At 47.9% G+C, this 288358-nt stretch overlaps 1 protein-coding gene and 1 pseudogene across 2 annotated transcripts; both read right to left on the reverse strand.

The window, feature by feature from the left end:
* Positions 1 to 13836: 13836 nt before the first annotated feature.
* SLC24A4 (solute carrier family 24 member 4) lies at positions 13837 to 185512 on the reverse strand. Of its 2 annotated transcripts, none has more exons than XM_060003346.1 (17): positions 185383 to 185512; positions 183235 to 183345; positions 70094 to 70170; positions 66014 to 66088; positions 64673 to 64757; positions 64031 to 64134; positions 63138 to 63212; positions 60330 to 60355; positions 58680 to 58733; positions 56976 to 57061; positions 52122 to 52291; positions 49929 to 50121; positions 25886 to 26052; positions 21351 to 21465; positions 17010 to 17122; positions 16519 to 16584; positions 13837 to 15342 (listed from the first exon to the last, which is right to left on the reverse strand). In XM_060003346.1, the coding sequence occupies exons 1-17, from the start codon at positions 185510 to 185512 to the stop codon at positions 15190 to 15192; spliced, it is 1800 nt and encodes a 599-aa protein (XP_059859329.1). In that variant the 3' UTR covers positions 13837 to 15189. The 2 variants fall into 2 exon arrangements, with proteins under 2 accessions (XP_059859329.1, XP_059859328.1); XM_060003345.1 differs by having other exon boundaries at positions 56919 to 57061.
* A 5509-nt stretch (positions 185513 to 191021) lies between these two features.
* On the reverse strand, positions 191022 to 191411 carry LOC132419443 (NADH dehydrogenase [ubiquinone] 1 beta subcomplex subunit 4 pseudogene; annotated as a pseudogene).
* Between the last annotated feature and the right edge of the window lie 96947 nt (positions 191412 to 288358).

Below are 288358 nucleotides of genomic sequence, written 5' to 3' on the forward strand. Positions count from 1 at the left end.
AAACAAGGCCATGAGTTACATGTATAATTCAAGTTGCTCTGACAATATGGTTCATAAAGATTCAGCGTGAGGGAATAATTTTTCAAGAAGATCATTTTCTTTCCTTGCTCCCTCCCCCACAGTGAAGGATAACCAGGGAGGCCTAAAGGAGGAGGCCACCCTTGGAGGGCCTTGAAGGATGCACACCAGCTGCAGGCAGGGGGAAGGCAGCTGGCTCAGGAAAGGCTCTCGCTTGCTTGGGCTGCACGTTCTTCCTCTTGGCAGCGCGGGGAGTGAGGGAATGGAAAGAGACTTTGAAACTGTCCTCTGAGAAACAAATCCACATTTTTGACAAGAGGCCAGATGATTGAACATTAACAGCTCATCATCTCTAAGTTGGCTCATCTACCAGAAGGCAAGCCAGGAGTTAGAAGCTCTTCTCTGGGAAGCAGAGCTCCTACTGTGTGCCAGGTCCTGCGACCCTACTGTGTACCAAGGTGGGGAAAGTGTTCCAAGGGCAAGGACACAAATGACATGATTTCTGCCCCACCTCCAGGAAATCCTCATGTTCTGATAGGTAGTCTTTAACTACGTCTGATTCATCCATGTGTGTCCAGGTTGGGGGCTCAGGACAGTTGAATAAACGAACTAAATGGATAACTAACTAGTACGGTGTGTTAGTTATCCATTGATGCTTAACAAACTACCCCCAGATTCAACAGCTTTGAACAATAATACTTTTTTTTTTTTTTTAATTATACAGTTTCCATGAGTCAGGAATTCAGGAGCAGCTTAAATGCTTGGATTTGACTCAGGATCTCTCATGAGGTTGCAGGCAAGATGAAGTTAGGCAGCCACTTTGGGCTATAAGGCAGAAGCTATATGCTGAGGAACGAAGAGCCACAGTGGAGAAAGAGGCTGGCTCTCCAGCGCCATGGAGTGTCCCAACAGCCTGGACTGAGCACCCTCGTCTTCTACATGAGAGAAGAATAAAATCCTACCCTGTTTAAGCCACTGGTCTTTGGCGGTTTTCTGGAGAAGGGTTCCAACAGGTAGAAATAAGGGAAGGGCATCCTAGGGGGAGGTGACAGCGCCATGGGTAGACGTCTGGAGGTAGGACCCTACATAGCTCTCAAGATAGTGATGAGGGAAGAATGAGTTACTGCCTAAGAAAGCTTAAGTGCCCACTACTGAGAGGTGCTGTCATGGCTCAGGGTAGCTAGCCCTCCTCGTTTGTCTTTTGCCTTGCGGACAAGGACTGTACCTTACACTTCTCTGTATAGCGTGCTTGGCAAAAAAGATGTTCTATCACAACGTGGGAGTGAGGCCGTGATTTCTATTTCACTTCTCCCTTTGGGGCTGTATCCTTCCTCTGAAAATCAAGTGTGGTGTCTTCAAGGCGTCTTCCTTGTGAGAAAACCCAGGGTGGTTCCTTTAGAATCATGGGCGGCAACAAGCGGCCAGTGTGAGAGGAAATCCGACCCAGCCCTGGTCTTCTTGGCCACAGTCCCAGGCTGGGCTTCTGCTGCCATCCCAGGTGAGAGTCCACAGAGGGGTGTGCACCCCGCAGGAGGCTCCTGGGACCTCAGGTTAAGAACATTCCCCACCGTGGACCCCCTGCCTTCAGGAGCTGCTGGGCGGCAGGCTGGGGGCTGGGGGGACACGCACTCTGGCTGCTTTGGAAACACACAGCACAGTTCCCTTTCAGCTCCACTCTTGCCCTCTGTGTGACCTTGGGGAAGTTTCTTAGCCTCTCTGAGCCCAAGTTTCTTCTTCTGCAATATGGGTGGAGGCATACCTCACAGCTGCTTGTGAAGATTATATGGAAGGTGGCTAGCTGCGTGTTGAGTAGCAGGCTTGTGACAAATGTCAGTTTCCCTTTAGTGACTTAGTTTTTTAATTTTTCCTTTATTGCTTTTTATAAGTGCAGAACAGATGCCCAGCTCCGTGGGCTCTGCAGTGCCTTCCACCCTGTGCTCTGCCTCTGACAGGGGTGCCAAGAGGTGTGTTTAAGGAAGTTTGGATTCAATTCAGTTGCTATGAATTAACGCTGTCTCCTTGGAGAAGATCATGCTGAGGACTAGGAAGGAAGGTGTCACCCACAGAAGCCTCAGGTGCTGGCACCGCAGTGTGTGGCCCTCACAGGAGTGTTGGCCTAGGGCAGGGCTAGCTACGTGACTTGTAGGACTTAGTGCAAAATGAAAATATGTGACCCCCTTGCTCAAAAAGTGTTACAGATTTCAAGACAGAGACAGCAGAACATCAAGCCAAGCACGAGACCCGCCTAAGCGTGGGCTCTGTAAATGCAAAGGTCACACGTCCCTGAATCTGGTCCCGGCCCGGGGTGACCAACCATCTTAGTTTGCCCTGGCCTGAGGGGTTTCCCAGGACATGGGACTTTCAGTGCTGCACCTGGAAGGTTCCAGCTTGGTCACAGCACCTCTACCCCGCTCAGCCTCTCGGTGAGCCTTGCTGGTCCTGCTGGCCCCTCAGCACCCCCCACCCCAGCTCTGTGGCCCGGAGGCCCACGTCCGTGGTGGTTTGTGGGTCAGGAGCCCCACAGGAGGTGCTCTGCCCACCCTGGACTCTGCTGCTCAGCCGGCTGGCTGTAAGCGCCACGCACCACGCCTCCTGCCAGAGGCCACAAGACAGAATGCGGCAAGTAGTAAAGAGAAAAGAGTCGTGACCCTTGTTAAGGGACAGGCAGGCTTTATTCAAGGAGGGCCATCGCTGTGGGTGTGGGGACCACGGCAGCGGAGGCTTGCAGCTGGGGAGAGAGATCGGGCTCCAATCTGAATACAACAAGGAAAAGTGGGCGTTTATGCCCAAGGAGCAGGGTGGGGATCAGTGGATGGAAAATTACTAAGCAGACGTCACGGGTGAGAGGGATTCTGACTAAACTGACCTAATGGGATTCCTGCTGAAGGCAGGCAGTGGGATCAGACATCACCTGGCATCAGTGGAGGACGAGAAACCTGATCAGATACCGAGACGGATCAGTACGGAGGATGGGGTAATAGCGCTGTGATGAACATAGGGGTGTATGTATCTTTTTGAATTAGTGTTTTTGTATTCTTTGGATAAATACCCAGAAGTAGGATAGTTGGATGATACGGTAGTTCTAGTCTTAATTTTTCGAGGAGCCTCCGTAGCGACTGCGCCAGTTTATAATCACACCAGCAGTGTATGAGTATTGCTATTTCTTGCCTTTGTGATAATAGCCATTCTAACAGGCGTGAGGTGATATCTCATTGTGGGTTTGATTGCATTTCTCTAATAGTGATGTTGAACAATTTTTTTCACGTGCCTGTTGGCTACCTGTATGTCTTCTTGGAAAAATGTCTATTCAGGTCCTCTGCCCTTTTAAAATTTGGGTTGTTTTTTGTTGTCGAGTTGCATGAGTTCTTTATATAGTTTGGATTTTAATCCCTTGTTGAATACGTGATTTGCAAATATCTTCTCCCATTTGGAAGGCTGTCTTTGCATTTTATTGATGGTTTCCTTTGCTGTGCAGAAGTTTTTCAGCTTGGCGTAGTCCTCTTTGCTTCTTTTTACTTTTGTTTCTCTTGCCTGAGGAGACATATGCAGAATGCTACTGCTAAGATGGATGTCAAAGAGCATACTGCCCATTTCCTTCTAGGAGTTTTATGATTTCAGGTCTTACAGTCAAGTCTTTCATTCATTTTATGTTGATTTTTGTGTATGGTAGAGATGGTGTTGACTGAAAGAAACACACCACCTAAAAGTTGAGAATTACGTTTTATTCAGGGACCTTACTGAGGACTCTAGCCTGAGAATCAGCCTCTCAGCTAGCTCTGAGGAACTCTTCCAAGGAGGTAAGAGAGGAGTCAGGATGTATAGGAGTTTTTGCTGAAAACAAAAACAAAAACCCATATAGTTGAACATCAGAAGATTACTGCTAATCACACAAAAAAATCTCAAGTTAATGATTTTAGTGCTTTTCTACATATGGGAAGATGCAAGAGTCTGGGTTCATTGAAATTATTCCTTTGACAGGCATCTTAAGTATCTAGGGCCAGTATTCCTGTTTTTCTCCATCTTGAATTCCCCTGAGGGTGCACCATCGGGCTGGCTGTATTGATGCGGGCAACATTCGTTGTTTACTGAAATGGCAGGCAACATTTTTTTTTGTCCACAAAGTATTTGAACATCTCTGTCATATTTTCTCCACGTTAATTGCCTCTTTTATTTATTTTTTTTTAATTTTTAAAAATTTGTTTATTTTTGGCTGTGTTGGGTCTTTGTTACTGCTCGCGGCCTTTCTCTAGTTGCGGCGAGCAGGGGCTACTCTTCATTGCGGTGCGCGGGCTTCTCATTGCGGTGGCTTCTCTTGTTGCGGAGCACGGGCTGTAGGTGCGCAGGCTTCAGTAGTTGTGGCTCACGGGCTCTAGAGCGCAGGCTCAGTAGTTGTGGCGCATGGGCTTCGTTGCTCCGCGGCACGTGGGATCTTCCCAGACCAGGGCTCAAACCCGTGTCCCCTGCACTGGCAGGCGGATTCTTAACCGCTGCGCCACCAGGGAAGCCCCATTGCCTCTTTTTAAATCATGAAATATTTGATGTGATTTGAAGGTGTCCCCTTCTGCCTGGCTCACGTGTGGATATGTTATTCCCCATCCCTACTCCTGACTCTCCTCATCCATTAAGCCTCAGCTTGAGTCAACATCTCCCCTGACTGCCAGGATGATTGGGTGTCCCTTCTCTGTGCTCTTGCCGCCTGAGCTCACTCCCTCCCAGAACTTGGGGGCTCCCTGAAGTGACTGGCAGTAGGCCTTCCACCTCTGCAACCAGCAGTTGGTGCAGAGCAGGCCTTCAATACATGTTTACTGAATGACAGAATGCTTTGTGCTCTTTCTAGCTGTAAGGGCTGGTCTAAAAGATGTAATCTAGACACCCCCAAATGGGTGCCTTTCAATGGTTGAGGAGGCCATGGGTTCGTATATTTCAAATTGAGATTGTTCTAGAAAATTCCAAACGTATAATTGCCAAATAGCAATAGAAGTAAGCTTACAGACCAAAAAAAAAAAAAAAAGATTTAAAAACAAAACAGAAGCAGGTGGTTCATTCTGGCCTAGAGGCCTAGGAAGGCCTTGAAGGAAGAAGGGTGGGCCCTCCTCTGCAGGATAAACCATTTCAAGCAGAGGTAACAGCAACATCTCTGAGGATAGGCAGAGTCATGCAAGATAAAGAGGAAGATATCGTCATCATGGTTGTGGAGGGTCTGAGATGGTTCACTGAGGCAACTGGGAGTCGTTAACTGCTTCTGAGCACGAAAGGGACAAATCAGATTTCTGCATTAAAAGATCCCTCTGGCTGCTGAGTGGAGGCGGGACTGGGAAGGGAGCGAGAGTGGAGGCAGGGAGGCTGGCTTGGAGCCTCTGGCCTGGACCAGGCAAACACTGACAGTGGGGCCCTGATGGCTGGAGCAGAAAGGGAGTGAGAGGTTGCAAAAAACGACTGCAAGGAAGAAAACGAGAAGACAGATCGTTGTCTGGCACTAGGGGTAGGGGTGGTGGGAGGAGTTGACATTTTGCTGCTGACGACTGGTGAGATACTGGTACTGCAGAGCAGGAAGGCGATTGGGGGTGGGAGGAGAGTTTGCTGTTTTTTTCCCCCAACATTTTATTATGAAAATTTTCAAACATACAGAAAAAAAAAAAAAACCTGTACAGTGAATATCCATATACCCACCATCGACATTTTGCCACTAACACTACTAAACTTGCTTTATCACACATCTCCCCATTTCCCACCCAGCCATCTTATGTTTTCAATGCATTTCAGAGTAAGTTGCAAACATCACCCGTAAGCTCTTGAGCCTGCATATCATTGCCTGGAGTTGAATATTTAAGATTCTCTTCCCCCATATTGATAATCTCAGCATTTTTATAAGTTATTCTCCTTTCCTCCATCTACCTGTTGATGGAGGAAAGGAGAATAACTGCTCTGAACATTTGCCCACTTTAAAAAATTGGAATATAGCTATAGCAAGGGTGGGCGACAGACGCCCAGGAGAAGGCCTGCTTCTCGTACCACTGTACCATCAGACTGCCTGCACCAGGACCATGTTGAACTTGGAATTGCCTGGAGCAAGTTTTAGAAAACATCAAAAACAAGCTGATAGAGCCTGAGTTGTGAAGTCAACTAGGAGGTGAGCTCCCAGGGGAGGACAGATTCAGCCAACCACCCCTTCCCTTGTCTGGTCTGGGCAGCCCCAGGCAATAGGAGGAGGCATGGCTGTTAAGGCTGGCTCTCACGGTGAGTGGATGAAAGACCCTGCGCACAGCAGGTATGCTTTCGGAACCTCAACTTCCCCATCTGTGAAATGGGGACAGTTTCTGTTTCTGTCCTGTGTCCCACGGGTTCATCAAGCCATGCAGCACCACATGGATTGAGGGACAATGAGATAGTGAGAACAAAGAACATGAGGCTGCAGGACCCACAAGGCTAATTGAGCTGGAAATCAAAGTCCTTCATACATGGTAGATTGACTTTTAAACAGGAAAGAGCTAAAACCACCTAAACTTTCATGTAAAGTACAACTTCTCATCTAAAGTAGAACCTGTGGGAAAGATTTTTTTTTAATATTTTCTTTGTGGACAGGTGTTTTTATAAGTACAACAAAAAGTTACTAGAAAAATGCAATAAAAAAACATGTTCAGACATAAAATTAGTCATCACATTGCCATAAATGTTTATTCTCTCTCTCAGTCTCTATACTTGTCTTGTGGCAGATGGAGAACAGTCTGTGAGGCTGCACAGGTGCCCACATCACACTCTGAGTGGGACTGATCCACCTTCTCAGTATTCAAAGTGGACCAGCTGCATTGGCAAACCTGGGAACTTGCTAGAAACGTAGCATCTTTGGCCCTATCCCATTCTGCTAAACCAGAATCTGCTTTTTTTTTTTTCTCAGTACGCGGGCCTCTCACTGTTGTGGTCTCTCCCGTTGCGGAGCACAGGCTCCGGCCGCGCAGGCTCAGCGGCCATGGCTCACGGGCCCAGCCGCTCCGCGGCATGTGGGGTCTTCCCGGACCGGGGCACGAACCCATGTCCCCTGCATCGGCAGGCGGACCCTCAACCACTGTGCCACCAGGGAAGCCCCAGAATCTGCTTTTTAACAAGATGCCCAGGTGATTTACGTGTATGTTACAGTTTATGGTGGCCCTGAGGCAGCTGGGACGCAGGAAACGTTTAGAATGAAGGAATTAACCAGTACCTCTCCCCCTCATCTCAATTTCTCACGACACAAGAGCCGATGGCATAACCTTATTATTATTATTTTTTTTAGCAAGTAAAGCTGTGTGAAGTTATATATTTTATTAATTCCAACTGGAAATAAGAAACATTTCAGTCAACCACGCTAGGATAAATACTGAATTATATTTCTATCCTCTGAATAGGAAATGGTAACACAAAATCACTGTCAAATGAAAGAATGATGAAAAAACATACAGTCGGAAAATGTAGAAAAAATATTATAAAGGAGTGTTACACAGTTAACAAATATGCTATGGTATTTTTACTGGCTTTAGCGACATTTGTGAGACTTTCAGCTTTAAAAACTTTGTAATTTATTGTGGTTCCTTTTCTCATTCTAAAAAACATTCACATTCACACTCACTTTTGCATTCATAGTTTTGGGGACCCAGCTCCCAAATTCTTTGTTCCAGGCTTTATAAACCTGCATATTTTACTGTATTTAATATGTATTCCCTGCTGTGGGCAGTGAGATGGAATTTCCTCTGTTAATTAGCCATTTATACTTCTTCTTTTGGGAATTACCTTTTTTTTTCCTTTATAATTTTTCTTTTGAAGGGTTTTTGCCATTTTCTTATTAGTTTGCAAGAGTTCTTTGCCTTAGGATACCAACTTCTTGTCTGTTAGGTACAGCGTAACCTTATTCTTGACGAGCAGGACGAGATTCATAATTTGCAGGGCCCAGGGCAAAAATGAAAATGTGGGCTACAGGGATATACTGGACAACGCAGGGAATATAGCCAATATTTTATAATAACTGTACATGGAGTAGAACCTTTAACAATTGTGAATGACTATATTGTACACCTGTAACATATAATATTGTACAGGAACTAGACTTCACTTTAAAAACAAGAAACTGTGGGGCCCCTTTTTAAAAAAAATGAAAGATTTCAAGATGGTGACAACTGAGCCTGGGGCCTTTCTGAGTGTGAGGCCCTCTGTGACTGACCTCATGTGTCCCCAGCCCATAAAGTTGGCCTTGCTGGTGAGGCAAGAGAAGGCTGGGTCATTCTGGATTCATTCGTGCTTAGCCAAGGTAAGTTACGAGTTTTCTGCTTTGTTTGATTCGTTACCAATCATTATAATTAAAAGGCGCCAACCCTCATCCTTTTTGAAGTTTATTTTTTTCTCAATACGCAAATAGAAATGGTTTCAATAAATGGCTGTTATTCCAGTGTAAAGAATTCTTTCCAAAACTACAAATATGTATGTGTCTATTAAAACATGAATGGAAGCTCTCTATAGGGAAAGACAACTTGTATTCGTTTGTTTTATTGACAGTGTACAGATTTTCATATATTGCATTACAATACTGACTTTTAGGTTTCTTATAAAGATTTAGTTCAATATTTAGTCTAGATTTTTCTTCACAATAAGAATAAACTCATGCCAGTGTTTAGTAACCAATAGTATCAATCCATTCAAATTTAATGACAGTTTTATTAAACTAAGGATCTCATATCACAGAGCATTCACAGTGCAGGAGGTCACAGTTATTGAAAAAATAAATAGCAGGATAAATATATTTATTATGTACAACTTTTCAACTCACTGCTCCTGCTTCACCTGTTGGAGAAGATGAACAAAGACGGCAGCGTTCAGCCTAGCATCCCGGCATTGTCTCATGGGGACTCAAGTGATGTGTCACAGCCTCAGAAGTTTTTGGGTTTGGTTGTTCCTAAGGGGGTTCTTTCTGGGCACGAAAGCCCTCTGGTTCTATTGACCTGCTATTTGCTGGGTCCCAGGAAGATCCCATGGCCCTGTGGAAACAGTGCCCAGTCTGCCTCTTGGGCACCTGGGCTGTGCCAGGCCTCCCCTGCGCTTCCCTCGGCAGCTCCTGCGTCTGCATGCGCGCCTGGCCCCATCTGGCTGGCAGCGCTCTTTCCTCTCTAGGTAATCAAGGCTCGCTTTGTATTTAGACACCTAGCAACTGGCAGCCGCTGGACAGGAGACGTATACAGAGGGCGCTCTACCAGGGAGTGTGTGCTCTGAATTAGACACCCAGTCTCCCAGGCCAGCAGACCCCCTACGAGGCTCCCCTAGAGCTGGCCACAGAGGCTCAGCCACAGCTCTGGCCACTGGGCCCCCAAACAGCCTAGGTCCAGTCACATGGAGAAAGTGCTCAGAAGGGCACCTCTGGAGGTGAGGCCAGAAAAAACCCTCCAGAACATTTGATTTGGAAAAACAGAGCTGCCTGGCTCACCTCCCAGCCATTTTCAGTGGGAGCAAAGGCCTCGCTCCTTGCGTTGAATGGGGACTTCGTGTCCATCCGGATACTCCCAAGTATCTGGGAACTTCTGGAGGTGGGAGCAGGGACAGTTCCATTGTCTGGGATCCTCCTTTATGCACAAAGGCCGATCAGACCAAACCATGCGACTAGAAACCAAAAGCTGTACAGACTTTTTCTTGATAGTTTAAAAAGCATGTTTTCCAGTGGTGGGGTGGCGAGGGGACATACTTTCTCCAGGATTAAGGGCTTTATTGGCTTCTACTGTGGATAAGTCCCAACCAACGTGTTGCATAAAAAGCAACTGTCTGAATTCCGGCAACTGTGGGAATAGGTGTGGATATGCCCGTGTGTGTCATAGGGCTTTTAACCAAGAAGCAGCCCATCCCAGGCCCATAAATCTAACGATGGAAAAACCACACAAGCAAGGACGTGACTTTCACATGGGTACAGTGGGCATTTCTAACTGTCAGAGCCACCTCCCATGGCCCTGGTTCTGTATCAGGGTGTTCAGGAAGCAGATGTTTTCCCAGACTAGAAGAGGATATGTTCTCAACCCCTGCTACGAAGTGTGCGGAGGACACGCCACCTTGATGACCAGACACTGGCACCATAAGAGGTGCTGGAAAGCCTTAGAAGCACGCAGGTAAAAGACGACACCAAGCACGCCCCTGGCCCCCAGCAGTGTGTGAGGATTTAGCAGAGACCAAGGGAACTGGGGAGCCATTTGTCATTGAAAAGTGAGAACTTTTAAAAATCCCCATAAAATAATCAAAGCTCTAATACAACCCAGCTGGCTTCCCCGTTGTGATGGAAAACATAGCTCCTTCTGGGTGGCAGGATGGGAGAAAAGCACTCCTTCTCCCCATTTCATGCAGGTACGATTTCCTTGAGATTGGGTAGCGTGTGACTTCGAATACTGACCCCATTGGCTAAGAGGTTTGAAGTTAAGCACATACTAAGCTAGTGTCCCAATTTAGTATTCCCTATTAAGAAGCAAATGCAACAGCCTTTTAAAAATCTGTACCGTTACGGGACTTCCCTGGTGGCGCAGTGGTTAAGAATCCACCTGCCAGTGCAGGGGGTATGGGTTCGATCCCTGGTCCAGGAAGATCCCACATGCCGCGGAGCGACTAAGCCCGCGAGCCACAACTACTGAGCCCATGAGCCACGACTACTGAAGCCCACGCGCCTGAGCCTGTGCTCTGCAACAAGAGAAGCCACCACAATGAGAAGCCTGCACACCGCAACGAAGACCCAACACGGCCAAAAATACTGTTGTGGACTGCCCTTGGGGGAACAGGTCTCTGCAGCAAGGCAAAGGGGCCCTACACGAGCCAGGTAACGAAATCTGCGTCCCACCTGTGTCTTGCCTTGTAGGATGGGCCCGTACAAAGACCCTCCTGTTCTACCACCCCCATGACAGACACAGTGGGGGAGACTGACCCAGTGCTGGAGGGGCCCCTTCCGTATGCTTCCAGAAGGCCCTGTGAGCATCTTCGCACTTGAGGGGCTCATGTGACCAGCTGCAGAGAGTAAGGGCTCACAGCTGGCGGGGTGCCCGGATGCTCTGGGTGAATCCACATAGAAAGGGCAGGGGCCAGGGGCACCACATTGGGTCCAGGGATGGATGGGGGATGATGGACTTCCTGCCACCCAAGAGCTGCCCAGAGAGCGTTTTCCAAAATTTCTGGAAGTTTCTCTGAGCACCACGTGGTGACGAAGTTGCTGAGCTGTGGCCCATCTCAGGGGCCCTGGGCGCATCTACTAACCGCCCCGAGACTCACACAGAAATGATGTCCAGAGGGCATTAGAGGGACCTGGGAATATTTAAATCACAGGACTCGGGAACCACCTCCTGAAGATTTTCACCCTAACAGGCAAGTTCTTTGTTTATTCAAGCAACAAGCATCTGCTGAGAGCCTGTCACATACCTGTACAACCATCTTTTCCCTGCCAGGGGAGGAACAGGGCTTACCAGAGAAGGAAAGGGTGGCGTGTGAGAGGCCAACCCCAGGCCTAAGGGCCCACTCAGCATCAGGGCGGACGGGAGGGCCACGAGCTCACAGGGGCCAGCCCGAGCTGGAGGCTCTCTGCTTCTCTCCTGCCCTGCTCCAGACCTTGACCCCGCTAGCCCATTTCACACCTGGGGAAGGAGGCAAGGAAGTGACCCTCTCCCAGTCCCTCTCGATTCTGTCCACACCCACCTTAAGGAGAGGGAGGGGCCCTAGGGCTCAGGGAGGGGAAATGCCGGGAGGAAAGAAGGGTGTCAGCCAAAGAGGCTGCCCACACCCTTCCTGGATTCCCAGCCTGTTTGTGGAGTCTGGTGTTCCCTGAGGGCTGGTCTCCTGCTGATGCTACGAGCCTTGCAAATCCTCGTCAAAAGGGAAGAGGGGGCAGTTTCTTCCCTTGGGACCTAGACCCTGGGCAGCCCAGAAGGGGTCTTTGGTCGGGGTCTGCAGGGCTGCCCTGGAGTGGTGGGCACGCCCATCTGGTTTCAGCTGGCTCCCCGGGGGTTATGCCTTTTCAGCTGCTTGGGTCTGTAAAGGCAGAAGATTGACGGGGAGAAGCAAGAAACAGCCTTAATAGGCGGCGTGAGGGGTGGGGGAGCAGGTAATGAACAGGTGAAAACTCACAAGATCCGTGCACGCGGAAGACAAACACAGAGGCCAGCAGCTGTGGGTTACAGGAAGGATGGGGGTGGGATGCCCCTGACCTGCCCTTAACAGTAGTCTCTCACTGCAGCTGACCCAGAACCTTCCTCCAGGGCTGCGTTCTCAAGACACTGCACCCCTTCCCCCTGACTATGCTTGGGCTGGCGAAGGTAAATTCCAAACCAGAAATGGACAGGAACCACCAGCTCCTGCTTTTATAGACGTTTTCTATCTGAGGGCAGTGGTTCATTTTCTGCCCCCAATTCGAAGAGCTAAGTTTATTTTTCAGATTGCCTATTTTTGTAGCAGAGTAACTTTACCTTCTGCTAACTAGCTTCGGATAAAATAAAGGAAGTAATCCTGTGCAGTGATGAAAGCAGTATTTTAAAATGAAGGCCTAATTAATCAAGCAATTCTTTAAACTTGAGATGGAAAAATATCTAGTTAAAAAAGAGAATTCTGCACCTACAGTGTATATATAGTTTCCTAGATACAATAAATACATAGATCCTTTAAGGAAGTTACATTGGCACATTAACGTTGTAAGAGAATTAGCCAGGAGGACTGCTCTACACGCTCGAAACATTATTTTTTGTCTCAAACTGCAACTGTAGCATATTTATAATCTCAAATGGGTTCTGCTGAGGAAGAGGTGGGTGATTAGGATGTGTTCTCTGAAAGCTACACGAGGATTCAAAGAATTGAACACCAGCAGGGATGTCATCAGGGACCGTGGAGCCTGTGCCTTGTTGTGGCTAAAAATATTTTTTTGTCTTTATTGGAAAATAATAGGGACACAGGTTGGAGATAAATATTAGGATGTGAGCTGGAGCTCCCAGATGTCAATTAGAAACTTGATGAAGTTTTGACTCAAGCAATAAGGAGCAACCAACCCCAAGGACAAGGACATAGGCACACTCGCCCCACCAAGGATGGCCACACACTGGACTGGCTCAGCCAGGTGGCGGTCTGGAGCTTGGTCCCTGTTCTGCTACTTACTAGCCATTGACCTAGAGTCACCTGACCTCTCCAAGACTAAATTTCCTGTTAAATGGGGACAGTAATCCCTACTTACGTCACAGGGCAGTTTTGAGACGCCAAACAGAGACAGACACAGTTTGAAACCTGGATGAGTCTGTTAGATGGAGAAGATGGAGATGACCAGGCTGCTATTTTATGAGGGCACAGAGCGGTCCTGAGGGCTCTGAAACCCTCTGCATCTGGACATTTATACTGATGAACCAACGGGCTCCCTGGCCTCCCACTTAGCTAATTTCTTAGGAAAATCGCCCTTCTCCTCAACCAGAAGACCACTGAGTATCTAAGTAGAGAAACGAAAAGAGACGTCTTAACACTGATGAGGATGCAGAAGAGAAGCCTGGTGATGGAGTTGTCATGTCTTAGGCCCGCGCTAAGGGAATTTTAGGGACGTAAGCTTGAACACGTCCTCCTTCTGAAATTCAGGAGGCCCCAAAGAGCACAGCCACAAATTCCACTGCAGGTCACAACCTCTGTGTCTGAGGAAAGAATAAGCTGTTGGATTTACACTCATCACCCATGACCGATTACTGGTGAATCACGAAAAGCCTCTTTTCCTCACAGCATCATGGGGCATTCCCATACAGTCCTCTGTGCAAAACAGCCCAATATTAAAAGTGCATCAAATCTGGTAGCCTTTTGCAATAGAAACGTTAAAAAAATAAAAAAAGAACACCTCTATATAAAATGAATTGTGCTTTCTTTGTAGAAACCAGGAATGGTTTGTGTTCGTAAATCTTTTTAATATATATTTGAGAGCTATGAAGCAGTCGAAATTGTTTAATATGTTTCTATCTATTTTTGAATCAACCTCCCATCTTTGGCCTTTCCTGTGGAGCAAACTATAAGGTTCAACAACCTTAGCTCTAAAAAATTCCAAGTTACGGTTTTCATACTCGCCTCCAGCTCAGCAGAGAGCAACTGGTGGTTTTTCAGGAAATCTCTCTTCTTGTCAGTAACCATTACTTCCGGCACACGCATTCCAGTTCAGCAGGCTATGAAATTTGTTGGGCATATAAACAATTGGGCCTTTGAACAGGGTGGTTTTGAGAGCAGAGCATTAACAAGGAATGACAAACCCAAACTGACAGTGCGTCCCATGCCACAGGAAGTCTGGAATGAATGGCTGTAAACTACCGTCTCCACTGTGTCTCTGAGTTAGCACCCGTTTAGATGTTAGTCTTCCGCTCTTTTCTATGTTCCAAACCCAACATCTTAGTGTCAGTGCAACACGATATACATAGGATTTGTTTTCCATAAGCATTACCTTTTTGGTCTCCATCAAGGTTCTTTGTATGGAATGATATTTTTCAAGTATGAAGATGTATAGCTAACATTTTATTTTTAATGTTTCATTGCTCGTTCTCTGAATGCATCAATGAAAGTGATAAGAATATTCACTCGTTTTCTCTCTTCTGCTGTGAACAACTGTTTCCATTCTTGCAATTTTTTCAGAAAAAGGGTTGGAGTGCTTGCCGTCACAGCCCCAAACTCCCAACAAACCGTAAGTGCCTCCGGCAGGATTCACAGGCCCTTAGTAGCACACGCTGCCCAAGGAGCCCACACTCTCTGGCCCAGAGGGGACCCTTGAGAACAACACTCCTATTCTGCATTGCCACAGGAGACCCTGTGTTCACCGCCCGCCTCATTTCCAAGGCCGCAGTGCGACAGAAGGACAACCAGCACACAGAAGTCCTCGTGATCCAAGTGTCCAAAAGAGGAGACACATGCCACGTCCCTACGGCTGGTGGCTCAGAGGGCTGAGAAGCTGCTCAAACAGCGCCCCCTGAATCTTGCCTTTTGGGGGGCAGAACTCCCAGGCGGAGGAGGCCCAGCAGCCTGGCCCGTGACCACACAAAGACCACGATGGCTCTTCCTTCCGGTGCATGAAAGAGCAGGCGGTGGCTGCCGATGTAGGAGAGACTCGTGGTGGGGGAGGGGAGGAGAAGGAGGACGCCAGCGCCGGAGCGTCCAGAAGAGCTCCCGGGCGTGGGGGGCAGTGGCTACGTTTTAATCGTCTTCTCGGCACATCGGCAAGTTGACAAAGGTAAAGACGTTAAACTCTATCATTATGGAGAAGCACAAGAAGATGGCGTAGAGAACCAGCACGTAGATCCCCAGCTTCCGGTCCAGCCTCCATTTGTTCAGATGGATGCCGAGGACCTGCAAGGAGAGGGTGTGAGTGTTGGGCTTGGGGGCAGAGAAATACTACAAAAGGTACTTTTATTGGAAAACTACACACGAACGATGAACCCCAGAACTTTCTGCAAAAGGTGGGCAAGAGCGGAGGGGTGCTGCCGGTAGATCCTTGGTTTGATCAGAATGAGCCCTGCAGGCTTTATGCTTGTCTAATGAAAGGTGCAGACTCCAGGCACACGCAGCAGCTGGCCTCAGGGCACCAGCTCTGCCGGGGCACGTACACCACTTCCTGGGGATGCCCTCCCGGGCCTTCTTTAGTGACAACCAGGGACTTTCACTGGGTCTTCCCTTTGCTTCAGAACTTGGCATCCTCAGCCTTCTTCAGCAAAACTTCCAAGGCTCCCGCTGGCCCACGTCTGGCAAACTTCTGCCTGGACCGTGTGTGGGGTGTGTGTGTGTGTGTGTGTGTCTCTGTGTGTGTGTGTGTGTGTGTCTCTGTGTGTGTGTGTGTGTGTGTGTGTGTGTGAGACGGGGTTGGAGCACATCCTCTTTCTATGTTCTTATCCTTTTACAACCTTCGTTCTTATCCCTGAATTGAGGCCTCCTAAGCGTTGGATCAGAGTTACCTCATCAGAGCAATGCCATGGGTCCTTAGAGACAGACCGGTGTGGGTTCAAATCCCAGCTTTGTCATTTCCTATCCCTGTGACCTTGGGCAAGTTACTTAACCCCTGAGCCTTGCTTACTTCTGCAGAGTAGAATATCACCAGGTGCTTGTAAGGATGGAATAAAGTAAGCAGAGGTAGAGTTAGCACAGTTTGGGGCATGTGGAGTGAGGAGACCTCAGTATCACGGTGTGCCAGCCCTGAGACCTGACCATCAGGTCCCCCTGTCAGCTCAGATGGGCTGGGGGAGGACTTGTCTCCCGTTGGCACTAGTGAGAGGAGACAGACCGGGCAGCAAGAAGAGAGGAAACGTAACTCACTTCCTCTAGGGACTTCTTAGTGGCTCAGGGAAAAGTGCAGTGTTTGGTGCCAACATTCTTGGCAGAAAGTGTTTCTGGGGGTTTCTGTGAATTTCTGTGTTTTTACTGCTTTACCCCTCACTGCCAAGGGGAAGGGGGAGGGGATTCAGAGACTGCGCACAATCAGAGGAAACGATGTACGTGTGAGGCTTCTATTCTGGAATTGCAAAAACTCACGGTGAGAGCGACGGAGCCCAGCAGCAACACCACGGAGTAGACCAGACCCCGGCTGTTGATCTTCACCTGGAAAAACAAACACACATGCCCTGAACCTCTGGGCTGTTCAGGCCCCCATCCGTTCTGGAAGCCCAGTGTGCTCGGGCTCATCCCCTCCCTTATCTGGAAGCCACAGGTGGGTGTTCACGGTGAGCACGTGGCCATGGATCCAGGTCTCTGCTCATCTGAGGAAATGAACTAGGAGGGGAGAGGCGTGCCGGTGCGCAGAGACACGGGGCCGAAGCACCCGTGAGTGCAGGGCACACACAGGCTGCCTCCTGCAGGCACTGCCCAGGCTGCTCGGGACACCTTTGCACAAAGTGGCTGCCAGCGTGCCAAGGAGAAGGGGGCAGTGCATCCCCTGCAGCCCTTGGCTGGCACAGGGCCGACACCACTATCACTCCCTGTAAAGCGCGTGGCGTCACCTCACTAAGGAAGCGAGACCAACTTACCGTGGATCCATAATTAATAACCATGGTCTGCAGCCCCCACGGTACGCCGAGTCCCACGAGGATGTCAAACACGTTGCTTCCTATGGTGTTAGAGACCGCCATGTCACCAAGGCCTGCAGGGGACAATCGACATGTCATGCATTAAGCGCAGGTCGCTGGAAACCCCTGTTCCTTCCCATTTCCATCAGTGCTATTCCTTAGAAAGGAATTCCTTCCTCATGGACCCCACATTTCTAAAACCTTTTAATGAGGACTGAGATCCACTCCCTTCATGAAGTCTTACATGTGAGCCCTGTAGTGGGTTGAATTGTGACCCCCCAAGATTCATATGTTGGGGTCCTAACCCCCAATACCTCAGAATGTGACCTTATCTGGAGACAGGGTCTTTCCGGGGTAATCAAGTTAAAATGAGGTCCTTAGGGTGGATCCTCATCCAATATGACTGGTGTTTTCATTGAGAGGGGATGTTAGGGCACAGGCATGCACACAGGCAGCGCTCCATCTGAACATGAAGACAGCCATCCGCAAGCCAAGGAGAGAGGCCTGAACAGACAGAAAGAACCAACTCTTCTGACACCCTGATCTCGGACTTCTAACCTCCAAGACTGTGGGACAGTCAGTTTCTGTTTTCCTGTCTCCCAGTTTGTGGTAGTTACGGCTGACCTAGGAAACTAATCCAGAGCCCTTCATTATTCCTCCTGCAGGGGTGTCAGCCGGTGTTTTGGGAGGACCCACTATGTGCTTCTTATTTGAGCCTCCCAGGTGCTCTGGGAGGGAAGGGGCCTCATCCTCAATGCATACTTGTGACCCAGGTGGTGGCACCACGACCTTGACCCAGACGACAGGGCATCAGGTTTTATGCCTGGGTGGTCTCCCAAGAGTGAACTCTTTCCCCCCAACCAGACTAGAAGCATCTTAGAGGTGAGGGACTGTGTCCCCACCTTCCCTCTCCTGCCCCACTGTCCAGTCTCATGAAAGCCACACAGACTTAGGAACTTAATAATTTGAGAGGTATCAAAAGTTAGTAAACAAACTTTTACAAATAAGACTCACACGGGCTGAACCTGTTTTCACCTGGCCCCTTAGCCCTAAATGGACACGACTGTCATAATCTGGCCACAAACAAACGTCCGTGCAATGAACAAGCCTGAAACACACAGGCCTGTGCCCATAAAGTTGCTTTGGTCCCTGAGAAGCTCGCAGAGACTCAGAAGAGCATCCGGACGACTGCCTCACCTCCATCTGACCTCCTGCCCCCTAGTATAGCCAGGCCACTTCCTCCCGCCCTGTTGCTGTCATCCGCTGACCTCCAGGACACAATGCCTCCCTCAACGGCCTCACAGCTCCCTCCCTGCCTGTCTGGGCACTGATCTGAGTGCCTTCAAAACCTCAGCAGCTGGGTCCTATCAGGGGGCAGTACCTCTGGGAAACCTGCCTTCCAGTCTCCCAGGATTTTGTGAAACAGGAATGAGCAGCAACTGTTTTGGACCAGCTAGTTGCCCCTGGTGAGGAGGCAGGCACTAGCCCGATGGGTCAGGAGGCACAAGGATGCCCAGGTTTGGGAGAAGAGAGAGGAGAGCTTCTCAGGTTTGACTGACTGCTCTGCACAGGCACTGCCCTCTGAGGAATCTTACAGCAGCACTTCTCAAACTTTAAGAGCACACGACTCACTGGGGGTCTTGCTAAAAAGCAGACTCTGGGGGCTTCCCTGGCGGCACAGTGGTAAAGAATCTGCCTGCCAATGCAGGGGACACGGGTTCGAGCCCTGGGCCAGGAAGATCCCACATGCCGCAGAGCAACTAAGCCCGTGTGCCACAACTACTGAGCCTGCACTCTAGAGCCCACGAGCCACAACTACTGAAGCCCGTGCGCCTAGAGCCCGTGCTCCACAAAAAGAGAAGCCATCGCAATGAGAAGCCCGTGCACCGCAACGAAGAGTAGCCCCCCTCGCTGCAACTAAAAGAAAGCCCGTGCGCAGCAATGAAGACCCAATGCAGCCAAAATTAAAATAAATAAATTTAAATAAAAAAATAAAGTTATAAAAATTATTTTAAAAAAAGCAGACTCTGATTCAGTGGGGCTGGGACGGGGCCTGAGAGTCTGCATTTCTCTCAAGCCGATGCTGCCGGCCTGGACCACGCTCTGGGCTGCGAGCCTTCAGGGAGCCCAGGATGCAGAGCCTCTGTGTTAGAGCTCACCGCACGGCTCCTGCCTTGTGTGATGGACTCCGAACAGAGGTTTCTGTATCCCCTGCCATAAAGAACCTGTCCAGGCTTTAACCTGGTCTGCTGGACCCTCTGCCAATCACGTCAGCATCACCCTCACGACAACTATACACTCCCGCCCCCGCCTCACCCCTCCTGTTTCTGCGTTCTACATCTCACAGGAGCCACTCTGAGATGATGTCCCCACCTGTCCTTGTTCCTACAGAGCCCGTTGACCTCATTGGGACCCTCCCCTCCAAGCCCTGAATCTTCTAGTATCATGACCCCCACCCCCAACCCACTAGCTTGGACTCCAAGGCCAGCTGTTTACATGGGACATTCTTTTGCCTCCTTGACCTTCCATTGTGTCCACCCAGCCAACCCCAGCTCTGGATGAACTTGTGATCTCTCATCCGTGTGCTGTTGGAGCCGGTATGACTTCAAATTCATGCCGGAATCCCTCCCAAATTCACGTCACTGAACATCGGCCAGGCCCTAGGCGCTCATCGGCTTTCCTTTTACTCATTTTACTGGGTTGAATAGTGCCCAGCCCTAGTGTCCACCCGAAACCTGTGAATGTGACCTTATTTGCAAATAAAGTCTTTGCAGATGTGATCCAGTTAAAATGAGGTCATGATAAACTAGGGTGGGACCTAATCCAATGACTGGTGTCCTTATAAGAAGCAGGAAGTTTGGACAAACACACACAGAGGGAATTATACCACAGGAAGACACAGGCAGAGACTGGACGGATGCAGCCACAAGCCAAGGATTCCTGGCAACCACCCAAAGCTGGGAGAGAACAAGGAAGGATCCTCCCTAGAACCTTCAGAGAGAGTATGGTCCTGCCGCCATCTTGATTTTGGACTTCTGTGCTCCAGAACTGTGAGAGAATCCATTTCTGTTGTTTTAAGCCACCCAGTTGGGGTACTTTTGTTATGACAGCCCTGGGAAATGAATACACTCACCTCAAAGGTCACTCAATTCAATTCCAAACCCTTCAGCTGCTGTCCCCAACTGTCCCCATTCTCCACAAGGGCTCCAGCCTACTGCCACACATACCCCCACCCTTCCCTTCCCCTCAATTCGTGTTTTCTCAGGACTGACTGACCAACTAATCAACCCTTTCTTTTATCTTGAAGAAATAAAACGTTTTCCTTCTTTCCAAACCAAGTTTCTCTCTGGACACTGCTCTCCTCTCCTGTCTCCTCTGAGATTCCACTCCATTATTCGCCCATCCTGCCCCCCATACTTTCAAATTTCCATCTACAGAGGACGATCTGTGGCGGTCCGGGCTTGGACGCTATCTCACGGGTAGAAAGGGAGCGGTAAAGGAAGGCTGGCTCTTCACAGCTCTTTTGTTCTGCCATCGAGCATACCGGTATTCCTCACCTTGCTTACCCCATGGCACTTAGCTCCAAAGAAAAACCGCCAAGCAAACCATAATGTTACATCAGGTCTAGAATTCTGAAGGAGAATTGGAAAATAGTTGGAGATACAGGATATCCCCGCTTGGCTTTCCCAGGACCAGAACATTTCTCATTACTATTGTATTTGCTATAAAAAGTCTGGGCTCGGGCTTCCCTGGTGGCGCAGTGGTTGAGAGTCCGGCCCATGAGCCATGGCCGCTGAGCCTGCGCGTCCGGAGCCTGTGCTCCGCAACGGGAGAGACCATAACAGTGAGAGGCCAGCGTACTGACAAAAAAAAAAAAAAAGAAAAAAGAAAAAAAAAAAAAAAAGTCTGGGCTCCAGCTCTGCTCAATCTCACATTGGTGATGCCGGAACAAGTTCATCCTTTTTTTTTTCTTTCTTTGGCCACGTGGCGCAGCTCGTGGGGTCTCAGTTCCAGCAGTGAAAGCCTGGAACCCTAACCACTAGGCCACCAGGGAACTCCCAGAACAAGTCCATTTTTATACAACTCCACACAAATGCTTCTAGAGGTCTGGAGGAGTTGATCTTGGTAGTACTCTCTCCATGGATGGAATCTAATACATGATGCTTCCCTGTTGTCACAGTTTCCTTCATAGCAGGATGTAACGACTGCCAAGTCATGAGAGCCACGAACTGTAACTCGGGCTGGGGGTAGGGGCCCGCATGGTGATGCTGACTGCCGTCAGGGCTGAGGCGTGATCCATACCTTGTCTCGTCACAATCAAGCTGGCCATGCAGTCTGGAACGCTTGTGCCTGCTGCAAGGAAAGTAATGCCCATGATGACATCAGGGATTCCAAGGGTGTATCCAATAATAGTCACCTGCAGAAGAGTCGGGGGAAATATCAACTCACAGAGGAGCAGCCCTGGAAAATGTGCTTATATCTGAGTGTTTTTAACTTACACATAGTACTGCTATATCCAATAGAAAAACCTGGAATACGGTTTTATTTTAAAACCATCTTTTGCGTGTTCTTTTTTCCAGATTACGTAATACGTGTTTACTGTTTTAAAAAGTTTAGAAAATAAAGTAAAAATCACCTACCATTTCTCAATACCCTCAGACAATCACTATTAACACTTTGCATCAGCCCATGATTCTCAAATTTGAACATGTAGGAAATTCTCTGGTGAGCTGGTTAAAGTAAGATTTCCAGGTCCCACCCCCAGAGTTTCTGATTCAGGAGGTCTGGGGTGAAGCCCAGGAATCTGCATTCCTAGCAAGTTCCCAGGTGGTTGGGACCCTGAGGCTGCTGGTCTGGGAATCACATTTGAAAACCCCGGCTTTAGAATATACCTTGACCTTCTTTTTGGTGTGTATATTAGAAAAAAATAAAATCAGATTATAGCACCGACCTATATTTTGCAGCTATTTATTACACGTAATAATACGTTGTGAATATCTTTCCAACTCAAATACTCATCTATAACATTATTTTAAATTGATGCATGGATTCCATTGCATGGCTTTAAAGTTTTCACCAACCCGTCACTGGTGAATATGGAAGTGGTTTCTGTTTTTGCTCTTACAATATCACTGTATGGTAACGAGTAACATTTAATGAGCACCTACTGTGTACCAGATCCTCTCCAGGTGTTTCACTTTCACAATCTCAGGTACTCTTTATTATTCACCACACACTGGTGAGAGAGGCACTGTTATTATGCCCAGGGAAATGAGGATCAGAGAGGTTAAGTTACAATGCTGGTGGGCATGAAGCCGGCGAGTAGTAGAGCAGCGATCCCAGGCCAAGTCTTTCCAACTCTGAAGCCTGCGCTCCAACCTCGCCGTCATGCTATCTTGTGTGAACTTCTCTGGGATCTCATCTTACTATATCCTTAGCATAAGTTCCAAGAAATAGACCTGCTGGATCAAAGGATTCGCAGGCTTTTAAGGACCTTGAGGCATGGTCACACAGTCCTCTAATAAATGCCTGACACTTGGGAGGTGGTTGGGCCCTGAGCAGCAGCCAGATGGAAAGCCCTAGAAAGTACTTGGACCCCATTCAAAACGCCCACTAGTCCTGGCTCACCTCCCCATCTAGAAAACGGGAACAGTGGCATCTCTTAGGGTTGTTCGCCTCTTGGCTGATGGCTCCAATCCCAGCAAATGGTTGGATGACTTAGGATAAGCTGGTTTGCTTCTCTGAGCCTCAGCTCCCTCATCTGTAAAATGGACTTTTAAATGAGGATTAAGTGAGAAAATATGAGGTGACAGTGCCTGGTCTGTGCAAGACATTCATAGGTGTATGTTTCCTTTCTCTTTCAATCACTCGTCTTGCAATCTATGGGGGCAGAGCAAATTAGGGTGATCAGACCCAGATGAAGTGTGCTTTCTAAGGGCAAAGCTCAGCCCTGGCATGTAGTCAGAGCTCATGGACTAAAATGATATCCCTCCTAGGACAAAGCTTTGCAGATGGGTTTGAAGACGCTCTACCCTCAAAACAGTGCTCAGCTCAGCATCACCAGGTGCGGTGACTGGGCTGCCCTGGGCTGTGAAAGAAGAGAGACACTGAAGACACCAAAACCACACAGCTGTTCGATCCATCAATGCTTAACCCATGCTGGCCATGAAGGAGGTCTCCACAAGACTGCCCGGGCTGTGGCAATACTGGGGATGCTTCCTTTTTTTTTTCTTAAATTACTGAACTACATGGCTAAGAAGCCGGGGGCTGGAAGGACAGAAGGAAGGTTTCGTGTGTGTGCGTACACTCTCCAAGTGTTCAGGACCAGAGATGCTACGTGAGGGTGGCTTTGCCTTGGACTCCAGCCCTGGGCTCTCAGAGCCCTCCTGATGCTTGGGCTTCAGAAAGGGAAGCAGAGGCGAGTCCAGAGCTGCGCTGGCCATCTGCTTGACCTTGTGGAAGTCACGCCTCCTCCTTGGTTTTCACCTCCCCAGTAGGGCAAAGGTGCTGGACAGGATGACCCATTTTGGAGGTCTCTCCCTTTTGACACTGACACTCAAGAGTCGTTTTCCGCAAAGCGTTGGGGGTGAGAGATGTGAAGGGTGGCTGGGGTAGGGTGTGGGCAGGTGAGACGTCACTGCTCCCTGGTGCCCCCATCAGGACATGAGGAAAGTAAGAGCATGGCCCCCAGGCAGGCACATCTTTCTTCAGTGGAAATCAGGCTAATGTGGCACTGTCGTCTTTACCATTTTCTACTGTGGAGGCCATTCAATCACCTCAAACTGAGGCTAGCTGAAGTTCAAAACCGCAGGTAAGAGCACCCCAGCAAGGTGGTTCCTGTATCTTCCGCCAAGCCACTGCCAAGAGTCTGCTTTAAGAGGTGAGAGCAGGGTTTGTAAGTCAAGGTCGGGGGGATGGGAGTGTTATTAGATGTCCTACCTCACTGCTAATGAGTAGAACTGATTTCATAATACTGTTGTTTTCATTAATTAGAGAAGAAACAAATTTCAAACAGTCATTAATTTGATCTTCCCTAATTTTCACACCCACTCAAATGTCACGAAATACTTTTTTCACTAGCAGTGTCGTTTGGGGAATGCACTTTAGTAAGAGAAATCGCTGGACTCTTTTATCAAATGTGAAGAGGGGCTGACCTTTAACCCTATTCAGAAAAATTGAAGTTTGCAAATTCAGTTCATTTTGAGGCCAGTTTTCATTATGTCTGATTGCCATCCTTTTCTGGGGGGTTTAGATAGTAGCTACTTCCAACTCTTCTTCCTAAACACACACGCGCACACACACGCACAGACATGTGCACACACACGCAGTGCGCACACACACACGTGCACGCCCGCACACATGTGCACACATACACACATGCGCACACGCACGCACACACACCAGCATCTAAGGGGATTTAAACCTCTATCTGAACAAGCGTGGAAACAGTGTTGGCTGCATCTCATGGTGAACATGGCTGAAATTTAGTTATGATCAATTTGCTATGCTGCAAGCTCAGACCTGATGCCTGAACGGAGACCTTCCATTCTCCCAATAACCAGTCCATTTCGTAGAGGGGGCGACCATGGCTAATGGAAGCTGAGTCACCTACCCAGGTTTCACGGCTCACAGGGGGAGAAGCAGGATTCACATCCATTCCCATGTGACCCCACAGCTCTTCTTTCCCCACCAAACTGCTTCCCTGGGGTTAAGGGAAAGGGGGCCCCTGTGTCTCTGAAACCAAGACAACCTTGCCCTGTGTGTTAGGCGTGTGGGGACATCAGGTGTTAGGACGAGAGTGAAGTGGCTACATGCATGCCACTGAGGCGTGAGTGGCTGACAGGTGCGCTTCCCAATAGAAAGGCAGAGGTCCTGTACCTATTTCTCTCCTTGTTCCCGGGCTCCCCACCCGCCCCCCCGTGAGGGGAGGGGAGGGGAAGAGGAGGGGCCCCACAGGGTGATGCAGAGCGAGGCGGAAGGGGCTCCTGCTTGGCCCTGCCCAGCCAGCGAAAGGTTTTTCCAGGGAGCTGTCAGGTGTGGCCAGACCAGCTACGCCAAAGCCTCTCTGTCTGAAAATCTTTAGTCCAAATGGCACCTGAAGATTCCAGTAACAACCTGAGAGGCCGTTCAGGAGACTGGTTGAGATCCTGGACTCTGGAGACCAATACCCAGGTTCTAACCCCAACTCTAGAACTTACTAGCTGTGTGACTAATTGTGCAATAGTTGCTAATTGTGTAACTAACTGGGCAAATGACTGAGTCTCTAGGCCTGAGTTTGCTCATCTGTAAAGCTGGCATAATAAAACTGCTTACCCCATCGGGTTGTTATGAGGACTAGAAGAGTCTACCTAAAGTTTATATCTGTGCCTGGACATAGAAAGGGGACAGGAGCATGTCCTGGCAGGCGGCATGGAAAGGGCTGCCTTGTGTTTGTCTCCCATTGACTCCAGTCTCCATCACATTCCCCTATGGATACTGAAAAGGAAGGGAGCCTAGGGATTAGCCCTCCAGGGCTTCATACAGAGACTCCCCACCACCCCTCTTCCCATCACGCCAGAGCGGCGTGTCCCAGGCTGTTCGTGTGCAGGTTCATCTGCCTCCTACGGCCACCACGGACCATGCCGCGTCCATCTGGGTATCCCTGATGCACAGCACAGCACCGCGCACTTCTGCTGAAACCCCTTCCTACTGAGAAATAAGCCAAGGTCTGTTAAGGTAGGCGACTTGCCGAAGGTGGCACAGCAGCGTCGAGCGTGCTCTTGACACCAGCTCTCCCACCGCCGGCAGGCGCCAGGCAGGAGCTGTCCGTACGGCCCACCCCCACTTCTGTCACTCACCAGCCACACCATCAGGTAGGAGAAGACAGCGATCCACAGCGTGGCAAGGGCGAAGGTGAGCATGAAGAACTTCTCCCAGCGGGGCTTGCTACAGTTGGGGATGGTGACGCACAGAAGGAAGATGAGTGGCCAGGTCAACACCCACTTGGCTTTGTCCCCTCTTGCCTCTGCAGAGGGATGGGGCGGAGCCAGAAGGGAGGAGGAGAGAAACACACACTGGGTTACACACCTGCCAGTCTACCCGTCGGTTTATCTTTTCAAGCCAAACAAGAGAATGCTACGAATGTGACTCCTAGCAACGGACTTCACAGTATCACACACCTTCATACTGTCAACCTGGAAGCGATCTTAGCAAGACAGTTAAGTGTTTGTTGACTGAATAACCTCTGTCAGTCCAAATCCTTTACTTGACAGGATGAGGAAAGTGAGACCCAGAGCTGAAACAGATTTGCACAGGGCAGCTGGAATGGGGATGCAGAATACACGGCTAGGCTTTGGAGTCAGACCTGGGCTGGAATTCAAATGACCCTGAGCAATCCTCTCAACTCCACTTCCTCCTCTGACAAGAACAGCTGTAAGTAACAACAGCACAATAGTTGATGCAGGGAATATTTGCTATGTGTAGCAGGCATAGTGCTAAGCATTTTGCATCTTAGTAGTTTCTTCACCTGTTAAATGGGAACATTATCTCTTTCTTGGTTCTTGCAAAAATGACATGATACAATGCACGTAAAACAGCCAGCGCAAAGAGCCTGGCACAGCAGGTGCTCTGGAACTCTCAGCTCCTTTGCTCCAAGGTCACATAGCCAGTGGCAGATGCAAGACTAAAATGTGGTGTCCTGCTGGCAGGCATGACCTCGCTGGCCCCTACCAAGGGAATCTGCAAACAATTAACAGAGGAGAAGTGGCCTCAAAAGCCACTGAGTGCAAGCATAGTGTCCTTAATAAGCCACTGGGTATTTGGAGCACATGCAAGCTCAAAATAGGCTTGTGGGTGATGCCAATGAAATGGTGGAGGAGGGACCTCTGAAAATTCTCTCCTCCATAAAAGCAATGAGAACACTAGCAAAAATGGTCAGAGTCAACTTGTTTTATTTTATTTATTTTAAAATGTATTTATTTATTCTTGGCTGTGTTGGGTCTTTGTTGCTACGCATGGGCTTCCTCTAGTTGCGGTGAGCGGGGGCTACTCTTCGTTGCGGTGCACGGGCTTCTCATTGCGGTGGCTTCTCTTGTTGCAGAGCACGGGCTCTAGGCGCGCGGGCTTCAGTAGTTGTGGCACGTGGGCTCAGTAGTTGTGGCTCGCGGGCTCTAGAGCGCGGGCTCAGTAGTTGCGGCGCACGGGCTTAGTTGCTCCACGGCATGTGGGATCTTCCCGGACCAGGGCTCGAACCCGTGTCCCCTGCATTGGCAGGCGGATTCTTAACCACTGAGCCACCAGGAAAGCCCCTCAACTTGTTTTGGAACTCTGGACATTAACCAAAGCCTTGTAGCAATCCAGGGAGTGTTTATTTAAGAAAATTGGCTGGGTATTAGTAAGAACAGTGAACTTTATATAGAATTTTAACTTGCCCTGTTTTCATTCCCTTTCATCAGCTTTGGAGTAGCCTTGAAAAACCAGTAGCCTGGCATCCACCAGAAAGGGTAGGACAGGATTAGAGCGCCTTCCAAGTCCACTCCCAGAGGACTGGCATTATCTGCCCTGTCTGCTGGTTTCCCGGAAGACCCCACTTTCAAGGCTGTCTTTGTTTTACCTGAATCCGAGCTCACCCAGTATGAAAAGCCTTTTCCTTGAGGGCACTGTTGAAAACAGTCAGGGGCACTTGTGGAAAACTGTGCAGCCTGAGGTGCTGGATAACAGTTGGACAAACAATAGGTTAATGAAAAAGCTTAAGAGGAAAAGCTGGTAGTGAGATATCCATAGAGGGCCTGGAAAAGCTCCCACATAGTTCTGGGAAGCTGAAAGTCCATGAGCACGCGTAGGGCTGTTCCCAGGGTTATTTTCAGGCTCAGGAAAGACTTGAGAACGTCCTAAGCTTTCACTTCTGCCTAAAACTGAGACTTGGAGAAAACAAGAAGTAAAGGCCAAGGTGGAGTTGTAAACTGCCTGCCTGGGTGTTAACGGCGTGCCCCCAAACGCACACAGAGCCCATCAGCGAAGACTGGGACACTCGCTTCACCCAGGCATCTGAAGAAATCTCTGTGCAATCATTAGATGACCTTAGGCTAACCTCACGGATATTTCAGTGGTCAGGCAACAAAGAATATAGATTTTACAGAATTAGAAAAGTCACCAAACAAACAACAACAACAATAAAGCAACAACAAATAGTCCTGGGAAAGGGGAAGGATGTGATTCCTTCTTCTTCTTCTTCTTCCACATTATATTATTTTATTTATTTATTTTTAAGTTTTTCATTGGTATTTTTATTTAACAATTCATAAAGAGAGGAAAAGATTAATAAACATATTATTTTAAATGTCCAGTTTCAACCACAAAAATTACAAGACATGCACGGAAACAAGAAAGTAAGGCTTATACATGGAAAAAAAGCAGTTAATAGAAACCATCTCTGAGGAATTCCAGATATTGGATTTACTGGACAAAGGCTTTAAATCAGCTTTTTTTTTTTTTGTGGTACGCGGGCCTCTCACTCTTGTGGCCTCTCCCGCTGTGGAGCACAGGCTCCGGACGCGCAGGCTCAGCGGCCATGGCTCATGGGCCCAGCCGCTCCGCGGCATGTGGGATCTTCCCGGATGGGGCACGAACCCGTGTCCCCTGCATTGGCAGGTGGACTCTCAACCACTGCGCCACCAGGGAAGCCCCTAAATCATCTATTTTTAAATATGCACAAAGAAGTTTTAAAAAGGTCTCAAAAACAAAAGGGAAGCATGAGAATGATTTCTCATCAGAGTATCAATAAAGAAGTAAAACTTATAAAAAAAGAGCTGACAGAAATTCTGGAATTGAGAAGTGCAATAACTAAAATGAAAATTTTACTAGAGGGGCTCAATAGCAAATCTGAAAAGGAAGAAGTGACCTTGGAGATAAGTGAACTGAGATTATCTAGTGTCAGGAACAGAAAAAGAGTAAATAAAAATGAACCGTGCCTCAAAGACCTGTGGCACACCACCCAACATGCCAACATATGCATAACGGGAGTATCAGAAAGAGAGGAGAGAGAAAAAGGGGCAGGAAGAATACTTGAAGAACTCACGCTCAAAAACTTTCCGAATCTGATGAAAAACATTAATATATACATTCAAGAAGAATATACCTTCTTTTCAAGTTCACATGGAACATTCTACAGGATAGGCAATATGTTAGGTCATAAAACAAGCACCAATAAATTTAAACGGATTTCAATCATGCAAAGTATATTCTACAACCATTCCACATTGGAAAGAAATTAGAGAGCAGTAACAGAAGGAAAACTGGAAGATTTACAAATATGTAGATATTAAATAGCACATTCCTAAACAACCAATGGGTCAGAGAAGAAATCACAAGGGAAATGAGAAAATACTTTCAGATGAAAGAAAATGAAAACATAACATACCAAAACTTATGGAATGCAGTGAAAGCAGTGCATAGAGAGAAATTTACAGCTGTAAATTCCTATATTAAAAAGGAGGAAAGAACTTAAATCAGTGACCTAACTTTCTACCCTAAGAGACGAAAAGAGCCAATTAAGTTCAAAAAAAGTAGAAAGAAAATAATCAAGATTGAAGTAGAAGTAAGTGACATAGAAAAACAAAACAAAACCCAGAATCAAGTAAACTAAAAGTTGGTTCTTAAAAAGATCAACAAAATTGACAAAACTTTAGCTAGACTGACCAAGAAAAAAAGTGAGAAGACTCAGATTACTAACATCAGGAACGAAAGAGGGACTCCACTAAGGACCTTACAGAAATGAAAAGAATTATTAAGGAATACTATGAACAACAGTGTGCCAACAAATTAGATAACCTACGTGAAACAGAAAAATCCCACAAAGACAGAAACTACAAAAAGTGATTCAAAAAGAAATAGAAAATCTGAATAGACATATAACAAGAGACTGAAACAGTAATCGGAAAAGCTTCCTTTAAAGTAAAGCCAGGACCCGATGGTTTCATGGGTATTTCCACCGAATGTTTAAAGAAGAATTAGCATGAGTCCTTCATAAAACTCTTCCAAAAGATGAAGAAGGAGGGAACATTTCCCGATTTGCTCTATGAAGCCAGTAATACCCTGATACCAAACCCAGACATCAAGAGAAAACAACACTACAGGCCAATATCCCTTATGAATACGAATGCAAAAATCGTTAACACAAAAATCCTTAACACAATTCTGGCAAAACTGAATCCAGCAACACCTAAAAAGGATTATATACCACGACCAAGGGGAATTTATCCCAGGAAGGTGAGGTTGGTTTGACATATGAACTTCAATCAATGCAATACACCACATTAATAGAATAAAGGACAAAATGGCACGATCATCTCAATTGAGGCAAAACAGTCATTTGACAAAATCCAACACGCTTAACAAACTAGGAATAGAAAATTTCCTTAGCCTGATAAAGGGCATCTATAAAAACCCCACAGCTAACATCATACTTAATGGTGAAAGGCTGAAAGCCTTCAACAAGATGAGGATATCTGCTCTTATCATTTCTATTCAACATTGTTTTGGAGGTTTGAGCCAGGAACAGTAGACAAGGAAAATAAGTAAACGTCATTCAGATTGTAAAGGAAGACATAAAACTATCCCTATTTGTAGATGGTATGATCTTGTATAGAGAACATTCTAAGGAATACACACACACACACACACACACACACACACACAAACTGTTAGAACTAAGAAACAAATTCAGCCAAGCTGCAAGATACAAGATCAATATGCAAAATTCAGTTGTATTTCTACACACTAACAATGAACATCAAAAACATGAAATTAAGAAAACGATTTCCATTTACAATAGCATCAAAAAGAAAAAAATACATAGGTTACATAGGAATAAATACAACAGAAGATTAGTATACTGAAAACTAACAAACATTGCTGAAGGAAATTAAAGAAGACTTAAATAAATGGAAAGACATCTTGTACATGGATTGAAAGACTTAATATTGTTAAGATGGGGCTTCCCTGGTGGCGCAGTGGTTGAGAGTCCGCCTGCCAATGCAGGGGACACGGGTTCGTGCCCCGGTCCGGGAGGATCCCACATGCCGTGGAGCGGCTGGGCCCGTGAGCCATGGCTGCTGAGCCTGTGCGTCTGGAGCCTGTGCTCCCCAACGGGAGAGGCCACAACAGTGAGAGGCCCGTGTACCACCGCCCCCCCCCCAAAAATATATATATATATAGTTAAGATGGAAATAATACTCTCCAAACTGATCTACAGATTCAATGCAATCCCTACTAAAATCCCAGCTGACGTTTTTGCAGAAACTGACAAGCTAATTCTAATATTCATATGGCAATACAAGAGACCCAGAACAGCCAAACCAATCTTGAAAAAATAATGAAGTTGGAAAACTTACAGGCTCTGAATTTAAAACTTACTTACAGAGCTACAGTAATCAAGAGTGTGTCCCAATGAAGATGTTAAAAAATAAAATAAAATAAAATAAAATAAAATAAAAAATAAAAAAAATTAAAAAAAATTCCAAAAAAAAAAAAAAAAAAGAGTGTGTGCTACTGGCCTAAGGATATATAGAACAATGAAACAGAATTTACAGTCCAGAAATAAACCCATACATTTAAGGTGAATTGATATTTAACAACAGTGTCAAAACAATTCAATAGGGAAATAGTAATTTTTTTAGCAAATTGTGTTGGGACAACTGTATACAGATATGCAAAAGAATGAAATTTGACCCCTACCTCATACCATATACAAAAATTAACTCAAAATATCTAGTGTTCAGAATATATAAAGAGGACTTCCCTGGTGGCACAGTGGTTAAGAATCCGCCTGCCAATTCAGGGGACACGGGTTCCAGTCCCGGTCCAGGAAGATCCCACATGCCACGGAGCAACTAAGACCGTGTGCCACAGCTACTGAGCCTGTGTTCTAGAACCCACGAGCCACACCTACTGAGCCCACGTGCCACAACTACTGAAGCCCATACGCCTAGACCCCGTGCTCCGCAACAAGAGAAGCCACTGCAGTGAAAAGCCCGTGCACCACAACGTAGAGTAGCCCCCATTCGCCGCAACTAGAGAAAGCCCCCGCGCAGCAACGAAGACCCAACACAGCCCAAAATAAATAAATTAAATAAATTTTAAAAAAAGAATATATAAAGAACTCATAACTCAACAAATAAAAAAAAAATCCCAATTTTAAAACTGGGCAAAGGGGGAACTCCCTGATGGTCAGGACTTGGCACTTTCACTGCCAGGGACCCAGTTTCGATCCCTGGTTGGGGAACTAAGATCCCACAAGCCTCATGGTGCAGCCAAAAAAAATAAAAGTTAAAAATTAAAAAGAAAAATAAAAATGGGCAAAGGATTTGAATAGACGGTTCTCCAAAGAAAATACACAAATGGCCAACGAGCGTGTGAAAAGCTGCTCATCATCTTTAGTCATTAGGATAATGCAAATCAAAACTACTTCAGACCCACAATTATAACGATAATCAAAAAGATAAATAATAACAAGTATTGGTGAAGATGTGGGAGTATAGGCACCCTTATACCCTGCTGGTGGAAATGTAAAATGGTCCGGGCTCTCGGAAATTAGTTTGGCAATTCCTCAATATGTCCCACAAAAACCTGTACTCAAGTGTTCATAGCAGCGTTATTCATAATAGCCCCAAAGTGGAAACGACCTAAATATCCATCAAGTTATAAATGGATAAACAAAATGTAGTTATAGAAACACAATGGAATTTTCACTCATAAAAAGGAATGAAGTATTGATACATGCTACATGGATGAACCTAGAAAACACTGTGCAAAATGAAAGAAGCCAGACACAAAAGGTCACATATTATATGACTCCATTTATATGAAATGTCCTGACGAGGCAAATCCATAGAGACAGAAAGTAGACTGGTGGTTGCCAGGGGCTGGCGGAGGTGGAGAACGGGGGGGAGCGATTGCTCAGGGGTATGAAGTTTCTTTTCCGGGTAATGAAAGTTTTCTGAAATTATATGGTGATGTTGCACAACTTTGTGAACAGACTGAAAAACATTGAACTGTATACTTTATTAGTATGAATTTTATGGTTTATAAATTACAGCTCAATAAAAAAATTGCAAAGTAGGCTGGCAGTAGCAGTTTTAGCTCTGTAAATCTGTGCTTGAATCTTTCTGTCACTAAGAACATATTTGCTAAGAAAAAAAAACAACCCAGCCTGTTTATAATAACGAATCAGGAGAATATGGTTAGCTAGAAATCAGCAAATCCATTCACGTGTTCATCCTAGATGCTACATCTAGAAAAACAGCTGTCTTCCCAGGTCTTCCTCTACATATACCTTTCTGCACCTTGTAATCCTTGCACAAACAGCAGAAAGTTTTCCTACCTGATTAGTCTGTCCAAAATTTCAGCCCACATCCCAATTCATCCAGGCCGCCAGGGAAGGCCTAGGGCATCTCCAGAATTGACCTAAAACACTGTGTGTAAGGGAAAAATCCACTTTGAGGAATTGTAACCCTGGACACTTACATGCTCAGGAGCGCCTTTGTAGATATATACAAATGCCACAGCAGAAGGATAATTTATTTTCACAGACGCCAAATTGAAGCTGATGCTTGTCTGTTTGTCTAGCATGGGTTTTGAATCCGGTTGGGACATCTGCCCTGATCTGGTCCCACCCGGCTGGCAAGCCTCATGGCCCACCACTGTTTCCTAAGAAACAGTGCTCCATCAGACCTGCTCTATGGCTGTGTCTTCCAACTGTTAGATGAGACCCATTAGCGGACTGTGAAATCAATTAAGTGGGTGGCAACTAGCATTTCCTTAAAAAGGAAAAAAAAAAAGTATTAGAGTTACGGTAAACGAGTTAAATACTATTCTGAAGACTTCTGTTTCCTTTTTATAGATATCTGTGTGCGTGTGTAAGATATTTATTACTGTGTGTCATGCTCCAAGTGTGGAAAACTTTCACAGTGGTCATGCTGTGCCCCACCCCACCCACACCTTCCACCTGTCTTCAGCGTCTCCATTGTTTAATGAGGCACCGTAAGACACCAGACACCGAAATACTTATTGTGGTTTCCACGAGCAAATGCAAGGCAGGGTGAGCAGGCCTAGGACTGGCTGGTTTGAACAGTTTCAGCGGGCTCTGGGGGACAGGGGCTGTCTCCAGTCGTCTGGTACTGACCCTGCAGTGATCAGGGCAAAGAACTAGTACCTCCTGGAGTGCGAGAGCCAGACAGAGGCCAGCGATTCAGAGTGCTGAGCTCCGGAAGGGGTAGTCTGCATATGAAAAGTGTACTTCTGGATGGGTAGCTGGCTATCTCTAAGAATTGGCTAGCCCGAGCAATGCTGGGTTGGGCAGGGCATTCGTTGCTCTTATCTGCCTAGCATCCACGCCCCACTCCTGGTAACAGCATGCTAATGTTCCCTTAGGGAACGAACCCTCCATTCCACATCAGCCATGTGGTTTGGAGGGCTGACTCTACTTCCTAGCTCTATGGGTGGGTGTGTTGAGTCCAGCTTGGCTACTCAGTGTGTTCATTCTCAGTGCCAGGCACTATTCTAGGTACTGAGAATCCACCAGTGGACAAATCAACAACCCTTGCCATTGAGTGGTTTACATGGGTTTGGGGTTGGATGGATAACCCATTTAGAGACCCACGTGTGGATTCTGCCGGGAATCACTGTCTGTAATATCTATTATCCCTTCCACCTTACAACAGAACCTATTTTGCTTTGGACAGTAGGTTCCTAGCTAAAAACCTTAATTTCCTAGGCTTCCTGGCAGGTAGGAGTGGCCATGGACAGTTCTGGACAATGAGATATAAGGAGATGTCTACGTGGTAGGTGACTATCTTCCTGATAAGAAGAGACAGGCTTAGTGACATGTGTCTCCTGCCCTGTGTCCTTCCTCCTTGTTCCTGCCTGGAACATGAACATACAAGCCACAGGAGCCACTTGGCAACCTTGAAGACAGAAGTCACCTGCTAAGGATGGAAGAACAGAAATGGGACACCAATGGTATGACAGAGCTACGAGACTCCCTCATCTCAGGACTTCTTATGTGATAAAAATAAATCCTTTGAGGTGAAGGCTTTGTCACATGAATTTTCTGTTACATGCAGCCGAATGCAATCCTTAACCCAGCCAGAGGCGCCACTGGTTAATCCGATGGGAGGTAAGCCTAGACGGCTGGTGGTCACCTTGGCAAGCTGCCAGAGGGTGAAGCCAATACAGGGAAAACCTTGCTGAGAGATGTCCCAGGGTCCTGTAACCATTTGAGCCCCATGTTGAGCTTTGCCTGAAAGTAGATTCTCTCAGTGAATCTGCCACTACGGGCCCTTTGGCTTAAACCAGCCTCAGTTGGATTTCTCTAACATTAAGAGTCTGGACTAATTAATAGGTGAAGCGATAGAGTTTGGGGGGCTACAGGACAATGTCTATCCTGAGGGACACTCTCCTCTGACACCACCAGGAGCCCCTCCAGCCCCCCTTCCAACTGCCATCCCTTCAAGTGCAATGTCAGGGACAGCTGAGAGATGCTCCCTGTGGATGCCAACTGATGTGCAAATGTAAGCATGAAAGAAGGGCTGCTGGTGTTTCTTCCACTCTCAGATTTCTTTTTTGAAGTAGGAAATTACAATTTAATTATGTGAAAAAAAATCTTTAAAATGAACTCTAACAAAACAGATGGCTAATCATACTGGAGGGAAAAACATAAGAACAGATGCAGCTGCTAATGAAAAACTTCAAACAAAATAATTTGGATAGTTAACTACCTAGAGTGGTTAACCTGTGGTACGTGGGGATGTGTGTGTCACCAGATGATGTAGATATTCATGGACCCTGGAACTAGGAGTGTTTACATGATCTAAAGAGCATAGGTCCAAGACTAGTGTTCTCGAGCTTGAGTATAACTCAGAATCCCCTGGAGCTAATGATTTGGCAGCTCTGGAACTGGGCTGGGGGTGGGGGGGGGCGGAGGGGGGTGGTCAAGAATTTGCATTTGTTAACAAGTTCCCAGACGCTGCTCACGCTGCTTGTCTTGCCCCTTTGAGAACCACTATTCTAGATTAACTCCATTTAAAAACAGAGACAGGGCTTCCCTGGTGGCGCAGTGGTTAAGAATCCATCTGCCAATGCAGGGGACACAGGTTCAAGCCCTGGTCCGGGAAGATCCCGCATGCCGCGGAGCAACTAAGTCCGTGTGCCACAACGACTGAAGCCCGTGAACCACAACTACTGAAGCCCGCGTGCCTAGAGCCCGTGCTCTGCAACAAGAGAAGCCACTGCAGTGAGGAGGCCGCGCACCTCAATGAAGAGTAGCCCCCGCTCGCCGCAACTAGAGAAACCCCGCGCACAGCAACGAAGATCCAACGCAGCCAAAAATAAATTTAAAAAAATAAAAAAAAACTGAGATAATTAAGATGCTGATGCTGCTTGTCTCGCCCCTTTGAGAACCACCATTCTAGATTAACTCCATGTAAAAACTGAGATAATTAAAATATCATAAAATTCACCCCTTTTAAAGTGTACGATTAGGTGGGTTTTGGTATATTAGAAAACCGTGTAACCATCACTACATAATTCCAGATGATTTTCAGGACCCTGAAAAGAAACCCCCCTCCCTTTTAGCAGTACTCCCCATTCCCCCTCCCCTCAAGCTCTGCCAATCACTGTAGTTTGCCTATTCGGGACATTCTATATACGTGGAATCAACACGCGGCCTTTTGTGGCTGGCTTCTTTCCCTTAGCATAATGTTTTCAAAGTTCATTAATGATGTAGCATGAAGGAGTATCTCATTCCCTTTTATGGCCAAATAATATTCCATTATACGAATAGACTGTATTTTGTTTAATCTGTTCGTCACTTGGATATTTGGATTATTTCTATTTTTTAGCCACTATGAATAACGCTGCTATGAACATGCGTGGACAAGTTTTTGTGTGGACATATGTTTTCATTTCTCTTGAGTATCTAACCAGGAGTAGAATTGATGCACCATATAGTAACTCTATGTTTAACTCTCTGAGGACCTGCTAGCCTGGTTTCCAAGAGGCTTTACCATTTTACATTCCCACCAGCAGTATACGAGGCTTCCAATATATCCACATCTTTGCCAACCCTTTAGGGATGTCTTTTACTATAGCCATTCTAGTGAGTGGTTAGTGGTATCTCACTGTGGTTTTGATTTGCATTCCCCTGATGACTGATAGTAATGTTGAGCATCCTTCATGGACTTACTGGCTGCTTGTAAACCTTCTTTGGGGAGTTGTTGACTCAGACGCCTTGCCCATTTATATCGCTGAGTTCTAAGAGTTCTGTATATATTCTAGATACTAGATCTTTATCAGAAATATAATTTATAAATGTCTCCTCCCATTCCAGGAGTTGTTTTTTCACTTTCTTCATAGTGTCCTAGAAGTCACAGAAGTTTTTAATTTTGATGAAGTGTTTTTTTTTAATTTTATTTTTTGTCTACTTACGCTTTCGATATATTTAAGAAAGCATGGTCTAATCCAAGGTCACAAATACGTACCTATGTTTTCTTCTAAGAGTTTCATATATTGAGCTACTACATTTAAGTCTGTTTCATGTTAACTTTTGTATATGGTGTGAATTAGGGATCCAACTTCTTTTTAAAAATGTGGCTATCTAATTTTCCTAGCGCCATTTTTTTTTTTTTTTTTTTTTGCGGTACGCGGGCCTCTCACTGCTGTGGCCCCTCCCATTGCGGAGCACAGGCTCCGGACGTGCAGGCTCAGCGGCCATGGCTCACGAGCCCAGCCGCTCCGCGGCATGTGGGATCTTCCCGGACCGGGCCACGAACCCGTGTCCCCTGCATCGGCAGGCGGACTCTCAACCACTGCGCCACCAGGGAAGCCCACCATTTGTTGAAAAGACTGTTTTTCCCCCACTGACTTGTCTTGGCACCCTTATGCAGAATTACTGACCTTAAACGTATGGGTGTATTTCTGGACTCTCAATTCTAGTCCATTGATATATATTTCTATCTCATGCCAGTACCAGGCAGTCTTGATTATTATATCTTCATAATAAGTTTTGAAATCAGGAAGTCCTTCAACTTTGTTCAAGATTGTTTTGGCTATTCTGGGTCCCCTGCATTTCCATATGAATTTTAGAATCAGCTTGTCAATTTCTGCAAAAAAAAGCTAGCTTGGATTTTGATAAAGATTGCATGGAATCTGTAGATGAACTTGAGGACTACTGGCATCTTAAAAATTTTAAGTCTTCCAACCCATGAACTCAGGATGCCTTTCCATTTATTTAATCTTCCTTAATTTCTTTCAATAATATTTTATAGTTTTCAGTGTACAAATCTTGTTCTACCTTTGTTAAATTTATCCCTAAGTATTTTGTTGTTTCTGATGGCATTGTAAATGAAATTTTAATTTCATCTTCAGATTGTTAATGTATAGAAATACAATTGGATTTTGTATACTGACCTTGTATTCTGCAAGTTTATTAACTCTTATAGGGTTGTGGGGGTTTTGGGGTGGATTTCTTAGGATTTTCTATATATAAGATCATGTCATCTGTGAGTACAGCTTTACTTCTTCCTTTCCAAATTGAATGCGTTTTATTTTTCCTTGCCTATTTACCCTGGACAGAACCTCTAGCGCAATGTTTAATAGAAGAGGAAAGAGTGACATCTTTGTCTTGTTCCTGATCTTAGGGGGAAAAGTCTTCAGTCTTTCACCATTAAGTATGACGTTAGCTTTGGGTTTTTTTGGAGATGCCCTTTAGCAGATTGAGGAAACCTGCTTCTATTCCTAGTTTGTTGAGTGTTTTTTTTTTTTTTTTAAATCAAGAAAGGGTGTTGGATTTTGACAGATGCTTTTTTGTGTCTGTTGAGATGATCATGTGGTTTTCACCCTTTAGTCTAAAAATACAGTGTGTTACATTAATTGTTCTTCAAGTGTTGAATCAGCTTTGCATTCCTGAGATAAATCTCACTTGCTTAACTGTTTATAAAGAAGAAAACCAAGATGCATGAAGATTAATGAACTGCCCAAATCTCACAGAAAATTAGTGGCAGAGTCACAAATAGACCCTGCTTTCCCAGCCAATGGCCTCTAGTCTGGCCCTTGTGGGGAGGCAAGGGGATGCAGGTGAAGGTGGAGCATTGTCAAGGCTGGATTAATGAACAGACCCCTCATCATTATTCAACATTTGTGCTGTGCCTCACACATCTCGGAGGTGGTTTTCACAAATACTCTATTTTCCATATCAACACTCTATTTTTCATATCTCCCCATTTCACAGGTAAGTAAGCTAAGGTTTGGTGAAATTCAGTGACGTAAACATCACAAAGTGAGAGGTAGTACCTGGACTTGAACGCAGGTCTTTAGAGTTTAAATCCTGGGTCCTCTGTACTATACTGCTCGCCTGCCCTCTGAGTCCTGTGATTTCAAAGCCTGTGGAAGTCCTTTTACTACCCACTGGCTGACAGAGGTGTCGACCATCAGCACAGAGCTTTATACTTTTAGCTCATGGCTGTGATCGAAACAGAAAAATCCTCTTAAGAAGGGGAATCATTAAAGTTTTCTTATTCCTTAGGGGTTAATGAACTTTAGGATCAATAATTTTTAGTTACTTTTAATAGACTTCTGTTTTATCCTTAAATTTAGACTTACCATTAAATTGATTGGTCTTTGAGGGGCACAGAAGCCCCAGGGTTAATGGTAGCTAGATTGCCAGCTTCAAATACCAGCTCTGGCATATTCTACCTGGGTGACCTTGGAAAAATATTTAGCCTCTGTGTATCTCAGTTTTCTAACCTGCAAAATGGGGATAACAACAGTTTCATTGTGCTCACTGTCTACCTCTCAGTGCTCTTGTGAGACTGAAGTGAGCCAACATGGGAGATACATTTAGCACAACGCCTGGTGCAGAGCAAGCACCAAAGTGTAGCTTTTGTCGATATTAATGGCTAATTAACTTCCAGTTACTGAGTATCTGCTACTCAAGCACTGGGTTGGGTGGTTTTATGAAGACTAAAACAGGTTCAGAGAAGTAAGCCATCTAGCCCAAGGTCACACAGCTAGGAAGTGGCAGACCCAGAAGTCCAAAACCAAAGCCTCCTAATTACACTGTCCTGAGTCCTGGAGGATGCCTTTTGACCCTGAAGGCATTAGAGGGGCAAGGAGGGGCCCCATGGGAAGCAGACAAGTCAGGGCTGTAACCAAACCGAGCTGCCAGGCTGAGGCTGGGGAGGAAGGAGAAGACCGAAAGGGAGGATGTGAGAGGAAACAGGCTTCAGCAAGGCAGGCCCCGCTGAGGGCTGACACGGAGATGTGGGCAGTCAGGGCTGAGTGCACAGGGACCAAAGGCCCGGTAATAGACGCCCTGGCAGCTCAGTGCAGGGACCTGGAGAGCTTGCGGGGGCTGAGAGAGCCCTTCCCCAGGGACGCGCCCTTGGCCCAGTCTCCCCCTCACACCGCACACTCGGATAACACGGTTCAGCCTCCGGAACCCTGTTCGTGCTTCCCCAAGAAGCATCCTCCCACACAGGAGAGGGGGACAGGTCAGACAAACAGACCAGGACCTCCCAGTCAACAGAGAAGCCGGGCCCAGAGTTCCCTCGGTTGGTGCAGCTCCCAGGGACCCTTACCCCAGCTCCGCATACATGTCCACAGCCCCTATCATGTCCAGCTCCGGGACTGGATGTAAGTGCGTCCCAGAGCTGGGGTCGGTTCGTCGACTCCCTGATTCTAACGATGATCCCAAGCTATGGCCAGCTTTGCACTCCACCTCAGGAATCCCAAGGCTTGGGGCCAAAGAGAGCTGTTCCACCCTCTGTCACTCTCAACTGTGTGGCAGCAGGTGGACCCTCAACCTCTCTGAGCCTCCTTTTGTCCCTGTCTGTGAGGTGGTAACTGCCCCGCCTCACCCACTCCAAGGATCTGTGGGGAGACTAAAAAAAGGCAAAAAGCACAGAGCTCATTGTCCCGCCTCTGAAGGCCGCACCTTGAATCTGGAGGCCCCGGGGAGGGTGAAACAGAGACCGCTGGTCCCACGAACACCAACAAAGTGAAGAACGCTTGCTGGTCCTCGCGCTGGCAGGCACACTCGCTTTAAACATCCAGCAAACATTCAGGGCCGGGCTGTGGGCTCCCGGTGCTTACAAACCACGCAGACCCAACAGCTGGCTGCCCCCTGCACTCCAGCGCAGGTGCTCCAGCTTGCGGGCCCTCTTGGCCAAAGGCGACACTGGGACCAGGCCGAGGACGGCACTTCGGGGGTCAGGCAGGCCTGCGGTACCAGCCCTGCCCGTGGCCCCTACTCACCTGTGTGCAGCTTCCTGAGCCCCCATTTCCTCCCCCGGGAAACGGGGACCACACGAGCCACCCAGCAGGGCTGTGTGCAGAAGCTAAGCACCAAATATAAGGTGTGAAGCACAGTGCGGGGCTGGGGCTCCATGAAGCTACAGGTCGGGGCCCTGTCCCCTCCTCTGTTTCACTAGGAGGTTGGAAGCCACACGAGTCCCTCGCTAGAGCTGCTCTGGCGTAAGTCCTCAGCTAAGATTGGCTGTACTGCTTCTCTCCACGCTTCGCTGCAGCTCCCACGGGGGTGGACACGCTGAGTGGGTCCTCAGCATTCCCCAGGCCAACTTCCTCCTACTGCGTCTGCAGAGGCGTTTCCCAGACTCCCTTGCAGCTGAAGTTCTGGACTCAGATTGGGTCCCTTTGAAAAGCAGAGTTGAGGTGGGGCCGGGCTGCCTTTCTGCTGCTTTAGATGCACCACTGTTAAGCAGGGCTCTGGGGATGTTAGTCCTGCTGCAGTAGCATGTCCGTGCCCAGGTGCTAGCTGAGTGGGAATCAGAGATGGTCCCTCAGGCTGTACCGGCAGCCCCGTGTCCACTGCGTGGTGCTGGGGCGCTAGAGATCAGCTGCGGCAGCGGCCTCATGGTCCCCGGGTCACAGTTCTGACGGTGAGTTCTTGAACATTTGGGTGCATCCCAGCTCCCCACCTCCCCAATCCTGGCGTGGTGGCAGCGGTTCAGTGGGAGTCACCGCTGGTGCCCAGCCAGAAGCGTCCTTCCCACCACTGCATAAGGGACCTACGTCTATCAATTTCTCCTGCATCTGAGATGAGTTCCATTCATCATGTCCTGATGAAGCTGGAGTTACTTGTCATAGACACCTACAAGGGGTGCAGGCACGTGGGCTCAGCCCTCCTTCCCTCTAGCCCACCCTCCTGGGGGCCACCAAAGCCGTGTTGGCGAGCACGGCTTCTGACCAGGGGTGAACCCCTGACCTCTGGGACTGTAGCATTTTCTCTCCCTCTCGGGACTCTGGAATTCAGATGCAACACCAGTGAACCAAGTTAGGGAAGAAGGACCTGTCAGGAGTCAGTCTGGGGCCAGTGGGAGGCCACGATCTGCCGTGTGCACTGACAGTGAATTTGAGAAAAGCCGGTCTGCAGCCAAAGAGCAGAACGAGACAGGCAGGTGTGGAGAAATGAAGACAAGAGCCGCAACACTCACGGAGGTCCCGAGTCCGGCCCCTGGGGGAGTCCAGCTGTTTCCCTGCTCGTGGGATCCATAACACACCCCTATATCCTTATGGGGGGGGGGGAAAGGTCTCCTTCTATCTCAAAGGGAGCTTGTGTGACCTCAGGACCCCAGCACATACCTGGTGCATGGTGGGTCCTGGGCCCCTTCACTTCCCAGCTTGCACTGACAGGCCTGGCTGCAGGGTCATCACAGAGCAGATTCTAGGGCAGGTGGTCCAGATGCCCAGCTCTGTCTGGTCAAGACCGCCCCTTGGGCAAGCCCCTTCCCCTCAGTTTCCTGCTTTGGAATATAAGAAGGTCTAAAATTCCCAAAATCCCTTTTAACTCTAGTATTCAGAGACCATTTGTTGTTAACCACAGAGAGAATTCAGAGGAAAACCGCTTTCATTTAGATTAAAAGATAGAAACAGACCCCCCCCTTTCCCTACTATGCTTTAGTAGCTGTTTGTATAAACCACTCATCACCAGAAAGGGAAAATAATACAAATGTCCATCCACTGATGAATGGAGAAATGTGGTACATCCATACAATGGAATATTACTCAGCCATAAAAAGGAATGAAGGACTGACACATGCCACAACGTGGATGAACCTTGAAAACATCACGCTAAGAAGGCAGACACAAAAGGCCACTTATTGGATGATTCCATTTATATAAAATGTCCAGAATAGATAAATACAGAGAGACAAAGTAGAGTAGTAGCATTTGCCAGGAGATGGGGGAAGGATGGAGAATAACTGCTAATAGGTAGGGGGCTCCTTTTGGGTGCTAAAGAAAACCGACGGGGGTGATGATGGGTACACAACTTTGTGAGTAGACTAAAAACCACTCAACTCTATACTTCAAAGGTATGAACATTAGGGTAAGTAAATTACACTCCAATAAAGCTGTTATATTAAAAAATAACAGTGCTCAGCCAGTGTCTGTTCTAACTAGGTGTGAACTGACACCTCAGCGCTCCACAGTGGCTGACAAGGGCACTTCTCTGAAATCCTGACCTTGACTTATGGGACAATCTACCGAACGTGTGATTTCTCTGGTGGCCCCCGCAGCCGAGGCAAAAACAAGATCATTTCCACCATAAAGTGCCGTGTGTCTCTGGCGGCCTGGAGCAGACGGGAACCGCGTGCGGAATTTCACATGTACATGAGCCCACGGCACCAGCAGCTTCTCCACTGTGTTCCCAGATGTGCCGAGCAGCTAAGAGGAAAGGATAGGGCCCAGAGTTTTCTAGAGCTCCATTTCTGCAGTATCCCTTACTGGGTTCAGAGAGACTAAGCAGACCTCTCTCTTCCCCGTCAGCACGGCTCTGTCAGTGCTATGTAGAAGATGGGGCTGGGGTGGGGAGAAGAAGCCCTGGAAGCTTCCCGAAACCTTCAGATGGCTTGCACCGAGTTTTATGCTGCTAAAGGAAGAAAAGGTTTAGCTGTGCCATCCGAGGCCTGAAGAACGCATGCCAGGTCCCAAAGGCCCATAATTCAACTCAGTTCAACATGGTTTGCTCAACACAGACTCAAGTTCTTTGGCACCTGTGCAGAAGCTAGAAGACACCCCAGGTGGAGGCAAGCATTTTCTCACGGGCTCCAAAGGAAGGAGTTGAAAGAATCCCCTGGTTGGGCTACAGTGCTGTCCCTTCAGCACATCTGGGGTCAGAATGTCAGTGTGCAAATCCTGGCTCTGCCCCTTCCTCCTGTGTGATCTTGGGCAACTAAACCTCTCTGAGCCTCAGTTTCTTCACTTGGGAAATGGGGATAATAACAGTACCCACCTTCCAGGGTTGTCCTGAGGACTCAGTGAGTTCATCTGCGTGAAGCACCCTGCCTGGCTCACTGCAAGTGCTCAATAATAAGCTTTACTGCCTGTTACCGTTCAAGAACCTCCCAGGGCCTGGGCTTCCGCTCCCAAGTAGACTGGCTCGGGATGGCGTTCCTAGCTCAAGGGGCACAGGGCGGAAGGGTGGTTCCCCACATGATGGTTGTGTGACTTGGGAAGTCCCACAGCCTCTCCGAGCCTCAGTTTTCCTCTCTGTAAAATGGGGATAATGATAATGCCTCCCTCACAAGGCAGCTGCGAGGACTGAATGTAAGTGCACAGTACAAAGAGACAGTAGTTAGTCAGGGCTGCCCAGTTCGGAAACCTGCTCTCCACTTAGTAGCTGGGTGACTGTGGGAAAGTCACTTAACCTCTCTGTGCTTCCCTTTCCTTCTCCATAAGATGGAGATGACCATCGTCCCCACCTCACGTGTTGTCGTGAGGATTAAATGAGGGAATACATGTAAAGCTCTTAGAGCAGGGCATGGCACACAGAAGCCCCATAAGAGCCCTGTAAGAATTCCCTATTTTTCACTCAACGCCGGACATACAGCAAGTCCCCAATTAGATGTGGTCACTATAATAATGGTGGACGCCAGCACCAGCATCCCAAAACACAAGATGTGATTTCTTTACCCTTATGGGGGCAGGAGGAGTCCAGTTGGAGGGCAAGGGTGTGGCCCACAGGGCAGGAGGACGTCTCAGACTGTACGTCAGCCACAAACAGCCTGTACTAAGGGCTTTCCCCAGCCGGGCTGGGGCTCAGGGTCACCGGCCGGCCACTGCAGGGTAGTGCCTGGGCCGCAGCCCACAGTTTCCACGGGAGGAAGAGCTCCTTCTCCTTTTCCTCTCCCATTACAAACAGCTGGCCCAGGAGGCCCGATTACCAGTCTCTGTGGCTCAGAGTGGGAACAGCATGGCTGCACCCGGTGTCGATATAAATGCAGCATCAGACCTGGTGGGCACCAGATGCAGGCTGGGGCTGGGTGCCCCTGGCTCTGGTTCACAAGCCCAGTGACGCCTCATGTGGGTGGGCAGAGCCCGGGGGGCCGCGGCTGGCGTTTCCACCTCACCTACCCTTCAGCTGTGTGGTAAGGGCAGGAGATGGTACATAAAGTGGACCACGAAATTATCTGTTCAGATTTACCCAGCAAGGTCCCAGAGGGCAGGCTCCATGGCTGTCCTGTTCCCACCTGGACCCCAAGGCCCACAACAGTCTGGTACCCAAATATTTACCGACTAAAACAATCCCCTTGGGGCTTCCCTGGTGGCACAGTGGTTAAGAATCCACCTACCAGTACAGGGGACACGGGTTTGAGCCCTGGTCCGGGAAGATCCCACGTGACGTGGAGCAACTAAGTCCGTGCGCCACAACTACTGAGCCTGCGCTCTAGAGCCCGCGAGCCACAACTACTGAGCCCACATGCCACAACTACTGAAGCCCACGCGCCTAGAGCCCGTGCTCCGCAACAAGAGAAGCCACTGCAATGAGAAGCCTGCGCACCGCAATGAAGAGTAGCTCCTGCTCTCAGCGACTAGAGAAAACCCGCGTGCAGCAGCTAAGACCTAATGCAGCCAAAAATTAAATAAATGAATAAATAAATAAATAATTTTTAAAAAATCCTCTTGTCTGCAAAGTGCCTGAAACCCAGGGCCCAGCACATAGGAGGCACCTAGCAGAGACTAATTCCCTCTCCCTGACCCTGGGGATGAGCACAGCACCAGGCCTCCAGGGATTCTGGCACCTGTGACCTTTCTAGAACATCGCTTATGGTCCAAGCAGGGGAGGGCATGCGAAGCTGGGTATAAGAGAAACCATGAGACTAAAGCACTGTGACCAAGATGAACATTTACTGAGCACCCATGTGTCACACAGTGCACAGAGGCAGTGTCTGAAGCTCTATCTTACTTACTTATCTTATTTACAGAGACCATCGGCCCATTTTGTGGATGAGGAACTGAGGTTTAGGAGATGAAGCAGCTTGCCCGGGGCCAGGGCGCTGGTGAGTGGTAGAACGGGGATTCGAACCCGGGACTTCTGGACTCCAGAGCCTGCCTCCCAGCCTGTCCCCGACCATGCAGAAGAGCTGCACACCAGACGGCCTGGCGTCACTCCTTGACACCTGCAGCCACGCTGGTTCCAAGCTGACCAGAGGGACGGATTCTGCCCTCTTCCCAGTGCCCCACCCCCTTACCCCTTCCCTGGCCCCATGCTTCCTTCCTGGGGTCCAGTTTAGGAGAACATGAGCTCCATCCACCCCGAAAGCCCCTCAGGGCCTCCCTACAGCCCCAGATGATTGTGATGCCACAACCGGAGATGAGCTGAAAAGATGAGGAGGGCGAGCGGGTGGACGGAGGGCTGGATACTCGGAATTTCTCACAGGGCTGTGTCCCATCCACGGGCTCTAAATTCCTGTAAGCCTCTGTCCACACCAGCCTCGATTTCCCTCGGCTGCCGTACACACCTAAACGGGTGGCAGCCACACGACTCTGTTCCCACCCCTGCTCCTCACGCTGAGGGGGGAGGAGGAGGTGGAGAGGAAGTCACTTGTGGTTTCCCAGGGCAACACCTGGAAACACTTCCGCAGGGACACAAAGGGAGCTTTCCGCAGGGACACAGGAAGCCCCGGCCCGTTCCTGAGGGCGAGGAGAGGCAAGCGCTGGGCGGAAGCTCACAGCACTTGGTTCTGCTGCGGGCCGGCCCAGGGGAACATCCTGGAGCCCTTGGCTTGAAGAGGAATGTGGAACCAACTTCAACAGGAAGCCCCTGCCCACCAGGAAGGGCAGAGCTCCCTGGGGAAGGGCTCATGGGGGCAGGGACCTGGTCCTGGCCTTTGCAAGAGAGCAGCACTATAAGCACCACCGCCCGCCCCGGGAGGTGACCTGCCCAGAGTCCCTGCAGGGAGCTAGACCCGATTTCCCATAAGCCACTTCTCTAAGGAGCATCAGATCCTGGCAGCAGGACAAGGGGAGGAGGTAGTTGGCTCTGGGGCCACCCCACAAAGTCCTGCCAAACTCAAGCTTTCAAGGAAATGGAAAGATGAGTTGCCCTGACATGGGGCTGCCTCACTTTATAGAATAGCAGCTACCAAAAAGGGCGTGTCCCTTCCCTGCTTTCCTGCAGAGCCCTGGTCTATGAGCAGCATCAGGACCAGGATCCAGACGAACCGGCAGTACAGGGTGGTGGGGACGGTGACCCCGTCGGGCCGCATGTCTGTAAAATGGGGATTGCATCCGCCTCCTGGGGCTGGAGAACAGAACACCCCGAATAGTAGCCCCTTCTCAGTCCGACTCCCCAGCAAGGTAGGCTGTTTCCTGGACAATGGATGCATCTCCCTCTCTGTGGCCATACTCCAGGCCTCCCTGGCATCTGGCGTCCAGGTCCTGAGGAACTGAAACCCCACTGGTGATTACAGCCCCTGTTCTCAGCCCCACGTGGACTTGGTTGGTGATGTGACGGCTCGAGGCTACGTGCAGTACCCAGGGGACTGTGTCCTGACCTCTCAGGACCACAGAAGTAAGAAATTCTAGGTGGGGCAGGCCCGTCCTGGTCCATCAGCCCTGGAGCAGGCTCTCCTCTGGGTGGACACACCTCCCTCCCAGGATTCCGCCCCACAGAAAGCTTCTTTTTCCTGCATATCTAAACGGATGATCTGATACAGGTTTCCAGGACCTGGAGAAGACCACCCCTCCCTCCCTCAGTGTCCCAGCCCCAGTCCCAGGGGCCAAGCTCCCACCCAAAGACAGTTCGACCTTTAGCCCACCAGACTAGCTGGCTGAACATGACCTTTGCTCCCACAGAGTGTTCCGGAAGGTGGGCCCACGTGGGCCGACGTGCCAGGGATGTCTTAGAGGTAGGCCTGAGATACAGATCCCTCAGCCCTCTGGTCAGCAGAGGGGGCCCTGGGGAGGACCCAACCCCTGGGCTGGGCCCCGCTGTGACCTCAGTGGGGGAAATACATTCCACTTTCTGGGTCTTCCCTTAATGTGAAAGAAGGCTGGGAGGTGCTGACCAGGAGCAGCAATTCCTAACCTGGCCTAGGCCCCAGGAATCCCCGTGAGAAGGTGTGAAAATGCAGATTCCCAGGCCACGTTCCAGTCCTTGGACTATCTGGGTTTGGGAACCAGGCCCTGAATTTGGAGAAGAGCCCCCGGGGAGCTGTGCTCAGCACGCTCTGGAGACTCTAATCCAGAAACTCCGAGGAAGCCCTGTGACTGCAAATAGAACCTATATTTTCCAGATGAAGCATGGGGCAGAGTAGCCCAGTCCAGGAGGGCCCACACCATCTATTGGGGAAGCAGGAGTGTCCCCACAAAGATGGGGACGAGGGGCTGGGGCAGCCTCTCCCCTCTACCCCCCCAAGCCATGTCCCAAATCAGGTGCGGTCTGTAAGCCTGATGTTAAAAACAGAATTCTTTTCAGAAAAATATCAAGTTCTGGACTTGAAAATTTGGAATTCTGCTGCCTCTCAGGATGGCAGGACACCAAGAAAAAACCTCTGAGATGAGGCCAAAGAGTTCAGGCCTTCATTTCCCATCGTGGACTGCAGAGGAGTTTGGTTAAAGATGAAGACAGACTGGGTGTGTCTGGGGATCCTCTCGCGCACGAACTCCTGAATTCATTCATTTGATGAATATCTACTAAGCACCTACTACGTGTCGGGCTTGGGCACTGGGGATACAGTGAATGAAACAGACAAAGATCTCGGCCAGCACGGAGCTGATATCTTAGCCGGGGAGACACAAGATAACCAAATAGATAAAATACTTAAATTAGGGTGGTCAGGGAAGGCCACACTGAGAAGGTGACGTTTCTGCAGAGACCCGAAGAAGGTGAGGAAAGGAGCCATATAGATAACTGGGGAAAGCGCATTCCAGCAAAGGCAAGTGCAAAGGTCCTGGGGCAGGAGCACACCTGCTACTGTTCTGGGAAGGACAGTGAGGAGGCCAGTGTGGATGCAGCAGAGGTGAGGTCAGCACGGAGCTGGCAGTCAGATGACACTGGGCCCGTCCAATGAGATGGGAGGATGCTCAGGGCTGGGGGCAGAGTCACGCCTGTTCTGACTTACTTATAGGTAGGAGATGTCATCAAATAGATAAGGTGTAACTGTCTAAAGGTCATTTATGGCCTCAGAATATCCTGTCCCAGCAAATATACAACGCATGGGCAAAACAGCCTGCCCGTGCTGGAAGGGCTGGAGAGTCTGAGCATGCCCATAAAAGTAACACACATGGCTGTTTCTCTTACTGCATGGGAAAGCCTCGATGCCCTGGGCATTTGAGTGCAGTCACTAGGGGCTACTGGCACTTCCCAAGTCTCCATCTGGCCGGCCGTCTGGCACACAGGCTCCCCAGCCCTGGGCTGTGCCTGCATCCCAGTGCAGCTCTAACCCACAGTTCAGCACTTAGGAGGTGTTCGCCGAGTGACTTAATGCCCACCCTTCCCACCAGCCTCCCCCGCCCTCATGGGTCCAACTCTCCATCCTGAAGACCCGGGGTTGGACCCTTGGAGCCCCCAGCAGTGTAGCCCGGGAGCCCCCGCCCCGAACTCACCGGGCATGGAGAAGGGGGACAGGAAAGCGGCCTCGACCAGCTCTGGCTCTGGGGGTGGCGGCGGCTGCTCCCGCTCCTGTTGCAGCTCTGCAGGGTTTTCCACAGGAACGTTCCCGTTCTCGATGCTCTCGTGCCTCCCGTTCTGAAGTGGCTTGCTGCTCACACCGTTTGCCGAGCTGATCAGCCTCTGCCTCTGTGCGGAGAGGACGCAAGACAGACACCCAGGCGTGTGACAAAGTGTCGCCCATGTGGCGGCCCTTAAGGGTTTCGAGAACGACGCCCCTGGAGATGGGTTTGCCTGAAAAATGGCCCAGGGACTTTGGAATCCAGCTAAGTTTGCTCATTTCCACTTGGACCAATACCAGCGAGGGTATCAGTCAGAGCCCTGGGCCTCCTCTTCTTAGCGCCAACCTGACAACCCATCCCATGTCACTGGATGACAGCGATCATTCTGCATCCGCCCAGTAGATGGTCATAAACCACCTGAAGACAGTCACACAGGAGAGACTTTGCATCGTTTAAAAAAATTTTTTTTCCACACAAAAAGTGCATTTATATTATGTGTCCAACAGCCCAATGATGGTTCACATCAAGATATAGAACATTTCCAGCCCCTCCAAAGACTCCTTTAGGGTCCCCTCTCTCCAGGGGTAACCAAGGTAACGTCATTCTGACTTTTATAAACGTCAATTAGTTCTTCCTGAACTTGAGCTTCCTACAAATGGATTCAAAGAGTACATATTATTTTATGTCTGGCTTCTCTCACTCAACTGAGTATCTGTGAGGTTCACCCATGTTGCTGCACACAGCAGTCACCTGATACTTTTCAGGGCTGTATAGTAGTCCATCCTGTGAATAACACACAACATATCCTTTGCTTGTTGATGGGCATTTAGGTTATTTCTCCTTTTTGGTTATCATGAAGAATGCCATGAACATTTGTGTACACATCTTTTTGTGGACATATGCGCTCATTTCTCCTGGGTATTTATCTAGGAGTGGGGTTGCTAGGTCATAAGGTAGGTGCAAGTTGAACCATTTTACACTCACACCAGCAACAGATTACAATTTTCAGTTGCTTCCCATCCTGGTCAACGTTTGACACTGTCAATCCTTTTCATTTTAGCCATTCTGGTGGATGGGCGGTGGTATCTAATGGTGGTTTTAATCTGCATTTCCCTAACAACGAATGATGTTGAGCATCCTGATTGGGTTAGTGGCCATTCGGAAGGCCTCTGCTGTCTAAGTCTTTTGCCACGTGAAATGGGTGTGCTCTGAACCGAACTGTCCCCTTCCCTCCCCCATCTCCTTGTAGCTACTGACCAAGTCTGCCTCCTTTCTACCCAAGCAGAAGCTGACTTTGCTCGCCAAGTCTGTGGGTTTCTACGAAACCAGGGAAACGTAGAGGCCACATTTCAAGAAATCAACAGGTTTCCATGCTCCCAAGAATCTGTTTGCCTTTGCACAGCTCATCTTTGTCTGGCTCCCATTAAAAATATTTATGGGGCTTCCCTGGTGGCGCAGTGGTTGAGAGTCCGCCTGCCGATGCAGGGGACACGGGTTTGTGACCCGGTCCGGGAAGACCCCACATGCCGCGGAGCGGCTGGGCCCGTGAGCCATGGCCGCTGAGCCTGCGCGTCTGGAGCCTGTGCTCCGCAACGGGAGAGGCCACAACAGTGAGAGGCCCGCGAACCGCAAAAAAAAAAAAAAAAAAAAGAGGCATAGGTTACAACACGAAGGAGGTGACGGATCCACATGCTGAGAGAGACAAACCAGAAGGTTTCTATAGGTTTCTCAGTTTCCTTCTAGAGTTGCTCTACTCATAGAGAACAGGTGTGTATTCATTCTTTTTTTGCCCTGAATGACAGTTAAAATAAACAATCCGTACTTCAGACTAGCCTTTCTCCAATTAGTTTTACTCTAGTACTTGACAAGATACTTAGCAGAACATGGCAGGCATGGTATTTGATTGCTACCTGCCTTAAAATCCTTCCCGATAAGACCATTTGCTGCCTGTGCGTGAGGTTTGGGCTTCCTTCCTTCAACAGGTGCGGTGATAAATGCCAGCCTGGCACAGGACACCCCAGGCCCAACACCAGAAAGTGTGCTGACAAGCCAGGGCCTCCTCATACTGCCAGAACCCATCCGAGGCCACTCGCTCTCACGGTCTCATGGTCCTTGAAGCAAACTCACCTCGTTAATTATGATCCTGCTGGCCATGCGCAGACGAGTCCTGGGCCCAAACTTATTGGTGATCATTACGCGTAAGCCTGCTTCTGGGAAGGTGAACTTGGGAGGGCTGGAGCTCATGACCTCATCCACCATCACCACTGGGTTTTTGCTGTACTGCGGCTCCTCCTTCACTATATTGAGCACAAAGCCATGATTAGCGCTGAGATCCCCCGGGGCCAAACCCAAGGGCTGGGGCGACTGACTTCCCCTCTCGGTGCAGACTTCTCGGGCTGTGGTCTCGGCAGCTGGTAGCCGCCTGGAAGCCTAGCTGCAGCTCGTCCCCTTAGTCAAGTGGGCCACTGGGTCTGAACCGCCTGCAAGCACTGGACAGAGCCCCAAAGTCCCCCTGTTACAGGACCACTCCCCCATCTCCACCGCCAGCCCCTCCGCCAATCGATGCCCCTCTCTTCTGGGGCCCAGTCTTGGCGAATTGCAAGGGTCTTTCAGTTCCTCATCTAAGCCTCACAGGGCAGCCCGCCTACAAAGTGGACAGGATTCCTGCCACCTCTCACCCCTGACTCTGAGAGGATCTTTCTTTCCTGCTGTTTACAGAGGCTCAGACAAAACTTTACAAATTGACAAGGGCCCCCTGGGATGGAAAATGCTGGGAGGCACCAGACAGCACCGGCCTTAAACTTCCCATGAGGCCACCTGCTCTGTCTTAGAGGAACCATCTCCACCTGGCACAGAAGGATGCTTGCAAATTTGTTCTCCATGAGGTAGGCAGTGAGGTCAAAGACCTGGCTCACACGCCCTGGGCGAGGCAGCTGAGACCCAGGAGAAGCCTGCTTGCGGAGGGTGCACGGAGAGCTGCTGGCCGAGCCCAGTGTCTCCAGTAAAACCAGCACCCTCCAGCAGGGAGGCCACTCTCTCTGACCCTTTGCTTCCCCTCGTGAGGCCGAAGAACAAATCTCCCCAGTGCCCAGACCTGCCCTGCCGCCTTCCCAAACATGCTCCAAGCTCGAGTCCTGGGGGGTCTGACATTTAATTCCAGAGCCCCAGAGGGTCCAGAAACAGAAGCACTCCGGAACACAGCACACAGAAGCAGGGGGCTTTCCCCTCCAAGGGGCTATCAAGGCGGATATGCCCATCCCTCTCCACTGGTCACCGGCTCCCGGTGAGTGTCCTTCCTGGATAACAGGGTAACCAGGAGTAGTCGAGAGCAAACCTAAGCAGGAGGTAATGGCACAAACACGAACAAATGCACACCAGCCACACACACCCTCACCAAAGAGGCAGCAAGGCTCAGCAGACAGGAGGCGTGTGGTTAGAACCAAAGCCAGGAGGACCATGCATTTTTTCGGAGACAGACACTAACCTCCAACAAGGCGTGTGCTGGACTCGGATTTTGTTTTGTAAATGCATGTGTTACGGCTTGGATGAAAGCAGATTACTTACAATTTAGAAGAGGAGAAGAGTTAAGGAGACAAAGGCCAACAGAGATTGCCAGAGGTGATTAGCGTGCGGTGGACACCGGGGAGTCTGGGACAGCATTCTCGATAGTGGCCCAGACGCCAGGGGGTTGGTTATGTGAAGGAGGGTGTTAGTAGAGGGGCTTCGATGCTCGGGGCCTCTGGCCTTCTGGAGGGCCCCCTCTCCTGGCTCGGTCCCACTCTGAGGATCGGGGAGCCCCCGTGCCCGCTGCCCCGCCCTGCTTCAGGAAAGCTGGACTCCTTCCCTCCTCTGCAGCCTGCACCTCAGAGGGAGGGGGGAACCAGCAGAACAGCCGCAGGCTCCGTGGGTAGAACCAGCCCTACCGTGGGCACCACCTGGGGGAACAGACGAGCTCAGGAGGAGGGAAGAGCCATGATACCTGACTCCTCAGGCACCTCGTCCTGGCACTGCCCACCAAGTGGCAGCACAGGGTGATATGTCCAAGCCAAGGGCGCCGGCCCAGCAGGGAACCCAACCAGGTACAGCATGTTTCTCCGGCAGTTCAGCCTAAGGCCAGGTATCCTTCCCTCTCTCCCTGCTCCAAGCCAAAGTTGTGTCTAGGGCCAGGGCAGCTTGGAAAGGACCCAGAGTGAGCCCAGCCAGTGATCAAGATGGCCTTGGTTGTCAGGTCGTGGTCAAGGCCACCTGACAGCCAACAAGGAGAGGCCAGACCCCCAGCCGTGACAGGACACGAAGGCGTGCCTTCCCGCCTTTGCGCTCGTCACCTTTTCTTGGTGTACCGTGTTCTGCTTTCTTGAGCTGAACTGAAGTGTGATGTAAAAAACGTGTAAAACTTGTAGGGAGAAAAAACCCCAAACAACTGTACGCAGAACAAAGTTGGAGGATGCTGTTCCCCTCGAGAGAAAACTGGCTCCAGCTGACTTGGTGAGCTGAACTGTAGGACCTTTAAGAACATTTAAGTACATAAAGGTATTTAACAGAAGTGGGGGTAAAAAGGCAGTGTGTCCTCTCCTGTCAAGAGGCTGCGTTAAAAATGTTTGATTTTACATATATGGGGAAATACCAAAGCTGATACCAGCAAAGCCAGGGGTGTGCGTGTACGTGTCTTCCTGAAATAATTTAGTAGCCAGCAACCTTTGACAACCCTGGATGGGGTAGTTTACACGACCTGCCTGAAGGCTGAGGACCAGGGGAGAGAAGCTCCTAGTTGGAAACATTCTGTGACAGCACCGTGAGAAAAGGCAAAGTCCCGAAGCCCCGGTCTCCTCAGGCCCCTCCCCATCCCCCGGGATGGTACAGGCGCTCCTTCTTCCTGCCCCTGTCAGTCTGTCTGCTTCTAGGGGACAGCGCCCTGCACACGGCCCTCTGGGAGGGAAGGGGCATCCACCAACTGGGGCTGTATCTCTGGGTTTCCCACCTCTCCAGTTCCAGGCCTGCATCCCCCAACCCCCCAAATCTTTTCCTCCTTGGCCTTTATCTAAGCGCATTCGCCCTGATAAGAGCTGGAGGGAGACCTATCTTCGCACCTTTCCCTGTGCCTGGGGGCAATCCTGTGGCTAATCTTCCAATTTTTTAGAAACTGCCCTGGGCTTCGAAATTTGGGGAAAAGCAATAAACTTGTGGGAAATCCTACTGTCGTGGGTACAAAAGTGAGGGAGACAGGCCACCAGGGAGCGCCTGGAAAGGCCCTGCGCGGGCTGTGGCCTTGGGGCAGCTGGGATCAACGTGGAAGAGGAAGTGGCTCACGTCCCTGCCCCGTGGCACTGGGGACGGGCCTCTTCCGTCAGCCACAGGGGTGGCAGGTAGCTCCCGGGGCTGGCACCTGAGGGTGCGGCTACTTCCCACTGGCCTGAACGACTCCGCACGTGGAATCTCTCTTCTTGCCACGGAGGTCCAGAGGACCCCAGGAGCACTGATCTCCCTGGACGAGGGCGGCCAGGAGCAGCCTCTGTCTTAGGAAACTGTGGGTGGGGATGCGCCGCGGTGTCCGTGGAGCTAAAATCCAGACCAGCAGCCACGCTGTTCCCTCCCCTTCTGAGACCGGGCCGCCCGCTCTGCTGGAGAAACAGGACACACGGCACAGCCCCGCCCTCTGCAGGCCTCCTTCCTCACCCCGCCCGCCTGTAGGCCTCGGCAGCCAGGCTGTAGCCTTGGCCGCACTCACACCCTCTCCCCACCAGCCTCCCTCCTTCCACGTGGAGAAATCCACCCCTCACTCAGCACCCACGACAGGTGCCTTCCTACTGGGGGTTACCTGGGACGGGACAGGGCATGCTTGCCCAGAGCGCACATGGGGGGAGCTCCTACCCTGACCCACCCCAGGGTGGAGGCTGGGGAGAGGGCCTCGGAATATAGATTTCGGCCTCCACGTGTCCCAGACACTGGCCAACAGTCCGCTCTGAGACATCAGTGACACCACAAAGGAATTAAAGTTACCTGAAAGAGGGGGTGACTTGCCCAAGGCCATGAGGAACAAAGGGGAAATACTCCTCGGGTAGCTGGTCCAAGGGGCTCTCTCCTGGTTAAAGGAGCCTCTAGCAACACTGTGGGTGGAACTCAACAATGTCAGCTTAAGCTGTTTTTTTCCAGATCTTAACTCCAAGAATCTATTCAGGACTTAACACAGGTCTTGGATGGGAAAGAGTGTGAACTCTCTCGCCTTCCTGGCAGCTGTCCCCACAGATGGAGTCACCTGGTACCTGGCTGGATTAAGAGCTGAGGACAAGGTTTCCAAGGCAGGAGCCGGTCGGGCCCAGACATTGGGGGAACCTGACAGACACGGGCTGGCTCCGGAGGCCCAGAACCCCCGGACAAGGGGCCAAAGAGAAGCTGAGGAGACCAGAACACCGTCCCCAGGGGAAGGGGCTCCCACCAGGGCTCTCGGGGGTGGGTCTGGAAGTCCTCGAAGCTCCGCGGCACCCTTCCCAGCCTTGCTGTTCATCTCGGCAAGGAGCCAGTGGTCTCTCTAGAACAGAGCTCTCCAGAACTGGGCCTGGCATTTGAGAAACCACAGGGAGACGGAGCCTGCTCTGCCTTCCCAAGTCCTCAGCTTCCTGTCACTGGCCTTTGACATGGGTCAGAGATGTAATTCACTGCATTTCAGGAAAGCCAAGCAGGGCTTGAGACTGCCTCGGGAGGCTTGGGGCGATCCCCAAGGATGTGACTGAGGACTCTTGATTCATCCTTCTCCCAGCTAAGTAAACGCCCACCTGAGCCACACCTCCTAAATGACGCGCCCTCCTCATTCAGGGTCCCATGGCCACGGGGAAGAGGGACAATTCAGAGGGAGCGTGTGTGCATGGAAGAGAAGGGGAGAGTACTTTCAACGACATGGCTTGCCCGCTCCTGTCTGCTCAGCCTTACCTTGCCCCAGCAATGGCATGGAAGGGTCATCAGAGCTACTACCACAGTAATCATTACCATCCTCCAGCTCACTGCTGACCGTGTTGCCATTTGCAATGGTCTTTTGTTTGACTGTGAAAAAGGCCTGCATCTTCACATTGTACCTGCAAGTCAGTTAAGGCGGGAGGTCAGAGCTGCGGGATCGGCTGGGCAGGGCCCTCCCCCACCTCCTTCCCCTGTGCACCTGCAGTGAGCATGGCCCTGGGGGAGCTGGTGGGGGGCTGAGGCTTCTCAACCCAGCTGACAGAGGCTCCTGACCACAACCTGGGGATGATGTGCGCTCGCAGGGGGCCTGCTCCCCCTGAGCGGGCCTCCTGGGGCCATAGGAGACCTTCAGCCCGAGAAAATGACTGACGCCTACCTCTGCGCGCTATAAACCTGTCCTGACAAAAGAAGTTCAGCCCAGCCTCGGAACAGGCTCGAAGCAGGTGTTCCCAGGCCCGGCCTTGCTCCCGTGCGCTGCCTGGGGGCCTTTCCCTGTACCATCCCAGCCAGCACTGCTGCCCACACCGAGAACAGACTCCATCCCAAACGCCAGGCTGGTGGCCCCACTGCAAGGCACTCAGAGAGGAGATGGCTTAAGGACCATTCTCTTGCAGTTTGACAGCTTATCACCCATTTTTAGAAAACATTATAAACGTTTTAGGTCAACGGGGGATTCAGAGCGCCGTAAACCTCAGTGGTGTTTTCCTTTTTAATTACCTGCGGAGGTGTGAGGAGAAACTTACGAACTTGAATGTGGCTTAGCTCGTGGGTTGCCTTTTTTTTTCTTTTAATTGTAGAAAAATACATACCACATAAAATTTGCCACTTTAACTATTTTCCATTTTTAAGTGCACAATTCAGCGGTAGTAATTACATCCGTAAGGTTGTGCGACCATCACCACTATCTAGTTCCCGAATTTTTAGTGTCCCGAACAGAACTCTGTTCCCATTCACCACGAGTCACTAATTACTCCCTCGCCCAAGCACCTGGTAATCAAGCTCTAATTTGCCGCCTGCCTCTAGGAATCTGCGTCTCCTCAGTACCTCACGTAAGTGGAACCGCACAGTATCTGTCCTTTTGTGACTGGATCCCTTTCACTCAGTATCATGTTCTCAAGGTTCATCCACATTTGTGGCATGAGTCAGAATTTCCTTCCCTTCTTATGGCTGAATGTTCATTCATCATGGGTAGCTTTGAGATGATTCTGACCTGGGCAGCTTCTGGAGGGCCTCAGGGTACACAAGCCTGGCGCCAAGGTCTGCATCTTTACAACTACAAGCGGTGCCCGGTGCAGTTGCGCAAGGTGGCAGCCCCGAGAGGTGGCATTTTATGAAGTCTGACAAAATGGAGGTGCCCGGCTCTTTCAAAAGAGTGGCATTAAATTATCAGGCGACTTATAGAGTCAGCACAAACGAGCGGTCACCCTGCGGCACGGGCCGGGGGTGTGGACCGGGCTGGGAGAGAGGTCCCCTCTTGCTATTTGTTTTGGGAGGGGCCTCAACCTCCCCCCGACCAGCCAGCCACCTACCCCGGCCCAAGTGCGACAGCACCCTAACACAGAGGCTGACTATCTCTCTCCCACTCTGGCTGCCCCAGCAGGGTGTCCCCCAGAGAACTGGGGTGGCCAGAAGTGACCGCAAGGGCTGAAGGAGGTTTGCTTCCTGCTCGGACAAAAGGCTACAGCAGGATGTGAGACCAGGGGTGAGACAGCCCAGAAGAGGAGAAAGGGCACTTACTTCATGATCAGAATGTAAAACACGTACAAGACGATGAGCACCAGGCCTTCCCACCTCAAAGACAGAAAGGAGACTGGTTAGAGCCGGGAGGCCCGCGGCCTGAAGGCTGGGAGTGACCCCGGCGCGGCGGGCGGAGCAGGGGGCGTGGTCCTCTCACCTTCCTCGACCCAGCGCCCGGCCCAGGACCCAGGCATGCGGGTGAGCCACCCAGCCCCCAGCCGTCCCGCGGTCTGAAGCTCGCTTGGTAACAGAGAAGGCTGAGGGTGGGGCCTTCTCAACTACAGGGGGTCTCATCTACACGGCTCGGGAGGAGTGCCCCCAGCTACCTAGAAAAAGGAGGGCCCAGGGCCACCTCATCCCAGACTCAGGGAGGGGAGGAGCCTGGATTCATGATGCTAAGAGCCCCTATGGTCACCCGAGATTCTGGCCAGCGACAGGAGAAGCTGTGGGTGCAGGTGGGAAGGGACCCTAAGAACTGCCTGAAGAGATGGGCCAGTCACAGGAGCCTCCTGGGCCAGACACAGGGGCTGGGCTTGGTGGGGGTCTTTCTGGGGTGCACTCTTATCGCCATCCTGCAGAACCAGCATTCAACCCCACACATGGTGGGGATTTTTGTAGCTCAGAACACAAGCCTCTGAGGAGTCACACAGCTTAATTTGTTGGGTCATCTGACAAGTGTGTCCTGAAGACCTACTATGTGCCTGACATGAGCCACAGTCATCTTGGGGAGCTCTTCCTCTGCTAGCCCACAGCCCAGCAGAGCCACAAAGGGGTCTGTAGATGACCCGACCACCCCCTCAAAACTCCATCTGCAGATGAGGAAAAGGAGACCCAGAAAGGGAGAGACTTCTTGGCTCACACGGTGGGTTAGGACCCAGAACCAGGATGCTCTGGGCCCATAGCACGCAGCCGCTCGCATCAGTTCTCCTGAATCTATGCCCAACAAATAACCTCATACAGGATGCAGACCTGAATCATGGTCAATGAACAGAACCGTTTTTATGGCTTGTGGATGTAAGATACATTCATGCCCTAAAAATTAGAGTGGCAATATCAACCTCTTTAGAAGTTTGTGCTTTATGTGTCTTGATTACGAAATCACTTCCTACCTCCATATCATAAAGATGAGTCCCTATATTCTACCCTAAATTGTTTTAATTTTGCTTTTCACAGCGAGATCTTTAATCCATCTGGGATTTATTCTTGTATAAGGTGTGAGGGAACGAGCTGATGTTATTTTATTCTATATGAATTTCTCATTTTTGTAGTATGAGGACCGCTCCCGCCTCTCCCAACTCACTACCTTGTCATGATTCCTGTCGTATCCCCCAGCCCAGAACTGGGCCCATTACTGGGTTCTCAGTTCCGTATTGGCCTATGCTTATCCCTGTGCAAAACACCATACTGTTTTCATTATTTTAGCTTTATAATATATCTTGATATCTGGCAGGGTGGGAATACTAAGGGAAACAATCTTTGTCACTTTGAAAGGATAAATAAAGGCATGACTGCTTAGAATGATACCCTTTTTACTTTCACAAGTTCATAAACTTATGTTTGTAAAAATAATTTTAAAAAAGCTTCAATGAACCCGACAAGCAAGGATACTAACAAAAAAGGAACAACGAGAAACAAACTTTGAAAACTTACCACACAATTTCTTCGTCATATATGAACTGGAAGGCAAAAGAAACAAAGGGCGGGGCGACAGATTTATTCCAAAAGAAGAACAAACGCAGACCTCTAAGCGCCCAGAGCCAACACATAGGCTAGTTATGTGTTTCACAGAAAGCTGGCTCTTCTCTCCATGTCTGGGTTTCTCAGACAGAGAAGGTGACCTTTCCTTAGTGGAAACCTTGGTCAGTAGATGCTGCAGTATGAGGTCTAGGGTGGGTCTCCAAAGAGAACTGGCCTGTGCTACCAACAGTCCAAGTAGCCACTGGGGCCAACCTGGCAGGGGTCTGCCCTCATTAATGGAACAGAGTTGCTGAAATCAAGACTCTTAAAAACTGAAAAGGCATCTCTGTATGTATGTATGTTTGTGTCTATCTACCTACTTACCTATCTATCTATCTATCATCTATCTACCTATCTATCTATCTATCTATCTATCTATCTATTGATCAATCTGTGGTACCTCTGTGTGTGTGGGTGGGGAGGAAGGGGTGTCATTTTTTAAAAAATAAAGAGTAACCCCTTTGGAAACTCTGAGGGCAAAGGACCCATTTGTACCATTTGAAAGGAGGCCAGGGGTGATGGTGGGGATGCCGTGGCTTCCTAAGAGGGCACTGACATTGCCCAGCAATTCCACCCAGCATTGCCTACGTGGGACACGGATGAATGATGCTTCCATGGTCCAGGGGAGGAATCCTGTGACCGCCTCAGCCAGGCCCAGTGCGCACAGGAAGGTGGAGGGGCAGTGCCCACCAATCTGATCTTGGAGACACGGGATGCCAGGAGAGACCAGGGGGATGTTGTCTGGACTTGGGCCCATTGTACCCCTCTCCTGGCTGTCACGGCAGGCAGCACACACAGAATCTGCTTTGGGAAGTCACTTCGGAGAGGGTCCTCCTGGCTGGGCATTGCTGTGAGGCTCCCCAGACTCAAGCCTCTGAGGAAGAGGCACTCAATAGAGGGGAGCTCAGTGCCACCACCTGGGAAACCTGGGGGACATTTACGGGGATAGTTTCAGCTTTTATAACCCAATGGAGGGCTACTGGCATTTAGAGGCAGTGAAGGCCCGGGGTACTAGTCAGCCTAGAGCATGTGAAATGGTTCTACCGGAGGAGTTCTTCCGTACTTGGCACACGTCTTAAATGTCCTGCTAGACATTTAGGCAAGTAGAAAAAAAAATGACCTGAGCCTCAACCTTAATTCCATTTTGCAAATCAAAGTATTCTTACACGGTTTTAATAAATACTTAATTTTCTAGTGAGTTAACTGTCATGCAAACGGAGGGATGATGGTACTTGGCTCTGTTTAGGATTTTATCAGGAGTCATTCATAATTTTGGAAAATCACATCATCAAGGTCGGCTCCACTCACGGGGTTGCCAGCCCAGCATACCAGCCTCAGTCTGCACTGGTAGCTGTAGGGCCAGAAGATTTCCCATATGGGGGCAACGGATCACATCATTCAGCATTCTAGCACCTTCATGCCCAAACATTTACACATTGAAAGATGTATTCTTTTATTATGAATTACTTTTATTTGTCCTTTATGGTATAGTTTGGGCATTATATTGATTTTGTAAAATTGTGTATAGGTATATAGTTTTATCTATAACTTTCATTTTTGGGGGGTGTGGTGGGCAGCCTCTCAGGTGCCCCGATGATCCCACTGCCTGATCTTCATGCTCGCCTGTGTGCGTGGCCTGAACTTAGGGATTTGCTCGTAACAGAATATGGCAACAGTGATGGGCTGTCACTTCCGAGATTCGGTTACAAGCAGACTGTGGCTTTCAGCTTGGTGCCTCCTCGCCCCTGCTGGGAGGGAAACCAGTCCCCATGCCGAGAGCTGCACTGTGGAACAGCTCGAGGCCGGCCTGCAGCCTAGCGAGTGATCCTGAAAGCAGATCGTTGCCCACGGGAGCCTTGACATAACTATACCCTGGCCGACACCCGTGAGCCAGAGGGCTCGGCTAAGCCACTCCCAGATTTGATGCATGGAAAATGGAAGCAAGAAAGGTTTGCTGTTTTAAACTGCTGAGTGTTGAGGGAAATTTGTTACACAGCAACAGATAACTAATACAAGGGTCATGATTATCAAATCCAGTTGGCTCTAGATGTTCTTAGGTTGAGAACTGTCACTCTAGGGCACGCTCCATACTCTGAAATCTGGGCATGCCATGTGCATCTGCCCTCTTGAAAATGACCTGCCCTCATGCCCTCACTTTAAAGCTCCTTTTGGATGGAAGCTGTTCCCCTCTGGATGGCAGTAACCTGTGTCATGGGCTGTGTCACTGTCATGTGCCATGATGTACCCGAGCCCTCAGGGATCTCTGTTTCAGTCCCTCTGCCTTTTCTGCCCATATCCTTGCTCCCAGCTGCCAGCCCTGATTGCTCCCAGCTGGCCTCTCTTCCCTGCTCCGCGGTAAGGTGGGACACCAGAAACTCTGCTCTTCAGTAAATGGGCTCTAAGTGAGGATCTGAAGGCCTCTGAGGGCATGTGCTTGAGCTTAACTGCATCAACTGTATGACGCCTTCTTTAGCTTTTTCAAGGCCTTTGTGCCCTCAAGGTGGTACCTGGATGTGATGGGTAAGCAAAGCATCAGGCATGAGATTTTCGGGACAGGGAGGCACGGTGGAGGGAGACTGGTCCACATGACTGCAATGAGTGGCCAGCACACCCCAGGGTAGGGGCGCCGTGGGTTCTCTGTTTCTAGTGCCAGCGACAGAGGTGGGCAGGGCCCCGGGGCCTTCGCAGGGGCGGGGGGCGGGGGGGGGGAAGGTAACTCACGGCAATGAGCACAACGACAGAGAGGGTGTAGTACACAGAGTCTCGGCACACGGCCCACCACGTCAGGCGGATGACCTGCTGAGCAAAGGGACATCAGCTGTTACTGGCTGGGGAGATGGGGTACGGGGGCCAGGGGACACTGCTGGGGGGCTCCCACCACCCCCAGACCCCTGCAGGTGCAGACACATGTCCACGGAGCTCATCTTAACTGTGCCACCAGAACCACATCTTGTCTGGCCGTTCAAGGCCACCCTGTGCTCTTTGTCACATTTGGGGACGGAATGATACCACATCATGTTCCTAAGTGATGGCAAAGCTGCCCCCTGTTCCTCCAAGGTGACCACGTGGCATGTTTCCTAGCAGAAGCCACGTGTCGGGGGAGAGGCCAGAGGCACTCACTCTTCCCTCCGATGTTCGAACCTTCCGGGGGTGACCGGCTGCCTACCTCTAACTCCCTTGGCCAGGCGGGGCCTACCCTTGAGCCTGACCCTCTGAGATTGAGTCTAATGTCCCCCTGGGGCTCTGAGGACCAGGAAGATGCGATGGGGTTTCAACAACAAGCCAGCTTCGTGCGTCCTGTGGGGAGGCCGAAGGCGGGCCCCAAATACGTGCCAAGTCTAGCTCAGGGTCAGAGTTACAGGAGACGCCTCTTAAATATTTACTGCTGTTGAATGAACGCTCCCCCCTTGGACCAGCCACGGAGCTGACGCTCTTTCTGCTCTCAGACCCACCGGTGGAAGGAAGGAAGGACAGCCCTGCTACACGTGAGGAAGCAGGCTCGGAGAGGAAACCGTTTCTGACAGCCACAGCACTTACGGGCTCGGCTAGGGCTGGGCCTTGGGTCTCCCCGCGCTGTCCCTATGTCATTTCGTACGGAGAGAGAGACCACTGACCTGCCCTGCGGACAGTCCACAGACTCCGATTATACACAGGATGTTGAACACAGCAGACCCCACGATGGTCCCAACCCCGACATCTCCGTGAGTGATGAACACACCTGGAAAGAGAAAGGCACAGACACTCCTCTGCAAAGCCCAGGCCTTCCGCTTCCTTAGACCCGGGCCGGCTCTGTGTCCCCCACCCCGTGAACGGAGGGAAGCTGTTCTTACTATCAGAGAACACCAGCGACTGCGGTTGAGGACAGCAAAACCAGAGGTGGAGGTGCCCTCAGGGACCGGCTACTCTAATGCTCCCACTTTCTGAACAGCTTTATTGAGACGTAACTCACATGCCATAAAATTCACCCATTTAAAATGTCAATTCAGTGTTTTCTGGTCCAGTCACAGAATTATACAGTCATCACCACAGTCTAATTTTAGAACATTCACTTCACCCCCAAAAGAAACCCCATACCTGTTAGTACCCCACTCCACCTCACACCCCTGGGAACCACTAATTCACTTTCTATCTCTCTACTTCTCCCATTTTACGGATGAGAAAACTGAGACTCAGAGCTGACAAATGCCCACACTGGTCTGGACACCAAACCTGGGCTCTCTCTGCATCCTGCGTCTTGGGGCGATGGGACTTCTTACCAATTACAGAGGCAAACAGCTCTGGCGTCGAGCTTCCTGCAGCCATGAAGGTGGCTCCAGCCACATCTTCGCTCAGATGGAGTTTCTGAAACAGAAGCGACCGCAGACCCTCAGGGCTGTGAGGTGGGGGCAGTAAACATGCTAACTGGACACTTGGCAGCCAGGGAGAGCGCAGGGGAGCAGCACGGCAGCTGGCGTCGCGGCCTCTCCTCCCTGCACCTCCTCCACACTGCCAGGCACTCAACCCAGAATCGCCTGTCCCCTTCCCCCATCTGTCCATTGCTGTTCGCGCTCTGAGCCCTTAAACGTCTCCTTGATGAAGTCTTTCTAAGTGGCTCCCACGAGCCAGCCACTCCCCTGGGACAGAGGAGCTGAAACACGCATCACGCAGTGAGGGTCTGAGGTCCATGTGCCTGCCTCCCCACTGGATGACGAGGACGAGGTTGGTCTTTTCCATCTTTGGATGCCTAGCACAGGGTCTGGTGCTCAGCGGGGAGTCCACCAGTTTAGCGCCCATCTCCTCTGGTGCTCACACAGACCTTGGGTACCAAGCGGACCTCCACACGTCAGGTTGTGGGACGTGGAGGCCTCGGACGCACAGCTTGGCTCCTGCATCCCAGAAGGCCTTCTCAGTGGCAGGCCCGACACCTGGCTGCTCACTGAAACAGACCCTCGCATCCTGTCCCCAGGACTGAGCCAGCACGGGACAGGGCTGGAACCGTCAAGGCCCACTCCGCTTGGCAACGCTGTGTTCTGGCCACAAAGGCCCATCCTCTCATCTGCAATGTGGGGCTGGAGGCTTCGGGTGCTCGGGAAAACCACGGAGATTCTGGGCCCACCTGAATGCCAACTCGAAGGTGCCCACCTGTGGTTCTCAGAAGGCCCCTGGGCAGGCTGGCTCAGGGCAGGGTTCGGCCTCCTCCTGCCCTCACCTCCCAAGGCACTCCTGGGCAGCCTGGGCTCTGAAGCCACTGCAGCATCCAATCCCTGGGCCAGCACAACCTCCCCACTGAGATTGCTACAGAAGGGGTCCTCGCAAGGGCTGGAGCTCTGGGCTTGATGCAAAATGGGGTGGGGGCTCATCGCTGACCCCAGGAAGAAGCCCGGCCACCTCAGCCCTGCCGCAGAGGAGGTGCCGCAGCGTTTCAGCCACTGAAGCACCTGTGATAGCTTTTAGCCGAACCCAAACCATGCTACATCCTGTCCTGCCCCTCCCTGCCTCTGCCTGGGCCTGCTCCCCGCCCCGGTCCTTCTTGGCCTGGTACCGACACGCCACGTGTCAATCACCCCCAGCCCCTCACCCAGGCTTTTGCCAAAGGGTCCTAAGTCCTTCCCACGTACCTCGCAGATCTTCTCTAGAGACGGAACGAAGAAGTCATCGCACACTATGGCCAAGGCGTAGAACATGTACAGAGCCTGCGAAGGAAATGGGGAGACAGAGAGCGTCAGCCAGAACTCCTGCCACTGATGGGCACGGCCAGGCGTCCATCACCCTCCAAACCAGCCTGCTCGGGCAGAGGCCAGGAGACCAGAGGGAGGCACCGAGGAAAATTCCAGCACCACAGAGATGTGATTCCTCAATTCCCTCACTGACAGATGGGGAAACTGAAGCCCAGACAGGAGACATCACTTGCTGAGCAGTGGCGGGGACTAGAACTCATGCCACAGGGTCCTGTGCTTCTTAAAGAAGCAGCTCTCTCTTCAGCACCACGGTAGGCCCTCAAAAGGCAAGATCCTAATCTTAAGCGCCAAGGGGGAAAGCATTTAAAATTGCCATTTTAAGAGTTTAAAATAATCATCATCCTGATTTCCCCTCGTTAGTTTTAGAGAAGGCATCATTTCCTTGTTACTGACTGCCCACCTCCTGCCAAAACAGACGGCGACGTGAGACCCAGCCTTTTCTCGGACACTGCTTGGTGTCGGTCCAGGTTAAAATCCACAAGCCATTTACACTGGGAGCCTCATGGATCAGAGTCCAAATTCCAGTGCTAATCCTGGGAATTATCTGCCTTGGGATTTTGGATAAGTCACATCTCTAGGTCTCAGTTTCTTCTGTTTGATGACAGAGGAAGAACAGATGGGTAGTTTTTAGACGGTTTTATCTACAGAACTCTTCCCTGACCTGTCCACCCAACACGGCTCTACTGAGCTCATCTTACGTGCCAGGGACTATTCTAGCCATTAGGGATAGGTGGCGAGGATGCCAGGAAAAGCCTCTGCCTCTTTGTGGGGGACGAGCAGATAGGCAAATGAAGTATCTGTAACTGCCAGGAAACAGCAAGTGCAAAGGTCCTGAGGCAGGAGCATGTTTGATGCATTTGAGGAACAGCAAGGTCACTGGTGCAGGTAGAACAGAGTGAGAATAAGGTGGAAAATAAAGAATGTGACGCTGGAGGGAGAGGCAAGGAGCAGGACCTATGGAAAGGAGATGGGATTTGACTCTAGGCTCTGGTGGAAACCATTTCTTCCTCAAAGAAAAAGTGACATGAATGGCCTATTCACAAAAGAGGGAAAGGCTGGGCTGCTTCAGCTAAAACAGCGTGATATTATGACAACTTTACAATTAATTAACTGTGACTGAAGTGGAAGATGTATCAACTGTGACCAGAGCATCTGAGGCAGATGTCTCCTGGAGTAGACACCTACTCTACCAGAGTCCAGGTGTGGCTTTCGCTGAATTTGACACATTATCTTATCTTTTGGTGGGGGGGGAAGGAAAAAGGAAACAAATACTGGGGGTGTGGGTAAAGCGGACAGAGAGAGGTGGGAGAGACGCTGCTACAAAGCTTAGGATACCGACTGAATTCACACCCTCGGAAGTTCCCCCCAACAGCATCTCCCAGGCAAAGGGTGTCCCGTGAGGCTGAAGGGCCTCTGGCTCCCCTGACGCCTCAGAAACACTGGAGAGAAAAGGGGCCAAGATGTCACCACTGTTTCCTTCACTTGGGACAGAAGTTCTGAGAAGCTTCTTAGTGCTACAGACAAAAACTGGCTCTAAAGCTCCAGCCTTTTCTTGCTCTAAAGAAGGGCTCAGCAAACTTTTCCTTAAAGGTTCAGATAGTAAATATTTGAGTCCTCGCAGGACACACAGTCTGTCTTGACTCTGGTGCTGTAGAAGAGTAGCCATGGAATGGGTGTGGTTGCATTCCAATAAAACTTTATTTATAAAAACAGGAGGTAGGCTAGATTTGGTTCTTCAGACATAGTTGGGTAATGCCTGGACTAAAAGGTTCCTGCCTGGTGGAGCAGTGGTTAAGAATCCACCTGCCAGGGCTTCCCTGGTGGTGCAGTGGTAGAGAGTCCGCCTGCCGATGCAGGGGATACGGGTTCGTGCCCCGGTCCGGGAAGATCCCACATGCTGTGGAGCGGCTGGGCCCGTGAGCCATGGCCTCTGAGCCTGCACGTCCGGAGCCTGTGCTCCGCAACGGGAAAGGCCACAACAGTGAGAGGCCCGTGTACCGCAAAATAAAATAAAATAAAATAAAAAAGAATCCACCTGCCAATTCGGGGGACATGGGTTCAAGCCCTGGTCTGGAAGGATCCCACATGCCGCGGAGCAATGAAGCCTGTGCACCACAACTACTGAGCCTGCGCTCTAGAGCCCATGAGCCACAGCTACTGAGCCCGCATGCCACAACTACTGAAGCCCATGCGCCTAGAGCCCATGCTCCGCGACAAAAGAAGCCACCGCTGGGCTTCCCTGGTGGTGCAGTGGTTGAGAATCCTCCTGCCAATGCAGGGGACATGGGTTCAAGCCCTGGTCCGGAAGGACCCCACATGCCGCGGAGCAACGGAGCCCGTGCGCCACAACTACTGAGCCTGCACTCTAGAGCCCTCGAGCCACAACTACTGAGCCCACGTGCCACAACTACTGAAGCCCACGCACCTAGAGCCTGTGCTCCACAACAAAGAGAAGCCACCACAATGAGAAGCCCGCGCACCGCAACTCAGAGTAGCCCCCACTCACTGCAAGTAGACAAAGCCCGAGAGCAGCAACAAAGACCCAACGCAGCCAAAAATAAATAAATAAAATAAATTTATTTAAAAAAAAAAAAGAGAGAAGTCACTGCAATGAGAAGCCTAGACACAGCAAGGAAGAGTAGCCCCTGTTCGCCTCAACTAGAGAAAGCCCGCGCACAGCAACAAAGACCCCACACAGCCAAATAAATAGATAATTTAAAAAAAAAATTTTTTTTTAAAAGATTCCTGCAAAATTCCTGAGGTCCTCTCAGGTTCAGGAAAAAAAGCTTTGTCAAGACTTTGATGAGGCAGAGGGACAGAACTATGGGACTAATTCGCCAAACCCACACCCCCTCAGTGAAAGGAGAGGGCATGGGAGAGCCAGAGATACTAGGAAGATAATAACTCTATTAGAGAAATAACACACAGGTCTGTCACTCAAAATTTGCCCACAACCTTCATTTTCACTAGTGGTTTATCCTGTTAATTAAAACTTCACTCATACATTATTCTCAGCTGGCAACTCTCTATGTGAGAATCCCAGCTTTCACTTGCTTAATTATCTCTTGCAAAGACGAATACTGTGTTGGGTTTAAATATGTAAGCAGATGGTGCTGGGTGGTCAGAGAACCACATCAGGAGGAACATTTGCTGTGACTGATGCGAAGTAGAAAATTAAACCCTGAGCACTCTCATTTCCCTGCAGTAAACAATGGAACTGGTAAACTTTTCCTACAAAGGGACAGACAGTAAATTTTTTTGGCTTTGTGGATCACGGAGTCTCCAACACAGCTACTCAGCTCTGCTAGTGAAGCCTAAAAGCAGCCACAGATGATACAGAAAAGCGTGAGAATGGCTGTGTTCCAATAAAACTTTATTTACAGACATGGGTAGTGGCTGCGGGCTGTAGTTTGCCTGCAGAGAAGAGCGACTTTTACCTATAATTTAGTTTTGAGCTCACTGTGCCTTTTTGAACGGCTACTTGAACTCCACCACTGGTCATCAGGCTCATCTAACACTGAGGGAAGTTTGAGAAGAAGGGCACCAAAGTCTTAAACTAGTTATGTCAAGGCAGTAAAATGTGGGGGGATCCCGGGGATCATGATAGCAAGTGGGGACAGAGCCCTTATCACGGGCCCTGCGACGTCTGATGGACTTGACCCATGTTCACTTGTATTTATACATCTGGGAAAGATGCTGTCACTCCCATTTTATAAAAGCAGAAAATGAGGCACAAGAAGACGCGAATCCTTGTCTCGGCCCTGGGGCCACTCGCTGTGTGACACTGAACAAATCATTTCCTATCCTTAAGATTTCATTTCTTTGTGGTTAAAACACATCCAGCATCTGTTCTCACAGGGCTCTACAAAGACTGGATGAGATCTTTGACACACTGTGCTCTGAAGACAGGTTTCACATGCCTGAAGTTTAGGGACATTCCACCCCGAGAGGGCCACTTACACCAAGGATATGTAGCAGGACGGCTCCGTGCTGTCGCTCTTTATTGGAGAACAGGTCTGCGGGGAACTCATGAATCGCTGGAAGACAAGAGGACATGGTAAGGTATTCAATATTAGTTACCAAGGGGTGTCATTTGAGGTCTGGGGGGGTCGGCCATGGAACTGAAGAGCCCCCCTGGTGTTAGACTACCAGGGGAGAGGCCAGCTACTTCTCTGTCCAGGGCAGACCTGCGCTCTTAGGAAAACATTGCTGGATACGGAATTATCCAGATATTCTAGTACCTTAAAGTTGATCATGTTTTGCATATCCCTTGCAATTAAAAAAAAAAGAATGAAACACTTCACACCCACTAGGATGGCTATAAACAAAAAGACAGATAATAACAGGGGTTGGCAACGATGTGGAGATACTGGAACCCTCACACATTACTAGTGGGAATGCAAAATGGTGCAGTCCCTTTGGAAAACAGTCTGGCAGTTCCTCAAAAGGTTAAACAGAGTTACCATATGACCCAGCAATTCCACTCCCAAGTATCTTCCCGGGAGAAATGAAAACATATGTCCACACAAAACCCACACACGAAATGTTCATAGTAGTATTATTCATAATAACCCAAATGCAGAAAACAACCCAAACATCTACCAACTGATGAGTGGGTAAATAAAGCGTGATATATACATACAAATGGAATATTATTTGGCAAAATAAGAAGAAATGAAGTACCGATACATGTTACAACATGGAGGAAGCTTGAGGACATTTTGCTAAGTGAGAGAAGCCACTCACAGAAGACTGCCTATTGCAGGATCTCATTAATATAGAATGTGCAGAACAGGCAAATCCACAGAGATAGAGGCAGGTTAATGGCTGCCTAAGGCTGCAGGGTATGGAGTTTGGGGGGTGACAGCTGAAAGGTACAGGGTTTCTTTTCGGGGTCATGAAAATGTTCTAAAATTGTTTGTGGAGACGCTTGCACAATTCTGAATACTAAGAGCCCCTGAATCGTACACTTTAAACAGATGAATTGTATGGTGTATGAATTACATCTCAATAAAGTTACCAAGAAAAGTATAAAGAAGCCAAAAGTCACCAAAGAAGAAAATCGGGATGGTTCCTTGCTTTGTCAATGGATTCCAACCACATTCCTAGCAGACAGCTTTCCAAGTGGCTTCAACACACACTCGGATCTGTTACCAACACGATCCCTGCCAACGGGCAGGCTGAGGCCAGGGATGGCTGGCCTGCCTGGCAGGGCAGGCTCCAAGGTCACACGGCCAAGTGCAGTTCTCTGCTCTATACTTACAGGCTGGGTCGACAGGGACACGTTCCTGAACCTCTTTGTGCCTCAGTTTCCTCATCGGTAAAACGGTGAGACTAATTTTAATAACGTGCCTTACTGTTACAGCGTGTCAAGCTTGTGGTGGGCTTCAAACCTGCATCCCCCCACCCCCCCGCCCAGGACTGTGGAATACTCTTCCCTCGCCGTCAAGTCAGAACTGAGAAGCAGCTCCGTGAAGGGGAAAGGGGAGGCCTATCCCTTCCGCTAGAGTCGTTTCAGAGCTCAGGGACAGGCGGCCTCTTGCACAGCCCTTCCAGCCTGTCCCAGACCCATCAGCCCCTCCTCCCAATCTCTCCTCCTGCCCACAATGGACCTGTCACTCCAGAGGGGGAAGCCAAGATCCCAGAGAGGTCAAGGGACGTTGGCAGGGTCGAGGACGGCAGTGCTGGCACTAGGAAACTCTCCTGTCCCCAGGGAGGGCACTCTTTTAGCAGTGCCACACAGAGCAGGAGAAATGATCCATGGGGGGCGGGGCTCTCGGTAAGCCTTGGAGGGGCACCTGACGCCGAGCGGGAACAAGGGAGGAGGTGAGGACTGACAGCATCCTTGTCCCCTAACCTCTCAGGCCCACTCAGGTGCCAGGTGTGCTTCCACTGGCATAGGTGGCATCTCAGGTCACTGAGTACCGTGTCATAGGCCCTTCTTTGGCCCAAGAATGCTTCTGTTATGGGCTCTTGGACCTTAATGTCACCTATAATGGCGGGGTAATTCCTTCTCACCGCCCCGCCCCCCATTGGAGATGACCAAGAGGTAAGCATTTTATCTTGTGAATGTCATTTTTGCAGGTTCCCCATCAGACACCAAAACACCCCCACGTCCTCGGCACTTCAGCGAGACCGGAAGCTTCTGGAAGGCAGGGATCCACATTGCCCCGCATTGCATTCACAGTGCCTCGGCCAGGCCTGGCACACAGTAGGTTCTCAAGAGACCTTAACATTCAGTTGAATGAACAATGCTAAAATATTAACAAAAATGACAATCGACCATCTACATCATCTCATCCTGTTAGAACGCTTTCGTTACCCTTGCAAACCTCTTAAATGCCTAGAATGATGCCTGGTTCAGAGTGGGCACGTGATAAACGCTTAGAAACTTCCAGGACAAAAATCCCTTCTCTGTAAATATAATTTGGCTCTAAGCTCTGAAAGGATGGTTTCTCCCTTAAAACAGAAAACTCTTCTGTTTAAGATGAGATTCTCCCAACAAGACCCAGAAAACATTAGCTCCCCAGACTCCCAGACCATGTTCCCACTTTAAAACAAGCAGCATTTAATGAAACATAGATTCTTTCACTTTTTTTCCCCCTGTAATCAAACTTCTTTAACAGAATTGCTGCTGCCAGTTCAAGGGCATGGGTCTACTTCAAGGCTTGTCGGCTCAGAGATGGAGAATTATAAAGGCAGTAACTCGACATTCCTGCGTCCTGGACCTTGTTTCCAGGAGAAATGTAACTGTCTGGGATATTTCAGGGCAGATCAAGCAGACATTTCTGCCATGAAAATTCGAGCCAGTTTTTGATTCTCCAAAGCAGTGATTTATCCAACACTGGGCACTCTTGGAAAATTAGAATCCAGTAATGCTGCCTTTCTGCCATAAGGACATTATCGTCTGGGCTCCAGCAGAGAGGGGACGCGGGTTGTAAATGGCTTTGTCCTTGGTAGGAACAGGCTTCTAATGGTTCAGCCAAAGCGCCTTGCTCCGTGACCCCATGCGTACACTGGAGGGCTGTAGAGGGGAGTGAATGCCATCACGGTCTGAATTTTGCCAGTAGAGACAGAGTGACTGGCAGAGCTACCAGCTGCTAATCACCCTCTGTACCCACCCAAGTCTTCTGGACACACCCTGAGCCCATGAGGCAGGCACTGCAGCCACACATGTCCCTGTTTTCCAGATGAGACTCAGCGGGGGAGTGACTAGTTCAGGGACCATATAGGCCAGGACCCAGGAGGGGGATCCTGAGTTCCTCGTCCAGGGTTAAGGGCTGCCTCTAACATGGATAGAAATCATGCTGCACTGACTTGAAATGGAAGATTTGAATTGGGTCCTGATTCAACTACCCATCAGCTTGTGGGACCCTGGCCGAGTCGTTTCACCTCTCTGTCCTTCTATTTCTTCAGTGGCAACGTGCTGCCACGCAAGGTGGTGAAATAGTCATCGTCACTGCGTGTGCATATGCCCTGCCGTGGATAGCAACGGCTGCAAGCGGGGCGATGGCCACCCTGCCCTCCCTCGTTGGCAGCTGGCAGCTGGGACCAGCCCACTCCCCAGCTTAAGAGTCAAATCCTCTAGAAATTGGCATACAGGGGATGGGGTGTAGAGACCATGGAGCACATGCAGCAGGAACTCTACCCCTCCCAACTTCGTCATCAACAGCAACAATTTTTTAATTTTTATTATTTTTAATTAATTTTTATTAGGGTATAGTTGCTTTACAATGTTGTGTTAGTTTCTGCTGTACAGTGAAGTGAATCAGCCATACGTGTACATATATCCCCTCTTTTTGGATTTCCTTCCCATTTAGGTCACCACAGAGCATTGAGTAGAGTTCCCTGTGCTATACAGTAGGTTCTCATTAGTTATCTAGTAGTGTGTATATGTCAATTCCAATCTCCCAGTTCATCCCTTCCCCCTTTCCTCCCATCCTGGTATCCACATGTCCATTCTTTACGTCTGTGTCTCTATTTCAACAGCAGCAATTTTAAACTGCAGGCAGCCTATACAGCGGCTTAAGGCTTTGTTTTTAGAAGCAGGTAGCTTAGGTTTCAGGAAGTGCCTCTGTCCTTTACTTGTTACCTGCATGACCTTGGCGAGTTGTTTAACACCGCAGGACTGTTACGTCACCTATAAATGGGGACGCTACAGAAGCCGCCCGCCAGGCTGCTGTGAGGATTAAGTGATACAGATAGTGTATGCACAGCACTTATCCCAGCTAGGCTGCCATCACTCTGAGGATTGTTGACTTACGGACTCCTCCCTCCACACCAGGTCTGTGCCCACTGTTCCAGAGGATGAGCCTTGCTTTGTGAAAGCAAAAGAGAAGATGAGATCAGCTTAGTGGGGGAAAGAGCAAGCGTGATTATACCGGCCATGTTAGGATGTGAATGCTGGTGCAGTTTAATCCCAGCTTCCTGAGAAAACCTTCTTCTCCTCTCTTGGGCTTGCTGGGATTGGGGGCCCGCGGCCACGTTCAACGGTGGGATGCTTGCGGGTCTGAGAGGGGCCGAGTCTGCCCTATCTGCTCAAATCCCCACCAGGGAGAAGAGAGGAATCAACAGGGCGCACACAAGCGGCTTTCGAGGTCACGCGTAAGCCTTTAAGCCGCAGAAATCTGGTGGGTGTAGGGAAGAGATGTGTCTGCAGGTGGAGCTGAGCTCAGGGAACCAGAGATGATTCCAGCAACGTCCACACCCGGGGGCGGGCAGGGGAGGAGAAGGAGGGGAGATAAAGCTGCCAGCGACCCAGCAGCCACTCCCCACCCCTCTTTTAGCATTCTTTCCTGTGGACCTCGGAGCCCAGAGTTGGTTTCTCCGTCACTCTTGGTTCTGGAACTTCCCCCCACCACTGTGTGCAGGGCAGGGGGGAACTGGGGCGGGAGGTCTTTCCTGCCAGTTGCCTTCCTGGACATTGAGGGGGGAAATGTAAGGTCCCAGGGGACATCTGCCATCCCTTCCCCACCACTAGCTACTAAGTTCTCTAACACCCTATAAGCCAGACCCCTAGCGCACCCTTGACCTTTCCTGTTGACACACACAGTTACATGGGTGACGCCATTATATTTCAGAAACCCCGAATTTATGTTGCCCTTTCAAGGCTCTATACTTTGGCCAACAATGCTGCTAGTTCCAAAATGTATGAATTTGTTCAACAAGTATTTACTAAGCCCCACGCGGCAGGTGATGGGCTCTCTGGGAGCAGGTGGATGAGAACCTGTTGCATCTGTGAGCATCCTTAGGTCTGGCAGCTCTTCACCTGGGAGAGTGATGGGAACTTCTGGAGAAAGCCAAAGTCATTCAGAAAGCAGGAGGTTATCAGGATGGCAGACACCCTGATCCTGAACGAGTTCAAGTCAATACATGCTTCTTGAGCATTTACTATGTGCCAGGTGCTAGGCTAGGGGCTTAGCCTTGAGGATGTGCCCTTAACGGGCTGGTGAGGGTCCAATAAGGCAACAAATGATTGAGAGACAGGAAGAAGCCTGCTGTGATGTGGGGCATGAAGGAAGCCAGGGGTTACTGACCTGGGGGAGGTGGGACGGGCAGCAAGCCCATGGAGAGAGTGGCACCCTCGTCAAGTTTTGGAGGCTGCGTTACTGACTTTTCAAAGTCCTTTAATCTGCCAGGTCAGGCCTGAGAAGATCATTATTCCCATTTTGTTGATGAGGAAATGGAGGCTCTGCGAGGCTTAAGCATTCATCTGCACTCATACAACCACTGTTTGGCACAGGTGAGAGAAGAACCCAGGCTGGGAGCCCAACCAACACCAGGCTCTTTCCATCCAAGCATTTTACCCACAAGAGGGGCACATCTCGGGACTAAGGTCTCCTTTATCCAAGGAGCAGGTTCTGTATTCCTGGAAGCTCCAAGGGCCGTGTCAAGAACTCATGCTCTCAAAAGGAGGAATACACACTGCATGTCTTAGGTCAATTCCACTTATAGCCCAGGACCCACTCATACAGAGGCCTAGCCCACTGTCCTGTGGATCCTGGGGAAACCTGTCACTCATTTTCCTTGACCTCCTTGAAACATTTAATAAAACTGACCACTTCTTTTATGTACGAATGAACATATGTATGAATGAATGTATGTGTTATCTATCTATCTACCCACCCATCCATCCATCCATCCACCCATCCATCTTACATACAGTAAGATTTGTTCGTTGTGATGTGCATTTCTATGGGTTCTCAAGCCTCTGAGACAGAAGAGTTCCCCCACCCCCAAATTCCCTTCTGCAGCCTTTTTGTAGTTGAACTCTCCCCCGAATCCCAACCCCTGATGTGTTGCCTTTTCCAGAATGTCGGATCAATGGAATCACGGGATATAGAGCCTTTTTGGTCTGGCTCCTTTCATTTAGCGAAATACATTCAGGTTCACCCACACTGTTGTGTGACTCCACCTTCTTGCAATGTTCTCTCTTAGTTTCTCTGACCCCACGCTGTCCTCACTTGCCTAGTCTCCTTCAGAGGGCCCCCTCCTCTGTGGGACCCCGAACCTTGGGGTTCCAGGGGATCTGCCCTGAGCCCTCTTCTCTCCAGGTGACCTGGCTTTGACCTTCTAATCTCTGCAGACTTCTCCCAGATCTCAGTCTTTCCTGAGCTCAAGACCTAACATACCCAGCTGGCAACGGCACATCACTCTCTGGCTACCTTATAAATACCTTAAACCCGTCCCCAGCGAACGGCCCACCCTCCATGTTGGTCTGGTGGCATCCTTGACGACCTCCTCCTCCCTCATACCCTGTGATAAGTGGACAGGCCAGTGGGCACTCGGCATCCATTTCGACTTCCTTCCATGAGCCTTCCTGTCGAGAACACTAGGTACGGGTGTGCAGGCTGTGCCCTGTTTCCTGTTCTGTGGAACCTGACCTACCATGCAGCTAGGGTTCTGAATGAGAAGGAGGTTCGGCCAACCTAGCAGATTCAGAGGACAGAAAAGAGGGAGAGGTGTTATTCCTCTGGCAACCAAGGCTTCGGAGATCTAAGTGTGGACAGGCTCTCCTGACAATAGCATCTACTTCCTTATTTGCGCATAAGATGTTTTTGAATTTGAATATTCCACTTCCAATTCCTGCTCCTTTGGCCCTTCCTGCAATTTTGTAAGGACCTAATTCCCTGAATTCAATTCCTTTCTGTTGAAAATATTGAGAATGGTTTCTATTTCCTGCACTGAAAGCTAACTGGTACACTCTGCCCTCTTTTAGCCAATCCTCCACAATCTTACTTCCAAAACAGCTCTCGAGTCCATCAGCTTCCTCATCTCCCCCACCTGCATCCACTCTGGCTGGACCACTGCACCCGCCTTCTGCCTGACCTCCCCACGACCATTCTCAATCTGCTCCTTTCTGTTTTCCACAGGCATTTCTGGCTTAGAACTCCTCAATGGCTTTCAACTACTCTTCGGAGAAACGCCCAGAACCCTATCAAGGTCTTCGAGACCCTGCGTGGTCCAGCCCTGGCAACTTCTCCAGTCTGCTCTGGTCTGGCTGCACTGGTCACGTCTGTGGGCTGCCAGGTCCTGGCACAAGACAGGTGTTCAGGAAATGCCCGTTGAGTGATGAGTACCTGGCCTTCCACCTCCCTTCTGACACAAACCCAGGAGCTGCTAGGATGAGCTCTGCCCGGAAGGATGCCCAGGAGATGGTGTGGCTAGCCCTCCTTTCTCAGCTCCTGGCTTTTCAAACTGCTGCTTGGACGCTGAACCGTGACCCTTCCCAGACGGAGAGTGTTTGACAGACAAGTCCTTCCATTAGATGCTGATCTTTCTTAAACCTTTTAATTAGTTGATTCTCTTTAGGGAATAGAAACTGTGAATTGAATTTTTCAAAAAGGAAAAAAAAAAATGCCTCAAAACATGCCATTCTCCCTTTGCTTTCTACCCCGGTTAAAAATAACCCCATATTCTGAGCCCTGACGTTTATTCTGAAACTATGAAAGCTAGATGGGAAGGCTGGGGAGTAATTTAAATAGCTTCAAATTTCTATCATTTCGACTTCTGTGTTTTAGAAACCACCCAGTGCCAGAAACCAAAGCAAAAAAATAAAAAATAAAAAAATTGTGATTTTCCCCCAATTCTATGGTTTGAAATAAAGTTGCTAAGAATTGTGTACCTTTCATGGACAACAGCTGAAATGTCTAGGTGTTACAGCATCACTCTCATGTCCCAAACAGGAGTAAAAATAATTAGATTAAATCACTGGCTTAACCAGCATGAAAATGAGTTTAAAATCTTCTCTCTCATTTCAGTACATTCCAAAAGAGATTAAGCGCCACGAAAAATAAAAATATGATTGGAAGATCCAGCAGGAGGATTGTTCTCTCCAGGAGAAACCACTGTGGAATTTTATGGCTGGAAGAGGCTCCAGATGCCAAGTGGCCCAGCTGTTCTCCACCCAGGAGGGGCCATGGGCTCATCAAAATCACCAGGGAAATACTTTCTAAGCCATCCTCGCCATCTCCACCTCTCTCCCTGCCCTGATGCTAAGCATCTTTCTCCCGCCCACGGAGAACAGCTTAATGTCCCATTTTCAAGGGGAGAGAGAACACTGGAGTCCAGACAGGTCAAGTGCTTTCCTCAGCACCACAGCTGGTGAGCAGCAGCAGGACAAGAGCCTGAACATGCAAACGGACACTGGCCAGGCCATACAGGACAACTCTGACCCATGTCCTCTGCAGCAGCTGGTCCAGGAAGCCCAACCACAATTGGCCCACAGCCGTAGTAATGGTCCAGATAGATGGTCAGGACGTGGTCAGTGAGGGCCAGCCTCCCTACTGTTTTGTCCCAATTTCCAACTCAACACCAGCCAGAGAAAGCTAAATATGACCCCTACAATGGGGTGGATGGTGTCCCCTGCCAAAATTCATGTCCACCAGGAACCTTGAACACAACCTTATTTGGAAAGAAGGTACATCAGACTGCTAGGGCTGCCATAACAGAATTCCACAGACTGGAGGACTTAAACAAGAGAAATTAATTTTCTCACAGTTCTGGAGGCTGGAAGTTCAAGATCAAGGTGTTGGCACGGCTGATTTCTGGCGAGAGCCCTCCTCCTGGCTTGTGGTTGGCTGCCTTGTCACCGTGTCCTCACATGGCCTTTTCTTCGCGTGCGTGCACTTCTGTTCTGGTGTCTCTTTCACTTCCTTTTTTTTTTTTTTTTGCTGTCTATGGGAAACTCACTTTTTAAAAAAAATTTTTATTGCAGTATAGTTGATTTAAAATGTTGTGTTAGTTTCTGCTATGCAGCAAAATGAATCGGTTATACATATACATACGTACACTCTTTTAGATTCTTTTCCCATGTAGGTCATTATACAGTACTGAGAAGAGTTCCCTGTTCTATACAGTAGGTCCTTTTTAGTTATCGATTTTATATATAGTAGTGTGTATATGTCAGTCCCAATCTCCCAATTTATCCCTCCCCCCTACTTTCCCCCCCTGGTAACCATAAGTTTGTTTTCTACATCTGTGACTCTTTCTGTTTTGTAAATAAGTTCATTTGTACCATTTTTTTAGATTCCACATATAAGTGATATCTTTCACTTCTTATGAGGACACAAGCTCTATTACATTAGGGCCCTACCCTTACGACCTCATTTAACCTCAGTTATCTCCCTAATGGCGCTATTTCCAAATATCATCATTTTGGGGCTTAAGCTTCAACGTATGGATTTTGAGAGAATGCAGTTCCCTTGTCTATAACATAAGGTCTTTGCAGAGGTGGCTGAGTTAAAATGAGGTCATACTGGATTAGGGTGGGCCATAAATCCAAGGACTGGTATCCTTCTAAGAAGAAGAAAGGACACAGAGAAACAGAGAAGGTGGCCACGTGACCACAAACACAAAGATAGGAGTGATGTGTCCATAAGCCAAGGGATGCCATGGATTGCCAGCAGCTACCGGAAGCAAGGACAGAGACAAGGAGAAGATTCTCCTCAGAATTTCCAGGAGAAACCAACTCTGCTGATACTTTGATCTCTGACTTCCGGCCTCCAGAAGTGAGAGAATAAATTTCTACTGTTTAAGTCACCCAGTCTGTGGTAATTTGTAACAGCAGCCCTGGGAAATGAATACACTCCCCAAACCAATGGCATAAAATACCCTGCCTCTATTTAGCCACCTTCAGCTTCCCCAGGCCGGCAACCTCCTTCAGGGCGAAATGCAAGTCTTTTCTTTTTTTCGGCTATAAAGCTGCCTCACTCCCCGACCTGCCTTTGAGTCTCTGGCAAACACAGGTGATGGCGGCCGACTCCCCTGCAGTAAACTCTCAATAGGTATCGGGGATTTGTTCTCATTCGGTGGGGCCTTTGTTCACTGCCACGATAGGAAGAACCTTTAGTTGTGTCTGTACGTCTCTCTCCAGCGCTAGGTTGAGCATTCTGAGGGCTGTGGGGACAAACTGTTCACCCCAGTCTTGTCCCTGCCTCTACTGGATGGCCTCCAGCAAGAGCATTTTACAGGCAGGCACACAAAACATCTGACGTGAACCAGTCACCAAGGTTCCTGTCCATTACACAGCAACCCAGCTCTGAGCCACTCGCCACTGGGCACCACACAGCGCTACTAAGTTATCAAAAGGACAGTGGTTATTAAGATATAAACCATTTCTATTTGGAAAGATAGGCAAACCTTTTCTTAGCATAACCTCTTTTATGTATAAAACATAAACAGCAAATACATATACAGGGCTTACTATCACCAAGCCTTCTAAGTACTTTACACATAGTAGTTCATTTAATCCTCACAACAAGCCTGGGAAATATTATCATTAGTCCCATTTTACAGATGGGCAAACTAGGACACAGAAAGGTGATGTAATTTGTTCAAGGTCACACAGCACGTAAGTGGCAGAGCCAAGACTGATACCTGAGTAATTCAGCTCTACAAGGCACCTGACTGTCTAACAAGAACCATAACATGTTTCTTCTCTGACACAATATTCGGCACTTGTTCTAAGAATGTCACTCAAAATGGGGTGGGAGGACCGTTTGTGTGAAGATATTTATTATTTCTAATGGTACAACACTGAAGCCACTAATTGTCCAGTAATAGGGAAATGGTTAAGTAGCTCTGATACATTCATCTAGTCCTTCCACAAACATTTACTGGCACCTACCAATGTCCCGACACTGTTCTACATACTGGGAATACATCAGTGAACGTGACAGTGAAAGCCCCTGCCCTCATGGCACAATTTAGACAGAGTATTATCAAAAATGGTGAAGACACGGGATGTGGAAAAAATGTTTATCATAAATTTTAAAAAGAAACACAAAAAAATCACCTTTGGCTTTTTTGCAGCTATGAACAAATAAGCAAATGAAAAGAACTAGAAAGAAATACACTAAAACCATTACAACGGCTGTGGCACATAGAAGAATCCTAAATCACTTTCCCTCCCATCGCCCCCTTGCCAAACGCTTTATAACATGATTATATTGTTTTTTATAGTAAAATGTTGAAGTCCATTTATTATGATTTATCAGTAAAGAATGAAGCTTAAAACTATGGTGCATGAAAGAATCCAGCACAAGCAGCGTGATGCCACAGATACGATGCCCAAGCACAGTCAACACCACCCTCGGGGACAGAAGTCAGAACCTCTGGGGTTGGGGGAGGGGCTGATTAGACAAGGGCACAGGAAACTTTCTAGGGTGACAGAAATGTTCCAGATCTTGACTGGGGTGGTAGTTACATGGTTACATACATTTGTCAAACTCAAGCTGTGCACTTAAAAATCTGTATTTTTTTAATATTTGTTATATGTCAGTAAAGAGAGATCTATAGAACTTCCCACAATATAGGAAAAGGGAGCATATTTATTACCGCTGATAAACCTTAGCACTCCCCACTGTTGTCCCTCATTGTCATACTTTTCGCAACATGGATGGACAAGTAACAAGCACCTGGATTCACGTGAAAATCGCACATGTCAGCCACCACCACGTTTCCTGTGGAGGAGACTTTGGGATGGGGCTGGATATGGTCCTTGCTGCTGCTGCTAGAAAGGTGAGCTCATCTCCCAAGCTCAGAAGCCCAGGAAGCAGCGTGGGCTCTGCCTGTTGTGACCCATTTTCAGGTGGGCTCATCACAACAGGCACTCTGCACCCCTGGAACAAGACCTGATGTCACCTGAGCCCATGTCACCATTGCCAAAGTCAACAACAGAACCCACTTGACTTGTCCTGTCGTTCTCAGCCGGCAAAGGTGGGTGTGAGAATCGATTTGGGTCAGGTGTTAATCTCAGTTGCCTGATCAACCTGCAGAAACAATTACTGTCTGGCTAGACCATACAGCCAGCAGTCTGTGCAAAGTCCCAGGGACAAAGGTCTACATGGTGAGCCCTCATAAGATTGGGCTGTATCTGCTGTGCGTTGCTGATGTTACCCCTGGCACTTCCGCCAGAACCTGGCATGTAGGAGGCACCCATATTAGTTTCTTTTCTTTTACTGGCTGCTCTTTGTTGCTGCGTGAGGGCTTTCTCTAGTTGCGGCGAGCGGGGGCCACTCTTCGTTGCAGTGCTCAGGCTCCTCATTGCGGTAGCTTCCCTTGGTGTGGAGCACAGGCTCTAGGAGCGCAGGCTGCAGTAATTGCAGCACGGGGGCTCAGTAGTTGCGGCGCAGGAGCTCTGGGGCATGCAGGCTCAGTAGTTGTGGCTCACGGGCTCTAGAGTACAGGCTCAGTAGTTGTGGTGCACGTGCTTAGTTGCTCCGCGGCATGTGGCATCTTCCCGGACCAGGGATCGAACCCGTGTCCCCTGCATTGGCAGGCGGATTCTTAACCAGTGTGCCACCAGGGAAGTCCCATATTAGTTTCTTAGGGCTGCTGTAACAAAGTACCACATACAAGGTGGCCTAAAACAACAGAAATTTAATCTTTTGTGGTTCTGAAGACTGGAAGTCCAAAATCAAGGTGTGGCAGGGTTGGTTCCTTTCAGAGACTAAGGGAGAATGTGTTCCAGGCCTCTCTCCTGGCTTCTGGTGACAGCTGGCAATCCTTGGAGTTCCTTGCCTTACACATCACTCCAATCTCTGCTTCATCACCATACAGCCTTCCCCTCTGGGCATCTGTGTCTTCACGTGGCTTTCTTGTAAGGAACTAGTCATTGGATTCAGCAACCTCGCCCCGCTTCTCCAGTATGACCTCATCTTGATTAATCACATCTGCAAAGGCCCTATTTCCAAACAAGGTCAAAGTCACAGACGCCAAGGGCTAGGACTTCAACATACCTTTGGGGGGACACAACTCAGCCCACAACTGCCCTCACATTTGTTGACTTAATTAACCCTTCATCTACGGAACACAGGCACAGAAAACTACTCTGGGTTAATGAACTCTTAAGAACAACACAGTGATTGCTGTTATTAAGTCTCTTATATGCTCTGATTTGCCCCAGAAACATCTTGATTCACGTCTGCTGTCCAGCATGATTAATAATGTCCCCTCTACTCTCCAAAGTGTCCCAGTTTGGATCATAAATTTCATGGCCACTCTACTCATTAGGAGTTCAGTGCCCCATAGTAAAAATCCATACCAATCAGTCGAGAGAGTTCAAGTTAACCCATGCCTACATGCCAGGAAAGACCTCCATCACTTCCAACGTAGATACTTGGTACGTCCCCTTCCTAGACAGCCTCAAGCAAATGCCTGGGGAAAGACAGATGCTGGAGCAGGTACATGGGCTCAGGAATGCCTCCCACCCAAGGACAAAGCTAAGGGAGGTTGGATGATTTGCCAAGAGCGAGCGGTCTAACCAGCAAGGCTGGTTAGGGATCCCCACTAACCAGCAAGGGGCCTTGAGGAGGCTGGAAGAGCTCCCCCCTTTACCTCTGACCTGCTCTGGTCCTGAAATCATGACCAGGGCTGTCTAGTAGAGGTGACAGTTAATTTTATGTGGCAACCTGGCTAGGCAATAGTACCCAGTCATTTAATCAAACACAAATCTAGGGGTTGCCACGGAGGTATTTTGCAGATGTGCCTTAACATCTACCGTTGGTTGACTTTAAGGAGATCACCTTCGATAATGTGGGTGGGCCTCGTGCAATCAGTTGAAGGCCGTAAGAGCAAAAACTGAAGTGTCCTGGAAAAGAAGGAGAAATTCTGTCTCAAGACTGCAGCATCAGCCCCTGAGTGGTTTTTTTTTCAGCCTGACAGCCTGCCCTTCAGACTTCGGACTTGCCAGGCCCTATAATCACATGAACTGATTCCTTGAAATCAGTCTCTTTATGGATACACACACACACACACACACACACACACACACACACACACACACACACACACACACACACACAGTGTGTGTGTACCTCCTGTTGCTTCTGCTTCTCTGGAGAACCCTGACTGACACACTGGATCTTGGCAAACTGGGATTGGGGTTAGGATATGAAGAACGAGGGGCCATTCCTGCCCCGACGGGGCCAAACCAGGAGACCAAGGGGCCAGGCTGGTGGAGGGACCTGACGGGCTGCTATCACCACTTACTTGATAACCCACAGCCGTGGGTTGGGGTCACCCCACCCCAGCACTCCTAGGTCCTGCGCTGTCTCCCCACCCCCAGCCCGAGAGGTTCCCTGTTTGGCCACCCTTCTCCTTGGCATATAATCCTGCCTCCCTTCCCAGACTTAACCCCCGCTGGTGCCCTGAGCAGCCTCAAAGCAGGAAGCCTCGGGTCAGGACTGAGTAAAGCCAGGGGCCGAGGTCACCAGTCATATTTGGGAAGGCCCACCGAGACCTTCCTGGAAAGGACACGACAGCTTCTCCTTTTGTACAGTTCCCAGGCCGTCCCTCGGTGAGCCTTGTCGACGTTCACAGTTCTAATGAGACATCGAGCCACTGGAGCTCAACTAATAAGGTGAAGCAAGGTGACAGGCAGAAAGAGGACACTGGCAGGTCTGATGGATTTCCAGGGTGTTTCACATTGCAGGTGCTTAACTAAACAGTTGTTGAATGACAGATGGTTGTAATTCAGACACATAACCCCTTTCTCCTAAGATCTCACAAGAACAAAAACGTCTGTCTCGTTCTTTCTAAGTTCTAGGCTTGCTCTCAACCTTAGCTTCTGTCCAAAACGTTTCTGATGAAGAGTCACTAGGGTCTGGATTTTCTTCTTGGCTTTCCTTTGTGAGCTTGTGGAAAATTACTTCACTCCTTAGTTTCCATGAAGCACTGTGAAGTTTGAGAAGGTTATTAGCTTGTTATAAACAGGAGATTCACTGAACCATAGAACAGACTATAAAATGAACCACGTGAGGTCACCGAACCTTCACTTCCAGCCTTTTCTCCCCTTAGATGTCTTCTCAGGCCCATGCCCCCTCTTCAAAAACACAACAGAATTAAGATTCATGAGGCAGTCAAGAATCAGACAATGGGCACTGGATTGAGAGTCCAGAATGTTCAGTTCTGGCCTCAGTTCTGCCACTAAATGTCTTTTTTTTTTTTTTTGCGGTACGCAGGCCTCTCACTGTTGTGGCCTCTCCCGTTGCGGAGCACAGGCTCCGGATGCACAGGCTCAGCGGCCATGGCTCATGGGCCCAGCCTTTCCGTGGCATGTGGGATCTTCCCAGACTGGGGCATGAACCCATGTCCCCTGCATCGGCAGGCGGACTCTCAACCACTGCGCCACCAGGGAAGCCCTAAATGTCATTTTGACAGAGCGGTCTTCAGTTTCCACCTCAGTAAGAGGACAGTAAGAGGTCCTCAATGAGATGCCTGACCCCAGGGGTTCCTCAGCTCAATTCACTCATGTCCTGTCCCCTCGATGCAGGGAGCACAGCACATGACAGGAGAGAAGTTGATCAGTAAGGCAGGGAAATGAGTCTCCACTTTCCCGCCAGCCTCTGTCTCCCTTTATCCGCCCAGTACTGCAAACTCTTCCTGAAGTGCACTACACAGACGATCCCTGACTTACGATGATTCAACTTATGATTTTTCGACTTTATGAAAGCGATACCCATTCAGTGGGAATGATACCTCCCTTCTATTCAAGCAGAGAATGAAGGTTCTCGAATATTTTTCTGCGTCTAGCGCTGTGCTAAAGTGTGGTCTGTGAACCCTCTGTTACCTGTCCGTGACAGGAGGAAAACAGAGCGAGAAGAATAAGCACTTCAACACTTGTAAGCAATTTGATGTTGTGACAACCAAGGATGTGATCATTTATTGAGTGATTCATTTTTCTAGCATTTTACAAACATGCTTTTCTAGTATTTCACAAGAGTGTTGGTGAAATAAAGAAACAAGTCTTTGACCACAGAACGTGGAGGAACACTCATCTGGGAAAGTGTTTCTCAACCAGGAATGATTATGTCGCCCCTGCCTGGGTGAGCTCTGGAGACACTTTTTGTTGCCACGCTGGGGGCAGGGGTGCTCCTGGCATCTAGTGTGCAGAGGCCAGGGATGCTGCTAAATTTCCTACAACGTACAGAACAGCCCCCATAACCAAGACTTACACAGCTCCAAAAGCCAACAGTATCCAGGTTGAAAAACGCTGGTCTAGGAAATAAAACACATTAAAATGGTGGCTGCTGTCTTTGTCCACTGAACACTGAGGCCTGCCTCACTCTGCCTCCTTGTAACTAAGACCTGCCTACTCTCTGCCTCTCACGGTCTACCAGTCCACATGCTGCTAAGCACAGGTCTTCCTCCCTCACAAGACCCTCTCTACCCACACTGGCTGGCTAGGAACATGCCAGAGAACTCTGATTCTCCCCCCTCCCCCCTTAAAGTCTCATTAAGTCAACTCGAATCCTTGTTCATTCTGTCTTAATTTCATATTTTTCTTCTACCAGCTGCAGTTCTCCAACGCGTGTGTTCCTATACAGCCAGCAGGTCTGTCCCTGGAACAGAAGCTGCTTCCAGACCAGACCCTGACTTTCATTCCTTCTGACAAGCACTGAGTATGTACCATCTACCGGGAGGATGTGTGCTGGGGGCTGGGAGGGAGGAAAGATAAGCCTGGCAGTGTCTGCAATCTAGCGGGGAGGGGAAAACAGATGTGTAGTGGATGGCGACTGTAACAAGACAAATGCCGCAGGGAGCAGCTTACACAGAATTTTAGTGCAATACAGAAAAGGGAACAATTAACTCCAACTCAGAAAAGATGACTCAGGGAAAAGCAGCAGATGAGAGAGCTGGGCTCCAAAGATTTCCTGGATTCTCCCAGGAAGGAGACAGAGGCTCTCTAGGCAAAGGAATGAACTGGAGGCTGAGGCAGGAAGGAGGGAGCCCTGGAGACCGGGAATCCTGTGCAGTCAGGACCCAGGAAGCAGGGGAGGCGACAATGAGAAGAGGACCTGAGTGCCAGGGGGGGAATCTAGCTGTGTCCCCATGACACCAGGGAGCACTCGGCTTCTGAGCACAGGAATTACAGGATTAGAGTATTTTAACCCCAGCTGGAAACTTAATTCCGTAGAGGGCCAGAGAGTGAGTATTTCAGGCTTTGGGGGCCACATGGTCTCTGTGGCAGCTACTCATCTCTGCCTTAGTAGCATGGAAGCAGCCATATACGTCAACAAATAGGCATGGCTGTGTGCCAATAAAATTTTATTTACGTTCACAGCAACTTGAATCTCACATAATTTTCGGGCGTCACAAACGATCACTCTTTAACATGTTTTTCTGGCCATTTCAAAATGTGGAAACCATTTTTAGCTTGTGGGCCATCTACAAACAGGCGGGGAGCTGATCTGGCTCCCGGGCTGTAGTTTGCTGATGCCTGTTTTAGAAAGGTGTTGCGGAGGTGGGGGTGGGGGACAGGGAACTAAGGCAGAAGCTGCCGCAGTAACTCAAGGATGGTGAGGAAGGGACAGGTGCGCAAATGCTGTGGCCACCTGAGCAGCAGGATGGAGGACCAAAGGAGGGGAGGAAGGACACACCTGTGGTTTCTGGCTAGAGTGATGCCATGAATATAGGTGGGTGATGATACGGAGATGGCACAGGCCAGGAAGGCTTGTGGGCTGTTGCCACACACCCTGTGCCCAAGAGGACAGACGTGCCTGGCCCAAATGCAGATCAGCCTGTCTCAGAGAGAGACGGATTATACCAGAGCCGGGTACTCAGAGTGCTGGGGCGGTTGACAGAGCTGACATCTGTTGTTTCTGCTTGCCCAGCATCCTGCAACCCTGGTTCTCCTTGGGGGATACCCTTTCCCTGTTCTTGTCCGTATGATGTGAGTGGGGCCAGTCCCTCCCTAGGGCTGGCTGTACAAGGTTGCTTCAGAGATAGGTAGATGATCCAATGAGCGTCAATCCTAGGAATTTGGGGCAAGCTTTCTTTCTGCTGAACCTAAAAGGGGTTAACAATGCAGGCCATGACCTTCCAGGGTCCCTATGTCGAGCAAGACTGGCTGGGAAGAAAGCCAGTACGGAAGAGAGCTGAGCCCATCCTGTTGCCACCCACTGACCCCTGGATCCAGCTATGCCTGAAGCTGGACCCAGACCTCCCAGATCAGAAGCCAATCATTTCCCATCCCTTGCTCATGCCAGTCGAGGCTGGGTCTTTGTCACTTCCGACCAAAGTCCTAATTCATCCAGCTGCTATTAGATGGAAACCCAGGAAGGCAGAGGCCTTGATCTTGTGTGTCACAAAGTGCCCATCTGGGAGGATTCCTTGATAAATGGCCTAGTCCAAAGCATGCACCTGTCTTATTTATCTCCGGACAGTGCCCCTCATACACAGTAAGTACTCAATAATGCTGGTGCAAGAGTGAAGGTTCATAATCCCAGGGCACCAACGCACTGAGCTAGAGGAAGCTCTCTGGAGAGACACGTCAGCAGGCTGTATGGATTTCTTGTCGTCCTCCACCGACTAAGGGTTCAGAGAACCCATGAGCTTCAGGGACCTGGTTCTGCTTTATACAAATAACCGAGACAGGCTCTGGCTGGGAGAGAGCAGGCTGGCGGGGCACCGGCTCTCACTGCACGTTGGGTAAGAGCCTAAATGAAAGAAAGGAATTGGCTGATCTCAGAGATGGTTCGGAAAGGGGCAGGCGTCCTGCTGGGCATGGAAGATGCTGGCTATTAGCAGCAGCTCACTGGCTAAAGAGTAAGTGGGTGGTGGAGCTCTGCTAAGTGCTCAACCTTGATTCCAAGGCTGGGGCTAGGGATGTGCGTGGGCAGCTTGAGACCCTGGGCCTGTGACCCAACAGAGGCTCTGGAATATTCAACTCAACCGTGAGTGTCTATGAAATGTGTTCACGGAGAAGCTGATGAATGGGGGTGTTGCAAGGCAGAAAGGCAAGAGCGCTGTACAGGGAGTCTATATGCACTGGGGTATGAGTCCCAGTCTTGATCATCACTGAATGTGTGACCTTCAGCGAGTCACTTCTCCTCTCTGGGAGAAGTGACTCTCTCCGCCTTCCTCATCTGTCAAAAGCACCAGAGAGGGCTTCCCTGGTGGCGCAGTGGTTGAGAGTCCGCCTGCCGATGCAGGGGACACGGGTTCGTGCCCCGTCCGGGAAGATCCCACATGCCACGGAGCGGCTGGGCCTGTGAGCCATGGCCACTGAGCCTGCACGTCCGGAGCCTGTGCTCCACACGGGAGAGGCCACAACAGTAAGAGGCCGCATACCGCAAAAAAAAAAAAAGCACCAGAGAAGTGCTTCTTCATCTGAGGGGAGAGCTCAGAGTTTGTCTAAGAGATGCTCAAACCCACGTGCATTGAGTGAACATGGAATGAACACCCCACCCCCACGTGCAAGCATCAGGAATGTCTAGACCTCTGTTTCTGGATGCATGTATATTTTATTAATCAAATTACTAAATTCTCAATCACTTCTGGTCACTGTTTTCTCTGCATATAGTACATGGGACCTCTAGGTGACAAGTGCCCTCTGTCTCCTCCCAGAAGCCACATGGGCAAGGTGGACCTCTCACTGCCTTTATTTTATTTTATTATTATTTTTTTACATCTTTATTGGAGTAGAATTGCTTTACAATGGTGTGTTAGTTTCTGCTTTATAACAAAGTGATCAGTTATACATATAGACATGTTCCCATATCTCCTCCCTCCTGCGTCTCCCTCCCTCCCACCCTCCCTATTCCACCCCTCCAGGTGGTCACAAAGCACCGAGCTGATCTCCCTGTGCTGTGCGGCTGCCTCAAATTCTTGTCCAGCACTTGCTAGTGGTGTGGCCTTGGCCAAGGTTCTTAACTTGCCATGTCTCCGTTGTTTCCTACCTGTGATACAGGCACAAATTAGTGCCTACCGCTTAGGCTCGTTCAGAAAACGGAGCGAGAAGGTCGATGTAAACGTGTGGAAGAGGGCCCAGCATACAAGGGCTCAGTACAGCCAGGAGGATGGGTAACTGGAAGGGGATGCACGGGGCCTTCTGGAGCTGGTAATATTTTGTTGTGTGATATGGTGCTGGTGAAATGGGTACGCACAGTTGGGAAAATGTATTAAGTCTACTTCCCTGTATGTTATCCTTCAATAAAAAGTACTAAAACCCAAGATACTCTTAAACAAAAAAGACAGAAGGTCAGCGGCAGCTGCAAAGCTCCCAATAATGAAAACATTTAATGCATTTGCATTTCCTATCCCTCGCTCCTGAGCAACTCCTCCACCACTGTGCCTTACAGCCTCAAATGGCTTCCAGCTTCATTCAGCCCTGCAGAAAACTGGCTCCCTGGGAAACAGCGCTGGCCACCCCCCACCCCCAGGGCCATTCCTCCATCCAGCTGTTCAACATCGCCTCCTCTTATGACTTGGAGTTGCTGACGTCAGCTTGCTGGACCCCTTCGCATCTCAGTGACCCTGACTGAGATGGGAAACGCCTGAGGAGACTGAACTTTACTCAGAATTGGCTGGGGAGCTGTTTTCCATAGGCTGTCCTGACCCAGTCCCACCTCTGTCTGAAGGAAGCCCCACCAAAGCCCCCCTCACACCTGGTTCACCCCAAAGGCTCGACCGGATGGTCCTCAGGCCAGACTTCCTTTCCTGCAGCTTCTCTTCTCTCTCAGAAAACTCCAGCCCCTAGGATGCTCTATTTAGTCCCGATGATAATGCCTTGTAATCCACACATACTGGCATCAAAGTTCCCCACGTTCTCACATGAGGAAAAGGCTTACATAAATACATCCACCCTAAGTTTTCCCACAGGGAAACTCCCTGTTGGGAGAACAGGTATAGATTAACCTGCTCCAGGACAAGGGAAAAGGTAAAACGAACAGCGGCCCACTCCCTCTAGAGAAATAAAGAAACCAACATTTGTAAGTTATTATTTTACTTAATCCTAATTAACACTTGAAGGGCAGGTCTTATTATCCCCATTTGGCAGATGAGAAAACTGAGGCTCAGAAAGCCTAAATGACTTGCCTGAGCCCATACAGCCCATAAGCAGGAAAGCCACAACTCATCCCAAGCAAACTGGCCTGGCTCCAATGCCTGGAGTTTTTCCACCTTGGCTCACACCTCACAGCCATCATTTTAAAACAATTAGCCCACCTAGAAGGCTTCCAAGGTAACATAACTCACACGCTTGCAGAGATAGGAAAGCTCTAGCTGCACTTTCCAACACACAGGTACTGATTGCTTGCTATTCTGGGATAATCAAGAAAATAATGAAGTAAGCCACTTCCTGAAACAAACTCAGAAGACTCAATTTAACCACAACAAATACAATAATAGACTTTAATCTCGGGTCAATTTAGTCACCCCCTTTTTTTTTCTTCCATCCTGACTCATCCCCCCCTTGTGGATGCGAAACAAAACACACACACACGTGCATCCTCTTTGCAACAATAAGTATACAAATACCACATGAGCATCCCAAGACAATTCAAGACTTTGGTTCTTTGGAAATCATTTCCGTCTGAATCCACACGAGGAATAAGCCTAGCCCCCCTCTCCCCAAATACGTGCACATACACACACACGTGTGTGTGTGTGTGTGTGTGTGTGTGTGTGTGTGTGTGTATCCATAGCCCTCTACCTTCACTGTATGTGATCACCCTGCAAAGTGGTTCTAGTGTTGTAATCAACCCTTAATGCTGGAAACCACTGAAGTGAGGCCTGCACTAAATAATTCCTGGCACCATCTTGACCACTAAGGGGCTGATGGAAAAGCTCCCAACTTGAATGTTCGTATTTACCTCTTTGTTATACACACAAACAGCAACTAAGTCCTGTTCTTAAATCCTGTCATTTCTCGGGAGGGGATACGACTCCCAGCTGAAGGGTTAACTGATCTATCTGGGAACACACCATCCCTGGGGTATTGCAGAAATTTCTGCAATAGCTGAGTATAGCGCACAGAGAGGCTAGATAACCTACCCAGAGTCACACAGCAAGTGGTCAAGTAGGGGTTTGTACCCAGGCAGTCAGCACTTTATCACTACACTGTATTGCTCTCTACTCAGGGAGATGGACATGCATAGCACCCACAGCACCAAGGGCAGTATTGGTTTTTTTCCATTTCTTTTAAATTTATGTTTAAATTTACACAACTCCTTTCTAACACAGTCACTGAACTGAGATTCTGACAAGACCAGAGCAAAGCTTTTTCAAACATGCTCTTTTAAAAATGCAATTATTGGGCTTCCCTGGTGGCGCAGTGGTTAAGAATCCGCCTGCCAATGCAGGAGACATGGGTTCGAGCCCTGGTCCAGGAAGATCCCACATGCCACAGAGCAACTGAGCCCGTGCGCCACAACTACTGAGCCTGCGCTCTAGAGCCCATGAGCCACAACTACTGAAGCCCATGCGCCTAGAGCCCGTGCTCTGCTACAAGAGAAGCCACTTCAATGAAAAGCCCGCGCACCGCAACAAAGAGCAGCCCCCGCTTGCCGCAACTAGAGAAAGTCCGCGCGCAGCAATGAAGACCCAGCACAGGCAAAAATAAATTAATTAAAAATTTTTTTTAATAAAAATGCAATTATTTCCAAGGGAAAAAGAGCTGTCAGTCAACTACATATTAGTATAAATGAGCCCTATCAGCTTCACCTCTTTTTTTTTTTTCAGTACGCAGGCCTCTCACTGTTGTGGCCTCTCCTGTTGCGAAGCACAGGCTCCGGACGCGCAGGCTCAGCGACCATGGCTCACGGGGACAGCCGCTCCGCGGCATGTGGGATCTTCCCGAACCAGGGCACGGACCTGTGTCCCCTGCATCGGCAGGCGGACTCTCAACCACTGCGCCACCAGGGAAGCCCTCTCCCGGATTTTTGAAGTCCTGTTTCCAGTCTGTACTCTTTGAGCTTTAGACAGTCTGCTGTTCTGAACTGTGGGGTGTGTGTGTGTGTGTTGGGGGGAGGGTACTGTTACTCATGACTGCACGGTGGCAGAGATGCAAGGTGGGGAGGCTTCCCAAAGATTCGTGCTCACTTCCACAGGATAGGGTTGCTGCTGGTAAAAACAGTTGCCCACCCAGAGGACTTCATCAACCAGATCACCAGTGTGTCATGTGTCGCTAGTGTTCCAAAGTGCCTCAGAAGCTGGCGCGTCTTCTCAGCCCTCTCTCACCTTCCACGGGGGCCCTGGAGGCCATCTGAAGACGGCAGAGTGGAGGCAGGAGGAGCCTGGATCCCTGTGTCACCACCTGGAAGGCTCCCTGCCAAACGCTCACACTGGATTGCCAAGCAAGTGAAAAATAAACTACTACTGGGTGAAGCTACTGAGATTTGGGGATTTCTCAGTTACTGTTGTGATTATCTTAACCTCCAAAGGAATAACATTTTCTGATTTTCCAAACATATGCTCTCAAACAGTCTCGAAGCATCCACCTGTATGATCTAGTTAGGGGTTTTGTTCTTGGTCTGTGGACCACAGTAGGTGATATGAAGGATCTGGGATGCTCTTCATGGCTGTCCCCAAGGATATACACTGAGGAAAGGGAAAAAGTTTCAACTACTGATATGTAACTCAATATATTTCAGGACCATCACAATTTAGTGGGTGGCCATACTAAATTAAGTTGTGAGCACACTTAGCACTCAATAATCCTGCCTGCCTCACAGAGGTATTTTTAGAAGCCAGGGTAACCAATTTTATGCCTTGCTCTTAACATATGGTTTACTTATTCCAGCGAACATTAATCTTGTTCAGCTTTGCCCTCATACCTTGAAACAAGAGTGTAAGTTGATAAACAGTTATCTGAGGACCACAGTCAGAAAACTATCAAGTGTTTAAATGTTATGAAACCAATATATCCCATCATCAAGGAAACTGGGCAATGGACCTAGATGATTTGAATATATTTATTCCATACTTCTCTTACTTTTGGGAGCATTGGTGTTTAGAGAGAAAAAGAATGAGTTTTGTTATGAGTGGGTGAATTTGACCTTTGTCGGGTCTGCGTGCCAGGAAAGGCTGGTGCATTTTGTGTGTAGGGCTCTGAGTGTATTGTCTATAGGGGAAGGACTGAGATGCCTCCCTGCCCCCACCCCCCTCAGCCCCATGCTTCATTCCTAAGGAGCCACTTGCCTGGCTGGAGAGACACAAGCCCCGTGGGTATTGCAGAATTAGTAGCAACTCAGGAAGGGCACAGAGAGGTTAGGTAACTTGTCCAAGGTCACACAGTATGGGGCCCATTTGAGATTTGAACCCAGGAAGTCTGGGTATTGAACATAATCTCTTTCCCACTACATAACACTGCCTCTCTGCTTAGGGGGATGGTCTTCCAAAGGACCGCCTTTGCAAAGCCTTCCATGATTCTCTCAGGCACATGGAGGGCTCCTCCTACTAAGTCTGCTGTTTGCACACATATCCACTCTGGCCATTGTCACACTGTACTGCCATTGTTTTTCTGTCTGACTCCACATTCAGGCTCTACTAGCCCATAGTGTGCCTAGAACTAGAAAAAAGTGCCCCTTCCTGAACATTTTGCTTCCAGTTACTGGAATATGCTCATAATAAAGAGACAAATCAACAATATCTCTGATTTGAATGGCGCCCTCTAGAGTTGTGCAGTGCACAACCTGCACAGCTGTACACAGTGATCTACTACCAGACCGGGAGCACAAGTTCCTTGAGGACAGTCTCTGTTTTTCCATTTGGTGCTGCCAGTTCTTAACACAGCACCAGGCACACAATAGATTTTTGTCGACTTGATTTGCGAGCGTTGCTGGCTAACGCAACCCCGAGAGGCAGGAGATTTCTGACTCTTCATTATGAGACTGAGGGATGAGACTGGAGTCTTTTCATTGTTTCCCCTGCTCTGCTGTGGGAAATCAAGGACTGCGGTTACAGGATAGATGCCTGTGTGAGTGGAGGCCCTTTCTAAACAGTCGTTTCCACCTAGGCTTTCACTCCCATTTCCCAATTTCTCCCCTCAAGTGGCAGAAGGACCAGTGAGATTTGAGATTTCTCTCTTTCCTTTAGCCAACAGCTCCTCAAACACACTTGTTTACACCAGGCATCAAGAATATCGATAAAAACACTTTCTAACTTGCATTTGCAAAGTATGCATCTCACACTAAGCACCAAAGCCCACAGAAATAAATGAGAAAAGGCAAAGATAACAGGAGACCTAAGTTCTCGGGTTGTTTTTAGGGCTGTCAGAGGAAAGGAATTAACTTCGCATCACTGCAGCTAATTATGAGGTGGTCTTTCATCTTAGACGATCCTGTGCTCAGTTATATACTGTCCAATACTTCCCCAGGGAGGGAGGGGCACTCCTAATGACCTGGGGTTCAAAGCTGTGGGTAAAAGGAGTTGCAGTTCCCTAGGGTCTAAAGGGTCCACTGTGGCTGGAGCTTCCTAGTCAAGCCCCGTGGTCTTCTCTCCCCTGGTTCACCCGCCCTCTGGGTGGCTGGGTGTGCGTTTCCCCCAATTCTGAGCCAACATCCTCTGATCTCTTCCAGTTTATCAAGGTACAGATCACTAACAGAACACCACCAGTTCCAACATACAGGTATTTGATTTAAAACTGCTCCTCACCCCCACCTCTACTCCTCCCCAACTCCCACATTCAAGGCTCAAGGCAAGTTCTCCTTCTCTGCAGTTTCTTTAGGCCACATTCAACTCTCTTCTCTAACGACCTTTGCAACTAATAAATTTCTCTGCAGTTGTCTTAATTAACCAGCGTAATGGAAACTCTCATTGGAAGAATGTGCTGGGGGTACTGGAGGGCCAGGGATTAGTTCAGCTCCATCGTATAGCAAAGCCCTGGCAGCCAGCTGAGCCCCGGCACCAATACCTCACCAATGTAGAGGCAGATATAAGTAACTGAAGATGCTTCAAGATTTCACAACCACTCCCATAAGGCAATAAAATGGCTTTCAATCCAAACATGGGGCAACATTTAATTTAAAAGTCCACACCATGAAATACTGATTTCTTCCTTAGGTAACACCTTGCATATGAAAAGTAACCGTAATATCAAGTTGTTTTCTATCCACATTTTGTAGAAATCCAAGCGTCTTTTCCTAATTTCTTTTAGATATATTTGTTCTATCCCTTCTGGGAGAAAAGAAACATCAGATCCAGTTGCCGCTGATCTGAACTGTTTGGATTCATCAGGCCAAACGGGAAATATCATCCCTATCTATCTAGTAGGTTTCAAAATCAAGGTGAGGTTTCGCTGCGTAAGCAAGTTTATGGCAATTTAGACCCTATGGAGTGACATTTTTAACTCCGTGTGCATGAAATTAACATGTTATCTTCTGAGAACCCGGGTCTAGGTAATTCTGTATCCTACTGAAAACACATTTTATGATCAATTGAGGCTTGAACAAGTTAGCAGGGCTCTCGGCAGGTAGCTCATGACAGTGCTGGCATTTAAATGTCATCTAACCTGGCTGAACAGAAATAGGTTGTTAGGGCTGTTAACTAAGATCCTAAATCCTGCTGGAATCCCCCTCCAGGAGGCTGCTTGATCATCCTCAAATACCCGACAGTTACCGAGCCTGTCACCAGGGCTACTCGGCCTAACCCTGGCCTGGGAGGATCTCAGGACGGGAAAGCAGCAGGCGTTGAGCCGGGAACGGCCACCCTGCAGGGAGACAAGGGTCCCTCACGTGGCAACTCTGCCCAGCGTAGCCCACTCTCTCGGCGGTGATTTGTGCCCAAACAGCTGTAGAAATTCCCCTTCCAGCTTGGCGAGGGTCAGAAGGAAACCGCGCAACTCAGATTGGGACTTTCACACACCTGGTCTCAGGACTTAATGAAGCTCAGGTTCTTGATGTCTCGTCACAGAAAGAATTCAGTGAGAAACAAAGTGATAGGTAAGAAGTGGATTTATTTAGAGAGAAACACAGTCCACGGACAGACTGTGGGCCATCTCAGAAGGTGAGAGTAGCCCCAGGGTATGGGGTTGTCCGTTTTATAGCGGCGGGTAATTTCATAGGCTAATGAGTGGGAGGAGTATTCCAGCTACTTGGGGGCGGGGGGAAGAAGGGGCGGGGATTTCCAGGAATTGGGCCACCGCCCACTTTTTGACCCTTACGGTCTGCCTTGGAACTGTCATGGCACCTGTGGCTGTGTCATTTAGCTTGCTGATGTGTTACAATGAGAATACAGTGATGTTCAAGGTCTACTGAAAGTTGATTCGTCTGCCATCTTGGACCTACTTGGTTCTAATCAGTTTATGTCGTGTCCCTGGGCTATGTCATTCTTCTAAAGGCTGTGCCCTGCCCCTTTCCCTCCTGTTTCAAGAATAGATCTGTTTGGGCCCATCAGGTGGGGCAGGTGTGAGGGAACCTATCAGAGCAGCCCCCGGCTGGTCAGGGGTCCTGGGAAGCAAGGCGCTGAGGCGAACAGGCTTTTTCTTAGGACACAGAAAGCTTCAGGGAGGAGGGGGAGGAGATGTCAGTAAAACTGGGCCATGGGGGCTCCACCCATTTAGTGTCCTTTCCCATCTCTCCCCTCCAACAAGCCCACCAGTTCTTCCTCCAAAACGGTTCCCACATGTCCAGCTCTCTGACGCTCGGTGTAGACGCCTGCTGCCAGCCTTGCCTCTTCTTAGCCCCGCCGTGGTTGTGCCTGGCTGTTCCTCAGAGGCCCTCGGTGGCCCCTGCTGCCCTGGGGACAAGGCCAACCTCAGTGTGGCACTGAACCGCCCTTCTGTTACCCAGCGGTTTCGGGCTACAATTTACCAACCACAGCAGCTCACCTGCCTGTTTCCACCAACTTAAACAGGCAAATAACCGGGACGTTTAGAAAACAGAAATAAGGCCTATATCGGGGGGGGGGGGGGGGCGGGCGGTGTGGACCCAGAAGGGATGACAGCAGGGGCCCATCCTTCTCATGGCTCAGCCCCAAGCCAGGGCCCAGGTGGAGGTGCTGTGACAGCGGTGTGTTTGCAGCCCCCAGCTCAGGGTTCGGTCCTCTTGGCCCTTATTTCAGGTGCATGGCTTGTTCTCAAAGAGGAGAGGTCAGGCTGGGTTCCCTGTGACAACTGCGTCAAGTTTTCTGATCTGGACCACTTTGGAGCCAAATCCTACATATGCTACTGGAACCAAGCAGAACACTGCAGTGGCCCCCGCAAGTACAATAGCCCCTCTCTGTTCCCTGCCTCTTGTTTGTAGAAAAGCTTAAGTCTCCGAGGCTTCCCTGAGTCACAAAAAAGCAGGCTCGAACAGCTAATGATTAGGATGAGAGTCACAGAATCTTTCAGCGTCTGATGCACATTCTTAAGTTGTTTTTATAGAACAATTTAGAGGCAAAAAACTAACTGCATGAAGACCAGACTGCAGCCATGACATAAGGTGCTCCATCGTGAGCAATTCCAAGAACTAGCCTCAAAAGACTGGGATTAACATTATTGCTCAAAATAATCTATACCTTGGTGGGCATCAAAATAATTGTAGCTTGCCCTGCCCATATATGTAAGTAGCCAACTAAAATTGTTAGCAAAGAGATAGTACCCATGTCAACATCTTCCACTCTGAGAATATGGTACCCTGTGTCAGCATGAAGAAGTTACAAAAGATGGACCTTTGCCCCAATCCCATAGAAATGGCATGATGTCTGACAGTGGGGAACTAAAAGCAGCTCTTTTGCCCCTTTCCTGTTTACCCATTTCTGTCCCCCTGTAACCTTAAAAACCTAATTATAGGAATGCGATCACTAAGCAACTGAAATTAACTCCTGACTTATGCTCCCCTGAATGCACACCATGCCTTGCCTAACCTGTTGATTTTCTTCCTAGATCGAAAGAAGAATGAAGAATTAAGCAGTTAAAGAATGATTAGCGACAAGCCTCTTATATAGCCTCATCCACCAGAGGGCAGATAGCAGAAGCAAGAAGAATTATAATCCTGCAGCCTGTGGAACAAAAACCACATTCACAGAAAGATAGACAAGATGAAAAGGCAGAGGGCTATGTACCAGATGAAGGAACAAGATAAAACCCCAGGAAAACAACTAAATGAAGTGGAGATAGGCAATCTTCCAGAAAAAGAATTCAGAATAATGATAGTGAAGATGATCCAGGACCTCGGAAAAAGAACAGAGGCAAAGATCGAGAAGATGCAAGAAATGTTTAACAAAGACCTAGAAGAATTAAAGAACAAACAGATGAACAATACAATAACTGAAATGAAAAATACACTAGAAGGAATCAATAGCAGAATAACTGAGGCAGAAGAACGGATAAGTGACCTGGAGGACAGAATGGTGGAATTCACTGCTGTGGAACAGAATAAAGAAAAAAGAATGAAAAGAAATGAAGACAGCCCAAGAGACCTCTGGGACAACATTAAACGCAGCAACATTCGCATTATAGGGGTCCCAGAAGGAGAAGAGAGAGAGAAAGGACCCGAGAAAATATTTGAAGAGATTATAGTCGAAAACTTCCCTAACATGGGAAAGGAAATAGCCACCCAAGCCAGGAAGTGCAGAGAGTCCCATAAAGGATAAACCCAAGGAGAACCACGCTGAGACACACAGTAATCAGACTGGCAAAAATTAAAGACAAAGAAAAATTATTGAAAGCAGCAAGGGAAAAATGACAAATTTTTATGGGAACTCCCATAAGGTTAACAGCTGATTTCTCAGCAGAAACTCTACAAGCCAGAAGGGAGTGGCATGATATACTTAACGTGATGAAAGGGAAGAACCTACAACCAAGAGTACTCTACCCAGGAAGGATCTCATTCAGATTAGATGGAGAAATCAAAAGCTTTACAGACAAGCAAAAGCTAAGAGAATTCAGCACCACCAAACCAGCTCTACAACAAATGTCAAAGGAACTTCTCTAACTGGAAAACACAAGAGAAGAAAAGGACCTGCAAAAACAAACCCAAAACAATTAAGAAAATGGTAATATGGACATACATACCAATAATTACCTTAAATGTGAATGGATTAAATGCTCCAACCAAAAGACACAGGCTCACTGAATGGATACAAAAACAAGACCCATATATAAGCTGTCTACATAAGACCCACATCAGACCTAGGGACCCATACAAACTGAAAGTGAGGGGATAGAAAAAGATATTCCATGCAAATGGAAATCAAAAGAAAGCTGGAGTAGCAATACTCATATCAGATAAAATAGACTTTAAAATAAAGAACGTTACAAGAGACAAGGAAGGACACTACGTAATGATCAAGGGATCAATCCAAGAAGAAGATATAACAATTATAAATATATATGCACCCAACATAGGAGCACCTCAATACATAAGGCAACTGCTAACAGCTATAAAAGAGGAAATAGACAGTAACACAATAATAGTGGGGGACTTTAACATCTCACTCACATCAACGGACAGATCATCTGGACAGAAAATTAATATGGAAACACAAGCTTTAAGTGACACAATAGACCATATGGATTTAACTGATATTTATAGGACATTCCATCCAAAAACAGCAGATTATACTTTCTTCTCAAGTGCGCACAGAACATTCTCCAGGATATATCACATCTTGGGTCACAAATCAAGCCTCAGTAAATTTAAGAAAATTGAAATCATATCAAGCATCTTTTCTGACCACAACGCTATGAGACTAGAAATCAGTTACAGGGGAAAAAAACGTAAAAATCACAAACACATGGAGGCTAAACAATATGTTACTAAATAACCAAGAGATCACTGAAGAAATCAAACAGAAAATCAAAAAATACCTAGAGACACATGACAATGTAAACACGATGATCCAAAACCTATGGGATGCAGCAAAAGCTGTTCTAAGAGGGAAGTTTATAGCTATACAAGCCTACGTCAGGAAACAAGAAAAATCTCAAATAAACAATCTAACCTTACACCTAAAGGAACTAGAGAAAGAAGAACAAACAAAACCCAAAGTTAGCAGAAGGAAAGAAATCATAAAGATCAGAGCAGAAATAAATGAAATAGAAACAAAGAAAATAGCAAAGATCAATAAAACTAAAGGCTGGTTCTTTGAGACGATAAACAAAATCGATAAACGATTAGCCAGACTCATCAAGAAAAAGAGGGAGAGGACTCAAATCAGTAAAATTAGAAATGAAAAAGGAGAAGTTACAACAGACATCACAGAAATACAAAGCATCCTAAGAGACTACTACAAGCAACTCCATGCCAATAAAATGGACAACCTGGAAGAAATGGACAAATTCTTAGAAAGGTATAACCTTCCAAGACTGAACCAGGAAGAAATAGAAAATATGAACAGAGCAATCACAAGTAATAAAATTGAAAATGTGATTAAAAATCTTCCAAAACACAAAAGCCCAGGAAAAGATGGCTTCACAGGTGAATTCTATCAAACATTTAGAGAAGAGCTAACACCCATCCTTCTCAAACTCTTTGAAAAAACTGCAGAGGAAGGAACACTCCCAAACTCATTCTATGAGGCCACCATCACCCTGATACCAAAACCAGAAAAAGATACTACAAAAAAAGAAAATTACAGACCAATATCACTAATCAATATAGATGCAAAAATCCTCAACAAAATACTAGCAAACAGAATCCAACAACACATTAAAAGGATCATACACCACGATCAGGTGGGATTTATCCCAGGGATGCACGGATTCTTCAATATACGCAAATCAATCAATGGGATACACCATATTAACAAATTGAAGAATTAAAACCATATGATCATCTCAACAGATACAGGAAAAGCTTTTGACAAAATTCAACACCCATTTATGATAAAAACTCTCCAGAAAGTGGGTATAGAGGGAAACTACTTCAACATAATCAAGGCCATATACGACAAACCCACAGCAAACATCATTCTCAGTGGTGAAAAACTGAAAGCATTTCCTCTAAGAACAGGAACAAGACAAGGATGTCCACTCTCACCACTATTATTCAATGTAGTTTTGGAAGTCCTAGCCACGGCAATCAGAGAAGAAAAAGAAATAAAAGGAATACAAATTGGAAAAGAAGTAAAACTGTCACTGTTTGCAGATGACATAATACTATACACAGAGAACCCTAAAGATGCCATCAGAAAACTACTCGAGCTAATCAATGAATTTGGTAAAGTTGCAGGATACAGAATTAATGCACAGAAATCTCTTGCATTCCTATACAGTAATGATGAAAAATCTGAAAGAGAAATTAAGGAATCACTACCATTTACCATTGTAACAAAAGAATAAAATACCTAGGAATAAACCTACCTAGGGAGAAAAAAGACCTGTATGCAGAAAACTATAAGACACTGATGAAAGAAATTAAAGATAATACCAACAGATGGAGAGATATACCATGTTCTTGGATTGGAAGAATCAATATTGAGAAAATGACAATACTACCCAAAGCAATCTACAGATTCAATGCAATCCCTATCAAATTACCAATGGCATTTTTTTTTTTTTTTTTTTTGCAGTATGCAGGCCTCTCACTCTTGTGGCCTCTCCCGTTGCAGAGCACAGGCTCCAGAAGCGCAGGCTCAGTGGCCATGGCTCACGGGCCTAGCCACTCTGCGGCATGTGGGATCTTCCCAGACCGGGGCAAGAACCCGTGTCCCCTGCATCAGCAGGCAGACTCTCAACCACTGCGCCACCAGGGAAGCCCACCAATGGCATTTTTTTTTTTTACAGAACTAGAACAAAAAATCTTAAAATTTGTATGGAGACACAAAAGACCCCAAATGGCCAAAGCAGTCTTGAGGGGAAAAAATGGAGCTGGAGGAATCAGACTCCCTGACTTCAGACTATACTACAAAGCTACAGTAATCAAGACAATATGGTACTGGCACAAAAACAGAAATATAAATCAATGGAACAGGATAGAAAGCCCAGAGATAAACCCACACTCTTATGGTCAACTAATCTATGACAAGGAGGCAAGGATATACAATGGAGAAAAGACCACCTCTTCAATAAGTGGTGCTGGGAAAACTGGACAGCTACATGTAAAAGAATGAAATTAGAACACTCCCTAACACCATACACAAAAATAAACTCAAAATGGATTAGAGACCTACATGTAAGACCGGGCACTATAAAACTCTTAGAGGAAAACATAGGAAGAACACTCTTTGACATAAATCACAGCAAAATCTTTTTTGACCCACCTCCTAGAGTAATGGAAAAACACCCAAAAATAAACCAATGGGACCTAATGAAGCTTAAAAGCTTTTGAAACAGCTAAGGAAACCATAAACAAGACAAAACGACAATCCTCAGAATGGGAGAAAATATTTGCAAATGAATCATCGGACAAAGGATTAATCTCCAGAATATATAAACAGCTCATGCAGATCAATATTAAAAAAACAAACAACCCAATGCAAAACTGGGCAGAAGACCTAAATAGACATTTCTCCAAAGAAGACATACAGATGGCCAAGAAGCACATGAAAAGCTGCTCAACATCGCTAATCATTAGAGAAATGCAAATCAAAACTACAGTGAGGTATCACCTCACACCAGTTAGAATGGTCATCATCAGAAAATCTACAAACTACAAATGCTGGAGAGGGTGTGGAGAAAAGGGAGCCCTCTTGCGCTGTTGGTGGGAATGTAAATTGATACAGCCACTATGGAGAACAGTATGGAGGTTCCTTAAAAAACTAAAAATTGAATTACCATAACTCAAAAAGAGAAATCCATAACTCAAAATCCATAACTCAAAAAGACACATGCACCCCAATGTTCATTGCAGCACTGTTTACAACAGCCAAGTCATGGAAGCAACCTAAATGCCCATCGACTGACGAATGGATAAAGATTATGTGGTACATATATACAATCGAATATTACTCAGCCATAAAAAGGAACGAAATTGGGTCGTTTGTAGAGACGTGGATGGATATAGAGACTGTCATACAGAGTGAGGTCAGTCAGAAAGAGAAAAACAAATATCGTATATTAACACATATATGTGGAACCTAGAAAATGGTACAGATGAACCAGTTTGCCGAGCAGAAACTGAGACACAGAGGAAAAAACATATGGACACCAAGGTGGGAAAGCGGCAGGGGTTGGGAGTGGTGGTGTGATGAATTGGGAGATTGGGATTGACATGTATACACTGATGTGTATAAAATGGATAACTAATAAGAAAAAGATAAAAATAAAAAATAAACATTATAAAAAAAAAATGTTAGCTCTCTACCCTAAGTGCTCCATAAGCAACCCTACAGGCAGATCATGTGGGCAAGATAACATCTGAAGAGAGAGTCAGCCAGTCTGCACGCAATGGAGAATGATGCAGAAGCCGACCTCCTGCCTCGATGATTCAGTGAGATTCCCCCCACCCCCATTTTTCCCTTGAAAAGCTGTCACAGCTGAGCAGAATCTTCAGAGTTGGTCTCAGGACACGCGTCCACCTTCTCCCCAGATTGCCGGCTTTTCTGATTAAAGCTACTTTTCTTTCTACTGACACTTGCCTCTCGAATTATTGGCTTTTGAGTGGCAAGTGGCCAAACCTGAGCTCGGTAACACTGTGAATCCTAATAGCAGTATGTCACTGGCTTCTATTTTTAGGGTGAGAAAAATAACACAGGTAGGAAAAGCTTCTCCACCAGGTGGTCTTGCTCTTTACTTTTATCAAATGCCAACTTGCAACATTAGATAATCACAAACAGAACTTTCAGAAACATCTTTTATTCCTTTCAAAATTGTTGCCCTGGATAACAATTCCAACCTTGCCAGCCATTCTCGTGGGGGTACCCTGCCCTCTAGCCTGATCACTGACCTGCACACAGTCTCTGGCCAAGCCGACCCCTACATCTTTGCTCATGCACACCTCCTCCCACCTTTGCCAGTTTAAATCCCCCAGAGCACAGATACCTGCCCCGCCCCTCCAGGACGATTAGGCAACTATTCTCATGCCAAAGGTCTTTCTTCCTTCAAGAACATGGGAAAGAGCCCTGGACTGAGAGTTAAGGAAACAGTACTACGCTCACATCACGGACAGACACCCAAATAGTTCCAGGCTGTGACCCCTCTGTCAGTCACAGATGGTCGCTCCACGTGGTGACTCAGGGACTCCTTCCAATGCTGCAGCCAGGAGAACCAGGCAGAAGGAGCTGGGCACAGGGGAGGCTTACTTTCTGTGGGATTCTGAGAACAGACACCTCTGCATTTCAAATGCAAATCTCTGATTATCCTCTGTGATATATTTCACACCATTCTCCAACCTCAGAGCTACTGGGAACCTCTGGTGTGAATTACCACAGCAAAAGGGGAGGAGAAGTTCCCCTTTCCCGTGATGCTGCTCTATATAAGACTTCATAAGCAGTCAAAACTCAGAGATCAATAAGAAAATGTACACTTTCCACCTACCAGACTAAGAGGAAATGCTATTAGCACCTTGAAGGCAGGAGCCAGAGGCCTGTCCACGTTAGAATCCCTGGGGCAGCACAGGGTCCGGCATGGAGATGGTGCCCTGTAACCCTATTATGTTGTATTAGGCCTCCAACTCTAATCTATGCACTGGTAAAAAGTGGGTGTATGGGTGGCGGGGAGGTGGGGGGAACACCACGAGCAGAGGCAGTGACAGAGATTCAGGAAGCCATTCAAATGCCCCCATGAGATGTGTCACCGTCACAGCTCAGCAGACTGCTGCACATACAGGAAAAAGAATTCCAAAGAGAGACACAGTCAAGAACAGAGAAGACAGATGAAGAAGCAGAATTCTAAATCGTACACACTGTGTATAAAACTTATCCCATCGCAGAGAAAGAGCTACAGATGTGCTAGATGTAAACTGACTTTCAAGACAAAGAAGCTGTGGGTGTATTTTTAAACATGCCTTTAAGTTGTAGGGTGATGCGGGAAGTCACATTCCTAGGGTTGGTCTCCATTCCTTTCCGTGGGATTCCTGTACCCTAAGTCTGCCTTTGAGCAGGGGCATGAGTTCCCACATCTTTCTTTTTTTTTTTAAACTGAAGTATAGTTAATTTACAATGTTGTGCTAGTTTCAAGTGTACAGCAAAATGATTCAGTTATACATATATATTCTTTTTCAGATTCTTTTCCATTATAGGTTATTACAAGATATTGAGTAGAGCTCCCTGTGCTATACAGTTTTATATGTTTACCTGTTTTATATATGTACATAGTAGTGTATATATGTTAATCCCAAACTCCTAATTTATCTCTCCCCCACCCCACCCCCGCTATTCCCTTTGGTTACTGTAAATCTGTTTTCTATGCCTGTGAGTCTATTTCTGTTTTGTAAATACAGTAAGTCCCCTACATACAAACGAGTTCTGTTCCGAGAGTACATTCCTAAGTCCAATTTGTTCGTAAGTCTGACAAAGTTAGCCTAGGGACCCAACTAACACAATCGGCTATACAGTACTGTACTGTAATAGGTTTATAATACTTTTCACACAAATAATACATAAAAAAATAAACACAAAAAAAATAAAGAGCACATTTTTAATCTTACAGTACAGTACCTTAAAAAGCACAGTAGTGCAGTACAACAGCTGGCATACAGGGGCTGGCATCGAGTGAACAGGCAAGAAGAGTTACTGACTGGAGGAGGGAGAGGAGGTTGGAGACAGTAGAGCTGAAGGATCGTCAGCGATAGGAGATGGAGGGCAAGCTGCAATGTCACTCACACCCGAAGTTGATGGAATACACGTTCGCATCTTTGAAAGTTTGCAACTTGAAGGTTCGTATGTAGGGAACTTACTATAAGTTCATTTGTATAATTTTTTAAGATTCTGCATATAAGTGCTATGATATTTGTCCTTCTCTGACTTATTTCACTTAATATGATAATCTCTAGGTCCATCCATGTTGCTGCAAATGGCATTATTTCATTCTTTTTTATGGCTGAGTAATATTCCAGTGTGTGTGTGTGTGTGTGTGTGTGTGTGTGTGTGTGTACCACATCTTCTTTATCCATTCATCTATCGATGGACATTTAGGTTGCTTCCATGTCCTGGCTATTGTAAATAGTGCTGTAATGAACATTGGGGTGCATGTGTCTTTTTGAATTATGGTTTCCTCAGGGTATATTCCCAGGAGTGGGATTGCTGGGTCATACGGCAGTTCTATTTTTAGTTTCTTAAGGAACCTCCACACTGTTCTCCATAGTGGCTGCATTCCCACCAACAGTGTAGGTGGGTTCTTTTTTCTCTACACCCTCTCATCTTTCACTTTTTATCTTTCACACTATGGCCCACGAAGGAGGAATAAGAGCGTGTGGGGCTCACCCAACCTCACCTGTCCCCACTTCCCAGGGGACAAAGGATTTCATGATGAAAACAAAGCATCGCTCCCTAGCCACTTTGGGGCGACGGTGGGAGAAGCAGGAGTGTGACTTAGTCAAATTAAAATCAGTCTCACTACTGGCAAATGACAAGCCAAAGTATGCAGGTGTGGCGAACCTCGCCCTGCGATGCAAACGACACACACGAAACTCAGCTGGCAATGAAGCCAAACCAACAGTGATCTGCTTATAAATGAAGAGCAGAAATGGCAGCAATAAAAAACTATGAGCATCTCAGAACAATGAACAGAAGGGGCCCTCATAAAGCAAGCTTCCTCCAAGTCAGGGAGATTCCAACTCTGTCTGGATACGTGTGTAGTCGGAACTGGGCAGGAACGCCAACTGCTGGTTGGAATCCAGACTTCTTGCAGAATCCTGAATTAGGTCTCTCAAACTCTAGCAACTCGCTAATTTTAGTTTACAAATAAAAAGTTTTAGCAAAGCAACCCTTAATAGCTAGCTCAGGTAACAGTTACCCTTCACAATTTCTGCAAATGAAGCTTTTGGAGCTAGTCCTAGGTATGTTATTTGCCCACGAGAACCAGAGAGGATTTTTTAAAAATCAGCCCTGGCCTGTCAGGAGGCCCCCGAAGTCTTCCAGTTAAGCCAAAGGCCCTGCTCTGAGAATTGCTGGTCTAGAGAGGCCTTTAGCATCACTGCATTGTTACAGGCAGCAAGGTTGGGAAGCGTGGCTTCCACTCGTGGCAACTCGGCAAGTTAAAAGTAGTGCAGCCAAGATTAACTCTTAACCCGAGACACTTGAGTCCCCCGGTCAGGCAGAAAGAGCTCGCTGTAAAAGTCAGGCCAATATGATCCTGCAATCCTACCCCTGGGCTTGTAACTGGACGAAACTATAATTTAAAAAAATACATGTACCCCTATGTTCGCTGCAGCACTATTCAAATAGCTAAGACATGGAAACAACCTAAAAGTCCATTGACAGATGAATGGATAAAGAAGATGTGGTGTGTGTACACACACACACACACACACACACACACAAACAGGAATAGTACTTGACCATAAAGAAGAATGAAATAATGTCATTTGCAGCAACATGGATGGACCTAGATATCATCATACTAAGTGAAGTAAGTCAGATAGAGAAAGACAAATACCATATGATATCACTTCTATATGGAATCTAAAATATGATACAAATGAACTTATCTACGAAACAGAAATAGAGTCACAGACATAGAGAACAGACTTGTGGTTGCCAAGGGGGAGAGGGGTTGCGGGAGGGATGGAGTGGGAGTTTGGGGTGAGCAGATGCAAACTAGTATATACAGAACGGATAAAAAACAAGATACTACTGTATAGCACAGGGAACTATATTCAATACCTTGTAATAACCTATAACGGAAAAGAATCTGAAAAAGAATCTATGTATAACTCAATCACTTTGCTGCACACCTGAAATTAACACAACTTTTTTTTTTTTGCGGTACGCAGGCCTCTCACTGTTGTGGCCTCTCCTGTTGCGGAGCACAGGCTCTGGATGCACGGGCTCAGCGGCCATGGCTCACGGGCCCAGCCGCTCCGCGGCATGTGGGATCCTCCCGGACCGGGGCACGAACCCATGTCCCCTGCATCGGCAGGCGGACTCTCAACCACTGCGCCATCAGGGAAGCCCAACACAACATTTTAAATCAACTATACTTCAATTAAAAAAAAAAGTCAGGTCAAAAGATGGGCCCATCACTTCTAAAGAAAATAGGAGGACAGTTTATAAATCTATCTGGGATCAAGTTCAGAACCGTTGGGCTGCATGATCCATCCTAGAAGTCACTCAGACCCTCCCCACCCTGTACTGCATCCCTTTGTTTTTTCTGCCCTCCCCTGCCATCACTCTTGCTGTCTGGCTTTTGAGTGGGGAGGTTACCCCACAGCTCTAGTCTCAAAGCATCTCTTTTTTTTTTTTTGCGGTACACGGGCCCCTCACTGTTGTGGCCTCTCCCGTTGCGGAGCACAGGCTCCGGACGCGCAGGCTCAGCGGCCATGGCTCACAGGCCCAGCCGCTCCGCAGCACGTGGGATCTTCCCAGACCGGGGCACGAACCCGTGTCCCCTGCATTGGCAGGCGGACTCTCAACCACTGCGCCACCAGGGAAGCCCTCAAAGCATCTCTTAATTGGCACCTTGCTTTCTCTGGGTGGAGGGAGCCAGGAAATTTGCCCTGAAGCAGAAGAGCCTAGAATGATGGTGTTCACTTTAGTACCTTCTTTCCCACTCTACCCATCATTTAAAATTTAACAGCATTCACAGAGGATGTGTAAAGGGTATTGCCGATACCCTACACAATTGTATATTAAGTAGCTAGTTATGGTTCAGACTAGTGTTAAAAGTTATAGGAAGAATAATCTGAATTTCTATGGAAATAACATCAACTGATCCTAGTCTCCTTTAAGATTGTTTTGAACAAAATTTTATGTAGGACTATGTATTATGATGAAAACTATTGTAAGTGCAGTAATTTCCCATCTGGATGACCATTTTCAACCACTTGCATAAGTCTGTATTTCTTCTGCATTTTAACAACATTGCAAATGGATGTGACTTGCCCAAATCAAGGAAAACATTCTAATTTATAAAGACAAGAGAGCGCAAATGACAAACTCCAAACTGTGAGAATTAAATTAAGGGAAAATTAGGAATCATGGCTTTGCTCCTATTAAAAGCTTGTCTTGGATGGAACTAGACAGAAACCATGACCATTTCCTGTGGCACTTGACTGGCCCCTATCTTGGACGGCAAGCATCCACGTGGGGCAAGTCCCCTGCACGCTCTGTGCTGCAGGAGATACTTGGTAATCACATGATGGACAACGGTAGAAACTCCTGGAACCTCCAAGCAGAAACCATTCCTTAGAAACCTCCACAGGGGTGATGCTCACCAACAGTCTGGACTCCTTGAATGATGGAAAAGGAAAGTCAATCTTAACTGATCGTTTCTCCCTCTTCTCTTTGCCACCAACTCAGAGGGCTTTGCAATTTCACCGCCGAGGCATCTGAGTGCCCACCTCCCATTCCAAGGCCTCCTTCAGGGAGTGGTCCTAAAAGTGAGCACTGGCTACCCAGTAGGGCATGAAGAGCAACCAATAACCCCTGAATATCCCATTACTGGAGAGGTCACTCACTGGAAACAAGGCTGCTTCCGGCCACAACCCAGAGATCAGAAGCTGTGGCCCCAATATATGAATCAAACTGTTGTTTGTGTAGGACGGAAAACTGGCAAAGGATTGAAACGGAGCAATCAGGGTCCGGACGCCCAGAAGGCAAGTGACAGGCAGATGAGACGTCGGGATGAAATCAAGCAAGGCTGACACGATCTAGGGACAATCCTTGGGAGAAAAGAAAAAAAAAATCTGCGACTGTCTCTTCTTTCAATGATCCTAAAATTATAAGTGAGAAGATAACTACCCAATGTATTTTTCAGATCAAGACATTAGTTTTGGGGCTTCCCTGGTGGCGCAGTGGTTGAGAGTCCACCTGCCGATGCAGGGGACACGGGTTTGTGCCCCGGTCTGGGAAGATCCCACATGCCGCGGAGCGGCTGGGCCCGTGAGCCATGGCCACTGAGCCTGCGCTTCCGGAGCCTGTGCTCTGCAACGGGAGAGGCCACAGCAGTGAGAGGCCCGCGTAAAAAAAAGACATTAGTTTTCTACACACTAATCTCTAAATCCAGAAATCCTGCCTTATCTCTAGAAAATTATACAACAGAGTGTTTCTGGTACTGCTGAAAAAGAAGAATCAATAAAATCGACAGGGCACTGGGGAGAAGGAAAGAGGAGGTTGAGAAAGGTGCTCTCTAGGAGTGTGGTACATGCAGCCAGAGCTGGTGGTGCCCGCTCTGCCTGGGCTGGGGCTTCCTGGGAAGGGTGGGCAGGACAGAGAATGTGGAACTGGGGTTAGAAGAGCTGTTCTCACTTAGGGTCTCTCAGGCAGTTGCAGCCAGATGTTGCCTGAAGTTGCTGTCATCCAAAGACTCGACTGGGCTTCACATCCTAAGTGAGGGGATGCATGCTGGTTGCATGTACCTGGCTGGCAGGTGATGCTGGCAGTCGGCTAGGAACCCAGCCAACCGGAACACCTCCAATGGCACTCGCACTTAGGTGGGACATGCAACCAGCTCTCACCGGCGGAAGCGATGCACCCCTCCAGACCAAGGTCATCAAGCAGCAGGTGTGTTTATTCCACTGTTTTCTTTCCCCAGAGCCCTAGAGAGAGAGCCAAAGATGGAAGGAGCCTGGGTCCCTGAGTGACCATGTGGAAGATGCTCCACCAGCCAGGAACACACCCTGGAGTGTTACATAGTGAGACGTAAACCTTCGTTGTGCGAAGACGCTGAAATATGAGTGTCTGCTACACTAGCTGGCATCCTATCTAATACCACGCCACCTCCTGGTCACAGTCAACTCAAGGTTCCTAAAATAGGAATTGCAGTTTTCCCTGGTAAACCTGGTGCCTTTTGCAAAAAAAAAAAAAAAAAAAAAAAAGGTGCTGGCAGGCCTGTCTAGTGAAAAGTAAGTGCGATGATACAGATGGGTCCGGGAAGGCTTATGGGGCTCACAGAGAAGCCCCCCAGCTAGTCCAGTGCAGGATACGGAGTACAGCCAAAGAGGATGCTTTATCATTTCTGTGATGGTTCTCATTTCAAATTTATGGTGGTGAACAGATAAATTTTTAGAAGCCATTTTAAGAAAATACATTGTTAGATTTCAGGGAGAAAATCCACTGGAAGGAGAGCCACATTTTAACCGGGGGAAGAGTTAAAACTAAGGCAAAAGTGTTGAGTGTTTAAAAATATCTTAAATGGAATAAAGGCTGACAGGCTGACGAAACCGAGTAGGAGGCCGGGAATTCAGGTCCTGTTTGGCAAGTAGCTGTGCCCTCTGCTCAGGGGAAGGTGAGATGGTGTGGGCACGCCTTGGCGTAAGTGGAGAGAAACGCACTCCCTCCATGAGGGTGGGAGAAAGCTGTCAACCTGGGCCGTGGGAGCAGTGGGACAGCAGTGGCACGACGTGGGCTGAGCTGGAAGACACAGGCCAGAGGGAAGCGGGAACAACCCAGGATGAGGGAGGAGAGAAGGGGCAGGGAGAGACGCCATGCACAGATTCTGCAAAGGATGGGAGAAGCCACCTCTGCAGAGGGACCAGCTGGCAACAGACCAACTGAGCAGAAGACACAAGTTAAGAAACCAAGCAAGACTGGGAGGAAAACAAGTGCAAGAGGATGCTTGGGACCAAGACTCGACAGGGAACACAGGAGCCCAAGGGTGAGGGGAGATTTGAGCAGCAAAGTTCAGGAGCCCAGGGAAGACACAGGAAATGAGAGCGAGTTAATGAGGCCTATGGCCCCCGGGGGGCTGGGGCCCAGGAGTGGCTCCGCCCCTTAGGAGCTGAGTGACCTGGGCCAAGTCATTATCCCATCTCCTCTTCCCTATAATGATCTCTAGGTCCTACAGGCAGGGCTTCCTAGGGACAGGAGAGGGGAAGGCAAAGCCACAGAGACATGGTCAGGAGTTGCCCAGGGCACTGGTTTCCAGCAGCTGGTCCAGGCTGCACAGACCCAGTGCTAACGAGGTGGGGCTGGGACTCTCCAACCAGGGGCAGCAAGTCCAGGGGGCAGAGCAGCAGTGTGGGAACCAGACCTGGTTCAGATCGCAGCTAAGCCACTCAACTGCTGAAATGTCAAGGTGCCTCCATTTACCCGCCTGTAAAATGGGGATAACAGTACCCATTGCACGTGTGTTGTGAGCATTTAGTAAGAGAATAGGGAAGTGTCCAAACATAAGAAGAGCTCGGGGCAGGTTAGTTTCTTTCCAAGAGAGGGGTGGAGGGAAAGGCTATATTTTTTTAATTTTTCAATATGGAAAATGTCAAACGGACAGGAACAGAGAGAATAGTGTAATGAGCGCTCATGTGTCCACTGCCCAGCTTCAACTATCAACTCAGGGCCGATCTGGTTTCATCTCATATCCCCACCAGCTGTGCTGGCTCCCTCTGTCTCCCCACTCTGTTTATTATAGTTTTTTTTTCTTTTCTTTTTTTTTTTGGCCACGCCACACGGCTTGCAGGATCTCAGTTCCCCAACCAGGGATCGAACCTGGGCCGCAGCTGTGAAAGCCCAGAATCTTAACCACTAGGCCTCCAGGGAACTCCCATACCCCATTTACTTTGAAGAAAATCTCAGTTGTCACAGTATTTCTACCATAAATGTTCTAGTGCACATATCTTAAAGGAGGTGGGGTTTGTTTGTTTTAAAAAGAAACTCAACACAAAGTCTGGACAAAAGTTTCCAAGAGCCCAGAGGTGTTCTCTGCTCCCCACGCAGGCTGACCAGAGGTGGGCGTGAGATGTCTCCTGGGCCCCAGTCTTGGTCTTTGGGGGCTGCCCTGGAGCCCTTGCCCTAGATACCTGAATACCAGTAGCCTTGACATCCCTCAGCGTCAACACCATGAGTTCCAGAACCATCATCTGGAACTGGTACCGACCAGTACCCAGAGGGGAAGGGGAGCTGTGGCCTCCCCACTCTGCAAATGCGTTAAGTGTAGACATTAAGTGTCTTGTGAGCCACGAGGGAGGGGGCAACCCAGGCCATTGGCTAAAGTCCAGTCCAGAGGACAGGCGTCCCCAATCAGTGCCTGTGGGCCTTCTTCAACCAATAAGGTTGGAAGTCAGCCGTCGGAAGCTTCCAAGAACGGAGGAGCACGTGGCTGGGAAGCCAGGCTAGGCGCCGGCAGCCACAGACCTCACTCCCCAGCCCTGGGGGAGCCCATTTCTCATGACAGGGACACAGCCTCAGACTCCAATACGCTCCAGACCTAACTCGCAGGCACACAGGTCCTGAGGTCTCTCTCAAGGCTTTATTAGGCAACAACAGAGGAAAACGGTACAGGAACGGGGCACCCAAGGCGGGCTGGCTGTGTCGACCCCAGATGCAGGCAATAAAGGGGTGCACTGTGCATAAAGAGTTTATAAAGTGTGGCGGTTCCTCAAAAAACTAAACATAAAACTACCAGATGATCTAGAAATTTCTCTTCCGGGTAGGTACCCCAAAGAATTGAAAGCAGGGACTCAAACAGATACCGTACACCCACGTTCAGAGCAGCATTATCCACCAGAGCCAGGAGGTGGAAGCAACCCGAGTTCCATCCGTGACTGAATGGAGAAACACCACATGGTAAACGCGTACCACGTGGAGTGCTACTCAGCCTTACAAAAGAATGAAGGACGGATACTCCTACGACACAGATGAACTCTGAACACGTTACACCAAGTGACATAAAGCCAGTCAGAAACAGCTCAGTACTCCATGGTCTCATTTATACGTGACACCGAGAGTCGTCAAATGCATACAGACAGAAGGTGGGCTAGTGGTTGCCAAGGCTAGTGAGTGGAGAAAGAGGAGTCAGTGTTCAATGCGTGTGGAGTTTTAGTCTGGAAAGTTCTGGAGGTGGATGGTGGGGATGGCTGCGCAGCAAAGTGAATGCGCTTAACGCCACTGAGCTGTGCACTTAAACACGGTTCAAATGGCAAAGTTTATGTTATGTATACTTCCCACTGTAAAATGACAAAAAAACAATAAAGTTATGGTCACCCCGGCACAATTTTAAACATCAGTGATAGAAACACTCCTCCCCAGAGGCAGACCACTGCCACCGCACCCCTGCCCTCCGCCCCTGGTCCCCACAGCTCCTGCTGTCCTCCCTTTGACCTGGTCAGGACAGCGGGAGGCTGGCGGGGGTGGGGTCACAGGACTAAAGATAGACTCACACAGGGGTGGGGGGAGAGAAGGACCCTCTCAAAGGTCAAGGGTCGGGGGAGATAAGGAACCTCTCAAAGGTCAAGGGTCGGGGGACAGAAGGAACCTCTCAAAGGTCAAGGGCGGGGGGAAAGAAGGAACCTCTCAAAGGTCAAAGGTGAAGTGCATCTGCGTTCACAGATGGCGTCCCGAACAAATTTTTACAGCTATAGAAGCCCCCTCCTCCCGCCCAAATCTCTCCACCGAGGACCACCCGGAATTTCCACAGAAGCAGAGAACCCAGCCTCAGTGGTGGTGCCGCAGGCCAGCTGCCCAGGCCAGAGACGGGCAAAGCATCCCACACAGAGGTCCCAGTTCTGCTCAGATAATCTGCTCAGATAATCTGCTTACACGTTAAACACAGATTAAAGGAAACGTCAAACAAACCCCATTCAGCAGCTTGGGCTCCTGCCGTGGACTCTACCTTCTCTGACTTTTGCTGATTTAACTGCCTTTTGCCGGCCGAGAGGAGGGGAGAAGAGGCTGACTTTAAATAACACTAATTCTGGTTAACAGCAGGTACCATGCATCGTTTAGAGGGTTTATCATGTGTCAGGCACTGTGCTAAAGGCTACCCCGTCCCCCCAGAAAGCAGACTGCCTGGGGGCAGGGTCCTGCTCACAGCTGGATCCCAGGGGCCCTGCTGGTTTTCGGCACTCGTGAGGAACTGGAGAAGGAAGGACTAGTAAGTGCTTTACGTGCATTTGGTTAATCTACACGGTGACTTCGGGAGGTTCGTCTGATCCCATTTTACAGCTGAGAAGACTGGAGCACAGGGATCATCGGTGACCTCCCCAAGGTCACAGGAGTGAAGCCCAGGCCCCTCTCTGCCCAGCACCACTTCAGGGCCTTGAAGCCACTGGGGACATAGGCTCTCAGTATCCAGAGCCCTGCCAAATGGAAGCTCTTCCTCTTCCTCAGCTGCTCACCTCTGCTGTCCTGTCGCAGCAGCGGACACCACCCCTCCCTCTCCCCTCTCCCCACGAATCCTGGGAGGTGAGGCATCAATTTCAGGAAGCACATAGAGGGCTGGGGGGAAGGGACAGGGGATGGGCAGACACCGTCCTTGAGACATCCCAGTTCAGCCGAACCCGGAGACAGATCTGCACCCAGACCACGCAGGTGCCAGCTCGCCTAGAACCTGTGACAAAGGCCCATCCCTGTTCCTGAGCGCAGGTGCCAGCTCGCCTAGAACCTGTGACAAAGGCCCATCCCTGTTCCTGAGCACAGGTGCCAGCTCGCCTAGAACCTGTGACAAAGGCCCATCCCCGTTCCTGAGCAGCCGTGGGAGCCAAGTCGCTATGCTATTCGGAAGCCCTGGGTGTGCATCTAAGTGGGGCTGTGCAACCTTGACCTCCAGCTGAGCTTGTTTCAGCTCCTTGCAGATGGGACCTACCTGGCAGACCCCTCCCAGTATAACATTTTATAAGACACAGCACCTGGGAGCTGGGAGGTTCCGTGTCTTATCAGAGATGCTAAGAGTCGTTGGGGCATGACCCAAACCAGGCAGCATCAGTAAGACAGTAACTCCAGCAAAGCCACAGCCCACACTTATTAACCACTTGCTGTTTGTCAGGCATGGTTTCTAAGTCTCACAAGTGGCTTCCTTTATTGCTCAGAACCGCTTTATCTCTCAGGTGCTATCCTAATTACTTTGTCCCCTTTGATTACAGATGGGGAAATGAAGGTTCAGAGAAGTTACATCACTTGCCTCAAATAACACAGCTAGCACAAGCAAGAGCCAGGATTCAAGACCTGGCATTGGGTGCTCCCCAACCCAGCTCAGTCTCTTAAATATTACTCTCCTCTTAGCATTGGTCAGTCTGAGTCAGACTTCAAAGAACAGATGCGAGTGGGGGTGGAGGTAGAGAGAAGCCAGATCCTTCTTTTCTTTGCATCGTGCCAATGGGTCACTTGGTAACCAACCCCCTACAAACTGCCCTCTGAGCTCACGGAGTGGGAACATTCACCCACCACTTCCCAGCAGACAGGTTCGTGTCTATTGCTGTCCCTATAGCCCCAACGATGGAAAATGCTCCCAGGGATAACAGCTCTTCCATGCCAAGGGCAGCCATCGCCATAGTGACTCTCAAACACCCCCTACCACTTTACCCCAACCTTCCTTCTCAAGTTTGTCCCCTCCCCCTCCCGGGCCCCACTCTGGTCCATCTGACAGCGCCTCGTTTCTGAGACAGCTGCTTTTCTGGGTCTTTGTTTATCATGCTCCCTCCACCTGGGCTGCCCTTCCCTAGCCTCAGTTAACACGTATTTAAAGCCTCAGTGTCTTCCAAGGCCGACCTAGATGGCCACCTCCTCCATGAAGCCCTCTAGCGTTGACCTGCTAAGGCTCTGAATTTGCTGCCTTTTCCTAGCGCACCGAGACCTTTCTCCTTGTCCTAATTTACAGCTGTCTGCTTGAGGAGAGGCTTCTTATCCACTTCACCTTTCTATCAGCCCTCCAGCCCAGCACAAGCACAGAGCAGGCTCTCAATGCACACACAGATGATGTTTTTAGAAATCAGAATTGACCTAAAAACCTCCATTAAACTTCCCCAAAAAAACTTCAGGTCTAAAACGTGACCACGCTACACCGTACACCCTGCCCTTCAGTCTTCATAAATGCAGTCCTGAAATTTAAAGCAAATTTAAATTACAGCAGAGAGGCTAAAACCTCTGCCCGAAGAGGCCTGTCATTTTCCTTTCTTATGCTACTTCCAACATTATTTTACCCCAAAGGCCCTGCCTGCCAGGCTGTCCCGAGGAACTGCAGAGTGTACATTCAGGCTTGAGCTGGGGGAGAGAAACATGGGGCGAGGCAGACACAAAGATGCACAATGCCCAAGTGGTAATCAAAAATTCATTTCACTCGGTGCTTACCCCGTTCATATCTCATGCGAGTCAAGCTGGAGTCATGAAGTGGTTTGGTCTAGACTAATTCTGGCTTATATTTCAGTCACTGGGCTGTCGGCCGAAAGCATGCTATCCAGCGGCGGTGACTGGGGTCCGGCCAGGCATGGCTCTAGGCCACACTGAAGATCTTCGCAAGGGAGTGGGTAAAGAAGGTGCATCTGCAGGAGGAGGCCCCCAGGGCACAGGGACTGGGTGTCTGGGAAGCGGCCTTCATCTTCATTCCCCTTCATTCATTTATAAACACTGGAGCCCACTCCATGAGGGGCACCTTGCTGGGTAGGGGAAGCGACTCTGATGGCCGATTCAGCCTCTGCCCCGGGGAAGCTCCCAGTCTCGTAGGGAAGGCCAAGTGGGAAACACAGTGTCACAGGCATGACCTGGGCGGCGAGGGGTCAGAGGGAGTACAGCGGTAACAGGAGAGAGCAGAGAGCAGTCCTTGCTGCCTGGAGTGCCAACAGGCAACATTCTAGAAATGGGGAGATCAAGCTATGCCTTAAGGCCATGGGGGTGTGGGTCTGGAGACAGAGGAGGAAGGGCATCCAGGAGGGGACCGGGCACGTGCAAAGTCCCCAGCACTCAGGGCATTCTCTCTCATACCCTGGCACCTATGTGGCTGCCTGCTCCAGCTCGTCAATTCCACAACCGAGTGTCATTTCTCCTGGTGCCCTCTGGGGTCTACGCAAGCAGTGTGCAGGACATGGGGACACAAAATGAGGCTAGCGAACAGGGTGGGGGGCCAGACACAGGGCCTGACATGGCAAGCTTCCAGCTCGGGCCAGGCCTTTCTCCTCCTGCCATGAGGGCCCCTGGGGTCTTTACATGTGAAAGTGACCAGAACATATCTGCTGGTTGTTGAGACAACTGGGAGGTGATATGATACGATGGCTCGGAAGCCAAGCAGGGAGAGCCCTGCAGTTGTCCAGACAAGGCTGGGGGTGCAGGGGGAGGCAGGTCTAAGGTGGGGTGGGAGCAGAAACCGTGCCTGAGAGAGATTAGCCAATGACCTCACTGCTAGTGAGAGAAGAGACACAGCCCGGGATACAGATTTTCTGACTCTGAATCCAGTGCTCTTCATAACAGGCCAAGAGGCTCGGTGGCCTAGAACAGACGCACATCCTCTATCTGCCACTAGAGGGCAGAATGCCCAAGGCAGGACCCTCTGAGTCACAGTTTAAAGAAACAGTCCCAGGGCCACTTCTGGGGCACAAGATTTTCTAAGAACTGCTCCAGGACCGATTAACAGGACTGACCAATTCCTCTGTATCCAGGTAGGGTCAGGTGGTCAACTCATGGCCTCCTGAGAAGGTAGCTGGAAACTGTTTCCCCATCCCTGCTCTGACAACAACCAAAGGCAAGTTACGCTTCACTTCCCTCAGTTTCTGCTTCCATACCTACCTCATAGGTTTGTTTGGGGGATTAAACGATGAAGTGAGACGTATACCTAAAATATACTGGTACCCCACTAGTAATAAAAATACGGGCTAACACATATTGAGCGCTCCTTATGTGCCAGGCAAAGTTTGCATAGATTAACATATTTAATCCTCACCATAACTCTGAGGCAGACTGTAATTATCCCCATTGAACAGCTGGGAATACTGAGGCTCAGAGAAGTTAATTTGCCTAAGGTAGAGCTAGCAAGATGTAGAGCCAGGTTCATCTGGCTTCGGAGCCAGAGGTCTTTTATTTATATATAAATGTATATATAACGTATATACTATATATATAATTGTTTTGCAAGCCAGAGTGTTTAAACCACTCTACCAGAAGCATCAAAAAATATAAATCTCCCCCGTTAAAATTTAGTTATAAATTCTAGTTATAGGAAATGTGTTCACTATAGGAAATTTTCAAAATATAAAATAATCATAAAGAAGAAAATGAAATTCCTGGCTATCCTTCAACCCAGAGATTCTACCACTCGACTTTTGGCCTCTATCTTCTCTGTTACAGTAGTTTTGGCCTCTATCGTTATAGTATATCCACACGACCTCAAAGGAGAATTGTACATTGCAATTTTGTACCTACTTCATTTCCCCCTCCCTCTGTAATAGCCTAGAGCAAATGCTCAGACTGGTCTTTCCAGTTCAGACGCTTATTCTAATGACAAGTTGATGAATATATTTTTATGTAACAGCACCACCTGTGCCTCTACTCCTGTGCACTGCAAGAGGCCTTAAAGGACACAATCCTTGGGCCTGTTCTCAAGAGGCTCACAAATGCCAAAGATGCACATTCAACCTAATTTACATTCAAGTAGTCCTCACTGGGTGCTTCTCAGGTGCCAGGCCCGGAGATCCGGCAGTGAACAGACAGCGAGGCTCTCAAGGGCTCATGTGTAAGAACAGAGCAGCCAGCAATAAGAAAATAAACAGGGTAATTATAGCAGTTCTGGCTGTGAAGGGTGACGTGACAGGGTGTGACTGGGGAGAGAGTGACTTGAGACTGGAAAGTCTGAGAAGGCTTCTCGAGGAGGTGACATTTAAGCTAGCCCTGAATAGATTTCAAGGACCCTGCCTTATCAAGATCTGGGAAGAGTGTTCAGCAAGAGGGAACAGCAAGTGCAAAGGCCCTGAGGCAGGAAGGGGTTTAGAGGACTCAAAAGAAAATCAGTGGAGATTTTCAGCTAGGGAGCTGACCCACACACTTCAAATAACAGACAAGATGATAGATACAAACTGACACAATAAGGCAAAGTTTCTTTTAAGAACTTACATGAATTTTTAAATTACCTATCTTGGGTTTCCTACAGATTTCTGAAAGGTAGTGAATTACAGATTCACGTGACCTCCTAAAACAGGGGCTTCTAAGCCTTAGAAATCATTTGGGGAGCTTTGAAAAATCTTGGGGCCCAGGCCACACCTCTGTGATGACATCATAATGTTGGAGAGGAGGGGAAACCTAAAATTTTAATTTAAAAAATTAAATTAAAAAGAAATTTTAAAGCCCTTCAGGCGATTCCAACGTGCAGGCACGGTTGAGAATCCCAAGCCTAAAAGAATAAAAGACAAAGCAAAACAATATCACATAATTGAAGAACTTCAAAGTACTGTGCCAATGCAATTCAAGTTTTTTTTTTTTTTTTTTTTTTTTTTTTTGGCCATGCCACGCAGCATGTAGGATCTTAGTTCCCCGACCAGGGATGGAACCTGTGGCCCCTGCAATTGAAGCACAGAGTCTTAACCACTGGACCACCAGGGAAGTCCACAATTCAAGTTCTTAAAGTGACCATCGGGCTGCATTTTGCGGCTCAGTGGGCATCTCTGCCATCCACCCCTTACTTCAGGCACATCCTCCCAGGACTGTTCTTTCGATTAAACCCTTAAAACAGGCCCCAGAGGGCTTCCCTGGTGGCGCAGTGGTTGGGAGTCCGGCTGCCGATGCAGGGGACACGGGTTCGTGCCCTGGTCCAGGAAGATCCCACATGCTGTGGAGCGGCTGGGCCCGTGAGCCATGGCCGCTGAGCCTGCGCGTCCAGAGCCTGTGCTCCGCAACGGGAGAGGCTGCAACAGTGAGAGGCCCGCGTACCGCAAGAAGAAACAAAACAAACAAACAAAACAGGGCTCAGAGGAAGGAGCAATGTCCCCTTCTACACAAGAAACAACTAGGGCTCGGAGGGGTCACCTCCCTTGCCCACAGTCACTGGCTCATAAGCAGCAGCATCTGGCGTCCAGCTCGGGTCCCTTGTGCCTCCAAAGCCTCCGTCTGGCCCACCAGGCACCCAGCCTGGCACCTGCGCTGGGTGGTGGGGGCGGGGGGGGGGGGAAGCCCCGCCCACAGGCTGAGAGTTCTGGGTGCTGACTGAGCCCGGGCAGGACACCCAAGTTCCTTCTGGAGCTGATAAGCCGTACCTGCCTCTGAAGTGGAATCCTACAAAGGCAGAGATCCCACAGCTGGTACTATGACAGCCCAGATCTTTAGAAAAGCAGCCCCTCTTCCTCTGACGGTCAGAGAATCTCCATGGGAGCAGGGTGGGGTGTTGAAAACAAGATCCCAGAATAACAGGATCTCAGCACAGCCAGCATCTGCCCAGACACCCAAAAGCCACTTTCCCACCAACACCTGTCCTGCCCCAGCAAACGGCCACCTTGCACTGCTCTGAACCTGGCATGGGGCTGTGGCCATCATGGCAACACGTGGCCCCGAGGGGCAGGAAGCAGGCTTGTCAGGGCAGAGCCCTCCCTGAGGCCGGGAAATGTGGCCACGTGCTGATGCCCCACCTTCACGACTGATGGGACCAAGGATCACGAGGGATACCTAAGCACCTTAGGAAACTCAACCCGGCCCTTAGAGCTTCAAACTCCCCTCCGAGTCCTCTTTAAATGAGGACAGAGGGCACTGATGGAAGGTGGGGTCCTCCCACTTTTGGCCGTGGAATTTGCTCTCTGGTCCCTGTCGCTGCCACCCTCTTCCAACTTCAGAGGCAGAGGACCACTCCTTATCATCTGTGGGTCTGTGTCCCTCTGCCTTCAGGGTCTGTGAGCTCCTACTACGTGCCAGGCACAAGTCCAGGCCACAGGGCTGCAGCAAACGGCGTGAAGTCCGTGCCTCGGGTATCTGCTGTACTGGAGGGAAAGGGGACCCCAGCCCAGTCGTGCCGTGTGGCCCAGCTTCAGGGCGAGGCGAGCTCCAGAAGAGACCACAGCAGGGAGAGGGTGGGCGGGAGAAGGTCCACCCAAGAGGGGAACAGCGAGCAGAGGCCTAGACGATGTGAAAACGGGCGGGTGTTGGGGCAGGGAGAAGCTTCAGCTCAGCGCACGGCTTCAGCGAAGGGAGGAAGTGGTGATGTGACCGCGGAACAGAAAGGTCATGTGGTTGGAGCGCAATGAGCGATGGGGAGGCTGTGCTGAGCGACAGGAAGCTGGGTTTCCAGCACGACCGCTGGCCCTTGTGGGAACGAGCCCCATCACAGTGGGCACCTACCAGGTGGCACAAACGGAATCCAGGCCAGCCAGCCTCCTGAAGCCCGTTTCTCCGGGGCTCCTCGGCCCCCAGGCAAGAGCTCCCAGGCCTTGGATGGAAAGAGGGAGACCCCAGGGAGGCAGAGGGGGCGGCGTGCCCAGCTTCCCCCCATCCACCTCAGGTCGGAACCCGATACCCTCCCTCCTAGGTTATTCCAGCAGCCCCTGCTGTGTCCGGTCCTCAACACCTGCAGCCAACGACGAGGCGGGTCTGGCGCCACGCCTCTGCCTTTGGGTTCAGAGAGGAACCTCTGAGAATATCCTTCTTCAGAGTCCTCTCACCCATGCGGACTCCCGGGATCCTGTGGAGCCCCCAGGAAGCCAGGCAGATAGCATCCCCTCCACAGACAGAGACCTGGGGACCTGCCCAGTAATAAAGATCTAAGACTCAAGATCCACTCCCAGGCCATCTCCTTCCTTTCAAGAAACCAGAGACCTTAATTCCTTTAAAAATCACGCTAGGGACTTCCCTGGTGGCACAGTGGTTAAGAATCTGCCTGCTCATGCAGGGGACACGGGTTCGATCCCTTGTCCAGGAAGATCCCACATGCCATGGAACAACTAAGCCCGTGCACCACAACTACTGAGTCCACGTGCCTAGAGCCTGTGCTCCACAGCAAGAGAAGCCACCATGATAAGAAGCCCGCACACCTCAACGAAGGGTAGCCCCCGGTCGCCGCAACTAGAGAAAGCCCGTGCGCAGCAACGAAGACCCAATGCAGCCAAAAATAAATAAATAACTAAAAAAAAAAATCACACTAGCCAGAGCACTAGGCTTCCTCTGCCGTCTAAGCTACCACTCTGCTCCATTTCTAATGACGATGTTTACTTCATTGCCATCATTGTTAACTTCAATTTATTAAAATTTAAAATTTCCATTCAAAAACCACCAGTAAGAGGGCTTCCCTGTAGGCACAGTGGTTGAGAGTCCGCCTGCCGATGCAGGGAACACGGGTTTGTTCCCGGGTCCGGGAGGATCCCACATGCCGCGGAGCGGCTGGGCCCGTGAGCCATGGCTGCTGAGCCTGCGCGTCCGGAGCCTGTGCTCCGCAACGGGAGAGGCCACAACAGTGAGAGGCCTGCGTACCGCAAAAAAAAAAAAAAAAAACACCAGTAAGAGAGTGAAAATGAAACGCATGGGGGTAAGCAGATACTCACGGTGCACGTATCTGACAAGGGACTTGGATACAAATCAACCAGAAAAAGACAATCTAGAAAACTGCACAAAGACTCAGACACATCACAGGGGGGAAAAAGATAACTGAAGAGCCAATAAACACAGGGTAAGGGGCCCAGAACCATTCATCTGCAGAGAAAAGCATGTTAAAATCACAAGACACCAGAGAAACGTTGGTCAGGATATAAAGGGACCAGAACCCCCATGTGTCCTGGCGGGGGCGTAAACAGGTACACTTTGGAAAACCATCGGCCGTGTCTACGAAAGATGTCCAAGCACCTTCCTGTGACCCAGAAGTTCTACTCCTAAACACCCAACAAAAATGAGAGCCCATGTCCCTCAAAGGGCACATGTAAGTGAGACAGGCTGGGACCTGGGACCTTTACCAGAGCTTGCACTTGTACCTGAACATCTGGAGCAACAGAACACAAAGAAACTGGACTGAAAATAACAGCAGTTATAAACAACAAGATACAAAAAGGCCACAAGCCAACTGCCATTTCCGAGGTGCCGGGAGCGGAAGCAGGGGACTGCGCGTGATCCCCGCACGCAGCACCGCCACAACAGGTCACCTAAGCCACCCCTCCTGCCCCGCCCACTGATCCGCCCCTGCCCTCGGCCCATTTGAGGAACCAGCGCCCGGCCCCTTAGGGAACAAGCAAGGACACCTGTTACCTGTTTTCACTCCCTTGTGCTGCAGCACGGAGTACCATTAAAGCCTTGCCTGAATTCCTCATCTGGCCTCTTATCCACTTCTGTCGATTAAGGAGTGCAAGGACCCGAGCTGGTAACATAAGGATGTTCACTGCAGCAATATTCCTAATGATTCCAAACAACCTAAATGCTCACCGACAGCTGAATGGACCAACCAATCCCGTATGTGTTCACACCATGCAATTATACAGAGAAACGAAAACCAGTGACTGCTGTCCCACAGCTTGGAGGAATCTCACCCGTAACATGAATGAAAGCAGGCCGACTGCATGCACATCCACCACCCCGAGGTCAGACTCAACCACTCAACCTTTGGGTGTTGGACAAACCCCCTACTCGTCCCACGGTGACTCAAACTCAGACCTTCTGCCCCAAATCTCCTGCATCCTCCTTTTTAGGTAGGATACCAACACTCCCCTTCACCAAGCTAGAAACCCAGGACAAGCCTAGGCCCCTCTCCTTCTCTTCCAAGGGCAAACCAGTCACCAAGTTCTGCCTGGTTCACCTTCTGCCTCTCATCTGTCTCCCCGCCGCCGCACCTCTACCCCACCGATTCAGCCCAACTTCACTGCCTCGAGCAACCTGACAACCTGGCCCATCACCCTTCCAGGTCCGTCTCCCACACAGCAGCCAGGATGCCTGATCTAGAACGCACCTGACCTGTTGCTCCCCAGCTCACTCTGGGGATGAGGTCCGAGCCCTTCTGCATGGCACCCTGGTGTCCTTCCTCCTGTCGCCTGGGGCTCCGGAGCCTGTTCAGTGTCCAGCTCCCGCCACAGCTCCATGCCGGTTCATAACCCCATCCCTTTGTTCATGCTGTTCCACCTACTCAGAACACCCTTCCCCGCTTTTCTTCTACAGGCCAACTGCCTCTCTCTTATCTTCATGCTCAGCTCAGGCAGCTCCTCCTCAGTGTGGGTACACCCTTCTCCCTGAAGCTTAGTCCTCAGCGTAGCAGATTGAATTTATCCATTTTAAGGTCCACCCCCGACCCACTACCATTCTAGGTGCCTTGTGAACGAGGACCATGCCACACAGCTCCCAGGCACGAAGCACTGAGTAATGCTGGTTCATCTAAATAAAACATACCTGACCCATTTGGTCTCCATAAGCTAGGCTAGACATGTGCCACTCTCCCTGTTTTGCTGATGGGCAGGTGAAGAAACAGGCTCTGGAGTGACAGAGACCTCAGTTCAAATCCCAGCCCCGCCACTTGGCAGTTGTGGTCCCTGAACGAAGTCACTCATCCCTCCTGGGTCTCCCTTTTTTCCTCCATGAAGTGGGGAGGTGCCTACGTGGCTGTTGAGGTAACGAACGGGATGCACGTGGCAAGCAGGAATGGTCCCCTCTGAGGCGTTTCCCTGGCATTATAAACCAGCCTTCCTGACAGGTGCATCTAGCGGAGGGATCTCAGCCCCGGCACTACTGACGTTCTGTGCCAGCAAGTCCTCTGTCTAGGGGGCTGTCCCGAGCGTTGCAAGGTGTTTGGCAGCATCCCTGGCCTCTGCTCACTGGATGCCAATAAAAACCCCTCCCCTGGGGTTGTGACAACCAAAAATGTCCCCAGACCTTGGCCTACATCCCCTGGGAGGCAGTGGAGAACCACTGACTTAGATTTTGGTCCCAGGACCTCCCAAACTCTCCTGGCACCTGAGCTAAACTGGTTTAAGCAGCTGATCCTGGTGCTGGGCTAATCCGGTCCTGGAAAAGCCTGCATGCCCCAGCTGGAGACAGGGAACACTTGTCACTCTCAGCAGGAGCTGGACAGGTACGGGCTCGCCCGTCACCTGGCAAAGGGCTTCCGGTGCCTTTCAGCTCTAGCCCAGCCTCCTGCATGGAACGCACAGCAGATGGATCACGGGGGAAAAAAGACACCTTCTAAGTCCCCCCCAACAGTCTCTGTGGCCAGAGAACAGGCTCAGAGGCTTGGAGTTGCCCGAGCATATTCCTGCCCATGGTCTTTGTCACTCACATGACAGGGTGTGCCAGGCAGGATTCTCACTCTTAGTTTAGCAGAAGCAGCAGCTACAGTATGGAGATGAGTTTTACAGGAGAGGGAACTAGAGTTTGGAGAAGGAGCGTGCCCCCGGCTGCCAGCTTGAACCCATCCATTCGTGGCTGACCTTAAGAGCTTGGTCTTCTCAGCAACCTCGTGAGGTAGGCATTACTGCAGCTCCATATTACAGATGACGGAACTGAGGCTCGGAGAGGTTAACCAACCTACCCAACATCACACAGCTTGGCAAAGTCAGGATTTGAACCCACGACTGCCTGCCTCCAGAGCCCATTCTCTTATCCACTGCACCACACGGCCCCGGCGGACCACCTCGCTCACACACCCTCCCCAACACACTTATTTGGCTTCATGGCAAGCAAACAGTGTGTTACACAAAGCCAAACTGTCATTTCTTTTTTCCAATTGAGCGAAATACACGTAACATAAAATTAACCATTTCAAAGTGCACAATTCAGTGGCATTTAGTACATTCACCATGTGCTTCCCCATCTAATTGTAAAACACTTTGTTCACCCCAAAATAAGACTCCTTACCCACTGACCAGTTACACCTTATGATCTCCCCCCTCCCTACAGCCCTCGACAATCACCAATCTGCCTTCTGTCTCTATGGGCTTACCTGTTCTGGACATTTCCTATAAACGGAATCACACAATACGTGGCCTTTGGTGTCTGGCTTCTTTCACTTAGCATGGTGTCTTCCAGGCCGTAGCTTGTGTTAGTCCTTCATTCCTTTTAATGGCTGAGTAATGTTCCATTGGATGGCTCAACCACAATGTGTTTATCCATTCATCAGTTCATGGGCATCTGAGTTGTTTCCACCTTTTGGCTATTATGAATAATGCTACTAGGAATATTGGCATACAAGTTTTTGTCTGAGCACCTGTTTTCAATTCTGTTGGGTACATACCTAGGAGAACAAGTGCTGGGCCATATGGGAATTCTATGTTTAACTTATTTAGGAACCTTCCAAAGTGTTTTTCGCCGCAGCTGCACCATTTTACATCCGCACCAGCAGTACATGAGAGTTCCAATTTCTCCCCGTTCTTCCCAACCTTTGTTTCCCTTTTTTAAAAAAAAATCACAGCCATCCCCAGTGGGTGTCAAGTGGCATCTTCCAAACTCCATGAACCTTATTCTAGAGGTGCTCAGGTCACTGGTGGACATAAGCAGTTGAATTACACTTCATCCTACCAAGCCCAATCCCCAAAAAGGAATTTGGTAAAAAAGTTGTAACTATTTGAAGGGAACCTAATCATTGGTTTAATTTCTCACATTTCCCTGGTCTTATTATCAGAGGATCTGGGGAGAGTGTGTATGTGTGGGGTCACGGCCTTATTTCTAATCAGATTTTGATTACTGTTGTAACTGCCGGCCAGCAGGCACCGAAAAAAATGTACTCTATAATCTGTTGACATTTTGTTACCCAGAGGACTCAAAAACACACGTGCATTTCAAAATTTAATAAAAGCAAAAGATAGAAGCAAATGTTTAGAGAGAATTAAAGATCTATTAACAAAAGTAGGGTAAGCAAGCGAATTGCCAAACACTGGACCCGAGGCATAAAGGTCCCCTAACTTTGTGTAATAGGAAGGCTCAGTATATAGAGAGCATGAATTTAAAATTCAGGCTCAGCTCTCAAAACACTGAGCACAGTGAGAAAATGTGGCAAGAGCCAGTGATGCTGAGAGTTAAGGAAGGGAGGGCAGAGCTAGGGGATTGCTGCAAGGGAAACTTCTCTCTGGAATGCCAGAGCCTTCTGCAAACTGGGTACAACGTGCTCGGTGCCCACCTGCCTACGGGAGTAGCCTTGGGCGTGGGAGAACACCTATTCTCTGTTGATGGAGTTCAGCTTTATGACTTGATGCCACCTTCTAAGGGACTGATGACTTGTAGACCCATGACCAGAGGCTTGGGTCCTTCAAGATGATCCAATTTGATCTCACAAGAGGGGCCCAATCCACCCGACTGCACCCGCCTCCCCTCCTGGACATAAGCGCTGTGCTGACCGTGGCACAGCAGCCCTGCCTGGCTCGGGAGAGGCGGGGTAAAAACCACCAAAAGCAATCCTGACAGCTTTTTTTTTGGCTGTGTTGGGTCTTCGTTGCTGCGTGCGGGCTTTCTCTAGTTGTGGTGCGCGGGCTTCTCACTGCAGTGGCTTCTTGTTGCAGAGTACGGGCTCTATGCACGCAGGCTTCAGTAGTTGTGGCTCGTGGGCTCTAGAGCGTAGGCTCAGTAGTTGTGCACGGGTTGCTCTGTGGCATGTGGGATCTTCCCGGACCAGGGATCGAACCTGTGTCCCCTGCACTGGCAGATGGATTCTTATCCACTGTGCCACCAGGGAAGTCCCAGGACCGTTCCTGAAATCACTCTTCCGTCTCCAGGAGCCACGCCGGGGAAGAATAAAAGCAAAGAACGTGCTGGGGTTCCCTCTGTATTTTGGTATTTGGTATTCCCAGATGCAGTCATGGTATGCAATAGTGGCGGTTATGTCATAAAAAAGCCTTCTAGAGATATATGCTGAATTACTGATGAGTGATATCCTGTATGATATGTGCAATGTGCCTCAAAGTAACATGGGAAGGGGTAAGTGGGGGGATACTGATAAAACGGGGATGGCCATGAATCTGGGTGATGGCTATGTGTGTGGGGGTCATTACAGTATTATCTCTAATTTTACATATGTTTGAAATTTTTCATGTATTTTTAAATAAGGCTAACCATGGTTACACACACACACACACACGCACACAGAGCTAAGTGAAGGGTGTTCTTCCTCATTAGAAAAGTCTGATGTATGGCTGTCCAAACCCATGGAGCTCACTCTCCCCATCTTAAAAGTCCACGGGGGAGGAGACAGATCTCTTCCCCAACCTTATTCTCAGTGGTGTGTTTTTCTGATGTCTAAAAGACCTAGAAAGAGAAGAATTATTGCAAAGCTTAACAACAATCTCACTCAGGATGCTTGGTAAGTGACTGCAGAACAGAGGGTCAACGAGGCAGAGGCGGGCTGTAGCCCCCCACGTAGGGGGCATGCACTCCTGGATGATGGCTGAGCACCCTGGGCACCCATCTCAGTTCCCTCTGGCTCCCTCTGGACCCCAGGCAAAGCACTTCTCCTCCTGGGGCCCCTGTTTCCAAGTATCCATTTTTCTTAAGAACTGCAATAACGCCCCCTGTTCTCTTGGGCTGAAGATGTACAAATGTAATGCGACGGGCAGTGTTCCACCCACATCTTTGAAACCCGGAGGTTGACATCATCCCCACGCTATGGACAAGAGGAGTTAGTTCAGAAAGGCTAAGAGCCTGATGAAGGTCCAAGGAAGTAAACCTCATTCCAGATTCTGGAAGCCTTGGCACACTTTGCTGCAAAACGCTGCCTCCAAAGTCCCCAAGGATACAATGTTGTGACATCTTGCCTGGCGATCCATGCTCTCCAATAGAGCCCGGTGTATGTGTGTGTGGCCGTGACATGTAGCACATGCGGCAGAACTTTCGAGAGAAACCCCCACCCAGTCCCTGCCTACCTCTTGGACACCCCAGGGGCTGAGCCCAGTGGGCCCCCTACATTCCTGTCTCCTCTGTCAACCTCAGGCTACCAGGGGCAAATACCTGTGGGCAGTGCTTATTCAAGGTCACAGCCAGCCAGGTCATGATTCCCCACACATCCTTCTGCTCTCACTCAGCTGGAGGAAGGTGGCATGGAAGGTGGGTCCATCCACTGAGACTCATGTGTTCTGACCGGTCCCCGAGGGCTGCAAGGAAACCCAAACTCACTGGGGACCCCTCCACCTGTGAGCCCCCTACCCCCAATACCAATTCATGTCTGCACACCTTCACACAGGCTCCTCCTCTGCTGGCCTAATTCCTGCCCCCCAACTTCAAGATGCAGCCCAGAACCCCGAGAGCCCTTCCTGGTGGCCACAGGCTGGAGCCTTTCTTTTATGATGTGTTTTATTTGTATAAACACATCATTGCCTGTTTCCCTCCCAGTCATCCTTACATCCCAGATCCTCGGATTCTGGAACAGATCTTTCTGTTCTTGATTCACACACCCACTGACTGTGACAGTCTGTGGGTGGATCAGGGCCATGACTCGTTAGGTGTACACTTCCTGAGACACAGCCCAAGTTCAGAGCAGGTGTCTGACTTGAGGAAATAACGAACACCATGAGGCGTCTTCTCCCCGCTGGACCAGGAGCCCAGCCCAGCGCAGTGGTCAGTGTCTGGCCAATGGCATGGACGAGAGAGCCCATGGGAGAGGAGGTGGGAGTCCCCTACCTTGGTGACTGAGAAAGGGCCAGTGCCAGTCAGGGACACTGAGCCAGGCGCCAAAGGCCAGCCGAGGAGCAGACCCAGGAGCGTGTCTGCAAAGCCACTGAGACCGAGATACATCTGAGACCTTGTATGTCTGAAATATCTTTATTCTGCCCTCAACCTCGATGAGAGGCTCAGCAGGTCGGAGAATCTAGGCTGGGACAGTTTTCTTCCAGGATTTCCAGGTGTTACTCCATGACCTTCTGGCATCCAGCGCTGCTGCCGGGACATCTGATGCGACCTCCTTCTCCTTGTTTTGGAAACTTTTAGACGCTTTACTAAACACTGGGGATGATTTCACAATGAGAAGCCTTAGTAAGGCTCATGTTCATCCACATTGCCGAGGATTTAATGGGCTTTTCATTGGGAAATTTGGTTCCAAGCAGTGTTCCTGAATTATTTTTAATAACATCCCCCCACTCCATTTTCCCTATCCCCTCTTTCTAGAATATTATCGCTATTACTCTAACGTTGGACCTTCTGATCTCCTCTAATTTTCTTTTCCCCTCCTGTTGGTTTTAAGAAAAGCATCTTTATTTATAGTAGGATTTTCGAATAATGTTTCTCAGATGAATGAATGGGTGAATGAATGCAAACCAGAGCAGTAAGTACATGAACCCCATTCACAGAGAGTGTCTCTAAGGGTCAGAGTCAGTCTTTCCATAATAAGGACAGCAATCGCCTTTTACATTTGTGTGGGAGACAGGACAGAAATTATGAGCTCCATCCTCCCGACAAAGAAATGGAAATCCACAGAGGTCACACAGTTGCCCAAAGTCACATGGTGAATATGTGGCAGGTTCAGGCAGCTCCTGCTTTCAATTTTTGTTCTATAGCCAGGAGACTCTCAATTTTATCTTTTAGCCATTTTTTGAGCTCCTCACTTCCATTGTACTAAAATTCTCTGGGTTCTCTTTTGCTAATTTTTTATATGAACTCACTGAGACTCTTTGAACCTAAAGAAAGGTTTAAAGGATAATGCAACGAACGCCCATGTACCCTTTACCTAGATCAGCCAGTTATTATCTGTCACAGTCACTTTTTCTGTATCATACATTTGGTTTGCTAAACCATTCGAAAGTAAATTGCTGACGCGAAATTCAGCCCTAGATACTTCAACACGTTTCTCCTTAGAACAAGAAGAGCCTCCCCTCCATACCAAAGGATCTCAACCAAGGGCGATTTCAGTTTCTCCTCTCCTCCATTCCCAGGGGACATTTTACAATGTTTGGAGATATTTTCTATAATGAAGACTTGAAAGGGTGCTACTTGAACCTGCTGGGTAGAGACCAGGGATGCTACCGAACATGCTACAATGCACAGGGCGGCCCCTACCACAAAGAATGATCTGACCTAAAATGCCAACAGCACTGAAGTTTAGAGACCCTGTTCCTACCCACATCACTACGGTTACTGTCAAGCAATTTAATCTCGATACATTACTCACGTACAGCTCACATTCAGATTTCTCCAACTGTCCCCAAAATGTGTTTTGCGAATATATACTTTTTCCAGTTCTGGATCCAACCATGGCATTTGGTAGACATGCCATCTTCACCTCCTCTGTTCTAGAGTTGGGCCAGCTTTTTTCTTCTCCTTGTCATCGGTGAGGTCTCCACATCAGTTTCTTGTAGACTGATCCACAGGTGGATTTGTCTGTCCCCAGGATTAGATCCACACTAAAGATTTTGGCAACAATACCACATAGTAATGCAAAGTCTACTCACAGCCTAGGAATATATCCCTGGCCCCAACTTACATCTCCCTCCCTGCATAGTTAGTTGCCTCCAAATTGCTTTTCTTCTGTTTGCCCTACAAAGTCAAGGCTCTCCTTGGATGCTAGATGACGCTTGGCCCTCTGGGCTCACGCAAGAGGCGTGAAGAGCTGCCTGGATGCGCAGGGCACACGGGTGAGGCTGGAGGCCAAACGTCTCATCGCAGGGCAATCAGGCTGCTTCAGTGGGGACCTCTGGAGGTCAGGTCTCTAGATCCATTCTCTCAGACTGACCAGTCCCCCAGAGAACTTTCTAGTCTCCTCCAAGTGGGTACACAATTGGCTGCCAGCTTGTTGGAAGCTGAGTGGGGAAGACAGCTACAGGTCCCCATCCAGCTTGTAAACCGCCTAATCCCTTTTTCCAGGGACCCTCGCTTCCACTTTCTCCAAAAAGTAAACCCTCATTTTTTTTGCCACAGTAGGAAGGGGGAGGGTCGTCTGGTTGTGCAAAATGGGGGAGGGGTGGGTAGAGGGCACCAAACTGCTTCCCCGACCTCCCACCAACCCTCCTGTCTTCAGCCCCCCGCCCAACTTACACTGTCCCCTCCACTTGCAAGATGACTTGCTACTCACACTTCCGCTCCCCAGCTTCCAAAATGCTTGACATTTTCTTACCTTTCTGGATTCTAGTTTTTCAAAAAACCCTTTTACTTGTCTTCTGATGGGATTTCGGGAACGAGCGAAGGTGATGCACATTTTCAATCTACCACCTTTAACAACGAGCCTGTGTCCTTTAATATCTAAATAGCGGCTAGAGTCCCAAACCCAGCTACTACAGGAAATTCGGAGCAACTTCTCCCCACATGTCTCTAAAGACTTAGGGAAAAATTATCCAACTCTGAAATAAGGCAGATGGATGTCTGCTGTCCCTTCAATGCCACACTAGAGCATCATCTAACCTGCCCAGCAAAAGATCATCCGGTCTTCCTGGGAATGTCACTTGGATAATTTCTTCCTCATTGTGGCTCAGACTTTGTAAAGTTAGAGGATAACGTGCTGAGAATTGGTAAACTGCCACTCGTTTCTGTCTGGAGGGATAAAAGACAATCCCAAAGGTGGTGGCTTCGTTGCCCTGCAGGATGTCCATCGGTTTGGTATCTCACTTTGGAATCGGATTCAAGCATCCTTTCACTAACGAGGTATGTCTGTCTCCTGTATCTTTCCTGGAACCTGTATCTTTCCTTTCCATCCGCTGCTTCTGTCATTAATGAGTTAAACAGGTCTTTGACACATGTTTGCTGTCCATCTGTATGAGAATTATGTTTAACTTTTTCAAAAATATATGCTAGGGCTTCCCTGGTGGTGCAGTGGTTGAGAGTCCGCCTGCCGATGCAGGGGACACGGGCTCGTGCCCCGGTCCGGGAGGATCCCACGTGCCGCGGAGCAGCTGGGCCCGTGAGCCATGGCCGCTGAGCCTGCGTGTCCGGAGCCTGTGCTCCGCCACGGGAGAGGCCACAACAGTGAGAGGCCCGCGTACCGCAAAAAAACCCAAACCAAAACAAAAAAAAACGCTAACAACTCTCCAAGTACTTCTGTTTCGGAGTTTCTACTTCTTTCACATGCTCATTCTCCACCCTGAGACTCACAGGCAGCAAATGCTGGCCCTTCCCCACTTTGCCCCACGCTATGATGTCACCTCTTGTTTTTTCAGCCCCAAAGCACCCTGACCCGCAAAGCCCCTCGTGGCTGGCGACTGAAGGTTTGGTGTAACACAGTACAAACACCACCGGAAACGGAGCCTTGCGCAGCTGCCTAAATCACCGTGGCCACTCCCCTCGGAAAGGGCAATCTTTCCCCTTGAGCAGCTTGCAACCCCGTTTTCCTGCTGTTTCTCCTATGAGGAGCTACCTTCTACCTGCTGATACCCCTTCATTCTTGTTCATTTCTTAGGCAGAGCATTTCAGCTCACTACACCAAATCTCATCATCTTCCAAACCAGGCCGGGGCCAACCTCGGGAAAAACAAAACTCCATTCCATTGCTCTGCAAACGGTGTGGGATTAAGAGCACGTCTGGGGGTCAGGGTTGGAATCCCAGCTCTGCTGCGTAGTAACTGGGCAACCTCGACCTCCCTCTGCCTCGCTGTGAGGGTTCAGCGACTTAATACAGCACTGCAAGAACAGCAGTGCCCACCCCACAGAGCAAGCGCTCAGTAGCTCCCGGAAGCTTGGGCAGAAGCAGTGATTACACCTTGCTCTCATGTGATCAAAGGACAGACCTCCCAACCTCCGACTGAGCTAGGCCTGGGGTTTGCCTTTTCCTTCCTTCCTGCTGCATCAGAAGGCATTAAAGTGACTCCAATGATTCCTGGATGGTAGCTGGAGCAGCCGCCAGCTCCCTCACTCCGACTCCTGAGTCTGTCTCACCTCAAAGCCGGATGGAAAGCTTGAGCTCCTCAACCAAAGCCAAGAAGGGGGCTTTGCAGAGAGGCCGAGAAGACAGTGAACTCAGAACAAGAGGCCCGGGTCCAGTCCCAGCACGCTGCTCAACGCCGTGTGACCCTGAGCAAGTTACTCGGGCTGAGCCTCAGGTTGAAAAAGAAATGGAGGTAATCGTGCCTTCCCTGCCTACTCCAGGGTTGTTCTAAAAATCTAAAAAGATGCTGAGAAAAACCCACAGAAAAATATAAAGTGAGAATTACTATCACCATAATCCTCATCTTCCAGCTGACACGGGTTATACTGGTTACGTTTAATTTTTTTGAAAAGTTTTCAATATAAAAAAGAATGAAATTCTCCCACCTGCAGCAACATGGACCTAGAGAATATTCTGCTTAGTAAAATAAGTCAGAGAAAGACAAATACTGTATAATACCACTTATATGTGGAATCTAAAAAATAATACAAATGAATGTATACACAAAACAGAAACAGACTGACAGATTATAGAAAAACTCGTGGTCACCAAAGAAGAGCGGGAAGGGGGGAGGGGCAAATTAGGGGTAAGGGATTAACAGAAACAAACTACCATGTATAAAATAGATAAGCAACAAGGATATAGTGTACAGCACAGGGGATGACAGCCATAATCTTAGAACAACTTTTAATGGAGTATAATCTATAAAAATACTGAATCACTATGCTGTATACCTGAAACGAACATAAGTCAACCATACTTCAATTTAAAAAAATCAATGTAAAAATAAAAAATAAAAAGTTTTCACTACTTGGATAGATACTAAAAAAAGAGATAAATAAGGAAAATAAACGGCAACTCTGGCTTTGGGAACCTTTACCTTGGACCTACCCATAAAAATCAACATTGTCACCCAAGGGCAAGTCTTAAGGCAGAAGGCAAGTTTAAAGGAAAACAGCGCCTATGGCCACCTTCCAGTTCCGGTTTCGTTTGTTTTCCACAGGCGTGGCAATGAGGTGTGCAGGAGAAGGCACACACACGTGTATCTGCATTTTAACCTAGGCTGTAGAGGTGGGGACTAGGGTGGGTGAGGGATGTATCAACAGAAACAGGCTCATACAAAATGCCCACGAGCATGGGTTTTGTGCATCCAATCAAGTTCTGAAGATGTCCCGGTTGCTTCCTTTCTAACCTCCAAAGCCCAGCCAAGGACAAAGGAGAAGGTATCAGTTCAGGGCAAGGAGATTCCACCCTGAGGGCTGAAGTCACAGGGCAGCCCTGAGCATAACACCCCAGTAAAACCTGACACCCATCGATATATTCTTTCTGCCGCAGGGCACAAGGCCATCCCCCTTTCTTCCACCAGCACACGCTCCTGGCTCAACAAGGCTGCTGTGATCTCATCCCTCTGGCCAGGGGCCGGGACTGTGTTTATCCCAAGCACCTGCTGGCAAACCCCCATCATCCCAGGATCGCCTGCCCACCAGGGAGGTCTGCGTGCAGTGGCAGGACTGCGCCCCTTTCCCTTTACACTCTGCGTCCTCCCTTCCCAGAGGCCTGGCCCTGGGATCAGGTGCTCCCAGGAGAAGGCCAGGATGGTCAGCATCTGGACAGGGCAGCCAGCAGGAAAAGCAGGCCTCCTTCTCGTTTCATTCAGCCTTTTCTACAACTACGCAACTTCTCAGTGCCTCAACTTCCTCATCTGCAAAACAGGATACAACCATGCCTATCCCACAAAAGGTTTTGCAGATTAAACCAGTTTATAAGGGTGAAGGATGTATAACGCTGCCTGGCACACACCAAGCTTTCAAGCGCAAGTTATTACTAACAGTGCTTGGAATAGCAGACACTTGGTAAAGAGCAGAATGGTGGGGTGATTTGAACATGGGCTCTGACACCAGACTGCCCGGTTCAAATCTCATCTCTGCCACTCATACTACGTGACCTTGGGCAAGTTTACTATTCCCGCTGCCTCAGTTTCCTCATAGTCTTGTGGCAAGAATTAATAGTTAATATTGGAAACAACCCAAATATCCCTCAACTGGTGAAGAGATGAACTGTGGTATATCCACACTGAAGAATACTACTCAGCAATAAAAAGTATTTAGCATGTATCGCCATGGGTGGACCTTAAGATCTTTATGCTAAATGAAGAAGCCAAAGAGGAAGGCTACATACTGTATGATTTCATATATATGAAACTATAGAAAAGGCAAAATTTTAGTGACAAAAAGCAGATCAATGATTGGCTGGGACTAGGGGTCAAGGAGGGATACGGTGCAAGTGGGCATGAGGAAATGTTGGGGGTGAAGGAAGTTTCTACATCTTGACTGTAGTGTGGTTACACAGCCGCACAAAATGAACAAAATTCTTAAACTGTACAATTAAAAATGGGTGAATTTTAGTATTGTGTGTCAATTTATTGTACTAAAATAAAGCATAAAAATTAAAAAACCAATAAAAAGAATAGTTAATATGCATGAAATTCCAAGAACAGTGGCAGACACATCGTAAGTAATCAAAAATGAATATAGGGCTTCCCTGGTGGCGCAGTGGTTGAGAGTCCGCCTGCCGATGCAGGGGACACGGGTTCGTGCCCCGGTCCGGGAAGATCCCACGTGCCGTGGAGCAGCTGGGCCCGTGAGCCATGGCCGCTGGGCCTGCGCATCTGGATCCTGTGCTCCGCAACGGGAGAGGCCACAACACTGAGAGGCCTGCGTACCACAAAAAAAAAAAAAAAAAAGAATATGCACTGCTGTTATAATCATCTTCCACCTGCTAGGGGACCTCTGGGTCACAGCACACACTACCCCAGGGATATTAAGACCCGAGGCTGGCTCATTCCCTTACTGTGCTCCCTCTCTGAGCTTCAGGCCCTGGGGACAAAGGGGTGAGTAGCTACAGTCCTGCCTTCACAGTGGGAAGAAGGAAGCCACCAACATGTCACAGCTAAGATGTGCTACATGGGGGAACATGAGGGGAGGGCACTAGAGGGAGGGAGAAGCACAAACCAGCACCCAGAGGCTCCAGTTTGTCCCCCATCAAGAATGCTCAGGGAGTTGGGGGTGTCCACCTGAGCCCTCCTGGGCCGGCCTATCCAGATGTGAAGGCCTTGTGCGTGAGCTATAAGCCCATACAGAAGCTTGCTCCAAAACAAGGATCGTTAAGACAATAGCAAGTTTGATGATTTTAATACAAGACTGTTGTCTATATTCACTATACCGTGCATTGGATCTCTAGCGCTCATTCACTGTGTTGTAAGTTTGTAAATGCCCATTGACAGATGAATGGATAAAGAAGATGTGGCACATATAACAATGGAATATTACTCAGCCATAAAAAGAAACGAAATTGAGTTATTTGTAGTGAGGTGGATGGACCTAGAGTCTGTCATACAGAGTGAAGTCAGTCAGAAAGAGAAAAATACCATATGCTAACGCATATATATGGAATCTAAAAAAAAAAAAGTGGTACTGATGAACCTAGTTGCAGGGCAGGAATAAAGAGGCAGACATAGAAAATGGACTTGACGACATGGGGTGGGAGGGCAAAGTGAGAGTAGCACTGACATATACACACTACCGAATGTAAAATAGTTACCTAGTGGGAAGCAGCGGCATAGCCCAGGGAGATCGGCTTGGTGCGTTATGATGACCTAGAGGGGTGGGATGGGGGGGGTGGGATGGGGGGGTGGGAGGGAGGCTCAAGAGGGAGGGGATATGCGGACATGTGTATGCATATGGCTGATTCACTTTGTTGTGCAACAGAAACTAACACAGTATTGTGAAGCAATTATACTCCAATAAAGATCTATTAAAATATATATATACAATTTTTATTAAGAAAAAAAAAGACAGACAGACAATGGCAAGCCTTGGAATCACTGTAGGAATCTGATCTGCAGACCCAATCTCATCAAGGCTCCAACAGCCGAGGGAGGTGAATTAAGAATAACTCAGACGTTTCCCAGTTGGCACAGGTGTGCCAGACGACGTGCTGTGTACTGGCAGCCAAAGCAAGTGGTCCTTGTCCTCAGGGAGCCCCCAGGACAGGGCGGGGACAGACAGGCGGTGGTCACACTGTGAGCAGCCCAGATGTACAGAGGGAGGAGGGCCCAGCTGACACTGTGGTGTATCCGGGGGACATCATGAGGGAGGCGCTGAGCAAGCGGAAGCTGGAAAGACTGGGAGGAAGGAGGGTCAGGCAGAGAGGGAAGGGCAGGGGCAAGGCAGGGAGAAGGGATTCACAGGGTGGGCTGGGGAAGTCAGCAGGCTGCCGGGCCCCAGTGGAGGGAGGAGGGCAGGGGCTTCATTCAGTCAACATTTATTAAGCCCCAGTGTGTGCTGGATGCCCGCCGAGATTCTGTTGGACGCACTCAAGCAGAAGCCACGGCTGTTCTGGTCACCCGTGCAGTTTGTCATCTGGAGGGGGCAGAGGGAGAGGCTCCAAGTTCCCTCAGGCCATCAGGGAACCCCTGATGGCAGTGGAGGAGACATCTGAAGGAGGGGGAGCCTCCTCTGTGCAAAGGCCAGGGGACAGCGAGTGTGCATTTAGTCCTTCCTTCCCCCTCTGCCTGCCTCTGATGGGGACGGGGCCTCTGGAATTGAGCGAAAGGCTGTTCCCAATGGGCCCTGTGCTGCAATGTCACCTCCTCGTGCCTACAGCCACCATCACCCTGTCTCCCCGCTACGCCCCACACAGGTGTTGCTGTCTGTGTACACACTCGTTTCATCCTGTGTTTGTGGATAAACATTTGTGCGTTCCCTGCCTCTTCCTTTTATCCTCAAGGGCAGCGATCCCACGCCCTTCACTCTGGGGCTCTCGCCTTCCACTTGCTCTCGTCCTTCCCACCCTCTCCACCCCTCAAGAGTCTAGCAGAGAGGCTGCCCAGAGAGGATGGGGGCCACCAAGGAGGGAACCACAGCCATCACAGATTTGGGCCATTCTGTGAAGGTTTGGGACCATTAAGTGCCAACCACCGGCTGGGTGCTGGGTGGTGAGTAGAGCTGCTCACAGCACATCTGGGCAGACAATTATGTGACACACTAAGTATTATAATCTAATTATGTTACAAAAGCAGTAATGGAGAAATAAAAAGAACAACTAACCCTGTCTGAGGGAGTTGGCTGTTCACTTGGGTGTTGAAGAAAGAAGCTGAAATCGCCAGATAGAGGACCGGGGGTGGGGTGGGGGGCGGGTGGCGCAGGGGGCGGGGCCGTGAGTATAGAGGAAGCATCCGAGGGTGAATGATGCGGCCAGGAACCGCGCAGGCGCAGCGATGGAGCCCGGGCGGCAGGGCCCAGAAGGCCAGGGGTTCCAGACACAGGACTGAGAAGTTTCGTCTTCATCGCTAGGGCAGCGATGCATTCTGGTGACTTTAACCAAAGGAAGGATGTGGACAGTGACAGCCTTCAGAAGAGCCGTCTCATGGCCACGTGGACGACAGAGTGGAGGGCAAACCCTCAGGCACTATTCATCTGTACCCTTAACACAGTGTAAAGTCCTCAAGGGCCTTATGTCCTAATTGGTGCTGGCGCAGCAGCCACTGGCCACGAGTTGGTGGCCAGCTGACCACGAGACACAGAGTGGCCTTTGAATACATGGGAACAGATTCACTCCCAGACTGTAGACGTCCGGCAACCCGCCCTGCACCCCGACTCTGCTCAGCCCCCAGGTGGTCGGCTCCGACTTCATGTCCTGTAACTGTTACCTCTGAGACCCAGGCTGAGCCTGTCTGTCCGCTCCTCACGTGCAGGTGCAGCACCCGCCCCCCAAGAGGAAGCAAAGGACTGAGAAATGCGAAGAATCTTCCCCTCCTCGCTTGTCCTTCTCTCTTCCTCTGTTATTTTCTTAAAGCCACCAACACACTCCAAGTTTCATTAACTAGGCAGAGAAACCCAGGGAGAAACGGCCTCATCTTGTGTGTTCCTTGCCAGCTGCCACTTTCTGGTATACAGTAGGTACTCAGTGTTTGCTGACCGATTACCAGCAGCCTTATAGCTTCTGCCCCAAGCTGCCTTCTCTCTTTGCACCTTCATTCTGCAAAATTTGTTGAGCAAAACGTGACTCCAGTACAGACGTCAGTGCTGCATGAGGCCCGGGGGGGGGGGGGGGGGCGGGGGAGGGTATCACTGTTACGGTGGTAAAGGGAACTATTTTCTAAAGTCCTCATTTTTAAGCCCAAATTTCCATTTACCTGGAAGCTCTTAAGCCAGAAGCCATCTCTACCATACGCCTCAAAATCCCTTTTAGGGATGCCCATTTGCGTCAGTGGCCGTGTGAATATATTGGCTTAATGACTTGATAGTAAATTTCAGTGGGGTCAATCCAACCTACAGCTGCCTGCCTAGTTCCTGTACCCAGCCCCCAGGCCCTTCTGAGCAACGAGAGGTAGACACGGGAGAGCAGAGAATGCAGGGACTGGAAGGAGGGGAAGGACTGAAGCACCAGAAGGAGAAGCACAGGGACCGAGAGCCTGGGACGGGGCCAGAGCTCAGGCAGTGCCCCAGCCTGGCCCCAGACGGGGTGCCAAGGTGGCCCCATCCAGGCCTCTTGGAAAGGGAACTCGGAAGCTCTCTCCAGAGACCTGGGGAAGCAAAACAGACAAGGTTGGGCCTGAGCTGCCAAGAGTCTAGTGACCTGAGAGGCCCCTGAGGTCAGATCCCAGCACCAACTGCATCAGGCTGGGGTTAGACAGGGAAGCTGAGGCCTGGGGTTTCTATTTCAGTCTGGCCAAGCAAAGGAAAGTCCCGGGCCTCTACCCAAGTTACCTGGTCAGGGGACCACGCCTGCTGGAACTTCCCCACGTTCCAAGCCATTATCGGGATTTGTTACTTCAACGAATCCTTCCTGAGCACCTGTGAGTTCTCCCCCCGGCCCCAGCATGCCGTGCTTCCCAAGGCTGTTGTTGCCCCCCAACCCTCTAAGATCCCATACCAGCCCCCATCTCTCCAGGCTCCATCCCCAGCCACCAGCTGGGCACTGGCTCCTACATGGAGGACCCACGGAGACCTCAAATTCAACACCACTAAAGCTAAGCGCATCATCTTTCCCCACCCCCATCCCACATACCCCAACTCAAGCGGAGTCATTTCAACTCCCTCTCTCTGTAATTGTCACCTGGCTTCGTTTTTCCACCAAACACAGTATTTGTTTACTATTTCTCTTCCCCCACATGCTAGACTGTAGCATCATGACGGCAAGGACTTTTAATTGCCGTCCCAGCACTTAGCAAACTTCAAATTTATTGAATTTGTTCCCTAAAGGACACCAGTCCGGCTGCCCTTGCCTTTGAAAGATCCCTCGCTTCGTTCATTTCCTTTCCAGTTCAACCTTCACTTGCTTTATTTTTACTAAGGGACCTAGCAACCAGAAATTCATGCAGCTGAGAGCTTCTTGTTTTAAGGAAATCAGCTGTGCCCCCCCTTGTACCTTCACGAGGACCCGCTCCCTCCCTAACTACTCTGCCTCTCCACCCCTGCGGCATTTTCCAAGGCGAGTCTGAAGCCTAAGACTTCTTTCAAAAACATTTTTTAGCTAGCGCAGGGAACATTTTTGCAGTTTCAAATTCTATCTTCAGCAAAAAAATGTTCTATTACATAATCCGTCAATATCCTCGAGATGAGAAACGTGTGGGGAGCGATGCCAACTGTGGGCCAACCTGAAACGCTCACCAGCCACGGGCATATTTTGGCCATGAACACTTGTGGCTTTTTCCATCCTGACGCCTCCTACCTGGAAGCTTGCTGGGAGCATGGCAACGCCATTCTTTTTATAAGATTAAAACATTCCCTTTCGTTTCAATTGTGTGTTAAAAGGCTGGACGGCTTTATTCTAATTACTTTCACACGCAAGAATGGCCCATCCTTTGAAATAACAAGGATGAGACCGTGCAGCTGAGTTGGGCGTTGGGGATCTTTGTGCTGTAGAAACTCAGACTCTGTGGGAACCCAGAAGCCTGGTGGGTGCAAAGGGGAAGACAGCGGGGTGGGTCCTAGAGCTGAGTTTACCAGATCACCCCAGTAAATGGCTCGCACCAGATGGACAGGCAGTGTGCAGGAACCACCAACACGGATAAAAGGACAGTCATCCTCAAAACGCTTACAGATCTCGTGGTGGTGATGGCCGGTCCAATAAGTGAGCACTAAACTCCTTTACCGGTCCAATGGGGCATCACTTCATCTGTAAACAGACAGTGAGCGTTTTCTCTCCCTCACAGCGCTTCTGTGAGGATCAAATGAGAGGGGTAAGTGTGCAGGGGTGTTGGAAATTAAACAGGAAGATAAAGCATTATTATTATAAACACTGGGTAGGCATCTCTGTCCAAAATATCTTCTTCACTAAGCAGTTAAAACACCCGAAATCCCTTCACTTTGGGACTTTGGAGGTTTGGGGGGAAGGGTGTCTTCAAGATGCTGTTAAAATGTAGATGACTTGGAAGAAGTAAACTCGTCTTCCCTATCAGCTCCACTGTGAGCAAGAGAAGGAGATGCATACAGACCCTTTGGGGGTCTCAAATGCTAGACTGGGCTTGGCCACGCCAAGGGCGCAGGTCCTGTGTATCCCCAAGCCCTGAGCAGCCATGCTGAATCTTAGTATCTGATCAGGCCTTTCCCTGGTCTGTTTAAATAACATGACACACATCTGTTGTATAACCACAAAATCCCCAGACGGATAGGGAACAGACACATCAGCTATTTACAGAAAAAAGAAGTTACAAACCTTGAAATGTGGGAGAATGACACTTGAACAATAATAATCTTACTTCGACATATGGGAAACAAGTTTAATTGTAAGAATACAAAAATTCATGGCATCAGTTATCCACCTTGTAGTAGAATTTCCTAATTAAAAATAGGTCATTGGTGTCTGTTTAAAAACAAAGAATTTTATATTCTGCAGATAGCAAACTGGCATGATTCTCTTAGAAAGCAATTAGAAATCAAAGCCTTAAAAATGTATATACTCAGGCTTCCCTGGTGGCGCAGTGGTTGAGAATCTGCCTGCCAATGCAGGGGACACAGGTTCGAGCCCTGGTCTGGGAAGATCCCACATGCCGCGGAGAAACTGGGCCCGTGAGCCACAACTACTGAGCCTGCGCATCTGGAGTCTGTGCTCTGCAACAGGAGAGGCCGTGACAGTGAGAGGCCCGCGCACCGCGATGGAAGAGTGGCCCCTGCTCGCCGCAACCAGAGAAAACCCTCGCATAGAAACGAAGACCCAACGCAGCCAAATAAATAAGTAAATAAAATGAATTTATTAAAAAAATATGTGTATACTCTGCCCAAGTATTATAATTCCACTTTCAGGAAAGCATCTTAAGGTAACAATTGTAAATGTTTTTTAAAAAGCTTTTTCACAGAAGACATTTATCCCAAGACTATTTACTTATGATAGCAGAAGTAAAAAACCACCTAGAACTCTAACAACTAAAAGTAAACAGTTTGTTTCACTTAATGGTGTAGTCACTTGGCAGGATACAATTACAGTAAATAATCTTTGGCATAAAAACACATAGATAAATGGAGCAGATTAGACAGCCCAGAAATTGACCTACACATATATGGTTAATTAATTTACAGCAGAGGAGCCAAGAATACCAAATGTGAAAAGGACAATCTCTTCAATAAAAGGTGTTGGGGAAAATGGACAGCCATATGCAAAAAAAAAAAAAAAAAAAAAAATGAAATTAGAGTACTGTCTTACACCATATACAAAAATTAACTCAAAATGGATTCAAGACTTGAAAGTTAAGACCTGAAATCACAAAACTCCTAGAAGAAGACACAAAAGCTCCTTGTAGTAAAGGCAACAAAAGCAACAATAAACAAGTGGAACTATATCAGAATAAAAATATTCTGCACAGCAAAGGAAACCATCAACAAAATGAAAAGGCAACCTACTGAGTGGGAGAAAATACTTGCAAATTATATAGTTCATAAGGGATTAATATCCAAAATATATAAAGAACTCATACAACTCAACAGCAAAACACCCCAAACAACCTGATTTAAAAAATGAGCATAGGATCTGAATAGACATTTTTTCCAAAGAAGACATACAGATGGCCAATAGGCACATGAAAAGATGCTCAACATCACTAATCATCAGGGCAATGCTAATCAAAATTATGAGATATTACACCTGTCAGAATGGCTACTATCAAAGACAACAAAATCGCAAGCGTCGGCAAGGATGAGGAGAAAAAGGAACCCTAGTTTACTGTTGGTGGGAGTGTAAATAGGTGCAACGACTATGGAAAACAATATTCCATATTCTATTTTTCCTTTAAAAAGTAAAAATAGAATGACCATATGATCCAGCAATTCCACTTTTGGGTATTTATCTGAAGAAAAGGAAAACACTAATTCAAAAAGATATATTCACCCCCTATGTTCACTGCAGCATTATTCACAATAGCCAAACTATGAATACAACCTAAATGTCCATCAACAGATAAATGGATAAAGAAGACGTGGTATGTATACAATGGAATATTATTCATCCCTAAAAAAGAATGAAATCTCACCATTTGCCACAATATGGATGGACCTTGAGTACATTATGCTAACTGAAATAAATCAGAGAAAGACAAATACCATATGATCTCACTTATATGTAGAATTTAAAAAATCAAAACAAAAACAAGCTCACAGATACAGAGAACAGATTGGTGGTTGCTAGAGGTGGGGGGGCATGAAACATAAAGGGGGTCAAATTTTAAAAAAATTTTATCTTTTTAAAAATGATAAAATGATATTTATTAATCAAATGCTAAGTGGAAGAAAAATTGAATAGAAAACTATTCAATATAATCAGCTATGTCTAAAACTCATGTTATAACAAAATTACAGGAAGGAAACATACAGAAATTTTAATAAGAGTTGTGCTTACATGTCTTTTCCCCTTACTTTTAAAATATACTTAGAGAAGTATGGCCAAGATGGCAGAGTAGGAAGACCCTGAGCTCTTCTCTTCCATGCGCACACCAGAATTACAGCTACTTACAGAGCAACTACCTATGAGAACAACCTACAGACTAGCAGAAAAGATTTTCCATACCTAAAGATATAAATAAGGAACCATAACAAGACAGGAGGGGTGGAGAGGAGGTACAGTCAAGACCAACATCACCAGGTAGGCAGCTCACAAATGAGAGGAGTCCAAGCCCCACACTGGCTTCCCAGCCTAGGAGTCCTGCACCAGGAAGATGAGCCCCCAAAACATCTGGCTTCAAACACGAGTGGGGCTTATGTATGGAATATGGAGAGCTGGAGGGCTGTAGAAAACAGACTCCACTCTTTTTTTTTTTTTTTTTTTTGAGGTACGCGGGCTTCTCACTGCCGTGGCCTCTCCCGTTGCGGAGCACAGGCTCTGGACGCGCACGCTCAGCGGCTATGGCTCACGGGCCCAGCCGCTCCACGGCATGTGGGATCTTCCCGGACCGGGGCACGAACCCGTGTCCCCTGCATCAGCAGGCAGACTCTCAACCACTGTGCCACCAGGGAAGCCCAGACTCCGCTCTTAAAAAGTACACACAAAATCTCATGGACTCTGAGTCCCAGCACAGATGCAGTAATTTGGAAGTAGCCTGGGTGGGGAAGACCTAGTTGCTGTCTTGGAGAGCCTCATTGAGAGGCAGCAGCAACTGGGACTCCCCCTGGGGACACAGATGCTGCCAGCAGCCATTCTGGGGAGCTCAACCTACCATGAGGACCCTGGTGCCGGCAAGTGTCATTTTGGAGTCCCCTCTCTAGCCTAGTAGCACCAGGAGCTTACCCACCCACCAGTGGGCCAGTTCCAGTCCTGAGACCTCTGCTCCCCACCCTGAGATCCAGCCCTGTCCACCAGTGGGCCAGAGCCACCACACAAAGATGCACATTTCCCAACGTCCTTTATCAAGGGGTCATCTTCAGGGTTTTGAATTCTATGGAACACCATGGGAGATGCTGCAGTAAACTCTGCTACTCCCCAGGGACACCTGCAACTCTCCAGAGGGATACTGACACTCCCTCACACTCTTTCCCTTTCCCGTTTTCATTGTATTTCACAGCTCACACAAATCCTGTCTGGGTTTGAATCCCAGCTCCTCAACGTCCAGTTTGGTGAACTTGGGTATTTATTATGTCTGTTCCTCATTTTCCTCATCTGCAAAATGGGGACAATAATAATACCTACTCTGAAGGGTTTTTATAAAAATTAAATGAGCTCATCTTTTGTAAGCAATTTAAAACAGTGCTTAGTACATGTAAGCACTACGTAAGTGTTTGTTAGACAAGGAAAATCCTCACAGCACCCATCAGCTACCTTTTAAATTTTTGCGAAAGTCCTTTAGGGCACCAGGTGGCCGTTTTCACAGAATTTCTTATTTCACAAAAGTATGATGGATTTATTCAATCATTCAACAATGAATGAGCTTCTACTGTTAGCTAGGATAGGTTTTGGGACCAGAAACACAGCAGCAGACAAGCCAATCTCTGCTTTCAAAGAAGTGATATTCTACTGAGGAGAGAAAAATGAAAGAAAATAATTTTAAGACAATGACCAATGCTTTTAATACAGGAGAAAGAGTAATGAGGGGAAAGATCTATGGTGTAAACACAGAAGGTCCTCTGAAAGAGTGATACTGATATTAAAGATACAAAGGAGACATCCAGGTAAAACACCGAGAGGAGAATATTCCAGGGAGAGACCAGCAAATGCTAAAGGCCCTGAGGCAGAAATGGACTTGGCCTATTTGAGAAACAGAACTAAAGCCACAATGATCAAACAGGAAGGTAAGCAAAAGGTAGGGGGTTTGGAAGCTATCTGAGGTTACTTACAGCTGATTCAAGGGAGGAGGTGACAGTCCATGATGTACATTTTTAAAAGATCACCCTCCATTAACAGGACAATGGGTTTATCTACCAGAAAAAGTGACATTGGACTCCTCTCTTACAACATCCTCAAGCAAATTACAGAAATGAAGGTGAAATAAACTACAGAGTTTTCAGAAGACAAAACAGGAGAATGTCTTTGTGACCCTGAGGTAGGGAAATCAACCTTTAACAAAACACAGGGCATACTAACTAGGGAAGATGGACGCATTTGACTCTATTAAAATTAGACCTCTCTTTATCCAATGACACCCTTAAGAGAAGAAAGGCAAGCCACAGACTGGGAGCTAATTGTAGCAAAAACCAAAGAACCCATATCTAAAACATAAACAACTTTTACAAGTAAGACAGCTGACAGAAAAATGAGTAAAGGATGAAAGAGGCACTTGACACAGAGGATGTCGAGTGTCATCAGACTGATGAAAAGATGCTCAGTCTCTTCAGAAACTGGGCAAGTGCTATTCCAATGAGACACCACTCACACAGCCCCCCAGACGCCACCAATACTTAAAAAGGCCGCCAGTAATAAGTGTTGATGAGGATACGGCACAACTAGAAGCCACAAATGTGACCAGAGGGAATGTAAATAGATATGAAAACCTTGGAAAGCTGCCTGGCGGTACGACCCAGCAATTCCGTGTCTGGGTATTGCCCTAGAGGTAGGGGCAGCCCGTGGACCAGGCGACACGGACAAGGACGTATACGGGAGCGTGACTGGTATTAGCGCCACACGGGAAACAACCCAAATATCTAACAACTGCAAATGGATAAATTGTATAGCATTCAATGAAATGCATAGTATTGTATGAAATAATGTATAGTATTGTATGAAATAATCACAATGGCAATGAACTACAGCTGCAAGGAACGCATGGACAAAATAATGCTGACTAAAAGAAAGTAGTCAAAAATGCGTGTGTGTGTGTGTGTTTGTATAACTCCATTAATATAAAGGTTGTTTTTATGGCAAAATTAAACTAGTTTTACCTAGTTTAGGAAACGTAAGGCAGTGACTACATCTAAGGTCAGAATGGTGGTTACTAGAGAAAAAGGGGTGTGGTTGGTAGGGGACATGCTGACGAGCTCCTGGGGGTCCTGGGCAATGGCCCATTTCTTGACCTGAGTGGCCTTTCTATGAGTGTTCACTTTATAATGATGTGTTATAATTACATTTGTGTTTTGTGCTTTTTTTTTTTTTTTTTTTTGCTGTACGCGGGCCTCTCACTGTTGTGGCCTCTCCCGTTGCGGAGCACAGGCTCTGGACGTGCAGGCTCAGCGGCCATGGCTCACGGGCCCAGCCGCTCTGCAGCACGTGGGATCCTCCCAGACCGGGGCACGAACCTGCGTCCCCTGCATCGGCAGGCAGACTCTCAACCACTGCACCACAAGGGAAGACCCTTGTGCACATTTTTGCATGTGTGATAGTGTTTGATAATTTTAGAAAGGATTCAATAATCATCGTGGCTGTTTGGAGAGCGGATTGTTGGGGAGGGGGACAACAGGGGGCCCAGTTAAGATGTTCTCCCACTCGTCTCGAGGAGCCTAACAGGCTCGGTGACATAAGGGCACAGAGCTCCCTAGGCTAGGCTAGACTAGATGGGACAAGCCCCGTAAGTTAGATGATCATCCCAGACTACATTGGAGAGGATGGGAACCGGGACAGGGGACGTGATAACAGAGATGGAAGAAAACTGGAGAGACTCGGGGTGTGCTTTGGAGCTAGATGGTGCAGACCGGCGGGGTGTGGGAAGGAAGGACATCTGATAGGTTCTGGCTTGTGCACCTGGACAGCTGGTGATGTTGCTGAGATGGGGAAGAGGTGGGGCAGGCATCGGGACGGGTGCGGGAGGACATCAAGAATCTGCATCGATCGTGTGAACTTGGAAGTGCCCGGTGGACCTCCCAGAGGAGGTGTCTGGGAGGCCACTAGATATGTGAGCCTGGAGCTCAACACACTAGGAGCAGTGATCACCGGGCAGCCCAGCCGAAACACTCACCCCTCCTGCACACCAGCCTCCCGGCGCTTACCGAACACAGGTGGATCAGCAAATAATATCTTCTTCTATGTCATGGGATTTCGGCATATGCTCCCAAACAGGAGAACCCACAAGCATTATTATCATTGCTAAGGGTCAACTTAATTAAAAATAAACATGTTTCAAAATGGGTCACCACTGTTTGCTCTTTAGATGGAAAAAAAAAAAAAAAAAAAAAGACCTATCCCAGTTGAATGCCTTTAAATGGCTCTCTGAACATACTCTCTTTTTCTTTTCCAGTTCCCTACCCAATATTTCCACCTTATGTCCCCTCTAGGCAGAACTGAAACAAGCAATTTTTGGAACAGGAAAATTCGGTAGAAAAGAACCAACTTTAATGTCTCTCTCCACACCCTACTCTTTGCTAAAGCAGCCTCAAATAGCAGCCCTTCCAGAAGCATCCTCAGAAGGTAACTTAACCAAAAACAAACATTTGTTCCTATTTGATTCTGTGTTTTAGGGAGATCTGAGAGACTTCCACTGATTTCATCATTCCACTGAAAACAGACTATGACAGGTTGAAATGGTCTTCCTTGTCACATTTTTAAAAAGCAACATATATTTTTTAAATTTTTCATATTGTGGTAAAATATACATAAACTCCACCATCTTAACCATTTTAAAGTACACACTTCAGTGGCATTAAGTACATTCACATTGTTATGCACCCATCACCACCATCCATCTCCAGAATTCCCTTCATGTTGTAAAAATCTACACCTGTACCCATTAAACAATAACTTTCCATTCCCTCCTCCCACCAGCCCCTGGTAGCCACCATTTTACTCTCTGTCTTTATCATTTGATTGCTCTAGGCACCTGCTATAAGGAATCATACAGGAATTCTATTTTTGTGAGTGGCTTATTTCATTTAACATAAGGTCCTCAAGGTTCATCCATGTTGTAGCATGTGTCAGAATCTCCTTCCTTTTTAAGGCTGGGTAATAGTCCACTGTATGTTTACACCACATTCTATCTATTCATCTATTGGTGGACACTTGGGTTGCTTCCGCCTTTTGGCTATTATGAATAACGCTGCTATGAATGTGCACGTCCAAGGGTCTCTTCGAGTCCGGAAATGCAACATGTATTCTTCAGAGCTGAGCTTCCCAAATGAAACTTAATCAAGCTGACCTATTTCTGGTTTTACACCAGGATATCCAATTCCTTTCTGCAACCAAGCCTTCTGTCTGGATCTTTATTGACTTCAGAAGAACTTCTTCCTAGGTCTTAATTGTGCCAAGTCCTTCCGGCAGAGATGACCCTAATCTTACCCTTCCAAGGAAGCCTGTAACACTGACTTGACCTTCGTGATGAAACAGCCCAAGTAAGTCTCAAGAAACTGAGAAATGTGGTTCTAATACTGAAAGGAGATGTAATTATCCAACGACTACTCATCAGAGCGAGAAAAACAATTGAGTAAAATACAAAGGGAACAATTCCACTCGGGCCCAACAGAAGCAAATGTCCCACGTCTGGTTACCTGGGAAACCTGAAATATCAGCATCTGACATCTCTGTAAGATTCCATCGGCACTTAAAGTGTTTCCTCTGTACTGTGAGAGTTGAGAAGGATTTCAGCTTAGCGTTAGATCCTCGGGGACATGTAGCTGTTATGTATGTGCGGCAGTGGGTTATCAGGTAGGCGAGGGGCATGTAGGGAGAGGAGCCAGAGAGGGGAACAGGGGCCAGATCCCAGAGAGAACTGTACAGCATCCCACTGCAGAGACTGGACTCCATCCTAAATCCATGGGACCCACTGAAGCTTCATCAAGAAACAGGACATGGTGCAATTCACTAAGCTTGTCCTCTGTACCAGGCACCGTGCTGTGCGACATAGTCCATTAACTCCTCTAATCCTCACGACAACCCAGGCACTGTCATCACTGTCCCCACTTTACAGTCGGAGAAACTAAGGCACAGAAAGGTCAAATGGCACACCCAAGGTGACACAGCTAGTGAGTGATGGATCTGGGGTTCAGATTCAGGAGTTCTGGCTTCATACACTAGGCTTTATTTACTATTTTGCGACAGTCCGCAGGGTGGCACGCTCATTCTGGTTTGCACGAGAGAAAAGCATGGAAAATGTCACATTAAATTCATCAGAGCTCCGTGTTTCCTGTTTAGACTGGGTACGTGCAAGGCAAGTATACAGTGGGGTTCAGCCCTCGTACCTTCCGTGGCATGCACGCACCCACGGGGAAATAAACATGACGCCAGCCGGTCAGGGTGTAGGCAAGATAAGCTTGGGGTCTCCGGGGAAGAGAACGAGGCATGGCTTTCTTGACACAGAGCAGCCACGTTAGGCCTAGGCCATTCTGTGATCTAAGCCTGGCCGCCAGGCTTGCCCGTGCAGAAGAATAGGTCTCCGTAGTTAACGATTTTAAGGGAACAAAAGAATGTGGGAACAAGGGGCTATTGCCAGACCAGCGAAATAACCATATCGGAGACAATAAACCAGTCACTAAGACTCCCAGGTCTGTTTCAAAGGTAAAGTAATATAGCCTGACACACATTCCTGAGCTGTTTTACAGGGTCCTCAACCCCCTTGAACAATTGGCCAACAGACTACATGGAGCCAGAGAATTAATGATGCTGACCTTTGCTGGCTCTCGTGACCTCAAGCCACTAAGACCTGGACTCCTTCAACCTAGCATGACTCTTGCTCCAATTCTATGCTGAATTCCCCTCATGAATATGCATGCTCCCTTAGCTTAAAATGTCCCCAATTTTGCTGTTCAGGGAGATACTGCTTTGGGAAAGATCCCCAGTATTCTCCTTACTTGTTGCAAGTAATAATTCCTTCCTTCTCTGACTCTCTGGCTTGACACCTATCAAAAGGCGAACCCAGTTTTTTGGGGAACGAGGGGACCGTGAGGGAGGGCGAACACCAAGAGGAACCCACAAAGGGAAAGACTGCCTGCCGAGACCACACTCAGGACCCCTCACTTGTCGGCTCGCGGGGCCGGCATCACTCAGGGCCGCTGTGTGTGACCTCAGGCTGGAGAGTACAGGCAGATCCTCCAAAGCCTGGGAGCCCAGCCCCGGCCTGACGCCCCAAACCTGGGGGCAGGCAGCACTCCCAGGCCCAGCAGCCCTGCACTTCCCCTCTGTCCTCTGGCCCTCCCCAGTCCAGTCCTGCTTCTACTATTTGGACAAAGAGGCATTTTGAAACACCAGACCAATTTCTGCATGAACTGACGAAGTTCCCACACCCTGCAGGTTAGCATCCCCAAGTACAAAATCTGAAGTCTGAGGACCTGGGCTCAGGGCTAGCTTTTGACAAACCATCAAATCTCTCTGGCCTCGGCTTCTACCTGAGCCTGAGACCCCACTGGGCCACTGTCAGTAACCAAATGAAGAGAACATTCGTGTTTCCACGGCCTATGAGACCCTCTGCCCCACATCTACAACCCACTCTTCTGGTGACGCCCACCAGACTCTAGCCACCGCGCCTCCCTGCTGTCCCCCAGAGCGACCCGGCCCTCTCCTGCTGCTGTGAGGCCTGTGTGCTGGCTGTCCCCTCAGTGTCCCCACCTCCCTCCTATTGCTGCTCAGCTGGGGAGCCTCTGGGATATTCCCAATGCCCCACCCCCAATAGCACCTAGGGCCCCTTTATCCTGCTCTGTGTTCTCCCCCAGTGCTTTTTTCTTTTAACATCTTTATTGGAGTATAATTGCTTTACAATGTTGTGTTAATTTCTGCTGTATAACAAAGTGAATCAGCTATATCCATACGTATATCCCCCCGTATCCCCTGCCTCTTGTGTCTCCCTCCCACCCTCCTTATCTCACCCCTTAAAATGGTTCTGAAGAACCAAGGGGCACGACAGGAATAAAGACACAGACATAGAGAATGGACTTGAGGACACGGTGAGGGAGAAGGGTAAGCTGGGACTAAGTGAGAGAGTAACATTGACATATATATGCTACCAAATGTAAAATAGACGGCTAGTGGGAAGCATCTCCCCCATTGCTTTTAACACCTTCTCTGGCCTTGTCTCTGAGAGTGTGGTCTGGGGACCAATAACAGTACCATCTCCTGGGGGCTTGTTAGAAATGTAAACTCTCAGGCTTTGCTGAATCAAAATCTACATTTTCACAAGGTTCCCCTGGGGATTTGGGTGCACAAGAGAGAGATTCTATTCTAGCAGGTTATAGACTTTGCTTGTTTATTGTGTCTGTTTCCTCCCCCACCCCGGGCTATAAGCTCCGGGCATTTGTCCATTCTCATCTCTGCTGCGGTCCCCAAGCTACAAAGGTACTGGCCACATTGCAGGCAGGCCAACAGATAACGAACAATTGAATGAACTGAAAGCAGCCAAGATGGGGACAGTGAGGCGGGGCTTGAAAGCGGCTAAGTACGCCCAACCAGGGGGCAGGGGAGCTCACCAGGGTCTAAGACCTGGCCCTGGGTTTCCGACAGGCAGATCCCTACTGCCAAGCTCACTGGGAGGGCGAGGAAAACCGGAAGGTGACTGAGTTCAATTTCTCACAGTATGCAACTATGCGTGACAGCAGTGCACTTCCTCTCTCCCGGCCAGCTGTGCGGAGAGCTCGAGTGAGGACCGCGGCAGATGCAGGCAGAACCAGTGGGGCGGAAGCTTCAACCCCTATAGGGTTACAGCTGCCTCCGGGAACTGAGCACGCCAGGCCCCTCCCGCAGCCTGCTGGGCCAGGCCCTGCCACCTTGAGGTTCTCTAAGCAACTAAGAACCTTCAGGACACGTGGAGGTGGCAATTCCCTTTCTGACAAGACAGCCCAAGTAGTATGCAACCGATTAAGTGTGTGCCTAGAAAAGGATGTAAATGATAGTAAGCAGGAAGGGGACACAAATAAATGGCTCAAACAGGAAAAGATGTTCAACCTCACTCACGGGTGAGAAACAAAATCTCCGCTCCCCACACCCCAGATTAGCAACCTCGACAAAGCTGATAACACCACGGGGTGCTTCATCTCTGGCTCCTGGGACACAGGCTGTTCATTGGTCCAAATTTGATAGAGGGCCATTTGGCACCATCTATCAAAATCCCCAATTCACATATTCTCTGGCCAGCAATCCCCCTCCTAAATTACTCATCACGACCCTGTTCCTTGCCCTCTTTTGCTTCACCAACCTACACGTGTGTCAGGAGGGAGCCAGGTCAATAGGTCATAGCCCTATCCTACAACAGGATGCTCTACAGACTAAAGAGAAAAAAACCCCACGTTTATTTACTAATGATCTGGGTCGGCCTTCAGTAGCGAGGAAAGGTACAGAACAATGTGTGTGCTGTGCTAACCATGTGTGTGAAATACACAAACCATCACACAGCCCCAAGCTCTATGTACACACACGCGCCAGAACTGGGAAAGGGCTGCCTCGTGGAAGGGATCTGGGCAGCTGCTGGACAGAGGCAGGAGGGAGAGTTTTTATGGTATCATCTTTTATATATTCCCTGTACTGAACTACAGTTACTCTCGAGGGTCATTTTCAAAGCACAGCCAGGAAATCCTAATCAGAATTTCGAGGGTTCCCAACCTCGACAGAATCACATTCTTGGACAACGGGACTGTTACAGACTGGATGTTTGTGTCTCCCCCATGTTCATATGTTGCAATCCTAACCCCCAGTGTGATGGTATTTAGAGGTGGGGTCTATGGGAGGTGATTAGGTCATAAGGGTGGAACCTTCACAAGTAGGGTAGCTGCCCTTATAAAAGGGACCCCAGAGAGCTCTCTTGCCCTCTTTCCACCATGTGAGGGCACAATGAGAAGTCGGCAATCTACAAGCCAGAAGAGGATCCTCACCAGAACCTGACCACGCTGGCGCCTGACCTTGGACTTCCAGCCTCCAGAAATTAGAAATAAATTTCTCGTGTTTATGAGCCAGCCAGTTTATGGTACTGTTATAGCAGCCCAAATGAACTAAGACAGGGGCTGATTTCCACAGATGGCTGATGGAATTTCTTGAGTGCAGTTTTCATTTTTAACTTATCGGGCCAGCATTCTATAACCCTCATAAGGAGGTGCCGTGTTCCTGCTCCCATGTAAGTCCCTCTGCAAGTCTAACTCATCCCAATTTAGCTGGAGTGGACCTCAGACTTCAGCTACAACCTCCCCTTCTGGCAGATGGTGAAACAAGGCCCAGGGAGTGAATCTTGGGCCTGCTTTCCATCTTCCAACTTCCAACCTGCTTAACCTCCTCGCGCCTCAATTCTTCATCAGCAAAATGACGCTGCCACACATCTGAGAATCATCTGAAAACAGATTCCACACTAATGGCAACGCAAAGCCCTAGGGGAGAGCTCGCCAAAGCCCACATTCCATCCCCTGGCCTATAAGGTCCTGCTCAAGGTAGCGCCTACACCCTTACAGCCTCACCTCACGCCTCCTTCGCCTGTCACTCTACTCCAAACGCTACAAACTTGGCTGTATTGCTGTAATATACCACCTCCTTCCTTGCCCCAGTGCCTCTGTATCTGCCATTCACATCTTCCATCTTCCAGACAAGACATCTACCTTGTCTACTGTGGTGTCTCAAGTCAAACATCCCTGCTTCGGGGGAGCTTTCTCTTACGAGATCAACCCCCTTGTACGCTCTGACTGCCTCTTGCACTTGTTCATAGTTCATCTCACTCTTGACTCCTTGTTCAAGGCCTCTCCTCTCCCTGGGGGTCAGGACTCTTGTTCACTGTCACCCACAACAGTGGTGATCAAAGAGCAGGGACTCAAAGGCCAGTTCCCTTCCTCCTATTTACCCCCCAACCCCTGCCATTCTTATTCCCACCTCTCCAACTGAAATAAAGTCTATAACTTTTTGATTAGAGAAGGAGAACTTAAGAATGATTCTGAAGGGCACGTCTTGTTCATACCAGTGGATGCAGAAGAAAGCTGAGAAGCATTTTTTTTTCACTTAACAACGGCAGCTAACATTTCTTAAACTCCACAAGCAACCCTCTGAGTTAGGTCTTATCCCCACTTCATGGATGGGGAAACAGAGTCTCTGAGTTAAAAATCTCAGAGTCCCACAATCTATGTGTTAAAGGTGGCATTCTGAAGCTCAGCCTGTCCTGCAACCACTTTTTAAAGATATCTCTAATTTACTTTGAGCTTTCGGCATAGACTGTGTGTGTGTGTGTGTGTGTGTGTGTGTGTGTGTGTGTGTGTGTGTGTAATTTCAGCTAAGCTCTAGGGGATGTCAGTGCCCTAATCTGGAATTCCCACCCCACGGGTGGTGAGTTAGCATGATGAATGGCCGGACACCAAGTCCTTCCGTTGTCTCTATTTCCCATAAACATCAGGGATTCTGCTAATCTGCATAATGAGTTGGGAATACTGGTAACTAGAACCCTAATTGGATGCTCAGCATACTGGGTGTTAGAAATGCACTCTCACTGATGAAATCAGTGGCCTTCAAGACACGTGGGTAGGCTGAGATGTTGTGGAGGTCATCCCCACCCACAGTGACCAGGAAGAGAAGCCGACAGCCTGCATCCTTAGGGAGGGTGCCTGATCCCCAAACGACCTGAGTCTGGCTGTGGCTTGGGTGGGTTCTGGTTGTCTGATCCTGACTATAAGGTTAACTGAATCCTGACGCTTGAATATCATCGATTCTACCTTGAACTTCCCTTCAAGGTGTGCTCAGAATACCTTAAAGGACAGTGTGTTAGAACCTCATTTATCTTACTGATGGTCGTACATCCGCACGTGGCAGAATTTGATGGGCAACTTCCTCTCTTTATAACCTGGCAGCAAGGGTGCCGAAGAGCAGTTGGCTCTCACCCACCACTGTTACCGATTCCCCACAAAGAACTTAGCCTCACATGATCGAATGACGGAGGTCAGCTCACCAGTTACTACTCTCCACTGTCTTTCTAGACACCGAGACTTTAACAGGGTCCAATACACTCGTGAGCCTGCAGCTGTCGTTTACAAATGTGTTATTCTGAGCTTCGGCAAGTTTCCCCTCTACGACCATCCCTAAAATGACTCCTTGTGACCAAATGTCCGCCAGGTGGAGTGGCAAGTGTCTGCCCTGTGGCACCAGTGCCACCGCACATCCTCAAACCCACAAGAACTGCCTCTTAGGAAGAAAATCAGTTACAAAGCTCCTTTATCCGTAATTCAGAAAGGAGACATTCTGCTGTGGGAAACAAGACGCAGCCACAGACGGTATCTGAACCACTCTGCTGGCGTGCTACCCTATTTGAATGCCCCCGCATTCAATACAAGCTTGCATTTTAGAATGCCCTACAGCAACAGGAGGGATCCTTGGGGCGATGGAAACATTCTGTATCTTGACCCCGTCTGTGTCAGTATCCTGTGATACTGTTTCTCAAAATATCTCCATTAGGGAAAACGGGGTAAAGAACACATGGAACCTCCCTGTACCGCTTCTTGCGACTGTGTGAATCTACAGTTCTCAAAATTAAAAGTTTAATTAAAAAAAAAACTAAAAAAGAACGTGCCCTGTACACTCAAGAAACATTATCCAGTCACTTATTATTTAGGACACTGAAAATCGGGAGAAGGTGGGGGCAGGGGAGGATTCACAGTCATTCTTACACCAGCCTTCCTACCTGGAATGCAGGGTCCCCGTTCTTTGCCTCTTGTTTTGCAAAGGTTCATTTTACGAGCCTTCCCGAGGCTGGAGCATGACTGGCCACCTCCCTGAGGGCTGGTAACTCCAGATCATAAGCCGCGGTCAGGGGCTGACACAGCGCCTGCTTTCCTTCCTGAGTGTAGACTGTCACTCCTGTGCAACATTCTCAGTAATGAATCGCCCACATTCAACAAGAGCCTGGCTCCATCCCTTGTTGGCTCTGGGCCCCAACTAGCCTTCACCAAAGGGAGCCCTTGGAACCATGTGCTTCAAAAGGATTTTACCAAGCACATCAGAAGATGAAACCCAGAGGAAATACAGGGGCATGCGGATCCTGTCTCAGATTTGTCAAGATGAAACTCTGCCTTAGTATGAATCTTAGGGAAAAGAAATTAACCCCAAAAACCAATAGTTTGGACAACACCAAACTAATTACTGTGCAGTCTCCACTTCCGATGGTGTGCAGTATGGGTCCAGAGGAAGGGGCCCCAGAGACTGGGAATCAGGAAACTGCCGACTGGCTGTGTGACCTAGAGCAGGTCGCAAACTACAGCCCAGGGTTAATAAAGTTTTATTGCAACACATCCGTACACACTTACGGATTCATCGTACAATGGCGGAGTTGAGCGATTGCCACAGACACCATACAGTCTGAAAAACCTAAAATATTTACTATCTGGCCCTTTCCAGAAAGAGTCTGCTGACCATGGACTTAGCAATAATTGTGATAAAAATGCTACTGTTTCTGTTTCTAAGTGCTGGGCACCCTACCAAGTGCTTTATACACCTTAACTCATCCAATCCCCACAACAAACCTGCAAAGCTAGGATGGTCTCCATCTCATAAATAAGGAATTTGAGAGCTCAAAGAGGTTAAAAGCTGCCTGAGTTCACATATCTAGTAAATGGAGAAGCCAGGACCCAGACTCCTGCGCCGAGTGCCCGGCTCTTCCCATCACATCGTCTTACCTCCTGAGCAAGTCTTTCCTCTCCCTGGGCCTGGGTCCTCACCTGTGAAGATGTCAGAGTTGCAAAAGAAGCTCCAACATCCCAACAACTCCTTTGAACATGATAAGAACAACTCTTTTCCAATCAGATATTGAGGCACAGGGTGATGTCCAAAATGTCTAGCACTTATTTTCTTTAAAAGTATTTTTATAACCCAAATACTTCAAAAAAGGACCAAGATCAGAGTAAAAAGCTGAAATCGAGTAGCAGTGTGGAGAAGGAATGGTAAACAGGGACTAGAGAATTACAATTTTAAAATAAAGTCTAAGGGAATCTAAGGCAAATGAGCATAAAACAACTTCAGCTCCCTGGCAGCCAAAAAGGGAAACAACATAAACAATGAGAATTTCACTATCTAACGAGAAGCCTCATCTTTTCCTGGCAGCTACTTTACCTTGAAGCTTCAGTTTTCCTGACTCTGCGTTTTGCCATTCGTGTTGTCTTACCCCACAGAGAGACATACCAGGCTGCTGGTGCCTTGGGCTCCTTGAAAGATTCGGTGCCTCCCAACACAAACCAGGTGGAATGAGCCCATTGTGGGACACTGAATGGAATCAAAGATGTATCACATTAATTCCCATCACCACACTGGCTAAGGGCGATCACTAACTCCCCAGGAGGAAGAAATAGGAGATTGATATCAGAACCTACTGCAGAGCCTGCACTCTTTTTAGTAAGCACAGAGTCCACTGTAAAGCATTCATTTTGATGACACTTTTCTTAGAAGTTTAAAACTAAAGCTATGTCCAGCTGCGTAATGAACCATTCTGGCAATGGAAGTAGCTTACACTACAGAGGAAGTAGCTTAGTGGAACCCTGACTCTTGAGGTCATTCTTAACCTCAGCACCACCCCCTGCCCCAGTCGCATATCACAGTGGCGATGATCATGGATCTGCCACACACGTCCCCAAATCTCCCTGCAGAATCTTCCAGAATAAGAGGCCACCCCCACCCAACCCAGCTCAGTGGTTTTTAACCATGGTTGCACATTTGAATCACCAGGAGAGCTTTAAAAGCTACTGCAGACTGGTCCACACCTAGAGATTCTGACTTAATTTGTCCGAGATGTGGCCTCAGCATCAGGACCTTTTAAATCTCCCCAGGTGAGTCTAATGAGCAACCAAAGTTAAGAACCACAGCCCTAGTTCAATGCCATTTCACAGATGTCATGGCCATTTTCCCCTCTAGCAAGGAAAATTACCACTGCAAGTAGCTATTACTGCAATATAAATAACAGCTTGGATATAAGGCCCTTTAAATTAGATGGTTACAATAGTGATCTATCACGCCCTTATGACCTCACATTCGAACCCAACATGTTATCTTGGAGAGACAATGCCATCCTTGTCCTCAGATCACTCTCTTCCAAGGCTTCTAATAATTAATGTTTACCGAACGCCTTGTGGGTGCAGAGATTAAGGACACATGACCTCATGTATTCCTCACACCCATCCCGAGGGGTAAGGAAGACCACCCGTATTTTATAGATGGTAAAACTGAAGCTACAAAAGACAATTTAAGGTTTGAGACAACCTAAATGCCCATCAACAGACAAATGGATAAAGAAGATGTGGTACATACATACAACGGAATATTACTCAGCGATAAAAAGGAACAAAATTGGGTCATTTGTAGAGATGTGGATGGATCTAGAGACTGTCATACACAGTGAAGTCAGAGAAAAACAAATATCGTATATTAACGCATATATGTGGAACCTAGAAAAATGGTACAGATGAACCGGTTTGCAGGGTGGAAATAGAGACACATGTAGAGAACAAACGTATGGACACCAAGGGGGGAAAGTGGTGGGGGTTGTGGGGGGATGAATTGGGAGACTGGGGTTGACAATATATACACTAATATGTATAAAATGGATGACTAATAAGAACCTGCTATATAAAAAAATAAATAAAATTAAATTTAAAAAAAAATTCTTGAGAACAGGCTTCCATATTCCTGCACTACTCACTATCCCATTTGTTATAAAATCTGAACTTGTAATAGAAACAGAAAGCTTCAATTTCCTTAAGAAAGAAATGGAAGTATTTGAATGAGCAAACTACATTCTGGCCACACAGCCTCCTCAGGGCCTTTGCACTTCCTGTTCTCTGGACACACAACTCCCCTTTCCCCTAGAAGATAGCTAGACACCCTCCCTCACCACATTCAGGTCCCGTCCACTAAGAGGCCTTCCTGAAAACCCTATTTTAGATCCCCAAACCCATCCTGGTCACTATCTCCTCAACCTGAGTTATTTTTCCTCATGCTATTTATCACCTGACATTATACATCTACTTATTTGCAAATTTATGTGCTGCCTTCTCCACTAAAATAAACTCCACAAGGGCAGGGACTCTGTTTATTGCTGTATCCCCAGTGCCTAGAACAGTACCTGGCACCTAGTAGGTGCTCAATAAATACTGCCCCCACCCCAACTGCAACAGCCCTTACTGTGTATCATCAAATCCTACTCTAAGCGCTATTGAACCCTCACTAAGACAACTGACCTCAGGGGTGTCATCACCATTCTGCAGATGGGGAAACTGAGGCACAGAAGCGTTAATAAGTAACCTGCCCAACATCACTGCTAGTAAATGGCAGAGCCAGGACTCAAACCTACACAGTCCAGCGTCAGAGTTGGTACTTCAACCACTTTGCTGAATGAGTGATTAATGAAGGAGTGATGCTACTACGATCGGCACACCATGTCTGTGGGCTCCGAATTCCCAGATTCAACCAACCACCAATCAAGATTCGAACCACAGTTGGCTGGATCCACAGATGCACAGCCTGTGGAGAAGGAGGGCTGACTACTGCTCCATTTTACCTAAGGGAGTTGAGCATCCTGGGATTCTGGTATCCCTGAAGGTCCTGGAACCAATCCCCCGTGGATGCAAGGGACAACTACACACTGATCAATGGGTGGGGCAGGCCAAATCCCCGAGTCCCTCATGGGGTCACCCTGCATTCTGCTCTGGGACACAGTGCACCCCGACTGGACCCCATCCCCCCAGGCATTCCATCTGTCTCCTTAGTCAGGCCCCATCACATCTCTACCCTGTTTGCACAATGGTTTGTGCAGCAGCAGAATTTTAGGAAGTTCTAAAGCGGGGAGTGAACTTGGAAGTCCACCCAATGCCTGGCATGTCTCCCCAGACCTCTCGTCTTGACACGGCAAAATGCTTCATCTTGGAAACAGGCAGTGCTCAGACGCCTGGTGAGCTGGCCAGATGGCGCACATGAGGTCAGCTCTTCCCCCAGCTTGTGGAGGGGCCACCAAGACAAAGCCCCCCCCACCAGCAAGAACCTGGCCCCTGCGCCTCTCTGCCTCCCTCACCTTCAGGCGGCTGCCAGGTCTATGTTAATCTGACAATGACCTAGTCTCTGAAATTGGATCCTGTCTCTACTCCACTGTCCCTGCCCTCTTCTCCTTCTGCCTGGACCACAAACAACCTCAAACATCTCCCCAGAACCAGTTCCATCCTCTGTCCTGAGATTGGAGTCATCTTCCCAAAGCACATTCCTCATCACATCAATCCTGGGCTCAGAAGCCTTTCCCAACTCCCACTGCCTCTGTAAGAAATCCAAACTCCTTAGCTGGACAACAGAAACCTGCTGTCATCTGATTCTAGGACAATCTCTCTTCCCCAAATCTCCCCCTAGTTTTCTACTACATGTGAGCAAACCACACCACTCTATGACTGAGACTGTATCAGTCAACTTTCATTAGATGACTGTTACGATGCGGTAACAAACAACCCCCAAGTACCAGTGGCGTACAACACACATTCATTTCTTATTTGCATCATATACTGGCAGGCATGGGTTGGCTTCTCCTGTCTTGCCATTCTAGAATCCAGGCAGAAGGATAAGCCCCATCCAGGACATGCCATCTTCGTGGGAAAGGGAAAAGAGCAAAAGCTGGCAGAAACACACCACGGCTTTTAATGCTTCTGTTCAGACAGTGTAAGTCACATCTGCTCATGTGCCACTGGCCAAAGCAAGCTTCATGTCCATGTCCAACGTCAATGGATTGAATACCCTATAACACAAGTCACATTCCCCACCACCCCCATGCGGGAAGGTCCGGAAGTAAGTAAATGCAGACAATAACACAAATCATCACAGAAAGTCCTACCTCAGGGCCCGGGTCCATGTAGTTCCCTCCATCCGCGGGGTCAAAAGTTGTCCACGCCACCTTTAAGGCCAGCTCCTCCATGAAGGCCCACAAGGAAAAATCTCTTGCTTCTCTGGCCCTTCACATGGCTTCGTCTGCCTCTGAAGGTATGTAGATCTGAATGTCCCTCTATCCCCAGAGAGTATCTTAGTTGTTGGTATTGGTATTTAGTTATCTGCCTATGGTATTCTGCACCATAGGGTGGGCATTTAAGCAATGCTTATTTCATGTGAGAATGAGTTTTTGGAATAAAGAGCTAGATTTCCATTTGACTTTGGGGATTTTTTTTTTTTTTTTTTTGCAGAAGCAGTTCATTTCCTCATCGTGACATACTAACATTTGGATTCATGATTCCTCTTCCCTCTCGCACTGTATGTTAGGGTGAGTCCTGTTCGATTCATCTACACGTGGCAAAGTGATTCCCACATCAGCGGCTCTTGAATTTCTTGGGTAAATGAGTAAATAAATGAGTGAGCACATCGCCTGAGCACACTTCAAGTCCAGAGGCAGCAGGAGAGGTGTGAGTGGGGAACCCAGTCGGTCTGAGAAGCTAGCGGTTAAAATCTGGCCTCAGAGACTAGCTCAACTCAAAGATTATTCAATCAAATGGAGAGTGATGGTGAATTTCTGATAAGTTTGCAAACTTACTTCTTTCCAGGAGCCAACTACTCCTGGAAAGAGACGACAGGGTCCTACAATTTAAGACACAGATTGCATCCAAAAGACAACTCCCAAGATGCAGTTAAGGGAGAGAAAAGAGGTGAACGAACAGATGGGCCATAACAAATCATATCAAGGAAACCATGAGGGATCGGGTCTACTAAGTAGTTTCAGGGTTGCCCCTGCCACTTGTTGCTATATGGACACTGGGTTATATGAAAAGGGAAGCAGCAGAAAGGGAAATCGCGGACTTCTAAGACAGATGAACCAGACAGGCAGCTGCGCCGTGAATGGGGTGAGCTGACGTGCGTTCAACAGCTAGCAAAGCCAGTTGCTAGATGATCAACCTCTAATGCCTGCAACTCGCAGAAGTCCCAGACCAGCTCACCCTCACAGGATCCTAGGCTGCCTCTCAACCCCAGAACGGCAAATACCCCCGCTTCGTGGTCTAGTCTTCGCGATGGATTTTCACAGCCAATTCAAAGGAACGCCTGCACGAGGATGGGCCTGATCACACAGAAAGGGAGAAACAGCCTTCATCCTCCGCCTGCACAGTGGATGGAGACCCGGGTCATTAAAAAGCCGTAAAGACTCCCTAAGAGGAGGATGGGGTCAAGAATCAAAATCACTCCTTATTGTTGTAAGGGTTTTTTTTTTTAATCATTTCTTTCATATCATATGTCTCTATAGAGTAAAACAGCTTGAGGATATCTCTGTCAGTTTGTTCAAACCAAGTGTGCCACGCTCCCCACCTGGAAAGAGTGAGGGGGACGGCCCACCGCCCCATGACACCATGGTCAGGTGTGCCGAATCAGAAGGGGATTTTCTTGTCCCCAGGCTCTGCAGCTTGGCTGGGGACTGGTTATTAGGTTTGAAGTGAATGTGTGGGCTTGGTTACCATGGGTTCACCAGCTCTGCTCCTGCAAACTGTGCTTCCGGGCCCAGGAAAGGAGCGGACCCCCTGGAGCTCATCTCGCCCCAGCCTCCCAGGTGTATTGCCCGGCAGGACCTGGCAAAACGCTGCTGTGATCTCTCTGGGGTTGAGGATCTCCTTACAAAAGACCCCAGGATCATACACTCCCGGAAAGAGAGGACCGAGCTGGAAGGCTTAACTTGGAATAAAAACAGGCTTTTGGCTTATTCTCCTGGGCCCATGGGATGCTATAAAAAAATAATTTAAATGCCTTTAAGTCTTTCCTCCACACGATGACACATCAGACCAAAGTGAGATTGGGCAGTCAAGACTGCCAGTTCCTGGAAATTAAACAGGGACGGCAGACCACTACACCGTAGCTCCCAAGGTCAAGTCCTGCTGAGGCAAATCCGTGTCTCAGGGAGGGGTGGTGTGTACCAGCCCAGACCATCTGGCTGACAGCATGAAGGCCAGAAACTCAATCTCTCAATCTCAAAGTGACAAGAAGGATCAACAGTGATCTTCCCAGTTGAGAAATATTTGAACTGTGGTGTTCCTACTGCCCTCTGTAAACAAAAAGTGTCCTCAAAATCAGAAATGCTTCGCCTCATCTGCATTCGGGTCTGCACACCACGCTGAGGCAGGTCCACACTGCGGCACTAAGTGGCAGCCTCGGTGATTTCATGCAGGCATGGCCCTGCCTCCATCTGGGTTCTCCCACTGAGGATGGAGCCTCCCTAGCGGAGATGGACAACAGATGTTTTTCAATATGGTCTGGACTTACGGGAGCCCAAGGGGCTGCCAAACACAAGGGCTGCCCTTGTTCTCAGGCACCCATGACAGGAGCTCCAGGGCAGGAGCTCGATCTGGGTGATGCAGACTCGTGGAGCGGCTACAGCCCGTGACATCCTGGGACTCGATGCGCCTCAGTTCTCACCCCTGCCCTGCACCACCACTGGGTGTCAACCTCTGCAAGTCCCTCCACCCCCGGCTACTCATTAATGTCACCTGAGAGCTTTGAGAATACCTCTGGCCAGGTCCCAAACTTAAAGATCCTCATTTAATTGGTCCAGGGTGGAGCCCAGGCGTGGGTATTTTTTTTTTTAAGTTCCCTGGGTGAGTCTAAAACACAGTCAGGGTTGAGGACCTCAGGGACAGTCCTGGGAGTCCCACCGGGGCTGCAATATACAGGGTTGGGGAGAGAGGGTTGGACTGTTCAGCACTTTTCCACCCACACGCCTCCCCACCAATATTGGGGAAATACTAGGTTGAAAAAAGTGTAAAACTCAGATACTTGTATACCCCTGTTCATAGCAACATTATTCACCATAGTCTAAGGTGGAAACAACCAAGTGTCCAATGATGGATGAATAAACAAAATGTGGTTTATACACACAGTGGAATATTATTCAGTCTTGAAAAGGAAGGATTCTGACACACACTACAATATGGATGAAACTTGAGGACATTATGCTAAGTGAAATAAGCCAGACACAAAATGAAAATACTGTATGATTCCACTTATATGAGGTATCTACAGTAGTCAAACTCAGAAAGTAGAATGGAGGGCGCCAGGGGCTGGGGGAGGGGAACGAGACATCACTGGTTAACGGGTGTGGAGTTTCAGCTGGGGATGATCAGAAAGCTCTGGAGGGGGACAGCGGTGACAGTTGCACAAGAATGTGGATTGCACCTGATGCCACTAAACCTTGCACTTGGTTAAATGGTTAAAATGGTTAAAATGGTAACTTTTACATTATGTCTTTTTCCATGATACAAATTTTTAAGTTTAAATACTTCTTTACTGCAGAATATCTCAGAACCTTGAATATGCTGTTGTGACCCAATCAGTCTCCACTAGAGGCAGACTTTTCAAGTCTTCCCCAAAGTTATCCAATCATGAACGCTGTTCTGAGCAAGAGATGGGGAGAGGGGCAGACCACCCTGAGGGACCGGGGCTCCTCGAAGCAGTTTGGAGAATGTCGGACCAAGCTCTAAGCACAAGCTTTCCATATCCAAACTCTGGCTATGTAGTGGTCACAGCGCTAAGCAAAGCAGCTGACAGCCATGATCTCGTTGAATTCTACTAAGACCCCTGCTGGGTAAGCAATATAGCCCCCATTTCACTGATGGCGAAACTGAGGCTCAGAGAGACCAAGTAACTTGCCCAAGGCTGCTCAGGTCGCTGGCAGAGCTGGGACCCAAACATAGAACAGGCAGACTCTACTCTCACTACTCCAAAGAAGCAGCGCTGGGCTTCCCTGGTGGCGCAGTGGTTGAGAGTCCACCTGCCGATGCGGGGGACACGGGTTCGTGCCCCGGTCTGGGAGGATCCCACATGCCGCGGAGCGGCTGGGCCCGTGAGCCATGGCCACTGAGCCTGCATGTCCGGAGCCTGTGCTCCGCAACGGGAGAGCCCACAACAGTGAGAGGCCCGCATACCCAGAGCCTCAGGCCTCCCCCAGACCTCCTGCGTCTGCATTTTAACCAAGTCCCCAGGTGACTGTGGGCACATTAAAGATGGAGAGGCACGGCTCTGAGCTTCAACACGTGCCTCCTCCCCCACCCCCACCCCGTGATCTCTTGGGGGCCCTCTGACTTCATTGTGCGATTCTAAGTGTTGACTGTGAGCTTGGGGGCGGTGGAAGCAGCAGCAACGCCTGCCCAGTGCCTGTGGTCTGCAAAGTAGATACCAATCCCCCTCTTCTTTCTTTCTTCCTCTGAATGCATATGGGTCACCCAAAACCCACAAGTCATTTAGATACTTGTCACACCACGCTACATTGGAATTTTCGCCAGCTAAGGGAAAACAAGCAAGGTTTAAATGATCAAAGAGATTTCAAAGCAATTCCTTCAAGGGCTCCCCCTCCGAGGCCCACAGAAGAATTACCCAGAAATTAGAGAAAAGATGCGATAGCACGGCCAGTCCGTTCCGCAGCCAGTTCTCTTAGAAACCCGCCAGCGTGCTGCCCCATCCAATTTAAATAGCCCAGGTGATGGGGCTTCCCTCCACCTTCCTGGGGAGGCTGTTTGAGAAGCCAAGGTTTCCTTTAAGAGGCACTTAGGGGAGGGGAGCTGCCCCTGGCTCTTCCGATTCTGGTCTGAGGATTCCCCAGGTGCGGCCTCCTGTAAGCAGGTGAATCACTGCAAAACAATGTCAAGTGCCCCTTCCCCACACGGCCCGCTTTGACAGAGGCTTAATAAACCAGAGCTACTTAGCTGCTCTAATCTCCGCTTCTAAGTCATTCTATCTACTCCATTAATCACCTTTATCGACACTCCTGCGGGACTCCTGCGGGTCTCCAACGAGGCTCCACTGCTTTCTGGTAATGGGTTTCCTCCAGACTGCAGGCCAGCCTTTCGACAGTGGGACTCCCGTCTCTGGCTCCAATCCACGTCCCGCAAGTTCGGTCCTGCATCCTGGGCCCCACCCAGTGCGCTGTCCTCACCGTGCGGGTCAGGCAAGGTCATCAGCCACCCTGAGGCAGCTCATTCAGCACCGAGGGCATTTCACATGGCACGTTAATGGTCCCTGTCCTGGATGTTCATCTCCAAATAAGGTAAGACACAAAGGCCACCAAGCGACCAAGGGAGGCTGGGCTGCTGCCACTCTGCCAAGCGCCCACGTGATGACACGAATCCTTTCAGGACGAGCACTCAGCTGCCCCTTTGTATACTCAGAGTGGGCGAAGCAGAAGAGGGACAGGTGAGGCTCTGAGTATTGGCTGTCCCCCAGAAAAAGGGCCACAGCCTTCCCTTTGCTAAGTCTGTACAATGCTCTACATTTTAAAAACTCTTCCCTATGGGTTTTGTTTAAATGCCTACGTGTCACTTACAGCAAAAGCCTCTGCGAAATCCCATGGGGCTTAAGCTCTGCTGAGAGAAAACGTGTTATGAACTGGGCGTCCCGACACAGAGGCAACGTGGAGAAGCAGCACGAGGATCGCGGAGATCCGTGCTCCCTTGCCTCTCGGCTGTGCTCCCTGAGGCCAGAAACTGCATCTGCCACCCTACACGAGCCAGACGGAGAGGCAGTGCCCCTCGGGCTTGGTGCGGTGCAGCCACAGGGCCCACCACGCCCACCCGAGGACTTGAACCCAAAGCCAGCTGAAAACCACTCTCCTCCCTGATCCGGCCGGGTCCTCTCTTACCACCCCATCTCTGCAATCACCGTGCCCTGCACGAGGAATGTCGCACACTCCCATCTGTCCAGCAAATACCCACTTGCGTCAAAGCACATCTCAAACGCTGCACAGTGTGTGATGTCTTCCAGCCACGCTGGGCATTAGAGTGTCATTCCAGGTCACAAGAGGCGATTACACCCGCGGGCTCACTGGGAACAGGGACTTCTCTCTGTATCCCAGCACCGACCAGGGCCCCACCCACAGAGGGCCAATAAGTGTCGGTCAGATGCGTACTTCAGAGTATGAAAGAGAGGATAGAAACCAGCTACTGTGCTCGGTACAAGGTTCTGGGCAAGGGTCCCTGCAGAGGGGTCCAAGTCTAAAGAAGGAAGGAGTGCTTCCCACACCCCCGTCTTGGAAAATGGTGGTGTTGGGAGCATTTATCTGCACCTGTGATCAGAACTGACAACTCCGACCTCCAACACCTACCAAGACCTGCAGAAGCTGCCTCTCTCCATCTATTCCTCCACAACCTGCCCAAGACCATCACTTCTGCCTAAATCTCTTTGCAATAGTTCCTAACTGTTCTCCCTGCCTTCACTGTTTTTCCCCCTAGAAAGCTCCTAAGGCTTGACACTAAGAACGTTCACATATTACCTTAATTGAAGTTATCCCCCATGTTGCCAGCAGAGTCAGCTTCCTAAAACACAGAGCTGCTCAGAAACTGTCCGTGGCCCCCACTGCTTACAGGGTACAAAGGGCCTTCGGGGGGTCTAAGGCTCTTAGTCCAACATGCTTGTTACAGGGTGACTAGCCTCCCACACCCGCCCACCCACCTTATGCCCTAAGCTTATCCAGGACCTAACTGTCCCTTAGCCAGGGGACGCTTCATCATCTTCCCCAAAGAACACAGGCTATGGGGACAGGTGGCCTGAGTTCCAATCCCCACTCTGCCAATTCCGAGCTAGGAGAACTTAGGCAAACTATTTAAGCTCTCTGTGCCTTCCCTGTATCTTTTGTAAACTGGATATAATAACAATAATACCTACCGCCCACCCTCACAGGATTGCTGCAAGGCTCAGCAAGGGCCCATCCCCAGAGCCCCCTTTGATGTGATGCTCTTGATTCTGACATTTAGGACTGAGCTGTCCTTCCTCTGTCCTTAACCCCAGGATTGGAATACTTCATATTCCCCCTCGTATTACAGGCCAGGTTTGTATTTTGTTCCTTTCAACTGGAATGGAAGCTCCCTGGAGGCAGCGTCCACATCTAGGTCAGTTTTCATTTCCCCAGGGGCTCAGCAGACAATGTTGCTCCACGAATGGTCGTCCAGCCAAATATCAAACCCAAGAACGGTTTCCTACCTGAGCTCTGAGAAACTGCCCACAGAAGGCCTCCTAAGTAATTTTTTTCATCCATGTGGGGTTTTTTTTTTTTTTTTTTTTTTTTGCGGTACGCGGGCCTCTCACTGTTGTGGCCTCTCCCGTCGCGGAGCACAGGCTCCTGACGCGCACACCCAGCGGCCATGGCTCACGGGCCCAGCCGCTCCGCGGCATGTAGGATCTTCCTGGACCAGGGCACGAACCCGTGTCCCCTGCATCGGCAGGCGGACTCTCAACCACTGCACCACCAGGGAAGCCCCATGTGACTATTTTAATAAACACAAATCTTAGGCACAGAGCTGAACCAGCTGGTGTGGGATCAGCCCAGCTAAAAGGCTGGTCCCTGAACTTGGAATGTATAATGGAATCAAATGTCAGACATTTATAGTGTGAAATGAGATCAGCTGATGAGGGGGTCATAAAAGCTGATATCTGAAAGGATGTTCTAAAAGACCTCCTGTGTCTTTCTTTTCTAGCCAGACGCCCCACCCATGGGGGTTTTGCTGCAAGCAGGCCGCGCGCAATGCGGGCACCAAATCCTATTTGTGGTTTTACGAGTCAATTCTGAAAAGCCCCAAATAACTGACTTTCTCTATTTCACAAGGAAGGAATGTTCTTCAAAGGGTTAAGCATCTACTAGAGTTATGCAAACAACAGTAATAATACTCGCACAGCACTTGATCCTAAAAAGCCTTAGGATAAACAGCATCATCATTATGCCCATTTCACAGGCAGGAAACTAAGGCTGTAATAGTCAAAGTGACTCATGCACAGGTTGTGTCAGGGCCAGAATGCAAACTCTGGTCTCCAAATTCCAGATTTCAATCATCAGGTCCCCCTTCACCAACAGAAGGGACCAGATGTGGAACACACACAGAGGTCCACTGCAGCCTGCGTGGTCTGCACCGTCTCAGCATCAGCCCTTCAAAAAATCAACAGCTTCTTGTCCTCAAAGAGTAACAAGCAAACATAAGTCCAGATATCAATTTAACTTTTTTACTTGAAATAAAGCAAATGCTGCCTTTACAAAATTCACCCTCAATCTTTCAGTTCTAAAAATTTATCCTATAAAATTATGTTCGAGTTATCTTTTGGAAGTAATTTCAGCAGCAAATATTTGTATAGTGCTTGCTCTGTGCCAGGCCCTATTGTAAGCCCATTATATAGATTAACACACTTAGCACATACAACCCCATGAGGAAGGTGCTGTATGGGCTTCTATACACCTACAACACACACACACACACACACACACACACACACACACGCACACGCACACGCTCGCACGCACACAGTGCCATTCCAGAGTTTGGGATATATCAGTGAACAAAACAAACCCTGCCCCTTCCCTGAGGTTAGAAGATAAAGTAACTAGTTCAAGGTCACGTAACTACTAAGGACAGAGGCAGGATCGGAAACCAGGCAGTTTGACTCCAGAGTCCGTGTTCTTAACCCTTGAGCTCTTAACTCTTAATTCCTCCTGGCTGGGTGTCTGGATCTGCCCCCAAGCATCAAGAGGCTAGTGGGGACAGCCAGGCAGACAGCAGCTGCTTTCGGGGGCCGCAGCTCCCTGACGGGTAGAACGAGGGCCTCTGTCCATCCAGTCACTATTTGCTGCAAGCTGAGTTTATGCCTGACTCTGGCCTCAGTCCTAGAGCCAAAGATGCAGGGGACACAGCTGTGTTCTCAAGGAGCTCACAGCCTAGTGCAGAAAGACTAGCAAATATTTCTATTAGCTTAACTACAACCTGCTCTGGGCCCAGCACAACCTGTGAATTGGGGTGACTGCCTTAATTGTGGCTTGGGGCAGGGGCGATGTGAGCCAGTTTACCAACTTCATCCTGGACAGCCCCAGCATACTGCCCAGCCCTACCTCCGTCTGCTTTAAAAAAAAAAAAAAAAAAAAAAAGTAATCTGATTCAACCTAGCCCTGGTTGAGCACTGACTCCATGCTAAATCCCCAAAGCCTAATTACTTAACTATTGTGCATGGTAATCTTAGGAAGTGTTTGTTTTCTCTCTCCCCTCGGACAGCCAATGAGCACGATGCGTGGTTGCTAGTAAGCACTGCTCAGGTAGGAGATGCCGCTGTGATTTCTCAGGCAGCACTTTTCTATGCACTGAGCCCTCTGCTTTAGAATGTCCTTCCACTGCCACCTCCTACCCTTGCAGGGTGGGCTCAGATGTCACCTTCTCCCGGGAGGGCACCCTTGCCCTGAACCACGTCGCTCTTTCCTCTGGAGGTATCTGCCATAGGTGACTCTGTCTGTTACTTAAGCCCCCGTCTCCCCTGCGCAGTGCACACGCCCTGACAGCAGAGACTGGGTCCCTTCCAGCTTCAGAGCCTAGTACAGTACAGGCTGTGTAGACAGTCGAGAAACGCACATTGCAATTCATTTCTCACGCAATTACATGAGACCCAGAGCTGAAGCCCCGCCCCGTGCTGACCTACCAAAGGGAGCTGTGGACCCAGAAACTGGTGGTACTTTCCCATGTGCAAGGGGACAAGCCACTGGGCAGAGAGCTCCTTTGCTTCTTGGCCACACAGTGACCTTCTGTTCCCTTCCCAAGGGGGACATCCACTGTCCTTTCAGGAGAAACCGTAAATTATTCCAGCACACTTATTTTTCTTCTTTTTTAGTAAAATGCTATGCTCCAATGGCCTCTTCATAATGGACAATGTTTAATAACAATTTAAAAAACCACCCTTTTCAAGCATTTGACTTTGCGGTGGAGTTGCACGGCTGGATCTCTTCCACGCAAGGCAACACATGGCAATGCTTAATGATTTCCATTTTTAACTCAGGAGGAACGATCCTCAGAGTTCAGGAGGAAGCCGAGCGGGTGCTCTCTGGATTGCGGGAGGCCCGCATGGCGTCAAGAGTGGAGAATCTGGAAGTCAGATGGCCCGGCAAGGAGGCGAGATCGCTAGCAAATGGCCCCGATAGTTTGGATGAGGCAAAACAACAACAACAACAAAACTTTTGATTACAAACAAATCGGTATTAGAAACATACCAAGAAGTGGAGCCCACACAGGTGTTTGCTGTTACAATGGATGGGCATTCCCTGTTCCTCAGGGGGCACCCAGCCAGTGATGGAGTCTGGAACTGCAACGGAAGTCCTCATCTCTAAACTGTCTGTTTCCACCCTGTTTATTCATAATTATGGATAAGGGTATAGGCACACAATTCACACCGTCCAAGTTAAAAACCTTGCTTCCACAGAAGATGTTCAGGGCAGTGAAACTGTTCTGTATGATATTGTTACGGTGGATCCATGTCACTATACGTCTATCAAAACTCAGAATGTACAACACGAGGAGTGACTCCTGATGTAAACTATGGACTTCGGTTAATAAGAATGTGTCCGTATTGGCTCATCAACCGCAAAAAAGGTACCACAGGAATGCAAGGTATTAACAGGGGAAGCTGGGAAGAGGGGAAGTAATATAGGAAATCAATTTTCCCCTCAATTTTTCTGTAAACCTAAAACTACTCTAAAAATAAAGTCTGTTAATTCTCTCTCTCCCTGCCCCCACCATACACCTGTCTCTTCTTGCCGGCTAGGTGACCTTGGACTGGTTACTTAACCTGAGTCTCCTTTTCCTTATCTGCAACATGAGGACACTAAGAGCACCTACCCAAAGGGTTGTTATGAGGAGCAAGTAAGTTAATACACAGAAAGCACCTAGAACAGCGCCTGCCTACAGGACGCTGGTGTTAGCCATGGTTACAGTGGTGCGCCAGGTACCCTTAAATACTTCAATTCATCATGGGATTTAAGGCTTGCAGCAGCCCTATGAGACAGGTGGGAAGTGCTGCTATCCTCATTTTACAAAAGAGAAAACCTGAGGCTTAGAGAGATTATATAACTCGCTACAGGTCATGTGGCTGGCCAGTAACAGTGAGCTGGGACACAATTCCACACATCTGCCTTCCCCATGACAAGCCGTCATCGCCAAGAAGGAAAGAGCTGGTGCGCACTGAGACAGGGTATTGCATGGCTGCCGGAAGTAATCCTATGTAATCTCGTTTGGGGAGGTATTTGTGTGAGAGAGACAGAGAGTGGGGAGGGAGAGGGGCTGCAGGGAAGGGAGGGAGGGGGGATGGGGGAAGATCGACCCCAAATGCCAAGCAGGATCTTGGCAGTGCCAATGCTAGAACCCAGACCCTTGGTCCCCAAGCCACCTGATCCACTGTATTAACATCCCCAACTCCCACCACCCCAAAAAAGCCAGGAGTGGTCGCACTGATGCCAGGGTGCCGTCTTCCTCAGCCTGCACTTGTGATCAGGTTCATGGCTCTGCCAGCCTATCGCTGTTCCAAGGTGGACGGTGACACTTGCCCCAAGGAGCCACCCGGCTGCTTTGGAGGTTGCCCTGCCCAGGAAAGCCCCTCCCCGCTGGAACTCCAGCTGTCGTCTGGGACAGTAACTCATCTGTGATCTCCCTGCCCATAGGGATAAGTTCAATTCTTGCTTTTCCAACGCAGCGCTCGGTTTCACATAACAACCTTCGAACTTGGGATGTGTGCCTTGAAGCAGCCTCTGAACAGACGTTCGTTCAGAATGCAGACACGTCGCGTCATCGCCGGTACCAGCTCACCTCCACACCCACCCAGGCTGATGTACTTTCTGCACCTCTGCTCCCCACACAGGGGCGCCTACAGAGACCCACTGCAGCAGGCACCCGCTCAGGGATCTCACGTCTTCCCGGCCCAGCCTCAACGCTGGCTCCTGTGTGCAGGCTCCTACACCAGCCTCCACCACCCCGTCCCCTCTCCCTGTGGTCTGTACCTCAGCCTTGGCATGCAACAAAAAGGAAGAATAGATCAGAGCCAGGCTGACCACAGAAGATTCTCCACCTAGCACGTGATCTCACAGCTCTGCTCTCCTGAAAAATCTAGCAACCACCTTCAACTTCAGATGCTTCTCAAGCACCTCTCTGCCAGCCCTCCTCGCCCCAGCCTTCCCTCTGTGGACACTATTATGGACTGAATGCATCCCCGCAAAATTCCTATGTTGAAGCACTAACCCCCCAAAGTAATGCTGTTGGAGACGGGGCCTCTGGGAAGTCACTCGGGTTAGACGGGGTCGTGAAGGTGAGCTTTGGGCCTGATGGAGTTAGTGGCCTTATAAGAAGGGCCAGCAGAGGCTTGTTCTCACTCACTCTCTCCTGCCACGTAAGGACACACACAAGCCAGTAAGAGAGTCCTCACCAGAGCCCGATGCTACCGGCACCCTGATCTCAGACTTCCAGCCTCCAGAACTGTGAGAAAATACATTTCTGTTTTATGCCACCCAGTCTACGGTGCTTTGTTATGGCAGCTCAAGCGAAGACACACAGCCACCAGGCCTTTCAAAAGACATATTTGAAAAGCAGCAAAACCAAACATGACAAAGCAAATTCCTCCAATATCAATGGAGGGAACCAAGCTCCTCTCTCCCTTTTCAAACATGAGGCACAGGATGCTGGGCACCTAAATGAATGGGGTGACATGGTAGAGGCAGGACCACTGATTCAATCTCAAACGCGTAGGAAAAGACAGTGTAAGAATGGGGGAAGGCATTCCCATCCCAGCTAGGAAGCCAAAACGTAAACCACCACCTAACTGTCAAGAGACAAGAACCAGTTTTTCTATTCAGAGGCAAGTTCTGCAAGGTATGCCATCCTCCAGCATCCCAAATCTCCAAAAAGATGAAAAAAAAAATGTATTCACAGAAAACAAACAATGTGTGTCAAGATGTTTACTTGTCCTCATAAAATTCAATTGACAAGTAGTTATCTAGTACCTACAATACATGGGCACTGTGTCATCTCTGGGCTAAGCAGATAAAAAAATAATAATGAAAATGGGAGTGAATGTGTGAACATGTATGCGTGTAAGTGCTTGATGGGTATAAACTCATTTAATTCTAACAACCCTATGAAATAAATGCAATTATCACCCCGCTTGCCACCCTCACTTTACAAAAGGAAACACTGAAGCACTATTATGGTTTTAAAAAGCAAACGAGGCTCGCCTTTTATATCCTAGTTGAGGGAGGCAAACAAACAATATAACAATGGATAGGTTTAGTGCCTGTTAAAACCTAAACCAAGAGAACCAGTGACATAGAAGGCCACTTTGGGTTGGGTGATCAGGAAAGGCCAGTGGGAGGTGACAGTCACAAGAAGGGGCCCATCTTAGAAGACTGGGGGCGGGGGCAGGGGGAGAGCATGGTTCCCAGAAGCTCCAAAGGTCAGCCACTGAAGGTGTCCATCACTGGTTCGGACCTCACAGGTCAGAGCCAGGCTCAGCCATCTGTATCTTTCAGAGCCTCCCAGGTGCTTCTCACCTGCGGGCTAGGGGTGAGAATCACCGGTTCCACCCTCAACTGTCTTCAAACACTCCAGTGTCACCACCGAGAAATGTGTGGAAACCCTTTGGGTCCTGATATGGACTGAAGGTTTGTGTCTCTCTGAAATTCCTATGTTGAAGCCCTAACCCCTTAATGTGATGGTGTTTGGAGGTGGGGTCTTTAGGTTTGAGGTTATGAGGGTGGAGTCCCTAAGACAGGATTAGTGCCCTTATAAGAAGAGGGAGAGAAACCAGAGCTCCAGTTCTCTTGCCACCACGTGGGCACACAGCAAGAAGGCAGCCGTCTGCAAGCCAGGAATGGAACTAGCCAACACCTTGATCTTGGGCTTCCCAGCCCCCAGAACTGTGAGAAATAAATGTCTGCTGTTTAAGCCACCCGGTCTGTAATTTTTTGTTCTGGCAGCCTGAACTAAGACAGTTCCCACAGGGTTCAAAGTCACTGCCCCTCATTCCTATTTCATGCATTTTGTAGGGAAGGACCCACTGCCTCTGGAGGAAGATAAAAATAGAAAAATAAAACAAAAACCAAACTCCAATTTTGACCACTGAAGGGTATGGAAAAGTCATTTTTTTTTTTTTTTAGCTTCCCTACATTTCAAAAAAGAAACCAAACCGGTTTTCAAGAAAATCACTATGTTAAACCAAGTGTTAGCCTTCATTCAACATTCAAATACTTGCTGAAAGCCTACGAAGTGTCAGGCAGTGTTCTAGCCCAGTGCCTCCCAGCCTTTGGTGGGCATGGAAGCCGTCCCGGGGATCTCATTAGGATTCTGATTCTGTGGTAGCTCTGGGGCCTGAGACTCTGCATTCCTAACAAGCTCCCAGGTGATGCCAACCACACTGAGCAGCCCGGCTCCAGTCCAGCATCAACCCTGGCTTCAACCTGGAAGCAGCTGGGGAGCTCTGAACAAGTACTGATTTCCAGGCCCCAGCCCCAGACGAAGGCAATCAGACACTCCAGGGTTGGGTCCCGGGCATTGCAAAAGTGCTTCAGTGATTTGAATGTGTGGCCAGGATTAAGAATCACTCTTCTGGGCATAGAGCCGTGAGCAAGGTAGCCCTCAAGGGGAGACAGATGATGAACAAGTAAATTATTTTAGATGGAGATACATGTCATAAAAATAACATAGGGTAACGTGATGCGGTCGGGGGGCACTTACACTGAAGCACAAATAATGAGATGGAAACACCACCAAGATCTGGAGAAATGACCCCAGGCTGAGCAAAGAGCCCACCTTCTACCTCAAGTCTTAAGGGTGACTAGAGCAGGGTCCCATTCGTGTTTTTAGGAAACGAAGCTAAATACTTCTCTGACAGGCGAATAAGAGTAGAAAATAAGACATGGTCCCTCCCTGGAGGTTCTTATGGAAACGTGAACTAACGTTTGTTGAACACCTACTGTGGGCGATGCTTCAGCTCTGGGAGCTGACACAGCAGGAAACTCTTCAAGCCTCATCTTCCCACATCCCTGAAAGACCTCATCTGATGGATCAGGATGGGGGCCCTCTAGCTGGAGGAGAGCGATGCAGAGCAGAAGCTTCAGGGGATGTAAGAACCTTGGGGTTCTTTATGGGTGACTCCTGTAACTGTAGAAAAGACGGCAGCCATTGGCTGCCACCCTGTCACCCCCCTGACACTCTAACGGGAAGGGAGCTCTGGTCCACCGTTGTCACAGCAGCAGCCCCAGAACAGGACGGTTATAAAGCATTGAGGGCCACCTCCTGAAACTGCCCATCCCCAGCTGACTCCCAGGCAGAGTTCTGGGCTGGAGGAGGATGCTTCTGTCCCCTCCCTCCAGAGGCAGAGCCTGTGACTCAGGTCTAAGCCAGTCCAGACCCAACACTCCCCTGGCCACGCAATTGGCTTAGGGAAGTCATGTGACCCAAGCCACGCCCCCAGAACCTCAGGGCTTCTGCAGAACTGCCTCAGCCACCAGCACTCTCCCCCAGCATTTTTGGGTCTGGGAGGACATAAAGCCAGAGTGTGGTCACCACCTCCCCACACCGGCTGACATCTGAGCCCAGAGACAGAAACTGAGTCTCAACACTTCACCTTTGACCTCACGCTTTCAGTGACTAAGCCAATAAATTCCCTTTTTTGCTGAACCCAATTTGGGGAGGTTTTCTGTCACTGCAGCAGAGGCCTGCCTCACCTAGACGCTAAGACTCCAAAGAACTGCATCGGAGTCACTTACTGTCCTCCGAGCCCCGTGGGGCTGCTGCCTGGGGGACCTCTGCCGTCCTCCTGTGTCAGGACTCTGTCCTCTCTACTTGACTGTGAGCTGCTTGATGACAAGGGCGGCCTCTTACACTTGCTTCTGCTCCCCACCAAGTGCCCACTGCAGGGCTGGACACACAACAGCAGGTGTGCGCTACACACCTGTGAAATGGAAAGGAGACTGGAGAGTCTCGTGGTCCGGGGACAAGGAGGCTGGAAGGGGAGTCAGGCTTCAGTCCCACCTGGGCTGGGAGGACAGCGGGGGCAGGTGCACTGGAGCAGGAAGGTCATGAGATCCAGAGTCAGATGACCAAGGGATGCTCCTGCCAGCCAAGAGATCTTGGGAAGTCACTAAACTTTGGAGCCTCGTGTTCCTCATCTTTGCATAAACACTAAGAATTAAAGTGTTTAATATTCAAAAATGCCCTTTCATTCCATCACTTGACCAATATTTACTGAGTCCTTTCTATGTGTAGGACCCTATCCCAGAAACAGTCAACACAAAGGATAATCCAAGTATTACTTACTGTTAAACATTTTGCGGTTTCCCTGCTTCCCTCTCCACAAGGGGGACAAGACCAGTCCTTCCTGCCAAATAGGACTGACTGCTCCATAGTTAGTGGAATAATTTCTGATCAGACTGTATACTGAAGAGACAAGGGCAACAATGGGGCATAGAAGACTCTATCCTAAGAACGAGGCCCCGTCTAAGCCGATGTGCCCAGACTAGGTGGGACAGGAGCCACAGGAGGAGGACACAGCCGGCCCACGATGAGGCCATCAATGAGCTAGAAACCAGTCAAAAATGCACTCACCCTGATTCTTTACCCAGAGTAGCTAAGTCTTCCTTTCATGCATGGTGCTAATTTTAGCCTCTCAAGTGCCTAGAGAGGATGGACCCATAGTTCCTGGCCTTACACATGTTCATGGCTTAGTCCTGCACATGCACCGGCCACTTCTGGCTGATGGAAGCATATGCTGGAGGAGGTGAAAAGACAGGACGGGCACCACTGTCCACTGGGTCACCAAGACAGATGGGAGTTTAATGGGAATCCCAGATGCTTCTCTGCAAGTTCACCCGGTCCCATCTCCATCAAGCAGAGGATGAACCGTTTAGAGGTTTACCAAAACCTCCGTGTCCCAAATGGACTTCTCAGACGGCACCTTGAGGGAAGGGAAGTTGATGGTGTAGAAGACAGGCTCTGAGGGAAGGCCCTGGCCTTCTTCAGTGCATGGAACTAACCAAACATTTCATACCCACAGGCCTAGGTTCCAGTGCCAGCTTCCCCGCTTGTAAGGTTCATGACTTTGAGTGACTCGTGTCTCCTCCCCTAGATGTTTTCCGACCTGTAAAATGCAGATAAGACCTGCCTATGAAAAGAAGACTTGGGAAGACTGCCATCCTAACCTGGTCCCTTGGCCTGGGTTTCTAGTTCCTTTTGCACACAGCCCCATACAGAGCCTTACCAGGTTCTTCCAACAACCCTGCAGTAGGAGGCCAAGTACTATTCTGCCCATATTACAGGTGAGAAAACAGACACCTAAAAAGATTGACTTGCCCGGCAACTTCATAGAAAAGCCAAGTGGTACCCATCTACAGTAAAACCTCATAGGGTCTGCAGGAAAAGGAATTTTTAGGAGGGAATTTACATTCCCACCTCCTACACTGTTGGTGGGAATGTAAACTGGTGCAGCCACTATGGAGAACAATATGGAGGTTCCTTAAAAAACTAAAAATAGAGCTACCATAAGATCCAGCAATCCCATTCCTGGGCACTGATCTGGAGAAAACCATAAATCGAAATGATACATGCACCCCAGTATTCATAGCAGCACTATTTACAAGAGCCAAGACATGGAAGCAGCCTAAAGGTCTACCAACAGGTAAATGGATAAAGAAGATGTGGTATATATACACAATGGAGTATTACTCAGCCATAAAAAAGAATCAAATAATGCCATTTGCAACAACATGGATGGACCTAGAGATTATCATATTAAGTGAAGTAAGTCAAAGACAAATATCATGTGGTATCACCTATATGTGGAATCTTCAAAAATGATACAAATGAAATTATTTACAAAACAGAAATAGACTCACAGACACAGAAAACAAATTTATGGTTATCAAAGGGGATAGCGGGGTGGGGGTAAATTAGGAGTCTGGGATTAACAGATACATACATTACTGTACATAAAATAGGTAAACAAGGACGTACTGTACGGCACAGGGAACTATACTCAATATCTTGTAATAACTATAATGGAAAAGAATCTGAAAAAGAATAGATATGTATGTATAACTGAATCACTCTGCTATACACTTGAAACACAACACTGTAAATTAACTATACTTAAATTTAAAAAAATAAGAAAACCTCATAGTTCCCAAAGAGCTTTTGAAAGCATCATCCCACTGAGTCCTTCTCACAAAGACCCCCAAGTTAGGGAACCAGAGCTAAAACCTAGGACTGGCCTGTGTGAGGCCCGGGCAGCTTCTCCTCACTGGCCCGTACAGGCTCTGAGAAGAAACCTCCACCCATTTAAGCAAAGCCTGCATCTGGCAGGAGAACAGACGAGATGTCATCCCTGGGTCCCTACAAGCCTCTGACCGCCTGGAGAAGTCTGAAGAGCCCATCGAACCACCTCCCAGGGTGAGCAGAACCCATCTACCAGGCTGCACTGCTACCTGGAACTCCTCTTCCAGAGAAGGGACCCCAGCGACCCAGCGTGTCCCACCCCTGCAGCGACCCTGGGTGGAACGACCCTGGTGAGACATCCCAAAGTGCCCTCTGCCAGAGCAGCAGGGTTTGTGTCCCTGAAGCTCCATCAGATGGACACAGAGGGCAAAAGGGAAAGAAAACGAAGACACCCAGGCGAACAAAACTGCGGGAGCTGGGGCGGAACACTGAGCCTTTAGGAGCATCGTGAGAACAAAAAATGAGAATTTCAAACTCTGAAATGTGATCTTTTCAGTTGTTGGATAAAGAAAGTACTGGAGTTGCTTAGCAGCACGACTGATTAACGTCTGTACGTTACCTTTCAACACCTTATAGCTACCCTTTCCTACTCAGGGTCACAAAACCACCTTTTCTCAGCTCTGGCTATAATTGTCCACGTACGCGCCATCTCCAGACCCTGCCAAGTGCCTTAGGGAAGAATCTCTCTCTTACCCGGATCTGTGCAGTTCTTAGCTGTCTGAGTCCCATTCACTGGTGCCATCAGCCTTCTACTTCTCCATGTGTCTGGTAAAACATGTTTGCTGGCAGAAGCTGTTTTGTGCCCTGGATTGGAAAATAAGTCACAAACACCATTAGATCAACACGGCGCCTGCATCCTCCCAATGGCCTTACACGCCTGTATCCAGCTATGTCAGCAACAGCCCTGTTTGATTATTTAGAGCCATCTGTAGGGAGTGATACAATGACTGGAAGCACAGTATCACCTGCTCACCTACAGTAATCTGCTTCCTAGATCTAGTTCATTGTTTCTAGTCCCAGAGTGGTCAGCATGTGATCTGACCTTGGCCAAGATTGCTCCAGTCTCAGCCCTTCACAGGTGCAACAAAGGGTTTAGATAGGTGACCATGAAGTTCTTAGCCAGTAAACATGCTCAGGCGTTCCTGCCCTGAAGGATAAAGTCAGCAAACAGGTGGAGAAAGTTGATGGGGGCTGGCCCGCAGCTTCTCACCCTTGAATGTGCACACACATCACCTGGGAACCTTGTTGAAATGCAGATTCTGATTCAGTAGGTCTGGCCCACAACCCAAGATTCTACACTAACAAGCTCCCAGGTGACACTGATTCTGTTGGTCCAAGGGCCGTATTGAGTAACAAGGGAGATCCTAAAGGCCTTCTCCTAAAGGCCTTCCTGATCCAGCAAATAAAAATGATTCTCACTTTAAGACCTTTAAAGTATTCATTTACCTCTCCTGATGCGCACACTACTTCAGCTGGATAATAATACCTCTTCTATAATGCCGACATCTAGGAGCCTCTAGGTATTTTGTTATTTCTTGTAATTGAGGGAGAACACCCACCAACTTGCCCAATTGCAAAGCACCAGGTACTAAGGTGTTCAAATAACCTTTCTGCATTTCTGTTGGGAAGGGCCAGTTTTTGACCTTTTATCCTCAAATCACATAGTTTGGGTTTTGAAAGCCAGTATTGAAGAGTTAAGTCAAGTTTCACCTGATTTTTATCAATATGAACCTCTCTAAATTGTCCCTAACTGCTCAAGAAGGTACCATCTGCTTTATTCCCCATGTCCAGGTTGCTAAATCATGCCATTTCATTTTTTTAAATGTTAGACAGTAATTGGGGAAAAAGCATATATACATAAGTATACACACACACATATATGTATAACCGAATCACTTTGCTGTACAGCTGAAACTAACACAATATAAATCAACTATACTTCAATTAAAATTTTTTTAAATAGTTTCTAGAGGACATTCAAAACTAAAATAGAATACTAAAAAAACAATACTAGAAGGTCCACAGCATCCAGCTAAAAATGGGAATGTTAGCCACCTGAATGTCTTCTGAAGCTCCCACCTAGGCTCACATCCGCCACTCCCTTCCCTAAACATATTTTTCGTAAGTTTCTTTTTCTCTCCATCTTAAATTTGTATATCCTAAGCAACTCCCAAATCCCTCAGTCTCTCCTTGGATGAAGGAGTGTGGATAGTGGTTCCAGGCACAAGCTGGTCCCGCGGAGATTAAGAGGAGTTGAGAAGCGATGCTGAAACACAGCAGCAACCTCCCGAGGGGACAGACTGCCCACATTTTTAGGGTTTGGAGAGGACGCGTCAGGACACCCAGGGCGCCCCTTTGGCAGGGGCGAGGGGAGAGCTGAGGCTCAGTTCGCAGCCTCAGAATCTGGGTTTTCGAGGGACGCGGAGAACAACCTTCTCTGCTCTGCAAAATGGAAATTGGTCCACTTAGTCTCGTCCGCCCCAGTCCAAGAGAATCCACACCTGGATCCCGACGCTGCGCTGCCCACACTCCCTGGGCACCCCAGGGACAGACCTCTGGCGCCGAGGGGGCCAGTGGTTCAGGTTTTCGCCTTAGTAACACAGACCTGCAGCCGCGTTCTGAGGCCCCAGGGGCCGCGCGCAGCTCAGGGGAACAGGCACCACAGCTCAGAGAGTCGATATCAGCTCTCCTGGGTGCGCTCTACCTGCCTGGTGGGTAAGGGACTGGATGAACCCTGGGGGCCAACCTGACTGGGAAGGAAAGGAAGACCTCTCGGAGCTGCCCCGCGGCTTTCCAGCCCAAGCCCCCCAACTCCCGGGGCAGGCCCGCACCAGTACCTACCCCAGCTGCCAAAGAGACCAGACGCACAGCACACCAGCGCCAAAATCGCGCACACGAAGCCAACTTGCTGCCACAGCATCTCTCGTCTCCTGCGAACTTTGCGCGGCCGCGGGGGGCCGCGGAGCGCCATCCCGGAGCGCCTGGATGCAGTCTCTGGCAGAGGATGGGGAGCCCCACTGGCCGGAGTGCTATCTGTGGCGGAGCGGCGTGGACTGGAGCGGGCGACGCGAGTCTCAGAGGCGAGGGGCTACGGGCCAAAGCTTCATGGCCCGCGGGCGAGCTCGGCGGGGAAGCCCAGAGGGGAGAGAGGAGGTGCAGGCGCGCGGCGCGGCCGGAGCTCAGAGTCCCGCGCGCGGCGTGCGCGCTCCGCTCACCGTGGCTCCGTGGCGAGGAGGCGACGCCGGCACGGTGGCGCTGGCGGCCCTGGCTCGCAGGGCTGGCGCAGTCCTGGCGCTGGCGCCCCTTACCTGCCCGCTCAGCCTCGGCGCCCTCGCCCGGCCGCAGCCCCGGTAGCACTCAGTGTGCCCCCGCGCCCTGCGCCGCCGCTCGCACTCGCAGCATCCTCCCCCTCCAAGTTTGGCGGCGGTAGCCGGCCAGCGATGTTTCCCTGCTTCCCGGCGAGCCGAGCCCCGGCGGCCCAGTGCGCTCAAATGGGGAGGCAGGCGGGACGCGCGGGACCTGCAACCCTCGCCTCGAGCAGCCTCGACGACGGCCCTCCGGGGGCGAGCTCTCCCCGGGAACTTTCTCTCCGGCTGCCAGCGCCTGCGTCTGCGAGGCCGTGGCGCCTCCCCCCCACAGCTCTCGCCTCCCCTCCTGCCCGCCTCTCACCCCCCACCCCCCGCCTCCCCAGCACGTGTACTCCTCCCCTAGGGCGCACTCGCCCGGGCGCTCCTCCCTTCCCCCGTGAGGCTCAACCACTGACCCACACAATCACCCTCCTTCTCCCTTTTTCTCTCCCCACCGCCCCTATGGAGCCGAAACAAGCCCTTCTCTAACCCTCCGAGGCTGCTGCAGAGAGGAACGGGTTATGGCACCGCAGGGACTCTGGGAACAAGGGTTTCTGTAGAGCGATCGCTCTAGTCCGGGCTCTGCACGACCCCCGAGGCGACCCGAGGCCCCCACGACCCCCGCCCCCGGGGCGGGGGATGCACGAGAAGATTAATTGCTCGAGCAGAGCTAACAAACAGGCTTGCACCAAGCCGACGAGCGCCCGCGCCCCCAGGGCCGGCTCCTCCGGGGCTCTCGGGGCGGGCTGGGGAGCCGGCGGCGGGGCGCTACGGCGACCTGCACAAAGCTGGAGAGCCGGCAGAGAGAAACCCGAGAGTTCTGCGCCCCACGGGGCTTTCTGGGTTTTGTTTTGTTTTGTTTTTCCTCCTTTTCTCTGATCGGCTCTCTAGTGTAAAACCACTTTAAAAATGGGGCAGGAGGGAGAATTTCAGAAGAGCAGCAGCTGAGTTGTAATCCAGGTGCAAGCAGGTGGTGGGGACCTTTAGCGGAAGGGCCTCAGCCCAGAGGGTTTGTGACTACCCTGGGAATGATTTCCTTCCCTGGCCAACTCATCAAGCCCCTAGTTAGGGCCTGCTAGGGTTTAGTCCGCTTAAAATCCTTTTTGGAACAAGGCCAGCTCTGTTTAATTAAATAAATACACACCCACTGTGTGCGGGATTAATGCCAAGTGCCAGCCAGAGAACAAAACAACCAAAAAATGTGTAAGATCCAGTTCCTGGCTTCAAGGAACCCCAAAGCAAAGGGGAGCCAGACCCTTAGATAAATGCCTGTTTAATAGGGTCAGTTCTAAAAGTCACTGTTTTTGCAGAATGTGTGTTATTCCATCACTACTCAAAATGTGGTCCACAGCAGCATAAGCATTGCCTGGGAGCTTGCAAGAAATTCAGGCTCTAAGTTTCCAGCCCAGACCTACTGAGTCAGAACGTGCATTTTTAACAAGACCCCCTGGAGATTTGTGTGCACGTTCAAGTGTCAGAAGCACGGCCCTTTCAAATCTGTCTCAATGCTTCTGGTGGGGCACCATCTTCACAGTTCCTCTTGGACTGACCAAGCAGGGAGAATTTTGCTTGTGCTAGCCTGGCATAGTGACACAGGTGAGAGGTACCCGGAGGACCAGGGGAAGGAGAAGATTCACTAATTATTTTCAGTAGTCCTGTTTCAGTAGTCCCATGGATACTGAAGGCATGAACACAAGACTAATTGCAGTAGAAACCCCTAGAGGAAATGAAATGGAAAAGGCCGGGCTTGCCCTTGTGTAGAACAGCTCAGGATTCTGTTTTGTTTGTAGAGCAGCCTTACCATCGAGGATCTCCCTCTATATGGGTGACCTCTACCAAGCCTACCTGCCGGTGACAAAAAGGGCACTTTTCATATGTTTGAAGAATTTTCTTCTTATTGACCAGGCTGTACAAGGATTGCTATTTATCAATAACAAATAAAAGACCACAGAACAGTGTTAAATGGGCATTTGGAAAGCTAGCCAAGAGCCCTTGGCATTGTATTTTCACCAAAGGAAAAAGTTAAAGCAATAATATACTATTGTCCCGCCGTAAGACAGCATTTGGGTCACATTGGTTAAAGCGTCTCTAATGAACAAAATGGCATCTTATTATACATGCACCCCAATGTTCATTGCAGCACATTTACCATAGCCAAGACATAGAAGCAACCTAAATGCCCACTGATAAATGAACGTATAAAAAAGATGTAGTATATTTATACAATGGAATATTACTCAGCCATAAAAAATGAAATAATGCCATTTGCAGCAACACAGATGGACCTGGAGATTATCATACTAAGTGAAGAAAGCCAGGCAGAGAAAGACAAATATTTTATGATATCACTTATATGTGGAATCTAAAAAAATAATACAAATGAACTTATCTACAAGACAGAATTAGACCCAGAGACATAGAAAACAAAATTATGGTTACCAAAGGGGAAAGGGGGGGGGAGGATAAATTAGGAGTTTGGGATAAACATATGCATACCACTATATATAAAATAGATAACCAACAAGGATCTACTGTATAGCACAGGGAACTATACTCAATATATTGCAATAACCTGTAAGGGAAAAGAATCTGAAAAAGAATATATATATCAATATATATATACATATATATGTGTGTGTATATATGTATATATATGCATATGTGTATAACTGAATCACTTTGCTGTACACCTGAAACTAATACAACATTATAAATCAACTATACTTTAATTTAAAAAACTTATCGAAGCTTAAAAAATGGCATCTTATTACTAGGATTTAGTATTTTCCTAAAACTTTTGTCCATGGAGCTCATGTAGGGCTGGCAAAAATAGACATTTCTGAATCCAAAACCGGCCAAAGGAGTCATCAAGTGTCTGTCTTGAAACATTTAGCCAGCTCTTTAATAGAACGTTTCTTTGACATCTTTCACCTGCTCTCAGTTAATAGTTAGAACCTTGGAATAATTTCACATGCACAAATGGATTCCTTTTATCTGACAGTTTAAAAAGCAATTCATTTGAAATTGTACTTTTTGCTTCATTTAAATACTGCCCGTTACCAAATAGCCTTTGCTGCAGCTCTAATGACTCACCCGGCAGAAGAGAGAATTGGATTTTATGTACCTTTCAGATTCAAAGCATCCAGGAGCATTTCCTAAGCAAGGCCATGGAGACGAGTGGAAAGCGCATTTCGGGGTTTATCTTAGCCTAGTTGTGGCTTCAGTGACATTGGATTCTGAGTATTTTCTGTGATGTGACATAGTAGGAGACTGTCCACATGACCAGTTTTCAATATTTTGATAGGAAGGCTCAGTCTGTGGAGATAGGTACACTACATGTTTTCTTAAGTATTCATTCCTATGACATGAAGAGCCTCACCATTTAATTCATCTTCTTACTCGGTTTGTTTCGAGTTTACTTAAACGACCTTCTCCATGAATTGTAATTCCTCCTGCTGTGTCTTCCAGATAGCTGTATCAGTTGGCACCACCTAGGGCAGCAGTTCTCAAACTTGACCATGCTTTAGAATCCCCTGGAGGGCTTCTTAAAACTCAGATTGCTAAGCCCCACCCCAGGGTTTCAGCTTCAGTAAGTCCGGGGTGGGGCCTGAGAATTTGTATTTCTAACAAGTTCCCAGGTGAAGCTGATACTACTGGTCCAGGAGCCACATTTTGAGAACCACTGGGCTAGGTTATGCTGTGGTAACCACAAAAAAACAGTAAAACAACAAAAGTTTGCTTCAGGGTAGCAGAATATTCGACTCCAAAACGTGCTACTTTGGCATAAGGATTATTTTGAGCTGAAGGCAAATAAGAAGAAGCAAATACAAGAAAAACGTCCCCTATTTGCCTAAATGCAGGAAATAAATCTGTAGAGATTATTCCCCTCTGCTCTGTGCCAGGAAGGACAGAAGTTAATCACTGGTGACAACTCTAGATCCTTACCAGGGACAGCACCAGAGGAATCTATCTACAAACTTTGCTAAAACTCGCCCTTATCCGCCATTGATCTCCCTTTATATTTGCCTTCTCACAATTTGCCACCCGTGGAAGCGCAAAGTCTTTTTCCTTTGTCTTCTCACCTTCTCTAAAGATGTACTTTTACTTTGTTAAAATGCTATATAAGCCCAAATTCTTCCCACCCCTTTGAATTATTCATTACTGGGTAATCCCATGTGTATGCACAAGGCACAGGTGAATAAACTTCTGTTTGGTTTTCTCTTGTTAATCTGTCCTTTGTTGGTCTAATTTACAAGGCCCCAGCCAATGAACCTAAGATAGATGGAGGGAAAATAGTTTTCCTCCCCTCCATTTCTTGTCTATCAAGAGGTGTGTCTTGAGGGAAGTTACTCACGTTCTTAGGAACAGCCACAGTCTCAGATATTGCTGCTCGCCATGCAAGAGGGAGGAGAGCCCACTGGAGGGTCTTGAGCTGGCAGCTGAGGACCCTGGGCTCTGCGCACCGCTGCTCACCACTCATTGGCCAAAGCCAGGCACGTGGCCCCAGCAACATGGGCAGGTCTGGAAGTGCGCTTCTTCCACTGCAGGCTGAACTCTGCACTCTGCAGTGGGCAACCCCCATGACAACCACACCAGGGCAAACCTCATCCCACTTCCTTGCTTTCTGGGACCTTTCTTGGCCACCCCTTCCCCCTCCCTGGTAGAGTTGGTCCAGCTTGTTCCAAAGCCCCTGACGTGCATCTCCGTTATAGCAATTACATCACGTGGTCTTGTGAAATGGGAGAGAGTATCTGTCTCCTCCTGGCCAGTGAGGACCTCAAGGACCTGCTGTCTTTTCTGCAGCTCTGAAACACAGTGCCCAGCACATTAGGTGCTTAATAAATGACGTATATATAGAATGAATGAATAAACACATTTTGGTTACAATGTGAAGAAGGTAAAAAATACTTGTCCCTGTTAGGAGGTGCCCCCTCTCACCATCACTTCAGCACCACCCCAAGGTCCCATTCATCTTCACTGTCAAGGTTACCAGTGACCTGTGGAGACATCTCAGCAGAACTGGACACTCTTGAACATACCCTTCTTTTTTTTTTTTAATATTAAGAAAGACAAACTTTGTAATGATTAATAGATTCATTTAAACAACAGTACATATAGTCATCATTGCCAGACTTAATATGAGATGTTAAATGTTTGATCCAATTTTCCTTCCCGGATAAGTTTTTCTTTCCTATCTCTGTCGGTTTTGAAAACATAATACCAGAAGAGGAGGGGCCCAATTCCAAACAGAGCTCCTAAAAGTGAGGTCTTGGGAGTGGGTCTGAAATTGGGATAGATATTTGCTGGTCTTGCATAGGTCCAACGAATCAATGCAGGATCTTTGATGACCCCATGACGGCTGGGGTCGTTGTACTGAAGCAGGTACTCGCATTTAAGCCGGGATCTTATGGCCAAACACTCAGCTTGTGCCTTCCGAGTTTCCAGAGATATGTCGTATTCAGCTGGGTCGAGGGTAGTGGGCAGGGTCGCCAGGTGCGACGGCTTGTACTTGGGGAACGACATCTTGGCGACCCGGCGCACAACTGCGCCTAAACACACCCTTCTTAAAACAGTCACATCCTTAACTTTTTTAACAGTGTGTGCTTATGGTTTTTCTCTTCCTTCTCCAACCGGCTCTTCCCTCGGCCCTCTGTGCCTCTATTCTAGGCCCTCTTTTCTTCTCTCTTTACACCCCTCTTCCCAGGAGAGCTCATCAATTCTCTGGCTGGAGTTATTTGCTCTCCGCTGCTGACTCGTAAGTGTGTATCTGGAAATGGAGTCTTTTCGGGAATTCTGACCCCCACGTCAGGAATCTGAGGCTGATCCTCGTCTTCCTGCCTCTCCCCCACTTCCTTCCAGTCTATCGTCACTCAGGCCTCAGGTTTGTCCCCTTATTGCCATCCTCATTATCACCTGTGGCTCCATGCCTCACCTGCACCCTTCGGCAGCCTTCTTAACTAGTGTCTGTAACCCCAGTCTTTCCATCACATTCCTTCCTCCAACCAGCAGCTAGGGTAAAAGGGAAAATCCGGTCATGTCCCTTCCTCCCATAAAAGCTTCAGAGACTCCCTGCTGCTCTCAAGCTAGACTTCCAGCTCCCGAGCTTGACATATAAGATCCTGCGTGATCTAATCAGTACTTTCACCATTGGCTGCACATTCAAGTCGCCTGGGGAGCTTTTAAACCACCTGGGGGCTGGAACTGGGCATTGGTATTTTATCCAAGCTGCAGCCAAGTGTGTTCTCTCTACCCTGCTCCCGACCCTCCCAGCTCCTCCAGCCCAATCTTTCATTATTCCCTTCCTTTCACTCCAGGCTCCAGCCACTCAGAATCTCTTTTAGGCTCTTTCTTGCTCTTCAGAGGTGACCCTTGCTTCATTTTCCTTGAACAGTCTTCCCACCTCCAAAGCCCCCTTTGTCTGGTGGTATGGACTGAATGTTTGTGTCCCTACAGAATTCACATGTTGAAACCTACTGTCAAATGTGATGGTGTTAAGAGGTGGGGCCTTTGGGAGGTGATTAGGTCATGAGGGTGGGGCCCTCATGGATGGGATTAGCACCCTTATAAAAGGGACCCCCCAGAGAGCTCCATCTCCCCTTGTGAGGACACAGCAAGAAGACAGCCATCTATGAACCAGGAAGTGGATCCCATCAGACGCTGAATCTGGTGGCACCATGATCTTGGACTTTCCAGCCTTCAGAACTCTGAGAAATAAATTTCCGTTGTTTATAAGCCACCCAGTCTGGGTATTTGTGTTATAGCAGCCTGAACTAAGACACCTGGCTAACTCTTTCTGTTGCTTCCAATATTAAAGGAGATATCATTTCCTCTGGGAAGCCTTCCAGGAGCACAGAAGTCTGAGTTAAGAGCCCCCTCTTCTATATTTTCATGGTGGCTTGTACTTCTATCAAATAATTCATCATGCTGTATTGTAATTGCCTATTTCCTTGTGTATAGTTTCCAGCAGACTCTAAGCTCTGTGGGGACAGGAACCATGTCTCCCCTGCCCACATCTCCCCTCACTGGATTTAGCAGGTCCTCAGCAAATACTTACGGAAGGAAGGGACAAGCATACCTGTTCCACATTCAGCAAATAGGGCTTGATCTGTTAGGTTTCTCCCACTGGCATCTGCCGTATGCAGTGTGTTCACCATCTTGTGTCTTTTGGTCCCCATAGTAGCCCTGGGGAACAGGCAGAGCCAGAATTAGCATCTGCATTTTACGGACGCTTCAGGAAGCTGAGGCTCCTGACAGTTACGTGGCCCACTTGAGTTTGCAAAGGAGTTAGAGGTACAGCTAGGATTTGAACCTGGTCTTCTGCCCCTTAGCCATACCCTTCACCAGCCACACCACGCTACAGCTACTCGTTCTGACAGGTGTGCTAACTAGCTCTTTGGGTGGAGATAGAAGGCTATATATGATATCCCTGTTTCCTTCCTGGTCATCTCCTGGTTACTGACTGATGGTGGGAACTCTCGGCCAAGGCCAACTAGCAGAGGAAAGATGCTCAAACAGGCTGAGCCTGGGGGTTCCCTGACATCAAGTTATGCAGCTGCTCTATGTTTTGTAAATCTGATTCTCAGATTTCTTGGATTTAAACAAGGGAATGACCCATCCCTTTGCTCACCATGTATTGAACACCTAACTGTAGAGCACTTTACCCTTATATAACTTACCACACCATAAGCCTATGAAGAATGTTATCAGTTAAAGACTAACCTACTGTGGAAAAGAAATCCAGCACTAGAATGTCATAGAGAACAAGCAGTTTCCTTTATGCAAGAGTCCCCATAGAGCCATCCAGGTTTGTAAGGCAGCTCTACTACCCATCACTCAGAGACCCAGGCTCCTGGCCTGTGGTGGCTCTGTCATCATCTAGGGCATTCTCATCATCTTCACAGTCAAAGCTGGTTCAGCTGGGCTTCCCTGGTGGCGCAGTGGTTGGGAGTCCGCCTGCCGATGCAGGGGACGCGGGTTCGTGCCCCGGTCCGGGAGGATCCCGCGTGCCGCGGAGCGGCCGGGCCTCTGAGCCATGGCTGCTGAGCCTGCGCATCCGGAGCCTGTGCTCCGCAACGGAAGAGGCCACAGCAGTGAGAGGCCTGTGTATCGCAAAAAAGAAAAAAAAAAGCTGATTCACCAGCACGCCTGGGTTTCAGCCCACAGGACAGAGGAGGAGAGCACAAGGCAGGAACACCCAATGTCAGAAGTCCCACCCCCAGCCTGTGTCACTGCTCACAGTCCATTGGTGGAAATTTAGTCACATGACCACGCCTACCCAAGAAAGGTTGAAAATGCCTACCTGAGCATACTGTGCCCTGGAGAATCCTGTTACTGTGGAAGCAGAGGAGGAGGGATTTGGATGGGCAACTATCAGCCTCCACCACAGATGTGAAACTGTGACTTAAGGAGACTAAGTGGCTTGGCCAAGATCCCCAGGGTAATAAGTCACAGTCCAAGCCTCCACTCCAAGGTGCAGACCCCCGAGGGCACCCACTGCCCCTCTGATCGCTTGGAGCTTGTCAGTCTGAGAGTAGAAATAAGGCAGGTAGGGCTTACCACAAGGGACAGTAGGAAGGGCTCTTTGGCGAGGGACATGGCTCATAGGTGTCTCCACTTTAGACCCTTGCTGATGTTCTGCTGTTGGATTGGCCTCTCCACGCTTACTATGAAACATGACATTGCACAAAAGCCCGATTTTCCTTTATAATTGGTGTATGAGCGGCCAAAGGCTACGGCAGCTTGGCTTTGTTTTTCCGTGAAAGGGCTCTACTTTGTTTTCACATTTCTTGGTTTCTTTCTAATGGCTCAGGCAGTGAGGTGGATGGACCTAGAGTCTGTCATACAGAGTGAAGTAAGTCAGAAAGAGAACATCAAATACCGTATGCTAACCCATATATATGGAATCTAAAAAAAAAAAGAAAAAAGGTCATTTAGAACCTAGGGGCAAGACGGGAATAAAGATGCAGACCTACTAGAGAATGGACTTGAGGATATGGGGAGGGGGAAGGGTGAGCTGTGACAAAGTGAGAGTGGCATGGACACATATACACTACCAAACGTAAAACAGATAGCTAGTGGGAAGCAGCCGCATGGCACAGGGAGATCAGCTCGGTGCTTTGTGACCACCTAGAGGGGTGAGATAAGGAGGGTGGGAGGGAGGGAGACGCAAGACAGAAGAGATATGGGAACATATGTATATGTATAACTGATTCACTTTGTTATAAAGCAGAAACTAACACACCATTGTAAAGCAATTATACTCCAATAAAGATGTTAAAAAAAAAAAAAAAGCCCTGGCCTCTCTGCATCTCTGGAGGGGCCTGAATACATGCGTAGAAATGACCGTCATGCCAGGAGAAAAATGACAAGGGCGGGGAGAGAGAGACAGAGAAAGCATTGGAGGAGATTGTCATCAAAGGGAGAGTGATTCCGCCACAAGGGGAATTAGTAAATGCCTCTGGGACTGTCGGGACACACGTGTCTCCAGCTCAGGGGCACTGTCGGCAAGTCACTCCCCACCAGTAGACAATTTAACACAGCGAGCGTCCTTCTAGGCCCGGCTTTGTTGGGGAGGGTGTTACATTTCGAGTTTTAATGAGGAAGTTTCACTTTGCCCACTTCAGAGGCTTCTGTACAAACGCTCCTGCTAATTCCCACTCAAGGGAGAGCCATGGGGAAGACAGGGGAGGACCAAGGTCTAAGAACTGAAATGGAATACTTTGAACATGGGCTACTGCCCGGGGAACCTGAGTAGCTCCCCATGGCATCTGGGCAGAAATTCGGCCCCATTGTCCAGAAAGTGTGGGCAGTCAGCTCAGGCAGCTGTCTGTGGGGAGCTGGCCAGAGCCCAGGCCAGGGCTTGCTGGACATACAAACTCTTGTCCCCAGCCAGAGAACTGGGTGTCCTTTGGCTCAGTTACCCAGATAACATCAGAAACTTGGAGACAGGAAATTGAACAACCACAAGCAGTTTCGACCCCTCGGGAAGGATGTCTGAGTCTCCATAAATGTCCACAGGAGCCCAGCGCCTGGCTACAGCAACTCTAGCGGCCCCCAGACCTCACTGGCTCGGCACCGCTGAAGTTTATTCTTCACGCAAACGAAGTCCGAATTGGGCGTAGAGGCAGGCAGCTCTTCTCCAAGCGGTTAGTCAGAGTTCCTGGTCCCTTCCCTCTCGTGGCCACGCCATCTTCAGCACTGGGCCTCCAGGGGAGCCAAACTCATCTGCGCTGAAATGGCAGAGCAGGAGAGACACGGAAAATCCATCCCCCAGGGAAGGTTTTCATGAGTCAGACCTGGACGTGCAGATTTCTCTTCCACCCACATTCTGGGGTTAGAACTCTGCCAAGTGGCCAGGGCCACAAGGGAGGTGGGAGGTACAGCCCAGCAGTGTGCCCAGGGAGCTGAGGACACGGTGAGTGGAAGGTGATGAGTGCCATGCACAAAGAGTCGTCTCCCCAGGGCCCCAACAAGAACAGTCACAACAGTATATCACGTTTACCTATCCTCGCTCGGGGCCAAGCGGTGCTCAGAGCACTTTATATCTAGCAACCCTTTTAATCCTCCCAACAATTCTGTAATCATCAGTTTACAGATGAAGGAGCCCAAGGCTCTGAGTGGTTAAGTAACTTGCTCAAAGTCACACAGCTGCTAAGTGACAAAGCGGGGATTCAAAGCCAGGCAGTCTGGGTTCAGGATCTCTGCTTTTCATCATCCTGCCTCAAGAATGCACCTTCCTGGGCTTCCCTGGTGGCGCAGTGGTTGACAGTCCGCCTGCCGATGCAGGGGACACGGGTTCGTGCCCCGTTCCGGGAAGATCCCACGTGCCGCGGAGCGGCTGGGCCCGTGAGCCATGGCCGCTGAGCCTGCGCGTCCGGAGCCTGTGCTCTGTGGCAGGAGAGCCACAACAGTGAGAGGCCCGCGTACTGCAAAAAAAAAAAGAATGCACCTTCCTGTCTAAGCTCTCCTTTGACAGAGGGGGAAACTGAGACCCAGAAAAGACACAGAGAGACGGAACCTCAGAGCTCACCCGCCTGCACATGTAAGTCACCCTTTAACGCCTGCTAGGTGATGGATTGGTGGTTCTGCCTTTGTAGATAATTCAAAGTGTTTTTAAAATATCAAGCACGGCTTTCAGGCTGGACACCAACTTTCACATAGCCCACCATCCTTACGCTGAGGCAGAAAGCTGAATAGGAGGCTGGGATCAACCCAGACTCAGCCCATTTGAAAATAAATTAGCAAACTGAGACTCTTTTGGGGAATGAAAAAAAAGGGGGGGTCCCAGAGGAGATTTCCCACTGGGTGGCATAATAAAGTGCCCCCCAAAGTAACACTAATACTTTAATGGCTGTTACACAATGTGGGTAAATGGCTGTTACACAATGGGTGGGTGTGACTCAGCGGTTTCAATTAATTTAAAGGATTTCGGATGAATGTTGTCAGTTAGCTCTGAGGCCTGTCCTTTCTCTCTTCCCCCTTTTTAACCAGGTTCTGAAATCAAATTCTTGCCTGCGGTGTGGAGATATTTCAGAAGATATCCAAGGAGAGAAAGAAAGAGCTTTTGTGAGAACACAAAGGTTACACAAGTAACCTTCTCCCCTTCGACTGCTAACCCTGTGCTCCGTGGGGTCATGTGTGTGAACAGTCATGAGGCCGTTCAAGGCAAGAATTCTAATCCCTCAGGCCGCTGGTAAGTAATAATGTGTAAACTCATGCTTAGTATTCTGTTGCAAAGGCCGGTGATCCAAGGACGGCTGGTAGTCCGTCAGAATGGTGAGCTTGAGATCTCTGCTTTCGAATTAACACTTCAGAGTCTCCCTCTGTGGATCTGCTCTTTCGGTTTTGGTTCCAACAGAACCTTCTCTCAGCCACCCCACGGATGTCCCACCGCCTTCGGACACATTTGTGGGCAGGCTCTTCTCTGTAAAGAGGGAAGTTTCCTGCCACCACTTCTCACCTTTTCAGCAACCTCTCCGGTTTGCAAGGAGGGAGTCCGAGCTGGAGGCCCCCGTGTCTTTGAGGAAGAGAAAGTATCTGACCTTGAGGAGACACATACTTGCAGGACGTTTGTGCCCTTGAGCAACAATTTAATAAATGGAGCCCCGGTGACCTGTAAGAGATGGAGCCTTTCTGAGGCAGCGGTAATTTTCTCCCCGCCACAGAGCATTAGTATTCAGTAGCTGAGTTCCATAGCCAAGAACCACGTGATGATTTTTAGAGGCACTCATGGTGGGACCAGGGAAGAAATTGGGGAGGCCATGCCCTGCCCGGGATGGAGCCACTGCTGGTCCCTCTAGTTTTCCCCATCTTCTGTCCACTTTCCTGTCACTTCTGTTCCCTGTTCCCAACTGCCCTGATTCCAATCAAGATATCAAAGTCTTGCCCAAATTCCTACAAAATCAGATGATTTCTACCAAGAATTAGAGCGCAATGCATCACCACCTTTGGGGTACAGATGCCTTAGAAAATGTGATGAATGCTCTAGACTCTGAGCCCCCCACCCCAGGAAAGTGTACAAACCAGACACATCAGCTTTTGCATACAGTTTCTGCAAGAGTGGAACCCTTCCCCCAAAGCCATCTTCTAAAGACTTCCAAGAACCTCTAGTTTAAGGTGGATCCTCACCCACCCCCTAGACCTCACCAAGGACTATTTATAGTTTAGAAACAAACTGAAAAACCAAACAGCTTTAGACACTCAAAGAAGTGAAGATCAGTGACTTTGCTGGCCCTCTAAGGAGAGAAAGAGAATTCTAATACTGACACTGAAAGAGTTTAGAGGGTCTATATTTAAATAAATTTTGGAAATACCTTATGCTATAATCCCTTTTGGAAATCCACAAAGTGTATTAAAGGCTCTGAGAAGGTCCGCAGCAATGGAGCATTTTTATTTTGCTAAATTCTACATTTCCCAAACTGATTTGGCCCCGCTTTCCTTTCTGCTCCTATCACCAGTTAATAACCCCGTAGAACTGGCACTTTGAGGAATCCTGCTATAGCCCAATCCCTATACTTTACAGACGGGGAAACTGAGGCCCAGAAAAGGGGCATGCCTTTCCCAGGGTGACAGTGAGTCAGTGGTGAAGCCAGGCTTTGGTTCCCTGGCTCGTAGCTCTTTCCATTTGGCAAACTGCCCCAGCACAGAGGTCTTCTCTGAGGACAGGAGGGGCAACACTGTTCTCAACCTTGTCTTTCCTCTCAAAGGAGGCAGGAGAACAGAAAGCAGAAACAATATCCAAGGTACTGAGGACAGAGGGCATTGTCAGTGCCGCAGGTTTAATGCTCAGACGCGCTCACCGGGTCATCACAGACCAGAGCCCCAACGGGCGTGTGGATTTCCTTCCAGGGTGATACCCTGAGGGCGTGGCGTGCTCATTTCGAGGACCCCAGCTGAGACCAGCCCAGCACAGGTTATGGGATGGGGACCTGAAGCCTAGGCCTGGCTCTCAGGGACATTTACAGCATCACTGGGGAAACCCAATGTGCCATCCCTGGGAGTACAGACAACTGGCAAAGCCCCATTCCCAGTGCACACGTTTGTAATCAGCAAAACCAAATCCACTCTGATGGTTGAGAGGAGCAGGCTCAGGGCCCCTGGGAAACCGCGCACCAACTATATTAGGGCTGAACCTCCCCTTCCGTTTGCTTGTTTAAAACCTGCAAATGATGGACTCCATCCTCCCACTGCTCCAAAGCCTGGTTTGTGACTAAATGGGGGAAACCCCGCTCCCTGCCCACTTCCCAAAATCTTGACTCTTAGGAAGGGCAACCTACTCCCATAGGACACCGCTGATGACACTTTCCTGGCCCCGCTATCTGAGCCTCTCCTCAACTTCCTAAGGCCAGGAGTGTCCTTTGGTTCTTTGCTAAAGACACAGCAATCATGTGATCATTTGCTCAGAAATCGAAGGATGCTAAGGGTTGCTAAGACGTTGAATGGAAAAGGTTTGAGGTTTTTCTATTTAAAAAAAAAAACAACCATTCTCCTTATCACGCTTATAACTATGTGGAAAATGTGTGCATTGCTATGTGTGGGTAGAAACTGGAAAGAAAAATATCTCCTTTGATGAAAGGAAGAAAGCAATGCCTTTAGTGGGGTCCTGAGCCATTCCCCGGATAGCGGGCTGAGTCCCTATTTTCTTTAGTGGAGGGAGTTCCTATAGCGGAGCCACCTGAGCCCGGAGCCTGCTGAGGCCCTCACAGCACCTCTGGGCTCACAGGATGCACTGGGGAAAAGGACACGTGGCTTTCCTCCGGACACCCCTGTCTGGATGGATCAGTGCCTTTCCCTCAGGAAGAGGTGGGGTGCCAGTTTGGGCTGCCTCGGGGAACATTCCTGCAGCCAGCAAGCCCAGAGGAGGCAATTCTCAAGACAAGAGGCACAGACGATGTCACCACCATCTGCCGAGGAAGCCCCATGTCAGGCAGCTCTGGACAGCCAGCAGTACCCCTGTACCAGATCCCTGGAAAAAGGGAGCACCCTCACTGGGCACCTGCCTCTCTAAGGTCCCTCCACTCCGCCCCACCCCTCCCCACTTCTGCCCGTCGGCTGTGCTGCCCCCCACACCCACCAGCACTGGGCTTCGTCTCCCATTTTTGGCCCTCCTGTTGCCCGTTGGGTTTGTCCTTTGATCTTGGTTTCCCCCATCCAGTCCTTGGAGCCCATCATGGACTTGCTTTGTCTTATGTCTCTGGCTAGGTCCACAATTAGTTTTTCTCTGCCCCCCTTGTTGATTGTTGTCTGGACTGACCAACGCTTGACTCCCCTTGAATGGGGATCTGGTGAGTTTCAGAGGTGAGACAAGAGCATGCATATGGAAGCACCAACCTCCGTCAGCGTCTGCCTCACAGAAGATGCTCAACTGGGTTACTTCCTTCCTGCTTTATCTTCCTATTTCTTGGATCTCCAGGCTTCTGAAACCTATGAGTGACCTACACTAACGCCATTCTCTTTGCAGTACTGGATCTAGTACTGGTCATGCTGGAATGGCAACTGAACATCATCTCACGTGCCATTTCCAATCAACTGGCAATGGCTTCCCAGAGCACTGTGCTAGAATTGAGAAGTATGCGTCTAGGCTCAGTGGGAAGGAAGTCCAGGATGGACCAACAATGTCTGCCATGAGCACCAGGGTGCTGGGGAACCGAATGCTGAGTGAACATGTGCAGTTCCTGGACACACCCTAGTTCTGGTCTCGTCTCCATCACAAAGTGTGTGACAATAAGAAAATCACTTCCCTTCTCCAAGCCTCAGTTTCCTCATCCCTAAGTGACAGAGGAGTCCCTGCCAGTTCAGTAACACTGAGCCCCTCACATACTAAGAAAGAACAGAGTATTAGTGAGTGACCTTTGGGCCCCTTGTCCATCAAAGACCTGGCTCAGGAATCCTTTGCTGCGTGTCCCCCCCAGCACCCCCCAGCACGCCGCTTCTGAACAGCTTCCCAGGATTGGGGTCTCAACTTTATTCCTAATGGCAGGCCTGCTGGCTGTGGCTCCAAACCCCTAAATTGGGAAATGTTCAAATGAAGGTTGTTTACATTGTGTATTCAGAGTGCAAGTGGTGTTTGAGAAGTGTTGCCATGGAAACAGGGAAGTGAGGAGGCAGCTAACTATGAAGAGAAATAATCTAATATTAACACACACAAGCTACGCTCTTGGGCTGCTGTAAATGAAATAGCATGGTATTGGGCAGGCGGCCACTGTACGTGTGCCTGGCCTTCGTCTTAGAAGAGAAACTACCTCTCGAGTCTACTTTGTTAAAGAAACCATAGTGGGCTGTGAGGTTCCCCGACTTTGGGGCCGAGGTCCCTCCCAGCTCTAAGAGTTGACGCCTCTAGGCCGATGGCTCTCAAACTTTGTCGACTGGTGACCTACTTGGATAGAAGATGCCCCATGGACCCCTTGCCCCCACCCGTCCCGAGTTTTAATGGAAAAAGGAACTGCACGGTAACATGCGATGCTACCATCCAAGCAAATTCAAGGGAGCCGAGGTGCACGGTCACAGCTGCCTTTGCAACAGGGGTGTGGAGAGTTTGCACGTGAATATAACATTAGCATGGAGTTATTGGAAACTTATAAACTCCTCAAACAGCTGATGCAAATAGGCACCACTGCATACCGCAGTGTTAACCAGACAGCTCGCCACCAACACCACGGACGCTGGTAAAGCTGAAAAGCACAAGGCGACACCAATGGGACTCTGGCAGCGTGTATTCTTCCCAGGGTTGCAGGATTCCCAGCCATCTCTGAGCCAAGAGCTGGATGACAGCCAGACTTCTCAGTAGAATGCCGAATTAAGAGTCCTCAGTCAGCTCTAGCAATAGGCTCGTTTTACTTTATAAACAACAAATATTAGAAACCCTCACTACTCGTTCGTTAACTTTGGCCTTAGGCGGCAATGACAGCCTTTGGGGTGGAGTGCCCTTTGCGTGGGGAAGGGTTTACAAGTTTGTATCAGGAGGGCCCCATATCCTACCCTGAGGCCCTCCCGTGGCTGCAAGTCACTGAATCGGGAGGTGGCAAAGTCACGGAGGTCGGTGTGCCTGCGGCTCTGAGGCTCCATCCCCAGCTCTCCCATCACTCCGTGTAGCCCGGGGCTAGAGAACTGAGTCCCCCATCCCAGTCTGTGGCCAGCTGCACCAGAGTTTTGAAAAAAAATACCTTCCTGGGCCACAGCTCTGGAGATTCTGATCTACAAGGTCAGGGTTGGAGATCAGGGATCTACATGTTCCAAAATGGGCCCAGAGGGTGTGACAAGCAGCCAGGTGAGGAAGCCCTGGGCTCTGTGAGCCTCAGGTCACCTTGGGACCCCACCTGGGACCTTGGCCTGGTTGGGAGAGCCCCAGCACCTTGGTTTCTCCGTCTGCATTCTGAGCATGGCATGCCTGCCTCCCGGGGGAGGTGAGAGTTACAGGACAAAACACTACAACGCCCTCAGCTCACCTTGGTTCCTGGAGGGTCCCTGGCAATATTCGTTTGGAAGCAGCATGGCCCATGGAGAACCCAAGGGGCCGATTCACAGGGGGCATTTTTTTGTTATGCGTTATAACCTACATATACTTTACATATGTTCTTTTATATGTATCCATTTTTCATAGCTTTTAAAAAAGGCCTATTGGGGGAAAAAAAGAGAATATAATTTGGAGTCAAAAAGACCAATGTTCCATCCCAGTTCTGCCATTAACTGTGCCCACTAGCTGTGTTATATCCCCTCTCTAAGCAGCAGTTCATGGACTTTAAAATGGAAATAATAATCCTTACTTCACAGGCTTTTGTGAGGGTTGGAAAACAAATTTACCTTAAAATCCTTTTGAGACGAATCCAGATATGAGTATATGAATAAAACAAATGACTAGATCAAAATGGGAGAAAGCGCAGAGAACAGCTGGCACAGTGCCTGGGGGCAGAGGGGGCATTCATGGGCTGCTCCTGGCTGCTCCTGACAGGGCCCCCCCAGTGAGCCAGCCTGGGGGACTTGCAGCCAGACGAGCAGCAGACACCCCAGGAGGGCAGAATCAGAGCTGACAGCTGGGGTTCTGCTGGGGGGACAGAGGAAATGCAGCTGTCCCTCCCAGGTCAGGGGTGGCCAGCACCCCAAGTCCAAGGTGACACTCCCCAAGATCCCATCCGATGAGCAGAGCACAGCCTCAAAGAATTGAAAGGAGCGAAATCTTGAGTCATTGGTACATCCTGCTTCATGCACTCAGAGATGCAAACTGTATCACCGGCCAGCAGGGGCCAAAGCACAGCTCATCCTTCTCCACGCCAGCTTGACCAAATGCCCAGGCTTTTCTCCTGGGTCCTCTGCCCTGTATGGTTCAGGAATCCTTCAGAGGTACCTCTTTGTACCCAGGTCTGATATCCAGTCCTGGATGTCTTCACTGTGTCTATAAACTCAGGCAGTCCCTTGAGACAGAAGTTAAGGTGTCATTTGCAGACCCCCCATGGGCAGCAGCAGTATCTCCTGTTAGAAATCACTTGTTAGAAATGCAATTATTAGAACCCCCCCCAGAAACCCTGGGGGTGCGCCCAGCAACCTGTGTTTTAACAAGCCCACCTGGTGATTCCAATGAGATCAAGTTTGAGAACCACTGCCGCAGGTTTTATCCTCTTGGGCACGGTTGAAGTTGGGTCCCTGCCACATCCTGTATTCCAGCTGGTGGGGTTGGAGGGAGGGAGAGAAGGTCATGGAGGAGCCCCACCCAGTTTTCTAAGGCCTAGACCAGCAAGTGGCTCACTATCCACTGGTGGGAATGTCACATGGCCATACCTACCTACAAGGAGGGCTGGGAAATATCTCTAGTTATGCGGCCACGTGTTCACCTATGACTCTATTAATCTCTAACTAATGGCAGGAGAGGACAGACTTTGTGGACCACTAGTCGTTTCTGCTGTACGTGTCCTCGGTCACCCTGGCAATCACAGGATGGGGGATTGAAGCAGCTTAGTCAGGAATTGCAGTTCTTGAATTTGGGGCCTTGCAGGGAAGGGCAGAGAAGGTGGGTGTATGGCTGACCCCAGGGCCTCTTTTCTTAGCCTCTCTGACTGCCCTTTCTAGCATCTCCAGCACCCACAAGGTCCCCACCATCCTGTCCCCAAGTGTAACCTCTCCACTGCAGCATTCCATGCTTTCCTGATTTCCTCCCATCAAATCTCACCTTTCCCGTGTCTCACTGTTCCAGGATCTTCTCGGCAAATTTTACCCGTCCTGTGTCCCATTATTCTATGATTCTTTTATCAAATCTTACCTTCCCTACATCTCACTATTCTAGGTGAGGGGCAGATTTTATGCAGGCTCTGGTAGCGTTAAAACAAGCACAGGGTCCTAATCCGAGGAGGCGATAGTAACAGTTCTACTCTGTTTCTCAGGCCACAGGTAGACTATCATGTCAAGTTCTGATGGGTCCCTTTTTTAAAGGAATATTAACAGTTTAAGACAATCAAAGGAGGGCTTCCCTGGTGGCACAGTGGTTGAGAGTCCGCCTGCCGATGCAGGAGACACGGGTTTGTGCCCCGGTCCGGGAAGATCCCACATGCCGCAGAGCGGCTGGGCCCGTGAGCCATGGCCGCTGAGCCTGCACGTCCAGAGCCTGTGCTCCGCAACGGGAGAGGCCACAACAGTGAGATGCCCGCGTACCGCCAAAAAAAAAAAAAAAACAATCAAAGGAGGGTGACAATGATAGTGAGGGTATCTCAGAACTCTGGGGAATTTTTTGGCTTAAAGAAGACCTCGGAGTGGAAGACATAGGAATGATCCTCAAACAGAAAAGATTGTCAGGGAGAAGAACTCAACCTATTCCATGTGGCCAAAGAGGGTTGTAAGATAAAGGCAGACAGATGTGGGCTCCATGATCTAAAGGAGAACAGAATGACAATGAGGCTTAACCAACAGCGGAACGGAGCACTTGTCTTGTGAGGAAGTAAACTCAATCCTTGAAGGTTCCACGTAGAAGTGAGGTGACTGCCTGTCTAGGATATCAAGAGGCATCTGAGAAGAGATACCGGGGACTAGATGAGCTTTGAGTCAATCCCAACCATGAGAGTTCTTGGTTCTAATGTGTATTTGCTGGTGACCCTGAGCAAGTCATTGAACCCGTATGAGTCTCATTTCCTTATCTATAAATGTGGGAGTCTCTGCCTCACATACCTCAATCGGGGTATTGTGAGGGTTAAATGACAAACTCGCAAAGGCCCCTGGTAACTGTGACTACGTGTCAGAACACAGCTGCTGCTGCTAATGACAATAAGCACATCCCTCCTTCCATTATTTAGAGAGAAGCTTTAGGGACCCAATGCCTCTAATAATCTAAAAGACTGGCCTGAAATTGGACTCTTCAGGCATGAAAGGCAACGGTCAGGGAGGAGGATATGACATTTTCATCTAAAGAGGGCATCGTGAAACATCTCAGGTCGCACACGCCCTCCGCCTACGTTTGTGACCAAGTCTGGGCGAAACCCGATCAGCTGGCACTCTGCAAGCCTGGCAGGACCAGGCATCCATGGTCTGCCCCTGCATCTCAAACTCACCTGGCATTTCAGTTTATTGATTAAGTATCTGCCGGCCTCTGCCTCGTGTTCAGGAACGGCCCCTTCTCATTACAGCCCAGCTTGGTTTCGCTGAGGTGTCTTTTAAAGCTTCCAGCAGAGGCGGGGGCACGGGGACACATTTGTGTGTGTTTCAAGGCGTGTTTGTTTCAAAGTGGGCTTGCAATAATGCTGCAGTGCAGAACTGAGCCATTGTGAGCGGATAAATGCAGGGCTGACGTCTGTGGGCCTATTATCTGAACTGTTACAACTGCCCAGGAAGGGCAGGCTTGCTGATTACCACGACTCACTTGACCAAAAAGCAAAGGGGAGCGGGGGTGGCGCGCCCAGCTCTCTGCTGATCATGTCTCTTTGCTGACTGTGTAATGAGGGGGCTAGACAAAATTCCATCAACTGGCACCGCACAGCTGTGGCAGAGCAGGAATTCGTCGGACTTCTGTCCTTCCTCTGGCCCTTGAACACCACGCCAACAAAGAAAAAAAAGCAGTTACTCATTCTCTGTTCTGTTGGAGTCTCAATTTTCCCTGTTCCTAGTATCAGTTGGTATTATCTGGGACCTGGAGAGTAGTAGATGATGACGTTTCAGAAACCATGACGTTTATGGTATTTTGTTAGACCGGTTTCTCCCATTCAGGAAGATAAAGATATATGGGGACATGATATGGAACTACGGGTATTCAATATTATTAGGATCAAAGCTTCAACTTCTAATTGGTGAAGGAAGTCATTTTTATAGATAAAAATGTGTACGAGTATGGCTTGCTCATGCACAGATTCTAGGATTCAAACCCAGGTTTCCAGTATTCTTTCCATTACAATATAAACGCTTTCATTCCTTTATTCATTCATTTGGTAAATACTGACTGACACCCCCTACTACGTGCTGGGTACCATTATAGGGACCGGCAAGAAAGCAGTGAATGAGACAAGCCGAGTCCCTGCTCCACGGACCTTATATTCTAGGGGGGGAGGACTTGTGCTTTTCGATTCACGTGTGTGTACCTCCCGGTACAATTTGCCTGGTGCCGGGCACCTAAGCAGGTGTTAATAAATATTTGATAAGTGAATGAATGAATGCCTGGCAGTGACCTTGATCCATGACTCTTCATTTGCTTCCCCAAGGCCACACCAAGAGGGTGTTGCAGCTAATAACACAGCTAGACGTGAGCGAGGTCGCTTGTGGATGGGTGCATTAGCTCCATGCCAGGGAACAATTTGTAACTTTTCTCACGAAGCGTGAACTTGGAATAATTTCTAAATGGCAGGTGCACAGATGATTTCTCCAAGGAGAAGACAATTTCATCTTCCCACTTTTCATCATGCAAATCTTCCAACCGCTGTTGGTAATAAGTGGAAATAGATCAATGAGATCCCAAATTCACATTTAACTCTTTGGAAGAGGCGTTTTCATTGCAAAGAGCGGTTGAACAGAACAGGGGCTTGGTGGTGGTGTGGGTGTTCCTGAGACGCGACTGGAGCTGCGCTGAAGTAGATGTCAGAGCAGAGAAGGCAAGAGAACCGAGTTTTAGAGAGAATTATTTTTTTAAATTTCAGTGTGAAAGTTTAGTATTCAAGGTTTGGGGAACAATTGTTATTTGTCTCTGTTCAGCCTGCTGTGCTTTCAGGATCAGACTCCATAGTTTTTGCAGGGTGTGCAAAGCCCTTCACGGTCTAGCCCCCCACCTGCCTTTCTAATCTCTCCTCCAGGCTCTGCACTCACTCATTCGGCCCCAGCTCTCTCCCCCCAGCCCCCTTGCTGTTCCAGAACACACCACTTTCACCTTTGTGTCTCTGCTCAAGCTGTCTCCTCTTCCTGGACAAACCTTACTCCATCTTTCAAGGACCAATTCCAATGTTATCCCTCGGCAAAGCCTTCCCTTGGACCAGGAAGAACGAAGCCCCCTCCTTCCTCTGTATTCTCACAGCTCTTGGTTCATACCTCTTGTACAGCGTGTTTGAATCCCACTTCCGGTTGTTTAGCAGGTCTCTCTCTTCTACTAGATTTCGAGTTCCTGGAGTCTTAATTACTTTTGAATTATCTACGGTACTTAAAGCTGCGCCTGGCATCCATGAATGTTAAAGCAAAGAGGATATAAATACCAATTAAACGTGAGGTTCAGGTTAAGGAAGATGCTTGCTGGCTAGAAAGGACTGGGCAGTGCACCCGATTACTAAAGCAGGATTATGGAACAGGCTTTTTGGAATATCTTAAAGACCCTCATTAGTCTGAGATACCAACTGGCCCTTTGCAGAAAAAGTTTGCCTGCACTTGATCTGCACTAACTGTACATTAATGGGCCATACTTTAAGGTCTGTCTGCAAAGTGTCCTCTAGACATTTCCGCTTCTAAGGTCTGGTTCTCTCTCCCATCCCCCTTCCATTGTCATCATTTTCCAATCCATTTTTCACAGGACTTCTAGACAGATCTTGCCAAAAGATCGGTTTGACCCTTTCCAGCCCCTTTCAGGCGGCTCCACCAGATAAAGTCCAGCGTACAACATCTCTCTCCATTTCCTGCCTCGCTTGCCGAACTGACTGTCACTTCTGCCGCTTGCCATGCTGGCTCCTCCGATCCAAAACGCTAGTGATTATATGATGCACCATTGATCTATTAACAGTTCCTCGGGGCGGGGGTGAGGGTGGGGGATTGAAGTGTGTATGTCAATTTCAGACACGTCTGAATTTCAGAAATGTAACACAGAGGAAAACTCAGGTGCACCCCTGAGTCGAGGAACGACAGTAACAGGGAGAATGAGAATGTGCCGGGCAATGGCTGAAGGGCTCCCGGGGAAGCCAGCCACGTCCTCAAGGACCTCGGGTGTCAGGCTCCGGGGTTCGGCTATTGTCCTGGAGACAATAACGGACTCCGCAGGGATTCTGCACGAGTCAGTGAGTGACGTGGTCAGATTCGGCTTTCAAAGAGACCACTGGGCAGCCTGTGTGAAAATACGGGATGAAGTGGGGCAGATTACAGAAAGGAAATCCAATGGAGGAAGCCAGGTGTGGACTAAACCTGACAGGGGGACCAGACTCCAGGGCATGGACCTGGAAGAAAGTTAGGAGATAAATGGACTGCAGTTACTGGCTGACTGAAGAGGCCTAGGACAGTGGGGGTGGGGTGGGGGGCGGGGGGCCGGGCAGAGGAGTCGGGATGACTCCCAGGCTTCTGTCCTGGGAATCTGGAAGAACCAGATATATGCTTGGACTGAGGAGTTCACAGGAAACGTTGTATTCCCTGGATCTTTAAGTGCAGGTTCAATGCTTGTCACCTTGAACAGGTTCCAATGTGACCGCTAAGTCTTGTCTTGATTTTATGAATTTAGTAATAGAATCCACAATCTAGAACTGCGGGGAAGAAGGGGATGGCCACAGATGACCTTCATGTGCCCTTGGAGGCAGGGCCAGAGCTGCCCACGGAGGGGAAGGTGGTTCTCCTTTTTGCTGGAAGATTGCACTGAGGGATACAGGTAAGGCAGGCGTTGGCAGGAGAGAAGATGCCTCATTCTCCTTCTCAAGGCAGAATGGTCACCCCCAATCTTCCTAGGGCCGCTGTGTCCCTGCCGCTTTTCCCCCACCCACTCCAGGGATCAGGGCTCCAGCCTGCGGTCGAGCACCTTTGAGGAATGGCCTCGCCATCCCCCTCCCCGGCAGGGAAGTTTGCATCAAAGCCCCAGAGCAGAGACCTCACCGTTGCTGGGGACAAATGCTCTGAGACCTCTCAGAGCATCCTTCCTCCAAGAGATAGGCACAGCCGCCCCTTGTTCCCTGGGCCCTTTAGAAAAGAGGGGCAATTGGACAGGAGTAAGGTATGTGTCCTGGGGCTGGGCTTTGTTTTGTTCTGAGCTTTCTGATCACAGGTGGAAATGGAGGCATGGTGTCCACAGTCCCATACAATGGAATATTACTCAGCCATAAAAAGAAACGAAATTGAATTCTTTGTAGTGAGGTGGATGGACCTAGAGTCTGTCATACAGAGTGAAGTAAGTCAGAAAGAGAACATCAAATACCGTATGCTAACACATATGTATGGAATCTAAGAAACAAACAAACAAAAAACGGTCATGAAGAACCTAGGGGCAAGACAGGAATAAAGACACAGACTTACTAGAGAATGGACTTGAGGATATGGGGAGGGGGAAGGGTAAGCTGTGACAAAGTGAGAGAGTGGCATGGACATATATACACTACCAAACGTAAAATAGATAGCTAGTGGGAAGCAGCCGCATAGCACAGGGAGATCAGCTCGGTGCTTTGTGACCACCTAGAGGGGTGGGATAGGGAGGGTGGGAGGGAGGGAGACGCAAGAGGGAAGACATATGGGAGCATATGTATATGTATAAGTGATTCAGTTTGTTATAAAGTAGAAACTAACACACCATTGTAAAGCAATTAGACTCCAATAAAGATGTTACCAAAAAAAAAAATCAAAGTGGCAGGCGGCAGTGTCTGGGCTGCAAGTATACCACCACTCATGGCTGGAGTGGCAGTAGGGTGCCTGAGGTGCCAAGGTGAGGGCAGTCTTCCCCTCACTGGTGCTCTAAGGCTTCGCCTTCATCGAGCAAGACCCGCCACAGAAGCAGCAGGACCACAGGGGACTGAAGGACTAGGTTTGCTGAGGGAGACTGCTGGGTACAGCACTTTCTTTTTCGGGTGGTGCAAAATCGATTAGGAAGGGCATGTCAGGAGGACTGAAGGGTCCCCTTTGAATTGGAATGTCAAGACCAGCTCCCAAGAAGAGACTGGGCTGGAAGCTCATTTGAAATTTAAGTCAAAGAAAGTAATAGGTCAGGGGTTGTCCTCCAACCCCATTCAGGTCTCTCTATGACCATTCAGCTCATTTACTGCATGGAGAATAGCACTTCGCACTTGTATAGTTTTGCAATTTGATTTCAGGGCTGTTGACATTCATTCTCTTCTGTGGATGAGGCAGGTAAGGGCTGGACTCATTAAGCTCCTTTCCTCTGCTGAGAACCCCACGACCCCTACACTTTTCTGAAGTCCCACAGTTAGTAAGCGATGGAGGGGTTTCCAGCCTGGGAGAGTGGCAATTATCTCCCGGGTGAGATGACTCAACATGATATAAGCCAATTGTCTCTCCCCTATACCCGTAATGAGATCTTAAGTCAGGTCTCCCTGAAACAATCAAGCTTTTCATTGAGCCACAAGAGACCTCACATGAAAGAGATGCTTTCCCGGGTTGGGGTCACCTGCTGTGAACACATCTGCCATGAAAGCCTATTGGCTCAGGTGTATGTTGGTTCCAGCCCCACTGAGACATACGTTACACAGAAAGAAGTTTTAACTCAGCCAAGATGTATTCTTTAAATCCCAGCAATGTTAGAGATGATTATTGCCGCCCCCAACCCCCTTCAAAAGTTAAGACAATTATTCTGGAGTATTTGATTGGTCCTAATAACCACATGCTATTGAAAAATCATTGAAACTCATCCAATCAATTAAGCCTCCAATTACAAGAAAGGTAAGAAGAGGAAGTGGCAAGATTTTCTGAATGCTAATTAATAAGGCTTTTAGTTTGAAGAGAATCGTGTCATTTTGTTCTAACACTACAAAAACCTGCCTTGGGGGAGATTAAAGTAGGGATTCTGCAGAGGAGATAATTTCTGTTAAAGTACATAGTGAACTCTTTATACAGAGACTTGGCTGAGAACCCTGAATTCATTCTACTTGAAACTTTTCCAAAGAAAAATGGGGTTTGAGAAGGAGAGAAAGAGGATGAGGACTAGAGAAGGACAGAGAGAGGATAGGAATTGAGACGGGGAGAAGCAGAGGCAGAAATTTCCTAAATTATAAAATATAATTTAAAGAAGAATATATGTAACAAACTAATGGAAATGATCCCTGAAAGTATAGTCTTTATCATACTAAGTGAAGTAAGTCAGACAGAGAAAGACAAATATCATAGGATATCACTAATATGTGGAATCTAAAATGATGATACAAATAAACTTATTTACAAAATGGAAACAGACTCACAGACTTTGAAAATAAATTTATGGTTACCAAAGGGGAAAGGTGGGTAGAAGGGATAAATTAGGAGTTTGGGATTAACATATACATACTACTATATATGAAATAGATGAACAACAAGGACCTACTGTATAGCACAGGGAACTCTACTCAGTATTCTGTAATAACGTATATGGGTAAAGAATCTGAAAAAGAATGGATATATGTATATGTATAACTGAATCACTTTGCTGAAAGTGACCACACCTGAAAGTAACACAACATTGTATATCAACTATACCCCCAATATAAAATAAAAATTAAATTATAAATAAATTTAAAAAATAAAACAAAACCCAAACCCAAACCCAAACCCAAACCAAGTATGTAGAATCTGTTGGAGAGAGAGACAGGAATGGGGAAGAGGGTGAATTTTAGAGAGCCAAATTCTAGTTGTAGATCTCTGGTCCTGTTGGTTGACCTTGGGCAGATCTCTTCATTCTGAGCTCTGCTTTAGAAACACCCTGGTATTGCTACAGTCTCCTACTCTCACGCTTTCTCCGTCCCTCCCTGAGAAACTGGGTTTTGTGACCACCCTGATAAAATCGATGGCTCAGATTTGTATGTAACTTCCATTTCAAACTGGTTCACTCATATTCGCTCTCAGCTGATCCCCAAACAACCCTGAGAAATTGGCAGGGCAGGAATTATGGACCCATTTTACATATGAGGAGCCTGAGGTTCACAGAGCTTAAGTGTCTTATCCAAGGCTCCAGTCATTAAATTTCAGAAGTAGATCTTGTAATCATTGCCCTTCTACCAGAACATGCAAAATTTTCTTGGGCTCAGAGTCAATTCATACCCAGGAAACCAGATCCTGTATTGTTGCTCTCTCCAGGTCTCCCCTGTTCTAACTAAACTGTGTTGTCTGGTTGTTGAGACTTAACTCAGAAGGTTGCGGGGGGGAGGTTCTTCAACATTAGGAAGTGACACAGAGACTGGTAGGTGGCCGTAGCAGCAGAGTGGGATATTTGCAAGGTCACTTTGAGTCAGTCTGACAATTTAGGACCTGTGTTTCTCTGAAGATCCAAGGACGGAAGAGAGTGAATCTTGTTCTATCTGGGAGAAGACCCACAGTGGCTCTACAAGTTTGCTCAGGCTGCCTCAACGGCATACCACACATTGGAGGACTTAAAACAACAGAAATTTCTTCTCTCATGCTTCTGGAAGCCAGAAGTCCAAGAGGAATGCGCTGACAGGGCCATGTGTCATCTGAGGGTCTGGGGAAGAGTTCTACGTTGCCTCTTCCTAGCTTCTAGGTGACTGCAAACGATCCTTGGTGTTCTTTGCTGGCAACTGAACCAATCCCATCTCAGCCTTTGTCCTCACGTGTAGTTCTTCTCTCTGCCTCTGTTTCTGTGTCCAAAGGACACCAGTCTTTGGATTGAGGTCCACCCCAATTTGGTATGACCTCATCTTAACTTGATTACATCTGCAGAGACCTTATTTGCGAATAAAATCTCATTTAGGAGTACTAGAGGTTTGGACTTCAACATATATTTCGGGGGAATACAATGTAACCCAGAACACTGGCTGCCTTCTATTCCACCACTTCTCAGCTCTTCATAAATAACTGTCAGGGGGGCTCTGCAGACACATTTCAAATGCTTTGGTTTTTTGAAAACAATCATCTTAAGCAACTTCAGAGAAAAATATTTTTCTGCAGTTGTGCAAGAAGAGAATTTCAACACGCTCTAGCCAATTTTCCCGAGCACCGTATAACTTAAAGAAAATTGAAGCCCCTCCCTTGGAGACCCTCTAGATGTGACAAATACTTAAAGCTAAATGGGGTTTATAAGGCTCTCTGAATAAAGTATTTGTTAATGGAGTTTGTGAGGCCGCTCTCACTCCTCCCTTAAGATGCTCATTGTACGTAGAGAGAAAGCAGCTTTGGTCTGATCCATTTGAATACTTGTCCTAATGCATACTTGCTGAAAAGACGTGGCTTTACTAACTTCTATCCCATGATATGCAGTGAATTTTTGCCAGAACTTTTAAGAAGATGGTGCTTTTCTTACAGGTGATATGGATTACTGGCAAACAAATAAAATAAAGCAGCGTAAAGATTATAGAAAAGCTTTCTGTTCTGATAGTTTCGGCATCTATCACAATTTCCTGTGCCATCGTAGAAGCACTTTTACTTTCTGCCAGTCTGAACCAGGAAGTATGGTACTGTGTTCACTTACATTATTTCTTCCTGCTTTCTTCCCCTCCCCTGATTCTTTGCATTTCTTTCCCCAATTTGAGGAAGAATATATCACAGTAAATGGAAAATGCACATTTTCCCCACTCTACTTTGGGCTTTAAAAAAATAACCCCATTTTCTGGACCCCCCAGAAAACTCCATCATTTCTGGGGCTGAGAAGCAAAAGCTTTCCTTAGGAGATACATGGGATGGAAGGAGCCCTGTCCTGCTCGGAGCTGATAGCAGGTTACATGAAAGAAGCATGATCCTGCTGCAGCTGCTGCTTGCCTTTCTTCAAGTTCAACCCAAAGTACCCAGGTTCTGATTGTAAAACTCGAAAATAAAGGAAATGGAATGCAAACTCCACTTATCAATCTCATTGTCAAATCATGCCATCCCCTCCTATCAGACATCCGTGGGTACCACCTCAGCACCCATGTTTCCCTTCTGTCTCCCCTGCAGCTCCCAATTTCTGTCTGAGAACACTTGTGCATCAGGAAAAGCTTATTCCAAGTGATTCTGTAACGAGAGATGCACCATGGGACTAAGCCAGCCAATCCTTACCATGTCCCTGGCCACAGTGAATGGTTCAGGCACAGGCAGGCAGCCTGGACTGGTCCAACCAAAGTGGATCTCAAGGCTTTGACTGAAAAATGCTAAGAGAAAAGCACTATTTACAATAGCTAAGACATGGCAGCAACCCAAGCAGATGCCTGGCTTAAGAAGATGTGGTATATATATACAATGGAATATTACTCAGCCATAAAAAAGAATGAAATATTGCCATTTGTGGCAACCTGGATGGATCTAGAGACTATTATTCTTAGTGAAATAAGTCAGACAGAGAAAGACAAATATTAAGTAGCCAAAAGTTTCGTTTGCTTTTTTCCATAAGATGGTTCTAGCAGCACTTACTTGTCTTTAACTTCATTCAAAACAATTTTGTTAGGTTATATGTGACAGCTGTCAAATCAGCGTGCATTTAAAAAAAGACTTATCAAAATTGGTGAATTTTGGGGGTTAAAGACCTAAATGTAAGGCCATATAAACTATAAAACTCTTAGGGGAAAACTCTTGGAGGCAGAACACTCTATGACATAAATCACAGCAAGATCCTTTATGACCCACCTCCTGGAGAAATGGAAATAAAAACAAAAATAAACAAATGGGACCTAATGAAACTTCAAAGATTTTGCACAGCAAAGGAAACCATAAACAAGACCAAAAGACAACCCTCAGAATGGGAGAAAATATTTGCAAATGAAGCAACTGACAAAGGATTCATCTCCAAAATTTACAAGCAGCTCATGCAGCTCAATAACAAAAAAACAAACAACCCAATCCAAAAATGGGCAGAAGACCTAAATAGACATTTCTCCAAAGAAGATATACAGATTGCCAACGAACACATGAAAGGATACTCAACATCACTAATCATTAGAGAAATGCAAATCAAAACTACAATGAGGTATCCCCTCACACCGGTCAGAATGGTCATCGTTAAAAACATCTACAAACAATAAATGCTGGAGAGGGTGTGGAGAGAAGAGAACTTTCTTGCACTGCTGGTGGGAATGTAAATTGATATAGCCACTATGGAGAACAGTATGGAGGTTCCTTAAAAAACTACAAATAGAACTACCATATGACCCAGCAATCCCACTACTGGGAATATACCCTGAGAAAACCATAATTAAAAAAGAGTCATGGGGGCTTCCCTGGTGGCGCAGTGGTTGAGAGTCCGCCTGCCGATGCAGGGGACACGGGTTCGTGCCCCGGTCTGGGAGGATCCCACATGCCGCGGAGCGGCTGGGCCCGTGAGCCATGGCCGCTGAGCCTGCGCGTCCGGAGCCTGTGCTCCGCAACAGGAGAGGCCACAGCAGTGAGAGGCCCGCGTACCGCAAAAAAAAAAAAAAAAGAGTCATGTACCACAATGTCCATTGCAGCACTATTTACAATAGCCAGGACATGGAAGCAACCTAAGTGTCCATCGACAGATGAATAGATAAAGAAGATGTGGCACATATATACAATGGAAGATTACTCAGCCATAAAAAGAAATGAAATTGAGTTATTTGCAGTGAGATGGATGGACCTAGAATCTATCATACAGAGTGAAGTAAGTCAGAAAGAGAAAAACAAATACCGTATTCTAACACATATATATGGAATGTAAAAAAAAAAAAGGTTATGAAGAACCTAGGGGCAGGACAGGAATAATGACGCAGATGTAGAGAATGGACTTGAGGACACGGGGAGGGGGAAGGGTAAGCTGGGACGAAGTGAGAGAGTGGCATGGACATATATACACTACCAAATGTAAAATAGATATCTAGTGGGAAGCAGCCGCATAGCACAGGGAGATCAGCTCGGTGCTCTGTGACCACCTAGAGGGGTGGGATAGGGAGGGTGGGAGTGAGATGCAAGAGGGAGGGGATATGGGGACATATGTATACATATAGCTGATTCACTTTGTTATACAACAGAAACTAACACAACATTGCAAAGCAATTATACTCCAATAAAGATGTTAAAAAATTGGTGAATTTTTGTGTAGCCATTTTAATATTGAAAAGGGAAAAAAAGAGCAACATTTTGGGCATATTATGCTTTATTATTTCAAGAAAGGTAAAAACGCGACTGAGATGCACAAACAAGATTTGTGCTGTGTATGGAGAAGGTGCTGTGACTGATTAAACGTGTCAAAAGTGGTTTGTGAAGTTTCATGCTGGAGATTTCTCGCTGGACAGTGCTCCACCGTCGGGTAGATCAGTTGAAGTTGATAGCGATCAAATCGAAACAATAATTGAGAACAATCAATGTTATACCACACAGGAGACAACTGACATACTCAAAATATCCAAATCAAGTGCTGAAAATCATTTGTACCAGCTTGGTTATGTGAATCGCTTTGATGCTTGGGTTCCATGTAAGTTAATCGAAAAAAACCTTCTTGACCATATTTCCGCATGCGATTCTCTACTGAAATGTAATGAAAACTTTCAGTTTTTAAAACCAATTGTGATGGGTGATGAAAAGTGGATACTGTACAACAATTTAGAATGGAAGAGATCATGGAGCAAGTGAAGTGAACCAACCACACCAAAGGCCGGTCTTCATCCAAAGAAGGTGATGTTGTGTATATGGTGGGATTGGGAGTCCTCTATTATGAGCTCCTTCCAGAAAACCAAATGATTAATTCCAACAAGTACTGCTCCCAATTAGACGAACTGAAAGCGGCACTCGATGAAAAGCGTACAGAATTAGTCAACAGAAAACACGTAATCTTCTATCAGGATAACACAAGACCGCATGTTTCTTTGATAACCAGGCAAAAACTGTTACAGCTTGGCTGGGAAGTTCTGATTCATCTGCCGTATTCACCAGACATTGCACCTTTGGATTTCCATTTATTTCAGTCTTTACAAAATCCTCTTAATGGAAAAAATTTCAATTACCTGGAAGACTGTAGAAGGCACTTGGAACAGTTCTTTGCTCAAAAAGATAAAAAGTTTCGGGAAGATGGAATTATGAAGTTGCCTGAAAAATGGCAGAAGGTAGTGGAACAAAAGGGTGAATACTTTGTTCAATAAAGTTCTTGGTGAAAATGAAAAATGTGTCTTTTACTTAGAAAACCGAAGGCACTTTTTGCCCCCCCCCCAATACTATAGGATATCACTTATATGTGGAATCTAAAAAACAATACAAACGAATCTATATACAAAACAGAACCAGACTCACAGACATATGAAACAAACTTATGGTTACCAAAGGAAAAGGGAAGGGGGAAGGGTCAAATTAGGAGTATGGGGTTAATAGATATAAACTACTATACATAAAATAGATACGTAACAAAGATCTATTGTATAGCACAGGGAATTATACCCAATATCTTGTAATAACGTATAATAGAATATAATCTGCAAAAAAAAGATCGCTATGCTCTGCACCTGAAACTGCCCCTGTGTTCCTTGGACAAGAGTGAGAAAGATTATTGCTTTGGGTGCTTCTGGCAGCCACCTTGTGTCCATAAGTGACGCCAGCCTTTGGATGGTGTCAACACTATGGATGTAGTAGAGAGACGGTCCTTGAAGATGTTGCTGAGTTGCTACGTCAAGCCTCATGTGAAACTCACCCTTCTTTTGGACCATTTAGTATTGTGCATCAAAAAAATTCCCTTTATTATTTAAGCCCGTTGAGATGGGTTTTATATTACTTACAACTGAAAGTTTCTTTTTTTCCCCTCCCTTATTTCTTTTTGTCACCCTTTGCCATGTACACCAAAGTTAGTCTGATAATATATTTGAGGCATGAAGAGTTTGAGGTGCTTGTGGGATATTCAGGTGACAATAGCTAGAACAGCACTGTGCAGTAGAACCTTCTGCAATGATGGTAGTGTTCTGTAGCTGCACTGTCCAACAGGAGAGCCACAAACAGCTACAAAGCCCTTAAAATGTGGCTTGTGTGGTTATTTACAATAGCCAAGACATGGGGGCAACCTAAATGTCCATCTACAGATGAATGGATAAAGAAAATGTGGTATATGGATATACAGTGGAATATTAGCCATAAAAAGAATGAAACAATGCCATTTGCAGCAACATGGATGGACCTAGAGATTATCATACTAAGTGAAGTAAGCCAGACAAAGAAAGACAAATAGATGATATCATTTTTGTGTGGAATCTAAAAAAAAGGATACAAATGAACTTATTTACAAAGCAGAAATAGACTCACAGGGACTTCCCTGGTGGTGCAGTGGTTAAGAATCCGCCTGCCAATGCAGGAGACATGGGTTCGAGTCCTGGCATCCGGGAAGATGCCACGTACCGCGGAGCCACTAAGCCCGTGTGCCACAACTACTGAGCCTGCACTCTAGAGCCTGCGAACCACAACTACTGAAGCCCTCACGCCTAGAGCCCGTGCACTGCAACAAGAGAAGCCACTGCAATGAGAAGCCTGTGCACCACAACGAAGAGTAGCCCCCACTCGCCGCAACTAGAGAAAGCCCGCGCACAGCAAAGAAGACCCAACGCAGCCAAAAAGAAAGAAGGAAACAGACTCACAAGACATAGAAGACAAACCTATGGTTACCAAAGGGGAAAGGGGGGGCAGGGAGGGATAAATTAGGGGTTTGGGATTAACAGATACATAATATTATATATAAAATAGGTAAACAACAAGGACCTGCTGTATATCACAGGGAACTATACTCAATATCTTGTAATAACCTATAATGGAAAAGAATCTGGAAAAAGAATATATATATATATGTATAACTGAATCTCTTTGCTGTACACTTGAAACTAACACAACATTGTAAATCAACTATACTTCGATTTTTTAAAGTGTGGCTTATGTGAATGAAAAACCAAATGTTAAATTTTATTTTAATTTGAGATCTTGAATTTAAAAGGCCACATGCGGCTAGCTGCAACTATATTAAGCAGCACAGATCTAGAAAAAATTTGAAAATATGGAGCTAAGACATACAATGGGTGAAGACAGAAAGCTGAGAGTCTCAAAGTTGCTCAGAATGTGTGGAGTAAAAAGAGAGTGAAGGACAGCCCTTGGGGGACATCAACATTCAAATACAAGCGATGAAAAAGAGCCAGCAAAGGATACTGAGAACATGGGGATGAGAAGGAGGAAGAAAAGCAGCGAAAGGGAAAGGAAGCAGGGGTCAATACCAGCGCCACATGAAACAAGGGATAAAACAAGTGTCCACTGGCCTCAATGACAAGGTCATTGGTGGTCATCAGAAGAGTAGTTGCGTGATGGGAGGAGAAGCCAGATGGTTTGAGACATCGGAGCGGAAACACCTTCAGTCATGGTCATTAATGACCATAAAGAAGTCAGACCATGGAATGTCCAGGAGACATCAACCAGGTAAGGACTAAAGTCATACTTCCCTGGGTCTTCACCTTGTTCACCTTGATCTGTTTTTATGGGACGTGGCAACATTTCCCCCCCACCGAGCCCTTTAGACCTTTTGCCAAATCAAATATGGCTCCCTAGAAAACATGGTGGTATCATACCCTGCGCTTATAATCTCTGATTCCAATTTCTATATTGTCAGCTTAGACCATCAAGCAATTCATTCCAAATCACCATTTTCTCTTTTCTACCTCTGATATGTATTTATTTGAGACTTCTATTTTTAGCCCGTCTGAAGGGGAAAAAAAGAGTAATGGAAAAACACAGGATTTACTGCACAAATTACTTCTCTGGCTTCCTCCGACCTCCATCGAGGCTTCTGACAGTGGCATTGTATTTCTTATTTATTAGATTTTTAAGTGCTCTGTTAGGTAGTTTACAAGCCTTCCTTAATGTCTCTGCAACCCGAGTGCACGACAGCCACTGAAAATTCATCACAGGTCATATCTGGCCCATCTTTAAATTTAAATCACACATAGCCTTCTTCAACTCCATACTGGCTTCCAAGGGAGACTGTTGTGAACCTTATGTAAAAACCAAGGAGACTATTTTCAAAGTTATTTTTAATAAATACACGGAGCATTGTTTATCCTAAATACTAATGGTCAATGTGAAATAATAAATATTCCCCCAAGTGTGGCTGGATAGAGAATGGGTGAATGAATGAATGAATGAATGATATATATGGAATTCAAAGCCAGCCAGGTCTGCAAAGTTAATGCAAAGCAGACATTTTGGAGCAAGTACACAATGAATGTGGATTAAGACAAATAATCTCTGAGCAAAGAAAGCATAGTGGAAAAGAGGTGCTGGACTGGGAGTTGAGAGACAGGGATTCCAGAACTGGCTCTGGCACTAATTCCCTGTGTGGCTTTGGGTAAGTCACTTCCATTTCCAGGTCCTCACTGTAAAAGAGGGGATTTGACCAGTTAATCACTAATAGCCCTTCCAGCTCTAACTTCTTTCAAGCCCAAATCACAGGAAGGAACTCCAAGGAGTCAGATTTATGTTGCGGGTAACTTGCTATAGACAGATGTCAATAACCATCAGGTCTAGAGAGGGAGGAGGCTGTTTTCACAGGTCTGCATCCAGCTTGTTTCTCTCATTAGGATATAAATCATTATATCTACACTGCTTTGTAAAAGGCTCATTTTCTCCCCAGCACTCCTTTCCCTCTACCCAGCACGATATTGGTATAGAAGAGGTTCCATAGATATTGATTGATTGATCCAAACATTTCCAGTTGGCATCCTTCACTTACTGAGTCATAATTTCATTTATTCATCCATTTATCTATTTCTTTATTCAACCACCCACCCATTCATCCACCCATTCATCCATCTATCCTTGTATTTATCCAGTAAATATTCATTGAGTACCCCTATGTGCCCAGCATTAAGCTACTAAGTACTGAGGTAGTGACAGCCACCACTTTGATGTGAATGGCTGCGGATGGAATTCACATGCCCATCCCGGGGAGAAGTAAGTGAACCATGCCACTGGGGAGCTCTCCACAGAGGGCTCATGTCACAGTACCTCCATTATGTGAAAAAAGTGTAAAAACAATGTAGGTTCCCATCACCCACAGAAGTAGTGTACAAAACCAGGGATGATTAACCTGAACAAGAGAAAACCTCCAGTCCTTAAGCCTCTCTCTACGTGACACAAGCAGGCACAAGCAAGGCCATTCCCTAGAAGTTACAGAGACACGATGTCAGCTTACCCTATGAGAAAGCTGGCGAGCAGAGCAATCAGAAAATGGAACGGGGGCTTCCCTGGTGGCGCAGTGGTTGAGAGTCCGCCTGCCGATGCAGGGGACACGGGTTCGTGCCCCGGTCCGGGAAGATCCCACATGCCGCGGAGCGGCTGCGCCTGTGAGCCATGGCCGCTGAGCCTGCGCGTCCGGAGCCTGTGCTCCGCAACGGGAGAGGCCACAACAGTGAGAGGCCCGCGTACCGCAAAAAAAAAAAAAAGAAAGAAAGAAAGAAAAGAAAATGGAATGGGCTGCCTGAGAGAGTAATGAGTTCTCTGGCACAGGAAGTGATGTACAAGGGTCAGATAATCAACATTTGCTGGGAATGTCACAGAGGGAGTTCAAGCATGGAAAGGAGGGGTTAGACAACGTGAACTTCAAAGTTCCTTCTCACCCTGAACTTTCAGAATTCTAGGAGCAAGACCGTATTGTTTGTGTCCAGCTCAGCACCCAGCCAGTCCATTTAGTGCTTGCCGTCCTCCCCTTCCCCAAACCCCTTAATTCTCCTGGAGATAAGTTGGCAGGGAATATAATAGCCTCACCACCAGAACAGTTGGTTTGCATCTATGAAAACAGTTTAGCAGCAGGAACCCTTAAAGATATAAAATTCTCAAAAACAGAAAGGAAGATCAAACAGAAAGGAAGATATCCGCACAGAAGAAATCGGATGGGTGTTAACCCCAACTGTTAAGACCGAATATGTACCTGAATTCACATCAGGCAAAAATTCTCCAGCAGTCTTGGGTCGCCAGGAAGTAGGAAATATCCCCAGCCTGCATTTTTGTTGCTTGGAGCTTGGAGTCTGTTGGGTTTGCTAACAACACACCTGTCAGCTCTACATTCCCTGATAGGCTAGCCACCCTCTTAGAACATGAACCCGAGATTCTCTTTTTTTCATATTAAAAATTAGAGCAGGACTTCCCTGGTGGCACAGTGGTTAAGAATCCACCTGCCAATGCAAGGGACACGGCTTTGAGCCCTGGTCCGGGAAGATCCCACATGCTGCAGAGCAAATAAGCCCGTGAGCCACAACTACTGAGCCTGCTCTCTAGAGCCCGTGAGCCACAACTACTGAGCTCGCACTGCATCTACTGAAGCCCGCGTGCCTAGAGCCCATGCTCCACAACAAGAGAAGCCACCGCAATGAGAAGCCCACGCACCCCAGCAAAGAGTGGCCCCTGCTCGCCACAACTAGAGAAAGTCCGCGCGCAGCAATGAAGACCCAACACAGCCTAAATAAATAAATAAAACCTTAAAAAAAAATATTAGAGGAGTCAGTAGAACAAAGAAAAGAGTTCTGAGTTTTTTTCCCCCTAAAGAACCTCATTTAACCCTGCAAACACAGGAGACAAATGCCAGGGAAGCAGCCTTGATCAACTGCTGGCTGGCGGTGAGACAGAACCGAGTTTCTCTGCCCCCCTTCTTCTTTTTTTTTTTTTTCCCCGTTGCGGAGCACAGGCTCCGGATGCGCAGGCTCGGCGGCCATGGCTCAAGGGCCCAGCCGCTCCACGGCATGTGGGATCTTCCCGGACCGGGGCACGAACCCGTGTCCTCTGCATCGGCAGGCGGACTCTCAACCACTGCGCCACCAGGGAAGCCCCCTGGTCCCCTTCTTCTGCATTCACTAGCACAGGAGTTCTTGGTGCATACTGTCCCTGCATTTCTCAGTAGGAGGAACAGATGAATGTGGCTGTCTAGAGAGCAGGGTTTATTGGAGAAATAAATCTCTTTGGCTAAATATGAACCACGCAGAAGAAACAAAGGAAATGCTTTTTAATGACCAAGGTTTAAATGAAGCCCAGCAGCCTAAGGCAGAACCTCAATTAAGAAGAGATGGGAAATTAGTGTCCAAGAGACCACTTAAAGTTACATAAATATTTACCGAGCACCCAGGATGTACCAGGAAGGGTGTTAGTTGCTGGGGTTTCAAAGATAAATAAGACAGTCCTCCTGTCGCCAGGGGCTGACAATGAGGAGGGCGTTGCCACGTGGGGTTAAAGGGGTGAGGACAGAACAGGATGGGAAGCGCTATAATCATGGTGTGACCTTGCGCCGCAGCAACAACGGCTTACCTGGAGGGAGTCATGGAAGGCTTCCAGAGGAGGTGCTGTTTGATCTTGTCTTAAAAGGTGTGTAGGAGTTTTCAAGGGGGAAGGGAGGGACTGTGCTTCCAGACAGAAGGAAGAGTATATGTAGAGGAATGTGGAAACGGTAGGGCACACGATGCTGGGGAGCAATGACAAGTTCACTGTGAGCCCGGTTGTGACAAATGAGCCTGGATAGGTAGACCAGAGCCTAGCTGTGAGAGTTGCCGGTGCCATGAAGACAACTGGACTTTTTTCAGTAGGTCAGGATGCCCCAAATTAGAGAAAACAGAATCACCCAGGGACCTCATATTAAAAGATGGATTCCAGAGTCATATCCCCAGAAACTGATTCTGTGGGTCCAGGATGCAACCTGGAAACCTGCATTTTGACAAGCAGTTATGCAGGTGGTCCACACGTTGGGGAGTCTCTTTGTAGGAGCTGAGGAACTGCTGGGGGGTTTCAAGGAAGGAGCAGGACATTGAGTTTGGGAATTCTCAGCTGGAGGCTCAGAGTAACCGACCTGGAGGGACAGGACACACAGAGCAGGTGCACTAAGGGAAACTGCAGGACCACTTCTGGCTTGCTGCCGAGGAGGCTTCTCTTGGTGGACTTTCCACGTCACCCGCAGCAGTAAGGCCAACGCGCGCCAGGGAGAGAGGTTGGGGTAGGGTCTGCAGCACCCCGGGGAGGGTGGCCATCCCAGGGGAGCCATGCCTCGTTTATGTGCTGTGCCACTAATGAAGCTGGAGGCCCCAAGGCTGGGAAGGGGCTGGCACCCAGGCTGGAAGTGAAGCTGGAGCACAGACAAGTGGCAGGGTGGCAGGGTGGGCTGCCCCAGGGTACAGGCTGTGCCCACGCACAGATCGTTTTCTCAGCCTCCAGCTGAGAATTCCCAAACTCAAACTGCCCCGCCCAGTGACGTCACCGGTGACAAGCTGGTCCCCACAGTTCTGCCCCAGCCGGGCCTCCAAGTGACCCGGCTTCTCGGGGTGTTGCCAGCTGCTTGGCACAGGTAGCCGGGTTTGGGGGAGTTGGGCTTTCAGCTGTGCCCTCTCACTCACAGAAGTCCAGAGGCCTCAGCAGTGACCGACTCTATTGTCTAAAGTAATGAGTAGTAGACAGTGCAGATGCCAGCGCCTTGCTGGGTGAGAGTTAAAAGAAATGACAAAAGCAAAAACGTTCCCTTCCTTCTGAGGGTGCTCCACTGCAACCAGATCACCTGGGGGGGTCAGGTGCACCTGTGCCCGGGGGCTGAAGAAATGCAAAACCCCCAGATGGCGACGTTGACCAGCCGGGTACAAATTTGTACCCGCATGTTGTCTTAGAGCAGAATTTCTCAACTCTTAGGTTATAGCCACCATTTAGAAATATTTAGCATTCCCTTTACACTCTTTAAGGGAAATTCATTGATAATATAACTACCTATCTCGTAATTTCAAGAAAATATATGATGCCCTGGCTGTGATAAAAGGAATGGAAAGAAAGTAAATTAGGACAATATATTTCACAGCTATGCTAGGGAACAGCCTGAGGAGACATCTGCATCTCTAGTTGGAAGGGACAAGGCAGCTACACATGCAAACTGGTACAGGTATGTCTTACTGGTGACTCAACTGCTATGAGTGGCATTGCCTTAGAAGCCCATTTTCTGAATGTGTGTTCTAGAAAATGTGTTTTCTAAAGTGGTGAATAATTTTTGATACAGTTCCAAACAAAACAAGGTACAATCTTCTCTCGATTTGCCTGGCAGTGCCTTCCTGTAAAAAGTATACATTTAAACTTTGCAAAAAGAAATGCTTTGTGTTTATATGTAAAATAGAATTAGGCGCTAAGTTCAGATGATTATGGGTTGTTTTTCACCTACATGAATACACAGAGGATATTAGAAAGTCACGAGTGGCAGAGGACAGTTCGTGGTGTGGGCACGTCCCCCATGAAGCAGGACTTGTCCCTGGCTCCTACCCACTAGATGCCCTGAGGTCTCCCAACTACGGTGACAACCCAAAGCCTGCACCCAGAGATTTCCCAAATGCCCCCGAGGGGTGGTGCTGTCCGTCCAAGGACCACTGCTTTGGGGGTGACAAAGCACTTTCTTGTACATTAACTGGTTTGTGCCTCCCAGTTGAGGGGGGCAGAGCAGATGGGAAAACTGAGGTACAGAGGAAGAATGTCACGCCTAGTTCATGGGGAGTTAGCAACAGAGAGGGGACCCTGAATCGCTGAAACTTGGGGTTGGATGGAGTTGGGGGCTGAATTGAGTCCCCATAAATCCATATGTTGAAGTCTTAACCCCTAATAGCTCAGAATGTGGCTGTATTTGGAGATAGGGTCTTTACAGAGGTAATTAAGTTAAAATGAGGTCATTAGCATGGGCCCTAATCCAATATGGCTGGTGTTCTTACAAGAAGAGGAGATCAGGACAAAGGCCCAGAGGGAAGACCAAGTGAGGGCACAGGGAGAAGGTGGCCGTCTGTAAGCCAAGAGGAGCGGCCTCAGAAGCAACAAATCCTGCCAATAACTTGATCTTGGACTTCTAGCCTCCAGGACTGTGAGACAACACATTTCTGTTGTTTAAGCCACCCAGTCTGTGGTTCTTTGTTACGGTGGCCCTACCTGACTAATACAGGTGGGATTTGGAAGATCATCTAGCCTGACTGCCTGCCCTCTGTATAAGTGGCCTGGGGATTATCAGAAGCCAGTCTCGTGGCTTCCCACCTACTGTTCTCTACACATCACAGGTCTGAAAGTAGAGACACTGTATTTTACTCTAGAAGCCAGATGAAGTCATTTACATCCTGCCGGGTAAACTCAGAAAGAGTCTCCCACAAGTGGGTCAACAGGGAGACACATAACAACCTCTAATTGTATCTCAAATGTTGGCGAGAACTGTATAGTCCAGATGAGACCAAATCAGGTCAATTAATGACTCAAATTACATTAATTACCCAAATCCCTGTGCTGAGGCTCTGTCTGCTTGGCTGAAGGGAAACAGTCATTGCCTGGGGTTCTTAGAATCACCAGGTGTGCTGACTCGTGTCTGGAAACCAGAATTTTTGTCCTCGCATCTTGCTTGTCCTGAGGGTGGGCAGAAAATCAGTTGCCCCGTGATGGCCAGACTCCCCATATGCAATCCGCTACCGTCTCTGACGTCCCATTCCCAGCTGCATAGGGCTCTGGCCTCCCCATCTCAATCCCACTGTGCTGGGACAGCTCCGAGGTGCCTTTCCAAATAAAAACACCTTCAGTTTAAGCTTGGGCAAGAGGGTCCCAGAGCAAAGCGACTTCCTTTAAACCACTGACTTGATCGATTATCCTGTGGCTCACTCAGCGTGTCCAGGGGGCCTCTCAGACGTGATGTGTCCACACGGCACTTCTGACCTTCTGTCCCTACAAACCAGCTCCTGTCACAGGCGTGCCTCATCTTTCCTTTTTTATTAATAAATTTATTTATTTATTTATTTATTTTTGGCTGTGTTGGGTCTTTGTTGCTGCGCTCGGACTTCCTCTAGTTGCGGCGAGCGGGGGCTACTCTTCATTGTGGTGCGCGGGCTTCTCATTGTGGTGGCTTCTCTTGTTGGGTAGCACAGGCTCTAGGCACGCAAGCTTCAATAGCTGTGACTCACGGGCTTCAGTAGTGGAGGCACACAGGCTCTAGAGCGCAGGCTCAGTAGTTGTGGTGCACGGGCTCAGTTGCTCCCTGGCATGTGGGATCTTCCCAGACCAGGGCTCGAACCCATGTCCCCTGCATTGGCAGGTGGATTCTTAATCACTGCGCCACCGGGGAAGTCCCATGGCGTGCCTCATCTTAATACATGTCAGTTCCACTAATCTAGTTCTTTGGTCTCATCCTAAATATGTGACCATGGGCAAGCTGCTTCACCTTGTGGTGCCTCAGTGTTCTCATTTGTAAAATGGGGTTCATAGTCTTTATCTCATAGAATTTTCGTAAGGATTAAATGGGTTAATATTTGTAATGGGCTGAGGCCAGGGTCTGCAGCATAGTAAGTGCTCTAAGTGTTAGCATGTAGATCCATCCTTGCCTTTTCTTTCTCTCACATCTCAGGTCTAATCCGTCAGCAAATCCTACCTGCTGACCCCACAAAATAGCGTCTGACTATTTCTCACCAATTCCACTCTCATCACCCTGGTTCAAACCAATGATTTGGAGTAAATTTATAGTTACACAGCCATCCCCACAGTCTCATTTTAGAATGTTCCATCATGTCTTTTCTGGACATTTCACATAAGTGGCATCACACAGTCTGTGGTCTTAGCATCTGGCTTCTTTCACGTAGCAGGATGTTTTTGAGGTTCTTCCATGTTGTAGCAGGCATCACTTTGTTCCTTTTTATTGCCGAGAAGTATTCCATTGTGCGGACTTTGCCTGATGTTTTCAATAGACTTCTCTTGGGTCTCCCTGTCCCCTTGTCCCCTCTGTTCTTAGCACAGAAGCCAGACAAATTCTTTTAACCATAGGTCAGTATGTGCCACTCCTCACTCAAACCCTCCCGGGGCTCCCAACTCCGAGTAAAAGCCAAAGTCCCTACAGAGGTGGCTTAGTCTGCTCCGGTGGCCGTAACAGATTCCACAGACTTGAGGCTTAAACAACAGACACTTATTTCTCATAGCTCTGGAGCCAGAAGTCCAAGATCAGGAGGCCAGTGTGGCCAGGTTGGGGTGAGACCGCTCTGCTTGGCTTCACTGCGTGCTCACTGGTGTGATCTCTCTCTCTCTCTTCTATAAGGCCACCAATCCTTTCAGATGAGGACCCCACCCTCACTTCACCGTAATTACCTCCTAAAAACCCTACTTCCAAATACAGTTGCCTTGAGAGTTAAGGCTTCAACATAGGAATTTGGAAGGGACACAGTTCAGTCCACAGCAAGACACCTACGAGGCTTTGCCCAATCGGGCCTCAAACACCCCCAGCACCCTTCCACCACAGGGTCTTTGTCCTTGCAGTCCCCTCTGTGCAAACCACCCCTCACCCAGACATCCACATGGTTCCTTCCTCAGGGCCTTTATGTCTCTCACCTCCCCTGAGACCCACCTGCTAACCCTCCTTCACCCTGTGACCCCCTCAGCACTGCTCTCCTGCCCCAGCCCCACCCTCCCTTCCCCACTTCCAGGCTTAATTTTCTCCATCATACCATCTGACAAAATATGTTTTACTTATTTATTGTTTATTTTACTTAGAACGTGAACTTCATGAGAGCAAGGGATAGTGTTGCTTTGCCAGGGCTCCATCCCCCTGCCCCCCAGCTACTGCTGCATATGCAGTAGGTGCCTAACAAATATTTGTGGGAGGGAAGAATGAGGAGCCGTGAGCTCCAGGCCCGGCCGGGCCACAGTGTCCTTTCCCACCAGCACTGGGGACAGACCTGAGGACTGAAGGCAGCTGTGTAGTCCAAAAACAGGGCTAGATTGTGAGTATGCAGTGGATCAGTGTGAGTGTGTTGTCATGAGAAAACAGGACAGTACCCTGGCCCACAGTGTAGCTGGGGAGACAGGCCCATTGCAAGGCCTCACCCAATTTCTGTCCATCCACCCCACTAACATTTCCTAAGTGCTGCCCGTGTACCAAGCATACAGAGATACAGGGCGTGGCCCCGGCCCTCCAGGAGCTCACAGGCTGGCTGCAGAGACAGGCTCAGTCCAAAGCAGTTAAAGCACCAGTAATGGATACAGGGAGTGACTAACCCCACTTGTTGAGTGGGATCTACTTCAAACGGGGTCCTGGAAGGTGATTAACATGAGTAGCAAGCAGGGGAGGGGGAAGGGCATATTAGGGAGAGGAAACTCATTGTCCTGGGGAGGGGACGGTGACGCGGAGGTGGGAGAGGAGAACAGGATAGTTTGAGGCCGGGTCATAATGGGCCATCTACGAAGCAGTCTGAGCTTTAGCCTATGAACCAGTGGTTTTCAGACTCTGCTCCGAGGGCCTCTGCGGGGTTCCTTACGGCCTCCCGAGAGGCGAGAGGCAGCCAGGAGAGGTGGAGGACAGGAGGGACTCTGATCTCCCCACCTGTCTTCAATCAGAATATCTCTTTTTAACTGTTTTACGTAGGGGAACTTCTCACAAGATTTCATGTTAACCAAGAATTTGGTAGTGCTATCCAGTGCCATCGGATAGAACTTTCTGCAATTAGGGAAATGTTCTGTATCTTCACTGTTCAATACAGTAGCCACTAGCCTCAGTGTCTGTCGAACATGTGAAATGTGGTGTGCGCCACTGAGGAACGAGATGTCTAATTATATTTCATCTTTTTTTAAAAAAATGTATTTATTTTATTTTTGGCTGCATTGGTTCTTCATTACTGTGCGCAGGCTTTCTCTAGTTGCGGTGAGTGGGGGCTACTCTTCGTTGCCGTGCACGGGCTTCTCATCATGGTGGCTTCACTTGCTGCAGAGCACGGGCTCTAGGCGCACAGGCTTCAGTAGTTGTGGTGTGCGGGCTCAGTAGTTGTGGCTTGTGGGCTCTAGAGCACAGGCTCAGTAGTTGTGGTGCACGGGTTTAGCTGCTGTGCAGCATATGGGATCTTCCCAGACCAGGGCTCAAACCCATGTCTCCTGCATTGGCAGGTGGATTCTTAACCACTGCACCACCAGGGAAGTCCCAATTATATTTCATCTTAATTAATATAAATTGAAATTGAAATAGCCACACGTGGCTAGTGGCTACCATACTGGACAACACAGCAAGGCGATGGGAATGGAAACTTCTCAGTGGGAGAACATGACCAGAACTGAGCCATAGAAGCAGTGGAGCCTCAGAACTACCTTAGGAGTTGGCAGTTGACTCCCTTTTGCTGGTGAAGAAATCAAGTCTCAGAGAAATAAACTGATTTGTTTAACGTTTCTGAGCTAGTCAGTAGCTGAGGTGGGTCCTGAAGCTAAGCTTTTTAACGCCACACCTGGAAACCAGCCAGGGACACGGGTACCAATGGGGAATGTCTAGGGGGTTTATATAAATTCTATCATAGATAACTATCATGGCACAGACATCTTTTGCCAGGTAAAGTATTAGTTGGTCCCATAGTAGACACACACCAAATTCTACTTTAGGGATGATGAGCCAATATGATGAGACTTGAAAATTTTATATTTGAAGAGTTTTCTTAACAGGAAATTTTCTGCTAAAATTTCTTTCTAAGTCCATACATTTGCTTTACTGAAATCATCTACTATGGGTCTTGGCTAGACATGAAAATTCTTATGCATGTAATCAGCTTTCCCTGATAATAAATGTCTCAGGCAAACAGTGGGTTGGACAGCAATAATAATCCCTCTCGATATCATTCATGGTCAATCACGTCATCTAACAACATCACTGAAAACAATGAGGAAAGTTCTCACCCATCACATGGGCTCGTCCAGATAATTTCCTATGAATATTTTCTTTTTTTTTTCCTGGCAGGTAAAATATTAAGTTAGGAAATGTCTTCAAACTCATCCCTGAAAGATCAAGCTGTCTTGTTTTCCCTTTCTCAACTGATTTCTCATCCATCTGACTCAGACAGGGCTGGCTAGGGAAAGGAAGCTCCTTGTGCTGGGGTACAGAGTCAGGCTGGGAAGACGAGGCAGAGGAAAAACAGGCCCTGCAACCTAAGGTCTGAACTGGTGTGGCAGGAATCTACATAGACCTTCACCTTAGTGGTGGATTTCCAAGGCCTCTTTATCCTTGACCATTGCACACTGTAAGATGGGAAGGAAAGACCCAGTTAAGCTTCCACATGGGCATCTTTTGGTTTTTTTTTTTTTTTGCTCCCAATGAAGGATTAATGAAAGTTGCTCAGAGGAAATTAACCATGTTCTCCACTGCTCTTGACAGAATCTAGGTTTGTGTAATAGTCAGGACATACTGGATTATGGTGCAGTAACAAACAACCCCCAAGTCTCAGGGACCTAAGATAACAAAGGGTATTTCTCTCCTTTGTTACACGTCTATGTAGGGTCAGCTGGACACTGTTTAATGTGGTCATTCAGAGACCCAGACTGACTGAGCAGACTCCTTCTCAAACATTGTCAAGAGTGCTGAAAGGTTTCCCCTGTCACCTCCATGCTCTGGCCTGGAAGTGATATGCAAACTCCCCCTCACAACTTATTGGCCAGAATTAATCACATGGCCCCATCCAAACACACGGGGTCAGGAAGCACAACACTACCGCTTGCCCAGGCAGAGAGTGGGAAATACCTGGCATTAGCCCTTGACCACCTCAGCAGAGACCCGTCCCTTTGTTCTGCCTGTGCGCTTCTTATTTTGGAATTCCACTTTCCTCTTGATTTCCAGTAGCGTAAAGTGGATGAAGCGGGCAGGTGCTGCAAGATGTGACAGATCACCAGAAAGTCTTCACTGAATCAGTGCCCAGCTCCCTGCCATGTTTTTCACATCACAAAACGAACATTCAGAGCACAGCTGCCCCCAAGGGAGCTGCTGAAGCACAATGACTTGCCAAGCTTCAAGGAAGCCAAGATGCTAGTCAAACCCAGAGCTGGAAGGGGCCACAGATGTCACCTAACACAATCTTGTCACCTCAGGGATGAAAACAGGAGGTTTTCCTGAGGTCACCTGGGCAGGGGCAGGACCGGAACCCAGCTCTCCTAGGGCCAAAAAAGAATTTTCGCCATGGCTCACCCACTGCCATCCTCGCACAGATCCTGGTCTGAAAGGAATGGACAGGAAGACAGAGGCTGGGGGGCAGGAGAGGTGGCTCCGGAGACAAATAGTCCCTTCCTGAGGTCACTTGATCAAGGCCTTTTCTCACCCCTAAACCGGTATCTCCTGCAGGCCTCTTGGAAGTTCCATTTCATGTTGGCGGAAGCTGCCGACAGAGTTGCTTCTTCTGGCTTCTTGTGACCTTCGAGAAAACTGGAGCTGTGTATGTCAAAGAGAAGGAAAGAGATTCAGAGGAAGAAACGGAGGCAGCAGAGGTGAACGCGATGAGAGTGTGGTTTACAAAGAAGCCCTAGATATGGGCCTTCCATCTGCCAGTCCAAGACTATGTGCTCCAAAGGGCTATAGTCTGGAACATTCTGGTTTATTTTCACTTGGTCAGCGGCTCTCTCCTCTGCTAGAATGTAAGTCTCATGACTAGACAAAACTATGGCACTGGAGACTGAAACCAGACTCCGCTCTGCACTGCTCTGTGGGTCTCTGCTCTGTACCCCAACCCTTGGCCTCACAAGCTCCCCTGCTCTCCCCTGCCCCACCCCAGCTCACCCCTAACCTCCCTCCATTCACTTACTCATTCCTCACCTGGCTGTTGAGTCCTTTAATCTCACGAGTCCCCAGGAAATGCTCATTTTAGGGGACTGGCTTGGGGACGTATGCATTTGTTCTTCTGATTCACAGATTTTCTCAGTCAAAGAGAATAATCACAGGGAGGTACTAGCTGGGCACTATTTTTCTATCCTCTTTGTGATTTAAGAAAGCCCACTTCACAGATCACACAGATTACCTGCACCGCTGTTACCGACCTGAGTTCCTGGACCCTTTAATCAGCAGAAATTGAGAAGAGGCCAGACAAGAAATTCAGGCAAGGCTTTATGGGGACTCGTGCGTGAAAACAAGTAACAGGTGCCCTTGCTTGGTCCCTGAGGGGTGAGGGGCGAGCTGGTCCCTCACATAGGGTGAGGGTAGGGGCGGATCGGTGGGTACGGTGGCCTGCCCACCCGCCTGGCGGTGCTGTGTGCAGGGATCACGCGCAGCTCCCTGCTTTTGCTCCCCGCACCTCAGAAGTGGCAGTTGGGTTTTGGCCTTTTTGTACCGTGTTGTGCATAACTGCCCCAATCACGCATGCGTGCAGTTATGTTCAGTCCCTTAGAGCTCCTTTGTATTCTGTTGCTGGAGGAGTCGTTTGTCCAAGTGCAAGCACTGCAGTAAAGGGTCCCAGGTCCTGGCCTGTGTCACTATAACCACATAAAGTACACTGGGAGCCCCAACAACTTGTCAGGCCCCTGGGGAGCTGGAGGACGTGACCTCTCCTATTAGCTTCGACAAGATAAATATCCAACATCAGGAGAGACACGTGGCAGCCTTTGCAAAAATGTCAGAACACCTGTAATTAAGCGCAACCCCTAATTAGCCTGTGTGAGGGCATCTCGGCTCAGTTCCTTCCCCAAATCTGAGGCAAAGTGACTTTCCTCCGGTGGGCCAGAAGGAGAAGCACTTTCAGGGTGAGGGTCTCCCCGACTCAAACCAATGGTGGGGCAAGTCCCAGATTGAATAACATGTGAAAAATAATCATCTTGTTATTTAAAGCTGAGGTGCAGGGAGAATCCTGTAGAAGCACTGATAACATTCCCATTAACGCCAAGAGGGTTCAGCGTGATTGATGGCGCCAATAAACAGCCGGAATCAGAAGTGATCGATGAGTCACTCTCATTAAAGCATCGCCAAAAACTGCCTTGGAGAGCACACTCGCATCTCCACCGATGAAAAATGCGCGTTCGAATAACGTCAACTGTGTTAAACGATCACCCTTCTGTCCAGGTACGTACAAAACCATCTGCTGATACCCGGTCAAAGCGTAGAGTTGAGATTTTGGAATGTGTTACATGTGTGTATCCGTGTACAAGCTTCCCTATGCTGTTACCCTCTGCGCTGATAGGTAGCTCAGGAGGTTAAAGCTGGGGTGCATGGGGTCGATTTACTGGGGGTGGTCTCGGGAGAAGGGTATGAGGGGAGCAGGAATGTGCACTCAGCTGGGGACGAGCTTCAGTCGGAGCGTTCGAGAGCTCTGCATCCTACCTGCGCCCCAGAGTTACCCCCCGCACAGAGCTGTGGCCAAGATAGCAGCTCAGTGTAGCCCATGTCCGTCACTGGCTGTGCTCTCTCGGGGTGGGGATGGAGGTAACCTCCAGGTGAGGCAGTTACCTGGCAGAGGGCAATGCTGCAGGGAAGCGGACAGCTGTGAGGGGTTAGCAGCCAACACTTGAAGCAGCTGGGGGGACGCTTGCACTAACCTGCAATGGGCACTGGGGGAGGGGCACCAACAACATCCACTGTGCCCGTGGGTCTCAGACTTGACTGGCTCTAGAATTCTCTGCAGGGCTTCTTAGCACACAGACTGCTGGGCCCCAGCCCCAGGGATTCTGATTCAGGAGGTCTGGGTTGGCATGACAGTTTGCATTTCCAGCAAGTTCCCGGGTGATGCTGACGGTGCTGGTCTAGACATCATTCTTTGAGAATCACGGCACTACACCTTCCCTTCCCTTCTCCACCCTCCACCCTGTCACCAGGGTGGAAACGACCACATCGTCACTTGGTTCACCCAGCACCTGGTAGACTGCACCATACAACCCTGGCTGCATCATATGATGGTCTATCTCCCTTACTAGCAGGGAATTACTAGAGAGCAAGGGGTTGATCCTGTTCATCTTTGCATCTACACATCCCAGCTCGGTGCCTGGTGCGTGGTAGGTCTCAGTAAATGTGTCTTGAATGAATGCATGAACGCCTGCACCAATGATGCAAAGGTATTTTTTACTGCCCTAGGGGTCAGGAGCGGACTGCTTTTTCTTTTTTTTTCTTATAAGTGTTGGCACAAAGTATTTATTTTATTTATTTATTCTCCAAGATGCTGCTGCCTTGCTCCAGGAATGACTGCAGCAAGTCGTGTTAGAGGGAAGGAAACTCAGTGTTTTTATTTTTTTTCCTTTTTTTTTTCAGTTGGAGTATAATTGCTTCACAATGTTGTGTTTGTTTCTGCTGTGTAATGAAGTGAATCAGCTATATGTATACCTACATCCCCTCCCTCTTGGACCTCCCTCCCACCACCCCCTTCCCACCCATCTAGGTCATCACAGAGCACTGAGCTGAGCTCCCTGTGCTATATAGCAGGTTCCCACTAGCTATCTATTCCACACATGGTAGTGTATTTATGTCAAACCTAATCTCCCAATTCGTCCCACCTTGCACTTCCCCCACTGTGTCCACATGTCCATTCCTTAAAAAAACTAAAAATAGAACTACCATATGACCCAGCAATCCCACTACTGGGCATATACCCTGAAAAACCATAATTCAAAAGGACACATTTACCACAATGTTCATTAGAGCACTATTTACAATAGCCAGGACATGGAAACCACTTAAATGTTCAACAATAGATAAATGGATAAAGAAGATGTGGTGCATATATACAATGGAATATTACTCAGCCATAAAAAGGAATGAAATTGGGTCATTCGTAGAGATGTGGATGGACCTAGAGACTGTCATACAGAGTGAAGTAAGCCAGAAAGAGAAAAACAAATATCGTATATTAACGCATGTAGGTGGAATCTAGAAAAATGGTACAGATGAACCTATTGGTAGGGCAGGAATAGAGACACAGACATGGAGGATGGACATCTGATTGTTTTTAGAAAACCACATCTATGAACCTTCTCACTGGCAGAGGTGAAGCCAAGCTGGGGCGTGTGAGAATCAGAGGCTGAGCTGTGCTGCGGTGATGATGTCAGAGCCAGTGTTCATTGTAGAGAAGCACCTTTGAGAAAGACCAGGATTTTTTAAAATTTATTTTATCGAAATATAGTTGATTTATAATGTTGCATTAATTTCTGCTGTATGGCAAAGTGATTAAGTTATACATATATCTACATTCTTTTTCATATTCTTTTCCATTATGGTTTATCACAGGACATTGAACATAGTTTCCTGTGCTATACAGTAGGACCCTGTTGTTTGTCCATTCTATATATAATAGTTTGCATCTGCTAATCCCAAACTCCCAATCCATCCCTTCCTCACCCCCCTCTCCCTTGGCAACCACAAGTCTGTTCTTTATGTCTGTGAGTCTGTTTCTGCTTCATAGATAGGTTCATCTGTGTCATATTTTAGATTCCACATATAAGTGATATCATATGGTATTTGTTAGAAAGATCAGGATATTGACTGGGAAGTGAGGGGATGTTAGTGATCTGAGCCCCAAGAGGGAAGAGGGCTGAGGGCCGAGGTCAGGGTCTTCTGGTGGGGAAAGAGGGAGCTGAGCAACCTTGGAAGAGGCCACACTGACCCACGCCAAGTAGCAGCAGGCTGGGGGCCAAGGAGAGAGAACCAGCCCATGGGCAAGGGTCCCGGGCAGCCAGGAACCTTGAGATCCACAGTAAGATATTAGGTTGTTCTCTTACCCACAGTATAATTCCCAAGTCTTCAGAGAAACTGCAGAGCAAGAGACAGCCTGGTTTTAGCTGGGCTTTGGAGAGCCAGGCAGAGTAGGCAAAGCGGGAACATCTTGGGCAGGCCGATGATGAGTGGGTAAGGGATGACCCAAGGGGCTGGAGCAGCTGTCCACGCAACAGGCTGACTGGGAGGGTGGCCAACCACCCCTGCTTGCCCAGGAAGGAGGGGCTTCCCAGGTCATGGGACTTTCAATGCAAACACTGGGAAAGTTCTAGACAAACCAGGATGAGTTGGTTGCCCTACTAGATGGGGGCATCAGAGAAAACCAGTGCCCATGAAACCTGTAAACATTCCTCCAAGATCTCCCTAACATGTCAGGTGGGGAAGCAGTTAAAAGCTGGCCTACTTTCTATCTCTCAGAAAGGGGACTAGGCTAGTTGGCTATTAAAGGGAAGGGTGACCCTGAAGGCTGCACATCTGAAGGACATATAGGATATACTACTAATCTGAAGGTATTTTGAAAATTCATATCAAAGCTAATAATTTTATACCAGTCCTCACCAGGGGAATAACAGCTAGCAAACATGATGGAGTGGACCAAGCAGTGGACTAGGAATCGCAAGACCTCAGCTCTAGCCCAGCCCTTCCACTAACCAGCTGTGTGACCACAGACAAGTGAATTTCCCTCTCTGGGTGCCCTTTTTCTCCCTTGTAAAACTGAAGTTTCAACTAGGTCCAGGGTTCTTTTATGTACTATGAATCCCTTTGGCAGTTTGGTGAGGCTCCTGGGCCCGTTATCAGTATAATGTTTTAAAGTGCATAAAATAAAATTGAATATGCAAGGGAAACCAATTATCATAAAATTATCAACACACTGAAAAAACTGTTATATAGTAACATATATGTTTCTTAATAAATGCAATAAAGAAGACCCAGCAGTGGATATAACAACTGTAACTTCAAAGTAGTTATGAGTATAAACAATATTTTAGGGTGTTTGTGACAACTGTAATTTCATCTGAAAATATCTGTGACTTTTATTTGTAACAATGTCACAGGTGCTGCTAATGTAACTATGGTTTATTGCCCACATTTGTAATGCAGGAAGGAAATGTTACATTTCAGTTAGAGGTTTGTGAAAATAAAAATGTCATTTTTTCCCTATTTTCCCCCCGTTTTATCCACAAACCCTATTATGGGCTGAATGGTCCCCCACCCTTAAATTTTTATGTTCAAGTCTTAATTCCCAGGACCTCAGAATGTGGCTATATTTGGAAATAGGGTCTTTAAACAGGTAGTTAAGTTAATATGAGGTCACTGGGGTGGGCCTTAATCCAATAGAACTGGTGTCCTTATGAAAAGAGGAGGTTAGGACACAGGCACACACAGAGGGAAGAACGTGTGAAGACACAGGAGGAGGCGGTCGTCTGCAAGCCAAGGAGAGAGGCCTCAGAAGAAATCAACCCTGCTGACACCTTGATCTTGGACTTCCAGCCTCTAGAAATATGAGAAAATAAACTATTGTTTAAGCTGCCTGGTCTGCGGTGCTTTGTTATGGCAGCAGAAGCAGACTAATATAAACCTCCAGGCTATAGACCCAGGTTAAGAGCTCCAGATCAGGACAATCGCTAGGGTTCCTTTGACTCTACCCATGCTGACGAAGCCCTCTGTGCTGGAAAAGAAGGGCTCTGAGAATGAAAACAAAAGGGCATGTTCTTTAGGCCGTAAGCCAGGATGAGAAGGAGACCCACGTGTTCCATGCCCCCTTCACAAACTGTGACGGCTGGTGGTCCCCACGTGCTGAGAATCTCACCACCCTCCACCTCTGAGTGTATGTACAATCTACGAGCTCTCGAGGACAGCCCCTGTGCACCTCGCAGTGTATCCGTAGAAACCTTCCACCCGGACAGCTTTATGACGTTGATCCCAAGGCACAGCTGATGGTGCCTGCAAGCAAAAGAGCCGGGTTTGAGGAGTATCTCCTGTCAGTTCCTGGTAAGAAGCTGAGGTTGATTTTCCCAAACTCTCATCACTTTCCCGGCACCCAAGGGCCTGCAGCAGGGGTACCACCACCCGGCCAGGGGCCATGTGCCGTGTGGGTGATGAGGACAGGTCTGGACTCCCTGGAGTTCCAGGTGAGGAGCCAGGAAGTGGAAGAGAGTGGGCAGTGGGGAAGGAGGGTGAGGGAGCTGAGGGAGGAGAGAAAGGGAAGACAGAGAAGGGGATTGTTGAGCAGAAAGGAAGAAGGTAAAAGAAAAAAAGAGGAGATGGAGGGAGAATGAGATAGTTAGAAGTGGAATACAGGAGAGAAATGGAGGAAGAAAGAGAAGGGGAGTGGGTGGGAGCAGGTAACTCCGCCTCCAGGGAAGTTTGTATAAGGCTCCCTGGGCTCTCCAGGGACTTCCATGACCCAAAGCCAATGAGAATTGGGAGGACACAGAGAGGACCCCTCCACCTCCCACAAAACATGGAGCCTCAGCAGCTCCTACATCTGTTGTTTCAGCACTCAGTGGCCGCACAAAAGACATTCTGCAGAGCCCCGATGCCTAATTCTGGAGAGGTGGGACAAAAAGGCACTGCCTCTCAGCCTGATCTGTGACCATCGTTGAGGGGAGCTGCCTCCATTCATGCAGGCATTCATGCTGCCCCACCCACGGCTGGCTAACAGCTCCTCTCCCCAGAGCCCCAGCCCTCTGCCTTCTCGTGGAAAATCAATGACAGGGTTTATTTTATTGGTGCTGGCTTGTTTTTCAGTCCTGTCGGCCCTGATATGATGCTTAATACTTCCCTGGGGAGCCGGGTAAAGCCACTGTAATCTCTCAGGTAAATACCTAATTAGGATGCTTCTGAACAGAATACTATTTACTTGGGGGAATGTATCTTCGGTCAGTGTGCAGTTAGGGAGGTTATTATTTTCTCAGGAGAGAGAGGTGGTTCCAGCAGTTTCTGTACTTAAAGATGTCATTAGATGCTTAAAGCATCTACCTAGAAAGCACTTTATTTATTTTTAAGAAACTTGCCTATTGCAAAATTCATACCGCTGAGCCACTGGGATGGGGAGAGAAGGGTTCTGATTCTAACTGTGTGGTTGAGGGAGGCAAAGCCATACTCTGGGTCACCATCCAACTAAACCAGCAGCAATGAATGATGTAGAGCTAAATAGGCCCATTGATTCAACCAAGAATCAAGTCGATACTGGGCATGGTGCGTAGTGTTTCACTTAGGATTTCATGTGAGCCTTGACACAGCCTTAAAAGGCGCTATTCTTCTCCTTCTCCTTCTTCTCCTTCTTCTCCTTCTCCTTCTCCTTCTTCTCCTTCTCCTTCTTCTCCTTCTTCTTCTTCTTCTTCTCCTTCTCCTTCTTCTCCTTCTTCTTCTCCTCCTTCTCCTTCTTCTTCTCCTTCCTCTCCTCCTTCTTCTTCTTCTTCTTCTTCTTCTCCTTCTTCTCCTTCTTCTTCTCTTCCTCCTTCTTCTCCTTCTTCTTCTTCTCCTTCTTCTCCTTCTTCTTCTCCTTCTCCTTCTTCTTCTTCTTCCTCTTTCTCTTTTTCTTCTTCTTTATGGGAAGAATGCTCCACATTGATTTTTTTTCCACTTAAAAAATTTTATATAATTTTTAAAGGTTACTTTCCCTTTACAGTTACTACAAAATATTAGCTATATTCCCCATGTTGTATAATACATCCTTGAACCTATCTTATACTCAATAGTTTGTACCTTACACTCCCCCACCTCTATACTGCCCCCCCCTTGTAACCACTAGTTTGTTCTCTATATCTCTGAGTCTGCTTCTTTTTTGTTATATTCACTAGGTTGTTGTATTTTTTAGAGTCCGCATATAAGTGATATCATACAGTATTTGTCTTTCTCTGTCTGACTTATTTCGCTTAGCATAATGCCCTCCAAGTTCAATCCATGTTGCTGCAAATGGCAAAATTTTGTTCTTTTTTTATGGTTGAGTAGTATTCCATTGTATATATACCACATCTTCTTTATTCATCTGTTGATGGACACTTAGGTTGCTTCCACATCTTGGCTTATTACTATTCTTATTTTATAGGTTAGGAAGTAGGCTCAGTGAAGAAACATGCCCCCCAAAAGCTAATGAATCACAAAGCCACCACACCAAGAGTGTCCAATACAATAACAGTGGGTTACAGTTGAAAGGGCTGTCAGACACAGGCTCTTTCCAAACAGGAGTGCTTAGGGATGCCCAGGTTCAAGAGGGGACAAAAACAAGAACTCTAGAAGAAGTTGAAGCCTCTGGAACACAGGGCTGCAGCAAACATTGAACACAGCCCAAGGACTGCCCTGGTGGTGCAGTGGTTAAGAATCCGCCTGCCACTGCAGGGGACATGGGTTCGATCCCTGGTCTGGGAAGATCCCACATGCCACGGAGCAAATAAGCCTGTGCCCCACAACTACTGAGCCTGAGCTCTAGAGCCTGCAAGCCACAACCAATGAGCCCATGTGCCACAACTACTGAAGCCTGCATGCCTAGAGCCCATGCCTTGCAACAAGAGAAGCCACCCCAATGAGAAGCCTGTGCACAGCACAAAGAGTAGCTCCCACTCACTGTAACTAGAGAAAGCCCGTACACAGCAAAGAAGACCTAATGCAGCCAAAAATAAATAAATTAATTAATTAATTAATTAAAAAAAAAAAACACAGTCCAACACCTAGACAGATTAACGTAAACTCTCACACTAAAGGCCGATTTACCCCAGGCCTTACTGCCCAATACATGCCTGGCTTTCAACAAGAAATAACAAAGTCTGATAAAAGGCAAGAGAGAACAGTCTAAGGAAACAAAGCAATCAAAAGAACCAGACTCAGATATGATACATATGTTGGATACCAGAGAGAGTATTGAAATAAATGTGGTTAATGTGTTGAGAGCTCTAGTGGAAAGGGTAGACAACATGCAAGAACATGCGAATAAGGTAAACAGAGAGAAGGAAACTCTAAGAAAGAGTCAAAAGGGAAATGCTAGAAGTCAGAAACACCATCACAGGATGAAGAACACCTTGGATGAGCTCATCGGGAGACTAAACACGGCCAAGGAAAGAATCAGTAAACTTGGAGACAGGTCAATAGAAATTTTCCAAACTGAAAGGCAAAGAGGAAAAAGCATGAATGGAACAGAACATCCAAGAATTGTGGGACACCATCAAAAGGTGTAGCATATGCATAGTTGGAATACCAGAAGGACAAGGAAGAGAAAACTGAGCAGAAGAAACATCTGAAGTAATAATGGCCAAAAACTTTCCAAATCACAGATCTAGGAAGATCAGAGAACACCAAGCAGAATAAGCACCAAAACAAATGAACAAGCAAGCAAACAAGCAAGATAACTCCACACCTAGGCACGTCACATTCAAACTACAGAAAATCCAAGTCAAAGAGAAAATCTTCAAAGAAGCCAGGGGGGAACATACCAATAGAGGAAAAAAGGGAAGAGGTACAGCAGACTTCTCAACAAGGAGAGAGTGGCACGGAAATATTTAAAATGTTGAAAGAAAAAACCCACCAACCTAGAATTCTATACCTGGAGAAATTATTCTTCCAAAGTAAAGGAGATAAAGAGACTTTCTCAAACAAACAAGAACTGAGGGCATATATCACCAGCATACCTGCCCTGCAAAAAAAAAAAAAAAAAAAGATACAAGAATTTCTACAGGCAGAAAGAAAATTATGTCAGAAACTTAAATTTATGTAATGAAAGGAAGAGCATCAGAGAAGAAAATATTTTACTTTTCTTATTCTCAATTGATCTAAAAGATAACTTTGTTTAAAGCAACAAGAATAAAAATGTGTAATTACAGCATATGGTAAGTGAAATGTATAACAGCAATGTCACAAGGGATAGAAGGGAGAAATTGGGGAAAAGGTACCTGCACTACATGTGAAGAGGTATATTGTTACTTAAAAGTAGACATATCAATTAAAAAATGTATTTTGTAGGCAACCACCAAAACAAATTAAAAGAGTTATAATTGATAGGCTAAGAGGAGAGATAAAATGGAATAATATAAAATGCTCAATTAAAACTAGATAAGGGAAACTTCTGGTTTCTGGTCCACCATGTAAGAAGCTCTTGGAAGTCACCATGTTATCCTAACAACAAGCAAGAAGTTGAACAAAGGGAAAAATCAACACCTCTCCTTAGATCTGTAAAAGAAGTGAGGTCAGGGGGCAAACTACCCACCCCCAAATTGGAGAAGCCAACAGATAAATATAGAGAATAACAACTTATTGGAGCAGAAACCCACAAGCTGCAACCTCTGAAACTGGAACTGTAATTAACAAATTGCTGGAGGCTCAGTATGAACAAGTCTGGGAGTAAAACGCTCCAGGGTGATCCAGTCACCGGGAAGCCCCTAGACTATGGTGTAGCTTTAACCTTCCACATGGGAAAAGGGAAATACCCAACTCCAGCCCCCTCGAGCCATCCTGTCTCCCCTTAAGGGGAGGAAAAAAACCCTGAAAAGCATGGGTGACATTCACAACCCAGAGGTATAGGATCTCTGAAAGACTGATACCTAATCACAGGACTACAGAATGTTTCCCCTACCACACACGCACCTCACCATTACATCACTAAAGGCCTGTCTACATCAGTTCCTTTCACCCAGTATATCATGTCCAGCTATCAAGAAAACATTATAAGACATGTTAAAAGGCAAAAAAAAAAAAAAAAAAAAAAAAACCACAGTTTGAAGAGACAGAGCAAATGTCAAAACCAGATTCAGATATGGCAGGGATGTTGGAATTGTCAGACCAGGAGTTTAAAACTAGCATTAATATGCTAAGGGCTCTAATTGATAAGGCAGACAGCGTGCAACAGATGGGCAATGTAACAGATGAGAAATGGAAATTCTAAGAAAGAATCAAAAAGAAATGCCAGAAATAAAAACACTATAACAGAAATGAAAGATGACTTCAATGAGCCTATTAGTAGACCAGACACAGCTGAGGAAAGAACCTCTGAGCTTGAGGATATAGCAGTAGAAACCTCCAAAACTGAAAAGCAAAGAGAACAAAGACTGAGAAACGCAGAACAGAATATCCAAAGATTATGTGACAACTATAAAAGGTGTAAGATACACATCATGGGAATACCAGAAGGAGAAGTAAGAGGGAAAGGAACAGAATAAAAATTTGAAACAAAAATGACTGAGAATTTCCCCAAATTAATGTCAGACACCAAACCACAGAACCAGGAAGCTCAGAGAACACCAAGCAGGATAAATGCAAACAAACAGAAAACCAATAACTACACTTAGGCATATAAAGGTAAAGAAAAAAATCCTGAAAAAAAAAAAAACAGAGGGAAAAACATATTACCTGCAGAGGAACAAAGATAAGAATTACATCCAACTCCTCTTCAGAAAAAATGCAAGTAAGAAGAGAGTAGAGTGAAATATTTAAAGTGCTGAGTGAAAGAAAACCCCACCAACCTAGAATCTGTACCCTGCTAAATGATCCATCAGAAATGAAGAAGAAATAAAGACTTTCTCAGACAAACAAAAATTGAGGAAATTTGTTGCCAGTAGACTTCTTTGCAAGAAATGTTAAAAGTTCTTTAGAGAGAAGGAAAATTATGTAGGTCAGAAACTCAGATCTACATGAAGAAATAAAGAGCACTGGAGAAGGAATAATTGAAGATAAAATAAAAACTTAAAAAAAAAATCTCAGGCCTTCCCTGGTGGCACAGCGGTTAAGAATCCACCTGCCAATGCAGGGGACACGGGTTCAAGCCCTGGTCTGGGAAGATTCCACATGCCGTGGAGCAACTAAGCCCACGTGCCACAACTACTGAGCCTGCGCTCTAGAGGCCGTGAGCCACAACTACTGAGCCCGTGTGCCACAACTACTGAAGCCTGCGCACCTAGAGCCCGTGCTCCACGACAAGAGAAGCCACCGCAATGAGAAGCCCGTGCACCGCGATGGAGAGTAGCCCCCACTCACCACAACTAGAGAAGGCCGGTGCACAGCAACGAAGACCCAACGCAGCCAAAAATAAATAGTAAATAAATTTTTTAAAAATCTCAATTGATCTAACAGACAATGGTTTGTTCAAAATAATAATAGGAACAATGTATTTGTTACATACCTATATGGCTTATATATAAGTGAAATAAATGACAGCAATGATACAAGGGACAAGAGGGCAGAATTAGTATTATTTTGTTATAATGTACTTGCACTACCCATGAAGCAGTATAGTGTTATTTGAAAGTGGACTTCAATTAGCTATAAATGTATACTGCAAATTCTAGGGCAACTCACTAAAAAAAAGTTTTTAAAAATGCTCAATTAAAAACACAAAAAGCAGGGCTTCCCTGGTGGCGCAGTGGTTGAGAGTCCACCTGCCGATGCAGGGGAAAACGGGTTCGTGCCCCGGTCCGGGAAGATCCCACATGCCGTGGAGCGGCTGGGCCCGTAAGCCATGGCCGTTGAGCCTGCGCGTCCGGAGCCTGTGCTCTGCAACGGGAGAGGCCACAATAGTGAGAGGCCCGCGTCCCGCAAAAAACAAACAAACAACAACAACAAAATAAAAACACAAAAAGCAGAAAAAGAGCGAAAGACAAAAATATGAACAAAGAACAAGGACAACAAATAGAGAAAAGTAATAAATGTGGTAGATACTAATCAAACTATATCAGTAATCACTTTGAATGAATATCAGTGGTCTAAATACCCCAATTAAAAGATGGAGATTATCAGAGTGGATAAAAAAAAAACCCAGGGCTTCCCTGGTGGCGCAGTGGTTGAGAGTCCGCCTGCTGATGCAGGGGACACGGGTTCGTGCCCCGGTCCGGAAAGATCCCACATGCCGCGGAGCGGCTGGGCCCGGGAGCCATGGCCGCTGAGCCTGCGCTCCGCAACGGGAGAGGCCACAGCAGTGAGAGGTCCGCGTACCGCAAAAAAAAAAAAAAAAAACCAATCATATGTTGTCTACAAGAAACTTAGTTTAAATATAAAGACACATATAGATTAACAGTAAATGGGTAGAGAAAGATATACATTGCTAACACTAATCAAAAGAAAGCAGGAGTAGCTATATTAATGTTAGAGCAGGCTTCAGAGCAAGGGAAGTTATCAAGGATGAAGAGGGGCATTATTACATAATGATAAAGGGGTCAATTTCCAAGAAGACCTAATGATTCTAAATGCATATGTGCCTAACAACAGAGCATCAAAATACATAGGACAAAACTGATAGAACTGCGAGGAGAAATAGATGAATCCACTCACAGAGTCAGAAACTTCAATACCCCGCTACCAGAAATGGACAGATCCAGCAGGCAGAAAATCAGTAAGCACATGATTGAATTCAACAACACCATCAATCAACTGTGCATAATGGACATCTATGGACCACTGCGTCCCCAAATACCTGGAGGTTAAACAACATACTTCTGAATAACACATGGGTCCAAGAATACATCTCAAGGGAAATTTTAAAATATTTTGAACTGCATGAAAATGAAAACACAGGAAATTTGTGGGATGTAGCAAAAACAGGGCTTAGAGGGCAATTTATGTGATTTATGATCTAAAAAAAGATATAGAACTTCCCTGGTGGCGCAGTGGTTAAAAATCCGCCCAACACAGGGGACACGGGTTCAAGCCCTGGTCCCAGAAGATCCACATGCCACAGAGCAACTAAGCCCACGAGCCACAATGACTGAAGCCCACGCGCCTAGAGCCTGTGCTCTGCAACAAGAGAAGCCACTGCAATGAGAAGCCTGCACACTGCAATGAAGAGTAGCCCCCGCTCACCACAACTAGAGAAAACCCACGCACAGCAACAAAGACCCAATGCAGCCAAAAATAAATAAAATAAAATAAATAAATTTTTTAAAAATATAAATAAAATTTTAAAAGAAATAAAAAATAAACAGTCCCTGAAAAGTAACCCCCAAACACATACACACTTTCAAAGGATAACATATATTAATTAAACCTATGCGAGGTAAATTGGAAGCACGTGTGTTATCTACTGCAGAGTGGACAGCTCTAGGGGAGGAGCCTAGGATAGGGACCTGGATGAAGGATAAGACACGATCAAGATAAAGGAGGATCTGAGCACAGGTGGATGGCTATGGTGAGCCTTAAAATGGGACATTAATGCCCCAAGTCTGTGCATCTGAAATTCTTTAACAAAAGGAAGGTTTGGTTTGGAGACAGCATTCTTGTAGGCTGTGCACAGGAAATGGCCTTACCGATGGGCGTCTGCTCTCGATGGAAGCAGAGAAACACAGGACTAAGGCATGTGGCTCAGCGATGTGGCTCAAGTCTGCTGTTACCACCTCCACCCACCTGACCTCAGGCCAAGTATTTAACCTCCTACAACCTGTTTTCCTCATCTGTCAAATGGGGAAAATAATAAAGCAGACTTCTGAGGCCTACAGTGAGGATTAAAAGAGGTAAACATATAAAAAGCACTTATATAATGTCTGACACATAAAAACTTGATAAATTGATAAATGGTCACTATTATCACTTTAAATGCTTTTCCATATTCAATACACTCCTTAGGCCAGATCTGTAATAATTTCTTGCAGGAAGCATGTTTCATTGCCTGCCCTCGGCTCCCTTGTCAGGACCTGCCCCTCCCAAGGGCAGCTCGCACCGCCCTTCCCCCCCGCCTCCCCACTGCCTGTCCTGTCCAGGCCACCCTGATGGGGCCTGGGGTCTGACTCAAGAGAGTCAGTCAGGGGCAGGATCTCTCGCTATAATGTAAACGGAGAGACCAGTGATCTCAGTTTGTTGGTGAGGACGCGCTGGACTTGTACAGTCTCAGGGAGTCAAGGCCTGAGTCAGCTGATTGCAGGGAAGCCAGCGTCACCACAGGCAGAAGTTCTGGGGGAGCAGGAACCACGTGTGATCTGGTTTGCAGATGCTCAGAGAGGCAGAGAGCAAGACGGGGCCGGGTCCCTGAGGTCTAGCTGCACCTCCTGAACTTTGATTCCATCAGATTCCCTTACCCCTTTCAATAAGCCTCCTTTTCACTTGCGTTTTTTGAATCGTTTTCTGTTTCTTAGAACCAAGACAGCCCTGACTGAAATATTAATTTACAGGCCTGTATCACCCACCAGGCTGGGACACAGCCTGCATTCCTGACACCTACTGTGGTTCTGGCTCAGTGACTGCTTGTTAAGAGAATAATGGATGGATGAATGAATGGATGAATGAATGAACAAATGGACAACACAGTGACAGGCCTGTCCAGGCCCTCACCCCTTGCCGGTGTCCCTGCATCCAGCCTTGGCCACTTCCCAGGGCCCCGATGGTCCTTTGGTCTGAAGGACCCTTTCCCCCCTGTTCCAGGATCCCTAGAGGCCAGTAGAGAAGGGTTCTCTTGAGTTGCAGAGCCTGGAGTTCCACACAGACAGGGGAACTTGCTGATAGCCAAGACGGCATCCCAGAAGACACGGTTAACCCCCAGAGGCCGGCTGTTTCCAAGAGCGGGAAGGACACGCGCTTTACTGGTGTGGCCGGCACTGTGCCGGGGCGTTTACACAGGCGTCCCCGCCCAGTCCTTGAACCTGTGATGCAGGTCCTGAGCCTGTTGGCCCTCGGAGCCATTCCTCCCCTTTCCTGCTCCGGGTTGCAGCACGGCTGGCCGCAGCAGGCCGTGTTTCCCAGCGTCCAGCTAGGTTCAGCCCAGGGAGGGAATGGCAGAAACTGGAGGGTGGGGTAAACAGCCAAGCCCTAGGGGTATTTCTCCTCCTTCGTCCTTGTTCAGGTAGCATCCTGGCAAGGGCCGTGTCCTCTGTGGTTCCAGCCTCACGCTGGTGACCTGACCCCTGGGCTGTGGAAACACAGCTTCCCTCCCGGGCCTTCAGCCCACAGCTGTCTTCCTGCTAGCCTCTGGACTGCCACCCCTTGCCCCGTTTGGCTTCCAGCTCTGCCATCTCCTCTGTAACCAATTCTTTGCATCACAGTCACTCTGTTTGAAAGCCTCCGGGAGTTTTGGTTTCTTCATCAAACCTGGTATCATCTGTCTGCTACACTGAGAAAACAGAAACACGGCGATAAGGTACACGGACTGAACAGCTAGCAAGTGGCAACGGATTGGAACCCAGCTCTGTGTGACTTTGAGGCCACATTTCATCCACACACTTCCTCCCACTGCCCTTGAGCATCCATCCACCTGCTAGGCGGACTGGCCTCAGGTCCACCTGTGCCGTGGCTCCCATGGGAAGGTCTCACAGCCCTCGCTGGAGGACAGAGTCCAGGCGATTTGACCGCAAGTGCTGGGCTCCCTGTTAAGATCAGATGTGCAGCCCCACACTGTAAGCTTTGTTCCTAATATTGGAAAGTATTTACCCTGCGCCTTTCCTGGAAACTGTGAGAACAGACTGTTCCAATGAGACTTTGAAAGCTGTCTTTGATTGACTCACTTCATCATCCCCTCAGAGAATGTCTATCCTGAGGATCTGTAATCCTCTCACCACCAAAGTAAGGCATGAGTTATTTTTTTCTGAGTGTTTCCCACCCCTGCATTCACCCCACAAGGGACTGGATGTTTTCTATCTGATGACTTGTTAAATGATCTAGATCTCTGAACCCGCAGTGTGGTCTGCGGACTGGCAGCATCACCTGGCAGCTGGGAGCCTGCTGGAAATGCAGAATCCCAGGGCCCACCGCAGCCCTGCTGAAACAGGATGTGTACTTTAACAAGATCAAGATCCCTGAGTGATTCCTATTCCTGTTACAGTTGGAGAAGGGCTGCCCTAGACGCTGAAATAGATATTTACGTGGCACCTCTTATGTATAATCTCATAACTGTAATACATACCTTGTGCGGAAGCAGTAAGAATTAAATGAATTAATATATTAGTTCAGTGCCTGACACATGATACATGCTGTATGCTTTAGTATAATAATCATTATTGTTATAACTATTTGCTGGACCTCAGGTCAAGCACTAGGGGGCTCAAAGATTAATAGGTGAATAAGACAGAGCCTTGCCTTGAGGAGTTCTCAGGCTGTCGAGAGATGTGTGGATAAACAAATAACTGGGTAGAGCCTGTGCTCTAATAGTTACACACCAAGCTACGGGACCTGAGGTCTGGTTAGCACTCTGTGACTTACAAACAAAATCACATCCTATATTACTTGAGCATAAAACTGCTTTGTAAAGTAATATGATCATATTACGCCATTACTGAACTCAGAGGGGCAATGCCCAAGGTCACACAGAAACTTGAATCCAAATATTTCTACTCCAAATCCAGTGCTTTCCTGTCCCCGACACAGCCTCTTCGAAAGAGAAGGTACCAGGTACATATGGGTCTTGGAAAGTGCAAGGTGGAAAGAAAACTGCAACCAAGGACCAGTGTCTTAGGTGACACTGGAGTGGCTCCTCGTTTTGTATTTGTCATTGGAGAAGGACAGTGATGAGGGTTGGAACTGAAGTGGCTCCTTCTCAGAACTTACAAACAAGTGGAAATGAAGCCCAGGCAGCCCACGAGGGTGCAGGATTATTCTGTTGGGTTGAGGGTGGGGTTTATTTTTGGCAAATTCAGGAACACACCCCACCGTCCCGCCAATGTTTGCTTTTAGAAAGCTGGTCTCGCAACCTAAATGTCCATCAACAGAGGAATGGATAAAGAAGATGTGGTACATATATACAATGGAATATTACTCAGCCATAAAAAAGAACAAAATAATGCCATTTGCAGCAACATGGGTGGACATAGAGATTGTCATACTGAGTGAAGTAAGTCAGACAGAGAAGGACAAATATCATATGATATCACTTATATGTGGAATCTTAAAAAAAATGGTACAAATGAACTTATTTACACAATAGAAATAGAGTTACAGATGTAGAAACCAATCTTACGGTTATGGGGGGGAGGCGGGCAGGGATAAATGGGAGATTGGGATCAACATATACATACTACTATATATAAAATAGATAACTAATAAGAACCTACTGTATAGCATAGGGAACTCTACTCAATACTCTGTAATGACCTATATGGAAAAGAATCTAAAAAAAGAGTGGATATGTACATATGTGTAACTGACTTACTTTGCTGTACAGCAGAAAGTAACACAACATTGTAAATCAACTATACTCCAATAGAAATTAAAAAGAAAAGGCTGGTCTCACGCTCCCTCTTGAAGCTTAGCTGAGGGAGCTGTGTCCACCAGTGCTTCTTTCCCACCGTCAGCTCAGGGTCAGCGTATGGGTCTTCCAAGCAGGCTCTCCCAGTGGTGGGTGAAGAGCAGCGGTTCTCAAAGTGGGGGCCCTGGGCGAGCCTCTGTAGCATCACCTGCAAAACTGTCAGAGATGAAAATTCTCCAACCCACCCCAGACATACTGAGACAGAAACTCTGGTTGGGTTGGGGAGGCCCGGCATTAGGTATTTTAACAAGTCCTCCATATGATTCTGAGCTAGAGAACCACAATTCTGTTGCGTCCAATAGAACTTTCTGCAGTGGTGGAAATGTTCTGTGCTCGCGCTGTCCAATACAAAGGCACTGTGCACACGTGGCTATCAGGCACTTGAAACATGGCTAGTGCAGCAGAGGAACTGGATTTTTAAAATTTACTGACTTTTAATCAATTTAAATAGCCACATGTGACTAGTGGTAGACAGTGCCGGTCTAGAGGACAGTCTCTCCCTCCCCCAGTTCACATATTAGAAATAGTCACTCCCCAGCCAGATGGGAGGTGGGAAGTCTGGAGAAGTACAAGGAAGTAAGATGTCAGGAGGGAGACGCTTCATCCAGGCCTGGGGAGGAATGGGATCCTGCTGAGGCTGAGCTGAGACTGCGGCAAGAGTAGACACTCTAGAGACCCCTGGTCCTCTTGTCCCTGAAGGTGGCACAGAAAGCCCTTAGCTACCTCCTCAGGGAGAGGCTCTGAAGTGGACGTCGGGGGACAAACAGGGCAGGGCTGAGTGGCAGGTGTGAAGGCTCATTGACTCATAAGCTAACAATTCAAATAAACTAGAAAAAGACCTCAGAGATTCAGCAAAAAGAAGATGAGCCTAAATTAAAGCAGGAAAGATTTGGGTCTGACATGAGGAAGAACTGCCTGACAGAGTAGCTGAGACAAATCTTGCTGTCGGAACCTGCGGAGGCTCTGTCTCTGCAGGGGAAGAGTGGGCTGGTGAAATGTCCCTCTCTCCTAGCTCCTGTTTCATTGACTAGCTTGGTGACCATGAACTAGGGGGCTTGACCTGGCTGGCCTTGGTTTTTTTTTATCTGCAGTAGAGAACCCAAGAGGCCGAACACCAAAGGGAGGGAGACAGGATAGCAAAGCGATTAAGAGCTCAGGCTTCTAGAGACAGACATGGTCTGACACTCAGTGTGGCCTCAGCTATGGGACCCTGTGGAAGTTATCTGACATTTCTGTGCATTAATTTCCTCATCTGTAAAACAATTCTGCTAATAATAGAGGTGTCATAAAGATTAGATAAATGCAAAACATAGAACATGGTGCTGGGCACGTGGTAGGAGCACGATAATAATTAAAAAGCTTACCAGGTGTGCCAAAGCCTTTACGTGTACTCGACTCATTTACTCCTCACAACAACCCGAGGAAGCAGTCCAGTTATTATACCCATTTTACAGATGAGGAAACTGAGGAACAGAAAGGTAATATAACTTGCCCAAAGATACAAACACAGCAGTCAGGCTCCACAGGCTGTGCTTTCAAGTGCTGCTCTAAAGTGCCCCCCATACATGCTCACTTTTATTAGTATTCACCTGCAAAACAGCCAGGTGGCGTAGAAAGGGCAACGTATTAAGAATCAGGAGTTGAAGGCCCTGAATCCAGTCCCCTCCTGTTGTGACCATGAGCTCCTTCTCCACCCCGCCCCACTGTTCCCATCTGCGCAATAAGAAGCATGGACTACGTGGCCCTCGGAGCCTCAGGAGCGGCGACAGTCTTTGGGAAGAAGCAAGACAAGTCTGCTCTGTGAAGTTTAAACCCAGCTTCGCCGGCTGGTCAGAGAGAGACTGGCCCAGAAGGCCCTGGAGGCTCCTTCCAAGTTGAAGACCACTTAAAGGGGTGACCTCATTCCAAGGGCTCAGAGAGGTCTAGTGGGAAATGCCAAAGTGTAAGTTGGAACCTAAGACTCCAGTCCTGGCTTGACAGGTTGAGCTTAGACAAGCTCCGCCCTCGCCACGCCTCCTCACAGCCAGGGCTGCCTGTGCCCATCTTCTCTGCTGGTTTGGCTGCCTATCCACCCTCCCAGTCCCAGGAGATGAAGGTTGACTGGTCCAAGCCAATCATGTAACTCCGCCCCTCTGTAGGTGATTGGCTTAGACCTGAATACAGGACTCAATCCTAGCCAGTGAGGAGCAGTCACCAAAGCACTGGTGGGAGAGGATTTCCTCCCTAACACCATAGGAGAGCCCGCTTCACACGAGGACACTGTGGATGCTTAGAACTGCTGCAGCCACTTTATGCCCATGAGAAGTAGTCAAGAGCAGCACAGAGAAGCTGGGACCGGTGTTACGGAGCCCCTGAATTAACCAGCCCTGCAGCTAGCAGTGCCACTTCTCAAGGAGATAATAAATCTATTGCCGTCTAAGTCATTTTTGGTCCAGTATTCTCTTTCTCACATTCAGATGCATCCTAAATTACACATTTAGTTCTCTTATTTGTCAGATGAAGATAATACCACCAGGTTCTTATGAGGATAAAATGAGATGAAAGATGTGAAAATGCCTAAAGCATCTATGAGAGGCTTAGTATTTCAGCGGCTGAAAGCTAACAGCTTTACAGATAGGAGCCGGGAGGGACTATTAGTCCTGTTGTAACCCACTGATAGACGATTTAACGCCTAAGGGGCTTTTCTATGGGGGAAAAGAAGCTCCCACAATTGTGTAGACTTTCCTGAATCCTTAATTTGTTACAATTACATCTAATTAAGAGAACTCAGAAAACCAATTTTTCTCAGTTATAAATATGATGAATGATATGTTCTTAAACAATTTGAAATTCCACTACAAACAATCCATTTGATTCTTCTGAATAGTTCAAAGACCTCAAATAGCAGAGAAAATATTCAGAAACACAAGTTACACAACTTATTACTGCACCTACTTATACCCACTCTAAAACACACACACCATGGCTTTAATTCATTATTCTGCACCCGATATATTTCCTTCCCAGGGTTATTGCTACATTTATTAATCCTTTATTGCATTTCTTATATCGTCCTAGGGTTTCCATAATATTTACTCCTTCCTGAGGAGTCATTAGTCTTACCAGAGCCAAAATTCAGAGGACACTTTCTCAGACAAGCTGAGGACATAGAATCAGGCAATTGGCTAATTGGTTCTTGGCTGGGACATAGGACCTGGATTGTCCAATGCCAGGTGACTCAAACATGAGCCCCTGGACTCCAGGCTGGGTCCCTTTTTATAAAAAATTTTTACTTGTGATGACTTGGGGATTTTAATCATCTGTCTTTTTAATCGATTTTTTTTAATGTTTTTTAGTTGAATTTGGTGTCTTCCTTGAGATGATGTAGTGAGAAGGGCACTTCGTTTGTGAGATCCTCTTCCCTTAAACCCGTCACTCTTGTCTAACCGTTAGAAAAATATCAGACAAACCCAAACCAAGGGATATTCTAGAAACTACCTGAGCAGTTCTCCTCAAAACTGTCAAGGTCAGGGCTTCCCTGGTGGCGCAGTGGTTGAGAGTCTGCCTGCCGATGCAGGGGACACGGGTTCGTGCCCCGGTCCGGGAGGATCCCACGTGCCGCGGAGCGACTGGGCCCGTGAGCCATGGCCGCTGAGCCTGCGCGTCCGGAGCCTGTGCTCCGCAACGGGAGAGGCCACAGCAGTGAGAGGCCCGCGTACTGCAAAAAAAACAAACAAAAAACTGTCAAGGTCATGAAAAATAAGGAAAGACTAAGAAACTGTCATAGACCAGAGGACACCACGGAGTCACGGTGGGATCCTGTGGGATCCTGAACCAGGAAGCAGACATTAGCAGAAAAACTGATAAAATCTGAAGAAAGCCTGGATTTAGTTAATAGTAATGTGCAATGTTAACCTCTTAGGTTTAACAGGCAACAAATGACCAGATAATGTGTGGGTATAAAGTTTCAGTTATGCAAGATGGATAAGTTCTAGAGATCTGCTGTATGACGTAGTGTCTATAGTTACTAATATATATTGTGCACTTAAAAATTTAAGAGGGTAGATCTCATGGTAAGTGTTATAAAACAAAACTAACAATAAAAAAGGGGGCAGGATACAAAGACACTTTGGGAGGTGTTTGGTATGTCTGCTACCGTGATTGTGGTGATGGTATCCTGGGGTTGCATATTTCCAAACACATTAGATACGTGCAGTCCTTTGTATATCATTTACACTTCAATAAAGCCATTTCTTTAAAAGAGATGTCAACATTGGAAGGAACTGAATGAGAAGTCTCTGTATTAATTTTGCAACTTTTCTCTAAATCTAAAATTATTCCAAATGAGTTTATTTTTTTTAAAGGTGCCTTAGTCTGGGCTCCCCCAGAAGCAGACACTGAACAAGAATATGAGTGGAAGTAGTTTCTCTGAGAGGAGATTCTAGGAATCACCCGTCAGGACATGGGGACGTGAGACCAGGAAAGGAGGAATCCAGAGAGGCCGTGTCGGCAAGCAGGTGACCACTGTGGGTGACCAGGCACAGTCCTGCCCAGAAACATGGGAGACGGTGTAGATCACACCTCAGCTACCCCAAGTGGGAGGCAGGGGTGCTGGAATATTTATCCACCCTTCTCATCAGATATTGGTTGAGGGCTGCCCTGGAGATGGACACTTCCAGGCTGCCCACCTGGACCAAGCTGGTTCCAGTGGCCAGAGACAGCCCTCAGGCAAAGAGTGGCAGGGCTCGTGGTCTGAAGCTGCCCAGTGACAGATGAGGGGATTATGGGTACCGAGGGGAGCCGGACAGGACACGCACGGCACCTGCCACTCTCGGCGTCTTTCCCAGAATTGATTCTACCTTTAAATGTCTCTTAGCTGATACCATCTAACCCATTTGTCCTATTAGGATGTACTGACCTGGTCCCACAATATTATTTGAAACTTATGCATTCTTTTACTTGCATTCTATTATTATTCATATAAGACCATCGAAACATTTCATCTCCTACCAGATGAGGGATCTCATGTGCAAAGTGAGCTCCTCTCCTCAGGACACGTGACGAATGCGTCACCAGGAGAATCGTGCGGAAGCCTCTCCCTGCTTGCTTCTTCTGTGTGCCGCCTCTCGGCTCTGAGTTCCCCCTGCCTGGGTTCTATGTCACCGCGGTGCTCATTGACCCTTCCTGCCCTTGCCACTGTGTCTGTTTATTCTGGGATTATTTGGTTGACTCGCAGTTCCTGGTGTTTATTCTTCCCTGCCTGTGCAGATAGAAACAATGACATATCCTATCAGATACAAACTGGGAAACAGAGGTCATTTGAATAATTTACATGAAGGGGATACATCGAAGGGAATTGACTATACAGCTGAGAAGCCGAACAGGAGACAGGGAGATTAGCAACTTGAGGAAACCACTGACACCTTTGGGCTGGTGAGACAAAGGAGAAGGTGGTAGTGGAGCCCTGCGGCTGGGGGCCCCCCAAAGAAACTGGCACCGTGGTAGCTCCAACAGGACAGCAGCTGGAGCTATAAAGGTGATGCAGCCGATGCTGGAGACGGCCGGAGACAGAGAAGCATGGGGAGAAACAGCCTGGCTTCTCCTTCCCTCCCACTCTCCAGCCTCCCTCCCAGCTGGCCACACCCAATCAGAAACCTGGGAAACGCAGCCCATCAGAGCCAGTCCCTGTGTGGTGAGCAGAGGAGAGGGGCCAGGAGTGACCCAGAGGCTCACACACCCGTCCCTGCTTGCTTGGGATGGGTCATTACAACCAGTCACATGCCTTATAGAAGAAATGAAATACGCATATTAACAACCCCTTAATTTTAGAATAAAAAGCAAATACTATACCCCACTAGTCATCCACCTCAAGTCATTCAATTCCCCTTTTGTTTAATGTTAGACTAACAGTTCTTATTTGCATATCATTATGAACTCATGGCCTTTCACGAGTTTTCTCCAATAAACCACATGATTAGAAGGTCAAATTGTCCAACTTGTCCGCGTGAGCACCTTCAGGATGCCCTTGGCGTCCTTTATAGCATTCTTCCTTTCTGGATCATGAGATGATCCAGAACTTTCCATCCGGATTATCTCCCCCCACGCCCCAAGATACAGAATCACCTACCTTCCAAGGAGACCTGATTCCATTAGTGGAGAACAAATGTTGAAAACCAAAATCTGGCTGCAAGGAGTTTACCCTCTGTAGTGACAAAGCTGCAGACGTTTTTTTGTGAGATTATGAATTTATATTGGCAGTTCCAATTCAGCATAATGTCTTGTGGAACCTCACTTGTTAAAAATAGTATATCGTTTCCATGACCAAGACTTTCACACACCTGGCAGGACCAGAGTGCCTTGAGGAAGAACCAGGGGAGTGTTGGCTTCAGAAAGACTAACACAAACTCCTCTGACAGCGATGCTTCTGAAACGCTGCGAACGGGTGACATGCTTACCATGTGCCCGGACGGCTCTAAGCACTTTAACCTGTATCATCTCATTTAATCGCTGCCGCCCAATACAAGTATGATTATTATCCCCCTTTTACAGACAAGAGAACAGACTTAGAGAGAGTGGGTAAAGTGCCTGTGGTCCTGCGTTAGCATCCCGGCTAACCCGCCCACAGAGCCCCTGCTCTTCATCCCTGCACCACACGGCCAGGCTGGAGGCCTCCCTGGTCCCCAAACAAACCAGCTCTCCGCTCGCACTGCCCTGCCTCTGCGCATGCTGTCTGCTCTCCCTTCTGTGCTCGGGACGCCTCCTTTAGCTTCAAATGCCAGCTTGAACGCTCCTCCGTGCTTCTCGCTCCCTGTACATCTCAACACACGTTAGAGCCACCTGTGTGCTTGTGCGCATGTGTGCGTGTGTGCATGTCTCCCCTTACACCCTTACACTGTGAGCCCCTCACAAGCAGGTTCTGTGTTTCATTCATCCCCATCTCCACACCGCACAGCGCCTGACACCTGGCAGGTACTCGAGTCACACGTGACAGAGAAAGAAGGAGGGCGACCTGGCTCTCAGGTAGCTCAACACCTGGCACACGCTGAAGGATTCCCCCCTCCTCCGTGGTCATCTCCTATTTAAGGAAAGGGGCCTTCCCCCGACCCGCAGCCCAAATACACACCAGTATTAGATGGCTTTTCCTAAAATGAACGTGTCTTTATCCGCTAAGGAAAACAATACTCTGATTGGCTCTAGTCTTCAAGATTTCGGTAACAATCTGGGAAGTCAACGAGGAAAACTAAACTAGGGCCAGGACCAAGGACTTGCAGCTCTCTCCAGGGTCTGAGGGCTTGTGAGAAATCTCCACAAGTCGAGGGATGCTCTTGCCAGCTGGCACTCAGCCTCTCTCTCTCTCTCTCTCTGTGTCACATACACACACACACGCACACGCACACGCACACGCACACGCATACACTCACTGCCTTGGTAACCAGTGGTTACTAAAAAGGCGCAAGTGCAGCACATTCCCACAGAGAAATCCTCCGATAGTACACGGGGCCCAAGCGAGTTTCCTCCACTGTGTCCTGTGTGTGTGGCTTTGTCACTGCCCGTGAACGCGGCAGGGTCTCCGGTGCGTGTGCCCTGGAGCGTCAGCCTTCAGGATTCCTCAGATTTAAAACTCGTGAGCCTTCGGGCAGCGCCGGGGCTGTCCCGAGCCGCAGTCATGAATGCACAATTAGCACCGCGTTGTTCTGCCAGGGGCTGCTGCTCCTTGAAAACAGTCTGTTCCCTGAAATAGGTTAAAGCCTCCTCTGCTGCCTCTGTTACCTCGTTTACACTATTGACTCAGCCACTATTGCCTATATTTCTGAAGAAAAAAATCCCCAAAGAAACGATTAGTGTTGGCATAGCAACAATATGTTAACTGTGTCTGCCCTGAAGCAGGCCAACGGGACCTCTACCCAGTGTTGGTCTAGTTACTGTGCACGTCAAATAGAATAAAACAAACTGCCTTCCTTTGAACAGATGCTATAATTCAGACTCTCCCCTCACCTTAATCCAAGTTAATAAGGGTTAGGTGATTTTTAACGCTTCCATGTTAAAACAGAAAAAGAATGAGACGTGGTCCATAAAACGGTGCTGATGTTGTAGCATTTAAGTGAGAAGAAGTCATTGCCTTTCTGCCTCTTCCTTGTCTTCACCCCCAGAGCCACTCGGTACCTCTGAAGTCTGACTTGTGAACTAAGGAGGCGTCCTGAGCTTGGTGAGGGGACAGCTTATAACAGCTACTGTGCTTGGGCTGCAAATAATAAGGGACTGAACTCAAACTGAATTAAACCGGAGAGAATATTGTCAACTTCAGCAAAGACTTCCAGATCAGGTGGGTTTCAGGCTCAGGGCGGAAACAAGGGCTCAGGTTCCTTCCACGTCTCTGCTCGTCCAGCCTCAGCACTGGACTCCTTCCAAGTCTGGGTCCCTGTGGTCTTAGCTGCTGGCACCCCAGCAGAGGGGGAGAGAGACAGAGACGGAGAGACACACAAACAGACAGACAGAGTGAAACAGAGTGAATGGATCTGGCTTCTCACCCCACCCCGCCCCCACCCACAAAAGGTAGGACAATTTCCCAGAGACCTTCAGCAAACCACTCCTTGTGTCTCATCGGCCGGATCCGGTCATGTGCGTTCCAGAACCAGTCAGTAGCAGGGTGAATGGGATTATTCTCAAATACCTCAGGGTCACCCCGTGAGCTGAAGTGAATTCTTCAAACTGGAGTTCTCCTGTGCTAGGTGAGAGGGGTGGGATAGACAGTGCGGAGGCCACCATTATACCCACTCTTATAATATGGGTGGGCACTGCTAGAATATAGGTGAGCGCTACTAGATTACGGGTGAGCACTCCTGGGGCACCTGTGAGCACTGCTAGGTTGGGGGTAAACCCTACCAGGACACGGGTCCTATATGTTCTGCCACTGCTGGCTCCTCTGAGCCAGGCTCAAGCTTGGCTCGCTCACAAGGGAGCCGGCAAAGCAATGGGATCTGGAAGATGGAGTCCAGTCGTCCGTCCTTCACTTGGGAACGAGTCACATCCTCTCCTGCACATCTCTCTTCAACCCTCAGTTGTGGCATATGATCCTCACTCAACGGGAGTGCTGGGCTCTGCCTGGGCCAGCAGGAGCTGCTTCCTAAAGCTGGGGCAGATGGTCTGCAGAGGAGCTCCCGACACCGGCTGCTCAGCCACCATCGACCTCTAGCACCTTCCTGGCCAAGTCTCCTGGGATCTGGGGGGAGGAAATGTGCTCCAGCGGTGACAAAAAAAAGGAGTAGCTGTCAGCAGAGACCATTTCTCCACAAAATTCCCCTTCACCTTAGACCTTTTAATCTGTCAAGTACCTGCTTGGAAGGAGCATAATATTATGCAAATAAAGAAACACCTGTAGGGCACAGACCATTCACACAAGAACCTGGATAACCCAAGCAGCAACGGTGATTCCTTCCCAACTTCCGATGTTTCACTTGCCTTTATCATTTGATCCTCAGAGCAACATTGGGAAATAGGCGAAGAAAACTACATTATCCCCATTTAATAAGGGAGATGTCTCAGGTGCTTAAGTATTTGCTTAAGCCTTGTCTCAGATCTGACAAAGGACTTGTATCCAAAATACATAAAGAACTCTTAAAACTCAACAGTAAGGAAACCAACAACCCACTTTCAAAAATGACGAAGGACTTGAATAGACCTTCACCAAAAAGGATGTAAGAATGGCAAATAAGCACATGAAATGATGTTCAACATCCTTAGCCATTAGGAAAATGCAAATCAAACCATAATGAAATACCAATTCACACCTACTAGAATGACTAATAAAAAGACAGACAATACCGAGTGCTGGCAAGGAAAAAGAGCAACTGGAGCATTTCTGGTGGGGATGCAAAATGGTACAGCCACTCTGGAAGATGGTTTAGTGATCTCTCATAAAGTTAAACATATACTTTCCATATAACCCAGAACTCTCACTCCTGGATATTTACCTTAGAGAAATGAATACTTATATTCACACAAAAACCTGTACACACATGTTAATAGGAGTTTGTGATAGCCCAAAGCTGGGAAAACCCAGATATCCCTCACCAGGTGAATAAACAATACAGTGGAATACTACTCAGCAATGAAAAGAAACAAACTGTTGATAGACGATGACCTGGATGCATCTCAAAGACATTATGCTGAGTGAGAGAAGCCAGTCTCAGAATTACATACACTATGATTTCATCTACATGATGTTCTGGAAGGGACAAAACTGTCGTGATGCAGAGAACATCGGGATTGCCAGAGCTTCTGGGTGGGGGAGAGCATGGCCATAAAGGGAGTCTTTTGGGGTCATGGAACTATTCTGTATCCCAGTTGGGGCGGTGGTCACATACATTTATAAGTCTTAAATTTAGAGAAAAGGAAAAAGAGCCAATTTGTACTCTATGATAAAGTTTAAATAAAACTTCAAAAATGTGATGATTTGAGACAAGGTCAAGTCCTTGCCCGCCGCTGTCTCTGCCACAGTACACAGCCTTCGTCAGCTCCAAGCTTTGCTCGCGGCACAACCCTCGGACCTTCCCTTAAAGCCTTGTCTTGGGCTTCCCTGGTGGTGCAGTGGTTGAGAGTCCGCCTGTCAATGCAGGGGACACGGGTTCATGCCCCGGTCCGGGAGGATCCCGCATGCTGCGGAGTGGCTGGGCCCGTGAGCCATGACCGCTGAGCCTGCGCGTCCGGAGCCTGTGCTCCGCAACGGGAGAGGCCACAACAGTGAGAGGCCCGCGTACCGCAAAAAAAAAAAAAAAAAAAAAAGCCTTGTCTTTTACAGAAAATTCTACTAAGGTTCACTCTCACATTTCCCAGCCCGTGAAAGTAAAAAATTCGAAGGAGAAGGAAGAGGGCTGCTGGAAGCAGGCATGCTGGCAATGCCGACAGCAGCAGCTGGCAGTGATCTTTCAGAGGCAGAAACGTATGAAATGCAAACATTTGCATTTGGAACACACTAGTGTCTGGGCTATTTTGTTCAAGGGCTAACAACCCCAAGCACACACCTCTGAGACATGGGAGTCTCATGTCTGAGACATGACTGAATGAGTCCACCTGCATATCGGTCCTGGTTCCTGGTGAGGAACCTGAATCCCAAGAGAAAGGTCACTTCAGGCTCCTGGCTCTCTCTTTGCAGATGCAGGAAGGACTCAGTAGAGTAGGTGTCTAGTCCACTCACCAGCAACCCTGAAGGTTAGATGTGATTTACCTTTAGATGGGACAAGAATTTGGATACCAGGATGCCATTGAGTATACCTGTCAATGGCCAGCACCTGCCCTCAGTATGACCTTGCTGTTGTCTCTTATTCCCATGACCAGTGGCCATCACCTCGAACATTTATTGAGCACCTACTATGTTCCTGGCACTTTCTTAAGAGATTTACGTGGATTGTTCCATTTAATCCTCACGACAGCCCTATGAGTAGGAAACATAAAAAGTCCCACTTTACAGATGAGGAAACTGAAGCCAAAGAGGTCAAGTGACTTGCTTAAAGTCATACATCCAGGAAGTGGTGGAACCAAGACTGTATAACTCCAGAGCCTCCCCTCACAACCACTAAGCTGTACTGCCTCAAAGAGGAAGCCAAGGCATGGAAAAGAGCACAAGGAAAATGGACCTTTAGAGCTGTATTAGAAGGGAAGAAAAAGTGAGGATGACTAAGAAATTGGTGGTTCTTTTGCAAGGGATAGATGTTTAGAGTAACCTACGGAATGAAGTGTCTCATTTATACCACAATGTGTTTATACTGTATATAACTTTGTTCCCCCTTTGCATCTGAATTGTTGTCAGTTATATCACTTCTAGATCATTTAGAATCTATTCCTCCATCATAGTCACTGCATGTGTTTTGTCTTGGTCTACAGTGATATGAATCAATGTCCTCTGCCCGTTTTGTTTTGTTTTGTTTTGTTTTGTTTTGTTTGTGGTATGCAGGCCTCTCACTGTTGTGGCCTCTCCTGTTACGGAGCACAGGCTCCGGACGCGCAGGCTCAGCGACCATGGCTCACGGGCCTAGCCGCTCCGCGGCATGTGGGATCCTCCCGGACCGGGGCACGAACCCGTGTCCCCTGCATCCGCAGGCGGACTCTCAACCACTGCGCCACCAGGGAAGCCCCTGCCCATTCTTTTGTTGAAGATTTTCCCATCATCTCTTGGGGGAGTCTAAGTTTATCCTCTAATAGATTCTGCCATTCAAACACTAGGAATTCTCAGTTGCCTTTGTACTTGGATGACAGTTTGGCTTGGAATAAAGATAATACTTTTTTTGTTTTTTTTAAAAGGAATGAAATGTTTCATTCAATAATGGCTCATAGCTAGGACATAATCAAGTCCTCCAGAAACAAGAAAAATTGATTCTCAAAGCTATATTAGCAACTGCTCCAACCTGCACAAAAGTTATTAACCACATGAGAGAGTTTTAGCAAAACTTACAAAGATATTTATTTAACTTAATGTGTGGGAATGCTTATGAGAAATGAGACATCATAGAATTGCAATTCCTGAGAAACCTAGTCATACGTACACACCTTTCCTTTTGTAATCTAGGTATTCTCAATGGTCTCAGGAATTATACTCCAGAATTACATGGGTCTCCTGTACAGTATGGAAAGAACTTGGGTGTTTAAAGGGAAAAGCCCTCAGTTGTCTAGAAAATCCAATTTGTGGAACATTTCTCCCCAAACCACAGAAGATAAACCACAGGATAGAATTCCCTCCCCAGTGCCCGAAAACTCCCTTGCAGGAGTTTTCTGACTTTAAAGAAAAAAATAGTAGGGACACCAGGGTAACGATTAAGCCACAGAAATCCCTGAAGTATTTGTGATGTTTAAAAAACAAAAAGAAAGAAAAGGCAGAAACTGTGGAAATCAGCCTCTGAGATGCCCTTTCCCCACCCCAATGATCACTGCCTCCTGGTTTTCACATCCTTGTTTCATCCCCTTCCCTGGAGTGTGGGTGGAGCGAATGACTTGCTTCTAACAAATAGAACGTGGCGGAACTAATGGGACACCACTTTCAAGATTACGCTATAAAATGACTGTCTTGGGGGACTTCCCTGGTGGTCCAGTGGTTAAGACTCCGTGCTCCCAATGCAGAGGGCCCAGGTTTGATCCCTGGTCGGGGAACTAGATCCCACATGCTGCAACTGAAGATTCCGCATGCCGCAACTAAGACCCTGCACAGCCAAATAAATAAATAAATATTAAAAAACAAAAAGACTGTCTTGGGCCTCAGCCTCTCTCACATTACTGACTGCAGGGAAGCCAGTTGTCATGTCACCAGGCAGCACTGTGGTGAGGCCCACATGGTGGGGGACCAAGGACTGCCAACGACCATGGACGTGAGCTTGGAAGCTGATCCTCCACCTCCGCTGAAGCTTCGGATGAGGCTGCATTCCTGGCCGACAGCCTGACTGCAACCTCCTGGGAGATCTTAGCCAAAAGCCCTGAGCTAAGCCACTCCTAATTTCTGACCCACGGGAACTATGAGATAATAACTGTTGTCTTTAGCTGCTGTTTGGAGGTAATGTGTTATGTAGCAATAGATAACTAACACACTAATTAGATAGACTGTCAGTGACAGTTTACACATTATAAGTTGGTAATAAAGACTACCTTACGCTGCATTCCACTTACCACCCCTTGCATACTGGAAACACTCAAGATTCTGTCACCATCACCGTTTCAAAGAGATATTGTCATTTGTAACTGGATTTGCTCTGATCATTTGAATGGAGAGCTAGGTACAGTAAAAATACATCTTGCCTGATGAGAGCTAGGTGTAATAAGGGAAACCTCTAAGCTCCCCTAGGCTACTGTGCAAGACACCCCAAGGCCCTGTCTCCTGAAGTACCATTTAGTTTTTGCTTTTATAGAAAGTGTGTATATAGCGCAGAATATGATAATTTGATAGAATTTTCCAAGGTGGGGTGGATTTACTCCAAAAACTTTTCCTGGGCCAGCTTTCCGTTTGGATTACTGACAAGAAAACTTGCTCCCTCGGTGCCTCGACCTCCTTCCCACACACTCAGAGGAAGGAGCTTGGGCTTATAGGACATGGGGGACCGAGTCTACTTCTGTTGAACTGCAGAAGGCAACTCTACAGTTGAGCGAGGACCTTGCGAAGGGAAGAACAACCACCATCCCCAGGGGCATTTTTCCTAGGAATGCTGGCTTGAGGAGCTTCCCTGAGCCTCCTCTGGGCCTCGCTGTCCACACCTCAGCCTCCCTTTTCTGCTGTCTCAGGACCTCTGCGGCGCAAAGACCCTCTCAGGCCTTAATTTAAGACTCCAGGAAGGAAGGGGGACTGCACACTCTGAACACAGTGACACACACTGGGTCACCTGACTCAGCCTGACCCCTGGATTCCTCAGGTGTCTTTGGTGGGAAATAAAGCCCAGACTCCTTGGCGCAGCCTGGGATGAGGAGAAAAGGGAGGTGGGGGAGCGGGAGGGATGGTGACTCCAGCCCCACTGTCCTGGGCCTGAGAAGCACACTTCCACTTTTGCAGGGACTTGGAAAGAAACCATCTCTTGACTTGGCCCGTTCCTTCCATTTGTTCAGGCATGTTTTTTTACTCTCCTTTTCCTTAGTTCAATTCAGTTAATAAGTTGAATGCCTAGAACTGGCTTAGATCTGATTTCCTGCTTAAAGACAAATCATCAGAACAACAAAAGTCATTCAGCCACCCATGACCCCAATAATCAGGAGAACCTCTGCATCCACAGTAGCCTGGATTCAGGTCAGCATGAATTAGGGGAGGGGAGAAGGTTACCCAGGAAACCCGGAGGCTATTTGGGATGAGTCAGACCTCAGAGGGACATAATGTAGTTCAAGCTGGCCTTGCGTTCCTGAGTCCCAGTCTCAACTCTCATCATTCAGCGTTATTAGTCCCTGTTGGGTAGAGAAGCCTCTGAGGATAAGGGCTCCATCTTCTCCTTTTGGGACCCCACCCCCAGCCCCGGCCAGTGGCTCAGCAGGAAGTGTTATTGATGGATGGTGGCTGACCCTCTGAGCTCAGGGTCTTGCCCGGCAATGTCCTAAAGGGAAGCAAGGCTGGAAAGTGGAAAGGGACCTCTAGGGGGGCAGATTGGTTCATAGATGCTTATGTAGGATTTCCCCACCCTGGCTCAGCCTTCTGCATTACAGCCCAGACCTAACAGGTGGAAGGAGTTGAGCACCTACACATATAAAGGATGAAGAGAATGCTGACTAAGTTTTATTGAGCCTGGTATGCTCAGAACTGTGTCAGACCATGTATTATATGAATAGATACAATGTGAGTTAGGAGGGACCCAGTTTGATTCTAGGTAGGATTTGGGTATGCCTGGACACATCTGGAATACCAGTGGGGAAGATCCCTTCAGAAATCTGTTTTCATGAGGACTGAGAGATCACCTGGCAAGAATTCACCCCAAGGGGAAAAGGGAAATTACCTGATGTGAGTGTGGTAACATCTATTAGGATCAGTTTCAGCTGACTATAACACACAAAAAAAAGGAAACCCTCAAAATAACTGTAGCTTAAATAAGATTGAAATTTATTTTTCTTTGATGCAAAGGAGGTCCAGAACTGATGGTCCAGGACTGGCATGGAGATTCCACAGTATCATTAGGGACACGGACTTCAACCTTTCTGATTCACTGTTTAAGGACATAGCTTCTGTCTACAAGCTCTCCTCAGGGTCCAAAATGGCTGTTGGAGCTCCAGTCATCACAACTCAGGCTATTGTCTGAAAAAATGAAGGAAGAAGGCAAAAAGGGACACACTTATAGCTGAGAAATTTCCCTAAGCAGACTTCTTTTTACATAGCATTTCTGCTTATGTCCCTGATGGCCAGAACTTAGTCACATGGACATATTGAGTTCCAAGGGAAGCCAAGAAATCTTGTCTTTTACTCCAGGTGGCAAGGGGCCCAGCTGGACGTCAGTGTTTACTTCCTAAGGAGAAAGGAGAAGATGGATTTCTGTATATGTGATGAGCAACTTCAGCCATCGGAACACCGCCAGGGAGTCCTATGGCTGCATGTCCAGGGCCTCAGAGAGGAAGGAGGCCTCAAGAAAACTCTGAGACCCAAGGACGGCTAAATTGGGTCCCTTCCACTGAGAGTAACTTCAAAGAGGGGAGAAGGGCTTTTTCCCGACAGTTTCCCCAAACCATAGCTCAGCTTTGATAAAGGCCCCCCAGGGCTGAGTGAAGGACAAGGGTTAAGGTGCCTGGCAGGGCAACACCAATGCGTGGGAGTATCCGACTTCTTGGTAAGCACGTGTGCAGGGCATTCCCTAACTGTCCTCACAAATACTTGAAGCAGGGGAAGCGGGGGCTCACAGGTCGTGGAGAATCAGTGAAACTTAGATTACCACTGTCAAAGTGACCCTATTCATCCTCAAGACTAGTGAGACTGTGCCAATTCCACTATGTTAATCCTCACAACCAACTTTAAGACACGTAAGATTATCCCCTTTCCAATAGCTGAGGAAACTGAGGCTCAGCCATGTGAAGTAATACGGGCCCAACGTCCTACACCTGGTAAACGCAGACCTGTGAGTAAACCCAGGTGTGTTGTTGCAAAAGCCCTGTTGTTTCCACTCCACACCCTACCATCCCTTCTCTGTGCTGAGAAGATTCCGGGGCTGGAAGAGAGAGAACGAAATGGGACAACGAATGAAGCCTGGGAGACACTAGTGACTTTTTTCTGCCCAGAATCCCTTCTTTTGAGCAAGGATCCTGGCCCAGTCCTTATAATTGGTGGAGAGTCAACAACGGAGGTCCACTTCTCAGACCCCCCAGCGAGCAGCTAAGGCAAACTTAAACTTAGACTCTTTCTCCTGGGAATTTGAGTCTTGAGTGGACCCACAGGGATTGAAGGAAGCAGGGCAAAATGATCCCACAACAGCTCCCTACAGAGACTTTCTCTGAATCCCTGAGATGTCGCTGACCTTCAGTCCCATGAACTACCCAAAATCCTAACAGAGCATAGATGCCAATAGCTATTCTCCCTTCTTCCTTAGAAATAAAGCTTGCGGTTTACTAAGTGAATAAATGTACCCAGCTTTATTTTTTTATTTTTGGCTGCGTTGGGTCTTCGTTGCTGTGCGTGGACTTTTCTCTAGTTGCGGCAAGCGGGGGCTACTCTTTGGAGCGGTGCGTGGACTTATCACAGTGGCTTCTCTTGTTGTGGAGCACGGGCTCTAGGCACGCGGGCTTCAGTAGTTGTGGCATGCAGGCTCAGTGGTTGTGGCACACAGGCTTAGCTGCTCCGCAGCATGTGAAATCTTCTTGAACCAGGGCTTGAACCCATGTCCCCTGCATTGGCACGCAGATTCTTAACCACTGAGACACCAGGGAAGTCCCTGTACCCAGCTTTAAAGACATTAACTCATTTGGGAGATGCACTTTTTCATCCCTTCTTCCTCCTTTTTTCTACCTGGAGTGCTGATGTGATGGCTGGAGCTACAATGACCATATCACAGCCATAAAGTGAACTGGAGGGTAGAAATCAGCCCTAAGGATGGTGAAGAGAAAGGCAGAGGAGCCTGAGCTCCTGAGGAGTTCGTGAAACTACCATACCAGCCCTATATTACCTACCTTCAGGCTTGAAGTGAGAGAAAAAACAATCCTCCAACTCATATAGGCTGATATTATTTCAAGTCTCAGTCATTAGCAACCAAGATAAATCCTAAGCAATACACCCATTTTCTTGCTTAAGTTAGAGGTAGTAACTTTGCTTCCAATTAGAGATGAGACAGACCCCTTTGAATTAACGAAAGTATAACGAGGAGCCCAAGGGGCAAAACATATCCCTCAAAAACTGCTAAGGTAATTTGTCTCTCCTGACTAATACTTCTGCCCTTGGCACTGTCCTGCTGAATCCTCCACTACCAGGTGGGAGACTAAGCAGGGGAAGGAGAATTCCCAGGTCTTGTGGTTATAGGAATAGGTATGTACACGATGATCCAAGATGGAATCCTTCAAACCCTGCTCATTGGGACTGGTTCTAGAAGGCCAGAAATATGCACCAGTCTTGAAATCAGCAGACCAGATTCAAGCTCTTGGCCTGTGACTGATTCTATAATCTTTACTCTCTTAACCTCTCTAAGCCTCAGTTTCCTCATCTTTAAAATGGGAAGGAAGTAAAAATCAGTGAATATAGAAATGCTTCATACAGCATAATGCTCTTTACACAACACTGCTGTTAGTTTTTTTTAAGTGTTGAGTTTTAGCTATATTAAGAGGTAAATGGGTTTGTGGGCTCACTCAGAAACAATATTCACAACATTGGTTGTGTTGTGAAATGAGCTCAGTTCCAAACAATTCCCTTGCTTTTCAAACCCTACTGACTCCTATATGGAGAAGGTCAGAGCTATTACATGTTACTCTTCAGATGTTGCTTGTGTTAATGTACATTTAACAATTTAAATAATTTTTAAGGGAGACATAGTCATACCCAACTGGCTTTCTTTGGAGTTAGTCAAAATTCAAAGGTTTGGAAGACCTATGCTTGGGTTAGGTTTGGACCAACCCCAAAATATTTTACTGCCTTCGTGGTGCTCTGCATTCAGCCACGTGCCTATGGCCAAGACCCAGGTAAAATTAGTTTTTCATAAGTTGACACAGAAAGTTTTACCCTAACCTTTTCTGTTTTTAAGATAATCCTTTGCATTTGCAAATTTACAGTTTCCAAAGTGCTTCTGGACCCAGCAAGCCTTCCAGACTCACAACGACCCATTATAAGGACAGATATTATTTTTCCCATTTTATAAATGAGCCGATTATTTCAAAAGAACGAACTGAAAGTGAAATGATTTTCCCAGCATGGCCCAGAAGTGGTAGAAGTGGGACTTGAAGGCACCTCTGCTTCCCTCTCCATCCCCATGAAATGTGCTGGGCAGGCCATGTGATGTTGACATCTCCCACTGTTTGGGTTACAGCCGACATTTATAAGGCAAAAGATTAAGGCTGATCACTGAGACAATAGCCTTCAAACTTTAGTTTGCCGAAGGATCACCTGAGGAAATTATAGAAAAGGTCTGGGCAGTGCCAAGGAATCTGCACATTCATACTGTTCCAGAATTCTTGCTACAAGAAGTGTGGTCCTGGACCAGCAACCCCAGCATCACCTGGGAGCATGTTAGAGATGCAAATTCTCAAGCCCCATCCCAGACCCACTGTATAAAAGTCTGCATTCAAACAAGCTCCCCAGGTGATTTGTATGCACATTAAAGTTTAACAAGCCATGCCTTGTGGGTTTCAGATGCAGGTTTTCTAGACCTCGCTTTCCCAAAGAGCGTCCTGGAAAAAAATATACGATGCATTTGATTAATTTACTCAATTCCATGAAAAGGGTAAGTCAAGCAACTAAAACAACAGACCAATGGACTGAAACAACTGTTTAAAAAATTGACATGTAGTTGATTTATAATATTGTGTTAGCTTCAGGTGTACAGCAAAATGATTCTGTTATATATACACATATATTTTTCAGATTATTTTCCATTCCCCTGTGCTATACAGTAAATCCTTGTTGTGTCTCTGTTTTATGTAGAGTAGTTTGTTAATCTCAAACTCCTAATTTATCCCTCCCCTCTGTCTTTCCCCTTTGGTAACCATAAGTTTGCTTTTTATGTCTGTGAGTCCGTTTCTGTTTTGTATATAGATTCATTTGTATTATTTTTTTTTTTTTTTTTTTTTTTTTGCGGTACGCGGGCCTCTCACTGTTGCGGCCTCTCCCGTTGTGGAGCACAGGCTCCGGACGCACAGGCTCAGCGGCCATGGCTCATGGGCCTAGCCGCTCCGCGGCATGTGGGATCTTCCCAGACCGGGGCACGAACCCGCGTCCCCTGCATCGGCAGGCGGACTCTCAACCACTGCGCCACCAGCGAAGCCCCTGTATTATTTTTTAGATTCTATACACAAGTGATGTCATATAATATTTGTCTTTCTCTTTCTGACTTACTTCACTTAGTATGATATTCTATAGGTCCATCCATGTTGCTGCAAATGGCAATATTTCATTCTTTTTCATGGCTGAGTAATATTTTATTGTATATATATACCACATCTTCTTAAACCAATTGTCTGTTGATGGGCACTTGGGTTGTTTCCATCTCTTGGCTATTGTAAATAGTGCTGCTATGAACATTGAAGTGCATGTATCTTTTCAAATTAGAGTTTTCGTCTTTGGGGGATATATGCCCAGAAGTGGGATTGCTGGATCATATGGTAGCTCTGTTTTTAGTTTTTTAAGGAAACTCCATACTGTTCTCCATAGTGGCTGCACCAATTTACATTCCCACCAACAGTGCAGGAGGGTTTCCTTTTCTCCACACCCTCTCTAGCATTTGTTGTTTGTAGACTTTTTGATGATGGCCATTCTGACTGGTGTGACGTGATACCTTATTGTGGTTTTGATTTGCATGTCTCTAATAATTAGCAATTTTGAGCGTCTTTTCATGTGCCTGTTGGCCATCTGTATGTAGTCTTTGGAAAAATGTCTATTCAGGTCTTCTGCCCGTCTTTTGATTGGGTTGTTTGGGTTTTTTGGATATTAAGTTGTCTGAGCTGTTTGTATATTTTGGATATTACTGCTTGTCAGTTGCATCATCCACTTGTCAGTCGCATCTTTTTGCAAGTATTTTCTCCCATTCCATAGGTTGTCTTTTTGTTTTGTTAATGGTTTCTTTTGCTGTGCAAAAGCTTTTAAATTTGATTAGGTCCCATTTGTTTATTTTTGCTTTTCTTTCTTTTACCTTGGGAGACTGATCTAAGAAAATATTACTACAATTTATGTTAGAGAATGTTTTTGCCTACATTCTCTTCTAGGAGTTTTATGGTGTCATGTCGTATATTTAGGTCTTTAAACAGTTGAATAATTTTAATTGTTTGATGGCAGCAGACAGATTCTCCATGCAGACTGGGAACCCGTTCTTAGGGACAAACGTGTGAAGCACTTGTAAACATTCTTTCTCAACTGCTCAGCAATCCTGTGCAATGAGGTGCCTTATCATTGCTTTGTAGATGGGAAGACTGGATCTCAGAGAAAAGGAGTGACTTACCTCATATCACACTATTTGTAAGGAGTAGAATCAGGTTCAAACCCAAACCATCAGACTCTCTATTGTGGGACCCTAGTGGTACCTCAGTTTTAGCTACTCTGCAACAGTGATTCCAAAGTCTGATCCCCAGACCTGCAGCATCAGCATCACCTGGAAACAATAGAAATGCAAATTCTGGGGCCCACCCCAGACCTGTTGAATCAGAAAGTCTGGGAATGGGATCCAGATGACTGTCTTAAGCCCTCCAGGTGATTCTTATACACCCTCAAGCTTGAGAACCTTTTGGCTACAGATTCAAGACTGATGAGAGGCATCAGGGGAGGTGGTACCCACCAGGCCTGACTAGAGGCCCAATGTACTCAAAAATATTCCAGCCTTCCATGGTAGCTGAAATTCCAGCACAGCTGGAGTTCCCTTAATATGATGCAGTGGGGCCTTGATACTCAAAGGGTGGAACAACAGTGTCCATATTACCTGGGAGTGTGTTAGAAATGCAGAATCCAGGGCCACGCCCCAGACCTACTACATCAGAATCTACATGTTGAGAAAATTCAGATGCACATCAGAATTTGAGAAGTACTATAGCAGACCGAGCACTAGGTTGGGAGTCTTAATTCCTGAGTGTAAATTCCAACTTCACCACTCTCTTAGACCTCCCATCTAGAACTCCCACCCTGCCCGGTTCCTTTAGGAACTGGTAACTCCCAGGTAAAATCTTCAGAGGCTCTGGAATGTGTGCCAGAGTTCACGCTGGGAAGCTGACACAGCTGAGTCTCAGCCAGCCCCTACTCATGTTGGGATCCTGCCCTTGACCCTGAAAGAAGTCCCAGGACTGTGACATTACCCTGAGAGTCCCCAGTGAGCAGACAAATCCAAAAAAGAGGGGTGAAATATTATGTAGCATGAAACAAAGAGACTGGATGGTGAGGCGTGGTGAGGACAGGAAGGATGGGCTAGAGCTGGAGAAAATGGAGCAAAGGGTGAGGGGCAGAAGGGAGAAGCTCAGTGGTTTAGAAGATTGTCTGCTGACACCAAGCTAGTGCACCGTGCTGGACAACTACTATGGTGTTGAACCCATTCCTATTACTAGGTTAGGGTTCTGCTTCAGTTTCCCACTTGACATTCTAGCCCCCTTCCCTAGGCCCATCCTTAAGAGCCAGCCTGCTCCCCAACCCACCATTGCCCCACTCACAGATGCTCTTCACTTCCTCCTCTTCCCATTGGCGCTTGCTTGCTGGGTCCTATTTGATTTAGAATCAAGACCATCTGAAGTATAACTACAATAGATCTTACAGAAATAAGGAACCTTGGAGGGATTTGGCAGTTAATCTGGTGGACGGGGAAGGAAAGGCTGACAAATACATCAGAAATAGCTGAGAAAACCCACCCAAACCAGAGATCACAGAGAAGAGAAGAGAAGAGAAGAGAATAAAAGAAGTACAACACTGGTGGTGAAACTATGTGCACTTTGAGGGAAACCTAATATGCACGTGTCTGGGACTTTTAAATCATCAGAATACTTTTTAGTGAGAGCTATTTGATATCCAGGAAGCCTTTAGAATTATTTTAGTAGGCTTTGTTAAGCTCTTTATTTTCAACATCAGGAAATTCTGTCCTGCCAGGAGGAGACTACTCGGATATCAGATTGAAGCCTATAAGATTCCAGAAAAACTTAACATGGCCACACGCATTGTGAGACCCAGCTGGCCAACTTGACCGCCCATACCTCATGCTGGCACTCCTCTCTGGGGTCTTCTCCATCTGGTAACTTTCTGAATCCAGGTGTATTAGTAGCCTCAGGCTACCATAACAGGATACCACAGACTAGGTGGCTTAAACAACAGAAATTCATTTTCTCACAATTCTGAAGGCTAGAAGGCCAAAACAAGGTACTGGCAGGGATGGTTTCCAGTGAGGCCTCACTGCCTAGCTTGCAGACAGCCACCTTCTTGTTGTGTCCTCATACGGTATTTCCTCTGTGCATACACAGAGAGAAAAAGAGAGAGCTCTGGTGTCTCTTCCTCTTCTTATATACCAGTCCTATTGGATTAGAGCCCCACGCTTATGGCCTCACTTTACCTTAATTACCCTCCTTAAAGGCCCTATCTCCAAATGCAGTCACATTGGGGGTTAAGGTTTCAACATGTGGATTTGGGGACAGGAGAAACAATTGAAACCATAGCACCAGGGTTGAGAATCTGGGCTCCAATCACTGAGCAAGATGCAGCAAATGGAGCCTGTTCTTGGCAGATTGTGCCCTAGAGCCCACAGCCCTAAGTAGCAGAGGTGAGTCTCCTCACCTCTGCACCTCTGTTTCCTCCTCTATAAGGAATGAAGTGGGACAAAGCCCTGTTGTGTTACTGGGATCCCTAAATTCTTATTCTGGCTCTGCCACCATCCAGCTAAGTGTCTTTGGGTAAGCGCAGCCTTCCTGTGACCCATTTAGTAATATATATAAAAAGAAGTGTCAACTCAACAACAAAAAACAAACAACCCAATTTTAAAGTGGGCAAAGGACTTGAATAGACATTTCTCCAAAGAATATATGCAGATGGCCAATAAGTATATGAAAAGGTTCTCAACATCACTAATGATCAGGGAAATGCAAATCAAAACTACAGTGAGATACCACCTCATACCCATTAGGATGGCCATAATCAAAAACAGAAAATAGGGCTTCCCTGGTGGCACAGTGGTTGAGAGTTCCCCTGCTGATGCAGGGGACACGGGTTCGTGCCCCAGTCCGGGAAGACCCCACATGCCGCGGAGCGGCTAGGCCCGTGAGCCATGGCTGCTGAGCCTGTATGTCCGGAGGCTGTGCTCCGCAATGGGAGAGACCACAGCAGTGAGAGGCCCGCGTACCGCAAAAAAAAAAAAAAAAAGAAAAAGAAAATAGGGCTTCCCTGGTGGCACAGTGGTTAAGAATCCACCTGCCAATGCAGGGGACACAGGTTCAAGCCCTGGTCCGGGAAGATCCCACATGCCACAGAGCAACTAAGCCCGTGCACCATAACTACTGAGCCTGTGCTCTAGAGCTTGCAAGCCACAACTACTGAGCCCACGTCCCACAATTACTGAAGCCCGCGCACTGCAACGAAGAGTAGCCCCCTCTCGCCGCAACTAGAGAAAGCCCATGCACAGCAACGAAGACCCAATGCAGCCAAAAATAAATAAATAAAAATTTAAAAAAAAAACAGAAAATAACAAGTGCTGGTGAATATGCAGAGAACTCAGAAGGCTTGTGCATTGCTAGTGAGAATGTAAAATAGTGCAGCCAGTTTGGAGAACATTATGGCAGTCCCTCAAAAGAAGTAAACATAGGGACTTCCCTGGTGGTCCAGTGCTTAAGACTCCATGCTCCCAATGCAGGAGGCCTGGGTTCGATCCCTGGTCAGGGAACTAGATCCCACATGCCGCAACCAAAGATCCCGCACGCCGCAATGAAGATCCCACGTGCCTCAACTAAGAGGCAGCACAGCCGAATAAATAAATAAATAGATTTTTTTTAAAGTAAATATAGAATTATCATATGATCCAGCAATCTCAGCTCTGGGTATATACCCAAAAGAATTGAAAGCAGGGACTCACACATACATTTGTACACTTATGTTCATAGCAGTGTTTGCCAAAAAGTGGAAACAACACAAATGTTCATTGATGGATGAATGGATAAGTAAATTGTGGTATATACCTACAATGGATATTATACAGTCTTAAAAAGGAAGGAAATCCTGTCACATGCTACAACATAGATGACTTTGAAGACATTATACTAAGTGAAATAAGCAGTCATAAAAGATCATAAAATGTCATACTGTATGATTCAAACTGTACGTATATGAGGTTCCTAGAGTAGTCAAAATCATAGAGACAATATAGAATGGTGGTTGCTGGGTGCTGGGGGAAGGGGAGGTTGGAAAGTTACTGTTTAATGAGTACAGAGTTTCAGTTTGGGAAAGATAAAAAGTCCTGGAGTTGGAAAATGAAGAGCAGTCATTGGACCAAATCTAAAGTGTCATCCAGCTCTGAAATTCTAACCCTCTTGGTGCCAACAGAGCATAAAAGGAGATTCCTCTTTTCCGTCATCAAATGGTAAAACTGAATCGTAAGCCTCTTTCCAGCCTGCACTTCCCAGACCCGTTTGGGAGAAAGACACTGGATGAAAGTCTGTGGTTTTGGCTGGTCTTGCATCTAGCTGAGTGGAGGATGGAAGCCCCTGGAGAAACTTCACTTGTAGCAGCTCGGGGCAAGTATTTTGTGATCTTTGGAAGGATAAAATTCTTTAAAAAATCAATGTTTGGGACTTCCCTGGCAGTCCAGTGGTTGGGACTCTGTGCTTCCACCACAGGTGGCACAGGTTCGATCCCTGGTCGGGGAACTAAGGTCCCACATGCCATGCAGCGTGGCCAATAAATAAATTAATTAAATTAAATTTAAATTAGTTTAAAAAAATCAATGTTCTTGTACTTTGGGTTGAGTCTTGCTTATTGTATTTCTGAGCTGGGCAACACTGCTGGTGCTTAGATTCAGGAAAACTCAACTCACGGCCCATCTGTTGAGTATTTGGAGCAAAATCATGGGGAGTACTCAGGCTGAAAATTGGTCTGGAGTTTTAGTGGTTGTCTTAAAAAAAAAAACCTTCAACCACCATGCAAATGAGTATAGTATCTTAAAACACACTGCCTTGTGACAACACACCAAATATCATCTTCTGCATTCCTGACCTTTGGGCATTCTAATTTCAGATGTCTGCCCTTCAAACGTGATGAGTGGCTGTCAGTTTAAATATCAGACTCTTGATTCGGGATATGATTAAGGGACCAGAGAGTTTGGTAGCTTTTCAAAAGAAGGGTTTCTAACCTGGGTGTCCCCCTCTGCTGGTGCTAACTCCATGGAAATCTCTGGCTAGAATACACACCCAACACACTTCAAAGTGTATGTCTACGGGTTTTGTGTATGTCTACTCATTTCCTTCAAACCCAAGACAAGGGCTGGGGCTGATCTCCAAGAGCCTATGTACAAACTAAGGGAGGGGAAACCTATCTCATTCACCCCAGTATCCCTGGCTTGGAAGCAAAATGGAAACTCAGCAAATATCTACTGAGTTGAACTGAATGTCATCATGGTTTGGTAGAGAATGGAACATCTAGATCAAAGTCTCCTAATTCCAAATAAACCAACTTAAACACAGGTCCTTCATGCTCCCAGCTAGGTAAACAAGTAAGAAACACTCGAAATTTGTTCTTTGCGCTACTTAATGCCCCTAATTTTAAACTCAAATCTTTGTGTTATTTTTATGACCTAGGATTGATTAATCCTGAAAAACAAAGGCAATTACAATGAGAGGTTGATGATTAATTTTTCTCATTTGGGTTTACCCCTTCTGGCCAGTTTTCTCTTTCTAATAAATGACAAATTTGAGGACAGGGTGTTGGTACACAGCCCAAACAGATCTTCCAACCCTGCATGAGAGAGTATGGTCTGGCTGTAGATCCAGCCACTGGCCCAACTTCTCCCTAAATATTGAAAGCCCTCGGTTTTGCCACTAGGTGTGTTTTGGACTAAGTTCCTATGTAAACAGCTTGGGTAAAACCCTTGCATTTCGTGTTACACTTTGTACTTTTCAAAGCATTTCGATATATATCTATACCATCCCATTCTCACACCATCTGGTTAAATCAAAAGGATTCACATTTTGCAGAGGAGAAGACTGAGGCATGGAGAGGTCAAGTTGATCTGCTCGCTTGAGTTAATAATGTACTTTGGATCCTAATTACTTCCCTACTTCTCTGGTTAATAATTTCCAATTTTAATGCACATTTATAAGTTCAAAGCTCAGTAGCGCCATGCCAGTGTTTTAAAATAACCTGCCCACCTTCCCCTGGGCACACAACAGCCAGTGCCGACACCCAGGATGCCTGCCAGCTGCCAGTCCCTACTCTTCTGGGGCAAGAGGCTTTTTCCGAATTAGCAGGCTTCTTGGACTCCAAGCTGTCTGGGTTCCTTGTTTGCTTGGCACAGAACCTGTCTCAGGAATTAGGGGATTTATGGTCAGAATCCAGAGGTAGGGGAAACGAGGACACGCCAAAAAGCTGAACCTCAGAATGACAGGAGGTGATGGCTGGTTCTGGTCCAAAGTGGTCCAGAGTCTGTGGCAGCAGAAGCTTGTAGAACTTCACCCCAGCCTGGAACTCTCCTATTAATGAGACTCAGCTCCCAGGGAGACAATTCAAGCTGTTTCTCTGTCGTGTCTTCACTTGCCTAATGCTTTACTGTTGCTCAGAGTATGTGGAGCTAATGGTCTGAAGTCAGCACAGTAGGTGAAATTTCAGCAGAGTCCAAATTTGCCCTCGAAAATTCTTTAAATCCCCCAGAGAGTACAGTTGACATGGTTTGAGGCATCCAGCCCTATTTAGTAATATGTATTACACGCAGAATGTGAGAGACAACAGTCCTTACAAAAAACTTTTTTCTTTGCTAGGCACTGGCCTTTAAACCATCCCAGTAGGAGGCATCCTTCTCCTGTCCCTGGATGAACATTTGGGGTAGCCCCTTGATATTTTTTTAATTGAGATACAATTTATATAACATAAAATTAACCATTTAAAGTGTACAACTTGGGCTTCCCTGGTGGCGCAGTGGTTGAGAGTCCGCCTGCCAATGCAGGGGACACAGGTTCGTGCCCCGGTCCAGGAAGATCCCACATGCCGCGGAGCGGCTGGGCCCGTGAGCCATGGCCGCTGAGCCTGTGCGTCTGGAACCTGTGCTCCGCAACGGGAGAGGCCACAACAGTGAGAGGCCCGCGTACCGCAAAATAATAATAATAATAATAAAATAAAGTGTACAACTCAGTGGCATTTAGTACATTCACAGTGTTGTGCAACCACTACCTCTATCAAGTTCCAAGACATTTTCCTCACCCCAAGAAGGAGACCCCGTACCCATTAGCAGTCATTCTCCATTCCATCTCCCACTCCCTAAGCCTCAACCCCGGCAACCTCTAGCCAGTCCTCTTTCTGTCTCCATGGGTTTACCTATTCCGGGGGTTTCATATAAATGGAAACGTACAATATGTGACCTTCATGTTTGGCTTCTTTTGCTGCAGGTAATGTTCTTGAGGTCTATCCACATTGTAACATCAACGTTTCATTCCTTATTAGCCCCTCAATTTTTGTTTGTTTTAAAACCAAAGAGGTTTTAAAAAGTCCCTGGGTCATTATTCTTTGCCATCCATTGTCTCAGTTCAGAAATGCAACTCTCCTCTCCAACCAACAGCCAAATCTTGACTCAGAGGTGAGACTTCTGCCCCACCTCCTGCCCTCGTGCTCCAGCACCAGGCTGTGGTCCTTCTCTCCCTTTCCCCTCCCTAGTTGGCTAACTCCAGTTTCTGGTTTCTGGCTCCTGTGGGTTGGAGTGTGAGGGGGAGGGAAGGCAGGGAAAGGGGGCAGAAGATTTGCTACTTGACTGGTTCTACAGTAAAAAGGCTCCACGCCCCCTGAGTCTGATTGTATTACACACCTTTCTTGCATGGGCATTTCTTTGGGTCTTTCAGTGGCTCCTGCTGGGGCACTGCAGTTGCAAACACCTTGACGTGGGCAGTGCATTCTGTTCTTTTCCTGTGGCCCACTCACTCTGCTCGGTCACTATGGCATCCCAGCCTTTTCAAATAGTCTTCTGAGCAGGATTTTAAAGTCTCCGGCTGGTCTGTCTCCTGTGAGGTTAGGGGGTACTAAAAGCAATTAAAATTGTATTAATTATGTTTATATATTGATCAACAAATTGGTTTTACGACATTGGTGAACCTATAAAATAGTTTCATTCAAAAACTCTATTTTAAAATAATATTCGTTCTCAAAATAAAAATAACATATATCTGTATCCATATATGTCTGAACAAACTCTTTAAAGTATTTATACTAATTGTGTGAACATTGAAAAAACTTAGAAGAATAATTACTTTGGGTGCACAATCAAGTACTTTTACTCTCTTTTGTAGCTATATCTGATTCTAATACCGTGTCATAAATACTCTTCTGAAGAATATGGGTCGTTTTGTTTTTTTAATTTGGGCTCGTTATTTTTTGATTTTTATAAAATAGCCTGAAATTGTCTTCAAAATTGCATTTAATTGTTAATACATTTGAAATTGTTGAGATCTTCAAAAGACTCCTCTACAGACCATGATATTTTTTTATTTTTTAATTTATTTTGTTGAAGTACAGTTATTTACAATGTTGTGTTAATTTCTACTGTACAGCAAAGTAATTCGGTTAAATACACACACACACACATTCTTTTTCATATTCTTTTCTATCATGGTTTATCACAGGATATTAAATATAATTCCCTGTGCTACACAGTAGGACCCTGTTGTTTATCCATCCTATATATAACATTTTGCATCTGCTAGTCCCAAACTCCCAATCCATTCTTCCCCCACCCCCCTCCCCCATAGCAACCACAAGCAGACCATGATATTTTTAATTGAGAAAATATTCTTTCCTGGTGCTGAGGTGCTTGGTGAGCTCAAAGGAAATTTTGCTAGATGAAGGAGATTCTCATTTCTAATTTATTTCAAATCAAAATGTATAATATTTCAGCCAAGATATTTTCACACATTGTCTTTTTGCCTCCTTTCAGATTACTTTTCTTTAGTAAGTATCTCTATAAGATAAAAAGGCACCGAATAATAGATCTATATTTATGACTGTTCTTTTTTTTTGAGGTTCAAGGGCTTATTAGTGACATTTTTAACACAAATTCTAAACGGGAAAAAAAAATTTTCCCCAAAGGAAACAAACACTCACACTTAATTTAGATCCAACTAGAAAGGAACTTAAAATGATACACCAAATATGTTCTTCTCTGACATATTAAGTCCCTAGTACAGCGTGGAATACTCATCAGGAGAACAATTTTGGAGCAGTGTGACTCTTTTCAGTGTTTTGTCAAACCTAGATTGTAGGCCTTTCTTAATTTTATTCCATCTGGTACAGAATATAAATTTATACACTTAAAAAAATAAGCTCCATCTAAAGATTCTCCCCTCAAGTTAAGATCTCCCAAAGCGCATCCCAGAATTTTTTCAGTCCCTTTTTTTCATTTTCATGCCTTCTTGTTTGCAAGCTTTGTCTTCCATCATTGCAATTTGCTAAAAAGCTTCAAAACCTGAAGCTCTACTTTAGTGCTCCATTCATTGAGTACTTTGATTAAATATTTCCAACTGATTTTTGACAAAAATGTTGAGACTCCCTTTAAAAAAAGAAAAAGCTTGGTAAAACTCTTGGGCTGATCTACAAAGTGGTTCTGCTACAGCTCAAGCATTTCTAACATCTGATTAATGACTCGTCAGCCAAAAAAAACTGTTTTAATGCTGCTTCAGCATTGTCACAGTTACTCTGAGTATGCATACAAATATTCGTAATGTTTAACAACTGCAGCTTTTATTTCAGCTGGTGGACATCACAGCTACTTTGAATGAATTACATGTGCATCACAGCCAATTCCAAGGTCATTGCTCATTTAGTACAAACATCATTTTTACCATAAAGCTGTGATTCACCAAATATATTTGTATTGAGACCACAGAAACAATTTTATCTTCAATGCTGGATATTTTAACTAAGTTTACAATGTGTTTACGTTCATTTTGGATGATTTACCCTTGGGAGAATGAACTATTTAAAACTTTATTTTGATTCCGTGAATTGGTTGAAAAACATCAAATCCGCATTGGAGTTAACGGATATACTTAAAACATTGGATGACATTGATATCAAACTGGCATCGTTTAACTGTTTGCAAGGTTGTTCTTTTGCCAGTGGAGCCCACACGATAACAGTTATCACTTCTCTTTGTATATGGACAAGGAAACTTGAGAAAAAATGAACAAGATTCATTTTTATTGTGGTAAAATATACATAACATAAAATTTACCATTTTAACCATTTTTAAGGGTATAATTCAATGGCATTAAATACATTCACATTGCTGTGCAACCATCCCCAGAACTTTTTTTATCATCCCAAACTGAAACTCTGTCCCTGTTCAACAAAGTCATGGTCCACAGAGGGATGTGTAAATGGACTTCTCTGGAGCTGCACATGTTAAGTCACCCACTTAGGGCATCACTTCCTAAAAATTATCACTACTTTTGCAGTGGATGTTGATGCTTCTTCAGCAGATTCCCATCTTCAGGTTTCCATGTGGTCGGTGACCATGGTCCCCGTGGTGTCTGGATAAACGTCAACATTTTGTGCTAGGTACATGCTCATCATCAATTTTCTTGGGAAACAGAATAATTGTGCTTAAGTTTTCATTAAATATGCACACAAATGTTCTTGAGCTCCATTACGACTGGAAGGGTTTCCTGAAAATGTAAAAAGCATTACCAAGCAATGCAGTGCATAAGCAGAGTTACACCATGTGATAAGTGACAACACCACTGTACCAAGGGTGCTCGGACTTCTCTCGGTGCTGCAGGAGAGGACTGCTCAGCTTGCATCCCACATACTTGCCATACACCTAATCTGCAGTTTCCTATATTTCCCACTGACACCATCAACTGGCAGCCTGGTGGCTTTGAGCATTTTGCAGCCCCCAGCACAGGCTCTTGGTACAGGCCATTGGCACAGCTGGTTGGCACGCCAAATGGCCACCAGATTCGCAGCATCAAATACTTTCTCCTACCATCAGACGAGGCTGGCAGCAGCTGGCTTTCCCTAATCCCCCATGTCACGGTACTCTTTGTGAGCGCCCTGCATGCTGTCCTTGAAAGAAAGGTGTTGGTTAAGTTGTGCAACTGGAAAAGACAGATGTTGCTAGGAAACTTCTGGATTGAACCACAGGTGAACCACAGGTGAACTACTAGATGAGGCCATGGTGGCAGCTGCGAGTGCCAAGTGGAGGCCCGCCAAACCCACGCAGGCTGTCTGAATGGAACTTAATACAATATACTTTGTTTACAAATGACATGCTCAACAGGATGAGACCCCAAGACAGCAGATCTAAACTGGAACTGTCCCTGGCAAACCAGGGCAGGTGGGGGTTTATCGATGGCCCCCAACAGGTCCATGGCAAACCCGCATGTCCTTGCCCAGACAAGATCTGGTCCCCACACAGCAGCAAACCCCTCCTTTGCTCCTCCACCAAGGCAGCTCACAAGCTCATCCTTCCTGCCTTAAATATTTCCCAGGCAGGGACTTCCCGGTGATGCAGTGGTTAAGAATCCACCTGCCAATGCAGGCAACACGGGTTCGGTCCCCGGTCCAGGAAGATCCCACATGCCACGGAGCAACTAAGCCCGTGCGCCACAACTACTGAGCCTGTGCTCTAGAGCCCACGAGCCACATGTGCCACAACTACTGAGCCCACATGCCACAACTACTGAAGCCCACTCACCTAGAGCCTGTGCTCCACAACAAGAGAAGCCACCGCAATGAGAAGCCCGTGCACTGCAACCAACAATAGCCCCTGCTCACCGCAACTAGAGAAAGCCCACTCACAGCAACAAAGACCCAACGCAGCCAAAAATAAATAAATTTATAAAAAATTTAAAGAAAAAGATTTCCCAGGCAGGACTCAAACACCAATCCATTATGGCCCCAACTGCTTGACCACAAAGAATAAGCAACAGGGAATGCACTGCTTTGAGATACAGCACAACTTACTGTTGAGTGCCTTCCCCAAGACAGCTGAGAAGACAGTTCTGGAGTTAGACCACCTGGGTGCACAGCCCGGCCCTACGACGTGGCAGCTCTGTGAACCTGGATTAATTGCTTATTTGCTCTGGGTCCTCATCTGTAAAATGATCATGAGTGCTTGCCTTATGGTATATCAGGTTGCCAGATTCTTGGCAACACCCAACTAAATCTGAATTTCAGGTAACAAATAAATGTTTAAGAAAAGTATGTCCCAAATGGAATAGGGCAGCCTGGATTTTTTCATTGCTGAAATCTGACAACCTTATGGGTGTAGCCATTGGGAAAGTGCCTGGCCTATAGTAAGTTACATAGGTTGACTGTTGTTTTTGCTGTTGTTAAAGTTTCGGGGCCAAAGGGAACAGAAGAGCTTACAGCATAGGGAAAGCGACCGCGGGTGTGTGGGGACACAGCTGTTCCGTCTGTTTCTCAGGTGTTGGTGACTTCTATCTTCTTGTCTCTCAGAGGCCTCGTGGACCCGCCCAGTCTGCTTCTCTCGGACTCATCTTTCTGTTGCCTTCATGATAACGTCCGTCCTCACACGGCCTTCCGATTCGAGTCTACTAGACAGGTAGACCCAGCCCTGTCTTAGTTTGGGTTGTTCCAGGAGCAGACCCTGACAAAAGGAATCTAGGGAAGTAGTTTATTTTGGGGGGTACCCCACAAACACTGGGAGGCTGAGGAGTGAGACAAAGAAGGAAATCAATAAAAAGGTTTCACCAAGCAAATTACCACCACGTGCAACTCAACCTCAATCCTGCTGCAAAACTCTGGAAAAACAAGAGTTATGCCGACTGAGGGCTGAGGAAGCTGGGTATGTATCCGCTGGCTCTGCTCATCAGGCCGAGGGCTGCTTCTCGGAGCATTAACTCTCCGGCACTTCTGGCTCACCTGGTGCTACACATGCTCCCACTGCCAGACAGGGTCCTCAGGTAGAGAGCACAGGCGTGCCCCGCAGCTGCCTTCGGTGTGTAGAGATGAGGGTGGAGGGGATGTGTGTAGGGCCCTGGCAGCATCTCCTGCAAGCACCCAGCTCAGCAGAGGAATCTATGCCTCAGTGCAAATTCTCGAGGGAGAGCACTGATTGGTCACTGTCCGGCCAATAGGCTGGTTGGCATTGGGTCATGTAGGTCTTCCTGCCTCTTCCTAGTTTCTGGTGGTGACTGCTGATCCTTGGTGCTCCTTGGGGTCCCAGCAGCATCACTCCAGTCTCTGCCTCTGTGGTCACATGGCCTTCTCCCTGTGTGTCTGTCTTCACGTCATCTCTCTCTTCTTATAAGGACACAAGTCATACTGGACAAAGGATCCACCCTACTCCACCTCAACTTAATTACACCTGCAACGACCGTATTTCCAAATAAGGTCACATTCTGAGGTCCTAGGGGTGAGGACTTTGACATATATTTTGAGGGGACACAATTCAGCCCATTAACAGCAAGCAAAGGGCAACGCGCACTCAAATGTGGGCTCACTTGATAAGTCCCCCCACCCTGGGATGACTCAGGACCACACCCACAAGCCTGGTGTCTCCGTGGCAGTCCTACAGGGTTCCAGGCCCACCTCACCAGGCTGAGAGTAGAATCTCAGAGGGAACCACTGATCTGGAGCACTTCTCTCAGAGGCCAGGAGGATAAAGCAGCCCGGCAGACCCCAGCTGCCTGAGTCTGGAGGTGCTGGGTGCTTGCGCCCTCCCCTCCTCTCCTATCCTGCTTCCCTCTGATGTACAAACCATCACTACCGATTTCCTGCATCTCCCTCTCCACTGACCCTTAGGGCTCATGCTCTTCCTTCAGCTCCTGGTCACTAATGTCAGCACTAAGGATCCTACTGATGTTTATTTACGACATTCATCCATTCATTCGTGACTGAAGTCAGATCACATCACTCCTCTGTCCAACAGCCCCAAGGGCTCCTGTATTACTCAGAGGAAAAGCCGAAGTCCTTAGGTGGCCCCAGGGCCCTGCGCAATCTGCTCTGTGCTGGGCATCATTGGTTGGTCCCTGTATTTCCACTCTCCACCCTTTACCCTGCTCCCAGCCCCCAGAGGCTGACCTGCAGAGGGTTCTCTGGCTTCCGGTTGGGTTCAGACAATAGGGGACCCTGGGCAGGTGACCGAGGGAGAGAGGAAAGGAGACCTGGGGTGCTTATTCCCTCAGCTTCCCCCCTGCAGGGCTCTGCATGGCTGCTAGTGTCACTCAGCCAGCAAGCAGCCACCTCCTCTCTCCCTGGGTTCTAGTAACTTCTCTTTTCCTGCCCTTTCAGTTTCAGGGTGGGTAATGGCACCCGGGGATACTGAATCCTGGTGCCCCGGAATCTTGTCTACTCTGCGAGTTGTCCTTTAATTAAACTCTCTTCCAATCATCCAGTGTGAGCAGACCAACTGTTTCCTGCCGCGACCTTGACCGGCACTCCCCTTTTTATCTCTCTGTCCTTCTCCCCTCACTCTGTCCACATAGCCACACTGCCTACTTCACTGTGCCTCTCCAGGTTCACTCTCACTTTTGCACAGGCTTTTTTATTTTTATTTTGCTTTTTTAAAAATTAATACTTTATTTTTTTAGAGCAGTTTTAGGTTCACAGCAATATTGAGAGGAAGGTACAGACATTTCCCATGTATCTCCTCCCCCCAACAGGAATAACCTTCCCACTATCAACACTCTCCCCAGAGCGGCATGTGTTACAGCTGATGAACCTACACAGATGCTTCCTCATCACCCAAAGTCCACAGTTCACATTGGGGTTCACTCTTGGTATTGCACATTCTGTGGGTTTGGACAAATGTATAAGGACATCTGTCCTTCATTATCGTATCATACAGAGTAGTTTCACTGCCCTAAAAACTCTCTGCGCTCCGCCTAGTCACCCTTCCCTCCCCCATCTCTGGCAACCATTGATCTTTTTACTATCTCCGTAGTTTTGTCTTTTCCAGACTGTCATACAGCAGGAATCATACAGTATATATAGCCTTTGCAGATTGGCTTCTTTCACTTGGTAATATGCATGTAAGGATACTCCAGGTTTTTTCATGGCTTGATAGCTCATTTCATTTTAGCACTAAGTAATATTCCATTGTCTGGATGTACCCCGATTTATTCACCCATCACCTACTGAAGGACATACTGGTTGCTTCTAAGTTTCGGCAGCCATAAATAAAGCTGCATAAACCTCCCTGTGCACGTTTTTGTGTGGACATAAATTTTCAGTGCATGGGCTTTTTTCTCTTCGACCTGAAGCTCTCTTTCCCAGATACCTACTTGACCAGTTCTCTTGTCTTTTTTCAAGTCTTTGCTCAGTGATGACATGGTAAGGAAGGCCCGCCCTGACCATCCTACTTACAATTCCAACACCCACCCACCCCCAGCACTCTCAAGCCCCTTAGCCTTCTCTATTTTTTTCAGGCACATAACTCCTTCTAGGATGCTCTATGATGTCTGTATTTTGTATGTTTATTGTCTGTTTCCCCTGCCTCTAAAATGAAAGTTCCACAAGGAATGTCTGGCTGTTTCTTTTTGTTCATGGATATATCCCAGTACCTAGAACAGCTCCTGGCCTGTGTTAGTCATTCATTCATTCATTCATTCACAAATACTTACTGCGTGTCTACAATGTCATCAGGCACTGTCTAGGCACACAAACACACTCTTCATCCACATTCTTTGCCTTTATTTTCTCTCCCTTACCTGGCCTCTGGCTCACGGCTGCCCAAACCCTCTGGCCTCTGTACATCCTGCATGGCCATCCCAGAGCACCAGGCTTCCAGCCCCGGCAGGAGCTCTTCTCTTTGCCGTGGCTGGAATGACAGTGAGGGCAGGAGAACCCCTTCTGTGGCATGATCACAGGGGAGCCTCTCCTGACTGCTTCCCACTGCTGTTTGAGGCTGAGCTCTTTGAAGCCAGAGTTTCTGGGTTGGCTCATTTTTAAACAGTGATACAGTTTACACATTCAGCACTTCTGCATGGGGCCCTTGGCAACCTCTCGGGCCGGCTTCTTTCCAGCTCTCTGATAAATCAACTTCTGAGTCAACCTCTTTCGGTTCAGCACGAACTTAACCGAATCTCACCTTGGAAACGCGCTTCACCAGAACATGTCTGTAGAGGTGTGAGAGAGTCTCTGCATTATCTCTCAGGCATAATGATTATGGAGTTGACCAGAGATTCCCTTGCAACTTTCCCTCAGGTCTCTGGAAATGTAGCTAGACATAAGCCAAAAAGAAAAAAGAAAATCTCTGCACGCAAAACAACCTGATTTTAGCAGGTGTGTATCATCTATCATTTTGTAAAAGCAGAGGGGCTGCTGATGGAAGTGGGGGGTTGTGTTCGTTAAAGCCCTGAAGGCAGCAAATGCTCCCAAAGGGGACTGAGATAATGGAGTTTGGGACTTGTCTCATCTCAAGCTTTATTGAAGTGAGCTGGAAA

The sequence above is a fragment of the Delphinus delphis genome, chromosome 2, assembly GCF_949987515.2.
Source record: "Delphinus delphis chromosome 2, mDelDel1.2, whole genome shotgun sequence".
Taxonomy (NCBI): Eukaryota; Metazoa; Chordata; class Mammalia; order Artiodactyla; family Delphinidae; genus Delphinus; species Delphinus delphis.

Excerpts from the sequence above, each read along its gene's own strand:
- SLC24A4 (XM_060003345.1), bottom strand. The coding sequence starts at position 185,512 with ATGGCGCTCCGCGGCCCCCCGCGGCCGCGCAAAGTTCGCAGGAGACGA. Across the intron at positions 21,466-25,885 it reads CCTACCTGATGGTGTGGCTG|GTGACTATTATTGGATACAC; the intron begins GTGAGTGACAGA and ends ACTCTTCTGCAG. Across the intron at positions 17,123-21,350 it reads CTTGATTGTGACGAGACAAG|GCCTTGGTGACATGGCGGTC; the intron begins GTATGGATCACG and ends TGTCCCCTGCAG.